The 205,600-nt window shown below is 40.5% G+C and overlaps 2 protein-coding genes across 12 annotated transcripts; one reads left to right on the top strand and one right to left on the bottom strand.

Moving 5' to 3' along the window:
• The first annotated feature begins 6,915 nt into the window (after positions 1-6,915).
• Positions 6,916-89,550, top strand: AGPAT4 (1-acylglycerol-3-phosphate O-acyltransferase 4). 3 transcript variants are annotated; one of them, XM_010391659.4, is made up of 11 exons: positions 6,916-8,944; positions 9,675-9,729; positions 11,086-11,146; positions 28,569-28,799; positions 52,633-52,802; positions 63,677-63,838; positions 66,000-66,153; positions 72,449-72,551; positions 73,870-73,945; positions 79,310-79,508; positions 86,937-89,550. In XM_010391659.4, the coding sequence occupies exons 4-11, from the start codon at positions 28,622-28,624 to the stop codon at positions 87,026-87,028; spliced, it is 1,134 nt and encodes a 377-aa protein (XP_010389961.1). In that variant the 5' UTR covers positions 6,916-8,944; positions 9,675-9,729; positions 11,086-11,146; positions 28,569-28,621; the 3' UTR covers positions 87,029-89,550. The 3 variants fall into 3 exon arrangements, with proteins under 3 accessions (XP_010389961.1, XP_039425948.1, XP_039425949.1); XM_039570014.1 differs by lacking the exons at positions 6,916-8,944; positions 9,675-9,729; positions 11,086-11,146 and adding an exon at positions 13,664-13,744; XM_039570015.1 differs by lacking the exons at positions 6,916-8,944; positions 9,675-9,729; positions 11,086-11,146; positions 28,569-28,799 and adding an exon at positions 13,711-13,744.
• Positions 89,551-90,689: 1,139 nt separating this feature from the next.
• Positions 90,690-162,391, bottom strand: MAP3K4 (mitogen-activated protein kinase kinase kinase 4). 9 transcript variants are annotated; one of them, XM_039570013.1, is made up of 28 exons: positions 158,484-158,848; positions 143,677-143,867; positions 139,091-139,806; positions 138,425-138,670; positions 134,457-134,699; positions 128,602-128,748; positions 127,255-127,412; positions 126,802-126,918; positions 126,289-126,388; positions 126,121-126,204; positions 123,799-124,065; positions 121,817-121,966; positions 120,656-120,817; positions 118,090-118,223; positions 116,436-116,514; positions 114,330-114,408; positions 112,022-112,118; positions 111,013-111,129; positions 107,209-107,309; positions 106,041-106,121; positions 104,574-104,765; positions 103,845-103,915; positions 101,561-101,677; positions 99,967-100,126; positions 93,223-93,345; positions 92,571-92,677; positions 92,187-92,366; positions 90,690-91,231 (listed from the first exon to the last, which is right to left on the bottom strand). In XM_039570013.1, exons 1-28 carry the CDS (start codon positions 158,552-158,554, stop codon positions 91,211-91,213), a joined length of 4,311 nt encoding a protein of 1,436 aa, XP_039425947.1. In that variant the 5' UTR covers positions 158,555-158,848; the 3' UTR covers positions 90,690-91,210. The 9 variants fall into 9 exon arrangements, 8 of the variants coding, with proteins under 8 accessions (XP_039425947.1, XP_019136767.1, XP_039425941.1 ...); XM_019281222.1 differs by lacking the exon at positions 158,484-158,848 and adding an exon at positions 162,369-162,391 and having other exon boundaries at positions 138,425-139,806; XM_039570007.1 differs by having other exon boundaries at positions 138,425-139,806; positions 158,484-158,849.
• Between the last annotated feature and the right edge of the window lie 43,209 nt (positions 162,392-205,600).

The raw sequence follows: 205,600 nt of genomic DNA, 5'->3' as shown, positions 1-205,600 counted from the left end.
CAAAAACCTGCTGAACTACCACAAATACAGGAGCAACACTTCAGTCAGGATTCATTCTTTGAATCAAAAATGTTGCTGTCTTTGCATCAACAATGAACATTGTTATAGACATGTCAACCAACATTGGAAATTAAGAACACTGTAGTATGCATTCTACCTGCATCTGATGACTTGCCTGGCCTTGAGCATAATGCATTAATGTGTACTTGCAGAAACCTCTGGCAGAATTATTCTGTGACAAAATTGCTCCTTCTGCAGTAAATTGCCGAGGAGCAACAGTTGCTCCAAATATTATTCAACATATCTCATTTGATAGCAAAAAAAAAAAAAGCAAACCAACCAGCCCCAGGAGATACTTGTGCTTCAGTTTTATCTTCTTGTCACCTTAAATAAACAAAGCAAGCATCTTTTAATTTCACCAAGAATTACATCTTGAAGAGTGAGCAGCAGTAGGAAATTTCAGTTTGGAAGCTGAAAATTGTCTAGCTGAAATTGTTCCAATGTCTATACACATTTGGAAGAGCTTTGCTGTAAAGTATTAGGCATGCTTTTTCCTTTTGCCATTACAATCTCTTAGATCCAGACACTGTAATTTTCATTAATTACACTGGTAGCTATTATAGCTAAGGGGCAGTGTTTTGACCCTGTACACGCAAATGCCTGGCTTATCAAACGTCCTGTGTTATAGTGCAGAGGAAACTGTTAAGTGGAATGATGAAACAATTTTATCATCTCTTTCCTCTGCTGCTGTTCAGGCTTCCTCTGCATATTTCACTCTCTACCAGCCAGGAGTGCCAAGCATTGTGACTAAAGGAAACTGCACACAAGGATTTATGTGACTGGACACTGTAAAAAAGGTAATGGAAAAACTGCACTTGCAGAACAATATCTGGACAATTAATGACACCCCTCTCTTATTGACAATCCTGATTTCTCCTCTTTGCACTTGATTTTAAGTTCGTTCTATATCTCTGGTGAGAACCTAACTCATCCCAGATGATGACTGTCATGTTCCCACGTACCCTTCTGGTGCAAGGAGGGGGGCATTTAGAAGAAGCACAAAACGCCAGCTATAAATCAGACCTGAATTCTCTTTCCTTTTTCTGAAGAGCAGCACCAGTAATCATGAAGGAAGTTACTCACCACTTGGGGTAACAATGGCAGGATCAGACTCATGACCCGGCCTTTAATTCACAGACAATTTGTGAAAATAGACTTGAGTACTAGGACAGTATTATTAAAAACATCCATGAGGGTTTGAACAGCACACCATAAATATTAGCTAGCATTGCTGCCACAAACATTGAACAAGGATGATAAAACAGTTTTAAACAACTCCTCGTTAAATGAGGCTTGTTTGGTCTTGGCTCTGAATATGTGGCGGAGTCTGTGGAGAAAGGACTGGGCAGCTATGTGAACTGAAACCTACGTAACATATGAAGACTCACAGAGGAGGCAGTAAATCTGCAAAGGTCACTTTAATTCTAGCACTTCCAGCTTTGAGTAGCTGACTTTGCAACAACCCTTTAGCTGTTTAAGTGTGTGTGTAGCATATAAATCAAAACTGAAACACTGCATGAAAACACTTACTAGTTCTACAGAGTTTGAAATCTCATGCTGTAGCCACATTTTCCTACTCAGAATCATTTCAAGATCTGTTGCACAATCTGTGCCTTCTCCCATCTCCTTGGGAGAGCTAACTGTGGGAAGTCAGTCACTGTACCTTCTATACCTTTCTGCATAGATCCAATGTCAGCAAGGACCTTGGCAAATGTCCTCTGAAAAATTTTGCTGAAGTGGCTGAAGACACTCCTGTGCTCTTCTGAATGCCCTGCCCTTCTTCTGTTACTTGCCGTTTTCCAATGAATGGTGAGCATTGAGCACTTCACCTTCCGGGGTGATCTTCTTGAAAATTTGGCCTACGCCTTGGGACAGTTAAGACACAGGCACATGTTGCTCCTTTGTCTTCCAGAGGATCAATAACCCAAGAGGGTAGGAAAGATGGACAGGAGACCAGTAACATCTGTAAGTGCCCCTGTGAAATTTCTCAGAGTCTGTCTGCTGAAAAGCCCCTCAGCACAGATCAAGGCCGCAGTCTCCTCTAGTGGAAGCCAGTACTGAGTGTCACAGAAACTCATGGTGCTACACCAGGTTGACATAAGTTAAACAGCTATACCTATTTATAGTTCATGGCCTGATAATTATTTAGCCATCAGAAGGCAAAGCTCCTACATTCTACATTGACCAGATACCTGTCAGGCCAGGCCCTAGTTTCCTCTCTCCAGAGCTGCAGGTCCATCCCATTGCCACCTGCCCCAAATCACCCCAAACAGAGCTGCTACAACCTTCCCAAAGTGATTTGCAGTCACCCAGGTAGTGAGAAGAACACAACATTAAGGAATTCTGCTCTTGTCTAATTAAGATGATGAAATCAACTGTTCCACAAACACTTAGGGATCTTCTTAATAACTCTATTTTTATCAGCTTGAGTGCCACACACAGTACTGCAAGGTAATCATAGGGCTGATATCTAAATTTAGGGAAGTTTTACCTTACTGTGTTTTCTCTCCTGAGCATTTGCTCTCTGGTAACTCACTCCCTCTGCCATTACTGTGCTGGCTTCCATTTGCTGCAAAGTAATTTTCTTTAAATTATTTTAAAAGTACTGATGATTCTGCTTCCAAAATCACACTCTTAATAACCAGCTTCTAGGCACAATTTCAGGATACAGGAAACTAAAAGAAAAGTGAAACAAACTTGAATTGCTTTTAAGTAAAAAAAATTTGGCCAAGGCTTTCAAGAACTACTTTCTTGTGGGAAGATGCATCTTGTCTATTTGTTTGCCTCCATTTCCTAGTTCAGAAATGGCTTTTAGACTCCCAAAGATATTTAGAATAAAACAGTTCATCCACAGAATTAAATAACTTCTGTTGCCGAAACCTGTTACTTGTTGCCTCCATTTTGCTGTGGAGTATTATTAGCAATATTTTAGCAGTTCTTACAAAGCCTTATTGTGCTTCATATTTTCTAGTGGTCAGGAAAAGACTGTTCATATCCTAATGGTGTCATGACCCAGATGGCTGGTATTTCGTCCCTCCCACCTCACTTCTGTGAGCTCTATTGTAGTAACAGGCACAGTCAGAGGTCAAGTTACTCTCAGAGACACATCATATTCCCACAAGGTCCTGTTCCATTTAGAGAAGAGCTGAAACTCAGTGGCAAAATCCACAAATGTTATGAAAGCAGCTGGACCCCTCCATCTGTGGTACACAGATTCAGCACAGAAGCTCAGGAATCTCTTATGGCTGTTGGATGAAGCCTACCACTCCCTGCAGAAGTCTATACCATGAGGTTGTGCAAACACCACTTGTTTTCTCACATGACGCAGACTCCTGCAAGCATCGGGCATTGCTGCTTGAAAGTCCGTGTGTCTTGGTAAGTGAATGTAACACCCTTACACTGCACTAAACTGAGGACTGGCAAAACCCTTTGCCTTTGTAGAAGCTTTAATAATTTCAAAAGCATTTGGGGAAAGACCCCGAGGCACAGATCAATGCAGGAGGGAAGGTCCACTTAGGATTGCAATCATTTGACCAGTGCCAGTGCATGGGATTTGGTTTCAGGGTTAAATTCTTTGCCTAAATAAGGTATTTGAAATAAGAGAGGAAAAGCATTTCATACCTGCCAAGTAGAAAGTTATCCCTCTGGCAACAGACTTTTTAAATAGTTGTCAGGATGATATCACAATTGTCAGGATGGTATCACACTGCCTGATGGTCTCGGAAAAGTGCTAGTATGAGGTGGATATTTTTCAGCTATGGGTTTTGGTATTCTATCTGTGTTGGAAAAAACTTCTTTTCTTTTTTCTTTTCTCGATTTTATTTTACTGTTTGTGATTCTCGTTACGAAGAAAAAGGACAGGAAAAATCAGACATCAGGACAGAAAAGACATTTCCAATGTACAAAAAACTCAGACACTGAGGTCACTGATGTCTCAAATGCTACTAGTCCCTGGGGGTGGCAAGAGAAAGCAATGTTTAGGAAGCCAGATGCAGCCATTTGTCTCCAAGGAGCAGATGGTGATGAGATGCTCTTATTAATGAAATGGGATTGCTCAGTGCTGTCGATTTACTGCAGTTAGTGTAGCCAATTCTGATTCATGCTACCATTATGGATACCAAGCCTAGGAGGCAGCAGGCTTTGTTGATTATATTGTTAATACTTGAGGCACCTGTGGTTCACAAGCAGTTGTAAGAAGCAGTAGAGTGCTTATGTAGACTGTTTTATGGTTGAATTGCCAGGTGACTTGACTGACAGATCCTAGAGCTCACAGTTTCCTGGACCAGTGATTCTTAGCCATCTGGGAGTTGATGAGTAGGAAATGACATTAGCTATGTTATTCAGGTTGGGAAAAAATATAAATCAGTGTGGTTTGTAGGATTAATAACACACTGCTAGCATGGAAGTCAGCATACAAATTAAATAGTGTCAAATCACTCTGAGAATGGTTGTGCTAAACCTCCATCAAACAGCTGGGGCTGAGCTCAGGAGCTGATGAGGACATGGGCTCACCAGGATGTCTGTGTGCACAACAAGCCCTTTATTTGTTAACACTGATGGCTTGAGGTCGGGGCACCTGAACTCCTGTGACAAATGACAGTTGGATGACACTGAGGACTCTCCATAGAGCAAGAGGTGCCTCCGAACAGCAACCCAGGTCCTTTGTCCCCATGAGTCTTGAATATATTACACATAAATTATCTGACATGTACTGCATGTCAGCTTTGGTACTTGTGTGTTTCCTATTGCATTTTCTATAAAACTTCATTGTTGAGGGTTTTACACTTTCTAATACAAAAACATGCCTAGTTAAGCAATTCTGATGTTGAGCTATAAAGTCAATCTTCCTCAGAAAACAGTCCATTCCATGTACTGTATCCAACAGTTTTTCATGAGGCATTTGTGAAGCAGGAAGCCCTCTGATAAGGCCACACTTAGCAACTGTTCTAAGGTACCACCTTAGTAACTTAGTACCATGTTTAGGTAGCCATTTCATGAAGGTTCACTCCTTCAGGGCCAAGTGGGACTACTGCTCAATTTCTGGCTGAGCCATTCGGGCATTTATCCATAAGGTCACTTAGCATAGTTTCCTGTAGGAGAGGTATTTGGAGCAAGGCCTTTGTCTCGGATTTGATGAATGTATTAAATCAGTGACAAGGGACGCAGCAGTTTCAAGCAATGTGATGCTCCAAGAACCTGACGACTGGTTTCAGAACAGCCTGCCAATGATTTGTAAGAGCCTGCTATCTACTATCTATTGCAGTGATTTTTTTCCAAAGGAAGTGGATTGCAATTGCAAATTCACAATGCAGTTTCACATTGACTACAAAGGAGTTGCCTGAATAAACAGACTGATTGGCCACCATCCTTTGCTGGATTCAGACTGCTGACTAGCTCCATGCCCTGTTGTCATACCCCTAGCTATCCCTTAGCCTCGGCTTGCTTTTCACAGAATCAAAGAACAGAATGGAGGAAGATATCATGGGGCAGCTTGTGCCATGAAGCAAAGATGGACTCTGAGCTGCATCCAAAGCAGCATGGCCAGCAGGTCAAAGGAAGTGATTCTCCACCTGTACTCCACTCTCATGAGGCCCCACATGGAGTGCAGCATCCAGCTCTGCAACCCCCAATATAGGAATGATATGAACCTGCTGGAGCCAGTCCAGAGGAGGGCCAAAATATTGATCACGGGGCTGGAGCTCCTCTCCTGTGAAGTCAGGCCGAGAAAGTTGCGGCTGTTCAGCCTGGAAAAGAGAAGGCTCCAGGGAGACCTCATTGAGGTCTTTCAGCACCTGAAAGGGGCTTACAAAACAACTGGGGAGGGACTTTTTACATAGCATGTAGTGAGGCATAAGAGGGAACCTTACCTTTACCTTAAGGTGAAAGAGGGTAGATTTGGATTAGATATCAGGAAGAAGTTCTTCACTGTGAGGGTGGTGAGGCACTGGCACAGGTTGCCCAGAGAAGGTGTGGATGCCCCATCCCTGGAAGTGTTCAAGGCCAGACTGGATGGGGCTCTGAGGAACCTGGTCCAGTGGAAGGAGTCCCTGCCCATGGCTGGGGGTTGGAACTAAAAGATCTTTAAGGTCCCATCCAACACAAACCAAAATGATGGAAGGACGGATTTCTAGCATACACAGAGAACCAGGGCCCTTACACTGAAACACTGCTGGGGGCTGCTGTGATTTGTGCTGGAAGCCATACATAGGACTGAAGCAGACAAGAATACAGACATTGCATGGGAGCAGCGGCAGGCAAAAGCAAGCTTACAGAAATGGCCTGATCTTTTGTGTCTGATAATGGTTACAAAGAGCCTCTGAAATGGTGTGGCAATATTACCTGGTTTGCTTCTACCAAAATGTATCCCTGGATTACATGCCTTTCTTAGATCCCTGGCAAATCCTTTTAAATTTTGCCCCATGAACAGGCTGCAGGACAGCACAACATGATACAGAACTGGAACCAAACATGTATAAAACACTATGGTTAGTATTCATAGGTAAATGATTAGTAGAAACCAGCAAGGCACACAGAAAATCTTTCACATTGAGGCAATTTCACTTCAGAAAGTATAACATCACTCTTTCAACAACATTTTCTTTTCATTACAGACAGTCCTATGAGCACTGTGGTGTTTGAAATACCCTAAGCATTATGAGGCCTGGGCTTCTGAGAACTACTCTGTCATTTTTCTCCCAGGTGTCCAGTCTTCTTTCCATTTGGTGGACACTTTTCTTTTTGTGCAACTGCTGCCAAGAGATGATCAGACATCTTCATGAGATTTTCAACTATTTTATGTAAAAACACTTCTGTTTTAAGGTTTAAGAGTTTTAGATTCAGGAACTATTTTCCTTTTCTCTGGAAGTTAGTAATTTTCTTAATACAGTATCCTTATTCAACAGCCAGTTCTGAAATGGTGTCTGCATCTACTGAAATCAAGGAAATGCCACTGGGAGCAAGATCAGGCCAAATTGTAAAAAATTAAAAGCTAAGACCTTTCCCCTCTTGGGACACTGGAAATATGTAGGTTCCCTAAACCATCAATTCAGTGGACAAGAAAGGTCAACAGGAAGAAATTAGAGGAAATACAGTATCCTGTACTCTTTTCACACAGAACACAGATTTGCTCCATTTAGTGGGATAAAGCAGTCTGTACTGTACTGTATTTTTTCAGTCACATCACAAATATTTGACGGCCCAAGGCAAAACCAGTACAAGATCTTACCTGGATCTTTTACTCCTTTTCTCTAAGTCCTGACCTGCTAATGCTGTTTGTATTTCCTGTTATCAAGTATCATGCAATCTCTTTCTGCAATTTAGTACCAAAAATGATGTTCCAAATTTTTTCATTCCTTAATGTGTGTAACAGACATTTATAAAAACTGTAAGTATCCATCTTTTACCCAATCAGCTCTTAGCTAATGCCTTTTTATTTAAAAATCTATTTCATCAACAACTGGCTTATTCTGAGAAAGAAAGCAACAGTACAGAATGCCAGTTATCTCCATTTTTGAGGAGTCAAATTTGCTGCCACAGATATTTGTCTATAAGGTGTACTACTAAATTTAACCCTTGAGTGACCAAGAACTATACTTCACACAATGTCTCTAAAGTGTAGGACCTTTATGAATCATTAGTGGGCTCTACTAAAGTATACAGAATAAAAACTGACCCAAATCTGCTCTTCAAATACATGAGACTACACAGAAATTGAAAAAATTGCACCTACTAACCATATAAAGACCCTATATAAAGACTGTTGCATAGTGATTATTTCCTAGCACTCAAACCATGGTTTATCCCATTAATTTTCTTGGGAAATAGACCCTTCTTGGGAAATAGCTCCCTTTATCCCATCAGATAAACCTGTCTTTACAAAAGCAGCACATAGGAGAACATGGGATGGAGACGGCTACAGCTGATAAGACAAGAGTTGAGTCCTGTCTTGTGTCTCCAGTATGGACAGAGTAGTGCGGGTTTGGTGAGAAGAGCTGCAGCAAGCAACACATTCTTCAGTGAGCAATGTATAAGGAAGAGTATTTTTCCTGGCTCTTCTTAAAAGTTTTTTTAAATGACCTTTCCAATTCTGTGTGATTGAACAGATAATCAAATGCTAACTTCAATGTAAATTTGACAATGGAGCTCGAGTTGTTACCTGGCAGAGTGAAGATGAGTGCTCTAAGTGTGGCTTAAAGCTGCTGTCTTTTATGGGCGGGGTGAGGATATAGCCATTCACAGGGTGAGGACACTGCTACAGAATTAATTACAAGCTAGATCAAGAGCAGCACACTTATTGCAGGGATTACCATTTTATGTAAATTTGTACAAAGCTCAAAATGGCAGGCTCACACAGCTCATCTCTACACTCTACTGTGGCATAAAGCAGCCTTGTCCTCATTGTACTGAAGTAGTTATTTCCTCTTCTAGGTGAGGCAATGTACATATGCAAGCAACAAGAATAATTGTGTGATTTGTTTCTGACTGTAAATGTCTGTGTAACTACATATGCGTATTAGGTATTGCCCTTGAAGACCTGGAGAGCAGCCAATGTGCCGTGCTTCCTTGATGTAAACAGAGTTGTGCATAAACAGCATTTGTTTTTAGAGGGTCTGTGCTACTCCAGCTTCCAAATGTTCGGACCAAAATTTTTCTTCTGCAGCTTCCTATCTGAGCTTTTCCGCAGTTTCCTGAGTACCCTCTAAACAACCCTTACCTTTGCAGCTCCAAAGTGATCTTTCCTCTAGGGTCTTAGAGGAATTCCACCTGCGTACACCCATGACCATGCCTTGCATCTCTGCATTTCCAAGGTGCCATTGAAGCCCTCACCGTTTTGTCACATTGAACCACATTTAATCAGAGCTGCAAGATTTCCTCCTGTCATGGGGTAGGTGTTTGTATGTGTGTGAATGTGTGTGCATGCATGTCTGTGTGTGTGTGTGTGTCTAGAATATCTGCTCTGCCACCTGCACATGTAGGTTTATCTAAAGCCAGTCACCTGAGTCACCAAGTTTAGGCCCAAAGTGGTCCACGCAGAAGTCTTCATTTTAATCAAGCTTTAAGAAAACAAGAAAAACAAATCTGTGATGTTTGTATTAGATACACGTGTAAAGAGAAACAAAGGATCCTCTCCTCCTAATAGGCAGGCTCAAGTTGAATATTTAAAACAGCTACAGAAATAATATTTGTACATGTGTAAGGAGTATTTATTTTGTGGATGTCAGCAGATGTGAAAATATTCGGTGTAATTCTGAAATGAGTAATTCGGAAAACATTTTATATGGTAGGATCCTTGGTATTTATTAAATGAATGGTGTGGATGCTAAAGAGCAGGAACAGTGGAATTTTCCAGCTGCTGAAGCATTTTGTGAAGTCTTCCTTTCTCATCCTTTAGCTGAGACACAGTGAAAGACGGTTTTGTAAACTAACTCTCTATCTTGCACCTGCATGGTCTTGTTTTGGTTCACTGAAGAAAATATTTTGCAATAGGCGTCGTAGCATTCAGCCAATCACTCTGGGAGGTGTATGGTCAAGCACCCAATAATGTCATTTCTCTATTGTGAACCAAGTTATATAAATGAGGTGATAATTAATTAAATAATTCCATTTTATCCTAGACTTGGATTCTGTGTCGTGATTCTCGCCATCCCTGGGGACAACAGCGACAGAATGGTAATTTTTAAAAATTGTAAAGAATTTACGTAATTGATTAGTAATCTAATACTTGTTGCAGAAAATAAAGCATGCTGAAAGAATAAACATGTTCAAAGAAAAGGGTTTTGGCATCTCAGTCAGTATTTTTTCTGTATGGACTAGACTTTGTAAAGGGTCAAATTGGACAGTCTGGAGCTTAAATTCCTGTAACTCATCTCACACATTAGCTCTTTTGCTAATGCCTATTCAACTAAAGAATGAGTCTATTCTAAAATTAACTGTGGCCCCAGGGTTTCGTTTTAACAGAATGTTTCCATGTGTGAGTATCGTGGCTTCTTTGAAAGGAAGTGGGAGTTTCTATACAAAAACAGTGGATCCACTGTACAGCTGAGGTAGAGGAGAAGATGGCAGGTGTCACAGCTGGGGTTAGTCCACACTTGAAAAACTCACCCAGAAAAATTAGTTACACAGGGAGTGGGTCTGATTTTCAACACCACTCCTCCACTGGCCTATTTAAACTGGTACACCTGCATCTACATTAGGACTTCTATCATTCCAACAATGCATTGCATCAATACCGCTCATTTTTGGTTGCATACTTAAATAAACTGTCAGCATATATTGACCTAGGTATAGATATTTTCATGTGGTTTCCTAGTGGAAAAGGATTGTGTAGTCATACTTCACACATCAGTCCTTACTACAATTCCTGACCTTGTTAGCAGATTTTAATCAATCCCCAAAAAGCAGCAGAGATCTCAGACACAATTACTTTCCCACAGTTTTCATAAAGACGGATAAGCCAAGCACAGGAAAGACTTCCTGTTATTGCCAGCACAGAGGGAAAGCTTGCAGTTCAGCCTTTATTACATTCAGTCTACACAGAAGAGGACCATTATGAATGTTTTTAAATGCAGGAAATTGCCTTTTATAACCCACGCCTTATTATATATTGGAGATTCTAGCCATAAGACATGCAGCAAGAGCAAACTTGACTTCCTGAGCTCAGCTGCTCATGGAAGTGTATCATAGTGTATCCCTATGTTAGTATCCACCCTCTCAGTTTGGCAGCATCAGCAGCAGGGGTGTTGCCTCTTCTCTCTAGGCTGGCATAGGCAGCACTGCAGAACTTTCCAGGACAAACAAGCTTTTGCCTGCAATAAAATTTCTGAAGTCGAATTCACAAGTCGTTTAAAAGTGCATGTGATGAGCAGGGTTGAGGTCCAGCTGTGAAAACCAGCAAGCAGTTAATTTTGCTTCAGCCATGAGAGATACCTCACCGACTGGAACTAGAGGGGGTGGTTTGGGGTTTGTTTCTGTGGTTTTGTTTTGTTATTGCTGTTATCATGTTTTTGTTATGTTTATTTCTTACAGGAAAACTCACTGAAAATCACCCATTTCACACAGTGATGGATAGCTGGGAGGCATCCATCAAGTAAGTTCCTGACTCAACTCTTGAATCTTGCCCAATGCAAATAAAGTATTTGCATACCCACCAGCAACAAGGAAAAAAACTGCACTGAGGTTGCAAACCAAGCACTCAGAACAAGAAATGACAAACCTGAGCCATTCTCCATTCAGTGCTCTGCAGGGCAGAGCTTACAGAAAGAGAATCTGATTCCTTTTTATCCTTCTTGTTCCACTACCTAAAAAATACTCAGTGAGGACATCACAAGACCTGCTCTTAACACAGAAGTATTTTTTTCTACATGTTCTTCACTCTCAGTCATTACCATGGTATCTACAGCTTCATAAGACCTACCTTTTAATCCCCAACTTAAATAAGAGGGTTTTATTATTCATGTTTTCCTGGTTAGTCTTTTGACAAATAGATGTACTGTATCAAAACCAGAATTCACCTCTCCAATGGAAAGTTTTCTCAGGTGTAAAGCATCCATAAAACCTATTACATTCAGCTGCAGCTTAACACTAATGAAAGCAAGAAGACAGACTTTTATTATGGCCTCACAGAAAATCAGAACATACAAATAACCAGCTGCAAGAGTTTGGTTTCAAGAAAAGCTAAATAAAAGATGTTCAGAAACTACCACACACAGCATCAGGGTGCCTGACTTTTGGACCCTTGGCTGTCAAGATAACATCTAGGTGCTGAGTAAGATACCTCGGAATAACACCCCAAGAATCTGTACTTGTAGTACACAAAGGTGCTTCAAGTAGGTGGTCAGGGATGCTTTGGACACAGCTGCGCTACAAACCCAGCCACTCTCCATAATTAAGTACTTCATTCATGGATTTTACTTCTTATACCTCTGCCTGGAATTATCCCTTTTTCAAAATGCAGCCACAGGGTCAGACTTTTAAAATATGGCTGGGGAAATTCCCTTTACCAATCTCTCTCCACACAGCAGTTCAGCAGCTAAACCACTGGCCTGAGAATGGCAGTGAGCTGGATGCAACTCCTTCATGACCAAATGGGAAGAAGGTGACTCAATCTTGAGCACCTGAACAGTACACTCAACACACCCCATCATCAGGAACCTGTCAGGGCACTGATGGCACAGCTACATCTTGATAGCCCTGACCAGCCTCACCTGGGACCCACACACATGGCCCATGGGCCAGGGCTCCATTTAAGCCCAGGTCTGGGCCCTTAGTCCCTCTCAGAGCTTTCCAGTAGATGCATGCATGTTTGGTTTGGTCTCCTGCCTTGCTTCCCAACCCTCTTGTAGCTCTGTTTCCAGTTGTGGCCTTATCTTCTGCTGCTCTTTGTATGAGCTTTACACTTGTTTCATTGCTTCATCTTGTCTAGGACAGTCAGTGGAGCTGCAATGTGCTGCCACTGCCCTGTTCAGGTATTGTGGGAAAGTGCTCTGGCTAGCAAGTACACTGCCTGTGGTGTGGCTACCCTCAGCTCCAGGCTTTTCCTCCCTTGAGTACCAGCCTTGCTATTGCTGCTCCCTAAGAGCAATAGCACTAATGATAATAGCAACAGTAATGATAAACGTAATGAAATGGAGAAAGAGGAATAAAACCCCAGAAAAACAAGTGATGCACAGTACAGTTCCTCAGCAGACGCTGACTGATGCCTAGCCAGTAGTTGCTGACTGGAATTAAACCATGACAAGTGTTTACTTTGAGCTCATCTTACATTGAGGGTAAAGGGATTCTACGTGGCTGGTACGGACCGGGTCTGTAACAGGGCTTTGCTCTATCCAGCTCATTGCCTGCCAGCCCCCAGCCACGGGAGCCCTCCAGCCCTGGTGTAACCACGCACCCAGGAGCTGACAGTGCTGTCCCAGTGATGTGTCATCCCAGCCACCATCACCTTCCAATGCTTTGGGTGTTTATAACAGACTCAGTTCCTGCTGTTCTCTATTCATGGAAGCTGCCTTTCACTCCGCAATCAGAGCCTGGCAGCAAATGTTTGCGTTGTCACATAGAGTGAATACTGTACAGGGTACTCGGTGCTTGGATGGCTGCCACGGCATGTATCTATTTCCACAGCATTCAGGCCGTGGAGTTGTTTTTTGTTGCCCAGTTTCTACTTGAAGGGTCAGCTAGTCACAGGTGCGCATCACGCCGCGACAGCCCCCTCTCCACCTTCACCCCGCGTTTGGCCCGGTAAGGGATGACGAGCATTCAGAGGCGATCAGCGCCAGCGTCCCTCAGGGGACGGGCGCTACGCGCGCCCCTTCCCCGGGCCGCCGCTTCCCCGGCTCCCACTCGCTCCTCGCAGCCCGCCGCCCTTCCTCAAACGTGGCGCGGCAGCGGGAGTTCTCCTTCTCCGCTCCGGCGGCGCCCCGGAGGGCGAGCGACGGAGGTACGGGGAGGGGTCGCCGGTTCCCGCCGCCCCAGGAGGAAGTGACATACTGACGGCGGGGAGGGAAGGAGAGGGGGACCCTGTTCCCGGAGTGGAGCCGCCCGGCGGGTGGAGCCTGGCGGCCCCGCCCGAGCCGCCCGAGCCGCCCGCCCGCTCCCGCCGCGTGCAAAGTAGTGGCAGCCGGTGCGGCTCGGCCGCCGCCCGCTCCCGGCGCCCCAGCGCGGCACGCGTGCCCAGGCCCGCCGGCGCCAGGTACGTGCTCTTCCCCTGGCGCCCTCCGCGCTCCGCAGGTGCGGGGCCGCCCTCCCTCCTCCGCCCGGTGTGCTGCCCCGGGCGGAAAAACCAGCCCCGAGCCAGCCCCTCCGCGGCGCTGCCGCCCCCCGGCGCGCCGTGGCGGTGAGGCGAGGGACCGGCAGCCGCCGGCGGGCGTGCGGGAGAGGCGGGCTGCGAGTGCAAGTTTCCTGATTTATTCGTCCTCCGCCTGGGTCTCCCCCGCCGCCCGGACCCGCGCCGTTTCGCCCGCGGCCGCCGAGAATTTTCCTGCCGCCTTCGGGCCCCTTTTGTGTGGCGAGCGCTGTCCGCGCCGGGGTTTCCGTGGAAACGGCGGAGCTACGGCGGCCCAGCCCCGCCGAGCGCCCCTCTGCCGCGCCGGGCGGGCGTGCCGCCCCTTCCACTTTCCCTTCGGTGCCGCCCGCTCGGCGCGGCAGGGCTGGCGGCGGCCGGGGATGGGGCGGGCGGTGCGGTTGCCCTGGGAACGGGCGGGTGCCATCGCCTGTTCGCTGCCGCCGGTCCGCAGCGAGCGGGCGCGGCGTGCCCCGGCGGGGTCCGGAGCGGGCGTGGGTCGGTCGTGGCGGCTGCTCCGCCCGCCGTACCCGGGAGTCCGTGAGCTGAGGCGGGGGAGAGGGGCAGTCTGCCTCCGTGGTGATGTGCTCACGTGTTGTAGGAGCGCTGCCTTTCACTTGTCGGCGTCTCTTCATAAAGATATTTAAGCCGAATTAAATAATGACTGTAAACTGACTTAAGGTGTGTCGCCTGATACCGTGTGGTGAAGATTATTTAAATAACAAGTAATGCTTTTTAGCATTTATTTCAACAAGTGAGCACTCACTCGAATGGCTGAAAAGACAACCCACGAAAGAGTCTGTTTCAACAATGTCACACCAAGACTTCTGGTCTTTATCTTTGTTACACATTTCTAAAAGTTGTGTTTCGAGTCCCTTTGCAGACATCTAAGAATGATGTACCTTGTGCAGGTGCTTGTGTGGGAGAGAGCAACCCTGCTGCTACATGAAAACTGAAAATGCTTTACAAGAAGGTAGAAGGATGCCAGAAACTCTCAAACAAAAAAAACCCAAACATTTATTTTAAAACAGTGATGCCTCCAACCCAGGAAGTTGTACCAGGCGATTGTAGCCTGAGCTTGTACTGATAATGACTTCACACTAGAGTGAGTAGCAAAAGAATTAAAAACTGGTGGAGTAGAGAAACTGTTGTGAAACAACTTAAGCCGAACTTTTCAGCCTTTTTTTCCTCGAACTTCTCATGTGAAGGATGTAAAGATTGGTGTGAATGTACAGAGGTCTGTTTAAATATGCCAGGACTACTTCTGTGTAAAGACTGACTGCATGGATCACTAGAATAGTTGACGTGCTTAAATGTTTGCTGTCATTTTCTGACTTTCTCTACCTGCTTGTATTTGATACAATGCTGTGGTTTTCCAAATACTATGGATTAAAACACATATTTATTCACTTTAGAAATTTGTGTAAATACGTGTAGCTTTGCTCTTCCCTATTAATGTTTTGCATTAACAATGCCTGAATAAGCTGTATCAAAAATGAAACTTTACCTGTGTTTTATGGATGACAGGGCCAGGTTTCATATGGAAGAATATCTTAGGAAGCCTGCAGAGAAGAGAGAAGGTATTGCAAGCTGCTTATGAATAAAGGTTGCTCTTAAGTAAAGTTTAGTTGTCTTGTTGGCAAGCACTTTAACAGATTTTACTAAGTGCCTCACAAGAAGGTGAAAGTAACATATTTTAGGAGTGGAAAAATTGCACAGAGAGGTTAGCACTTGCTCAGAGTCACAGAACAGAGAATGCTGTGCCCAGAGCACAGTAATTAACTGTGTTTCTTGAAACTCAGTAGGTGTCATTTTGGTGGGGAGGTTGTTTTTACGGTAAGTCTTGCTCTGTCCAGCTCAAGTGCAGGGCACTGAAGCAGTGTCCATCTGTCTCGAGTGAGGTGTGCTCTCCTGGAGTGATGGTTGTGCATCACTCACAGTTTAATGGGCTTACTGTACTATAACAGAGAAGAGTTTTATAGGAGAAGGGTTCTCTCACAGGTGATGGATGAGAATCCTAGGGCTGTACTCTGCCCTGCTGAAAGGGGTGGATTATTTTTTGTGTTGTGCACCCTTGATTTTGTTGCTGGAAGGTGAAGACTGGGGACAACTCCCCTTCAAATCTCTTTGTGCAGGAAGACACTGTCACAGCTGTGCTGAGGCTAGCAAGGTACTGTTCTTGTGTTGCAAATGAGCACTTGTGGCCCTTAGAACTTGTATTAGTAATTTGATCTTAAATTTTAAAAATTCAAATTTCCACTGTGTGATGTGGCATGCCACTTCCCTGACTAGTGGCATCACTACTACTGCTGTCGGTGTGTCCTGATAAGGGAGCAGATGAGCAGGAGGGTAACAGTGCATAGTAGTGCACTGTGCATGTACTTTACTCAGGAAGAGCTTTTGCAACTGTGGGCCTTGTTTATTAGAGAAAACATTATACCAGTCAAGGCAAATGTCTCATCAGGTGTGTTTGATTCAGCTGTACTGAATGCAGTGGGCTTTTTGTAAGGAAACTAGAAATGTGACAGGACAGTACCCTGTCTGCTTTGTTGCCTTTCAGGACTGGTATGTGGCAGCTGAGAATATTTTTTTTCCCTGAAGTGCTTTATCTGTGGGGTTGCCTTGCCCAGTGATTCATTTTCAGGCATTTGGGAAAGTTTGCTCACCAGTCTGTTATTTGGTGGTCCTAGGCTCATTCACATCTGACTGTGGTGAGTACCTTGATCACCTCTGACTAATGCCTGTGTGTGCTCAGAAACTGCTGACTCACTTCGTTTTCCTGCTTTTCCCCTGTCTTCCTCCAGTGCCTTGATGCAGAGATGAGGTAGGGTCCAAGGTAAAGTCAGAGAAGGAAGAAATGGAAATGAATGAGAATAACTGTGTGTTGTGGCAAGGATGAAGATGCTGCAAAGACCCCCCCCTTTGATAATGTGATGGATTTGCTGAAAAGGCACATAAGCTATGTGTTAGGAGCCAAGCAGAGCAGGCTAACAGCTGTAGTGAGCCCACAGTCAGGAGATGCTGGGTTATGGTCCTGCTGGTGGTCTGTTCTTCAACTTGAGCTGAAAGCCTTTTTACTTCTTACGCCACTGTTTTGACCTTCCGCTCTTCTGTCTGTCGTGTTATATTCTGCCACAAAGAGCTTTACACTGAAATAATTTTCTGCTTCTTGCAAAAGGGCTGACCTGGCATGAGGTTTCTATTGTAGCATAAATAACAGGAACAGGGAAAGGCAATTAACCAGTTCTAGGCTGGAAAGAAGTCAGAGCTAGAGGTCACTTAGAGAGGGTTTACTTGCCAGAAGGTTCGGAGTTGCAGGCAAAGACAAGCACACTGGTTTCAGTTGCATGTGGGACTGTTGATTAACATCTGAAAAACTTCTGATGTGCACTAGATTTCCTTTTAACTGGACCAACAAAGTTAAATTTCAGTCGCATTTCCCCAGCAGGATCCAGGTGGATTTGAAGGTTTGCCCATGCCGATTCAGTTGGCAGATAATGCAGGTTTTTTCACCTATCTGAAAAAGGGTAAGACTTGACTTAAAACCTGCTGTTAAAGACAGGGAAAGAAACGTATTTGGGAGGAGTCTTTTTGTAGAAATGGCTCGTGATTTCAAGTGACAGCTACTTTGTGAAAGTTAAACTGGGTCCTGTTTCTTTCCCTGTCTCCACACAATCCATGTCTTCACACATCGTAGTTTGCCTCTTCTTACCATGTTTTTGAGCACTTTGGAAAAGACTATTACTGCAGATGCTGCTTTGCACTTCTGGAAGGTCTAGAAGCGTTCTGCCTGCAAGCAGACTACACTTGCACTTAAATCATTTTTGAGGTTCCCCCCTTCAAGTTACAGGTGGCTGGTCAGGGGTTAATTCTGTGATTCTGTGTTACTGGATGTTTTTTACGTGTCTGTGCCTCTGAATGTGTGCATAAATATTGCATTTCACCCAAGAAGGAGGCAGAGAAGAGCTTCAGTTTGAATTTAAGCCTTGTAAAAGTGTATCAAAAATATTTAAAGTAAGCAGGAGAAATGCTCAAAGCCACGCTTTTAAAAGGACTTGGGCACTTGCAGTTGTTCAGAGATGTTGTGGAAAATCCAGGTAGCTGTTGATGTATCTGATGCTCAGTTTGGCGCAAAATTTATAAAAATATTCCTGGGCATTCTTAGCAGCATGTTTAGGAACTGTTAACACCTGCACACTTGCCATCCAGTAAAGTAAATGCAGTCAGGTCAAACACTGTCTCTGAATGATTTTGCGGGATGTTTAAGGTGGTTTTGACTAGCCCTGGCTTTAGGTGCTGAGAATACAAGATCATTGATTAGTTACATCACATTTGGCTGCTTTGGAGTCATAACGTTTGCTAAACAACAAGGACAATTGAAACTTGTTGAGGGATTTCTTTTGGCTTCAACAGGGTTTGAATCAGGTCCAAAATGAAACCTCCCTTTATTACTGGGCTTGATAAATCTAGTGCCTGTGATAAAGGCTTTTATTCTCTGAAGTTCTCAAATTAAATCAGGCTCTTAGAGGACTAATGGTCAGGGAGAATGAGGAGGCTGAAAGTATTCTTAGTTCATGTTGTGGCAAAATACATCTGAACACTCCTATCATGAGGCAAAGGTGAGTGAAAACTGATGTAGAATGGAACTGCTGATACATGGGTAAAGCTGTCACTGTGTTTATCTGGGTTTTTACCTGGCATCTGCATGTCTGGTTGTTTCCTGTGTAGGTACATCTTTCACTGAAGCTGGCATCTTATTTTTTGGAACCATGCCAACCACATCTCAGCTATGAGATTTATTTTGTGTTTAAGGTGTTGGGTGTTAGCTCTTTAGGGCAGGAGTTGGTTTTCTTTGCATAATAAATCTGGAAGCTTCCCTGCCACATTCATTCTTCAGTTAAACTATTTTCTACAGAAAGAACCATTAAACAATATTTAATGACTAAGTATTAATATCCTGTGTATCTCTGTCTTGTGTGGCTACATCTTTTGTTTGCATTGTCATATTGTCATTTCCAGTTTTGGGATGCGATTTTCATAAAGGCGAAATTCAGCTACTTCGTACTCTTCAGTGTCATATGATAGAATACAGACAAATTAAATCAATACTTAGAGGTTAAAAAAAGACCTTATGAGTCTTTTTCTGTTTAATGTTTCCTTAGTATTCAAAGAGCATAGTGATGTTGCTTCATATTAATTAAAAATATGCAAATGGCCTAGCTGAAGGAGACTGTCTCCTGTCACAGAAGATACAAAAACCTAACAGCTCACTTGGAGCTGTAATCAGGTGAATGGCACTTTTTGTTTCCAGCACAGTTAACAATGTCTTGTGATTTGTACTGGAAGCTTTTGGATTTCCTCATGGAGGAGGTCAGTGCTGTTGGCTGATGTCGTGTGACTTGGAAGCACAAAGAGTGTGTGATGTGTGCCGTATACCTGCTGCATCTGTGGCAGCGTGGGCAGCAGGGCTCAGACCCGCCGAGTAGAACAGGGTTGTCTCCAGCAGGGGCCATACAGCTGCTCAGAAAGTGGCACCATGTTAGAAGTATTTATACTGGGGTTTTGGGGACAGTAGAAAATTTGTTACCAGCCCACAGCTCAGTGGTGAAAGTCGCACTTGTAAACCAGCAGTGCTGTCACCATGGTGTATTTCTCAGCTCAGTGATTCATGCCCTGTCTCTGCCGTTTTCCACAATTATTTTTTTTTTAAGGTTCTTGATGCCACAAATTCTGTGTTATTCTGTAGCTGCACTTTCTGGGGTTTTTTTTAATAAACAAAACAACAAAGCCACACAAGTTAGGAATTAAACTCCTAGGAAAAAGCTTAAAGATGCTGCCCACAATTACTAAAATGTCAGTCTCAATTCCAAAAAATATAAAGAGGTTGTTACATGGGAGTGAGGAAAGAAAGTTACCCTTTTTCCAGTGCTGATGATTTTTATCTTTCGATTGATATCTTTGTAGCATCTATCAGTGCCTTTAATTCCTTCTTGGGTAAGAATGATAGGAGAGATGTATATTTGTGTGCACATGCAGGTAATACTGCCCACTTGGTGCTAAAGTTGTAGTTTATAGTACAGAACCATCCAGGCTGCTGACTACTTGACTTGCATTTCTTGGGGAATAGAGAAAGGAAGGGAAAACAGAGTGCGTTAGATCAGCACATACATCCTGGGTTGTACAGGAGCATTTATACCTATTGCATCGTCTGTTTCCGCTGAAGGTCCTTGTGGGATGTGTCCGTTCCCTCTCTGCTCTCCTATGTGTGGCCTTTAAAAAGATGTTGCAAAGAAAACTTGAGCATGGGCAAGAAGGCAAATGAGTATGAAAAGTGCCAGTTTGTGTTGAAAGCTGGAGCCTGGGGAAGTGGCAGGTTTTGGTTCTGGTGTTGGCTGTTCTGTGGATTTGCTATGTAACTTTAACAAGCTCTCTACCAGGGGAGGTAAGAGGGGAGCAGCAAGAGGGATCTTTCCAGGCTTATTTCACTAGTGTCTTCTGAACGGCTGTAGCTTTTTGTATTAGAGGGGATGGATAAGTACAGGAAAAAATCAACAAAATCCACACTGCTTTCTAATCCTATATACATGAAGGATTTGATCTTGCATATAGAAATGGACTTGGTCATGTTACTAAGTCTGCTGAGAGGATATGAAACTTCTCTGCCTGGATACAACTGCTTATGTGTTGGAGATGTGTTTGTCTGTTGCAGAACTGGAGTTAGGAGGTGATACTTTTGTCGTCTAACTTTGCAACTCGTGGGTAAGAATAGGAGGATTAAATATTTGAAGCTTTGAAGTAAATGTGATCCATGTTTCTGTGTTGCCTCACACATAAACGTGATTTGGATGCAGGGGAAGTATTTTGTCTGTTGAGACTGTATAAGCAGTTCCTGTACCTTGTGCTGACCCTTTGTGTTGCTACAAGTGTAATTTATAGTTCTTAAAACAAGATGAGGGCAATCAGTGCTTGACAAGTATAAGCCACTAGTCTTCACAGGAGAGGCCTTCTTTCCGAAGCCTATCTCTTATCAAGAGAATGTTTGGACTCCCAGCACAATTTAAAACAGCAACCCTGTTTTTGTACCAGCTCCTGAATAATCCTGTCAGCCGCCTTCCATACCCCCATTTCTTTGGGCTCTTCTAAAAGAAATGTTTTTATAATAACCACTGAAGAACTCAGTAGCTACTCTCGCATTGGATCTGTTCCTGAAATACCCAGTGCAGAGGTGATCAGTGTGCCCTTGATGGTGGCTAAGTATTACAATGCAGGTGGCAATATCCTGCTGTACTGCTCCTGCTGCCTCTGTAGTTTTTAATGGGTAATTCCCTGTGTAAGGAGTGATGGTGTGGATCTCACCCTTGAAAGATTTCTCATAAGCTGTGCATTGAGGATCAATGGCTTAACTAGACTGACTCTGATCTCTTTACTTCAAATGTACAGTTGCCCCAAATGGTCCATGACTGTTCTGTACAGAATTTCATGTGTCTTAAATGCAAAAGCATCTCTACTTACGGACATATGTAGGTATGTTTATATTTGTGAAGGCTTGGTTTGTTGCAAACATTCAGAATCAGTAATTTAACAAACCACCTGTACTTTTGCAGAATTCCAAGTCACTGAAGTGACTTTGTGCAAGCATGTTTGTAGGGGGATTGTTTTTTGTGGAGTACCAGATGGCGGTAACGTGTGGGTCTGGTTACCTTTGATTAAGCACTTAATGTTGCCCATGAAAACAAATATTAAATTGTCTTTGACCACGTGATATAGCTGTGTGTCCTACACCCTTTGTGGTTATTCACCTCAGTTGTTTTTGAGGAACTGTCCAGGTTGCTTTTGTTAGTGTGACAGCATAGCCCACATCCTGCTTACATTCAGTATACTTCCTTGTAACTTTTTCCCTGTTTAATCCTACTGTCTTTCTTAGTCCCTAAATTTTACTTGTGTGTGGTGCTGCTGTTGTCAGTGCAAGTGACTCTTTAGGTTAATGGACCCAGTTAAAGTAATAAAGTAAAAAAGGAAACAGAGGGACTCAGTGGTCCCCAGGACTGAACTCTGGGACTGAACTCCGATAAAGTCATCGATGCCTTGAGTATCTTAATGCAGCTCTTTATTTTATTCGTTCCCAAGCAAATTGCATATGATTGTTCTTTATATATATTTATATGTATGTATGTGAATGTATTAAAGTACAAAAATCTGTGTGGGAAACAGTTGAACAGCAACACTTGGCATTTTGGAAAGAAGCAACTTGCCTTCCAGAGCTATTTTTGTGAACTTCATGTTCTGCACCCGAGATAACTGATGTACTTCACCCTGATGTATTTTTTGAGGATCTCTTTAGAAGCTTGGAACAGAAGTGCTTAACTTCAAGGGGTTTATTCTTCCCAAATAAATACCTACTCTCAGCATCAAGCCCTGCAGTCTCTAAATGTTACATCTCTAAGGAGTTTTGTACTGATACGTGTTTAAGTTCTTCTCCCTCCTCCCTGAATATTTCATGTCTCTGGAAAAAGGAGCGAGCCTGAACTGTTTCTCAGCAGAACTTGGGCAGTTGCTCTCCATCTTTCCAACTCCTTCCCAGATTATGCATGCCTCTCTCGAACTGCTGTCATCCTCCTCACCTTGCTGTATAAACACTTTGCTGTGTTGGGACAAGCATTGAGGCTAACAGGAGCTCTGCTATGCATTTTGCCATTAAAGTATGTGTACACAGAGGACTTGTGTCCTGGCAGGCATGCAGAGTTTGTGTAGCTGTTTTCCCTATATTAGATCACAGCAGGAAGAAAATTTAAAAGGGAGAAGAGGAGAGCATTATGGTGTGATAACCATTTGAAAACTCACAGGTTACTTCCATTTCTTCAGTTTATGCTCTGTTAGGCAAATTACATCTGTGCTCAATAGAAGATAAATAGTAAGTCAGTTTTATGGCAAGTGTATAAATTTGGAATTCTAAATCTTGCTGCTATTCATTCTTCAGCTTTTGGAACAGCCAAACTGACTGATCTCTCCTTTCTAACAATGTGCAGCTCAGGAATGCAGGACTCCTCATGAAAATCTGAAAGCATTCCTGAGTTCCCTTAACTTTGGGGAAAGGTCTTAAGATACACTCGAGTTATTCCCCGATTTGGGACTTTTTGTAGAAACTGTGGTGGGTTGACCTTGGCTGACTTCCAAGTTTACATCAAACTGTTCCCTCCCTCAGCAGGACAAGGGAAGAAAATAGGACAAAAAAGCTTGTGGGTTGATAAAAGGACAGGGAGGTCATTCACCAGTTACCATCGTGGTCAAAGCAGACTCCACTTGTGGAAGTTAATATAACTTATTGTCAGCTGATAACAAAGAAGGGCAGTGAAAAACAAACCAAAACTAAAACTACCTTTCCCACCAAGTCTTCTCTTTTTCCCAGGCTCAGCTTGACTGTAGACTGTACTGCTCTGCTGCACCCCAAGTGGTGCAGGTGGATGGGGAAGAGGAGTTGCAGTCAGTCCTTAACAGTTCCTTTTTGCTGTTCCTTCTTCCATGCGTTGTTCCCCTGCTACTGCTGGGGTCCCTCGCACAGGGTATGGTTCTTCAGGAACAGGCAGGACCCCCAGGGGCTGTGGTCCCTGCCAGAAAACCTGCTCCTAAGTGGGCTCCTGTCCGTAAGCTGTGAATTCCTTCAGGGCACCTGCTGCCTTGGAAGGTTCTCCTGGGGTGCTGTGGGTAAGTCTGTTCTGCCATGGTCTTTCATGGGCTGCAGCAGGAGAACCTGCTTCACATGGTCTTCACCTGCAGGAGAGTGCCTGGAGCACATACTTCCCCACCTTCTTCACTGACCTCAGAGTCTGAAGGGCTGTTCCTGTCATGTGTTTCACACTCCTCGCTCACAGCTGCTGTGCAGCATTTTTTAATCCTTTCTTTAATGTTGTCACAGAGGTGCCACTAGTGTCAGTGATTGGTTCAGCTTAGCTGACTGGTGAGTCCCTTCTGGAGCTGTCTGGAGCTGGCTTTACAATGTGGGGGACAGTTCCTGGTGTCTTCTCACAGAAGCCATCTCTGCAGTCCCTCACTACCAAAACCTTGCCATGTAAACCCAACACTGGGGCTAATGCTCTAGTAGTTGCCTTTGGGGGAAGTGGGAGGTGACTCAAACCCTAACGAAGCATGAGACAAATAGATGGATAATTCTTCCTCCAGATTTGGGGGTTTTTTGGTGTGGCTCATACAAATACAGTCTCCTTGCAGATGAATACGCACGTGGATGCAACCTCACTTTTGCTAACTTGATGCTCACTGACAGAAAGAGAAGAGCACAGGGGCTTCCTGTGGCTTGCTTTGCATATGTATTTCATGTACAGGAGCACCGTTGAAATAGACTGTGATGTATATGCAGTGCTGCTGTCTGTGCTCTTTTCACAGAATTACAGAATCAAATAGGTTGGAAAAGACCTCAGAGATCAAGTCTGACCTGTGACTGAACACCACCATGGCAACCAGACCATGGCACTGAGTGCCAGGTCCAGTTTTTCCTTCAGGATCAGTGACTCCATCACCTCTCTGGGCAGTCCATTGTAATCACCCCTTCAGTGAGGAAATTCCTCTTGATGTCCAACCTGAACCTCCCCTGGCACAGCTTAAGACTGTGTCCTCTTGTCGTGTCTCTGGCTGCCTAGGAGAAGAGGCTGGCCCCACCTGGCTACACCCTCCTTTCAGGGAGTTGTAGAGAGCAATGAGATCATTCCTGAGTCTCCTTTTCTCCTGGCTAAACACCCCCAGCTCCCTCAGCCACTCCTCACAGGACTTGGGCTCCAGACCCTTCACCAGCTTTGTTGCCCTTCTCTGGACTTGCTCCAGCACCTCAATGTCCTTCTTGAAGTGAGGGGCTCAGAAGTGGATGCAGTACTGAATTGTGGCCTCACCAGTGCCACATACAGGGGGTTTGGATTTAAAAGGCACTACTGAAACTGGTTAATTTGACCTGAGCATATTTTTATAATAGTCTTTGTAACTCGTCCTTCCAAGATGTGGTTTAGATGAGAAAATGCAAGAATAGGCATCATCATCATCATCATCTATTTGGTTGTTTTTAACTTGCAGCAAACCATTTGAGGACTGGGTCAGAGACTAGATGTAAGTGAAAACTTTTGTGTAAGATTGAAATATGTGCTGTAAAAAAAAGAGGTATAGAGCTGACTTGCCTCTCTTTCTAAGTGGGGAATATCAGCTCAGTCTAGATGCTGTCAGGTACATACCATGTTGCTTTCCACACTCCAAGAACTCTATATATTACATAAAATTCGGAAACAGTGGATGACAGTTCTTTGCTTCATTCATGTGCTTTCTCCAAAAGTGCGAACAGTTGTGTTCTTTTTGGAATCTCCAGTTGTAATCTCAGAACACTCACTGACTTGGAAGTATGAAACAGAACTGTTCATTGGCAGCAGCCTCTGCTGGCATAGAGTTCTTCACTTTGCATATCACTTCTGCGTCCTCCTGGTCAGTTAGTCTAAGCAGAAGGAAGTGCTGAGAGTAGCTGAGGTAGAAAACACAGTGGATCTTGCTGAAGAATGAAAGTTAGAGGGAAAAGAGTTAGAATGAATAGTCATGTAATTTGCTTTTAATCCTGAACATGTGACCTCTTAGTCACATGAAGAGATGCTTGTTGACTTGGTCCCTAAACAGACATTTGAGGTTTGAGTCTTTTGTTCTGTATCCAGAGGAAAACTATTATTAAAGAATGTCGCTATCTGGTTTAGATGCTCTAGCTAGCCATTTTCTCCTAATTAATTTTAAGGGGTGTTTGATAGAAGAGAGCTTCTTGGCAGCATTCTGATCTTAATAGCTTCTGAGAAAATGCATTGATTGGTCCTTTTGTTTTTAAAAGATTGCTGTAATTTTCAGTCATTATCTATAAGGAAATCAGTAGTTTATTAAAGTAGCATCATGGATTAAGAATTAAAGACCTGACTCTTTTATCACTTAAACTCGTATTACCTTGATGTTACCCATGAGGACTTTTAGGAAGACAAAGAGTAAGTGTAAGGTGTTCCTGTGGACTCTTAAACCCATGTTTCTAGGCCTCATTCATAAGATTAGAACTGATTCTTTTTGTTGTACCAAGAATAAATTGCATTCTTGGAGTTTGGGTGATGAAAACAGTCCAGAAAAATCTTACGAGAATGAGGTTATATCTGAGAAACAGAAACTTAGCTACCATTCCATATACACTGTTTAGGTTGCACATTTTATAGGGAAAACAAATTGCATTTAGTCAGAAGAGAAAATTTCTCTGTGTAGTCCCTACTTTTTGGAAAAGAAGAATTTGAGCAGTGTCTCTCATTTCTTGTTCCTTTTGCAAGCAAGTTAGGTTAGACGCCTTTGAATAGTACTGCTTAAGCAGATTTAGTTTGCCTTAAAACAGGTCTCTGAAGCTTTACAGAATTGAAGTTTGATGGATGAGCTATGAAAGTGAGGAATTAATTACTTTCAGACATTCCATTGTGGCTTAATAAAATTGTAAGGCAATAATTATGTTTTATCAGGGTTATCTCATATTTGTTTATTTTATTTCTGTGAAGTTTTGTTTTAAAGACCCAGCAGGAAGTAAATGATTCACATAAATGTAACATTTTAATAAAGTTTGACATCTGTGATAATGAAAAGGTAACAATAAAAAAAGAATTGCTGGTTTAATTGGTGGACAAAAAGACTAATTATTTTTGTTACAAAGTCTGTCTGTCAGCTGCTTACTACAGTAGATTTATGTTGATTATATCAAATAGGGAGTTTTCAGGTCTTCACTAAGTAAACAGTGCTTCAGTCTTAATTTGTGGCTGCTGTTTTTATGTTTTATCCCATGTCTTACTGATCTCTGGGAATTACATTAGAGTGATTCTGTGGGATAGAATTAAACAGGCAGACCAGCACAAAAAACCCTTCTGACCAGTTTTAGCCAAGGACAGTAGGATAAACCCAGTCATCAGGCTTTTGGACTCTGTAGTCTTTGAAACCATCCACTTGCAAGTAGCTGGTTGCTTCTATTCTGACTTTTTAAGAAGGTTCTTTTTGTTTGGCTTTGTCTTCTGAGTGTTCAATGGAAGGGTTGGAGAAGAAACACAGCAGTGGTTCCTATTAGACAACATTTCTCATTCTGCTTAGCCTTCAAAAACAAAGCCTCTGGTCAAAGCCCAAGCTTGTAAATTGTCTGCCACCCTAAGAATCATATCTTTAATAGAAAGGTTGGTTAAAGCTGGAAAAGCTTTTTATGAGTATCATGACAGTGGTTACTACAATGAATAGAGGCCTGTTCTGCCATTCTGAGCTACAGCTGGTGTCAGCTGTGGTACTGAATAGTACAGCAAGATAAAGGGAACAAAAGGGCACATTTTGTCTGCTAATAATAGGCCTGGGACTACCATAAACTCTTTATATAAATTATACAACAATACCGATTCTCTTTCTTAATTTTTTCCTCATCTTGCTTGCGGTTGAAAAACTGGCTAAATAACTTCCGAAGCCTTTGCAGCAATTCTTGTGTATGCTCTTTGCTGTGGTGAGCAGAGTCAGCAAAGGGCAGTAAAACAAATGTTTCAGGACACTGATCTAGACTCAGTGCCTCACATAATGGGGTCTCCTATAAACTAAAAGGATAGGCATAAAGATTTTTTTCATCAGTTAATTCCCTGGGCTGCTGACAGCTGCTTTTTTGTTATTGGATGTGACTGGCACATTCAGAAATACTGTCTCAGGGCTTCCTCCCTGGGAAAACTCTTCCAACGCCTCGGAGGCACAAACAGTGGAGGAATGGAGCAGGATGGCCGCAGCACCTCCTTGTCTAACTGTATTCAGAGTACTGGGGGTTGTGTTTGCTGAGAGATGTATCTTCATTCTAGCAGTGGTGGTAGTGATGGTAGGGGGAGGTCAGTACAGTATTTGATAGGTCAGAATACTCTGCAGAGGACATTTCCTCTGAATGTTCTATTGCTAAGGTTGGACTGGACCTTTCTAAAATTACACAAACATTTCATAAGTAACCTTAGAGTTGATTTCTTTCCGGAAACTCTGCTGGGTCATGGGTTAGTACTGTTATTGATGTTTCATTTCTGGGTTTATGGATTATAACTGACAGAATCAGTGTCAAGGGATAATTGAACAAATTGTGTGTATGTGCATAGCCATGCTTTTATTCTCTTGCCAAAATCAACTGTTATTTGAGTGTGAGAGGGGAAGAAGACAATAAAGCTAGAATTAAGGGGCTGATGCTACCTCTTTTTTGGGGATCATGGCTGGCATAGCTTGTCAAGAAAGGCACAACTCCTAAAAAAGCTCTAAAGCTTGCATTTACTTTGGAGCTGCTCTTGAAGATTACAGAGGTGACCGTATATGTCTTCTGAAGTACAGACAAGTAAAAATACAAGTTCTTATCAAAGTTGTCATATAGTTCAAAATATTTGCTCATATTTTATCAAGGAAGACCTTGTGGAAGAGTACTGTAGTCCATGGAGTGGAGTCATATGCTCATGGGTTTTGCGGAGTTAAGATTGAAATATAAAAATATGTTTCCAAAGCCAAATGTAAATTGATTCAGAAATACAGTGTTCTCTTTCCTTTGTTACTTTTGCAAATACTGACATCAGGCCTTTTCCTACAGTAGATTTAACTTTAAGTGTATTTAAGTGTAAGCTTGAAGTCTGTTTTAAGTCTGTTTATAGAAATAAATGCTCTCTGTAACTGCTGATACTATTTGGTTTTGCAGGTTGTCTTCTGAATTTTGTGTCTGAAGGTACCCTCTTGCTTTCTCAGCAAATCATGGACATCGTTGGCTTTCTGAAGTCGCAATTCATTTGCCACCTTCTGATCTGCTACATATTTATAGTGTCAGGACTGATCATTAACTCCATTCAGCTCTTTACACTTATACTTTGGCCAATCAACAAGCAACTGTTCAGGAGGATCAACTGCAGGCTGGCTTACTGCATTTCGAGCCGTAAGATTTCATTTTGTTTTTTAAAGTATTTTCATATTTTGTCTTGAGGGAACTGGTAGAAAAGTTCTGGATTTCAAAGCCTATATAAAGGTCATGTCCGCTTCCTACAGCACCTGCACTTGTATGAAGAGATGTATGCCTTGTTGAAATGTCTTCTTGTGCTGAAATGTTTTGCTCTTTTATAGTGGGGTAGTTGCTTGACTTAGTATGTTGAAGAAAAAGATTGCCTCTTATTTGGCATGTTCCATATTTAGGAGTGTGCTGTTAAATGTGTCCACCTTCCAGAGAGATTTCCCTGGGCCTTTCTGAAACTCAGAAGTACTTTCTTAGAAGGAGACTGTTGCAAAAAGCATGCTTTTGCATAATCTTTATCCCTAAAGATTATTCAAGTGTGATGTCACTGTCAATGCTAAGTGATTTATAGATGTTTTCATACTGGGGAAAACAACCTTCCAATACAGCATTTAACAATTGTGCTGTAGAAATGCAGCAAAATGGTTTCTTTCAGGTAACCTTTTCTGCTACTAAGAACCTGAAATGGAAACACACTGTTAGTATTCATAATAAACTGTGTGGGGTAGAAATCTGTCACATGCCTCAATTTGGGAGCCACTAGGGATTATTTATCTTTCATCAGTGACTCTGATGAGCAACTATGCAAAGCATTTTTTAAAAACATACTTTTGACTTAAATTTCAAATGCATCAGAGTGTATAGGCCCAAATAAATTTGGGATACTGTTCTGTTATTTCTGTGATGGAGAGAGGATGTTCATTCTGAAAAATTTCATTTTTGCTGTCTGTACGTCCCTGAAGTAGTGAGTTTGCAAGTACTGTTCATTTGTATGTACAAACAGGGGCATTGAATATGGCCAGGTTTTTACCTTTTGCCTGGCAGCATAGTGTATGTTTGAAGCCATGGCATGTAGAAGATACTGTACAGCTGTATATAGGTATGTATTACTATTTTTCATGCAATGCCTTCTGGCCTACTCTTGCTTTTGGCTATTCAGTGCAGAGAAGTCAGCTACTCTACAATGTTCAGGCTGAATCCTTCAGTTTAGCTCAATCTAATCTGATCTAGGGGATGGACAGTATGGAAGAGGGAGTAATCCTGTATGCTTGCCCTTGGTGATGCAGATGGCTTTGTACCCAGGGTTGCTGATCTAGTCTTCAGTGTTGACACCACTGGTATAGATTGTGTTGTGAGTTTTTTGCCCAGTCATGCTTAGAACAAAGTATGTCTAGGTTAAAGCCATTCATTTTAGCTTTACAAGAGAGCAAGCTGGCATTTGATGAATCACCCTTATCTGAGTGATATTTGAAAAGGGAAAACTGATAGTTAATTTGAAAAAAGTATTTCAAAGAATTAAAGACCAATTAATCAAAATGGATGTGTTTTGGGGGGCCGCTGATGTGGTGACCAATAAGTCAGGTTCTGTATGGGTCCGATGAAAGTCATGGAAACAGCCTGCAGCTGGAGGCAATGAAGTTCAGCATTGGAGAATATAAAGAGGCATGTGCTTTGCAGTGGTGACAAGTGTCATGTTGCTTTGAGAGCCTGATACAGCCTGAGTCACCAAGTCAACCAAAGAATGAAATAGAGCAGGTATGGTTTAATTGAAAAATGAAATGAAAGCAGCAGTTGTCCTTAGATCCTGCAAGTTCAGTCATTTTCCATTTGATGTCAAAGGTACAGAAAAATGGCTCCATGAAATTAGAGAGTTTTTTGTCTTTGACGCTGTGCTCTTTGGGCAAGTTGGGGGTTTTTGTATTTCAAGAAGTGGTGTTTTCTTACACTTCTTTTCTTCCTATCTCCTTCCTAATATAAAACATAATATTCTCCCTTCTCCTCCTGCAATGTCTGCTGTCATAATGCATATGGGAAGCTAAAGTGCTGTTGTGATTAATGACTTGTCCTCACTTGAGTAGTACAGCTTGAACTGGGGTGCTTCTCTGTTTACATGGATCAAACCAGACTAGCTCAAGTTAAAGTATTCACAGAATCACAGAATCTTTAAAGTTGGAAAAGACCCTTATGATTAAATCCAGCTGTCAGCTCAGCACTGCCAAGTCCACCACTAAACCATGTCCCTAAGAGCCACATCTACACATCTTTTAAATATCTCCAAGGATGATGACTCAAATCCTAGGCAGCCTGTTCCAGTGCTTGACAATCCTTTCCATGAAGAAATTTTCCCAAATATCCAATCTAAGCCTTCCTGGGTTCAATTTGAATCCGTTTCCTCTTGTCCTGTCACTTTTTACTTGGGAAAAGAGGCCGACCCCCACCTTGCTACAACCTCCTTTCAGACAGCTGTCGTGAATGATAAGGTCTCTGCTGAGCTTCCTTTTCTCCCTCAGTTGCTCCTCACAAGACTTGTGCCCCAGGCCCTTCAGCAGCTTCATACCACGAAATGGCTGTATGAAGTAACTGTGGTGTGGTAGTTGAGCACAGCTGTGTGAGCACAGCTGTGTGAGCTGCTGCTTCTCTGCTGTGAGGTTGGCACCTGCACTACAGCTTCTCACCGTAACTACTGACAGCCCAGAAGGCTAAAGCCAAAGACGTCAAACTTTTCATCAGTGCAAGTTAGAGAAGAGCTGGAAACCTGGTTTCCAGTTGAATTGACAGTCAGAAGGATTAACTAGAGCAACAACTTGCTTTTAATGAAATAGAGCAGGTGTAATGGCATATACTAAGTTGCCTTCAGTAATTGATATTGAGAAGTTATTGCCCTTCTTGAAACCAGTTGTGAGTCAGCCAAGGTGAGTTTAGCTTCTCTATTGACCTGCTCCGTTATGTAATAGCATTGGGGCTGCTCTCCAAAGGATGTGTTATCCATTCCCCATATTGCAGTTTGGGTTGCTTTTATATCTCCAAGATACTTCTCATCCTTTACTATAAATACACTCTTCCTGTTTGATCCTGTTATCCCAATTGACAAATAGGTACAAAGTAATGGTTAGTTCTAGTCCTATGTCCTCTCTATGTCTTGACCTTTACTGAAGTGTTGTTGCAAAGAGTGGACATCCAGCTTCAAAAGAACTCTTGTTTTTGCTGGTCTTGAAATGAGCCAAAAGATTGGTAAGGGTTATGGACCCTCTGTCATGTTTAAAGAAACAAACCAAAAAACCCTGAAAACAAACAAACAGCAAAAGAAACCACACCCACAGGAACCTGACAACCACCCTCCTAAAATAAAAACAAAACACCAAAATCTTTGGGCTTCTAACTTACAGAAAATATTTTCTGGCTTCAAATTTATATTCATGGATTGGTTCAACTGCCTGTTAATCCACTCCCCCTTTTGTAAAATGACAACCCAGATAAACTCTCCCTCATACTGAACTCAACAGAGTGCACCGTAATAAGGAAACTGAACACTGCAAACCTCAATAGGGTGATAACAATAAAAATTTTGAGCATAAGTGTGCTTGGAAGTTGGCATAAGAGGAAAGGTTGGGGAAGCAATCAATCTTGGGTTTTATTTTTAAATAATATAGGAACATTTTGTCTTCAGTTTCTTTTTCTAAAAGACAGAGAACCGAGGTAGGAAGCACTTAGTGTGGAATACGTCACAGTTCTCATGGATGCTGTTTGTGTCTGAATTGGAAGAGGTGGGAATACACCTTACTCCTCCCCCTTCCGTGATAGCAAACCACCACAAGTGGTACCCACAGCTTTTCTGCAGTAGCTTGTAAAGCTGACCATACACATAGAGGGAACAGGTTGTCTTGGGATTCATGCCATATGTGCACATGGCTGCATAGCTTGCTGGGCAGTGGGAACGTGGTTTGTACTTCCCAAATCAGTTTGTGCTTGCTTGGCTGTTGAACTGTAACCCCAGGTCAAGCAGAGTGTGCTGGGCTCCTATGGACTGGTCAGGACACGTGCCTGGACTATGATAATGGGACATGCACGTACAGGATACATGGCTTCTTTAGAGGTGCTGGGTGGGAGGTATTTGCCTCTGAGTAGAGCAGTCATTGTTATCTTGTCCTCTCACTGCCACTGTACTGGGGGGAAATGAGCTTCTCATTCTCAGGGTGAGTGGCAAACTGGCCTCCTGCTGACTCTGCACCAGGTGAACTTTGCACAAACAAAAGACCTGCCAGTAATGACACGGTCGTGTGGACAGGCGCACAAGGGCCTTAAAAGCAATTGACTTAGCTTCTAATCTGCCTTCATAAATAAATTATAGTAGTACTAATACCTATTCTCATGCCGTGAAAGGGGTGTTATTACACCTCTGGGTAAAGTTACACTGTGTAGGGTGCAATTTGTAGATCCTGCTGAGGGGAAGGCCCTTGTTTGCATAGAAAGAGGCACCCTGATGCCTGTCCATTGACTGCAGCAAAAACAGGATGGAAACTGATTCTTCTTATGACTGAGCTTCCTAGAAACAAAACCAGAGGAAATTGAGAACTACTTCAAGTTCCATCATCTTGACTGACTGTTATAACACGGTAAAGCTAATTCTTTCCATGTACAACTATAGGTTTTGCAATGTGAGGACTGAATATCTGAACAAGGCTTTGTGGTAGTATCAGGGCCATGCTGATCCTCAGTCCTTTGTTTCTTGGCATTTAGAGGAGCCCTCAGCCATTTTACTTGTTTGTATGAAGGTGGTGCTGAGGCAGAGAGGAGAATTTTCATCTCTGGTGCAGTTAAGTAGTTGGGAAGAGCTGGGAAGCAAGAGGGACCCAGAGAGGTAGGACTTTCTTCTTCCTCCACTTGTCTTTACCACCATCTTATGCTGCAGAGGAAGCAGCCTGGTGTTGTCAAAGTGTGGTACAGTGTCCTTAATACAGTCTTACAGTATTTTATTTATAAAGCAACCTGAGTTATGCTTGTTAATGTTGATGTAGCAAAGAGTTTTCGTAGGACACTTTCTTCGCCTCTCTGAAATGTTGTGTTGCGTAATCTATGTAAAATATATTTTCCTCAAGAGCTACTTGTCCACATAAGCCTTTGTTATCTTAGTTCCACACACTACGTCCATACAAAGCCACTGGTAAAGACTATGGAAAGTTTACAATAACTGCTGGGGCAAAATTGGAGGCCAGATTTGATAGTCTTGCAAAGGGAAGATGTTGATTTGAACCTGTAGAAAACTAGACCATCACCTGAGCCTTCTCTTTTTCTCTCAGGCCAAGCCATGGCGTTAACTGTGGAAATAGAGTGTGCTAAGAAAATGCCCATGTTAGTTTTAATGTAGATAAACTCTAAAAAAAAAAATAAACTCCAGTAGAAATCATCTACCCTAAAGGGTCATCTACTCTAATTCATTAATGTGTTCCTTCAGCCTATTTTCTAATACCCTTTTATACCTGTTATGTACTTATGAATAGTGCTGCTGGTTAACTGAACAATTCTCCACTGAGGCCAAACCTTGACTTTCTCTACTTTAATTTGGAAAGACAGAAGGAGCAATTACTGCACCAGATTCTCCATTATTTTACTGGTAGAGTAGGATAAAGTGTGTGTGTGTGTGTGTTTGCTGCATCCATCACAGCTTGGAACTTTTTTCCAGATTGTGTTTGTGGAATTGCATTAATTGCTATGAATAAGTCCTCTGCAGTGCCTAGCATATGCCTCCATATTTTCCCTACTATCATTTACTTGCTGTATCAACTAATAACATCTCAGTCCTCATTTTATGCTACTTGTAGTTGTTACTCAGTCTTCGTAGGTGTTCAAGTATTGACACTGAGCTTGAATGGATCACACAAGACTGTATGCTGATTGCAGGCATGCTGTGTGAGCATGGTGAAGGTGTGTTTGAATGACATCTGTGCATGACCTTTACCAGAGTTCCTACTGGAACTTGTAGGGATATGATCTGTTATGCTCAGCTCTCAGTTCAGGAGAAAGGGACTGCTTTTCCATGAAAATGGATGTGAAAATACTTTGATACTGATTCTTTCTTTACAAGACTAGCAAAGAGCTAGAGAGGCACTTAGTCTGATCTTTAATGAAAAGGGCATCTTCACTGTCACTGATACTACTTTGTTATTGCTGGAGCCTTTGTAGAGGTCACTTGTCTTCATTTTCTTTTTTTTTTGCATCAGATTCCTGATCTGAAGTCTGATGTTGATAGCTTGCATACTGGATAGAGGGATGGCAGGGAAGCAATAGGTGAACTGCATTCTGTTTGGTGTCTGGCATCACACATCACAAAGATTCCAGCACCTTTTACTAATCATTAGATCTGGCCAGCAAGCTTCCTAGATTCCTGAACTAGGGTAAATTTTGGAGTGTTTGTACGAAAGTACTTCTATCTGACACAGCATAACTCAGAAATATGATATCTAATGATTAATGTCATAGCACAGAATATGAAGACATTTTGGTGCTACAGTTGTTTATTCATTAAGGGGAAATATCACAATCAAAAGATAATTTCATATTTGTAGAAACTCCATTTTAGCTATAGGCCTGATTTTATTGCTAAAGCGGTACTGAATCTGAAGGATAGTCCCTTGATGCAGTGGGAACTTCATGCAAAGATGCAGAGAGTAGCTCACTGATCGCCAGTTACAAGCAGATACATACTAGCAGTAATCCATCACTCTCCAGGGGAGCACAGTACCTCCACAGGTAGGACTACTGTGGGAACTCTGAATTCTCCTGTGTCAGGGAATAGATCTACTGGTGTAAGTTCCAAGTGAGGTGCATTGTGTTTTGTCTCATTTACTATTGATTTGCTACATCTTCTACCCCCTGCTGCTCCCTTTGAGCAATGTGCACCCCTGAAAGTCTACATCTATGTGATTCTTCCTCATCCAAAATCATGGTCACATAGCAGCAGGTTTTTATGGAATAGGTTTTCAGGCTCATCCTGTAACAAGAATTTTAGCAGCTGGTCCAGTGAAAGTATCTGGTGTCTGACTAATTTTTTGCAGGAGGATTTCCAAGCCTGTAGGAACCAGTATGTCCTTTCAGCAGATACTTGAGGCTTTTCAGTGTGACACTTGAGATGAAAGAGCTTCTGAGTGCACATGCTTGATACTGTTCTGTGGCTGGATGGTTCTTTCCTGTGACTTGTTTGCAACCTTCAGGTTATGGCTTCTTACTTAAGGATACAGTTTTCTCGCTTCTGAGACTGTTGCTGAATTTCCTTTACATCCATCTTGGAGCAGTATATGCTTAAACATGTTTCTTCCAACACCGTGTTCAGAAGTAGGAATCCTTCAACTGTGAATAAAAAGCCAAATAAAAATGTGTGCAAAACAATTTTTTCATCTGATTGTTTTCAGAAAGGCAGTTACCTGTTTTCCAGACCCACTTTGGTCTTTGCCAAAACAACATTTGAAACAAAATAAGGAACCATAAAAGAGATTACAGTGCAATTGTTTGTGTACAGATTGTTTTTCTCTTCAGTTAGCACACTTTTATTAGTATGTTATATCTGTGTGCTTTTTCTGTACTCAAGCAAATTGCACTGGAGTGTCAATAACTAACATTGCTTTTCTCTCAAGGTTCTAAGTTCACTTAGCTGTGTTTCTAAATTGAATCTCCAGTATATTGCATCTCCAGGTGTGGGTTTTCTTTGAGAGTTAAAAACAAGTGGGCTTCTTAATACATGAGAGATCTTTCACTGTACATAAATGTTTTTATGCTGCACTTATATGACCCTGTTTAAAAAATCCCGAAATCAATATGTACTGCTAATGAAAGATTTTGATGAATGAATGTATCAGCCTGTGTTAGGTAAGGAAATATAAATAGTGATTGTACCTACTCAGTTTCTTGATGGCACTTCTAAAGAAGCTTACCCTTGTTTTTTGGAAACCTGCAGCTGGGAGGTTTTTGTCAGGGCTCTCATTAATACTGCTTTGCTGCTGTAAAGGAGCTACTCTCCTATCCTACTGGATTTTTTTTCCCTAAGAATCTCATACCATTCTCTGACATTTTCCAGGTATTTCCCTTTGCTCATATGGTATCTCATCCAAAGATGTGCAGTGTGCTAATCCTCTGCAGTTTGCTGAGGACTCTATGCTGGCAATCTAAGTATAGAGAGCTAAAGAATCTGTTACTTCCTTCAAACTTATACCATTTATCTGTAGGGCCTATATGACAGACTTTTGTAATGCTATTCTATGTACAAAGACAAAAGATAGCAAGGGAGGTGTTAAGCTTGAAGTATTCAGAAAAGTGCTTGTATTGTATGGATTTGGTTATATTTTTACCCACGAAAATATATAAATTAAAACTTTATTATTTGAGCATGTGTTGCCTTTTGTGTTCATAAGGGAGATACAGGATACAGGCAAAATAACTGACATACCTCTTTATGTACTTAATTTATCTAGTTTAAAATTGAGACCATAGTGCATTTTCCTTTCAGTATAACACCGTATTTTCAGTGGGGTTTTTTTAATGCTTGGATTAAAGCTTAATGCTTGGATTAAAGTTTACCATGAAACTTGTCTCTCTTATGTCTTCACAGGCTCTTAATGCATGCTTAAAATTCAGGGTTTCTTGAAAGGTGGTTTAAATTTCTCTGGCTACAGCGATAGCTTGTAGCTTCCTTTTGGTACATGCAGTTGTCAGGTGAGAATTAGAAAAGCTGGAATGGCAGATCCATGAATCTTTGAGATGTGATAGATTTCTTCATGTGGAAATCAAGTGATAGTTGATAAACCGATAATTAGACAAGTGCAGGTGAGCAGAATGGCAAACAGTGTTTGCAGCATGAAGCAGCCCAAGTTGTGTGAGTTACACTGGGATTTACTGAATTAAAATTATTGGGTAAGACCTGTCCTATGCTGTTGCTCAGTGTATGTGCCACATAAATTAAGTAAGTCCTTGAAAAGTTCCTTTTCTGTGTTGGAAAGATGGGGATGGGAATTGGACCTCTTTTAAGAGCAGTGGCATGCTGGGCTCTTCCTGTGTTGTGCAGGATATTGGAGTGCTGTAGGAATATTCAGGACTGTTTTTCAATGGTGGTTCCTGTGAACAATGTTAGAAAGTGGAAAATACTGTTGAGTACTTTATCCCAAATAGTGTGGGAATGATAATACTGTCTTTGACCTTCATATCGAGTCAGGATGCTGGAGTCTCTTCTTTATTTCCAACTCATGTCATTGATTTCTTGCTGTAAAAAAGTCCTGAAATCATGATTGTATTATTAAGCAAGGAAGACTGAAAAAAAGGAATAGGAAGGTTATCTGCTTTCATATATGAGCAGTTCCTATTGCAGGTGGGTACTTCTGTAGGATGTTTTTTCTTGAGATACGAAAAATAAATGCTAGTAGAAGAAACCTGTAAGACCAACTTGTCTGTCTGGAAGGGCACCTTTACTGATTTGGGGTATTATGTTTGGAAGGTCATTCCTGCTGCTCCTTTCACTGCTTCATTAGGCCTTCAACAAGGAGCTTTGTGCTGACCTTTGGGGGCTGTCCAGGTGGACAAAGGAGCAGGAGGTGCCTGGTTGATTGTTACCCGCACTGACTGGTCCTGTTACCAAGCGAGGAACTGCTGGTTTGTTGAAACGTGGGAGTACTGCTAAATTCCTTGGGGAAGAAGGATAAGAGGAGCCTTCAGATGTGAGACAAATATCTCTGACATGTGGCTGTTAAATAATTAATTTTCCCAAAGGATTTGAAGAGAGCATTTCAAAACACTGACTACTTCAGATCTGTATGTGTGTTAAATCCATTGTACTTGTGAGGCTGGCTTTGTTCCATACACTGTGTGACTTGGAGAGAAGAAGCTGTTTTGTAGGCAGATTGTGTCAGGATAACAGACAGAAAAAAGCTGTGAAATTAAATGTTTGAAGTGTGCAGCTGTTCTTTGTTTTTTTCTGAAGGGAGGGTTGCTTCTAACTTAGAGCATGGAGATAGTTTAAAAGAAACAGTGGCTAAAGAAATGGACAAAACTTGTTTCCATGTTCTTCCACTCTCTAGCTCAGAATTGCGCTAGAGAAGGAAGTATCACTTGAAACTTTTTTCAAGATTACATATGCTGACTTAAAATTTGTTCTTCACCTTAAGAAATAATAGATTTTACATTTTGTGGATGTTATGTTAGAAGGAGAGAATCTATTTGATTAAACTTGAATTATCTGCATGTGTTTTGAGAGGGAAGGCACTATGGGAATGGGAACTGGAGTGAAGCTAAGAACTGAGGTGGTGTGCCACAACGCATGCAGTAACTGGAAGGCTCCTGTGCAAGGCTTGTGCCCAGACCGAATGCTGGTTCAAGTGCTAGAGACATGCCTTCATTTACTGGTCTTACCCACTAATTTTTGGTTCCTATCATAGCCCCTATGAGGAAAGCCCACTCTGGCTTTCAGTATGCCATTGCATTAGATCTGGTTCTGATCTTGGTTCCCAAAGCAATTTCAGCGTGGCTGTGTTACAGGAATGCTGGCTTGGCCGTATTAAACTATTTGTAGTTTATTTTGTTTTGTACGTTTCATCTGAGAAACCACTGATGACAATGCATCAAAAAGGGTGAATCCCCTTTTCATCAATAGTGTTTTGTTGTCTTAATCTTGTAAAAAAATCAAATGGATCTTGGTCAAGGAGCCGAGACACAGCAAGCACCAGAACTATCATTGTGTGATGTCAGCCTTCAAAATCACAGCCATAATGTTTTAATAAAGCAACATATTTTCACTTAGTACATTAGTCACTTTATGCACATGTAAATGCAGGTTTTAATTTTATGTTACTAAGCAGCTATTGAGGTGAAATTGCCAAGAAGATCAAAGCACAGATAAAGCTTTTAGCTTTGTAGTAGGTGTGATGAGTCTAATCCTTATTTTGTGTAACTCAGCATGGTGTTAACAGTAATTAGACAGGAGAAAAAGATTATTTTTATGCCAGTTGACGATCTGGCCAACTTAAGTAAATGTCAGTGTATGTTTGAGGGAAATAAGAAAAGTGAAGGGAAAAAAATCTGTGCACCATCAGTCTTTGGTTTGGTTTTTAAAAGCATAACATATTGGCCTTTTTCCTAATCTGTAATTTTTATCTTGAAGTTATGCTGACAAATTAGTAAGTGTTGGGAGGAGGTGATTTGTTACCACTTCAAAGTGAAAGCTTTGTTTGTACTTCAATTTTCAAATTGACACACTTATGAAGTGTTCCTTTTAGCATATCATTCTAGTCACAGGCTGCCTCTGTGCAGTGCATGCCTTTGAGCAATTATCAGTGAGCTCCTTTTTCAGCAGCCTGTGTGTGCCCTGTGCTCTGTAAAAGAGCACTGCCTTGCATGCTTGCCTGAAGACTGATTCTGTATGCTTCATACCCTGCCTTAGCTCTCTACATCTAGCAGGGGAGCAGTGGGCTCTGGCCAGCCTAGGGCTCCCTCTGTCCCCTCCTCCAAGGGATGGTAGATGGCCGGTGGAACCTTCCTTCCTGTCCACATTCCTTGTTGTGTGAGTTTTTTGATAAATGGCCAGCTCTGATTTGCAAAAATAAAGTGTATTTTAGAACAGCATTTTGAATCTTGTTTTAGATTTATTTTTTCTTTACTGTTCAGCTATTTTTTCTTAGCTAAGAGCAGAGAGAAATTTGCTCTTCAGAACTGGGGCTGCACCCTCAGTAGAAGCTCTGCTCTTCAGGAGTATGTACCTTTTGCATAAAGTTCATAAATCAAAGTCTTCCGTGTTGAACCTTGAGACCTGCTTGCTTGCGCACTGCTTTACTATGTCAAGGAATGATCTGATATGCTGCAACATCTAGATTTGGAAGACTGTGAGTTGAGTTTCTCCTTGTGGAAGCCTCCATGCAAGCTTTTTCCTACAGAGGCAGGCTGTTGGAAAAACCTTTACGTGACACCTAGCTGAAGCTAGAAGCTTGTCTCACAAGCCTCTCAGTCACACCTTTAGCAGTCAGAAAAAAGTTGGAAGGAATGATGCTCACAGCAACCTAGAACATGAGTGATTTCTGTCCTTCAGCTGAACAAGCTGATGTTTCTTCCACTGCTATTGGGTTACATGGCAATTCCACTTGGAGAAAGATTTGAACTGGTAAAAATTACACCATTTTCAAATAACAAGCCCCTAATTAGACAGGACATCAAGGCTCTTCTTGTCCCTTTTTCTTAGTTCAACTGTGATGCAAGATGTTGCAAAGACACTGAATCAGCAGTATTGATACCAGAGGAGGTTATTGTCTAAGCCTTTCAAATACAGTTCAGTAAACTCAAACGCTAAATAGTGTTTATTTGCACTGACTTTCTGCTTTCCAGCTTTTTAGGCAAGACTTTAGAGGAGATCCAAACGGCCTGCACAGAACCACAAAGACCTCTGGCACAGTGCTAGCTGGCAGCTTAACAGGTGCAGTCTGCCCTTGATAGGTCTGATAGAGCAACCAGAACTGATGCTGTTACTGTGCTTCTCTTAATTTTGCATGTGTGAAATCCTGTGAGAAGTCTGGATGGCCATCAAGAAGAGTTGTTTCTAAAAAGCTGTAGGTCTTCCTTAGCAAAGAGGAAGTGTCAGCCTGCATGAGTTAAAGCAGAGTATTTTGATCCATAGTAAATCAGTAGTGTCTATGGCCTGGAAGGTGGGAAGCCTCCATTGGTTTGCGAGCTGATAAATGCTGCATCCAAATTGGTGAGTCACATGGATCCTGTGTGTCTTTCATTCTGAGAAAGTTGAGGCAACAAAGGTGGTAAAGGTAATTCAGAAAGGAATAAAGCTAAATTCAAGGAAATGACTTGCAATAGGCTGCCTTTTTTTTCTGGGATCTCTCTGCAGTTTTGATCAGTTTTATCATGGGATATATATTTTGGTACCTGGTATACTTTATGTAATATTGTATGCCCTTGTTAAATCTTGAAAAGTTTCCTTTTTTGTTTTCTGTGGTGCCAGAAATACTTGTGATAAAGTTGACAGAAATACCAGTAGTGCATATGCATATGATTTTGTGATACTTCTCTACTCCTGACATGTGCGTGACTTGTTTGTATGACAGGCCTTTATTTTACTACTGCTGTGACAAGTCAGATTGTGCCTTTTAAGAGAAGCAATAACTGTTTCTCCTGTACCGACTTGAAATGGCGTGTTTGGCTGCTACTCTTCATCATTTGCAAAGCACTGAATAGGAGAATGTCTTGGGTTACCAGAGAAGCACAGCCTGCATTTTGTAACTTCCAGAAGTTGTCTTTCTGGAAAATGAATAGACGAGGGTAAACTTGGAGCCTGTTGATGACGCAAGGTTTCCATGTACCGTGTAAGCTAAACCTCTGTTTTCTAGGAAGATCATTCAACACAAATAGTTCTAAGAGTACAACACTGTTGCTTGCAACAGATAGGAAAAAATAAAAAGCTTATTACCTCTTTGTGCAGAATTTTTGCCATGTTGGACTGAGCCACTGGGACTACATACCAGGAAGACAGTAATGCTTTTTTTGTGGATACCCTTTCAGTTTGAGCAGTGAGAGGTTAGACAAGCAAATGGTCCATTTGCATCCTCACCTGCTGGAGCACATGATCTGCAGGCTGTCTGAGCAGGTTGCAGTGTTCCAGCAGTGGATTAGTTTTCTAAAAGCTTTGAGGAAAGAGAAATGCAAGCACAATCAAACTAAATGTGAATTGAGAGGCACTAGTGTCCTTATGTGTGGTGTAATATTGTTGTATACTTTGGGTGTATGTCTGTCTTAAGAGAATGTGCACTTTCTGATGCATATTACATTCTTCAGTGAGAAAAAGGGGGGATTTTTGTGTATTTATGTATTTGGATAACATCATCTTGAAGGGTTACAGACTGCACCCGGGACAAAAATCACAGCTTAATACTTGATAGGTATATCTGATCTGTAGTAGTTTATTTTTAATTCATGAAAGCCATTTGTTTGATTTGTAGTTTCTGACCTTATTGTCCCTCTAAAGAACATTTTGTGAAAGTCACTGATAGGGATTAAGAAGCTAAAATAAGCACTGGGACATAGCTCTTGTCTCTCAAGACCTCACGTGATGAGATGCTGTAAGATTACAGGCAGAAAGAGGGAATTCATAGAATGCAAGTGAAAAATGAGTAATGGTTTTGTTCTGAACAGTGTTCTCAGTGATAGAGGTTCTGTGGTTATTCACCATTAACTCTGATGATACGATACAGGTACTTGGTCTGTTTTTTCTTCCATTACTGAATTTCAGATAGAATATCTTGTGCATAAGAAGACTGAGTAGAAGTTAGATGACTTGACTTGAGTCTAAAAATGAATCGTTTGTAGCATATTATATCCAGAAATATGTAGATATTTCTCCTGAGCTTACCAGTTACCTGAAATCAAAAGCCAAATTTAAATATTACTGGAAAAGTACAGAAACCTTAGAAGCCATTAGCCCTGGTTTTCTTGTTCTGCCATTCTGCAGACACCATAGTTCCTTCTTTTTATGTATTTGCACCTCTGTGAAATGTAATTCTTGATAACTAGAGGCTTTATTTAAAAACATTGTAGATGTTTTTAGGATGTAATTTATATTTTGTTCAGTTTCCTGATTCACTTTTCTTCCAATTCATGCTGGAGATTGCTTTCTTTGGCAACTCATAGTTTTTTGTATCATCAGTCAGTTTTCTCAGAGATAAAATAGTGTCTCTTCTTGTCAGTAGCTGAAAATGCAGGTTAAACATGTTGATGGCATGGATTTAGAGCAGCAAGAATAATGGGATTTTTCTCTCTTGTTCTGAAATGCTTTCTTTCTAAAGCCGAAATTTTTGATTTTTGATTTGAAACTATGGAGGATAAACTTGCTGTATATAGAAGTTAAGGCTATTGCAAGATCACATGCAAGAAGGAGAAAAATTATGTGAGACCGGGTCTTCTTACTAAATATGTGGATTAAACATGATTCACTTGAGTCAAATAACCTCCCTAATGCATATGGCAAAATAAAACCAGTCTCATGAGTGTGTGTACTTCCGTTGTGCATGAAAGCATGAGACTTGAGTATGGACAATGCTGGTTGCCCTATAATTAAGGACATGCTAATGACTCATGTCAGAGAAGTCAACTGTGATTGAATAAATACAAGACTGACATCTATTAACTGGTTCATGTTTACTTATTTGGATACTTGAATTTTGAGGTCCTGGCCTCCTGGAAAGTGATTTTCAACAGAGAACTCCTTTGGGAAAGGTTTCTGTCTGGTGCTACCCTGCTTAAACAGGAGCCTTTGCTCATTGCTGCAAGATACTGCCTTCCCCCTGGTCCAGTGAATAGTCATTGCAGCCTGTGGTAGCAAAGTGTTTCTCAGGCTGCAGTGTGTATCTCAAGCAGTGATGGAAGAGAGGAGAGAGGTCTGTAAGGCAGTCTGTTTGGAAAATCTCACTTTTTTTCCTAATTACAGAAAATAGGACTAGAATGGAGTTCTTGAATCATTGACTTTCTAGCAGTGATATAATGCAGTCTTCTTAAGATGATTCTTACTCAATTTACAGAGCTGCTAAGCATTTTTGTCTGACAAAGTAATCAGAAGAATCTTCAGAATATTGGATGCCTGTATTTTCAGTCATTTTAGACATGGATGTTCTTGTGCTAGTGGTATTTAGCTTAAATTGTTCTTCTTCCATACTGTTAACTTTCCTCATCCATAAGCCATATTCGTGGGGAGCCCACCCAGTCCTCTTCTAGCATTTGTTTGAAAGCTCCAGTGAGCCAAACTTTCCTCCTTTTGGGTTGTCCTGATAGCCCTGGTCTGCATCTGCTTTGTTTCAGTGTTTCCTTCCTGAGCATGGATGTCTGGTACTGGTGTGCTGCCCCAGAGATTCTCTCAGTGCAATGCGTGATTCCTTCTCTCCAGGAACAAACATCCTAATGCCATCTTTTTCCTTCTTAGGACTTTATAATATGAATGGAGCAGCAATGTTCAGTGGCAAAATAATGTTCCCAGATAATTCTCTTCTCTGTCATTTCCAAATTATGAGGCTCTATTTTTATTAGTTCTGCAAGACAATGATGTGTCCCATCAAAATTAATTCCATTTATGTTACCTTACTTTTCAAGGTCATCTAATTCTTAAGCTCTGTTCTGACTTTATATCATCCACAAAGTTTATTAATAGGAATTTCTTTTATTGTACCACATGAACATTGCCTGGAAGTATTAGATTTGAAGTCCCTTTTTTTTTCCTGACCTTTCTGGTATCAGCAAAATATTTGAAAAGAAACTGTAGAAATTTGAATACCTGATGGCAAGTACTTGTTCATTTATTTGGTGTTTTATGAGACCAGATTTATAACCACTCTGTAATTACTAGATTTGATTTTTTGATTCTATTATTTTAAGATGGCACTTACTTAAGCTTAATGTAGGTCACCCTGCCTTCATTTAAGCTTCTGTTTTGGGATTTAGACAGCAATATTCCACCCTAACCATACAAATGAGAACTGGAGTACATCATATGTACTGTTCATTTAAGCTTCATTGCTTCAACAGCTTCATCACTGGGGACACAGAAGTTACCCTGGGGGTAAGGCATGATGTGAGGCCATACTTGAAGTCATGACAGGAGAGGGATGTGTGATGGTGGTGTTTTGCTTTGTCCAAGGTGAGTCTGTGTGCCAGAATGTGAAAGTTGTTTGATTCTCTCTTTAGAAAGTGGTTGCTGTGCAAGCCCAAACTAATCAGATAAGGGCTATCAAATGCTGCATTACTGGTCACTGCAGAGCACTTAACACCTTATTTTAAGTTTTCTCACCTACTCTTTCCAAGTTTCTTCTCTCAGCACTCATCTCTTCTGCCTGTCTGTGCTTGTACAGATGAATGTACTAGGCTTCATCATTTGTACCTCAAATACTGAATAATTTAATAAAAAATATAATCTAATATTCATGGGAATCTGACACCAGCTACTGCTCACTGAGATAAGATGTTTCCTTCTACTATGGACAGAGCAAAAATCTTCATTATATGACTTACGTACATTTCTTATTCAGAAAATCCGCTTCATAGTGCAGACCCCACACAGCAGTTGTGACATAACCACTTGAAGTATAACTCTCCAGAGTATAACTCAGAGTATAACTCTCCAGAGTTCCTTCTGCATCCTAACAAGCCCCCTCAGCAGAACATATTGTTGATGTGCATGTGTCATGGGGTAACACTGTCCAGGTGCCAAGCACCCTCCAAAGCCTCTCACTCACTTCCCTCTGCAGCTGGACAGAGGAGGGAAAATTCAACGAAGTGTTCATGGGTTGAGATAAGAACTGAGAGAGAGATCACTCATGAAATACCATCACAGGCAAAACAGGCTCAACTTAGAGATATGACGTGAATTTATTACTAGCAAAATCAGAGCAGGATAATGAGAAGTAAAATAAGCCCTTAAAAACCCTTTGTCCCAGCCCTTCCTCCTTCCCAGATCTACCTCCTACCCCAGTGGCACAAGGAGACAGGGAATGGGAGTTATGGTCAGTTTATCACCCGTGGTTTCTCCTGCTGATCAGGAAGAGGAGTCATTCCCCTGCTGCACCGTGGGGTCCCTCCCACAGGAGACAGTTCTCCGTGAACTTCTCTGATGTGAGTCCATCCCACAGGCAGACAGTCCTCCCAAAACTGCTGCAGCATGGGTTACTCTTCCATGGGGTGCAGTCATTCAGGGACAGTCCCTCTCTCCACAGGTCTCCCATGGAGTCACAACTTCCTCTCAGGCAGGCATCCGCCTGCTCCATTGTGTGGCTCCTCCACGGGCTGTGGGTGTGGTGGGAATTGTGAGAAGTGCTGTTTGTTAGACATCATGAAGTACTGTGACAGGCACTGTCCTCATGGTTAACCAGAGGCTGCAGCATGTCTGGTCTTTACTATTTGGGATGATGTTGTCTGGCTAAGCACAGTTGGGAAAGGGTTAAGGAAAATGGATAATGTAAAGGATTTGTAGTCAAAAGTATTGTTTTTATTAGACCAGTTGTGACATACCTGAAAAACTGGAAAGGAATTGCATGCAGAAAGCCACCCCCAAGTTTAAAAGAGAAATTGCAATATTCAGATAAAATTCAGATTAAATTGAAGGTTAATTTATCTATTTACCCATTTAGCCTGTCAGAGGAAAGAGAGTTGGTACGTATGTATTTAGGGAGAGTAGGGATACAGAACAGACAGTGACAGAATTGTCTCTGGAATACTATCATGTAGGTACACAGGCATCGTGGAGGTGACATAAACAATAGCTTCATAATAATCCTTTCCAGCTATCTTCTGACTGGTTTTAGAGTATTTAGAGATTAGGCTCTTTCTGAGAGGAAGCAGAAGTTACTCATATGAATCCACCAACATGGAAAACATATATGTGTGCTCAGGACAGATACGTGTTTCTTCTTCTCAGTTAACTTTCTACCTTAAGAGGGTCAGTCGCTTCTTCCCACAAGCTTCTCAGGATCGCCCGCTAGCTGGGGTTGGTAGCTTTAGCCTTCCTTTCAGGCTGTCATCTCCCTTCTACTGATAACTAATTCCCATGAAGAAGTGAATGTTGAGGTCTCCATAATAAACCTACTGATCATAATGTACCATTTGTAACAGTGAATGGTTTATTCAAATAGCTTGGAAGGAACAGTATTTCTTAAAGATATGCAGGCTTAAAATAATAAAACCTACAAGTAGGCCAAGGATGCATAAATTAAAAAATAATTTTTGGGGGGGTGTGTGCATGTGTATAGGAAACTGCTAAAAAGAAAGCACTGGAAGGAGACTGGTGTTCCTTTTGCACAGTGACTTGCAGTGAATGAACTGTAACCATTTGTTCTTTGCTAAGCAGTTCTTCTGTGCTGCTGCTTCTGCACAGAGTAGAAAAAGCCAGTGGTGTTTCTGACAACAAGAAACCACATCCGGAAGAGGTACAACTGCTTGATTTCACACCCCTACAAAACAAATGTTAGTGTCGTAGGAACTTGCCAAGCAGCATGTTTCTTTCACTGTTTGTTGGACTACTTTGATAAGCATATGCTATATTGTCCTCAGTCATTTGTGGCAAATGCAGCACATTGCCTGTGTTGGAATGTATGATTGTTGAAGAAAAGTACATTAAAATAATTTCCTGCAAGCAAATGCTGAAATGAACGTGACTTGGAACCTGAATATATGAAGGGACTGTGCTGTGCTCTTCTTTGTCCTTGCAAGCACATCCAGTAACTTACTGTGATGAGTGAGGAATTAAAAGTCACCATTTCTTCCTTCCTCTCTTAAAAGCACAGCCATGTAATTAGTTGAAGTGTTATTCAAAGGAGTTGCTTATAGGATCTTCCATGGAGAATGGGGCAAAAATCTGCAAAACCAGACCTGAAGGCAAGAGAAGGGTTTTGCTTGTTTGTTTTTCTTTTTAAATTTGATTCCTCATAACCCCTCCCTGCCTTCAGCCCAGCACTTTTGCTGCAAGACAGCTTCAAGGGAGGGGAAAACAAGTCCAAAGATACCAGTGGTTTTGCCACCAGCTGCGGTAAATGGTGGGGGTAGGGAATGGGGTGTGGTGGTGGTGCTAAGGAAAGAGGGGGCTGGATTTTGGTGTTCTGTTTAAGCCCACAAAATCACAGAAAACCACAGAATTACAGAAAACCAGTCATCCTAAGAATTTTCCTACAGGTTGAAGACCAGGACGTTTGTCTGGGAGTGAACCAGATTACTCCATTATAGCTTGTTGGTGCAACACCTGCATGGAAGAGAATCTGAAGCTGGAAATCTGATGCCTTGTCTGTCTGGGCTCCCTGAATGACCTCCCACTGATCTTGGGGAAGGGGGAGAGGCATTGCTTGACTTTCCAGCTGCAGGGTTTTTTTCCCCCCAAGAACTAGTTTTGGTTCCCCCTCACAGGAAAGGTGGTTTTTTATAAAAATAAGTTACTTTGAAAATTTTTCCTGTAGACATGTAGCAGTATTCCATCTCTGAGCTCCAGTTTCATGTACTAGTCAATGCAAGCAGAATTCCTGCCTTCAAGTTTCCCTCATAATTACTTGCAGCTCCTGCAGAGAAGAAGGAAGTAGAGACCAGAAATAAATGCCTGGTGAGGTTAGACAGCGGAGTGCAACACTAGAACAGCCTGTGTAAGGAATACTTGGAAGTATTTTGAAAACCTCTCAGGCAGTTTTGCAGTTAATGTAGTAGGTGTCATTCAGGGGTTTAACCCTGTCTATGATACACAAAGGGCTTTTGAGTAGTCTAGGGGAAGATACAGACTTGCTTTTCTTAGTTACCTGTAGACTTCATTCTATGAAAAATGCTTGGAAAGTGCACCTAATAGGTGTAGTCTGAAAATCTGGAAAGGTAGTAAGTTATTGCAAGTCATTCTCTTACAGACAGGCATGGACTCTAGGCTATGCTGTCTGTCAGTCTGTCTTAAGCCTTATTTTTGCATTTTTTAAAATGCATTCCCCAGTCTTCTTTGCAATGCAGTCATTCATCATGCAGCCATTCACCCTGTCTGCTCTTTTAAATGGTGGTCACAGCTTGCCCACTTGTCTTGCTTTTATTTGTTTTGGAGAGTTTGCTGTGCTTTTACCATGTATTCCCATAAGAATTTTCTGAGTTTTTTTTTCTTGGTGTTGCCTTGATAGATTAAAGAAAATGAAGAGATTAAAGGAAATGAAGAGTGTCATGGAGGGAAGCAGTTCTGTAGCTCCTTAAGTAGTTATGCACGTACTTGAGATCTTCAAATTATTGTACGTTTTGAGTCAATACAGAGTTATGCTTTTAATGGCACTTTAAAATAGGTAATTAATAGTTAATCTTGTAAGCAAATGTTTCCATGGTTTATCACGTAATCACAGAATGGATGAGGTTGGAAGGAACCACAGTAGGTCATCTGGTCCTTATCAAGAGTAGTTAGCTAAAGGAATTACTAACACCTTCTACAGAAAAACAGTTTTAATGACTCATTCTTGCAAAACTTTGAGGTGGAAGTCTCAATAAAGTCTGTGTGTTTCCCTTCTTCCCTTAGATGTTATTTTTCATATAACGACTTATAGTTCAGCTCTGCCTTGGAGATTTTTTTTTCTAGTTACTTGTTCTAGAAGTGCAGGCATTGAAGCAACTCAGATTTGTGCAGTGAAGGGCTAGAAAATGATCTACTCTTGCAGGGGGTAGGGATATTATTTGAAACAGGATGAGGGGGGTTTTTTTATTTCAGAAAGGTAAAAAAACCTCAAAATTCGTAATTACACAGGGTACCCATATTAGGTCTTTGAAGTCATGATTTCTCTCTGCCATCAGCTTCTTCTTGAAATGCTCTGCAAGGACTCTGCCTTCAAAGCAGGGAGTGGAGATTTCAAGTTCCTTTGGTTTTTCTCTTTCCTTTGTCTTAATTGTTTGAAAGTGTCACTGGAGGAATTGCTTTGAAAGGTAGGAACCCTCATGACGTGCTTAAATATGTATTTATCAGCTCAGTTGTGGTGTTGAAACTCCAAAACCTCATCAAAGGGGGTGTGGAGAAGCCTTAGAAATCTTAGACCAGCCCTGGTTGGGAGCAAAAGAATCTTTTTTTCTTCCCAGTATGCAACTGATTTCTGCTTATTCAGTATGACTGGTGTACAAAGGAGGAGACTTCCTCTGATCATCTGTGTCCTGTGAAGGAGGGAAGGAGAGTGTGAACGAGTGACCTTGTGTGGCTGAGCCACCACAGCGAGTTGCTGGGTAATAAATTTCTGTGGAAGGCTGTGGAAGTAAGCTGGTGACACAATGCAAGAGTAGCACAAACTGACACTACTTATCATTGCTCAAGATCCACAAGGAGAAAGGAGGCTGGGAAGAAGGTGAAAGAAAGAGTAGGGAAGACGAGGGAAATAAACATGTTAAGAAATTAGAGGCTGGCAGATGGTATTTACTGTACTTAAATACAACGGTGTTCAGTGCCTGCTTTGTGTTTCTGCAGCAGCTGCCTGAGCACACCAGTGACAGATGGCATGTGAGGTGAGAGGATGGGGACCTGTTTCTGCAGTATTTATTCAAACAAAAATCCTGCTTATGTGAAGCCTGAAAAATCAAAGTACATCTAGAAATAATTTTGCCTATGCTTTTTTGGAATGTATTTGAAACTGAATATATAAAACTGAAGAGCTCTATGCATGTGGCACACCTGTATAGTGAGATTCATGATATATTAGTAGTTTTGTCCAAATTCCTTAGGAAAAGACAAAATAAATCCACACTTGAAGTGGAATGACTTTTCTCAGGTAAAGTTGGCTCTTCTGTTAAGAGAGCCTTACCATCATCATCTCTGCCTTTGTTTGTTTGCTTGTGTGTGTGTTTTTAGGGAATAGATTTAATGGCAGTAGGTGTTAAAAAGAAGGAAAGTCATGTGACAGTCATTTTTTTCTCTTAGTTGGATTCTTAGTTAATCAAAAGATCTAATCCTGTCACTAATTTTCTTTATTGTGTTCCACCCTAGGATATGACTGTGGATTCCATAAATGTTTGCAAATTACATTGTGGGATGGGTTGTTTTCCCTCAGCTATTACTCAATTTTGCTGTGTTTTGGGGAGCGAAGGGCTTTTATTTCCAATATAAATCTAACAGAAAGCTACACCCTTAGAAAGATGTAACACTGAGTGTGTTTCACAAGGCAGCTCTTTGTAGGGGAAGTCTTTAAGGTATATGCTTCTGTGTCTTCATAGCTGCCTCACTGAGATGTGGATATCTTTGGCTTTCACTGGAAAATTAGTTTGCAGTCAGTGAAATCTGCCATTCCCTGGTTAGCATGTGGTAGTTCAGGTCTCCCTCCACATCTCAGGCTATTGTTTGATGCATAATATATACTTACACTGAGTAATACATACTTCTGCTTCAGTAGTAGTCACCTTCCCTGATTAGAAATAAGCAGGTGGACTGACAAGTCAGTCATTTATCTGTACCATAAACATACTTTTATCATATTAAGGTAATGTTATCTTAATCAAATCAAAAGAGATTGTCTATTAGCCTGGCTGTAATACTGTTAGATAGAATTCATTCATGTCATTAATGCCTGTTCTTCAGTGTACAGCAGAATGTCATCCAAGAGCTTCAGGCAGTTAATTTTACTCATGATGGCTGAAAATGTGGACTTGTTCCTGGCTGGTTTCTGTTTTCTGTCACTAGTTGTGACCAGTAGGGGACTAAAATGGAAAGGAATTCAAATGTGTTTCAAAGGCTGGCCTGGTTTTGATCTTCCCTGAGGTGAATGAGCATTTTTGGTGCCTTCAGGCTTGTTTTAAGCCAGGAGAGCATCTTGGATGTCTCGTCCTTCCAGCAGAGGCATTCACGTGGCACAGCTCTGCTCTGAGAGGGAGATACGTTTCACTTAACAAAGAATAACCCCTTGCATTAGACCTTTGCTTTGGTTCAGAACTTCCATGACAGCTTTGACCGGAAGCAAACGTGTCCCTTAAATCCTCTTCTTTTCAGTGCTAGACATGCAGCTTTCGTTTAGTCCCATGGTACCCCCAGCTCAAGACATGGGTTGCTTGAGGAGAGCCATTGCTTTTAGATTTTCTTTTTCCATCTCCATGGAGATAGAGCTCTCTGAGCTTCTTGGCTTTACTGACTCACCTCAACTTCCTGTGCCCCAGACCAGAGTGATTTCGCTAAATAAAGGTTTGATTCACAAGTCTTGTGGTCAGACTTAAAGTTCCAAGCAAAACAAATACAAAGCCTACAATACAAGCCTGTGCTTGATAATGGGATAAGCAAATAGGAAATGAAAGGCATATGATAGTCACTAGGATACTGCTGAGAAACCACTTTCCAGCTTGTAAACACAGCTTAGCTGTGTTTTAAACAGCCCTCTTGCATGTTCTTCATTACAGCCCTTTCTTTGCCACCTGCCATTGAGGTGACTGATGTTTTCAACATGTTACTAATTTGTGGTTTTGCATATACTGTGTACATTCACGTATTTCTTGTTCTTTGTTTCAGAGATGGTGATGTTGCTGGAATGGTGGTCAGGCACCGATTGCACCCTTTATACTGACCCAGAGAGTTACCACAAGTACGGGAAGGAGAATGCCATCGTAATCCTTAATCACAACTTTGAAATTGACTTTCTCTGTGGTTGGAACTTTTGTGAGAGATTTGGGGTCTTGGGGGTGAGTTACTTAGTATTTAAAATAAATCTCCTTGGATGTGAAAAAAAGCCCAAAATAAGTTAATTGTGTTTTTGAATTAATGGATCCGTGCTCAAATTTCACCCAGCTGCTGTCCAGAATTAGAGGTGAACCTAAAGCAGTGCAGTACAAGTATGTGGAGACAGGATGGCTTGGGAAACCACAGAAATTTTAAAAACATTGCAGTTAAAGCTGATGAAGAAGATATTTTCTCAACCTGTGGAGATCATTACAGTTATTACTCTCTGTGTGCTTACTAAGTAACTATTGCAGTTCATTGTGCTGCAGAAAAATGAGCTATCCTGTGATTCTTTCCCACTAAATTACAGAATTTGTTCACTTTTTCCAGTGTAATCCTACAAATCCACAGATAGAGTTTGAATGATGTAGCCTGCCTCTCTCAGAATGGAAGAGCAGCCATCTTAAGTGAAAGCAGTGACCAGCTAAGAGCTAGTAAGAGATGGGGGAGGAATGAGTTATTCATTGTTGAATACACTGCTACATTAAGCTAGGAGTTCATTTGCGTTTGTTTTCAGGGATGCTTTTTTGTTTCCCCTGTCAGATCATGGGGATAATTCAAGGCCCAGCCTAAATCAGCCTGACTTCATTCTGTGGTGGTGAAGATATTCTCTGTCTATAAAGGATTTAAATAAGGGTTCCTCCCTCATAAGAAAGAAAACTAATGACTCATTTTGGCAGCGTCCTGCAGCATCCTTCTAGCTTTGATACTGCCACTGTCAAAAGTCCTGACGTGGATTGTGTAAACCTCTGATTTTTTTGTGGCCTTTCCTTTGGACTCTTCATTTTCTGGACTTTTAGGCACCACTCCAGTCACTTTCATATTACAGTAATGGCAGTCTGTTTAACAAAAGCATAAAAAGGGGCCTTAAAAGTGGAGGAAAGTAAACCTAAGCATTACAGGCTCTTTTTGTAACCAAAATGGCTGTTGGCTTCTGAGTAACACTTCTACCATATTACCTAGGACTTTGGCACAGAGCTGGAGGATGGGCTGGAACATAGGAGATGTAGGGAAATCTGTTCCTAGCAGGCAGATGTAAGTGCAAAAAACAGTGACTCTGTAGTATAGTCTGTCTAATTTTGTAAGCCAAATGGCCTCAGTTCTCTGAATAAAGCTGTGTTTTTGAAGGCCAGGTGCTTCTTCAGAAAACACCAACGTAGAAAATGGAATGATTGTTTCTGTACAAAGTAGTAGGGGCCTACAAGGTCAAAAATACCTTGTTTTACATTGTTGATGTGTGGTTGAATTGAATCTCACTACATGCAATTTTTTTTTATGGTTTTCCAAGTTAAATCAGGATTCTGTTTTAGTTTTTTATGTTGTTCCCTACATGTAAGGAAACCACAACATAGAAACAACTGTTGAAATTACTGTGCTGCACTGAATATATTTTTTCCTTTTTTTGGCTGCTTGCATTTACTACTCAGTTTGCATTTATGCTAATTTTAGGATTATTTTAGGAACTGATATATGTTGGTTGTTTTTTTGCTTTTTTATTTTCTAACAACAACAACAAAAAACAACCAAACAAACCAGCCAAAAACCAACACAAAACTATTTCACTCCTGAGTAATGTACTGTGGTTTTTCTTCCCAGAAACTGTTCCTGGAAGAAATTGTTTCCACACGCTCTCATTTGCATAAATGTCTTTACTCAACAAAGCAGTGCATTTCCCTCTTGAGGCAACCAGCCGAAGTTCATCTTAAGCCATGTTATAAAAAGCGTAAGGAATGGAAAATGCCAAACAGTCATTTTCCTAATTGGATTGTCTGTATTGGTATACTGGTACTTGTCTTGGGTCAGTGCAAGGGTAGGTGATTGTGCAGTGATGGGGACTGTAGGTTGGTTTGACTTGTGCTGCCTTACATGAGTTTCCACTGTGCAAAGTTTTGGGGCATGGTGTGGCAGCACAATTAGGAATGTAAGAACCATTATGTTGAGGGCTGATGTTTAGGAAAAGAGTTACAGGAATGAGCCAAGTATACAGAGAGCTTTCTAAGGTGTCGCAGCCTCCAGTGTGTTGCAGCTCTGGGACTTTGTGAGCCAATGGGTGTTTATATTTAATGATGTTTAATTGTATACTCCGTGAACTTTCTATGCAAACTTTGGGTATCGGCCAACACCTTACTCAGCTGATCTCATGTCTACTGCAGCTGAAAAGGAAATCTTGCACATGTAGTCTCCTGCATCTATTAGGATGTTTGTGTGCCCTGTTTTGCAATGTTTTAGATAACCTCTCTGTCTCTTTTCTGCCTTAACTAATCCAATGAAGAAAGGAGAGATGACTGGGGAGGGTGAAGAGGGAAAAGGTGAAGACAGCTTGGAGCCAAAGGAGTTGGAACTGGCTGTGCTTGGCTGCAGCAGGCAGACACAATGCCTTTGTTGTGACATTCAGCTGTGCCCTGCAGCTCTGGCAGACAACAGTAGTGCTCTTAAGAGTGTCACAAGCATGTGTTCAAACTCTCAGTATTTTACAGCTTGAACATTTCTTTAATGAAGCCATTAAATGTTGTAATTTTTTGCTTAGTTGTCATGGTTTAACCATCCAGGCAGCTAAACACCACACAGCCACTTGCTTACTCCCTGCCCCCCAAGGGATAGGGAAAGAATTGGGGAAGGGCAAAATTTGGGGGTTGTGATAGAGTTTAATAGGACAGAAAAGGAAGGGGCAAAAATAATGATAATGATGATGGTGGTAAAAGAATCAGAGTATATAAAACGAGTGATCCACAGTGGAGTTGTTCACCACAGTCCTGTTCCTGAGCAGCAGCCCCCAGCCATCTTTTCCCGTGGTTTATATACTGAGCATAACATCATATGGTATGGAATATCCCTTTGGCTAGTTTCAGTCAGCTGTCCTGCTGTGTCTCTTCCCAGCTCCTAGTGTCCGCCAGTCTACTCTCTGGCAGGGTGGTGAGAAGCCAAAGAGTCTTTGATGTAGTGTAAACACTGCTTAGCAACAACTAAAACATCCATGTGTTACCAACATTATTCTCATCCTAAACCCAAAGCACAGCTACTGGAAAGAAAATTAACTCTATTCCAGCTGAAATCCAGACATTGCTTTTGTTTATTTGAAAACAATATTAAACATCCTTAAACCTATCTTGTCCCTTTGGTTCCTAAAAAAAGTCTTTCCCTTTTGAAAACTGCCCTTCCTGGTCTTAGTTGAAACATTCAATCTGTGCATTTGTCTGTTCCTTCTTTTATCTCTTGTCTCCTGGACTGACTTTTTCCTTAAAGCCAAATTGCTATAATCTCTACAGGTTTATAAAGCTCTATCAGGGTGGTTTCAATTTATCAGTGTTGGTTTGGGGGGGGGGTTTTGCTGTTTTTGGGAGATGGAGTGGAAGTGGCAGAGTCTCTTGCCTGTTTTTAGGTTTGTGAACCTGCGTGTTGTTCTAAGGACTGAAATCTTGCACTTGTATGGCATGAGGTCTCTGCTTTCATGAAGGGTTTTTACTGGCTGTGGAAGAAAATTTAGCAAAAAGAACCAAAGTGCTAAGAATTTGAGAAGTATGTGTGAATAAGAGGAAAGAAAAAGAATGACAGTTCTTACGTTTATTTTACTTTTAGGTTTTTTTCATTAGTATGATACTTTTTGGAGAACCCATTGAAAAGACAAGGATGCACAGGGTTGACAGTACTGAGTAAGAGCCAGAGATCTGTTCATTTGTAGTGGAGAAGGAGAAAATCCCATGAAGAAGCAATGCTATGCTCGCTTTTACTCTTGCAAGTTACTGTAGCTATTGAGAATCTTGCTAGCTGTTGTTGGATTCTGTGCAGCTGGAGTTACAGATGTATAATTCTGCAGCACCAAAACTTACATGATTTTGTCAGTTGTTGGAAAATAGAAGGAAGCAAACTTCACAAAAACTAAAAGTCATGAGGGATTTCAGGAAAACCTGCATTCAGCCCAAACAATCATTCACTTACATCTCTATTCCACTTGTGGGGTTTTTATGAAGGGTTCTTGCTGTTTTGTTTCCGGTCCTTGACACCGATCAACCACCCGTACCCACCTCCTTGTGCTGCCAGACCTCAGTGTTGCATGCAGGACGGAGGGTGCGTAGGGGTCCTTGATGTCAAGTCAGCATCATGCTGCCATGGGCAGCATGGATGTCTGTGGGGACGGCTGAATCCTGCCTCCTCCTGCCACAGAGGATGTGTTGTATGTGTTGTGGATGCTCTGTTTTTCCACCCCGTGCTGGTGCAATGGCTGGATGGGATGCTGACTCTGGTGTCTGTGTGTTGCTGTGTTGTGTAAATAGAAGCGTGGTCTTGGTGACAGGTCCCTGCTCTCTGCTGTGTCCTTCCCTTTTCCTGTCTATGACATTCCAGTCCTAGGATTTACCTTATTAGTGGGGTCACTAGCCACTTCGTCCCCATTCAAATGCATTAGTAGCATTTAGTTTCTTCAAGGTGTGTTGCTAACCATCCTGTTGAAAAAAGACCCGCCAGACACCAGAGCTTAAAATCAGGACGTGGGCAAGTTCTGAGGAGGGAGGTGTTATTCAGGATTCTCACCAAAAGCACTTTAATATGCTCCCTGCCTTGATTCACTGCTTTGTTGTTCGGTCTGATGAAGCAGCAATAAAATAGCTTTTCTAGTAATTTTAATAACCATTTGTCTGAGATGAAGACATTAATATTGGCAAAAATTGTCTGCGCTTTAAAGCTAAACCTGCTGGTTTTAACCTTAACTGTCTGTTCCATATGTCAGGAAACTTAATTTTGCTTAAGAGTTGCTTATGTTGAAGCTGTTGGAAAAAGCTGAGTGTGACCTTAGATGTAGGTGTGAGAAGATGCTTTTTTATGTTATTGTATGGGACTAATAGGTGTGTGAGCACAGTAGTTTGTGTTCTTTAGTTTGTTTGTGCATTTTAATATATTATTAGATTTTTAAATTAGATTTGAAGTGGTAAAGGGACAAAATCGGGCTTGCTAGAGATAAGTCTGGGGGTGGCATGCCAATGCTTGAGAGGTGGTGTGCTAGTGAGGTTCTTTGGTCTGATGTCTCCATGGAGGTGGAGGATGTCAAAGCTGCAGCAAAAGCAGGAGGGTTGTTGATGCATTAGAAGCCATGGAAGTGCCTGATAATGGTCACATAGAAATTGGGACTTCTCCCCAAAAAAATGGTGCCAGGATCAAGAGCCCAACTGAAGTGCATCTGCACCAATGCACATGGTGTAGGTAATAAACAGGAGTTGGAAGCCATTGTGCAGCTTGAAAACAATGTACCTGCAGTAACAAAAACACAGTGGGATGACTTGCACAACTGGAATGCTGCAGTGGATGACTATGAGGTCTTCAGAAGAAATAGGCAAGCTCTGTGGGATAGCCCTGTGTGTAAGGGAGTGTTTTGATTGTCTAGATCTGGACAGTGGTGATGAAAAGTCAAGTGTTTATGGGTAAGAATGGGGGGTAAGCGAGCAAGGCAAATATCTTGGTAGGAGTCTCTTACAGACCACCCATCCCATGATGAAGAGGCAGAAGGAGTATTCTATAAGCAGCTGGGAGAAGTCTCACAATCAGTAACCCTTGTTCTTTTGGGGGACTACAGCTTACCAGACGTATGTTGGAAATACAACACAGTGGAGAGGAAGCAGTCTTGGAGGTTCCTGGTGTATGTGCAAGATAACCTCTTGATACAGCTGGTGAAAGAGCCAGCTGGAGAAGGTGTCCCACTGGACCAGCTGCTGCGGTGTGGACACGTGCACTCTTCTGAGTAAAAAAACTGGCTGGATGACCAGGCCAAGAGAGTGGTGGTGAATGGAATTAAATCCACTTGGCAGCAGATCACAAGTGGTATTCCCCAGGATTCAGTTTTGGGGCCAGTCCTGCTTAATATCTTTATCAGTGATCTGAATCAGGAGGTCAAGGGCACCTTCAGTCAGTTTGCAGATGACACTAAGCTTGGTGGGAGTGTTGATCTGCTGGAGGGCAGGAAGGCTCTGCAGAGGGATCTGGACAGGCTGGATCAGTGGGCCAAGGCCAATTGTATGAGGTTCAACAAAGTCAAGTGCCAGGTCCTGCACTTGGGTCACAACAATCCCATGCAGTGCTGCAGGCAGGGTGGCTGGAAAACTGCCCGGTGGTAGAAGATCTGGAGGTGCCGGTCAACAGCCACTTACCATGATCCAGCATGTGCCCAGGTGGCCAAGAATGCCAGTGGCATCCTGGCCAATATCAGCAATAGTGTGGCCAGCAGGACCACAGCAGGGATTGTCCCTCTATACGTGGCACTGGTGAGGCCACACGCTGAGTGCTGTGTCCAGCTCTGGACCCCTCATTACAAGAAGGACATTGAGGTGCTGGAGTGTGTCCAGAGAAGGGCAGCAGAGCTGGGGAAGGGTCTGGAGCACAAGTCCTGTGAGGAGTGGCTGAGGGAGCTGAGGGTGCTTAGCCTGGAGTAAAGGGGGCACAGTGGGTATGTTACTGCTCTTTACAACTCCCTGAAAGGAGGGTGTAGCCAGGTGGGAGTTGGTCTTTTCTCCCAGGTAGTAAGTGATAGGATGAGAGGAAATGGTCACAAGTTGCGCCAGCAGAGGTTTAGATTGGATATTAGGAAAAATTTCTGCACTAAAAGTTTTATCAAGCATTGGAACAGGCTGCTCAGGGAAGTGCTTGAGACACCATCCCTGGAGATATTTAAAAGACGTTCACAGACATAGCACTTGCGACATGAGTTAGTGGTGGACTTGGCAGTGCCAGGTGATGCCAGTGATGGTTGGACTTGATAATCATAAGGGTCTTCAACTGAAGTGATTCTGTGATTCTAAAATACGTAGCTGTTCTTGTAGGCAGATGAAAGTACTTTATTATTTGCATTTATCACAGCATGTTAGCATGTGCTTGGGCACATATCTTCCAAAATATTGCTATGTTACCTTTCCAACATGGAGAAGTTTAACTCAATATGAAACCTGAGGAATTAGGAGCATAACTAAATTTCTGGAATGATGGCTTTGAGGGACTAAAGAAATATACCTTGTCATCATGATGTCCCAGAGAGTTTAATATGAAGGAGTGGTATATTTCAAAAGTAGAGCAGTCAGAATCATCAAAAGTATGTCAATGCTGAGGGCAGCCTGGGGAGAAAATAACTTACGAGGCAAATTGCTGCTGCTAATGGTTTTCAGCTACAATTAACTTGTTTTAAAACTGAGGAACAAATTTTGTGTGACACTTTCAGCTTGCATGTTGATTTCATGCTGTTTGTTGTGTTCTTTAAACAAGAAGTGTTGAATAACTGAGGCTGGACATGTAAAATCAAGATTTTCTTTCTTTGACAGCATAGTTGGGCAAATGCACTACAGCAAGCTTGTAAAAATACTTCTTTAAAGTGATGTTGGTGCAGTCATTCACAAAAGGAGAATGGGTATTTCATTTGAACAAACTTGGCCAAAATAAATTAACCTGGATTAAAACATTAGTATTGTAGATAAGTTGTCCCTGTCCAGCAGTAATTTCATTAAACATCTGTTGAAATTACACAGTTCTGAGCACTGAAAATGTTTGTCTTCCTTTAAGAAGGCATCTTATGTGGAATAAATGAGCACTTTTTAATGATTATTTTACTGTTGAAAAAGCTGAATTTGAAGGTTATTGGTAAGTGTCACATATTTACCAAAGCACTTTAGTAAAGGAAAAGTTAGTGGCTGAAGTCAACTAGAGTTGCATTTTTCCCCCCGGTATTTTCATGGGAGCTGTGCATGGGTAGATGACTGAAACAGTTGTAGCTCTAGTTATTGAAGGAGAGATCACAAAATCACAGAACATGCTGAGTTGGAAGGGACCCACAACGATCATCAAGTCCAACTCTTGGCTCTGCACAGCACCACGCCCAAGAATCACACCAGGTGCCCAAGAGTGTTGTCCAAGTTCTTGAACTGTCAGGCTGGTGCTGTGACCACTTCCCTGCAGAGCCTGTTCCAGTGCCCAGCCACCCTCTGGGTGAAGAACCTTTTCCTAATATCCAACCTAAACCTGCCCTGACACAACTTCAGGCCATTCCCTCACATCCTGTCACTGGTCACCACAGAGAAGAGATCAGTGCCTGCCCCTCCTCTTCCCCTCATGAGGAAGTTGTAACTGCAATGAGATCTCACCTCAATGAGATCTCCTCTTCTCCAGGCTGCACAGACCAAGTGCCCTCAGCCATTCCTCATACAGCTTCCCCTCAAGGCCCTTCACCATCCTCATTGCCCTCCTTTGGACACTCTCTAATAGCTACATATCCTCATATTGTGGCACCCAACACTGCCCCAGCACTCGAGGTGAGGCTGCCCCAGTGCAGAGCAGAGCGGGACAGTCCCCTCCCTTGCCTGGTGGCAATGCTGTGCCTTATGCACCCCAGGACATGGTTGGCCCTCCTGGCTGCCAGGGCACTGCTGGCTCATGTTCACCCTGACATCGACCAGGACCCCCAGGTCACTTCCTCCAGTGCTGCTTTCCAGCATCTCATTCCTCAGTCTGTATGGCAGCTTCTGAGGGGAGGCCTAATGTATTCCTCCTGCACAAGAACAGTCTTGCCAGCATAATGCACTGAGGAGTTTCCTTTCTCTAATTCTGTCATTAGCCTTCCTTCTACTCCTAGAACAGATGGGTGCATAAAATAGTATGAGGTGATTTAGTTTATTTTTATATTCATCTAAGGAGTCATACTCACACGTGTCTGAAAGAGCACTCTTAAATTTTAAAAATGCATCAGCACAGTAAAAGAATAAGAACATGCCCCGGGGAGGAGTCCAGGCATCTGTTGTGCTTTTGTGGTTGTACCTGTGCTATGGAACACCTTAGCTCACAGTATCATTTCTTGGTTTCACTGAGGGGGGTGCAGGAAAGCAATGACAACTTCTCTCCTGCCTCTTGTGTAACTCATGCTCGTCTTAAAATATGTAAAGCAGTAGAAAATAGGTATGGTGAAATAATCATTTTAGCTAGCCTTTTGGATTATAATTCCTGCATTTTAAAGTCTGCAGGAGGACTATTACATTGTTCTGACACTGTGCTCTGGAGGCCTTGTGCACGCTATGCAGGGTACACTTAGATTAGTTTGTGGTAGTTCTTATGATACTGAACACTTACTGTAAATAAACTTTTAAGAACATTTTGAGGTTTCTCCTCTTTTGTGGTGGGGTGGTGGTGACAGGCCTGCTGTTGGCCTCATTGTGCTGGAAAGTAGTAAAAGGAGAGCCTGTTTCTCTGCCCAGTTTGGGGAGCTGAAAGAGGAGGCTGGGCTCAGCGTTGCTGCTGTCATGTAATAGGGACTAATGTAGAACATAGCTCAAAACTGAAATTACTACAGCTGCTTCTCAGGGGAGCAGGGGGTTTGGAATCCTGATCTGAGCCCATCACTGAAGTTATGAAATTCTCAAATGCTCAAGAGGGAGCACTTTTATTACAAAGCATTAAATTATTTGATAGAGATGGTTCCTGCATTTTTAGAAATGGAACTGTCTGTCATCCTCTGTTCTGCTTCTGTGTAACAGTTGCTAGTGAAGCTGTGTGATTTGCCTTTGCCTTCCAGTCTTAGGAGCTTTTAGATAGCTTAATTATTTAAGGTGTTTTCCTTCTCAAGGGAGGAGAGCAGATAAAAAAAAATGAGCTGAGATAAAGAATTAGGTCAAGTCTCTCCCTGTAGCAGCCAAATGAACAAGAGTGACTGAAAAAATAAAAGTAAATATTTTCTGTTGATGGTAACTTCTACCAGTAAGTAATTTCTAGTCAAATGCCATGTCCTGGAATCCATCTAGGGCATTTTGATGGGCTAGTTTATAATGATACCATGGTCAGAAACTGGACTGTAATTACCCCTATCTGTCTTCTAAGGAAATGTCACTGTTTTTTAAGAAATGCTGAAGCAACAATTTCTATATGAACACAACACACACGTGCCATTTTATTCATTAAATAACCAAGTGAAATGTAAGATAGCTCACCAAGGTAGGCTGGCTTGGAAGACAGGAAAGGAGCCCATGGAATCAGTTCTCCTGCCCTAGGGGATGTTACTCTGAGATGATCACAGAGTTAAATTCTGGAGTAGGATTAATTTACAGAACATGTTGAATGCTTGATAAATCACAGCCTTGTTGAATGCTTGATAAATCACAGCCTTCTTGTGGAGTGTCTGGACCAGTCACTTCAGTGTCTGTCACACCTGTGAGACAGGAAGAGTGCTTTTTTGTTTTTTTCTACTCCAGAAGCATACTTTGAAGAGAAATTCACTACTGTAAGTATTTCTGCCCTTTCATAAACAAAACTAAACACAAATGAAGTATTCTTATTGCTGCTGTTGTTTCTAGTTTTAAGTTTCTTCTGTTGGTGAACCATGTATGCATAGCATCAGTATGTTCTGCTGCAATGGCTCTGAGATGCTGCTTCTCTCTTTTTTCTTTTTTACTTTTTGTCATGAGATGCCCCTGCTTTGGGGAGAAATATAGTTTCAAGGTATCTTAAAGGAACTTGAGCTGCCAATACCAGAATCTGCTTGAATTAATAGTTTTGATTGATATGGCTTGGGTTGTTTGCATGGATTCCTCCATGTTTGAAGGAATTTGGCTTCCCTTTTGGATTTCAGCATTTGGGTAGGATAGAGAAACACACACTCATATATAGTTAGTTCTAGAAGTCTTCCATGCAGATACCTGAGATAAGATTTGACTGTTCTGTCATACGAGAGAAACTTATTTTTGTTTTGCTTTCATGCTGGTGTTAAAACTGGGTCTGGTCAAAGTGAATCGGTATGTTAGTGTCTAACTGTGCAAGTGTCGTACCCACAGTGAACTCTGAAGTGGTTTAACACTGTTTTACTTGTTTTGATTCTGTCTTGCAGAGTTCCAAAGTGCTTGCAAAGAAGGAGCTCTCCTACATGCCTATCATTGGCTGGATGTGGTATTTCCTAGAGATAGTCTTTTGCAAGCGCAAGTGGGAGGAAGATCGGAAAACAGTTGTACAGAAATTGCTGAATCTCCGGGACTACCCTGAAAACTTTTGGGTGAGTGATGACTAACAAATGGAGTGTGAGGTGCCATAGTGCTCGGCAGGAATAAGGGGCACAGGCAATATGTGATGCTTACCAGGTTGTTCCTGAGACTTTTGATTCATTAACTTCCTTGGGAGTATCAGGAGAATACTCTCAGTTGAATTCTCTCTGGAATTTCCCATGTACCGTGTTGTCTGTTTTCTTCTCTGTAGTATGGAGCCCTGCAGATATTACTGCAAAAATACCTGCACTGTGATCCACTCAGTAAATTTTGTGGTCCTTTAAATACAGGAGCTGGATAGGGGTAGATGCAGGGGTTCATGGCTATGTAACAGATGCATGTAACAATGTTGTATTGAAGCACATCAGCTATATTCTTTACCTAAGCTCCCCTCTCACCTTAGATTGCAGAGTTCATACTAGTGTTTTTTCCTTCCTGTGATGCTGTCATTCCTGTGAAGGTGTTTGGTTGGACATGGCCCAGTAGAAGTGGAAGCCACCTGATCGGAGAAGTGGCCCATTGGAGCCATCAGCTGTGTTCCAGGGAGAGAACTGGTGTCACTTTCCAGTAACAATAAACTCAATTTTTGCATCACCATAATTTTTAGTATTGACCCCACCTGGCATTTCCTTATCTGAGAATGAAAAGTCTTTGAATTTTTTCTCTTCTCAGAAATCATAAAAATTGTAGTTCTTCTGAGCTACTGATGGCAAGAGTGCAATTCAGTTAAAGAAATGGTGTCTTAAGCAGCCTCCCTGGTCCCTACAGAAACTATTGCTGTTTCCTCATGAAGATGTATATGCTGTATTTTTCATACTCTGAAACAAACTTCTTTTTTTAATTGTCATTGATTTAAATGAGTACTAAGCAATCAGAACTAATTTCTGTGCTTCAATGTTTAAGTGACTTCAGTGACAGGAGGTCTAGCAAAGGGGTGCTTCTGCGGTTTTAGTTTCACTTTCTCTCCAGAGATTTGCCTGTGCTCTGTGACTTTCTATACATGTAGGCAGTTCAACTCTAATCAATGAGCACAAGCCACCACCATCCTGTAGATACTCCTGTAGAGTGATTGCTAAAAAGGAGCTATACCTGTGTAAGGGAGATAATTGCTGATGCACACCTGGAGTTACTGCAGTGTGGAGTTTTAATTTCTTTTTGTAGGATGACATAATGTCAAAAGGCACAACAATAGCACCTTGGAAGGGTAGACAGGCAAAGCGTGCTAAGTGAATTAGAGAGGTCCTCTCATCAGTTTCTCTATGTCTCATCAATCTGAATAACACTATGCTTGCGATACACGAGTGAAAGCACTCTTGGATGAGCTAGAACTGAAGCTGGCTGCTCAGCTAGTTTCTTCAATCTCTGTCTTTTTTGGCTCCATTTTTGCTATGGTTATGAGGACTTACTTTGTGTGATTTGGCAGTGCTCTCTGGTGTGTTAGTTTGCCTTCATGCTTGGCAGAAAGCAGATGAGCAAGTGGTAAATCTCCAAAGATCTGTGTGCTCTCCCCAGCCTGCCAGTGGCAAGATTGTAATTATTCATGTCTGAGCACTTCCACTGTATAGTTCATAAGAGCGTGAGGCTTTCAGTTGTCCTGCATCTGCTGCCTTATGTCTGTTAACAACTCTCTCATTGGCATCAACTGTCTGAAGTTGTCCATGGACCTCGTGTGCCATAGGGAAAGCAAGCAAGTTGGAGTGAGGGCAAGCAAGTTGGAGTGAGGGCAAACAAGCTGGGCACTGAAGCATTTCCTAGAAATGTGTTTGGTTTATACACTTAGCAAGTTTTAGATGCTGTGATACTTGAACACTTCACCATCAGAGATTTGCAATGGGAGTATGTTCTGAGTGTTTTCTAACAGCTCATTAGAGATGGAGTGACTCATTTAGAGAAATCAAGTCATTCTGATGGCAAGTAACAGAGCAGATGTTAAAGCCTAAAGGCTGAAGTTCAAACTGGATGGCAAGTTTGGATTTGGGGTTTTGGGGGGTTTTTTTGGTTGGTTGGGATTTTTTACTTCAGTCAAATAAATTACCTAAATGTGTATGTGGCTACACCTGTCCCTGCGAGCAGTGTTAATTTGGGCTCTGCTGGTGAGAATTAGAGAGACCTCTGCTCAGTCAGCAGAAGACCTGAGCTTCTGTCTAACAGTTAGTTCTCTCTTGGTTTTAGTTCCTGATTCATTGTGAGGGCACAAGGTTCACAGAACAGAAGCACCAGATCAGCATGCAGGTAGCCAAAGCCAAAGGTCTGCCCAAGCTCAAGTACCACCTCCTGCCACGAACGAAAGGATTTGCTGTCACCGTGCAGTGTTTGAGAAATGTAGGTAAGGAAAGTCACAGGGGACAATGCTAAATGGTTATTTCCTCTAACTGCTGTCAGTTTGCCATGCTTTTCTTTTCCCTGTAGCATGTGTCCTAGCAGAAAAATCCTGGGATGCTTTCAGACTGTTTTTTCACTAGCCTTTGGTCTTAGTAACAAAATCATAGATCAGTTTGTGAGGTTGGTTTTGGTTGGGTTTGTTTTGGTTTGGTTTTTGTGGGAGTTTTTTTGTTTGGGGTTTTTGGGTTTTAATTTATTATTGTTTTGTTGTGTTAAGTGTGACTTTGTGTTGGGGAATCTCAATTGCATATTTTGTACCCATTGGTACATATTTTGTTGTGTATTTTGTACCTGTTGTCAAAGGATAGTACTTCTCAGTATTTGCTAAGCAATTCTATTCTAAATAAAGTAAATGCATCAGTAGAGAATCTGAGGCAGTGTGTCTTAAAATATCTTCTTGTGGTAAATACCTACCTCAAATAATGTAAATTTTAAATCAAAAAATATTCTACTTTAAATTTCTGTGTAGATTTGCTCTTTAGAGTTTCTTAGTGAAGCTGAGGAAGGGGAGTAGATCTTGACAGAAGATACATGTAGGTGAAATTTATAAACAATTTCTACATTACAGAACATGAGTAACTTTCTCTTTGTTAATACTGTTTTGAGTTCCCCATTTATTTCTGATTACTTGCATTTGCCAGCTTCAAAGTGACATCAGTAAGAATATTGTACATGTTGCCTTTGAAGTGATATTCTTTGACTAATACTATCTATCAAAGTCTTCTGCTGTGTATTTTCACGGGCAAAGGAAAGACACTGCTAAGTAGCCATAATGTTACAGTGTCTTTGGGGTCTGGTAGATTTGTGTGTTAGACGGTTGATATGTGAGAAAGACAAAAGTGGTTTTTGGTTTGGAAGAAAATGTTCCAGCTTGACTGAAGTTAATGTCAAAACTTCTTTTGTCTTTGAAAGACATGTTTTCATGTGGCATATCTGGGATAGCTGCTGTCTAAAAGCTTCCCAGTCAGCTCACCTGCTGTCTCTCGTATTTCTTCTACATATCCTCTGGCAAGCCAGGTAGATCATACCTCTATTGTAGCTTCCCAGGCACCCACAACTTTCTGCCCCCAAGATGGATAGCATAGCTTGGGTCCTTTCTGATCCATGAAGAAGAGGTAAGTTACATGAAACATCCAGCAACCCCCTTAAGAGCATGGATTAGCCTTGCCTTTTGAGTAAGGGTGACTGTTCTGCTGAGGGCAGGGGGTAGTAGACTTGAGGCACAGAAGAAGGGATGAGTCAAAACTCTGCGGCCTCTAATGCCATGAGCTGGGAATCAGAAACAGGTTATTTTGGTGGTGATTTTGTTCTTTTCACTGCTCTGCATAATGCAAGCTAAATATGGCGTGATGGTGGACTGATTTGTGGGAAAACATTTCAAAAGGAAACAATTTTAGGGAACCCCAGTGACATTTATAAAAAGTGTTGGACATTCATGTGACACACTACCATAACACTTACTAGTACCCTAAATATTTGAAATACCTTCAGAAAAAGAAGACTGAGTTGCTAGATGACTTACTCATTTAGAGGAGTATGTCACTACCTCAATCCAGAAGCTGTGACTTGCTAGATCAAGCAGTGTAAGGCCAGTAAGAAGGTAGAATTTCCCTGTGAGGGTTCAAGGAGAAGCAGAGTCATAACTTCTTATATAGAGTTTCAGCAAAAACTGTCAATCTTAAAAATTCAACCAACAAACCTCTGAAGGTTTGATGACCCCCAGATTGGTGTTGCAGGTTCTTCTAGGTTTGTTGCTTTACTTGCCTTGTTACTTTTTGCAATGAGAGGGAGATAGAAGTGTTACTGCCTGGATTACTACTTGTTTCTCTCCTATAGAGATAAGGGGTACCTGTGAAGAGCATCTGAAAACAGTGTCTTATTTTTTAGAACTCCTTGTGGCATTATTATGTACAGATAAGAAGGAAGTCCGTGGATTTTTTTGAATAGAGAATGTGATGGGAGTCTCTTTTGACAGTCCATGATCTAATCTCTAATTTATTTTTCTCTAGAAATTAGGTCATATCCCTGTGCATCTTTAAAAGTGAGAGACTAGAGCTGAGCTGCCTGTCCCATTTTGGGCTCTGCCATTTAGGCTAATGCACCTTCTGCTCTCCCGCAAGGGTGGTGGGCCTGGCTGGAGTGCCTTGCGAAGGGATGTAGGGGCAGCACGATGTAGCTGTGAAGCCAAGTCACAGGTTTGGGACCAGTTCACAGCTGCATGGGACAGAGCTGCTGTCCCATTTTTTTTTCCTCCTTTCTGACAAGGATGTGATTCAACTTGTCAGAACCGGTAATATTATAGGATGGGTAGATGCTGGTTTCTCTGGCTGTAGATGTAATTCACCCATGGCAGCAGTGATCCCAGGCTGGTCCTCTTCAAAACTTTGTATCAGCTCTTAGTGCTACCTGCTGCAGTCACTCTGGAAGGAGTTCTGAAGTAGTTCTGCAGTAGTTGGAAATAGACATTGGTGACATCAGAGTGGCAAGCCCATCTGTTCTGAAAAGCTTAGTTTCAGAAGGAGTTTATTTAATGTGCATACACTGGAAGCTGCCTCCATACCAGTGATGCCATATCTGTCAGCATAAGCAGATGTATTTGGATAAAAATACCTTTCATGCAAAATAACAAGGAAAGAGCCTTCCCTCCTTACTAATTTCTTTCATAAGTGATAATGGAATTCTTTTTTCCTCCAAGACTGACTTTCACAAATTCAGATCTCGGTACATAATTTGATTCTTAAAGAAATGCTTTTAATATTTTCTGAATTTGTTCTGATATTTTTGTCAGTGACCATCCCTACCAGTATGGTTTTACAGATGCAGTCCCCAGGAACTTAGTTTCTAGAGGCTGTTCACTGTCTTAATAAATTGCTGTTTGCTACCTGTACTGTTCATGGAAGCAAATGCAAATACAAATCTATTTCTCAAACACTCATCCATTACTTACAGTAAAAGTAGATGTCATAAATACTGCAAAAGATACATTTAGCTGTTACTTTTATTGCCTGGCTGCATATCAGGCAGTTCCTTTCAGCTGCTTTTATTTAGTTAAGGCTTGTACTTAAAAATATCTTTCATGATGGATTGTAGATAAGCCCAGGTTTTGTTTTGTACCTTTTCCTCCAGTTGTGCATGCCTGGGAACTGTTGTCCTAGAGGGAATGCATGAGAATAAATTCCAGGATGATATTTTTGCGGAGTTCAATATGACAGTTTTGGGGTATTGCAATGACTTTTTTTTTCCCATGAGCTGTACTTTAGTCCTGGATTTTTTTTTTCAAGTGGGTTTCTCTTCATCATCCAGAGCAAGTTACCAAGTTGGAGAGGATGAGTGGTTTTTGTTCAAGCTGGCCAGATTAATGAAGTGTTAAATCAAAGGATTGTGTCAAGATGGTGTCACATCAGCAGTACAGTGAATTTCACTGTACCTTCCCCTCCCTTTTCCAATCTTCAGATTGTTTTGTGCTCGTATGAAGGTGCATGTAGCCATACTCATTGCCTGTATGTTGATTTGTAAGTGAATCACCCTGGCATAATCCACCATGGCCAAAAAATAATGTGTGAAATTCAAGAGGACAGTCAGAGTAAGAAAAATCCTCTCTAGATATGTAATCCGAAGATTTTTTTAGGTTGAAGTTAAGAAATTAAATCTTAAATTCTTAAGTACAGCTCTCTGTCAGAATGCTGTAGAAGGAACCAAAAGTTAATGATATGAAAAAAAAGCTGGGCAGAGATTAGAAAACAGAACAAAAAACCTAATTGTTTTTTGACAGAAATAAAAGGCATTCAAATATTTCTGCTTGGTTTTTAATGAAAAAGAGGTTTTAAGATACAACTCCTTCGAAAAAAATATTTCACAATTGAAGCAAAACTTCTCAAATGCTGCTTATATTAGCCTGAGAGTGAGACAGCTGCAATGTTTTCAAGATACTATGGAGTTGGTTTTTTTACTTGTTTTAGAATGGGAATTTTCTGGTCTCTTCAGCTTTTGGATGAGAAAGTCATGAGATGCCCAATTCTAATTACGCAATTGCAAAATCCATGTTTAATGATAACCAGTTCCAGTGTGTCACACAGCATGGTAGTCCTGCTTTTACTGTGGAACCTTTCTGGCAAATTTTAATTTCATGCAGTCTTTTTCTTGGACACTTTCATTGTTGTTCTTTTCCTGCACTCTCAGAATGAGAAAGCTAAAATCTTTAATTATCTTCAGTTATATCTGGATAACAGAAGTCTGTTTACTCCTGCACATTGCTGTCATTGTCTTGGGTTTGGCACTGCTTTGCACCAAAAGATCACAGTGTGTTACTAAAAGGGACTGGACTGAATGTCAAACTACAGACCAGCTGGAACCTGGAATAGCATTTTTTTTCCCTGGAGAAAAGGAAAACTCTGTGTGAGCCTGTCAGCACATAAGGATGTTCCTGTCCATCTCCACAGAAGTTTTTTTCATAACACGAGAACTGTCTTCCAATGTATCTCAACAAAAACCCAATTCATATAAAAACCCAAATGTAGATGCCTTGTAAGAGATGGAAGGAAAAGTGTTGTGTATATCATACTTTGCTTTATTGCATCCCTATTGTTGTTAGAATAATCTCATGCTATTAAAGAATAAACTAAGAAGCTTACACTGTATAAACCAAACTGAGCTCTCATTTTCCTTCAATTACATTGGATTAGTAAATTAGAGTAAATGAGTAAAATCCTTCTACACTAAGAAGCTTAAAAATGGAGGCAGATAATTTATTTTTTAAAAAAAGTAATTTCAGACTTGTATTGTACGAGGAGAGTAGTGTGCTTGAAGTAGATTTTGGCTTGTTTTGAGTTTGAGCTAAGAACCCAACTGTAGTAGGAAAAGAACGGAGTTGTTAGTGAGGGACAGAGTCTTTTTGCAGTGACAGGGGTTTTGCCTTTGTTTTCAGGATTTCCTTTCAGCACTGAAGCCAGGCTGTTCTGTTCTGCGCTATGAATTCTATTTTGCAGTAACAAATGATGTGGTGAGTTTCTGGGAGCTGAATGCTGAGACCAAACCATATTTATCTCTCATAGCTAGAGAGGTTTCAAAACCAACAGCAAATCTGTCCTGTGTAATAAGTCTGTCTTAGGTGGGTCAAGAGCTCTCACAATAAAGTTTCACCACATGCATTTTTATTCGTTATTGCAAAACTCTAGAGCAGAAAACCTAAAATACAACAGGCTACACATGAAAATGCATCTTAGTCACTTTTGTGACAAAAAATAAACAAGTTTTTTTGCTGTCATTGCTCTTAGAGTTCATACCATGATGCACAACTGATTTCAGTCTCAGGAAAATGAATCATTCTCAGGTGATTTTATGACATCAGGAAAATAGTGTATCTAAGGATGTGTTCAAATAAACTTTTTTGCAATGCTTCATGTGGTTTTAAAGTGAATGCTTTAATGCTTTTCCTGTAGAAACTGCTTGTTACTGCTCTTTGAGTTTATCTGCCATCAGCCTTTGCAAATGGTTCTACTGTTCCCGCTCAGTCCTGAGGTGCACAGTTTTCTCAGTGCTGCAAGTTTAGCTGCAGTTTTGTTCAGCAGAACTTTCATGTTATATTCCTCACATCTGCATGTCTTCACAACAGCAGCCAGCTCACATGAGATGTGGTGTGCCATTCTCTCTCTGCCTTTGCTCCATAGCAAGTGCCTGAGTTACCAGACAATGGACGTGAACCAGGAGCTGCTTTGGACCCCAGCGATTTATGTCTGTACTAAGCCCTCCTGCTGTAGGATGTCCCTCACACACAGACTTTACCTATTCTTAGTCAAAGGGTGTGTGTTGTTTATTGTTTATGAAATGTGTATCTGCCTGGTTGTTTCCTCAGATTTAGGGGGCAATTGTTGATTCACAGTGAACTGAAAAAGGTAACAGTTCTGCAACCATTTGACTCCTAGGAAGACCTAGGTGTATTCTGTCAGAAGCTGTAGCTGTGTTCCTATGCCCATCATTCTGCACCTGATGAGGAAGGAGGTAAGAGTGGCTGGAGAGCAAACCTTCCCATTCTGCTGGTGCAGTTCCTGAAAGAGTCACTGGTTATTTGGCTTCTGAACACATGTATGTTGAATATTCTGTTGTCATTTTTTCCTTGGTGACAGCTCAAACTGTGGTGCTATTGCTGATAACTTACTTAAATATTCTCCTTGTCTGAGAGAGAATGACTTATTTCTGTTGTATTACTACAGTAAGCACATAACCTGTTTCTCTTCTTGTAGTTTCTGCAGTCTATGATTCTACCCTTAATTTTAGAAATAATGAAAATCCAACATTGCTGGGAGTTCTAAATGGAAAGAAATATCATGCAGATTTATATGTAAGGCAAGTAATCCATATCTTAATTCCTTTTTAGGAGTGTGTACTTGAAATCACAATTGGTTAAATAAGGGGATGTTTCCAAGTGGGTAACAGAAAGCAGATCTCTACCAACCTGGCTTCACAGACCTTCGGATAAAAATTCATTTCTGTTTCTAGTAAAGTTCTGTGATTATAAGTACATGAGGAGCCCATAAATGTCTACAGAACTTTTTGTTGTTATTTTTCTATTCATTTGCGTGTCTGTTAGCTCAGCAGCAGCAGTGGGGCCTCTTTTCACTCAAGTGGCCTGAATACCAAACACCAACCAAGTGTTCAGGTGGAGCTGCTTTATACCTGTCTCTGACACAGGAGTTCCAGAGATAGTTCCAGCTCCTCTGGTGGAGGTTGGGCTCAGGACTTTTCCTATCTGCTGGTGTAGTTGTTGATGTACTTGACTGCTGCATCCTCCCTACCAAGAAGGGGGTTGTTTAATAAAGAAAACATTACCTGGATTCTTTTTCATTAATGTTTCTATAAATTACAAATACCCCAATGGCTTCCCATGATCTTAATGGAAAAGAGCCAATTCCCAGGTGAGGTTCTACCAGCAGCACCTATGTTACAGGCACCCAGGGCATGTGATGATGTAGGGTTGGAGCACAGGAGCCTAGAAGTGATGCTGCAAGTGATCAGGAGTTTATCATAACCCCTTTAGAGCTATAGTGGACCAGTGAGCTGGTCCTGTTTCTTTATCCTGGATACCAGCATGAAGTGGAATAGAGTGACCTTTTCTTTTTACTTCTCCTTTTCTGCCTGTTTGTAGAAGTATTTTTTCAGAACTGTTTTTGTCCAAGGGTAAAAAGAAAGTTTCTCTTGATTCCTCTTCCCATGTGGTAGCTCAGCCTAGTGTCCTCGTGTTTGGTGTACACAGCCTGGCTGGATGGCATTCACGGAGCCCTGCCTGTGTAAGTCAGCTCCAGCAGAGCAGAGGGCTTCCTCTTGCTGTGTCTTGCTTTACACCATTCCAGCCTGCTGCAGTCAGTCTGGCAGAGTACAGAAATTGCTTTTCATGACTCAGGGTAGCTGTTTGCCTATCCTGAAAAGCTCTTACAGGCAGGGTAAACCTCATGGCTAAATTTGTTTTGGCAGTTAGTTGGAGACTATCACAAATTTCTTCAAAATCCTCCATATTTGCTTGTTGAAGTGCTGAAGGTGTTGCACAAGTTAAAAAAAGGTGAAAAATGTAGTGAGTCTCCTGTCAGATAATCTGTATAATGCAAGTGCTGTTCACGGAAGCCAAAGTATTTAATATTGTTCAATTTCTGTTGTTTACCATTGGCAGGCGGATTCCACTAGAGGACGTCCCAGAAGATGAGCAGGAATGTTCTACCTGGCTCCACAAACTATATCAAGAAAAGGTTGGTTTTTCTGTCAAGACAGCACTTGTGAGCCACTAGTGCTCGGTTATTTATAGTGCTAGTAGACCTTTACAGTGTGCATGTGTAGTGTCCTAATTTGGAGGCTTGGGGTGAGTTGGTTTGTTTGGTTTTCAGGGTAAGTGCTCTGTTTCTCTACGTACAAACTGATCTTGTGCTGCCAGTCGTGTTTGCTTTCATTTTGTACATAGAGCAACAAGAAGAAAGCTTAAACAAGCCTTTCTAGAGCAGTTTTAAGCCTCTTCTTTAGAAAGGTGCATAAGGATACAAAAATCGAAACTGCCTTCTGACTGGTAGAAAGACCCCTGTCCCCTAGAAGGCACCTTCTAAATCAAGAACTAATTTGTGGGCTGAATAAGATATTTTCTTTAGTGTCTTAGAATTTTTGTCCCTTGTTTTACCCTGCCTTTTTTACCAAGACAAACATCCAGCACTAAAAGGACATGCTGATAAATTGTTTTCACACTGTGAGTATAGAAGGCATGCACTTAAGATTCCTAATTTCATAGGATGGGGAGAGAATAATAATGATTGTGTTTGTAGATGACCAGTGGGGTTATTTTTTCTTTTTTTTATTTCCCTGCAAATGCTTTCATATGAATCCTTCAGTCTTTTAGAATCTGTTTCTTCTGGGCTGTTTTTATGAATATTGGAGATAGCTGTTGGGGGATGTGCTTTTTGAATGCACACAGCACTCCCATTTCAATCAGTGGGAGTCATAGGTATGCATGGCATGAGGGCCTGGCAGTTCACTTCGCTTCAATACCTTGATCAAAGTTATGTATTCAGACTGGAATGCAGCAGTGCTTTGGATTTAGAAGTGACAGAATATAGCTATCCTCTGTTTCCCTTTCACTGGGACAGCAAAATTCTGCTGTGCCATCTGTCGTGCTCTGCCCAGGACACCACGTTGGTATTTCTGTATCGACTCTGCCCTGGCTGTTCTCAGTTTCAAACCATGACTGTTTCCGGTGTCATTCATAGCTCCTCTAAGCAGCTTGCTTACAGGAATGTGGAAAGTAAATGTGTCTTGAGACCTCACTTGTAGATCTACTCTCTTTGCCTCTGATCCCCCTTCTCACAGTTTGTGCCAGTGACCCCCGACTGAGGCACAACCCCCAGCACCTTCGCAGAAAGGCAGGATGTTACCCACGGGCCCTGCTTGCTTTACAGGCATGTATGTGCAAATGGTCCTTTTGCTCAACACTGCAGAAGTCCACTTTCTGCTGCTATGACTTTGTTGCCCTGTTTCATGTCCCTGAGAACTATTCAGACATTTGCAAGACAAGAACATAAATGTGAATGTGGTGATTGTTTTCCTGAATCCTTTATTGCATCGTTTCAGTTATTCACTTCAAGATTTTTGTTATTCCCTCTTTGGCAAACACTCAGTTGCTTCTAGTGCAACCAGAGTGTACATCTATCCTTCATAACATTATATTATACAATATATCATAGTATTCTTTATATCTGTTCTTCATGACAACTTCATTTGCTGGCTGGTTAAATCTCTGGCTTCCTATTTAAGTACAGGAGTGAGGTTTTACATCCAGGAGTAAAGTATAGTGTGTTCAGTTTTCCATTCCACTAAAACCTTTTTTGGTTACGTGGAGTGTTTTTGATTGATTAAGGTTGAGGGGGTTGTTTGTTTGTTGGTTTGATTTTTTTTTGGTGATGGTTTTTGTTTTTCTCTGAAGGCAGCATGTTTCTCTTTCTCCAGCTCTTTTACGTTAGTGAAACTTATTTCATTGCAGTCATTCCTGGTTTACTGAAGCCCATGTCTTTGTAAAATCATACTGGCAGAATATAGAGCAGGGACAACTTCTTCCAGAGTTCTGAGATGATAAAAGCCCACCTGCAGAGTAAAAATACAATTTTGTTTCACCTTTCTGCCCTGCATCTTAAAAAGATAATAGGCTCTTGGGTCGGATAACAAGCAGCAGTGCCGCCCAGGTGCTGTTTCCAAAAATTAATTCTGTTTCAGATTGTCTTCAGTCAGGAAATATTTATGATAAAATATAAAAAATTGTTATTCAAAAGGTAGTAATTCATTGCAAGATACACACTCATCTCCTGCTTTGTCTGTTTTGGTTGCAGTGCTTCACTTGCTGTTTCAAAGTAAGACAAGGTGTGCGTGCTGCTGCAAAGCAGAGACCCTATTTTGTCATGCATTATGGTTCCCTGCGCTGTTGCTTATTCTCAATGAGTTTAATAATTTTGCAGTAGTTTCCTAAGACTCACACATAGTGTGCTGAATTAGGCTGTAGTAGCATGATTAGTGGTTGGAGAGTACTGAGGTCAAGGTCTGTGCTCTGAAGACGATCAGGATTGCAGAGCTGTTGGACATGGAGAGACATGACTTTTTTGGTTTTTTTTTTTTTCCAATTTATTTATTTCCCCATATTGACGTTAGTAAAGGAGTGAGAGTCTTTGAGAAAAGCTTATTCCATTGGTTTTTACCTCATTGTCTGGTCTCACCTACATGTACCTCAATCTGAGATACTTCTCCCTGGGAGCCCATCGTGTTTATGTTCTTGCTACTTATCACTTCATTCTTTGGCTTAGTCACTGCTGCAAACACAGTTGAACAGAGTCTTGCCAGATAAACAGTGGCATTGTGCTGCTGCTCTAAACCAAACACCGTTCTCCTTCCTTTTCCAGGCTTACAGTAAGTACCATATCCATGTGCTTCTTCCTCACTGGAGGTGGATTTTGTCCTTCCACATATGGCCAGCACTGTATCAGTTAATTCCAAATTATGGCAGAGGTTCAATTTGAGTTGCACATTGCCTTTTCTTTTTATTTCTTTCATTTTTTTAACTGCCATTGCTAGAAAGGCTCCCTTTGACTTTAACACAGACTGTGTTGAGGATCTCATTGCCAGGTCAGAAGAGGTGATAATGTAGTAGTCACAACTCTGCTAGTCCTTGCATGTTTGTTTTCTTTTTTTTACCTCCTTACGCCCTCAGTGCCTGAAATAGAAGTTCTGCTTGAGAATCTTAATCCCCATTAAAAAGAGAGCAAGCGTCTAACTTTTCTTGCTTGTAAGAGAAGCTTGGAAAAAAGGGCCTGAAAATATATGCAGAAATGCCCTAGGGAATCAGCAAAGCATAACTGAAGAGGAGAAGTGTACAGAACTCCAGTGTTTGGGAACAAAGAATGTATTTTTGGATACTCACTCTTTGTGGGCTTCCTCATGAAGGGGCAGCTGCATACGTCTGCCATCAGACCTCCTGGTGGGAACAGGGAGGAGGAATCCAGTTAGCCTCTCACAAGGAGATGGATGTTCCCTGATTTCTCCTCACTGCATTACCCCTTCCCCACCCTGTCTGAAGTAACATAAGTTCGGTGGGGGCAATAGAGGGAGCATGTTTCCATGTCAGAATGTGATACCTGCGTGGATGGAATTTATTACAAACTGAGAAAAAGCTCTGTATGCAGAGGAATGAAAGGAACCTAATGTGGGTAAGGTGATTTTGGGAAATGTTGAGGTGTATTATGTATTTTAAAGCCTGACTTGCTGGTGGGTGTCATAGGTACCCTTGAAAAGCTGACAAGACAGATAAACACACAGATGTCTTTTGCAAGTGAATGTATTTAAGGGTAAGGAATTGTAACTGAAGAGCTGTTCCCCACAGCAGTGTGAAATGTGCTGGGGACGTTGGCCTTGACGTTGTTTGCCTGTTGTATATGTTTTCCATCTGTCTCAAGCCTCTCAGTGAGGTATGGTCTGTGGTTTTGCTGCCCCTCACGCCGCGCAGAGCCAACAAAGAAAACCCTGCTGCGCTTGTTTCAAGCAAGCCTGTCCTGCTCTCTGTAGTAGTAGGCCCTCTAATGGCAATGCCCAGTAATAGTCGGGAATTCTTCGCTTTCCTGGGTAATACCTGGGTAATACCACTGTTCGGAAAGCTAACTGTACCTAGTAAATTCAGTTTACTGATGATGAGTAGCTCTGTGTTATAAACAAAAGTCTTCGCTGCACTGTGAAGAAAACGTCATATGCTGTGTACTCTGTTGAAGATGGCTCAGTAATTGGCCACAGTGATCCCACTACAATCCAGCTCACATGAGTAAAACATTCACAATTTTTCTAAGCTCAGTAAAGAGACTGCAGTGCTTTAATTACTGCATAATCCCTTAAAAGCTGAATATTCCCTTTGAAATAGATAAAATGGTAACAGCTTGTAATTGCTCAAGTTGCTATTAAGCAAGTAAAGAATTGTTTGTGTCAGCTGGAGTATAAGTAAGTGTAAAATCATAGCATAGTAGAACAAATAGTCTTTTGGTTGATTAGTCTTGGCTTTGCTAGAATTTTTAGAAACCAAAAATCCTTTCTTTAAAGAAATATACTTCATTCTGACTAAATTAAGGGGGTTTTTTTATGTCAATCCTAATGCTAACTTCATTTATTAACCTTTTTTTTGTGATAACACAGAGTAATAGATAACAGATTAATAATCTTTGCTTTTAAACAAGGAGAGAGGGGTTTTTTTTTCCCCTACCCTCTTTTGATATCTTGGATTGATGAGCTCACTAAAAGCAATGCGTTTCAGCCATGTGGGCTCTGGAGGAAGGTACTGAATTCAAAGTCCTCTGTGCTTTAAAAAACAGATGCTACAAAACAGAAAAAAACAACCCCTACTCCATTATCTTCCTTGTATTATACTTAGAGTCCTTTGCTCAAAGCTAGTGAGAGCTTGTGCACTGTTTGCACACTCAGCTGCCTGTGGAGAGGTTCAGCACCCAAACTTCCTTCCACAAGCTTCATGAGAACAAGGTGAGCAAGACTACATCCGTGGGACAAAGACAGGAGGGGGTGGTGTTCTTTGGAGTGTGGGACGAGATGGTGTCTGGTCACCTTTCTGACAGGTCTGTGGGTACTGTGTGAGAGCAGTGGTTGGAGAAAACATGAGGGAACAGAGGATGCTGCTGAGTAGGTAGCCCAGACACTTCCCTGGCTTATCTGCAGTACTTGAGCAGTGGCTGTGGCTCCTGCAGGAGGTTCAGCAGTGATGTTTGCATTGCTGTAGGACTGTACATCCCATCATCCCTCCTGTTTTCCTAGGCTGTTATACTCTCCAGGTATGGCATTTTTCAGGCTGCTGTGTGTAGGAGAAAGAAAGTATTCACATATCAGTGTATGCGCCGTTTTTTGTTTCAGGTTTTTGATTTTTTTTTTTTTGACTCTGTGTTCATTGACTTCAAAGTACAAGCTTTCGAGCCATCAGCTGGTCTTTGATCTTCCCCTGTGGTTACAAGCCTCCAGAAGGAGGAACATCAAAGCCAGGAATGGCTAGTTTTGTTGGCAGATGGGGATTTAATTGTTGCCCTCCTTTGTTCTACTAGGATGCATTCCAGGAAGAATATTACCGCACAGGAACCTACCCAGCAGTCCCTATAATACCACCCCGTCGACCATGGACACTTTTGAACTGGCTTTTCTGGGCCTTATTGCTGCTATATCCTTTGTTCAAGCTGCTCATCAACATGATCAACAGTGGCTCATCACTGACACTGGCTAGTTTTGCATTTGTCATTATAATAGGTAAGTTTACTGATATGAAAAGATTACTTACAGCATAACTGTCCAGTAGGATTTATTGAGACTTGCTAAATATAAAAATGACTTGTGAATTCAACAACCCCATCCAATATGTCCACTCTGGACCAAGTTAAAAAGATTCTTTTTTTGTTTATTTTTGTGTAGTTGGATCATTTTTTGTAAGAGCTGCATACCAAATTTTCTATTTCTGTGGAATTCAGGACTTCTCAGTGGGTTGCCTACAAAAGGCTTTCTTTTCTTGTGTTGCTGTGTTCTACTTTAAATGCTTAGAAGAGAGGCACAAGGATAATTTATTCCTTTGAGAATGCTTTTGTCTAATCAGAGTTTGATGTGTCACGCACTGGTAATCCATGAACTCGTGATTTAAGCACAGCCTGTTGTGACCATCTACTCTGACTTACGTAGCACAGGGCATGGACTGTCACAGGTGATTCCTACAGTTCCTGTGGCAGTTCTGAATTGCCTTGGTTCGTATTTCAATTAATATGATATGTAACAGGAGGAAGGAAAACAAAACAAGGAGCTGGCCCAAAGAAAGGGAGGGTGATCTCATTTGGTGTTCTTCATGGAAGCAGGAACCGGGTCAGTTTGGCAAGTTGCATCATATCTGGGTGTCTGTGCTTGTGTGGTGGTTTGAAGAGCAAGTTGCCTTCCAGAATAAGCCATACATTTTTAAAGCAAATATTCTCTGTGATTGCACTGACCATCACAAGTATTTATGACATCATCACCTTCATGTCCGTGTATATTACAAACAACCATGGAAACAAGAAACAGAACTTCACAGTCTTCCTAGCTCTGAGAGAACTTGGATACAGATCTGACTTAAAAAGCCATGTCCAGAATAGCAACACAGAGGAAATACGAAAACATGGAGCATTTTCTTGTCTCAGAAGTGGATCTTTGCTCTCTACCCAGGAAATTTTTCCTAGCACATAACATTTCTTTGCATTCTCAGAAGTCTGAATCTTGAGCTAGACAGGTTAACTAAAGTCCTTCTGGCCACCTGTGAAGAGCTTGATGTGGTAAGCACACAATATTCTTTTTGAGAAAGTGCCCACCAAAACAAATGCTGTGTCAAGCTCTTGTTGATGCTTCTTACAAAGAAAATTGGAGAAGGAACAATTTGTGTATGTGCGTGTTGTGTGCAGGCAGGAAATCTCCTTCATGATGCTTTGAGCCCAGAGGAAGGAAAACAAGGATAAGGTCCAGCATAATAGTTGGTACCTTAGGTGGGCAGGGTAGAGGAAAAAAATAAGGGGATCCTGTGCTCTTGTCTTCATCTGGAGAAATTGCTGGTGCTTGTTACCCTGGGAATGCTTTGTGTAAAATGTGTAAGAATTCCTTGGAGCAGCAACCACAACTTAAAAGCTTCTTTTTCCACCCACCTTACTTGTTGGAAGTCACAGGCAGTGCCCCCTTCCCCTTCTCTGACTGGTGAAGAGGATGGGAGTATAGAGTGAACACTGTGGTTGGGCTGTGCTCAGGAATGGGAGGTGATGGGTTCCAATCCCTGTCACTGACAGAGAAAGGTGGATCAGCCTCCCCTGTGCTCCTGTTCAGAGCGGGTAAACAGCAGTGGGTGGGATGAGGTGTGACACCATTGCAAATGCTACTGCCTGGCAGTTTGCTCAAGGGGACATTTGTTCTGCATTTGGGAGAAATGCTGGCATAGTCTGTTTGGTGCTAGAATGTGGAATGATGGCCTAATGGTGCACTGAAATGTAGCTGTTGCAAAATGGTTTGAATTTCTCATCTTTCCTTCAGCATTTTCCTCCTAATTCAGTTTCTCCACTCAGCAGACTGGTTGGTTGGGTGCCATTCCAAAGTGCTTTACGCCTTGTGTACCCTCCACAGGGAGCCTCACACCATTATTCAGGTTTTCTGGAGTTTAACCTCAGGGCCAGCTGCTCTACTGCTTGGCATTGTAGCATTTATGATGCTTTTGGATTTAGCCCTCTTTAATTTAGATGAGTGACACCACACCACTCACCCTCCACCCCTCAGTGTAATACAATCTTGCCATTAGTCACATAGGTCATGTCTTTCTCTATCAAGAAGTGAGAGAAAGAACCTGTAAAGGAAAAAAGCTATGATACCACCAAGGACAGACAGCAAGAATGCCCTTATTTTCATTTTTTTTCCTTTTTTCTTGCTGTCTTACTCCCCACTTAGCTTTCTTCTGCTTCGAGCCACAAGGAAAGGTTAATAAGCAGGCTGCCCTGAGTCATCTCTTGAATGCAGTGATAATCCAAAGGATTTATTCTCAGGTTATCTGTAACTGTGGAGCTACCAGAAGACTACAGCAGCAGCCTGCTGCCAGAATGAACAGCAGCATTGGGTGTGAGCTCCCAGGCTGCCAAAGCCCAGCAGAACACCTTGAGGGTGTGTGATGTGCACTGCTGCCCCATAGACACCTGCCCCACCTGTGGGCTGATGCAGCTTGCAGCTGGTGCAGCACCTCTGTGCTCAGCAGCAGCTCAGTCCTCACTCCACACGTGGTGTGACAAATCCCAACGCGCCCGTAATTGCCTGGGATTTGCCCTGCAGTGGAGGACCCATAGGAGGGGCTGCTGCCCGGTCAGACTCAGCCACCTTTTGCTGATGAGCAGGAAGTAGGAAAGATGATGTCACTTATTAGCAGATAGCAGCCACTGTGGAGAGAAGAGAATCCATGGGAGTGGAAGAAAGATCAGCCATGAGTCAAACCAAACAAAACGCAGAGCTGGTCTCTCTCGTGGTCACTTAAAACTGGATGTGTCATGTGCCAAGGGAGCAACAGTTACCTTAGTATGTTACAGTCTGTTTCTGTTTTACCATATTCCTTTAAAACCAATGTTCTTGCTAGTTGGGAATAATTGGTCTCTTTCTGTGGAAGCAGAAAAAATCCTCAGCCCAAGCTGTCATATTGACTTCAGTAGCCAAGAGCTGAGTTTCTGTAGCAAGGCCATTCTCCCCAGACTGTGCTTTGTATCCCTAGGGGCATCTCTGTCATGAATGTTCTGGATGTAGTGCAGCCATCTGTTGACAGAGGAGCAACCAGTATTTTATTTTGCAGTTTGTGCCCAGCTTTAGGCAAGGGCTCAGAGGTGGCTCCTGCAGTGGCTGGGAGACAGCAGTGCATGGACACCAACGCAGCTTGGAGGTTGTGGCTCTTGGTGCCAGCTGGAACTGTCTGCCCAGCACAGCCAGTCTGCAGCAAAGCAGGGAGGAATGTGTTTGCTGTCTTTCCCAGTGGGAGTGGTAATTGGTACCTGGTGGCTTAACAGTATAAAAGGAAGGGTTTTTTGTAGACTGGAGGGATTTATCAGATGATAAAACCAGCTTTTCCCATTTTTCCTAGCAGACCTTTTCTCACTGTTTGTAACTGAAGCACATGGGTAGTGGTTTGGTTTCTTTCTATGGCACTTTGACAGCTCACCTGATACTCCAGGATCAGGAACTTTACTCCCTAAAAGCCCATTGTAGTAGATTGCTGGTTTTAAGGGTGGGTTTCAGTACCTGACACAGGTGCAGATAAGCACAAAATTAACTTTTTGTGATCACTAGAAGGTCCTTTTACCTGGTACCCTCTGCATTGTTTCTAGACTGTCATTTGTCCTTTGGATAGTTTCTGCTTATTGTGCTCTCCAGTAAAACACTGACTGGCTTGTAAGTAACTGGCTGTTCAGGTGGAAAGAGCCGTAAGAAAAATGTTCCACTCAAGCTGGAGCAGAAGGACTGTAATCCCTCAGACCCTGAGATGTAAAGAATGAATAACCAGTGTGTGTATGGCTCTGCTTGGTTCAGCTCAAACTCTTTCAGCCCTGTATAAATAACATCTCCTCTTTGTACTGTGAGTGCTGTCCCCTTGTGCTTTGCTGTGCAGCAGTTTGGCTGTTTATACTCCCAACAATCATCACACTGTGCTCATACCTTACTGCTGGTCTGGGACTGGAAGCCCTTTGTGAGACTACTTGAACCAACACAAGGCAGTCACTGCTCCAGAGGATAAATCCTCGAGTAGTTAGAGGTACAAAAGTGTTTTGAAAACCAGCTTTAATTTCACAGGACACATGGAAAGAGATTTAGGTACTTAGCTCACAACAGCTATTTAAAACTTGGTGCTGATATTTTGGTGCTGAAGCAGTGAGCACATCTGTCAAATGTCAGTATCTGTATTTGACAGCAGCTTCTTTTTTTTCTCCTCCTCCTGCTTCCCCAGTCTGATTTGGCTTCAAAGAACCAAGTGTTGGGTTGCCTTTCATGTTTTGATAACTTGTGTTGAGGAGGACACCCACCCTTCATGCTCTAGAGGTAATTTATTATAAAGCTGTCAACAGCAGTTAAAAGGGGAATGTTTGCAAAAGATGAGAGGGGGTTTTAAAGGGAGCAGCAGCTCTGCCATGTTCAATGCTAAAAGCACAGTGGAAGCTGAGCTGATGGCACAGGGCCAGGAGCTCTGTGTCAGTTCTAGGCGAGAGAAGTGTTCCAGCTGAACCGAGTGCAAGTAGCAGTGAGCCAGCTCCGATTCCATGGGAGCTGCTGTGTGTGTGCTGTGCTCTGTGTGCACGGGATCGCCCTGCAAACCTGGGCACGTCACAGTGTGCAAGAGCAGAGTGTGGACCAAAGGGCTGGAGCATGATGTGACCTGGGCAGTGAGGCTGGCAATGCCTGTAGGCTGAGATGAATGGAAGGTGAGGAGAGGACAAGCCAACAGGGTTGTAGGAAGTTTTAACACAGGATACAAACCATGTGCAGGATCGTGCCTGTGTTGATTCTGCCTTCTGGTGGAGCTGCCAGACAGTCTGGCCTTTCAGCCTGGTGCCTAGAAATTGGGGGTTTGGGGGGGTTGTTTGCTTTTTTTGTGTGTTGCTTGTTTCTTCTTCATAGTATGTAGGATAGGCCCTCAGTGGAAATGTCTACCATTCATACACTTTTGTTGTTCAACTCTTAATTTCAATGCATAACCAATATAACACAGGTGCCTGCTGTGCAGTTCATAGCACTTGCTGTGTGGTATAGAGGCAGGGTAACAGATGAGAAAAAATCCTGAGGTGTAAGCGAAAAGGTGGAAATCCTTTGAGCTAAGGTTTTGCTGAGGGCTGAGATACTACGTGTGGAGGTGGTGGTTTTCTTGGAGCTAAAATGTGTTCCAAGAAAGAGATTACATTATTGGCTCTCCTGATTGTGTCAGCTCAGCCCTCCTTGAGCCCCTGGCACTCCAGCAGGCAGAGCAGGTCCTCAGCAACTTCCTACATCTTTTGGATGCTGAGTACTGGTGGGCAGAAGGATGCAGGAGCTCAGTTACCTGTTTGCCATGGAGCAGCGCACGGATGCTTCAGCCAATAGCTTCTCTCATGCTCTTCTCAGGGTGGACTTAATAGCTGTGAGGGTTTAAGTTAGACACTGCTGATTAGTTACTGCTTCATCTCCCTTTCTCCCCTTTCTTGAAGTAAAAACCCCAAATTTCCCCTTACTACAGTTGTGTGTAAAACAATAAGTGAATGGTATCACTCAGGAAGTGCAATGGTATCACTCGGGTCTGCACTGAGGCTCCAGGAGAGTTGTGGCGAGGAGGCAGTGCAGGGACAGGCCAGTGAGGCAGCCCAGCCTTACCCCACTTTGCTTCCACAACCTTGGCAAACATGAGTAGTCCTCTTCTCCTTGCACCCCACCTCCCCCAGGGTGCTGAGGGCTACAGGGTGAAACGGGGACAGAAGGCAGTGGGAGCTTCTGCCAGGGAGCAAAGGAAGAAAATAAGAAATCTCAACTGCTGAACTAGTTGGTTTGTGGGTCCAGGCAGTGGCATTCTTGGAACTGGATGAAATCTCCAATATGGCGTGTGGTTGCTGTAACAGCTGCTCTTATTTATTCTCTGTGTCCATCTGCAGATGCTGTTTCTATCCCTTGTGGTTAAAATCTTAATGATCTCATGCTTACTATTATGTTATGATCCCAGACTACGGCCTACATGTTGGATCTTTTTCTTGTGTTCCCCAGCTCAGGGCCAGTTAAATGTCAGAGATGGTATTCTTTCTTGTCTGTCTGTGAGAGTGAAGCCCTTTGCTTGTCTCACTGGTGTGTGTTTCTATTCATGGGCTGACAGTGGAGTGTCAGTGAGTGCCCTCAGAGCCTGCTCCCTTTCTGGGCTGTTCACTGCACAGCTCTGCCTGTGAGAGGGCCCTGCTTTCCTGGCACCCACAAGACCTGAGGGCAGCCCCATGGGTAGACCAGCTTCCCAGTGTCCAGCCATGCTGTCACATCATGTGTAACTCATCCCTGTATCCAGTTACCACTTGCACTCTGAAAACTGCCAATTTACTGTCAGCCTACACAGCTCGAGGCTGTAGGGACAGCTCTTTGTGGCCGATGTTGTTGTGCCAAGCAGCAGCTGCTCAAGCACAGGGCAGTGCTGTTTGCCAGCTGGCAGCCCCCTCCCCTGCCAGTGCTGAAGAGCAGCAAATGCCAGGACACGGGGTTGGATCACCCCTGCTGTTCACAAGGGAAGCCTGGTAGTGGGATGAAGCCTCTGGATTCTCTTGGTGATATCTGGCACTGACTTAACCATAAAGAGTTCTTTGGCTGGTGAGAGTTTGTCCAGGCTCATCTTAAGAAGTAAAGACCCATGAGATTGAGACATTTAGAGCACCTCACCTTACTGGGCCTTTCCAGCATCGGTCAGAAAGACAGTAGGATTTGGAGGCTTTGGGGAAGTTTGTGGCTTTCTTGGGTTTGTTTGGTTTGGGTTCCTTTTTTTTGGAAAGCATTCTGAGCAGAGGGAAGATGTTTGTGACTTCCGGACATGAAAGAAGCATGACAGTTCTGAATACGTACAGTAGCTGAGCAGAAGCTTGAGGAGTAATAGATTTTGGGCAGCTGAGCCCCTTTACAAAAAAACCAAAAGTGTGAGGGAAGGAGTTAAGTTGCATTTAACTTAGTCACTCTAAGTGCTACAGATAAATAAATAAAATAATCCCTGCACATGGTGAATTATTACCACAGAATCATCTATGAAAGTCTTTTAAATTAACCTGGTTTCTTGTAAGGGCCTTTTTCATGAGCTGTCATTAACAAATGCCACAACTTACATTTTTTTATCAAAACCTGAAGTTCCCTTGCGCTCGCTTGTGCTCTTCCAGCCACGGGGCTGCTGAAAGCCAGCAGAATTCCCTTCCCCTGGCACACAGGGCTGTGCACCCCTGTGCCTCTCACACCCATCCTGGTTCCTTGTAGCCTCTTCCCTGCTGATGGGAGCAGACGTGTCCAGCCTGAGGCTCTTCCTTCATGAGATGCCACAGGCCAATAAATTGATGTGGAGGTGCGGGAGCATCAAATGCACCTTTGATCCAAGGTCTCTTTCATGATGCTACAACCAGGACAGATCTTCAGGCCTTGCCTCAAGCAGCTTTAACTGTGTTTGTTTTGCAGCTTCTGTTGGTGTCAGATGGATGATCGGGGTTACAGAAATTAACAAGGGCTCCACCTATGGCAACAACGACAACAAACAGAAACAAAAGTAGCATCTCCAGAGACTGCTTCAATCCAAAGAGAACAAATGCAACTGCTGAAAACTCTTAAGTGCAGATCATGGTCCTTCAAGTGAGATCAGAGGATGAGTAATTGCTGTGCATATCTGAATTTGTGCTCCTGTTGTTTTTTTCTGGGGGTTTGGGCTGGATGATGTGCTGGAAAGATGCACTCCTGCATCTACCCTCAACAACAGGTTTGCACATGTGTGGTTGGTTTGTTTTCCTATGAAGTGTCTTAGGTTTTGAAGAAAAAAAAATAAATTCCAGCGTGCTTGTATGAAGAGACTCTACCTGGAAACTAACCAGAGGTGCAGGCTTTAATGTCAGAAGACTGTTACAAGATGATTAAACTTGATAGTTGTGTAGATCACACAGTTTAACAACCATAATCTGTCAGTGTTTAAATACAGTACAGCAGGATGCTGTGCTTGGTTATAGCAGTATTGGACTGAAGCAGCTCTGCTGAACTGGCAGAACTACAGTAGAGTTTTTGTACATCCAGAACTTATTCCCACAGTGTGCACTACATGGGCCCTTCAAAACTTCAGCCAGACCCTGCACATCCAGGCAGCAGAGCCTGGCAGTAGCATAACCTGGATCAGAATTTGGCCTTGTGGCCTGAGCAGAGCTAAGTTACCCACTGCCATCTCTTTCCCGAGGCCATACATCCAAGGCTTTAAATGCTACTTAGAATTCCAGGCCATCCTAACAATTGTGGAAAGAAAATAACTGGGCATGGTGTAGTGAAAAAATGCAACGTGTGCATTAAAATGTATGCCCCACACCCATACTGTTGTGATCCTAATTAACCTGCTTGTTTGTCTTTTCTGATAAATTAGTTTACTTGGTGCCTCATAACAGTCAGCCTAAGTAATAGTAAATTATTTTCTTCAGGGGAGGAGAGGAGAACTAGGAGGGAGACCTAGGACAGTGGGTATAGCTCATTTTATGTCTTAACTTGATTTGACACCCGTCTGAATTAAATAAAATTAGAATCAAGCTCTGAGCAAGGTGGGGTTGCTGTGACATTCCCAGTACTGATTTCAGGGCAGCTGCCTCTTGTTTTTAAACCTCTAGAGTTAAGGATCTGCAGGTTACTAGAAAGAACTTGCTTAAAGCAGGAAAAAAGGAAAAGAGGGCACATTAACTAACAGCAATTATGATTGGAAAAAAATCCCAATTTTTTTAAAGTTGATAGATCCTGACTCTGAGTAATGGAGGTTGTGACTGGCACTTTCACAGACAGTCCATTTTCACTAGGCACAGGACTAAACCATGACAGTCTCTAGTGAAGGAAGTGAGCAGTCTTATTCTAGCAGCTGGTATAAAAACGTTTCTCTTGTCATATAATAAAACTGAGGCTGGAAGAAACAGGCTAATACAACAGTTTGAATCATTCCATGAATATGTATTTGCTATTCAGTACATCAGATAATCTAGAAACGCACCCTTTTAATAGGCAACACCTAAAAAGCAGGTGAAGTAGTGCTCTTAGCATGGAGCTATAAGTTTATGGATAGTGGAGGCAGTAAAATTTACAACATGAAAGAAGGAACAGACCATGGGAAGTGTGAGAGACTGGTTTTGGGGGCTTTTTTCCTCACACATCTTGTGTACACATGCATTCCCTACACTCTGAAGCTTTCTGGAATAGGGTGTATGATGGAAAAACTACATCAGAGCCCATGTTTCTGTTCATGAAAACACATGAAATAGAGCCAAAGAGTAGAAAATACTGCAATATTTACAGTGCTATTTAATAATAGTACATGCCCTGCACTCTATTTGCTGTAACACTCCTAACAGTGAAAAACTGAGTATTACATCCTGTAGTAATGATCAGGCACATTAACAAGCCAGACCTGAGGACACTCTACCCAACAGTTTGAAAGTGGGTGGCAGGGGAGAAAGGAAAGGCCTCTCCAGGGTAGCATTTTACTGTAAACATTACCTGGCAGGTCCAGTGGCCTTTTCTCAGGGTGGTGGGTTAGTAGTTCTGAGCAGCAAATACATACTCCTGGAATGACAATGGCTGTTCTACCTTCATAAGAGCCACAGATTTAACATGCAGCAAGGAAGACATTTAGCATTCCTTATGAATCTTAGTCCTTTCCCCTCCACCTGCATGCAGTGCCACTTCTCCCAGAGGAAGTACCAAACAAGTAAATACTTCTGAAAGAGTGCAGGGATTATTTCATACCCATTTCCCTGGGTCCAACCCTTAGAACAGGCTGAGGGCCAAACCTGCCACTCCTGGATCCATCCTCCTAAGCACTTCTGCAAGTCCGGGCACACCACTGAGGCCCCTCCAGCACTCATGGACAAACAGAGAAAGCTTAATGGTCCTTGCCAAAGTTAAACTTGTCCCGTTCACTGTATTAAAAGAATGACATAGATCATTAGGAAGCAGTGTTTGCCCCTCATCCCCACAAGCAACTGTATGTTCTACAACTGCCTTAACAAAAATTAGTCTTAATGTTTGTTTATACAAAAATAAAAGTATAAAAAGCTGATATGCAGTGACTGAGTTTTCTTTTAGTTGGGAAGAACACACTTGTAACAGTTTGTTACCTCTGTCCTGACTCCTAAAGGCTGTCCACAGTTCCTGTTTGTGTTCAAGGGCACCTGAAGCAAGGCGAGTGAGGACACACATCACTCAGACACTTCTGTTGCACTGCAAAGTGAAGCACACAGCAGGCTGGGGGGACACTTTCACCTCAGGTACTTTCACAGTCCTTTACTGAGGATGACAACACACTTCCCCTCCTATCACAGAACTGAAAACAGAGAACTGAAAAGGAGGGAAAGTCTGTGTTTGAATTCAGCATAATATTTTTTGAGAGCCTAAATACACGCACAGGTGACATGCACAGCAAGGCTCGTATTTTTCTAGAAATGTCAGATTTTGTGGTACCTCCTGAACAGCTCACCCCACACCTGTGACTAATCAAGATTTGTGGATTAAGATGACAAGACACCAGAATATAAAACCAAATATTAAAAGCAAGTTTTAAGTTACCTATTTTAAGTCTAAAGCTGTAACAGGAATATGTAAGCTTGCATTAATGTTTACAAGTAACAGTTTTAAGTCACCTATTTGTAATAGCAAGTTAAAAAAAAAAAAAATCAACAAGATCATGCATTGCAGGCTGTTTCTTTCAATTGCTAACCACTGCTAATCTCTCTTCCTTGTCTGGGGCTGATGACAACTGGGGTGTGGTGGGGAAATGAAAGCCCAGGATCAGAAGTCAGTTTTCAAAGTAGGTTCTTGGTTTTGCCAAACAGAACACAAGAATCGTCTTGTACAGTTCTCTTCTAGAAGACAGAAAGGCCATGCAGAGCACTCCCTGTTCACAGTGCACACATTCAAGAAGGAAGTTATCCCTTAGATAAAAGGCAGTGTCAGAAATTGCCCATCACTCTCTTTCCTGAGAGGGCGATGAAAGGGAACCTTACTTCTCTTACCACTTGTGTAAGAAGCATCTCACACTACTGATCTTAAAACTTGACACAACACTGACTATTGCAATATAATAAGGGCAGCTTAGTCCAGTTAGGTCAGCTTAGCAGTCTTATCCCAATGTTGCAAAAAAGTTTAAAAAGCAACACAGCCCCACATTTATTTTTGGAAGAAAAACCCTTCACCAACATCTCCTAAAATAAACCATTTATTGAGAAAAACCTTTTTTTTTAAATTTCATTAATCAGCCTTGTGCATAACAAATCTGAAGCTTGCCAAAAACAAATAAACAAAAACCCCAGTAAAAGTTCACAGTCAGTGCACTCAAACAGATTAAAAAACAAGGTCCATAACGCCTGATAACACTACAGCATTTTTCTGAACCTAGAAAGTTCAAAAATACTACATATTAACATTACAAGTTCTCAATCAAATGAGAAACAGGAGAAGGAACAAAAAGGGTATGGTCCATATACAGTAGTAATGGCACTTTCACTGAAACATGCAGCTTCTTCCAACTTGCGGACACGCCACGTGAGCAACACGTGCCGAGTAAAATGTACAGGAGCAGCAGAGGAAGTGACACCGTCACTTGTGCAGTCTTCGTTAAGGTCAACTTTTATACTGTTTCTCAGCACAGTCTTTATGTAAATATTACATACAGTAGTGATTCAAATCTTGTCAGAATAGAAAAGGCCAGAGACTGAGTAACTTCATTCTTCATCTGTGCAAACCTGTGAAGGAAGCAGAAGGCAATTACTTCAGCCATCTCCCTCCTGCAGCAAGGTTACAAATGATCAATCTCTTTAGCACCTTCACACCTTTGAAACTTGTTTTTCCTCCCTTGTTACACAATAATGCATTACAAGTGTTTGTATGGGAGTACTGACATTCCCACTGTCACTGTGCATCGTTCAGGTGCCTAAAGCAGTGTCCACCTCTGTGATGGATGGGATCTGCTACAGCTGCACTGCTGAGGGGGGGGGGGGTGATGATCCCAAACGCACTGCCACTGAACCAGAACACCAAAGTGATCAACTTTATGCTGGAAAATGGGACAGAATTCAATAACCTACTGTGCTCCCACTTCTCCAAAAAAAGAAGTTACTAATACAGCTCAATTGGTAGCTGTGAATATTTGCCTGTTGTTAAGTAAAGCATCACACCACAGTTCATGCAAGAACTGCAGACTGTTACACCAGCTGCCAGATAGGACATTCAGCATGACCTTAACCTTAAGTATGAGCTTAAAAGAAAAGCAGCCCCTTGCACAGAAGAATGGAAGAGTTCTCAAGCATGTGCTGGTTTCACTTTTTACGGAGGGGGTCCTTATCTCTAAAAACCTGTGCATTTGCACTTGCTGAAGTTTTTGCTGCAGAGCCCTTCAGATCCAATTAGCTACCACTGAGTTGAAGCCTGACTTGTCTTTTTAACATAAAGATAATGCATTTCAAAACAGCAGTGAGAGTTTAATGTGTGGTGCACACCAGGTCCTATAGTCAAATGCTTGCTAAGAACAACACAGGCTTCTGGAAAGTTGCCAATCCATGTATCCTGGACAGCATCAACTTGCTACCAGCCCCTCACCATGGTACCAAACCCTGTGGCATCACTGAAAACAGAGAAGCTGACTAAAAGCTGTTCCCAGTTCCCATCTGCAGTTTTTGTAGCCAAAGTCATCAGACAAACCTTGACAAAAGGATGATCGAGAAGCTGGCTGGCCGTCCACCTCATCTTTGGGTCACTTTCCAGGCAGTGGCAAAGGAAGTCTTTCCCTTCTGGGCTCACTTTGTCAGGAATAGGAGGTTTATGACCCATCCCCACTTTATACATGATCTGGAAGTTGTGCTCATATTCGTGCCAAGGCCTCTGCAACAGTTAACAGCATTGCTAAGTGCAAGCTTTAGTGAGCAACTTTCTACCCACTAGAGCATGTATGTCTGTACTCCAGGAAATGAAAAGCCATCCCAGTCTTTGTAGACTTTAGTGACAAATTGCTGAGAGTGGGACCAGAATGTGCAGAAAAACTGCTGAGAACAGTTTGCATTTCATCAGTACATGAAACATCCCTACCTTGCCGGTGACCATCTCTATGACAACACAGCCCAGGCTCCAGATGTCTGCTGCACGTCCGTGCCCTTCTCCTTTAGCTCTAGTGATTACCTCTGGAGCCATGTACGCTTTGAAACAACATATATTATGCCATCAGTTCATACAGCAGAAGGAACAGTACACATCAAGTGACTGACTGGGTAAACCAAATGCTTTTTAAAATACCCCATGAATTACTACGCAGGTTTTCTAGCTAAGTTTTGCCATTTGCTGGTTTCTTGTTCTTTGCCCTGTTTTCAGCACAACTGTCTTTCAGTTTGAAAAGGGATCGCGAAAATGCTGTTACAGTACATACTCTCAGTTACCGCCATTTTATGAAAATTGATTGAGCAGCTGTTGCGAAAAGAGTACTGTTTCAGTAAGGCTGCAGAGAAAAATACAACCCCAGAAAACACATGCCCCAGCATCTCTATAGTTACAGACAAATACAATTTTATCTTTCACATTATATCATTCACTGATTGTTTTGGCTTCTGGATGTAAAGCACAAAACTAGCTAAGGTAAAGTCAAGTTTCCCTGAAACAGATGGTTTTACTCCAGCCCAGTCTTCTGGCAGAAGTATCTTCTTTTATGGTAACTAGACAAGTACCTGCCTAGCACAAGCTTCCTTACCTGCAGTCCCCAAGGTACTGTTCACTTCTCCAGGCATTGTCTGGGTATTGTTCTTCAACTTCACTGAGCAGCCAAAGTCTCCTAGTTTAATCAGTCCAGATGAGGTAAGAAAGATGTTGGCTCCTAGGAAACACAAGGAAACACAGTAACACTTGTTTAAGCCAGAGCTGAATTGAGCAATGAGGGAGTCTCAATATAGCCTTGGAAGTTGCAGTAGGTAATAGCTGAATTCACACTTAAGATCTTTACCTGTGAATTAAGTGTGGAATATGACAGCATTAAAGATGTTCTGGTGGGTTTGTGCTAACATGAAGTGTACTGGAAGTTGACAAGTGTTAAAAAAAACCAAAAAAAACCCAAAAAAAAAGCAGTATGGCAGGCAAATTAAACAGCTTTCCATACAAGCTCGTTACAAGAAATTACTGCTTCAGGAATTCCAGTGCTTCTCCTTGTGAGCATTGAATTAGGAAGAAACTGCTTCCTGGCAGAGGCCATTGCTGTGTGCCCCCCACTAGTATCTCTTCAAGACAGATGATACCATGCTTGTCAATAAAAACAGTGTGGCCAGCATGATGAGGGAAGGGATCATCCTCCTGTACTCAGCTCTCGTAAGGCTGCACCTCAAGTTGTGTCCCCAGCTCTGGGCCCCTCACTACAAGAAGGAGCAAGTCCAGAGAAGGGCAACAAGGCTGGTGAAGGGTCTGGAGCACAAGTCCTGTGAGGAGCAGCTGAGGAAGCTGGGGGTGTTTAGCCTGTAGAAGAGGAGGCTCAGAGGAGACCTTGTCACTCTCTACAGCTGCCTGAAAGGAGGATGTAGCCAGATGGGGGTTGGTCTCTTCTCTCAGGCAACCAGCAACACGAGAAGAGGAAATGGCCTCAAGCTATCCCAGGGGAGGTTCAGGTTGGACATCAGGAGGAATTTCTTCACTGAAAGGATGGTCAGGCATTGAACCAGGCTGCCCAGGGAGGTGGTGGAGTCACTGCCCCTGGAAGTATTCAAGATAAACTGGGCATGGCACTCAGTGCCATGGTTTAGTTGTTTGACATGGTGGTGGTCAGTCAAAGGTTGGACTTGATCTTGGAGGTCTTCCAACCTTAGTGACTCTGTGGTCACAGCTGACTTGCAAAACAGAGCTTAGAGCCTTTTATTACACATATTACCAAGTGCCTACTCCATTGCACTTTACTTCCTGAGTAATTTTTGGAGGAGGACTACCATTAAAATAACTGGCTATACTGGCAGCTTGCACTAGAACAAACTTCCCTAGCATAGTTACAAAATCTCCAAGGGAAATCTGCAAATGGCTTCAAGTCAGTTGCTCAACACAACAGTGCAAAATAAGCCAAGTGGTTTTGACAACCTGTGGTTTTCTTTCATTCAACATCCTGCCAAAATACTCATGTTGACAGCAACAGCAAACAGGTAGAGCAGAAGGAGCTCCTTATGTCAGGCCACATTCTGGATTCTACAAGTATGACAATGAAAGCACAAGTAGGTTGCAAGTATCAGCTGGCAGAAATAGAGCTTCAGCTGTGATCTTTCTGGAGGAAAGATGGATGGTATGCACAAAACAAAACTACTCACCTACTCTAGGAGCAGGCAGATATTGAGGATTTCACTACACATAGCGTCTGCCCATGTCACACGAAAGATTCATTCAAAAATGGCTCATCTCAATAGAACCTTCCACAGTTTCTCACTTGTGTTCCATCTTGAGCAGTGCAGAAATTCTTGGCTGCTCCTCCTTTGTGTTGTCTTGGTTAATAACATTTTCCCATTCACTTGGTTGGGCATCCCCAAGATATTCACAGAGAATACAAAGAAGCCTCAAAAAGCTCAAGTCAAAAAAAGGCAGTGCAGGTCAATGATGCCAAAACCCTGCCCATTTCTTAAAGGACTCTCTGACTACTCTGACAATAGTTGGTAACTATTTAGTCCAAGAGGTATTACACAGAATTGCAATTAATGGGTGACCAAAATTATTAACAGAATTAAATTCCAACCTTTAGTTACTGTAGCTTTTACAAGTCCTGAAAGAATTAATGTTCAGGGAATACAACTCTTCTGTACATTGTGTCCAGTGGTTTTCCACTTCTGGCATTCAGATGCTTGCACATACTCCAGAATTCTTTCACTGGATTCTGCAGTTTGCCATCAGTGGGGCCTATGTTCACAGTCACCCTGAACAGGTGTGTTTAATGGAGATGGGTAGACCATCCCTCAGCTTCCTGAATGAAGGAGGATCCAGAAAGACACAAAGCACTACAAGAAGGCTGTTTGATGGGACACTAAGTATGGGCAATGCATTAGGAGAGTGACAGCTTCTTTTTCCTTTGAATTACTGTCAACTGCTTTTCTAACAGTTTCAAGCAGTTGCTTGTCAGATACGAAGTAGGCGTACTTAGCCTCCACAAAGAGCTTAGGAAAAACAGTCCTCACTAGCAAACACTTTTTCAAGGATGTTTTGGAAACTTGTATTTCCATTCCTCAAGAAAGCAACATGAAAATTTCACAAAAGGCTACAAAGTGGTTTTCAACTACTACAGTGGATGGAGCCTGGCAGTGCTGAAGTGCAACAATCTCTCTTCTGACTGAGTTTAGGCTACTGGGATATTTTAGTTTAGTACAGTTCAGAACCTTCTTCCAAGGCCTTTTCAACTAGAGTTTGTCCCTTTTAATAAAAAGTAATGACAATTTAGCCTAAGTGTTACCATGAAAGCTCCTGCAAGCCCTTTTCCTGAAAGCACTTGGAACTGTCAAAGGGAATAAAGCACTGAACCGAAGTTTCACCAAGAAGACAGAGACAGCATTTGAAGACTCATGTTGCAGACACTTTCTGTCAGCTTCCATGGACGTGCTGTTGCTGGAGCCTGTTTTGTAAACTGCTTGTTCAGAAACCAAGACCAGACTGCAGAAGGAGTCTTTAAAAAGGGTCTCCTTGTTAAATGAAACCTGCACAGAATCCAGCAGGACCCGTGTAAGAGGAGAAGACAAGAGGGCAGTACTTTGAAGATGCCCGATGCTTTTTACCTTTGACAGTTAACACTGCTGGGAGTGTAACAGAATACCTACATATCTGCATGGTTAATAGGCAAAATAAAACCAAAGACCATGAGTACAACAGCAGAAAGGGACCACCCCGCCATCTGCTCCTTTTCTCCCCTTACACATACACTGTCTGAAGCATTGTCACTGCATGCACTGGGCAGAGGCAGGAGGTTGCCCAGCTGTGCACAGCCCTCCTGCTGTGACACCACAGGTCCTCCTGGGCACACAGCAAAGAGCAAGTAAAAGCCACACTCCTGCTAGGGTAGCCAAAACCTAAAGCATTTAAACTCAAGTTTTACATCCTGTACCTCTACCAAATCAGCCCCATAGTAAGAACTGTGAAAACTGCACTAGCATGATAGTCCAGATGTTTTGGTGGAAATTCTATGGGTCCATGGAGCAGCACCAAAAGCCCCACTAAAGGCTGTGCTTAATTCCAGAAGAAGAGGCAGCTCAGACATTCCACAGCCAGTGCTTAAGCAGTGCAACAGCCAAATTAATTCAAGAAACAAGCAGGCCAAATGCTACTCTTGGATGAGAAAATCAGCTTTCACATACTCTTTTTCTCAGTCTCTTAGAGAGCCATGGCACATGCCCACAGTCTCCTGTTGCAGAGTTTTCCATCTCTTGCTGAACGACCTTCCTCCTTCCTTTGTGCTCATCAGGAAGGCAGGATGGCAGAAGTTTTGAGCTAACAACAAGGTTAACAAGAAGACAATAATACAGTAGCAGCTTGATGAAGACTTTTTCGTATGGAGCATCTCATTCACAGGTTTTTGAATTACTAAAGCTTCAGATACAATCCTTTCATTTTCTGTATTCATCCAAGCACTCTTCAGGAGCATGCCCTCTCCTGAAGAGGACCCATCAGGCCTCATTGATTAATTCCTCTCAATTCAGCACTTGTGAGACCACACTTTGAGTGCTGTCTCTGGTTTTTAGGCTCTCCAGCACAAGAGAGACAATGACACACTGAAGCAAACCCAGGAGAGCAGCACCAAGATGTTCAGAGGGCTGCACCCGACCTACAAGGAAAGGCTGCAAGATGGGTTTGTTCCGCTTGAAGAAGGGATGCTCGGGGGGGGGGGGGGGACGGACTTATTGCTGTTTTCAGCTGTGTAATGGGAGGATAGCAAGACTGTGGAAACAGACTTTTCCCTCAAAAGCACGCTGTGAAATGGTTATGCAGCAATGGACACAACAGCAAGCTCTGCAGATTCCAGGGAGCTATCAGGAAAAAGCTTTTCACAGTGGGGATAGGTCAGTCATTGGAATAGGGCCTCTCCATCCCTGGAGATACATGTATATCTCACCTCAACAATGTCCTGAGCAATCTGATCTAATTTGACACTGGATCTGATACTGAGGCTGGCCCTGTTTAGGACAGACGGCTCAGAGATGTCCACAGGTTCCCTCCAGCATTAAATATTCCATCATTCTCCATCACTGACCAGAACAGCTTCCTTACAAAAAGTTAAATAATTCTAACCAAGAAAACTGGGCTTAGCCATAGGAATTAAAATTCAATACCCAGAATAGAAATTAAAAGAGTCTCACAAGAGACTATCTCGTGCTACATACCTGCACCACCTACTTTTCACAATGATGCAGACTAAGCAAAAGCAGTGCAGCCAAATATAACAACCAGCCAACACAACCCTCCATCTGCTCTCACCACCACAGGCTGAAAAACATTTTTGGCAGCTGCATCTTGCTTTGTCTTTTACCCTCATAGAGCTGGATGCCATAATAGCATCTGAAAGACAACAGTGGGACAAGGGAACACTGTTAACCAAAAGTCTATTTTTGGGCACAAGGTACTTGAAGACACCGAGTACAGGTGTCTTCCAGGATACAGATAAGCAAATCTTATAACAATTGTTTATCTGCTGCTAAAAGAAATAGATCCACAGTGATGTTCAGCAAACTGGCCCTGAGAGATCTAGTATGATCTGACAGCGAGGTTTTCATAGGAAAGCAGTTTTAACAGTCTGAATGTCATTTTTCCCTATCAGAAAAATAAGAGTACCAATCTACATGAGAGATAAAATTAAAATTAGAGTGTTCTCTACTGCTGTTAGCCTGAAAACTTGGGGATGCAATGTTAGCATAAAAGAAGTAAATGAGCAAAATTGCAGTGAATGCAATGCATCAGGTAACCTTTATAAATATAACCTCTGTGGTCTGTCTTTATATTCTGCCATGGAGTTTCAGGAAGGTCTATACACAGATGTGCCTGCAGTGACCCTCTGTTATTCTCAAGGAACACCCCAACATTTGAAGTAAGGAACCTGTTGTGACAGAAATGCCCTCAGATAACACAACGTTACAGTTCTGTTAAACAGCTTTTCTCACTCCATGCATTTCCCTGAAGAGCAGAAGACCTATTTGGAAACATATCCAGATATCAGCAATGACACTGAGCAGCACAAAAGAAATCCCTGTCAGCCAGCCTTGGATTTTGATCACAACGAGCTTCCAGGAGAGCATAATCCAGCTAAGCAGAACCTGGACAAGGAATGATCAAGAAAAGGGCAAGGAGAGAACTGTGAAAAACACAAAGGGAAATCCACAACTGGAGAGAAACCTTTGGTGAGGAAGGAGAACCAGAAAAGGTAAGATTGCTGGGGAATGGGAGTGAGGGAAAGTGTTTCTAGGAAAAAAAAAGCCAAAACTGACTCAAGAGTGGCCTACCTGGGTGGAAGGCCTCTGGATCGTAGATAGTTCTTTTCCCAAATGAGAAGCACGAGGCCAAAGGACCAAGAGCAACTGGGAACCTCCTACACTGCTGCGGTGATTCAAAACCCTGTGAGCAAGAGGGACATAGAAACCCAGCATCGTTGGGTTGCACTGCCTTGTCACAAAATGAGCATTCACAGGGCATATTGTGAGCATTGCTTCCCCTACCTTCACCTAAGTTTCCTGCCATCGGTGAGCCAAATATGCCAGACTAACAAAACCAAGATAACCAGGCATGGAGGATGTTGTTGGAAGGCGCAGAAAAAGAAAAATGAACCTGAAATGAGGACTGACACTGGATATCTTAAAAGCCAAACCCAACCCCCCTTTGGTTACTGTAGTTTCATTCTGCTAATTATGTAAGCAAATGCTGACAGCCAGGCATGAGAAGATATATGTATGGAAAAAAAACACTAGATAAAGGGATATCCTAAAATAAGTTCTTTTAACAATGGTTTTGTTACTAAGTTTAATCAGCCATTCATCCGAAATCTAAAACTCTTCAGGAAAATGGAATCACAAGGAAAAGTTCTGATGTACAACTCTAGCACTGTACACTGCCTGTCAGCTCCAGAAAACACCACTTGTTTGCACAGACAAGAAGGAAAACAGTATTACATAACTCAGTACATTATTACTAAAAATGCAAGGACTAATAATTGAGTTTAGATAAAACCCCAGTAATCTTAACAACCTCTAAAAAAACTATATAAATCATGGGCAAAATTTATGAGTTTGAAATGACAATTGTGAGTGTTTTTTTACAATCTACACTTAAAAGAAAAAGCATGAAACTAGCCAGTAACTTGTAAACTGAAAAGTTAATGGAAGGCTTTATACAAATAATGGCTGCATAGATAATGCACACTAAATATGCAAATACATCCCCCCCATCCTTCCCCCTGCTCTCATCTACCACACTGAAACAACAACATGACCTTTTTGGTTAACATTACCTTTAATGTCTCGATGAACAATACCATGTTCATGTAGTACATTGATAGCAATCGTGATCTGCTTTGAGTAGAGCCTAATGACATGCTCCTGAAGGCCCAGTTTTGATACCTCCTCCAGAGTGCCCTCATCACAGTACTCCATGAAGATGTACATTTCTTCCTGTTGTGGAAACCAAACCAGATTTCATTGGGTGTCATTTTTTATACTTTAAACACTGAATTAAGATATAGTTTTCCTTACATGCTACATTGTTCATGAAATGAGTAATAAAGGTATCATGTAATGTCTTAATGAAAGTATCACTTACCATAAAATATCTAATAAATCATCTCCTCAGAACTCTATTCTCTCTAGCATGCTGCAACCTAACATATTCTATTGCACAGCTAGGAAATGCTCTGCTACATGCCTATCTATCTGCATCATTTATACATAACTGATACTACTTGGTGGTATAAAAATACAGTGCTTTGGCATCAACCAAAAGACACTTCAGAGATCTTGCAGGCATATTACACAGAAATGTAAACAGATTTTTTGCTTATTTAGAGGAGGGGAAAAAAAGGCACAAAATGATGGTTTGGGCTTGTTTTTTATCCCCTCTCTCTGTGCCACTTCCTGCAGTATCATGTGTTGATAACTTGGGATGGGCAAGTTTTTTGTTCTTTGCTGTGGCTTGAACAACCATGCCAACTCTAACTCACTTTAAGGAAAAATTAGGTTTCTGCTCCCACTCTGTCTTCAAGCCCAGCTGATTTCAGCCAGACTGAATTAATATAAAAAGATGGCAAAGACACAAAGTTCTTAGAAACTAGTCCGAGAAATCCATGACCCAGTGGCACAGACACCCAAATTTGTGTCTCCAAGTAGAGAAATGCAGAGAGCAGCCTATGTCCCCTTCTAAACCAGCAATGGGTCACCAAACAACTTATTCCATATTGAGCAAATCGGTCAAATCCAAGCAGCACTTTTCAGCAAGACATCAGGACTTGAGACTCACAAGTGGGAAGAGCTTGTGGGAAGCAGAGAGTAATAGAAAGCTGGATATCTCAGCACACAACTCTGGAATCCAAGTCCATAGAAAAATACATTTCATTAGTTCTGCTGCTCAAGGAAGAAAACTTGCTTTTTCCTTCTGAAGAGATGCTAGCTGAATTCCAATACTTGTCTGGCATCAAGATTTAAATGCCAGCACAAAATTTTTCCAGGAATCAACATGATACAAGTACAACCTTTGCTGCTAACAGGGACAGGTTTTAGCCTGTCTAGTCTTCATCTACATACAGAAGTTACCATACCATATATAACTTGCTTTTAGACCAGTTCAACAGAGTAGCAGCATAGAATAGTTCCAGCATTACTCACTCTATTCACTTATTTTAAGCCTTCTCTGTTTATGTACCAGTTCCAAAAAGTCCAAATTATGTTTCAGAGACCTCAATATCCAGAGGAAAAAAGACACACTGCTATTCACAGAGATAACCAGACAAGATTAACTAAAATGTTCTCATGTAAAAACCTCCAATAATGCAAAGCTTCTTAAAATTTTCTCTTTGCCTTATAAAAAAGCCCCAATAATTCATGTTTTCTTACCCTGTGGAGCTCCACACCAAAATAACGAACCAGATTAGGGTGTTTGATGCCTTCAAAAATCTTCAGTTCATCAGCTGTTTCTTTGATGGTTTTGTGATCATTAGGTTGAAATCTTATCTGCAAGAAAGATTTGTCATTATTTTGCTGATATTTCAAATTAATAACAAACAAAAAAAGCAAACAACCCATCCTGAACTCAAACACAACAAAAAGCTCTTTTTGTATTGTTGTTGCTGTTGTTAAATAGCATCATCACACAAAGCTCCAGAATACCCCTCTCCATCCTCTGATGGTTTGTTTCATCCAAACTGAAACAAATAAAGCACATTAAGCTATTTCTGGAAAATTACCTACAACTACGATGATTTATAAACTTTGTAAGAGCAAAATGCTGTTACTTAACTGTGTAAATATACACGTGTGCACAAATATCTATCTCTTTTGTGCTTGCCTTCTAGCTTAAGTGTGGTAGACAGACACAATACAAGAGAATCTAAAAGCAATGTCAGAGAGAGCTATCATTCAACAAAGACTATTTGCCAGGTACTTCATCACCTGAGAGTCTAAGGGATCTCTTTGAGGGGTTTTTTCACTGAGAACAAGGCAGCTGCAAGGAAAAGGTGTGGCATGGAACAAATACAATCAAAGGTTTTGACGAAAGAAACAGGTTTTCATTACTTCTCCTACAATATGCTGTGATGGACTGTTCAATGAGGAAAAACATTATCGGTGTTCTGAAAAACTGATTTAAAGCTTCTAACCACACAAAGATAAGCAAGATGAATAGCAAGTTATGGAAGATGCTACTTTTATCATATTGTTAGAAAGTAGAAGCTTCATTATTTGAGTGCAGGACAACTGCTAAAGAAATAAATGCACATATTTTGCCTTCAGTTGCTAGGAAGTTATGATTGTTATGTTCTGTGTAACAATTCCAGGATACAGTTTGTATTCAAACAGTGGTAAAATTAAATACATGAAGATTAAAAAAGGTGACAATGATATTTAAGTATTTTACATATTCCCTAATGCATAGTTGCAATACTGTGCATTTGTAGTAAGCCTGACCACCATAATTTGAAGTCATTTTAATGACACTGTGGTTGAGGTAACACGGTGTGAAGAAATCTTGGTGCAAGGGCAGGGGAATGCAGTGTTCTTAACTAATTTTTAAAAAAATCAATCTATCTTCCCCCAAGTCATTCTTAAAGAAATCCAGAAAGGCCTTTTATTTGGAAGTTGCAAGTAGTTTGCATTCAAGCCTAGTGAAACAAACATCTGTCAAACAGGATCTATTTATGAGCTTACTTCAGCTTCTGCTAAAGAGCACACACATGCTAATCTGTAAACAGCACCTGCATCTAGAAAGCAACTTTGAATTACAGAAACAGAGTGCTACTGATGGGAGGGGGGGGGAAATCTTATTTCATCAGGAGAAAAAATGTAACAACAGCAAATTTCAAGTGTTGGTATTAGTCAGGGAACGAGTATGGTACAAGAAGTTAAGCACAAGCCCAGTCTTGCTTTTCCACACCTTGGAGATCACAGATGTATTGTGTGTGTAAGAACTGGCACGTAAAATGTAGCTGCTGCAACATCCAACAGCTGCCACAGTAACTGCTGTGAACAGATAATGCTTGCAGTTGTCTAAAGATGCGGAAATGCATTAAAACTAAACAATAATTTAAAAGAAAAACAACCACAAGGTGTTGTAGGGGAAACAGATCTCTACGCCTACACAGCTTCACTTACTCCTATCCTGAAAACTAGATTTCTGTACCCACCTAGTTAGTCAGCAGTTTTGTGACTCAACCTAGCTCACACTATGGGAGAAGCTGAAAAACATCTGATATCACACTTCCTATCTTTACTCTAAGGAATGAGCAGAAAAGTAATAAAATGTGAGACAAAACACTATGAAGTAAAACATACATTTGTGTGCAGTTTTCAATAATCTTTCAAAATCATTTAAGATCTCTTAATGGAAGCTCACATATATTAAACAAGAATTCATTTAAGTTCACAATCACCCTACGAGATTACCAAAAAAAAAAAAATCATCCATTTTACAGACATTTAAATTGAAACTTATAAACTGAAAACCAACTTGAGGAGAAAAAAGTGCTAACAGCAGCTGTAGCTACATGAAGACACAATTTGTCTTCCCATCCTTTCCCCATTAGCTAGCAGCAGTGTGCAGAAACCCTCAATGCCTGCTACATCACCCACATTTGGTTTAGAAAAAAACAAGGGCAGCCGAGATTCTTGTAGACACAGTACTCACTTCCTTCATAGCCATCAGCTCTCCAGTGTCAACACTGATACAGGTATAGACCTTCCCATACTGGCCTTCACCTGCAAAGTTAGAGTAAGGCAAATTCAGTACACTACCTTCAACAAGCAACAGGTACATCAACTGCAATGAGGAAACATCACTGAAAGCAGCTTGCCAATGCTGTTTACCTTTCTTTTAATTTAAAACTCCAAGTAGCTTTTAACTGTAACACTTAATGCTACATTCATAGCCCTGAATTCAAGCTGAATAAAAGTAAAAACATTAATCTGCTGACCTGAAAGAAAACTTCTCAAGAACATAGGTTTTCCCCCAAAATCCCAAACCAGAGAGTAAAAAAGTGATCATATGGGGGAAACAATAAGATTGGTGAACTAAATCCCAGAGTTTGAACTCATTTCCATTTCTGGTTCTTCCGAATGTAGAACTCAAACATTTTATAAAGTTAAGCACACGCAGATATCACAAGATCATGCCTACATAATTGTCCTAACCAAATCCTTCTCCTCGTTTTCTGTTATTTGACCAATAAAAACTTCAGTGAAGTGCTACATTAAGAAAATCCTAGCTGCAACAGTATGTTGTATTTTAACATTTTGATTTCAGTAAAGCTGGTAATACCTATGCAGAGACCCAAGATTTTTAAAGAGAGCCTTTGATTTCCTTCACGAATACTAAGTTTGGTATTTAGCTAGATAAACAAAAGTATAAAGAACATACCAATTTTGTTTCCTCTCTGCCACTTGAAAGTCACTTTTCTCAAACCTACGTGCATGACATTATCATAAGATTTCGGTGTGTCACAAACTTGGCCAATGATGTTCTTCCTTCTCATCTCTCTGTATCTCCTTTCTTCAAACAACTGAACAGACTTTTGAACAGCTTCCATCGGGGCTTGCTTGGAAGCTGTATCTAAAAAGAGTGATGAACAATTTCCTTGATTGAGAAATATTCGCTGTTACATTTTGTTACCTTTTGATAACACATGAAGTGACCAGAGTTAAAAGAAAACTATTTTGTGAGTCTAATTAAGATGCAGGAAAAGAATAAGACATTTTAACAATCACATATGAAACTAAAGTAAAATGAGAAGTGGTACTTTACTAATCATCTTTTACTTGATTCAAGGAAATCACATTTATGAAATGCAACACACTTGTTTGCATTTGACCTGTAACTAACCTCTGATTGTGGAAACAGGGTCATAAAAGCACTAAGGAAAGAACGACAGGTAAGGTTTTTTTCTACAGAATTATGAGAGGTTTCTCCAAAGACTCATGGCATCTGTTATTTCAAAGATTTAGAGGTATTAGAAACTCCAGCTCTCAAGTCTTGTCATGAAACAGCATCCTAGTGAGACCAAAGAGATCTCAGGGCAGTGTTAGTGCATCCCTCCTTGTAAAGCACAAAAATCATACACCTGTCACTGCTGGCACCAGTAGCCTAACCTGTTCCTGTCTCCAAAGGACAGAGATACTGATACTCCCAAAGTATATATTCTACTCCCCTACCCATAATTAATATTACTTCCTCTATACTAAATATGCCTTGCTGTAGTTTCAAAACAAAATCTTTGTCTTATTCACAGTGGACTGTAAAAACAGTTCCCATTACAGCAATCTTCTAGAAATTTTCAAGTTTTCCCTCATTCTTTTTTAATTTAAACAAACTCAAATTCCTTCAGTATTTATGTTCCAACTTCCAGATTTCAAAATGAGAATTTGTAATTCCTCCTGTGTTCTGTGTAAGACACATAATGAGACCAGTTTCTAATGTGACAGAATGTTTTTCTCATCTTTCATGAGGCTCTACCCTGCCACAATACGTGCAGACAAGCTTCATGTATCAATCCGCACAGTATAGGAGTGTCCGAAGTAATCAAGTTACTTTCGGTTACATGAAAATCAGTAGTAGGACAGAGAAGAAGAGGTCTTCAATTTAGGAAACAATAGCCTTCAATTTAGGAAACTGTGGGATCACACACTATTAGACACCCAAATTAAGAAAAATCCCACCTTGGGGAAAGATCTTCTTGTGATTTTGTTAGCAATATCCTATACCTGCAATGAGGGCTTTATTTTTTGTCCTAAGTATAAAACTGTGAAAACCTCTTCACAATCCACAATAAAATCCAACCTTTCAGTACAATTTAACAGACATTACATTACAGTGACCCTAAACACATACCTTTGGTCTGGTTGATTAACGTTCTGAGCTCCCAACTCCGCCGGGATGAACCACTTGAATCTCCTTTTGGATACAATGGCTCTAGAGAAATAATAGTGTGAGCACAAAGTAGCTTTATCTCTTATTAAGGATTATGTCACTATATTCAGCAGAAGCTAAGATCTTACATATAGGACTAATACACCCTACATGTAGAGCAAAAATATGCTCTTGAAATCAAAATCAACTTCTCTTTAGAAAACAAATTATAAAAAAGAATTTCATTTATATAGAAACAGAGATCTCCTTCCACAACTGAGGGGAGCACCTTAAGCCAGGCCACTCAGAATCAAATATGCAAAATATCTGTAGAAAAATAATTTTCTAAGGTTCCTTAGAATAAGATTAGTATGCATTCCAACCTAAGCCACCTTCCTTTTCATACAGATACAAAAAAAAAAAAAAATTGAATAAGCATGAGGCAGACAATGTTTTCAACATTTGCTTAAAAACTAACAAAGATGAAAAAAATCTCCCACACCTTTTTCTCTATGAAATTTCTCTCTATGAAATCCAGTGTGGATGACCACAATATCAATTCTATTTTGCTTCAGATTTTGTACTTCATTTTAATTTTCACAATCAATCTTTCAAGGTATTTGTTGCAATAAATACCACATGTACAGGGGCTGGGGAAACCTGAAGGAGAAGCCCTGATCAGGACATCAAGTGATACATCCTGTCCCTTCTTCCAGGATTCAAATAACAGCAAGTATTTGTAATATGAATACTGCAGGGATAAAGAACTGGACAGAAAACACTTCACTGTCCTGATGGATCCAATTCATACCTCATTAACAGTGTTTTGAAATTTACTATCAAATGGGGTATATAATTCAGAAATCGTATTACTAATTTCATTTTGAACACTAGAACTTAGAACAGCACCAGGAAATCCCTTCAGATATAATTCAGAAACAATATGAATGGCAAGAGAATAGTGGATATGTCTGAAAACAGAAGGGCTTACTCTGACCATATAAGCCTACACGTTAAAAATCTAAGATTTCGGAATGAGATGAGGTGAAAAAAATTTTTGGAAAGGGTAAGAACTGGGAACAGAGAGAAATATGTTAATGACATAAAGCATCTGCACATCTAGGTCACAATTTGTTACTGTGACAATCACCTTCTCGCTCTTCAGTGGGACTGGAGTGACGACTAAGGGATCTGAACTGCAATTCAGCTGCTATTGAAGCAAGTCGATCATTTTCAGGGACACTGGAACCCCTGTTAAAAAGAGCCATCATACTAATTAACTTGTCATTAGTATTTATTTAGTGCAATGCTAATTTAACTGCAATTTTTAAGAGACAGAACCTCTGAGGCCTAGGATACGAACCATGAAAGCAACATGAAAGAAAAACTGATGCTGAAAGGTAAACAGAAAACCCTCTCTATGCTATTTTGCCCCCAAAATGAAGACTTTTTATATGATTTTAGTTATGCTGCTCTATGAAAAAGACCTAAGCTTCCAAAGCATAAACTACTTCAAACTGTTTCTTGCCCATAGCAACAGAATCCATTTTCATGACTTGTAACCTACTACTAAGACAGCTGCTGCCGGATACAGCTTGTGCCAGAGTTGGATATACAATCAGAAGTGATTCAGCTGGGTGATAACGTGAGCCACATCATCAGATGAAAGATAGTAACTGAATTCATATGTGCCTAGTGCACTGCAAATGCAGTCATAGTCCATAGTCATTAAGTCAGAACCAGTGGGAAGAAACACAAGCTGGTTGACAGGAAGGACACTGTTAAATGACAGCAGCCTGATCGCTTGGAGGCCCCAGTTTGTCCAGACAGCACAGAGTGGAATCAGATGCCTCAGAGTAAGAGCCAGATGAATAAGAAGGCTGGAGAGAAAGGAAAAAAATACTAAGAGAAACAAGACTTCAATTATTAGGTCTTCAGGCACCTTCCTCCAGCCCTAGACAACAATTAGTCCACTTAGTTTTAGAGACATAAATTCCTTGTGGAAGTCTTTCTACCATTAACTCCCTTTTGGACAAGGCTCCCTTTCAATTTTTAAAGTCTGATGGGGAAGAATTGTGACTGATGTCTCCTTAAACATACTGCTTTAGAGGTATGAGCTAAACATTACTGAAAAGTGGGCAACATTGTTAAATCCTTCACTGAAAGCTAACAACTACAAAAAGATGAAAGATAACTGGCCTCACAAGGTGTATGCACACCCATGAGAGGACTACCCTACAGTCCTGAAGTTGTTGCCAAATTGTATCTGATTATTACCTAAGAAGAGTTTAAAAAAAAAAAGAAAAAAAGAATAAAAACAACGACCTTGAGAACAGAAGCCAAAACTGAAAACAACCTATTCCCTTGCAAATGTTCTCCATATGATGTTTGCTTTGCACTTCCTTCTACTTCCCCACTAGATTTTGTAAGTTTGAGCAGGAACTGAAAGTAAACTAGTGCAAATCCCCATTATTCTTCAGGAAGTCGAAGTTTTAATGAGCAAGAAGGTGAAGGTGGCTCTCAGCATATACAGAGCAACAATTCCTGATGTACAAAATGCTTAAAACCAAGCAAAGCTACACCACCTCTAAAATGAGGCAGCAACTGAACAGAGAACCCTAAGCATCACAGCTTTGAATGCAGGTGCCTAAACCCCATTTCAGGCCCATCTTCAGGACCCCACACCTTTTACTGATCCAGAAAGTCGGTATGCACATTATTAGGCAAAAATTACAGTAAAAGACAAGAATGCTTGATAATTTTTGGCTCCAGCCCTAGATAAATAATAAAATGATGAATAATAACTCAGTTAGCTCATAAATTGAACATCTATGTAAGTTATTTGTGTGAACCTAGTGTAAATGTATAAATATCAGAAAGCTCAATGTAAACAGTCAGGTACTGGTGCTTTGAATTTTTATATTATATTGACTATTTTTCTTTTGGTTGTTGTTGTTGTTAAGAAAAACTTCACTAGAACTATGGTGGCATTTGTACACTATGCACTGCCTAGTACAATTGATTTACAAAGTTCCTACTTTCAACTTTTCCATACAAAGTTTCTGTCTTTGTGCTATTCCAGCACTGGACTCCACACTTTGCAAAACCACAAAACACTTCATCGATCCAAAAGACTCCATTTCTCTTTTGGAGCACAAATAAAAGAAATTCATAATTAAGACTGCAATTCATCAAAGTTTGCAACTTTCTTTTAACTACAGTAGAACAAAAAAAAGAAAATTGTAGAAATATATTACATTTTGCCTTCCTCAATAAACAAAACCCCTAAAAAAACCCAGCAGCCTACAGAACTCTGTCTCTGCTTTCATAAATTTTTTCTTCAAATTATTCCTAGCTCATACAAGGTATTAAATGCTACTTAAAAATCCAGACAGTGCATAAGAAAAACCAAGATAATGGGATATTTTATGAACAACCATCAGAAAAATAAAAGAAGAGAACTCTAAGAAAAATACAAGTCTTCAAAAAACACTAATTATCCACCCCACTGTCAGCTTATAAAGCTACCAGAACCTCTCAGTGAAAATTCTCTAGAATGTTACTTCTTGAAAGGGCTATTCAAATGCTGCAGACTACTGCCTACTCTGTCTTTTTCATGAGGGGGCTTAAAACAGAGGCAAGAAGGATAAATAATGTCTATGTTTGAATGACAACAATTTCAAGATGTATTTTCAACCAAAAAAGGCCTAGATTCATAAGCTATACATCTGGAGGCTACTGTAAAAGGTGCAAATCACATTTTGTAATAAAAAGAAACTGAAAAAACTTGCAGAAAAGATTGCATATGAAAAGTGGCAATTTACTTCCCTCTTAACAGCTTAATGCATGCTTCTGCTATGCATCTGATAACACATCAAACTATGATGGTTTGCTGGCTCACAGTTGAAAATTATTTATTACAAAACAATTCATAATCAAGCCATATCAATTTCACTTTGGTCACCATCAATCTGTTGTTCCTTCACCACCTCTTTTTTTTTCTCTACCAGCTGTGTGATATAGTCGGATATGTGTATCCGTTCATATGAATTTCTGTCCCAGAGAACTTTCAGTACTCTGCAGTAGAAATAAGAATCCAAAAAGCTATTTTTAAACCATAAGGTAACACCACTGTGTTAAGAGCAGGCTTTTCGCAGTCTGGGGTGCAGGGGAAAAAAAAGGTAAAATAAAATTGGGAGACACGTCAGCGGTCTGACTGTAATATGGGAAGAAGAAATACCAACAGCCTAAAATTACAACAGCCAAATCAAAGGTCAAAAAACAAAAAAGATACTAACATAGGTCTGCCAAAAAAAAAAAAGAAATGTCACTTGTGATGATACAGGAGTGGTTTCTGTTACATATCCTAATACAAGAATAGTTTCTTTTGTACTAAGTTTATTCTGCACCACCCTAAGAAGCCAAAGGTGTAGCAAGAAATAATTTTTTTAAAAATCTCATGTGTTTAATTTTGCAGTTGCCACTATATAGTATTTCAAAACATTTATGATGGACAAAAACAATACCAAAACTGTTCACTAACATGAAAAAAATGAAAATCCTTGTGCTTAGTTGTATCTTACAGTTATCTTGGTGAAAGTGATTCTATGATTCTAAGTGTTAGTTACCAGTACTGATTATTTACTAAAGCTATACCAATGAGCTGACTGGCATATGTTCATTTCATGGACATTTTAATGAGCAAATGTGTAATCTACGTTAGAACTGCATGCTTTAACTACCACATTGTTCAGGCATTTTGAATCTGAAAGTGGCCTCATCACCAATTTCTAAGACACATGATTTTGCTCAAGTCGAACATGAATGAAGGAGCCAGTGGAAGACATGATGGGAGGGAAGAGCACGGTGCAAACGATCTATTAGGATGTATGTGGAAACAGTTATGTGGGTGATGTAGGTAGGATGAGTCTGCTACGTCACGGAGCGGAGCTACCTGGTCTCATTTGCACTGCTGAGAGATTTGGGCTGGCCTGAGTCGCTCCCAACGGGAGCGGGGCGACTGACAGCAACATTGCCATGGCTCCGCGCATCGCAAGGGACACTCCGCGTGCTGTGGCAAGAAGAAAAACTTCAGGAAACAGTTAAGAAAAAAATGTATGGAGTTGAAAGTTTGTTTTAGAAACAAAATATTGAAGCGTGTATAATGATGCCTGATTTTAGAAGTTTTTCAATTACATAAAGATTTTTATGTGGAATAACTCTGGGTCTCAGAAGCTTTGTGGGTTGCCAGTGTGTACAGCAATAATAATCCTCAAAATAAAAATTTTCAAATCTTTAGAATAGCATTAGTTTCTGCCAACAGCTAAGTGACTTCTGAAAAAAATGTCAACTGTAGAGTTTCTCACTGCTGTCACATTCTTGAAAAATAGGGCCCTCTGTGTAAAATTATGCATGGTGATGTTTATTTTGAACTCTTTTTAAACTATTTTTGCATTAATTCTCATGTCAACTCTTTCGAAGGCAGGAGGAAAGATCCACTGTTTTAGACTTATTCACAGCAGGTTGGTAATGACGCAGAAATGCCACCATATTTCAGAATGCTACATTTTTAAGTTCCAGGTATATAAACTACAGAAAGCACTGCCACAGGAACTTAGGCAGGCATTCAAAGTGGGGAAGGAAATAAAAGTCTTGTTAATGAGCAGTTTTCACTGAATTAAAGCTTTTTACATTGAAACACTGGTTTCAGGAAAGATAAAGGGGATAAAGAATGAGTTCAAAGTGAGAACGCATGCACCAACAGAAAGGGGGGTGGGCAAGCAGCAAGAATAGGAAACTTGTATTGTCCTTAAAAGCACATCAATAAAATCTGCATCACTTACATGCTAATTTTTCCTAGTTGCTTTGCCCTCAAAGGGAAAGAAAAGGTGTTCCAATTACTGACATTCAGCATAGCCAGGAGAGGATAAAACAGTTTAAAATGCCGTATTAATACTAAATACCTGAAGCCTTCAGGCGTGGGGATGATGAGATGAGGATTTGGTGGATCACTATGGCACCGAGGCACTTTTACAGGACGGGGACTGTTTCGATGAACAGCTGCAAACATAAAAACAGATCACATGTACTCAGATGTCAGAAAAACTCTGTTAGGGCCATTTCAAGACACAGAATTAAAACAAATTCCTATTTACAGAGTTAAGTGTGAACTGGCATGTATTTTCTTACCCTTTAGGAAAAATACAAATTATTTCAACTTTAAATAAATCATGTATATTAACACTTTTCCTATTATTGTATTATTTAACTCATCCATAAAATAATGAAAATCTCCAGATAGTTAAAAACGAGCAATTAGAAAATGTGTACGTACTTCATAAAAACTACTTCATTACTTCTACTTCACAAATTAATTTATCTTATTGCAAAAACAAACATTAACAAACCAAATAATAATTAGAAAACCAAACAGCATTATTGTGTTTCCTTTGCATAAGAATTGAGCTTTCTCAGACAATAATGGAAAGCAAATTAAGCTGTGGATAAAACCCACATATGACAGTTTTACCCATACTAATGCCCCCCATGACAGTCTGCCCCAAGGAAGTGGTACAAATGGACAGGGCAAAACCTAAATGAGTAGTCACCGTCTTTATGCCTAATTCAGTGCCTCCAAGAGCAGTGTGCACCGTCTGCCCTCAACTCATCCTTAATTAGTAAGAAAAATACTGTGGCAGTCACATCTCCAGACAGCTGGTTGCCCACCAAACCATTAGTCAGCACTTTCTGCCAGGCTAGGTTCCTCTCAGTGAGCTCAGTTTCTGCCTTGTTTGCACTACGAGGGCAAGCAAAAGATGCCAGCAGGGCCAGGTGTTGGTTGTCCTGCTGTAATTGGCGAATACGCTAGCAGGACACCCAAAGGGCAGATCCTAACCCACCCACATAGACACAGGCTGTTTCACAAAGCAAAAAGACAGGATAAAACACCAGGAGATACACAGATACGTGTTTAGAGGCAGCAGCATGAACAAAGCTGGATCGTTAGCTTTGGGAAAAGGGGTAAAGACCACAGTGGGTTTAAGTCCTTCAAAGTGGTATGCAAATGTAACTGGGAAGTCTAATTTTTCTCCTAAGCAGGAGATAGGAATGGGTATCTGCAAGATCTGTAGCCAGGATACCGTTTATGTTAAATTTCACGTGTATTAAAGTTTCAGACTGCTGTTCAAGACTGCAGCATTGATCTGTGTCATCCCCTCCCCATGCCCCTGAGACAAAAGCTGTCGAGCAATTTAGTTTGTCTGATCTGCTGCGTCTGCAATAGCGTTTATATGAGTATCAGTAATTTGGCAGCATCACACTGGTGATTCACCTAAAACAGGCCTCCCTCTGAACAACAGTACTACAAGTGAATGTACAGGTTTTACATCACCGTAAAGAATTTGGCTAAATTTGATTTTACACTATGCTTCTTTCCAAAGGATTGGACTGACTTTCACTGCAAAAGGTTTGCCAGCTATTACACTTTCTCATCAAAATTATATCAAAACAAGCTTTCCTGAAAAACTGGAAAACCTCCTCTTGCTGGGGGCGGATTACTCTCCCCTTACGTCTTCTATCATCAAGCCTGCCCAGGAAGTGGACACCAGGAACAAGACAAAAAAGATGACAAAGTATTTTGGAAAGTAAACTAGTCAATGGAGTTGAGAAGAGGAAGAGAGAAACAGTGCTGAGAAAGAAATGGGTAAAAGGGATGTACTGCTGACAAAACATTATTTTCTCGAGATACGCAATCAAATATGTTGATTTCACGCTAATGATATCAACATTTATATCTATTAAAATGTATTTTACACTATGCTGTATTTTATATTAGAGAACTATTTTGCACAGCCCCCACGTATAAACTGTGTGTCCTTGATAATATAAAGTCCATTAGAATCATAAACATCTGCAGTGCCAAAGTGTAAATAACTGCAGTGCCACAATGAAAGTTTGGGAGAGGGAGCTGTAACTGCCTTCTTAATGTTAAAATCATTTCTTTACCCAACACGGCCCTTTCCTAGAAGATTTGCAAGACTTCACAGGAAGGACAAAATCAGAGGAAAGCCTCTGTAAAGCTTTGAAATTTCTTGAGTAAAACCACCAGGTAATTTACGCTTTATCAGGCAATAATGGCTTCACATCAACAATCACAAAAAGATTGAAAATGCTTTTATTGGTATTTCTTGCACTTTAAAAGTACTTTACAACCAAAATTCTGTAACAGCAGCAGCAAAGCTCCAGAACAAATGCCAGTAACTTCTGCCTTACCAAGGTACAAACCTGTAACAGGACTGTGAGGTTTTCCAATAACATGGCCAATGCACTCATTCATCAAAGCCTGTAAACTCTAGAAAAGACAAACATAAAAAGTTGTGATGTTTTGTTACAAGAAGGTTGATGGTCACACAATAAAGCTCACAGTAACAAAATTACATTATTCAAGTATGTAATCTGTCAGATAAGCACCCCTATATTCTACCTATTATATTAAACTTCTGGATCCACATTAGTGTTTTGACCTAATCGATTTTTTTAAAGCTAGGAAGTCTTAGTTTTGTCTTGCCTTTTGTTCTTGTCAAAATCACATAACTGTTACAACTGAACAGTGACATATCATAAAGAACATTTCAAAATATAAAGGTAGCGGAACTTAATGTTCACTGTTAATAAAATTAAAATCAAGCTTCCTGGAAAAAGCTGTAACAACCTTCTCTGCCCTCCCCCTTCACATCCCAAGAAGAAACACCTAAAAAAATTGGGTGAGAATATGATGGTCTGAATGGCAAGATGAAGATCTGTGTAACAAAAAATATGAAGCCCTGCATATTAGAAGAAATACACTTTTCTCATCTACCCATGAAGCTAACAAAACTTTCATGCAAGGGATTTTAATAGTTAAAATCACTGAACTGGGCCTCAGGCAATCTGAGCTCAATTATTAGGTGTACTATTCACTGTGTATGTAACCCTGGACAAGTTATTAAATCTTCCTCTGGTTCAATTTACTTGTCAGAACACCAGGGATATAATATATCTTCACAAAGTAGTAAAATTATATTCTTTAGTAGAGCTGCTGTGAAGGTCATTTCTATATGCCAGTCACTCAGAGTAGCCAATATCTTCCAGAAATTCAAAAACTTAGTGAAGACCAGGAAATTCAAGGACTAAGAAAAAAAAAAATTATAAAACTAAGTGTTGAGCTTGAGACTGGCATATTTTACCAATGCAGACTGAGCTAGAATTTCATCTTGAAATGTAGAGCTCTAAATCTAGACCGTCATTATTCCATGACATGATGTAGTATCTAAGAGATCAGGATTGACACTGCCCTTTCCAGGTAAAATACTGTGACCTGTGCTATACAGATTAATCAAAGTTGCTTCAAGTGATGATCTCCAAAACTGAAATCCCATTTAAGAAAGAAAAAAGTTCAAAAATGCAGCTACAGTTTTGCGCTCCCCCCGTTTCTCTCTCCTTTACTTGTTCAAAGTCTGTTTTAGAAACTGTGTCAAAGCAGAAGAATTTGAGGGGCTGCTTCCTAAAGCTAAAGTATCAGAGTATTCCAAATTACCAGCTTAACTCTGTCATTAAGGCAGTCAACCCTTTCGCAGCAACACAAATGCAGGACTAACACGTAACTTACTAGAGAGCTCCTGATAAAAACAAACACAAGTGTGAAAAAGACTAAACCGTATCATTTCTGTATTATGCAAGATTCATGTGGCATTTCATAACACATCTTGAAATTAGTAAAAATCAAGAGGTGTTGACACTCACATTCTGCTATTTTGTGGCAACTGTGCTTTTACTTCTGTTTTATTGTACCAAGATCAGAGAAATAAATTCTCAGAATTTTATTTTCACAGGAAAAGGAGGAAGACTGAGCACACAAAAAAACCAGCTTTAGTCTACTCTTTTTTTTCCACAATAAAAACAGAAGAAAGATGCCTGAAAGTCTGTTTCATGTTGGAACAATTTGAAAATAAAAATCTCTAAACAGTTGTGATTGTGTATTCATATCCACAGATGAATTTGGGTGTTAGTTATGCCTCAGAAGCTTACATTTAGGAATTCATTATGACAACTATTAATCTCTATAGAAAGCTGCTGTCAACTTTCCAAGACACAAAGGGAGGTGGCCTCCCAAGACAGTACCAGCAACTTGAAACTATTACTGGCAATGGTCACAAACCTACTCTCTTCAGAATCTAACAAACAGAAGAGATAGCAGCTTCAACAGTGATATACAACAGCAATTGTTTCAGAACTGCATCTGTGTCCAGATGTTGCTTTATAAAAAGTATCCCTGAAAACATATACTAGTAGCTTCACAAGCATTTACAAATAAACACCCGCACAATAATGTATTCATACCAAGAAGTCATCTTCTGGGAGAGCTGAAATAAATGCTGGCTCAATGGCTTGAAGAAAATCAAAACCTTGAGTTGCCCATCTATGTAAAAGAAAAAGACAGAAAATGAAATGCTCTTTGGCTAAAGCCATCATGAAGAGTTTCAACCACATCCAAGAACAGTAGATAATAGTTAATAATTTTTCCTCCGGAAAATATGATAAAATCTTTGTAAGAAAACAGACCAATACATAAACCATAAAAATTTTACCTTGTATCCAGTCATATTCAGATAAAGACTGATTTTAGCAAGGACAATGCCAAATAAGGTGAGCAGGCCATACTATGTATCTAAACCCATGTATGTGCTATCTTCAGAACAGCATCATCAACTCAACCATAGTATGTTTCAGAGCAACAAGCCAAACCACTGCGTTCCCTGCCTGAAGTCTCCTTTATGAAACAAGACTGAAAAGATACTAAAGATTTCACAACTATCTGATTAGTAATGACTGGGCATCAGTGGTTTCATGGCCTAGACTGGTGAAGTAAAACAAGTAAGTAACTTGGTTGGAGTGAGTTGTGTCTTCAGCCACTTGCTGTCCCCCACTGCTTCCTCTTTGACCTACTAGAACTAGCAGCTGCAACCTACAAAATACAAACAGAATCATAGGATATCCTGAGCTGGAAGAGGCACACACGGATCATCAGAACTGAACTTCTGACTCCACACAGGGCAACACAGAAGTTAAGAGCACAGTCCAAATGGTTCTTGAACACCAACAGGCCTGGGGCCATGACCATTTTCCTGGGGAGCTTGTTCCAGTGCTTGATCACCTCTCAGAAATTTTTTCCTAATACCCAATCTCAACCTCCCCAAATGCAGCTTTAAGCCATCTCCTCTTGTCCTGTCACCAGAGAGAAGACATGAAGAAGCTGCAGATAGCAACTCATTCTCTTCCCTAAGCTGAGCAAAGCTAGTATCCTTAATTACTCCCCATTACATCTTGTCCTTTAGTCCTGTCACCATCTACACTGCCCTTCTTTAGACACACTGCAATATTTTTATGTCCTTCTTAGATTGTGGAGCCCAAAAGTGCACACAGTACTCGAGGTTGAGGCTGCACCCATGCTAAACACGGTGGTACAATCACTCCTTCCAACTGGTCAGATCTATTGTGCCTAAGGCACCCTGGGATACAGTTGGCCCTTTCCACTACCTGGGCACATCACTGACTCAAAGCTTACAATCAACAAGAACCCTGAGGTCCCTTTCTGAATGTCTGCACTCCAACCTCTCAGCCTCTGATCTATATGTATACCCAGAGTTACAGTACCCCATGCGCAAAATCTGGTATTTGCCCTTGTTAGATTTCATAAGGTTGGTTATTGTCCAGCACTCATAATCTATTAAGTTCTCTCTGTATGGTCTCTGTGCCCTTGAGTGAATCAATATCTGCTCCTAATTTAGTATGGCAAACTTATTTAGTATGTACACAACTCCTATATCCAGGTCATTGATAAAAAGCACTGAAAAAACTGGCCCCAAAATTGAGGTCCAAGGAACACCCTAGTGACTGGCTGCCACCCAGATGCCACTTCATTTACTCCAATTTTTTGAGCCCAACCCTTCAGCTCTTCCAAAAACTACCATGGCAGTAACAAGTTGGCTGTTACCTGGGTCGAGTGCCTCGGCCACTCTCACATTTTGTTAGCACATAATTCATCCATTTTCTGGCGAAGTTGATATATTTGTCTCCAATTTTCTGCCTGAATTCTCCAGACATCAGACGAACAACTTCTTTATGGTACTGTAAGAAACTGAAGATTACTTTTCACATATTAATAAGAAGAACAATATCCACTGGAGTATTTGCAGGCTAACAAAACTCTACAGTATGGTGACAGTCACATCCTATTCTTAGACAAAATTATTTTATGCAAGCAGTTGCCTATTTATAGAAAAAAAATTAATCAAGAAAAGTATGATACAAAATATGCTACAGTGAGAGGCAGTACTGAACCATACTGCATTCTTCTGTGCGCATCAGGCATGTGCTGATGTTTAACAGTGTACACATCATTGAAGAAACATCCTACATAAACACTTGGTTCTGTAATCAGAGATTGAACTGCAAAATAGTGTTTATTTTTAGTTATATTGCAGTAACATTAGGGGATAAAAAAGTTATCTATGTGCATTTAAAAATCAAACAAATACCAGCTGTATCTTATAAGATTATCCTAGAAGTATGTTAGGGTATGACACAATCTTAAAAAAATTTTACAAAGCCCACAGGAATCAAACAGCAAAACAGTTAAAGCATCTGAACATAACATTTTGAATGTCTGCACTCTAAGGCAAGCAGTCAAAAGCTTGCACTGCTTTTGAGTACACAGAACCACCATAAACTCTGAAGGAATGTCTCATGTTACAGTATTACAGTATTATGCTATTCTAGGCTGAAAAACCGTGAGAAGGAAGTTAAACCAGAGGGTGGTAGAGTCACCATCCTTGGAAGTACTCAAAAAGTGAGTAAATGTGGCCCTTTTTGATATGGTTTAGTGAGCATGGTGGCACTCATTTGAAGGTTGGATGTGACTTTGGAGGTATTTTCCAACCTTAATGATTCTGATATCATCTAAAATGCTGCCAAGCAGCAGGGCTTACAAGACTATACCTGAAATCATCAAGTTCTTAAAAGCTTTTTAGATTTCCAGGCATTGCTAATTTAGCAGATTCATCAGATTCATCTGTTGCTTTCTAATAAATTTCATGTAAAATTTCTGAGGCAACACATTTTTTAACAATGTTCTGCTAAAACTGGGAAGTCACAGCTCACTAGAAATTACCAAATGTGAGGCCCATCTATATGAAGGAGTGCAAGGAGGATCCAGAAAACAACAAAACATCTCAGTCTGAAAGTTAGGGATCATCCAGTACAGGACAACCAGGGGATTAGGCCCAGCGAGCATGGGTTTGTGAAAAGCAGGTTCTACTTGACTGACCTGATCTCCTCCTACAACAAAGTGAGCCACTTAGTGGATCAGGGAAAGCTTGTGGATGTCATCTACCTATATTTTAGTAAAGCTTTTTATATCTTTTTCCACAGCATTCTTCTGCAGAAACTGGCTGCTCATGGTCTGGACAGAGGTTCACTGATTGTTGTGCAAAAATCTGGCAGGATGGCTGGGCCCAGGGAGTGGTGGTGAGTGGTGCTACATCCTGCTGGCAGCCAGTCACTATTGGGGTTCCCCAGGACTCAGTTTTGGGGCCAGTGCTGATCTTTATCAATGACTGGACCAGGCAACCAAGGGCACCCTCAGTCAATTCACAGGCAACATCAAGTTGAGTGGGAGTGTTGATAGGTGGGAGGGCAGGAAGGCTCTGCAGAGCGATCTGGACAGGCTGGATTGCTGGACCAAGGCAAACTGTATGAGGTTCAACAAGGTCAAGTTCCAGGTCCTGCACTTGGGTCACAACAATCCCATGTAGCACTACAAGCTGGGGGAAGCATGGCTGGAATGCTGCCTGGGGTAAAAGAACCTGAGGGTGCTGGCTGGACATGATCCAGCGTGTGCCCAGGGCAAGGCCAATGGCATCCTGGCTTCTATCAGCAATAGTGTGGTCAGCAGGACTGGGGCAGTGATGGTACTGGGCACTGCTGAGGTTGCACCTCAAATACTGTGTTGGGCCCCTCACTACAAGAAAGACATTGAGGTGCTGGAGCAAGTCCAGAGAAGGACAACAAAGCTGGAGCACAAGTCTGGTGAGGAGCAGCTGAGGGAGTTGGGGTTGTTTAGCCTGGAGAAAAGGAGGCTCAGGTGCTTATTGCTTTCTGCAACTACCTGAAAGGAGGTTATAGTGACATGGGTGTCCGTCTCTTCTCCCAAGTAAAAAGTGTTAGGACAAGAGAAAACAGCCTTAAATTGGGCCAGGGAAGGTTTAGATTGGATATCAGGAACAATTTCTTCACTGAAGGAGTTGCTCAGGCATTAGAACAAGCCACAGGAAGTGGTGAGTCCCCATCCCTGGAGTTATTTAAAAGGCGTGTAGATGTAAACATGGTTTAGTGATGGACCTGGTAGTAGTGAGTTAACAGTTGGAATCGATTATCCTAAAGGTCTTTTCCAACCTAAATAATTCAGTGTTTCCATAAATTCTTTGTATTTTCACAGTTACTAGTTACCTTACTTGCACCAATGTAAAACCAGAAATTTCAATTGCTTTTTGTTTCCTTACCTCAAACCCAAAATTATAACCCTGAATCATGGCTTCCCGGTAGTATTGCTGCAAAGTGGCAGATTCAGATTCATCAACTTCAGCATCAAACTCAGATGTGAACATGTGATCAACTCTATCAATGGCACTGCTTATCTTATTGCATAGCTGTAATGCATCGTTCTGAGCAACAACAAAAAGGGATGGGGGGAATATCAACATATTATTTAGTCTTGTCAACTGTAGAATATAAGGCAAACATGAATCTAACAATTACATTATGTTAAATGAAAAGGTATTACAATGCCACAAAAATTCATTCAGTCTTGCAAAAACAAACATTTTCCAGCAGTTGCACGAAGCAAGTCCTGTAATTAACTCAAGTATTATAATAAAGTTTGCTTGCATGTGATTAACTTTAAGAACAAAGACAGCAAAAGGGTGAGTGGGGAATGAACAAAAAACCACAAAACAAACAAAAATATCTAACCAAAACCAGACAGACAAGAAAGGAGAAAATGAGTTCTACTATCTATAGCACGACCAAGCCTTTGGTTCTATTTTCACCTTGGAATATGGACACAGCCTCTATTGAATGCAGGGTGATACTGCCACTTAAAAAAAGCCCAACAAACAAACCCATCAAAGAAAACACTCATCCAACAAAATCAAAAGCAAACAAACAAACAAAAAAACCCCCATACCACATACACAAAACAAGCAAAGAAAGATAAAAAACCCACACCAAATCCAACAGAAAATAAACAGAGAGACTACCCACTTTTGCATCTTCAAATATGGGAAGAAAAGTTGTTTGCTGCAGATCATTGATTTTGATAGAATTTGTTTTTAGAAAATCACATACTTTCCTTCAATTCAATATTGCTGTCACCCAAAGAGGTATTCACTCTGTTGCTATGGTATTTCATCTGCATTATGGACTTGTTTCCCAACTACCCAATGCAAAAATGATTACACCAATATAGCTCAAAAACACACTCACAAGTCATTTGCAAAAACAGAGTGAACACTGTACTGAAAGTAAAATCCATAGAGGACTACCACACACCTTGCAATTGCAGAATATGCCATTAGCTTTGCAATCAAATCTTTTTCCACTTTTTTACTTATCAGTGAGCAAAACACCATCAGTTTTGACAAATAATCTCAAAACCTGCTTACCTTTAGCTGCTGTAGAGCTTTGGCAATGATTGGTTGGCTGGATGTCTGTTCCTGGTGCAGAGATACGAGCCCTTCAATAGACTGCTGGAAAGCTTTTCTCTGACTCACAAGGTGGGCAGACTGAATGACTACAAGGAGGAGGTTATCAACCTAAAATACAAGACACCACTAGATCTTGTAAACAAAATCCTCTCTAAAAACATATCCAACATGACCAGATTCCAACCACTTAATTTTTTTAAATTCTACTATATGAAAGACCTCTCTTGTCACTATTCATGAAAATCTAAATTCACACAGAAAAGCTTGATGCTGGCAACTAAACTCAAATTCTCATCTAATGAGCAGAGCTCCACTAGGGTAAATGCCACATCAAGTTTTCATGGGGAATGTAGTCCTATTCACTTCTGGAAAACAGGGAAAACACTGCATTACATTATCTTCAGATTATCTATACACAAGAAAAAGCAACAGCTAAGCAAAAAAAATTATATTTTCTCAAAGCAGACGGAAATAACAACCATTACATACGCAAAGAGGTTGTACCCAAAAAACTCTACATAGTTCAGGACAAAATCCCACTATTCAATAAGGAAAGAAATAGATTTAACACATAGTATTTGATCAAAATTTGAAAATTATCAATATGTAATATGTTTTGGAGACCAGAGCTCAGATATTGCACAAGTCTATAAAAGTATACATCATAGATGGTGTTGCCATACTAAGCTCTGCTGATTTCAAACTACAGACAATGCATCTGCAACAAGTTACTCACAAAACAAGACCTACTTCATCCTGATTTTCAGTACCTCCTCCCCAAAGAATAATTTCATGCTTAAAATTCTTTAAGTGTTGATGAGATTCTTTCATTTGATGAGTATTTTTTAAATAACACCTTACATTTTCTCTAGTTTGCAATCAAAATGCATTTTTTTAAGACACAATCTTTCTGAAGGACTTTTTATTTCCTAAACTTTCAATCCTAGATTTAGAAAAACCTAGTGTTACAGACATATAAACACATACACATAGTGTTTTATGTACACTTGCACATGTAAGAAACCATTTGCAAACCAAATTTCATCTATTGCTGTTTTCATTTTCTGAATGAAATACTAACTTTGATAGAAGTCCAAAGAACTTGTAAGCACTTAATCAAAGGCTGCTTTTTTATTGGAATAACAGGCAAACAAGAAACAACATGTTTGCACGTTAAAAGCAGCAGTATGTTGTAGAGGGACTTTTTTCAGCTGCCTGTAATTGCTAGAACCCTCTGAATGCTAAAGGTCAGGCACAGTGACATGGAAAGTCACTCTCTTCCTGGACAGTACAGCCCATTTATGGTAGGATCCAAGGAACTGCATGACATACCAAAAGGAAAATTCATGTAGCTTAACATAAGGATATGAGAACATGAGGGGCAGGGAGCTGGCTCAGCTGTCAGAGTGCATCAGAACTGCTGGCAGGGAACCCCTGTTGGCTTGGGAAGAAGGAAAGTATGACTGGAAAGATTTCTTCCTGCAGAACTGTTGAACATCCAGTAACTTCCAGAGAAATTTAACATTAAATGTCACAATTCATCCAAGATCAAGAGTAACTGATTTCATGCCTCAGTGTGTGGAAGGCACACAACCATCACATGTTCTTGGCGACTTGTAACTTCTTAATATAATAAAACGTACAGCTTTCAAGTCTTAACAACACTTCTGAACACCCAACTAGATATTAAAAGAATCTCTATTTTCAAGTACAACCCTGAAAAATGCACATTTGTAGAGACTGATCCTGCCAGGAAATGCTACAATCAATTTAATATTTGTATTTAACACAACTAAGAATCAAACATATTCCTGAATTTAACTTTTTATTACCTATAAAAGGACATATGCTTCACTTCCATCACTCCAGTTAATCTAATAGAATAAGCATTCATAGAAGCATGGAGATGACAAACAGTGGGGGAAAAAGACCAAACCCACCTGCATGGTGCGCAGCGTATCAACGGTTTCTACTTGTGGCACTACTTTGACCGGCTGACCCTCCCATGCACTCCAGCTGTCACCTAATTCATGGTCTTTGTCACTGTGTTTGGTCATTAGCAAGTAGGCCTCATATGTAAGCTCATCTGAATCCTTGGAGCAATCCTTCCCAGCAGCTGCATTGAGGAGCTGCAAAATCACAGACTTTTCCCCCGCAATACTGCCTGGTACAAATACTTGTAAAGTCTCGAGTCCAGGAATTTGTACCTGTAGAAAAGAAACACACTGAATGAGTGAATCTGTCTTTTATGACAAATAAAAAAGATAAAATAGGTATATGTAGTATCATTTAAGCAACAGGAAGAATTTCCATCCTAAAAAGCTGTACAACATACATACTAAAACAATATCTTCAACTATTTTTGCATTGAAAGTCAAAAAGCATTAAAAATTGTTTCTTTTGAAATCCACTGGATCACCATCTTTCAGTGACTTTTTTCCGTGTACTTCCAGTTAATCCTTCTACATATTCTTTTAAAGGAATCTTGTTACAGAAGAAGTCCAGTTTCACATATATACTATATATGTATGCATACACAAGTATAAAATACATACAGTCATATTTTAAAAAGTAAATTAGCCAACAAAGACTGGAGCATTAAAAAAAAAAATTCCTTCAGAATTCATACATTTCTCAAAGGCTACAAAAGATAAAGAGTAAACAAAACTCTGGCTAAAAAATTATCAGTTACTCTTCTACTTCCACAAGAACTAGATTAAGTCCAGCGAGTGTTCTCTTTTAATAAAATACTACTGATACTACTTAAAAACTACTTCCAATTATATGTGTCACACTGGTAGCAATACTTCACCCAAGTCAGGCATCAGAGGCAGACTGTGAAAACAGTAAAATAGCCAATATTATGATTTGACATGAGGTAATTGACTTACGGTGGAGTTAAATTCTCTTATCAGATGTCATCAAGCTAAAACAAAACACTGCACTGAGCACTTCTACCATTAGACAGATGTATTTTATAATTAAAACTATTATAATCTGTAGGCCAATGTAAAATACTAGATGGTTGTTACTAAAAGCTAAATTTAGATTCCCAAAACTAATGAACATCTGATTGAAAAGGCTGTTAAAAATTTAAGCTCCCTACATGATATTAGAGGGACAATACATAAAGTATTCATCATCAAAATGTGTGTCATTTAACCCATGTATAACAGATGTGTCAAACTTGAGAGTCAATTTTTTCTTCAAAAACCGTTCTTAAGAAAAACTATATGATCCTTAAAAGGTCTACCAAAATTAATATGGTGTCTTAAAGCAGCCAAGACTAGATACTTGGGGGAAAAAACTTTTTTAAAGTAAACATACACTGATTTCCCTGGGCATTTTCCAACTCTTAAACAACTCACAGACCAGGGCCCTGCTGAGCCAGTTGTTTCATCCATGTATTTAACAACCCTTTATGAACTTCTCTCCTACAGAACTTGGTTGTGTCCCCTTAAATGAATTTTTGTATTTGGCAAACATTTATTTAAATCTAACAAGAATTACATCATGAGAAGGTTAGTACATTATTTCCCAACTGGGAATTTTTTATATATATATATATATATATATATATATAAAATGTATGGATATGGAAGGACAAAAAAAACCAGCAGATCCAAATACATTTAATCTGTTGAGGCAAATGACTTAAGACTTGTTGACCTAGGAATTTTTAAGAAATTTTGCAAAACCACAAATGTGGGACTTTACAATGCAGTAAATATAGAGCACCAAGAGCTTAACTTACTTTCGCTGTACAACAGTTTTCTAGCAACAGTTTTTCTGGAACAGAACAGAGTCCCTGCATTTCTAATGTCCCCAGTACTCTCTAGGAAGCTTGCTAGAGCAGACCTCCACTATAATACTGTTGCTTTATAAAAGCAAAACACAGGTCTATAGTCTGAGATTATCTACTCAAACATGCATCCATTTACCTTATAGATTTGGCAGCATTTGTTTCATAGCACTCACTACTGTTATTAAACAAAAAAGCTTTTCCTCAGTCGCCGAGAGAATCTTTGGAAAAACAAGGAATTAAGACACCAATTCCCCAAAACAGACTAGCATTCTCATTCACACAAACACAAGTACAGAATTTGGCTACCACAATTCAATATTAAATACACAACACTTTAAATGTTGAAGTATAGATGTCCCATTAAAAAACTGAAAGCAGGCCAATATCCTTTGACATTTTGCTTAGCATACCCAGCTCACTTTCATGCCTCTAAACCTTATTACCTACATGAATTTACCTTCACATACTCTTTTGTTTTCAGGGCATTCAGAAGATCTCGCACAGGGGCTGACAATGCAAATCCTGCTGCTATTTCAAGGTCCTACAAGTAATGACAAAACAAAGGAATATGCTTTCAGACTAAATTTCTTTAAAGCATATAAATAAGAAGAGACTGCTAACTTACCTTCCTCAGCATTTTAGCAAAACCAAGAGCTTTGGAGGCCCTTTCTCTAGCTTCATGGAACAGCTCTTTCAGTGCTCGACTGGTCTCTATAACAGACCTCCTGAAACATTGGCAGAAATGAAGTGACAATGTTTTAATAAATCATATTGCATTTACAGAGCCGCTAGAAAATAATTACTTACATATACGTTAGTAGAAAGAACATAAATATTTGCAAGCAGCTGATAAATAAGTTGAACTTGCGTAGGCACATTTTTTATAAGAATATAAAAAGTTAATTCAAGTATCATTACACAGACAACCTCTCACAGACTGAACTAAAGAGAAGCTTCCTAGGCTTCACAAAAACAAAATGATGGTTCATTACTACTGCACACAGAAGTACAGTGGTAGTCTATGGAGCCTTGCATTTACAAAGTCTGCATTCTAAGAAATAAAATACATTATGCATCTGTCAGAGGAAGAGAAACATAAGTAAGTGTTTTGTTATTATTAAGCCAAAGGACTTAATACCTGATTTCATCTGATGCAGTACTGTCATCGGCACTGGCCCAAAATTCATCACAACTGTCTTGTAGTCCAGAATCTAAAAATATTCCTGTAGATTTCAGCAGCATTCCTGCAATATCACTGTAGCAAACAGAAATGGTGGAACTTCACAGTCTTATTGAGGTAGAATGGCACCTTAAACTTCTTCCTTCCTAATGCAAGAGAGCTGTTGCCAAGTCCATGTACAAAAACAAGCAGCATCTTAGGGTCCACAGAAGCAATGTCTGTTACAGCAAGATTCAGGGCCACCTGCACCTACTGCATCCTACACCCACAGCCACTGCAATAATCACAAAGACTACCAGCTGCTTACTGACATCTCAAGAAGTCACACCTGGGAACCCCGAACAAGTGCTAACTTTAACACCTATCTGGTACAAAACACCACCATAAGCAGAGTAATTAAATAAAACCTACCAAAATAGTTTTCCAGCTTGAGCTTCACCTCCTCTTATATAAGGAGTTATTTCTTTGGTGAAATTCCATTCTTCCTCCAACAGATTTTTTAAACTATGAGATGCTTGAGGTAACTGCTGCAGCATTTGGATCCAGCTTCGCATATAATCAAAGTAAACCTGTACAAGGAAACAGATAATTTAAACAGAAACTGTAACACAAGGTGTTAATTTAAGGACTAGAACTTCTCAAATCAACAGAAGAACTCAGTATTATACAATTTTAGAAGGTATTTCTACAATAATTTTCATTTCCTCCAACTGGAAATGAGCTCCATGTTTTCACACAAAAGGTGCAATTTATGGCTCAGGAAGTATTAAATTCTATGTCTCCACAATACCTTCCTGAAAATACTGACCCCCTTGCTTGCTGTGCTGCTATTTACCATTGTATTAGTGAACATCCACAGTAGCCAGAGTTTTTAAAGCTGAGCTGCTGAAAAACAGTCTCTGTACCTTTTATTAACTGGATTACTTCAAAAGGTTTTATCTGAACATATCCTCCTCGATACAGGTAAGTGCCACAAAAAGGTTCCTGAGATTCTACATTTACGCTTTGTGATCCTTTACATCAAGTCTTACCTCTCACATTTACTTAATTACTATTGTTTTAAACCAACATTTAAAAAATCCAGGTAAATACAATTCTTCTTCAACCATCTGCCCTTCAGGATCATACTGAATGCAAAAAATTACCTGCAATTTGTTTCAGTTCAATAATCTGTAACATCCCTCCTCAAAAAATCCACTTTCTATTGGTTTCAGGTATTTTCAGACTATGCTGTTAAAATGCCAAGATCATAGAATCATAGAATGTTTTGGGTTGAAAGGGACCTTAAGGATCACCCAGTTCCAACCCCTATCTTTCAGAGGCCAAGTGTTTTTCTTAAAAAGATTTCTTTAACTAATTGCAGTAACGAATACACATTAAAAATAAGGTATCAATTATGCATTAATGCAGTACCAATACAGTAAGATATAATGTCAGTCAAAAAATCGTATTTTATTCAATATTAAAAGGTTATTAAAGGTTTAGTTCAAACTTACGGAATTTACATTTCTATATATGAACCATTTTTGGTAAACACAAGCAATTTACAAGTCTACTGTACCACAGAGCAAAAAACAGTAAAAATCATTGCTAAAACAGCACTAGCTTCTGTTACAAGTCCATTAAAACAATAAAATTGCATCAAAGCACGGGGGGAAAAAAAAAAAAAACGGCAACTATCCCTAAAAGGGATAACAGATTTCTATTAGCAGTATTCAGATTAATACACTTACTTGAACTCTCCTTTTGGAAGCTTACCATTAACATTTTATGCAGATCCTCTTCAAAAGAATCAATGTTGCAATCAATCTTTTGTAAGTCATCTAACACTTCCCGTAACATGAACTGGTAATATTGCTTCATTAAGAGTCCACCCTTCAGAACTTCTTTACACTCTCTCACTAGCTGCAAGACAAAAACCCAAAAACTGCCATCAGTCAAGACATTACTCTTAAATTCACCTGGGCAGTGAAAGCTTAATTTGCCAGTCCAGTTTGTCTAAATATGTAAGTTTTGTCACTAAATAATTTCTACAGCTTTTTGAAACAAATACAGTTGCTCTATACATCCACAGGAAAGATGTCAGTAGTTTTCCAAGATTATTTAATTGCAATCCCATTATTCACCACATAAATGTAAATGGAGATGGAGGCAGATGTTTCAGACTTAATCCCTGCCCAATGCCACAGCAAACAACTTCATGGATAATTAATTTAGAAAGGGGCAAAAGGGCTCACAGTCACAAAATCACCAGTTTCAACAGAAGCAAGTCAGGAAAAATTGCAACGTGTTTAACATATGCTTAGAGAAGCATTTTACTACAGTGAATTCACTGTCCATCTACTGGGCAGCTGCCCTCAACTCCAAGATCCATACCAGATCTGAAAACAATTTGTGGTTTTTTTGTTGCTTCCCTGGGCAAAGCTAACATGAGGAAAGTTATCTTTTCAACTGCAGAAGGGGTCGCCTTTGGAACAGCTGTCATCTCTCCCTGAAAGCTTAGTCTTTATTTATTTCAAGAGACATGTACAACCACAGGTAGAGGAGTACACAACGAGCAAGGATCTTTTCAAACCTATACTAACAAATGCCTTTCTTTCAGAAGCCCTTCAAGTGCTTAGTGTGTATTCTTCTGAAATCATTATCAGTCTTCAGGTTTGACAATCCCTCATCTTTTCTCAGGATCAGAGAGAATGGAATTGCTGGATGATGAATATGCTTTTTAAAATCCTCTACAATGGCTCTCCTGGCTAAGTAATACATCAATATAGTAGACTCAATGTATGAGAAATTATAATGGAACAAAAGCAAAAAACCTACAAGAATGCTATTAGTATGACATGAGTCTTTGGAATCCTTTACAGGCCAGAACACATGCTGTACTCCCCGATGTGCAGAGGAAACAAGAATAATAGTCTAAACTGTACAATTTAAGATTCACCAAGTTAGGTAAAAAAAGGGGGGAAAAAGTAATTTTTTTATAAGGTGGAAATGCAAAAGGACACTTTTATATCCTTAACATATCACGTATTTTAAAATTAATGTGCTTCTTCACTCAATCCAGTGTTAACACTCACTGTGTTAACCTGTGGGGGATTTTTCTCCCTTCAATCCACATCCATTCCAAAATAAACTTGCAGAACTTCATTAACAATAGAGGTTTTTATTTCAATAATACTCTTTTACAGGGATATGCTACTGAATAACAGAATATAGGATTTACAAAAAATCTGTAGTGCTAATCTTGGTGTCAACTTTTGAAACTGAAATTCACAAAGCAGTGGCCAAACAAAATTTTGGCGTATAATGACCACATGAAAGAACACACACCTTAAACTGAAAATATTATCACTGTTATTGGGTTGATGGGTTGCTTTTTGTTTAGGTAGTTTATACAATAAATTATTTTCTCAAAGCAGGTAGAGCAAGACAAACAATACCAAATTTAACCACCAAACAGAAATAACCCACATGCACATACACACATCCACCTCTCAGCACTAATGCTGAATTTGAGAACCATCTTGAAATGCTCAGATACTAAACTGCCATTAAAAGAGAACAGCTCTCTCCAATAACACAGGATCATCAGGATTACAAAAACCGGTACTGAAAGTGAAACATGGACAAAAAGGAGGAAGGCAGCAAGAAAGGACAGGAGAAAAGGCACATTGTAAGAGGGATATAATCTGTGCTAGTTTTCTTTTTATGTATATACTTCTTATTGAAAATCAGATTTTTTTTTAATACAATTGACTTGCTAGTAATACAAAAATTTAATGCCACCTTGAAAAAGTTGAGTAACAAGACTAGCATGCCTGATACATTCACACAGTACTGCTATGTATTTCAAATGGTACCAAAAAGCAGGAGACACTTCTAGGTCTCAGTGCCTCAAATAAGATTCATAGGTCAATCACTACCAAAAACAGACTGTGCTATGCTACTTGCATAGGAAGAAAATTCAAGGAATTGGGTTTGTTCAGCCTTGAAAGAGAATATGCAAGGGGAATTTAATCACAAATTTCCAATGCCTAGAGGACAGTTGCAGAGAAAATGAGGGCACTCCTTTCAGAAGGATGCACAGTGACCCCACCTGAGGCAACACACACAAGTTGCTTAAAGGAAATTCTGTCTAATACAAGGGGGAAAAACCCAACCAACCAGCCAACCAACCAAAAAAACACACTAAAAAAACCCATACACACACAAAAAACAAACAAAAAAACAAACAACAACAAAAAGAAAACACAAGAACAGAACACATTACCAGGAATAAAATTAAATACGGGAACAGATTGGCTGGAAAAGTAGTGGAGGAGTCTCTCTCTAGCTGCAAGTATCCAGGATCTGACCTAACAAGGACCTGAATTACAGAAGGGGTAAGGTTGGGAGGGACCACAGATGGAGACTCCACACCCTCTCCAAGCAGTCTGCTCCAGTGCTCAGTCATCCACACAGTAAAGAAGTTCTTCCACATGTTCAGGTTGAACTTCCTGTGCATCATTTTCTGCCCATTCCCTCTTGTCCTATTGCGTGGCACCACTGAGCAGAGCCTGGTTCTATCCCCCAGCACCCTCCCTTCAGATACTTATAGAGACAGAATCATAGAATATGCTGAGTTGGAAGGGACCCAGGAAGATCACTGACTCAAACTCCTGGGCCTGTGCAGGACACCCGAAGAATCACACCATGGGCCCCGAGAGCACTGTCCAAACACTTCTTGGACTCTGTCAGGTTTGGTGCTGCGACCACCTCCCTGTGGAGCCTGTTCCAGTGCTAAACCCTTTGGGTGAAAAACCTTTTCCTAGTATCTAATCTAAACATCCCCTGACTCAGCTTCGAGCCATTCCTTTGGGTCCTGTCACTGGTCACCACAGAGATCAGTCTGTCTCTCCTCTTCCCCTCCAGAGGAAGTTGTAACTGCAATGAGATCTCCCCTCAGTCTCCTCTTGTCCAGGCTGAACAGACCAAATGACCTCAGCCATTCCTCATATGGCTTCTCTTCAAGGCACTTCACCATACTCATGGCCCTCCTTTGGATGCTCCCCAATAGCTGAATGCCATTTTTACATTTGGTCACCCAAAAATGCCCCCAGCACTCAAGGTGAGGCCGTCCCAGTGCAGAGCAGAGTGGGACAATCCCCTCCCTTGCCCAGCTGGTGATGCTGTGCCTGATGCACCCCTGCTTGGCTCTCCTGGCTGCCAGGGCACTGCTGACTCATGTTCAACTTGCCATCAACCAGGACCCCCAGGTCCCTTTCTGCAGCACTGCTTTCCAGCATCTCATTCCCCAGTCTATACACAAAACCTGGCCTGCCCTGTCCCAGGTGCAGAATCTGGCGCTTGCACTTTTTAAACTTCATATGCTTGGCAACTGCCCTTCCGTCTCTGCCACCTCTCTAGATGTGGGAGAGGGTGCCTTGAGGACTGCAAAGTTGAATGCCTCACTTGCACCAAAATCAAAACAAAAATAATTAACTCCTCTACTAATAAAGTCTCACCAAAGTACAACAATAAAGCACTGGCCCTGGCCCTCAATGCAGAGAAAGCCAAGGCACAGCAGCCTACCCAGAAGACCATCTTACAGAAGGAAGTGAAGCAGCAGCCACTTCCAGAAGCTGTGCTGCAGCACCAGCTCTCCTTCCTGAAAAATACTTGATAGAATTGAAAAATCTTATGTCTGCAGTTAAGATGGCCCAGTTGTATTGAGCTGCATGCAAGTTCTGCATCCTTGCCCAGCAGCCAGGAGAGCAGCATGACTGAAGATAGCTGGGTTGATCATATTCCAGATGGTCAGCTTCTGAGGGCTACAGAGTGTGATGCAGGACATTGATGAGGTCCCCTCTCAGCTCTCTCTTCTCAAGGCTGAACATGCCCAATTCCTTCAGCCTTTCCTCACAGGAGAGATGTTCCAGATCCCAATCATCTTTGCTGTCCTCCACTGGACCCACTTCAGGAGCTGCACATCTCTCTGATACTGAGGAGCTCAGCACTGGACACAGCAATCCTGATGCACCTCACTAAGGCTGAGTAGAGGGGAAGGATCACCTGCCTCAACCTGCTGACTATGCTCTAATATGATAATAAAACAATCTAATTTGGGGATCAATCTAATTGTAGGACTCAGCTTCCAGAAGGTTGGACCAGAGTATCTCTAATCCAGACTTCTCTGTAATACTCCGTGAACTTGCAGAATAACATAGATTCCCGGACTCCTGTTTTGAGCTTGATCAAGATTTTATGAATTATAATTCTTCAGGAAACAAAGAGATCTATTTGTGAAACAACCTCCACAGCTCCTTTGCCTGTTCAGAAATACTGCGTGGGACAGGAAGCATTTGCTGAGCTGAATTCATTTTTTCAATGTCATCAGCAAGGCAGTATCCACTGATGTGGGAACCTAGAATGAAGAGAATATTTCTCTGCCTGTTTTGAAAGGTTTTACCCCCCCTGGACAGTACTGGTTTTGACCTTTGTCCATGGGAAAATTTGCTTAACCTCTGGGAAGAATTTGAATCTACAATGGTGTGAATTAGGTGATAGAATACTATGTGAGATTATCACAAATATTCTCTGCATTCTAGGTTCCCACACACCACCAAAACAGTCTGGTACAAACACATTGTTTTCCAGGAAGAAAGTATAATTTTTACTTAACTTGGAGTCCACAAGGAGCACACAAAATATTAAGGGGGGAGGGGGCCGGGGGGGGAAACAACCTCCCCAGTCTCTGGAGCAGTTGTGCTTAACAACAGAGAATGCTATGCATCGTTTTACTCTATGACTGTTAAGGTTGAAATTGTAGGCTTCAATCAATGGGGGGAGCAAGGGGGAGCACAGGAGGGGAGAAGGAAGAAAGGACAAATTTATTTGGGACCATAAAGTAACATAGCAATGGATTTTGGATCAGCAAATAACTGGAATGTGAGATCATAATCAGTCCACGAGGTTATTTACATGTTTACCCTTGGAGACCATCTGATAAAACCCTGATCTGGTTATGCAGGGAGATCAGATTAATTTAGTAGAATTTAGCCTCCAGAAAATAAATCCTTATACAATATTCTCAACCAATGACAGGACTGACAATCTTGGGTCACTGCCCACAGAAAATAATACAATATGCTGGGGAAAAACTTTTTTTTTTTCATTTCGTTTTTCTTCTTAATTAACTTCCACTATGTGACTACTGCATGTTAGCAGACGCCTTACATTCGCAAGAGAAGAATTATCAAATCAAGGAAAAAAAGAGAAACATAGATCCTTAAAACTGCTTATACTGCCTAAGAAACCCAAATGGCAGAAGATGTGCTAGAGATTATATAGCTTATGATGCAAATGGAACCAATACGGTTTACTTTTGTTGGTTAACAATATTTTTAATCACCAGTTTTGATTTGGAAGCCTAAATCAGAGGTATATATGATCAGTTATTTATTATGCAAAAAGCAGATCTCCATATGAAATACAAAACCATTTACAATAATTATTACACAATCATACATTGCAATTTCTTACATTAATCCTCTTTAAGCTGACAACCATATCATAATGAAATGACAAAGTATTTCAAACAGGAAATATGTACTAAAAAAGCAACTGAAGCAAACCTGTTTAATACTCAAAAGAGATGGTTCCCCAGCAGGTCTTTGTTCCAACCTCAGCTTGAGACATTCATGGATAACATTGAGCAGGACTCGGCAGAGGACCAAGAATGCAGGTTCAAAAGATGGCAAATCCATGGATTTCAACTCCTCCCATGATACAGCGCTGCATTTTTGCTCGCAACAAGGTGGGAAATTTAGTAACTGCACATAATCTGAACACAACATGGGATCTGGAAATTCTGAAAACTGTAACAAAAAATAGGTATCATGAAAAGGATCCTTGTAATTCTTTTGGATTTTGGATTTGTTTAAAGTAGCATGCACAGAAGTGTGTTTTTAAAAGGTAACAGTCTATTAGATGGCAAGTCAACCATAGAAGTTTCAAGTTTATATCACTGGGGATTGTTAAAGCTAACTTTTTTTTTAAGGATCATCAGTCTCAGGAAAAACAATTATGGACCCTTGGAAATGAAAAAAAACATTTACTTAATGTTTCTGCTATGACGGTATCTAGAGAAACAACCGTATACTAAGCTAGATCAGGTACATAACCTTGTTCCTTTTCAAATACATAATGCATATATTAACATAGAACTCCACATTGTAAATGAATGCAATATTCAAAAAAGTGTCACTAGCTAAACTAAGCTAAAGTATTGAAAAAGTAACTTTTGAATTTTGGTGGATTTCAAATTTAAACTGTTCAAAAAAGAAAGATGACATATAGAGGTCAAGCTGGTTTGTTGTTTTGGGGATTTCAGGTTTTTTTTAAATAATAAACGTACTTTTTTTAAATTAAGATTACATTTAAAGAAAATTACTTTTCTAATTAGAGAAAATAATTGAGACTATATGAAATAAACATCCTAGAAATCTAAACTATACACCTTCTGATAACATTGTAAGCAAGGCTGTGCATGGAAGCACTGAGGCTTGATTTAGAAAGAAAAGCTGGACTGCAGAACATGTGTAGTTCCAGAAGATAGTACCACACAATTAAATCTCATTTAAGGATGAGATTTGTTTCAGATTAACTTTGTTTTATTCTTATTCTCATTTCTCAGCTGCTAACTATGACATCTGAATATCCTTCATTCCTATACTAGACATGACTAGCATTTTCTAGGTTTTTCTTCAGCCAAATTTAAACACCACTACAAAAGGGAAAAAGACATGACCAGTAATTAGATCAATTATAAAGTACTGCCTAGAAAGTATAGAAAACCTTGTAATCTTATAATCTAGCAGAAAATTAAAACACATATTTAAAAACATATCTTCTTGGAATATTAATGTCTTTTTTTTACTCTCCTTAAAAGGAATATGCAGCACCAGAATAGCACCAGAGCTAAAGATTTTTATACAAAAAGTTTTCATTAACAAACAGATCATAAAAATACTACACTTCCACAGTACAACAAAAAAAATTAAGAAATACAATCCTCATGGTGATGCAAATATAGTTTGGGGAAATTCAGTTGTTATAAAACTATTAAAGAACTAGTCTACGAGCAAAAATAACACAGCCAAATTCAACAAATTTGTAATATCATTTTCTAACATCAAGGATAACAGCAAATGACATTAGGGCTTAGTACTAGACACCTAAACTTCTATTGTTCAATCTGACTAATCTTAATCTTCTGTACATTGTTTCAAATACTTTTTATAAAAACCCCAAGAAAAACTCTAAACCATTTATTGAGATCATACAAAAAAACAGACCCAAAAGTGTGGCCAGTTGAATAAACAACAAACAAGGTACATGAGCTCAAATATGTTCTATTAAAATAATATCTGATTTTATAAATTTAAATTAGAAATATTATCCATCTTCATCAAGAATGAAATTGTACAACTTCTATACAAAATGGACTGCATAGTGTCTAGAGCCTTGTTAAAGTTTCAGAGCCTATGGAGGAATCAAATGTATGTTTTTAAGACCAGCAATATGTATAAAGATTTACACATATTTAGGATGAAATGAATGTTAAAATGTATACAGTGGAAGAATCCAGAGGCATGTTTTAGATGTGTTTTAGACAGTGTTTAAGCAACAACAGAAACAAAAGTATGTCCAGAGACTTAAAGGTACACACACACACACAGAGTCAAGTTACAGAAGCAACAGAAACAATAAAGATTAACAGATTACTAACAACTCTGTCTCTGAACTGCACTAAAAAAAAAGACACTACATTCCAAGTATTGTCAGGTGCAAAGACCAAGCAATTGAAACCCATCTCTTCCATTCTAGTATAATATCATCTTTTGCTGCAGTAGGTACCACAACTCTGATGAAGAGTTGTTCGGGTTCTTTTCTGACAACATGCTTTAAACGTTGGTGCAGGAAAGAAGTTTACAATTTTATAACATTCACCTTTACTCAAAGTAATTTCTTAAAGGAGAGTAATATTCCAAAGAAAAGGTAATAATTACTGAAAATGAACATTCAAAGTAGTCACAAGAGTATAGAAGAAGGGAGAAATGATTAACCTTAACATCTTACACAAGTCATCCAACACTACATTAGAAGGTTTAACTGTGTGAAGCTGCAGCAAAAACTCTAGCTACTTCATGTTTCCTTAATTTGTTTTAAAAACCCTTATGCAGTCAAAACTTTGGAGGTATTTAGCAGTTTCAAAAATATATTCAAAGTCCATTTTCAATACCCCCAGACTATATAATTTACTTCGATTTTTTTAAAATGTATTTCAACCTATATATTAAGCTGACCTTTCTAAGTGTACATGGTTTGGGCGTGCTTTTGGTTCCTGTAACAAGATACCTGCAAGTTTTGCTTAGGCACTTGACTTTAAGAAAATTTTCATGTATTTCTAATGCAAGTTTTCTAAAACACAAGCTAAAACCAATTAGAGAATAAATAAAAATTCAACTAATAACTTCATTTCTACAGTAGTATCTACACTAATAACAGTATGAGTGAAAAATTTCAAAATCAAATAGCTTTATATTTATAAATTCATTAATCCTGAAAAAAATAACCTCCACGGGAGATAAACAATTCTTACTCCTTTTGCAAACATGACCATCAACATTAAGAGATCAGCAACGTATCAAAGACCACATATGGTATCAGTATCAGAATGGGCATGTTGGCTAAGAGATGCCTTTGCCCAGAATTCACTGTGCCACTTTACGAGGGACAGCAAGTAATCCTTACCACTAATTTTTCCTAGCATAAAAATATCTACAAGTTAGATAACAGTTTATATTAAGAAACAATACTCCGCCTTGAAAGAATTAGTGACCACATCTTACAATATGAAACTACTGTCCTTCACTTACTGCTTAATTCATAAATTGGTTTTATTAACACATTCTTCGTTAAAAATATAAAATGACCCAAACAAAAATAATGATTTAACTACAAGCCAGCCAAAGAATGTAACATGCTAACATGACTTGTTTTCACAGATGTCAAGGTTAAGAGAGTCCATTCATTTATTCCATCTCTCCTCGAGCATAATGTGCTTGTGCATAATCAGTACTTGATTTATGTAGACAAGAAAAACCACACAACTATAGTGACATTTTTACAAAGAATGTCTTACAGAAAAACATCCAGTCTTGAAGATGAGAAAAATTAACACCTCCATTGCTGATTTTTCTCACAATTCAACTGTTGTGCTTAATTTTCCACAGTGATTTCTCTGACTTGTTGATTTAGACATTAGAAAATATAACGAACAAAGATGTTACCATAAAAATGTCATTTCAATTACAAAAAAGAACAGAGAACTAGCTTGGGCTTCACACAAATTCAGTGACACGACATATTCATTTCTGTGGAAGGAGAACTGGGCTCCTAATCAAAATATACACCGTCTTCCAAAAAACCAACTAAGCTAAGCAACTGAAACATTCATAAAATCCCAATTCCTACATTTTCAGTTAGAAACAATACAGCAAGGAGGTACTCCTGTTATCCATTTACACTAGTAACCTACCTCCAGCTGGTGATCACTCCTTACCAACGCCATACGGGCCCTTTGCAATGAACCATGCATTAGCTTGTGCAGTCTTAAAATTAGTTTTCTCAACCCCATTTGCTTCAGTGCTTTATCAACAAACGGCCTGTAAATAGAGGTCAAACAGTGTTGGCTGCAGCTTCCCTCAGCACTGCACTCTGGAATAACCCAGGAACTAGAGTCATCCTCAGATTCAAGCCTATCAAGCCTCCTTGGAAAATGGTCCTGAAAGTCAAAATTTGGCTTATTAGTAAAATTGTTCTTGATGGCTTGCCTAAGTTCCTCAACATTCTCCTCAGAGATTTGTTCTTCACTATCACTCTCCTCTGTGCATGTTCCTGAGGATTCCTTTACTTCTGTTTCCCTATCAATATCTTCATCATCTGGATCATTTTCCTTAGACAGTCGAGGAGAAGGAATTTCAAACACTGGCCAGCCAATGTCAGAAAGATTTTTGATGCCCAATACAGTTCCCATAATCCTTAGTTTCTGGTTTAAGTCTTTTGTAATATTTAACCATAGACAGAGTGCCTGCACTCTGTCTTGAAAGTCCTTTGCAGCATACTTTTCATAGTCCTTTTGAAGAGCCTGCAGAGATGGATAAAGTGCTTCTATGTACTCCAGCAGCTCCATTATTCGCTTTACCTGCTCAAATGAGACCCGCTGGCGATGAAGGTGTTCATGGTAACTTGAGTAACCCAAAGCACTAGCTCCATGTGTTGATTTGCAAACTCCTTCTCCTGAAGTACCATTGAGACTGGCTCCATTTTTTACAGAGGAGAAGTTTCCATAGTCCACTTTGAAGGTGAGGATTTCATTGATGATATCAGGAATAGCTTGGCGGGCTGCATAGAGATAGAGGTCTTGGTCATTAATGCTCCGGCCAGCATGCCAAGCCTGCAGCTCCAGCCAGATCAGTTCATTGGATCGGTTCAACCAGACAGAGGAGGTGTTTTCCTGTCCTCTTTGTTCCCTGTCCTTTTTCTTCGAGACTGAGGTAAGTTTTAACAACAGCCGCAGGGTTTCAAAGAATTTTAACCGGTCTGCCGGGCAGTCAGTCCTAGAAGTCTGGCGTGTAGTTCTGGGTATTGGCATGGGCACAGAGACTGGAAGCTTAGCATGGCTACAGCCAAGGCTGAGGTAAGGCTTATTGAGATCAACATCTGGAATTGGTTTTTTTGGCAGAGATCCACCAACTGAGTCTAACATAAATGAGCACTGCACATTTTTCTTGTGATCTCGTTCTGTTGTCCTTAGGGCATCTCTGATCTTTTTCCCTTGCTTATAGCTGTGTTCCTCCACATTCTCAATGGTTTTCCCATTGTCTTTATGCAAAGACTGAGCTGGCATACTCATCTTTTCTGTAACCAAAGGAAGAAGAATGTGACTGTAGCAACAAGAAAAAGCATTTTTCAATTCAGTTACCAATCATTTTTCTTAGCTTGAGCATAAAAATGTTTAATATCAATAAAATAAAATTGGCATGGATAGAAGCAAAATGTAGTCTTATAATAAGTTACCACTACTATACCCTAAACCAAAGGATCTTTTCTTCTTCTCTCGCTTTACCTCTTTTGTAGAAAGAACCTCGGAGAATTCTCATCTTGATTATACCATCTACTGAGAACTGAGTATGATCAAAAGGAAAAGAACGGTTTCCAACTTCATCTTCTATACATTTGTCACACAACCTCCGAAACAGAAACTCAAAATGCAACAAAGCATTATTACAGTATCAAAGTCAAACAGAATTAAAGAGACTCCACTGCACATGCAATTTCATAAAAGCTGGAGCACATAAAGGTTTTGAAATTTTGCTTGAACGCACCAATCCTGCCTCTTGGGGAGGTTGATCTTAGTTCTGTGAACCCCTCTGTAATCTTAATACACTGCCTTAGCACCTTGAGCCTGCCTCCCCACTGTCACAACACACACTTGTTTTCTTCCTTACTATGGACAACAGCTCTTTCCTGTCTAAAGGTGCAATCTCCTCCTCTCTTCCAGTTCTTTCCTCAGGAGCAGCAGACCTTGTCACTTTTCTGTAGAACTAAGAAAAGCACTTCAGTCTAGGCTTTGCAGATCAGAATAGGAGGAACTACTTGGCATGAAAAGAGTGGTCCTCTCTCTCTCAGAAGTGGTGGCAGGCTGACGGGAAGAACCTGTATGCAGACTACTAAAGAATAGTAGTTCCAGCTGATCAGCAGCTGGAACACAACAAGCTCCATGGTCACAGGGCCTCTGCTCACTCAAGCACAGAAAAGACTTTCAGAATGATGGTTGAATACTTAGTCTATTTTCACTGACCGCAGCTGGCACAGCTGCAAGGAGGCCATAGCCCAAAGAGCTAGGCCAGGCAAACAGCAGGAAGGGGCACTCTGCACTGGCAGCCAAGCAGACTGAGAATGGAGGTTGACAGAGATGAAACACACACGCTCTCCACACAGACTTTAAGTAGATTAGAAATGAATCAACTTCTAACAGCACTTTGATGTTGAAGATTTTGGTGGCCTTGCAAAATAAACTAAAATCCTATTACATGTAAAGATCACTTTCTTAACTTGCATTCTAGATAGAACCTCTAGATCCCTTCAGTTTGTATTTTTAACATGTTATTCTCCCTTATCATTATCTTCAGATTCCCCACATCCCCAAAACACATTGAAAGAAAGGCAAGTTAAAAATTACTCATTATTAGACATCCAAAAAGACATAATACTTGAATGTTCATCATCCTTAACAAAGCCCAGGCACAATAATCTACAAGTTGTTTCAAAATCCTCTCATCAAATAGACACCAGTGATTCAAATACACCTGACAGTCCTGCAATAAATTAGTACAAATGCTATAACTGTATGAGTTCCTATTACTACTTGTATTCCAGTATAGTAATACAGACTTCAATTAATTTGCAAAAAAAGTTCAGCTGTACTAACAAATTTTGAGTTATGATTACTTTTAATGCTACAAAGGGCAGGGGGTTTCACAACTAAGCCACTATCAGTCAGTGAGAGGGAGCATGTGGTGGAGTCTGAGATCTTAAAGAGGTCATTAAAAGAAAATACGACAAAATGCATGTGAAGAACATGATGGGGGTAGGAAAGCAGGGTGAACAGTGGCTCCCTTTCAAGTATGAAGCTGCAAAAATTTTATACTAAAAAGCAGACACAGGCACTCCTTTTACATAGTACACAGAGAAGCTAACACTTCAGTCAGTAAGCAAGCATTCATGGAGTTCAGGAGACAGATCTTACGAGCACCTCTGAAATGCATTTAGCTTAGAAAAAATGTGAACCTCATGGGTCTTGGGCTACAGGAGAAACAATTCAGAAACTAAACAGATTATTGCATCAATTTATGTTTGGATACTAAATGCAAGTTATGAGAAACTTGGTGTGACAGAAATTAAACAACCAAGTATCAGAAGCACAAGTAAGCCAAGACCCTCATTTCCAAAATTCTTGCAGTTATCTAAAAAAAGATACCTTAAATCTTATTTGTAAACATCTGAAAAGTTATTTCAAATTTACTTTTTTGAGTGATTAGTTGCATCAAACCAACCCCTGAATGAATTCTCTTACTGAAGTATACCCATTCAAGCTCAATAAGAGCATATGCGTACACATTCAAGGTCAACAAACTACTCCACAAGGTTTTGGGGTGGCTTATTTTCATAATACAAAATAACTGTTATGAGATGGTACACATAGGCAAATAGAAAGACCTTGCTCCAAAAACTCGAAATCTACAAGCAGGGATAAACAACAACTCCTTATTTCCCATAAAGGTATCAATCTTCCATATTTTCTCAGAAACAAAGGCTAACAATGAAATATAATGCGTTATGTTTCTTTAGTATCACAATGTCCATGTTTAGAACTCTTTTTTAAAGCACAGAATGAAACAACAACAACAAAATCACCAAAAGCAGGAAAAGTTTACATAACCACTATATATAGGGTTAAAATAAATAGAGTTAATGTTGCAACAGAAAAATTTTACTGGATTTTAAATGCGCCTTTTAGCAAAGTTTAAGAGGCTTAATAATTCCAATGCCTACAGTTAACTGGCAAGAGTAACAAGATTTCTCTGTAATTTCATATAAGGAAGAGGTATTTTGGTGAATGTTCTCTTCAGTGACGTTATTTGGAGGTTGTATGAAGTGAAAGGGAAACAGAAGCTTTGGAAAATGTTTGTATTGGCCCTTCCTTTATTATTAACTTGCATTACACAGCCCTACACAACCAAAGATTTGACTATATTCCCTTATTCGCCCTAAACAATTCACCTTTTTCTTCCCTACATTTTACCTCAAAAATGTCATCCTTGCTATGTACTCTAACATTTCCTTGTTCCACATGACGCAATTCTAAAAATTGCTTCCAGAACATAAACTGGCAATAGTCAAGCTGTCATAACTATGGCAAATAATCCTCTGACATCGTCCGTTATTTGTTTAAAAATATATTAAACAAACAAACAACAAAAACCCACACAAGAACCTAGTTGTATTCTGTATGAAAACACTGAACATACAATCTTAAATGGCTTTTTCGCACCAATTCAACCTCAACCAAAAAAAAAAAATCACTTTAAGCCAGAAGATTTTATTATTAGATACCATTACATAGTACCTTTAGGAGAAGAATGCCTATCAAGTATCTTTTGGGTTTTCCCTCCGTTACCTCTATACTGAAGCACCAGAAGCAAGCAGGAAAAACTACACTCTAAGTGCTTCAGTGACACTGAAGATTAATCACTGAAAACCGTACTTTCCAATAAACAGCCTGTGAAGTGCTTCAGAACATGAAACTTGGGCAACAAAGCAACTATACCATTACTAGAGATCACAGAATCGCAGAAAAAAAAAGATTGAAAAATACTTCTGAAAGCAGTTTTTTCAAACTTTCTGCTCAAAGCTGGGTTTATTTCAAAACTAGTTTAGCCTGCTCATGATCTTAACCAGTTTTGTTTTACAAATCTCCCAAGATGGAGATTCCACAATCCAACAATCGCTCTGGCAAACTGCTCATTGTTTAAGTATTCTCATAGCAAAATTTTTCTTCTAATATGCAGGAGTTTTCCCTTGTTGGAATTCACAACAGCTGCCTCCCGTTCTTTCACTGTACCTCAGTACCTGGCTGCATCTTCTGTACAACCCCTCCACCAGGTAACAACAGGCTACTGCTACGACTATGATCATTTAAGGAAAAAACCAAGACACCACACCTACCTTTCAAAGTGGAGCGGCCGGCAGGCCTGCCGACGTTATTTTTCTGATGCTTTGTTGACATACGTTTCATCTGGCGAGGTGTACTAGGGGGAGAAGTGCCATAGAAAGTGTCAGCACTTGCTTCATCTGATAATTCTTCAGGGTCAGATTCGGAGATCTTGGAAGTAGCATCTTCTGATTTGCACTCTTTCCTGCAGAGAACAAGATAAACCATTACATTCAAGATAAAGAATTTTTACTTGCAGTGTCTGTTTAGAAAGGTAATTCATCCATAAATCCCAAACATAGTCAACCTTCTATATTTTACTGCCAAATCCACATGTATTTACCCAAGGCTTTTTTCATATCCCTAAGGATAAGTTTCCAATCAAATAAATAACAGGCAACATATGAAAAGGATGGTATAGGCAGAGTGTCACTAGAAGAACACAACATTAACATACATGTATATGTAATACATTTCGTTCTGAAAAGACTTGTGGCAAGCGTAAACTAAAAGGCACATGAAATAAACAAAGGTTTGAGTATACAAACATAATGCAAAACGTTTAATCTAATCAGCAGCAAGGACAACAGCAGAGGTCTTCCCTTCCATTCTCCACCCCCTAAACCCCACATACCACAAAGGCAACTTCTAAAATCACGCTCCCACCCTTCACGAAACTTTTACCCAGCATAGGAGATCTGAAAGTATTTTTCACAGATTTTAACATCAACTATATTAATACCATTAATATCATATATAAATACTATCACTCCCCAATGGTGCCATACATGAAATTCTCTTGCTTTAACACGTATCAGGAAGAAGAACACACCCCATTTTCAAAGAAAGAAAAGAAATGGTTTGCCTGTATTCCCTCACTTATTTTGGAAGCAGGTGTGCAAACACTTGACTCTACAGAACTCTCAGTAACTCTTGACTCTAGTAAAAGACTCTGAGGCAAAGAAACAGTCGATCTAAATCAGTGCAAGATCGCATCAGTATCCGATAACTTCAATTTCACTCAAATCACAGATTATATTTTACTTGCTACTATTTTAGGGGCAGACAAGGAATGTTACTTATGCTCTGGTGAAATAAGTCTGAGTTACTGCAGCAAGAAATATGTCAGAATATTTCCAGCTAGTAGAACAGCAGTAAGGCTAACAAAACAAAAACAAACAAAACACAGATACTGTACTTTTTCTTGGCCTTTAGCTACAAACAGAAATAAATACCTTAGCATGCAGAAGAGTTATGTTCTCTGCAAAGCCACAGAAACATTTAGTGTATGAAATATTCTTTTCACTTTACTCTTCTCACTCTACTACTTCAGCTTTGAGAAGGCAATAGGCAAGTTCACCGACTTCTGAAGATAAACCTTACTGGTTACCCAAGAAAAATGACCCAGCTGGTACCGCAGCACCACCTGGAGTCTACGGAGAGCCCTACAATCTGGTCATAATGACAACCACACAGAATCACCAATACTTTTAGTCTGGTTTCCTTGCCTTTGAATATCACACTGTTACTGTGTCTTAGCAATCTGATTTAAACAACCCCCACTGTCCAAATATAAAAACAAGCCTTACATTTGTTCCTACAGATCTTGTGAAAATAGGTGGATGAGTAAGAGAAACAGATCCTGTAAGTGCTGAGCTGGGAAAGTGGAACTCAAGTTTACATCTTTTTGGAGACCAGAAGAGCTTTATTTCTGAGAACTTGCAAACAGCCCTACTGCAAAAAACACTTCAGAGAACACCCCTCTGATCTTGCCAAAGACAAATCAACCACAAGAGACTAAACCACATAAAACAAAAGTCATTAGTTCCAGTGCTTCTGGAGCCACTTATTTTTTCAGTGATCTCACTGGCCTGGCAAGGCAGAGGGTGGGGTGCTGATGCTCTTGCGGAGGCTGGCAGAACAGATCCTGCAAGCACTCATGTTAGGTCTCCAAGGTAGTTTTAAACTAGGACAAGTTACCTCATTAGGAAAGACCAGAGAAAACACTGTTTTCCCTCTGTTTATAAGTAAGCAACCTCTTTGAAGAACGTAACAATCAAACCTTTCCACCAGGCTGAATTAACTGATCTTTAAAGAACATAAGATGGTTATTTTGGCCACTATTGCCGGAGGCATTTGAAAGACCTGTAGGTGTGGCCCTCATAGGACATGGTTTATTGGTGGACTTGAATGTGTTACTTTACTGTTGGACTCAATCTTAGAGGTCCTTTTCAACCTAAATGATTTTATAATTCTACCTTGTTTGTTTCTTGCTATGTCTGATGAGAGGGCAGGAGTGCCAGAAGTATCCAAATCACCCTCCAACCTCACACATGAATTACACACATACCTATACAGTGGCATCCAGTATGACTTACTTAACATTCAGCCTTTTTTTTCTGGGTAATTTAGTAAAACGTTCTTTGATAAAAAGCATAGCAGGCATCACAAAACATGCAGCACTTGAAATCATATCACAAAACAAGCAACCGTGCCCTCGTTCATAACAACAGAACCACTCTTGTTAGCAGCTGGTGAGATGATCTAACCAAAGCTGGCTGGTCTGCTCAGAGAGAGGAAGGCACAGGTTGCAAACCAAGTTTTTAAAATTTTACCATACTCAGATTAGGGTTTGTGTGCAAAGACTATACCTCAAATCAGTGCCAATTAACACAAAGATTCAGTTTCATCAGTGCAAGCCTTAGGGTACAACAATGCACTAAACATACAGGGTCTGAACTAAAGCAGCTACATCAGCTTTGACATGGTAGGATTAATTTTTCTCATCCAGACAACACCAGACATCTATGATCTTCAGCAGGAAGACTCTGGTGTTAAAATCAATTATGATTTTTACAGATTACTGACACTGCAGCATTTACAATGTTTGTGTGTTATTTGCTGTCATGAACTAACCATAGGCTAATTAAATCTGCCAATCTCTAAAATGCAGTGCTGGCAAGCCTGAATCAGATCATAGTGTTGGTTATTAGATAGAATTGTTGGTTCCTAAATACTGTTGGAACCAGAGTTGAGAAACATTAGTTGAGGCTAATTTCTTCGTAGCTACCAAGACATGCAGGTTTTCTCCCCCACAGCAAGTGAGAACCATCCAAAGTTGAATTATGCTTAACACACAAAAAGTGAAAGCTAGAAATGTGACAACTGCTGTTACTATTTGCCAATAACAGCCTAAACCAAATCCCTACAAGGAAAACTAGACGTGCACAATTTTCATGGTCTATTTACAGTTTCCAAGCCTCAATTTTAATGACAAAAATGCTTCTTAGAATTTTACCCTCGGAATATAAGACTGTAGCCAGGATGCATAAATCATAAATATTGGGAAAGTTTTAAGAGCAGTATGGTAAAAACAAGAACCAAAGCAAAACAACTTAACAGCTCAGAAATGCACCAAAAAAAAACCCCCAACAAACCAAGAATGTTTCAACCAGAATCTGAAAAGACAGAATACATAATTTCTTTAATTTGCATTTCTATACAACAACAGCTTTTTTTTTTTTTTTTTGACTAAGTAAAAGTGATGGCAATGTATGGACAATTCCAGCTCAGTCATGAAAACCAAGATAATTCGTCTGGATTTTAAAGGCCTGCAAACAAAAATAGGAAGGGGGGCAGAAATAGAGGTATGAAATTTGAAGCAGCAGGATAGGAAGCAAAAGTCTGGTAAGCACCACTATTGATAAAGGCCACAACCTTTGGAAAAATACATTCATTTATCACTAAAAATAAACTAACAAATGAAAAGACCACTGAGGATCACATGGGAACATGTTACAATTAATTAGGCTAAAGTCCCACTGAGGAACACAATTTTTAACCAATACAAACTTTTGCACTTTCCTGAAGCTTGCAAAGTTTGTAACAACCATTAACGAGAGGGCATCCTAAAAACTGTGACAGCTATATAGGGGAAGCACCTTTTTACTCTTCCGTTTATATCAGCCACCTTCCTCAGAAGCAGGAGTTCAAATACATTAGGCACTTACATAATTAAGTCAGGTTCAGCTACTGTTTATCATCCCACATGCAGCTTAAAAGCCTGTTGGGGATCAGAGCAGTAGAGGTCAACTGACTGGTCTACAAGCACACAGCAATAAATTTGAGTTAGGCAGTTCCCACACAGTAGCTGGGATAATCACCCACCACAATGGTTTGGAAGCTGTGCACTCCAGAGACTGCTGCTGTAAACAGCTGCCTGCAGTATCAAAGCCATCACACCTTGCAGGAATCAGTAAGGCTCTTTCTCAACACTTCTTACGGCCCTCTGCCATTTTCATACAAAGAACTGCAATATCTGTACAGGGTCCAGCACCAAACTACCAAGTACCAGCTCTTGACATTCAGTGGCTTTGTTTTAAAAGTAAAGTGTCTATTTTTCAAATATATACTCCTTAACTCAGATTCAGCTTGATAATTAATGCAGGAAGACAAAGCTACATTGGTCTGCTCTTAGCAATGCACATTCCCAGTCAGCAAAAGTAGCAGAAAACACAGGCACTACACACTGCCAAACACATCTTGTTAAAGTTAAGGTAGCTCTCCCTAAAGGTAGTCACAACCAGTCTTTTTCAGACAATATTCTGACAAGAACTGTCATCACCCAACAGCTGCTGGTTATGCAAAAAGCAAACAGAATTTTTAAGTACCCACCTATGCACCTGTTAAAACAGAGAAACAAAGTATGCAGTCAGTGCTGCTAAACACCACACACAGCAAAACTGTGGAATCAGAAGCTCCAATTTCTGTGGGGCAGTACTAGGTTTCATTTTATAGCAAAAGAGAATGTAAAGGTACTCCTGGACCAACAGCACAAGAAAGGAACTTCACTAAGCAATCAGTAGCACCTTGGGTAAAAAAGACTGAGGATTAGACAACCAAATCAGGAAAACAAGATGAAAAAACCTGAAGTTCTACTACAATACAGGACAGCTACCTGGTGTAAACACATAGTGTTACGTTCCAACATTAGGAAAGCATCATGCACCCCTATATTTTAATCACTTTTTAAACATTATGTTCTGAGGGAAGCTGTAAGCTTAAATGAATGGACATGGTTCTGAATGGTTCCTGAACTGAAAGCAGAAATGACTAAAAATCCAGCTTTGAATAAGGTATTTTCAAAGATATGCAACACATGTGAATACAAAAATGAAGTGCCTGATGTTACTGCATTTACTATAAACTGCCCTAAGTGCAGCAAAAGGAAGTCTTCAGCAGAAGGCAAGGAAAAGATCTTGTTGGGGGTTCTTATTATATTATTACAGCACAGCAGGAATTTGCACAGTTTCTACAAATAAAACTGTATTTTTTTGCTAAATGCATTCTAAGTCTGGCACAGCACTTACAGGTGGGAAAAAATAGCCTGTTAGCAGGATATGAAAATTCTGTGATGAGCACAGACATTCAAATAGTATTCATGTCACATATTCTTCCTGTCATTATACCTCCAGAGACTGCAGACAAACATAGTGTTCATATTAAAACCTAACACTGACATAGAGGAATGAAAATACGTGACCTTTGTTTTCACATTTGAATCTTAGATGCCTGAGCTCAGTATTTCTGAGTAGTCAATGTTAAATCTTAGTCATCAATAAATAACATGTCCTTGCTATCAACATATTAATAGTTCTTATTGTTACAAACTTGGTAAATACTTGGTAAGATTTTTAACAGTATAATTGAATTCAACTTGAAACTAAGAATATGTCTGGCTTCATAATTCGTTATCCTAAGTATAATTTGGGTAAGCTATAGAAAAGTACCAAGTTTGAGGGGTTTTTCTGAGCAGAATCACTACCACAAAGATAAACTGCAGATATAGTTCTCCTTAAAGTTCTAGTGTAAAAATTTAAAAAAAACCAGAAAAGTCTTCAAATTACGTAGGGCAAATGAAATTAAGACTTGCAAAAAGTACCACATCTCTATCAAAGCCTGGACCAGCTTCCTCCTGAGAAAAAACTTTGTTACTTTTGGCAAATTCCTGCTTGGCAAATGAATATCCATGGTTTTGGATAAGGAACTGGAAGGAATATATATTACCTGTAGCTTTTCCAAATTTTAGAGAGAACATACGCCACATCCCACCAGTACAAAAAAAAGATCTGAAAGCAGCTTTAAGCTGGAAGAGAGAGCGGTAACAAAAGCTTTGGAGTTCCAAGTTTCTATCTCACAAGGATCTTGTAGGCATTACTTTACTCTAGAAGAGACATCTGGATAACTTAACTTGACAAAAAAGCCTGGCAGAAAATCATCTAACTGCACTTTTATTCTGGAAAAGGGGAACTCAGAGTACCATTTCTTCTGGCATGAAGACTGTATAAAAAAAATAGCAGGGAGGAAGAACAAAATAGTAACATTCTTCTCTAAATTAACTTATTGCCTTTGCAACTCTTCCTTCAGTTGGCAACTAAAAAGCAAGACTGATAACTCCTTTAATTTCTGCTTTTCAAGCAGGCTTCTCTACCTCAGTTTGTGTATTCCTATGATCACCCGTATATTGGCACTATTTTTCCTTTCTACAGCAGGTGACTAATCCTGTCCAGTTACACGCATCCATTTCCCAGCTCTTCTGAAAGTTAAGACATAAATTGATTTATGAGGGTCACATTCAACCTTTCATTGATTTCTCTAACAATAAAAGCAGGTAATATGTAAGGTACACCAATGTAAAGGCTAAAATGAATGGGGAAAAAAAAACGAACTTAAAACTTGTCTTTAAATTAGAAGAAAGTTTGAAGGAGACAGATTTTTAAAATAATGACTGGAGGTAATCTAAGTAAACAAAAAATTACTTTGTCATGTTGTTGTCTTAAAACAATATTTTAAGGCAGAAATCTATGGCATTTCTGTATGTACTAGGTATTTCAAATTACATTTTAAGGAAGATACAGTACCAGCATAACAATTTCAGTTTTAAGAAATATTAGAATTCAAATTCAGCTATACATAGCTACATTTTTTTTCTTCCAGAGGAATCAGGGGAAGGCAGGATATGTTACCATTTATCTCTGCAGTCTAGGAATGAACAACCAGCATATTGGGAGAAAAAAAGATGATAGCTGGACAGGAGGAAAGGAGAGCAAAAAATTTATTTATAACAGATAGTAATTTTACCATTTACTCCTGACACACAATGCAAAAAAGCACGTGCATCTTTCATCTAGTACGTCTGCATATGCAAATCTTACAAAATCTAAGTTCGCATTAAAACAGCTTACAGCACAAATACTTCTAAGAGAACAAAAAAGGAAGCAATATTTAAAAAAAGAAATTTAATCAGGTATGAAATGTAATGCTGTTCACACAACTTTTTACAGTAAAGACCCTCAGAAATTACCAACACTACAGTCACAGTAAGATGATACAAGAAGGGGAACCTGTTCCAGTGTACCTTTTGCTTCCCAGGTTGCACATGCCTGACCCTTTTGCCATCCCTTCTGCACAGAAGGCAACAATCATGTGACCTCAATCACCAACGTGACAGTGAAAAAAACCATTAATTTTTTGGTGCACCATTTACCTGTCAGATCAATACACACAATATACACAAAAACCCCACAGCCCCATGACAGCCAAGGTCCTCCACTACATCCTTCCTGAACCTGGCATTCTCTTGTAGAGAGAGCAGGGGGAAGAAGGCAACCTGCTGAGTGTTAAGTGAAGTCATGCTCTCAATCACTCTCTTCTGGCTGCACATGAAGCAATTTTACACGACTCTCTGTCCCTTCTGCTTTCCAGATACTTTGCCAAAAGTCACCAGCACCCAAGATGCACATGTATAACTTAAAGTACCAACACTGGCTCTTCACTGGTGCTGCCAAAACAATCCAGCTCAGCTGGTATGCCTTTGTTAGCAGGATTTTTCCAACTTCAGCCACTTTTAATTTTGATTAGGCAGCCAAATGTACTTAATGTCACGCTAGCAAGTTTCATATGGCAGACATTCCTAGTTGAGGGAGGGCAAGAGAGGGATGTTAGAAGATGAGAACAGTAACTTTTAGCTGAGTCAGCCACAAAACTAATGAAGATTTTTACTTGCAGCAACAATAAAACCAGAACACTTGGGCAGGAAGATGCTTAAGGTAATATTGGTACCACCACGAAGAACTGATTGATTACATCATTCCAGTAGCTTTTTTATAAATTAACCTAAGAACAAGGGCTTGTGAACATAGAAATAATGACAGAAACACTAAAACTTCATTAGCAAATTGTCAGGACATAAGAGCAGCCCTTTAAAAGCCCCGCTCTGCTCACTGTTTACACCTTGTTTATCTTTGAACACTAACTGTAGTAGGACTGCACAAATGCACACGCTCAGGCTGCTATGAAACCCATGCCACCCTCTTGCAAACTACAGGTTTACATTACAACAGCCCTGCTAACACTTAAGAACTAAGTACAATAAATTCCACATCAGCTGAGGGAGCAGTATAAAGCAAGTATTTCTGCTGCAACACAAACAGTGGTTTGGAGCGAGACTTCACTGTGACAAAATCACCACTATTTCTCCAGAAATTGCCGAGGAAAAAAATAAAAGTCATTACTGGGAAAAAGATTAATGCACAGCTTTGAGCTCAACAGTTAAACTTTAATTGATTCCCAGCAACAACTTTTCCTCCTTGGTAACTCTCAATTAAGCTCTTTAATTAGAACAGAAGGACCCAGCAAGTGTGAACACACTTCATTTCTACAGTAGACCTCGAGCACATGTCTGACTAGGCTTTACAAATTTGTTTACAGCACTAATGTACTTATTAGCAAATTTTAGTTTAACAGAAAAATTTTAACACAACTGTCTGCTTCTCAAGATCTGGAAGCTACCAGAGTCAGTTCTTCAAATTACTACTACTTTGGCACTTTTCCTAAAATTCTCCTATATTCCTGGGCAGAAGCTTCTATATGTGGTTATTATATTTACAAAAGAAAGACAAAGTCACAGAAAAATCTAATAAAAGCTATTGAAAGAATGGTGAGGTATTGAAGCACCTTTCGGCTGATTAGAACAACATGGTAAACCTCAAAAAGACAAAACTGTCAAACAATGATTCAAAAATAAATTAAGCAGAATGCAAAGTAGTATTCATCATATCTTTTCATAGCAAGTAGTGATAAGCACTACTGAGACATATTTAGATGATCTAAGGAAGTCATTTTTCTTCTGCAAATTATACCAACTAGAAATAAGTATTAAAAAATAAATGAAATAGAGCTTTTATAAAAGCTTTGGCAGTTCTTCATGTTCTCATCTCAGAAAAAAAAAATACTCAGAACTGTCTGTTCTTTTTTAGTAGCAAATTTGAGAACAGAGAAAACTTAACTCATTTTTCCATCTTGGATTATTGTAAGTTTTCATACAAATTTGAACTATGATGTAACAGCATTTACAGTAGATCCATTTCTGAGCTTGTCCCCAACAGATCATTTGATAAAAACCACGCGTATTTTATTTCAAAAGAAAAAAAGCCTATTTAATTCTACCCTTGTTCTATAACATGTAATAGAGTGTGAAAATGTTGATGGGTTTGTTAGGTTTCCACATCCATGTTCAAGCCTGCCAAGTGAGGCTGCAAATGGATCAAAGGTTAGAACTGTAGAAACAGGAGCTAAGAGAGCTTCACCCCTCAGCTAGTATCCAGCTCTCTTCACCGAACAACTGATGTTAAAATATTCGTTGATTCCAGTCCTCATGCTTCTCTATTAGTGCTACTTTTTCAACCTCAATTGAACCCTAGCTCATATTTGGGAATTTAAACTGACTTTTTGTTTTTTAAATAAGAATCTCTGAAATATGTTTTCCTCACTAATGATGTTTGAGCACTACACAGCACAGTATCAATCCAAAGGGTAAGTGCTGCAATTAAGCTCTTGGCACTTGCACAGATCAGATCCCAAGTCTCAAGACACACACCAAAAGAGTAAAGTATATTTAATTAAGAACTATTTATGAAAAATCTGCACTAACACATCTGCATGGATTTTCTGGAAAATTTAAGCTACACCAAGAAAAGTTACATTCTATTGGGAAAAGAGATATATAAAATTAATATAAAAGATTGTTAAGCTGCTAGGTTCAACTATAAATATATCATATATAAAAGTGATAAACTGGGAAGTGCACAGACCTGTGATAAAAGATAAAAAGATCTGTAACAGCCATTCTTCCCCCATTCTCCCACACACACTCTATTCTTCCGGCAGAAAGTTCCATTCCTAGATAAGAAAAAGCTAACAACTGGTTATGATCCCAAAGTTTCAGTTCGCCATTTAGATAAAGTCAAAGTCTACAGGAACCCTGAAGGTGAAGTACTGAAAGTTAAATAGGTTTTCAGTAGAAGCTGGTGTCTAAGCACTGCATACTGGACTTCTTGTGTGTGACCTTTGGAAAATCTGTGCAATGCAATGGGACTTCAGTACTCTGCACTACTTGGAGCATCCTAAAAGCTCAGTGGTCATGCCCATGGAGAGTTCTACAGTGAGGTCAAGAAGTAATAGAGGCATGAGTAACTGTGGCCTTGTTATCACTTACTGAATGGATGTTCTACAGCAAAAATGGTGAAAACCTTTACAAATACTGCTCTCAGGAAAAGCAACAGCAAGTAAACGAGCAGCACATGTAAGCCAAGGGCAGAATAAACCATACATTTATACCACATTAGAAAGCAACACATGACACCATTGAATATCAGCAGGACACAGAAGGAACAGAACTTCTCCCTTCCTCCTTCTACCCTAAGACAGCAGGAGACATTCATCAGGACAATACTTACATCCCATCTTGTCTGGCTCCAAAATAAACCTGATCAGGTTTCATGGAAAATTAATGTGACTTTACACACAGGGTTCTTGGACTTGACACGAGTGAACATTTGTCAACTCACTAACACGCAAATTCAGATGTTAAAAACAAACATTCTCATTTGGCTTTACATTTGCAGTAAGCAGAGAGTGAGCATGGGACCATTATCAACACTTTAAATAAATAAGCTTCTGAGTTATTTTTTAAAATTCAAAAATTATTTAGTTAATAAATTACAGACTAAACGTAGCATCAGTGCAGTTAACATCTGAGAGAAGAATAAAACTGAAGGAAAGTAACAGTCCTGCAAACATAAATGTTGCAGGCAACAGCAAATCCAACCACGCCACTGAAGAAATGAGCTGAGATTCCTGCGCTGACAGAGGTCAACACGCTATTGACTAGCAGCTGGTAGTATGAAAAACTGTCTTCTAAATGCATTTTAGATGCAGTTTAAAAGAATGGTTTGTATATAATTTAAGAAATGTGGTTGTCATGGAAGCCAAATCTTTGTAAGCCTCTAAAAATCCAAATTAGCTCCCTGAAGTAAGAATTACTGCATATCCCTTATGCTTTCCTTTAAATTCAGTAGATTTGTTTTCATCACAGCACAGTTTGCATTCCACAAAGGTAAATCTCACTAGCTTACATAACAGTAAAACCAACCTTGACACAGACAGCACTAATTAATAGACATAAAAACAACCCAAGCAGCCACACAACACAGACTAATCCTTACTGCTACAAATGCCAAACACATCTCAACCAGCACTTCATGTGTGTTTGTGTGTAGGTGGAGCAATCAGTCATTCATCCCAATCTTGCACATGTAAACAAGAAAATGCAATACATGTAGAATAGAGATTACATCTTACCTCATTTAAATGCACGGAGGAAAAAAAACTGTGGCAAAGCTCTATATACTTAAATCATTTTTCCTACTAAAACTACGATCTTAATAAAATGATTTGAAACTCTTTCACTGCTCATATACTATCAGACACACAGATAGTTTGGCAAGCAGGAAAATATGTTGAGCACAATTCATAACATAACCTCAGGCTTCCCCCAAACCACAGATACTGCAGACTGACAGCCCAATTCATTGTCATCCTAGAGACAACAAATCTGATAGACAGACTACTGAAAAGTTCCCCAGCAAGGAGGAAGCCTCCACATAATTCACAATTCTGTCCCACTTTATTCACAGCCTTGGTCCTTCCTTCACCCCTTGCACTGGATGTATGCCAGGAGAAAAGAGGGCTACAAGCAGTCAAGGCACAAGTTATGGTAGTCCTATGGCTCTTCATGCCTTTGCAGTGCTCCCAAGCAAAGAGCAAAGTCCCAACAAAGGACATGCTTAAGGCCTCATTTTTCTCTGTAGTGGATTTTGTGCCAGAAAATTCTTGGGAAAGCCTAAAATTGGGCTTGGGAAATTTAAAGCCTATGGGCAATAATCAAGAAGCACCAAACACATCTGTTTTAATTAGCATTCTAAATTATCTAAGTGGAAACATCTTATCTTGAAAACTTTCCACTTGTTTTGTTATCACGATTGATACTTAAATGTGACTTCTCCACAAAACTTTTCAGTAGTATCCTTCACTCATCCATAACTACTGCATGCTATCCAGGGTCAAAGAGCAATTGTCTCTCAAAATCAACATCTGCTTGCAGGTTCCCTGAGCATTTTTCAGTTTAGAGCTGCCTCCCCTCTCTCCCCCACCCCAAAGTCCATTTCAAGAAAGAAAAGAAGGCCTGGGAAAAACAGTGTGCTTTTGGAGAGGGATTCCCAATCAAATGCTTTTGATCAAGGACTATGTAATTCAAAAAAAGCCATAAATATATTTTATGCTTGCCTTCAGTTTACAAAATGTACTATTGCATTTATATTCTAACAAGACAGAATCCTCACACAAAGAGAAGCAGATTTCTCACACGAGGCAGTCTCAAAACAACAAATCAATAAGCTTTGTTTATTTAACAAATGTAGGTGTATTGCTAATTCAGAATGACTGAATACTTCTCCATCAGAACTAAAGTTAACTTAAAGAGAATGCATTATAGCAATGCACTTTAGCACTAGCCAGAACTCATTATCTTAAGAACACATTCATACTCTACAAACAGGATTAAAAGCTATCTGCCATCAAATGGATTTCAATTGCCCAAGCCTGGGCAAAATAAACTGATTTCAACAAAATTCTAACCTCACAGCCCCAAGAATAAACATCTAACGATGACTCCAAAATTTAAATCGACAGTAATCATGTTTGAAAAAGCTTCAGATACTTTACTTGTATTACATTTAAGTAAAAGCAAGTGCTGCATGAAGCCAGAGAAGCAATTGTGTTCTAAAGCAGGTGTGAAGTTGGGACACAGAGTACACAGAGAAATGAATCACAGTGGATGGAGTATATGCATTACCCTACACAAATTAAGGCTACCTAATTGTTTTGAGACATCCCCTTCCCACCCACCAGCTCACTCTGAAGTAACTAATTCAATTTTCATTTGCTGGGTGAAGTTGTCACCACATTATCCACACCCACATCCGACTCATATAAACTGTCCTGTAATAAGCAGAATCCAGCAGAGGTCAGAAATGGCCCTGCACAGGAAATGCCTGGGTGTTTTCCATGCAGCCTCTGAAGATTACTCTTCTACATGAAGACAGCCCAGGTCTAGGGTCATGCTGTTGGACAAACTTTATTTTAAGTCATTTTCTGCTGAACCTGCAGTATTAAGTCTTTGAAGAGTCCTTGAAAAAGTAACTTAGAAGCTTATTAATTCAGCTGCCCTATAGCATTTGTATTTCATAATATTTCTGTTAAATCTAATTAGTTTTATATATCTTCTGATTTTGGCATTCTCATGACAGAAAAACAAATCATTAATGCAAACTCAAAGGCATTGTTAACTCCATAGCCTTGACCCAAACAGGAGCACATCACAACTTCCCTTTTATTCCATCAATACAAAGCAGCAGCTCGCAATATTCAAGAACCATCTCAGCAACACGACAGAAGATTTTTTGCACAGCACACCTGGTACACAGTGCACCTGACTACTGCCTTACAGTACTAATTGATCACACAAGCGTTTTAAAAACGTTTCCTGAATGCTTCCTAGTGAGAAGTGAAGTGCATCAACAGGATGTTATTTTAAAATGAGAAATAATTGCCACGGAATTAATAACGTGGACTTCTGCAATACTTCTACAGCCAGCTGGAAACACTAAAGCATAAAGTAATTTGCATCCCCATCTCTCAGCAGGACACAGATGGAGACTTGCAAAAAGCCAATCTGCAGGTCAGCATATTCAGGAGGTGACAGCAGTTGCAGAAAGCTTTGAAGCATCACAACACTTCTTTGTGAACGCTTTTTCTTTATTTTTTTTTAAACCCCATCTTCTTACAACTATCGATTGCAATGTTGCCAGCAGCGATACTCCGTGACCCTGCTGTTTTACCGGCACTCTAAAGAAAACCCGATTTTAATCAAGGCTGCTATAAACACGAGACACCCTTCCAGAGGGCAGCGCTTCCATCGCTGCAGTTCACAAGTCGAGGAGCACAGGTCACGCTCCGTCAGCCTCCCGCGGGCTCCAGCTGCTGTTCCCCCTCGTCTCTGCAGCCCCCGGACCTCCGGCCCGACCCCGAGAGCCGGGCTCGGCAGTGCCCCGACACACCCACCCGCACTGCTGCGAGGCTGGGGGCGAAGGAAACGATTTGCTTTAATTGCAAAGCGCCCACAAAACACTGCCTTACCCACCGCAGCCACTAGAGATTTCTTAATCGAAGCACTTTCTCGGTCCGTGGGGCGCTCTGCAGAAGCGCTGAAGCAGCAGCAGCAGCAGCAGCAGACAGAGGTTCTGCAACGCGGAGGGGCCGGGGGCGGGGGGCAGAGCGTGCACCCCCGGCCCCGGCGCTCGCAGCCCCCGCCCGGCATCGCTCCCTGCAGGGAGCTCCCTGTGAGGCAGCGCTGGGTACTGACCTCCCCGGCGGCGGCGGCGGCTCCTCCATGGCGGCGGCGGCGGCACAGACCAGCGCGGCGGCGTCTCTCATGCATGCACCGGCGCCGCATGGCGGCGGGCCCCAGTGCGCGGCGCGGGGGCGCAGCGAGGAGCAGGAGCAGCAGGAGGAGGGGAGCGGGTTCCTACCCGGCTGCAGGAGCGCGGCCGCGCAGAGCCGCCCGCGCGGCCGCCATCTTGGGAACAGCCTCCGAGGGCAGCGGCGCCGGCAGCATCGCTACGGCGCGGCAGGAGGGACCGGCCGCGCCAGAGGCGCTCGCTCCGCCGCGGCCGGGCAGGGGGCGGCTCCCGGTGCGGGTTCCCCCCTCTCTCCCGCGGCCGCGGGGTCGGGACGGGCTGTGAGACCGCGGCACTTCCCTCCGACACCGTGGAAACTACGTCTCCACAGTTTCCCGCGAGGGGCCGCGTTTATCCCGAGGCGGGGCGGTGATGGGGGCGCGGCGGGAGCTGCCGCCCCCCTCGCTGGCCCCGTGGCGGAGCTGTCAGGCGCTACCTGCGGCCGCTCGCTGCGGGTGCCGCGGTCCCTGCAGCTCTCGTTCCCACACCGCTGGCAGACAGAGACAGAAGAAAAACCATCCTGCTGAGAGGAAGATGGTTTCCCTCAGCAGGTGCCAACTCCCCGCAGCCGTGCTGGCCCGATGTCCAGCGGAGGCTGGAGCGACCACGGCTGGATCCAAGGAGGTGGAAGGCGTGAAAGACCTTTGAGGTCCCCTTTGAGGGCGTGCATGGAAGAATGATCTTTCATCTTTTGTACGCTGCTGCTGCTGACAGAGTAACTTGTTTCAGTTTATGAACCTGGCCATTTTAAACCCTCCAGCAGCACTGGTTATCAGCCTTGGACAGAGAACTGGAGCCATAATATCCATTTGGAAATACGGGGAGGAAAAATGTAATTTCCTGAGCCGTAGGTTGGCAGGAATATCATTATCAATGTTAACACCCGTCAAAGGCAGAAAAGTGCCATGGGTTGTTCAATTGTTAGGGTCGATGAGAGGGAGCCTCATCTTCTGTGTTACAGGATTGGAAGCACAGCAGCAAACCCCGGCATCAGTAATGTGTATACAAAGCACATGCATTATTTCTGATGGGTGAAATTTGAGCTTGGACTGGATTCAGTTCTAGATTCTGCATTTATGCACCAGTTCCTTCATTACTTGTACAAGAAATTTGCCCCTTTCTAGTATGATACTAAAATTCAGTTGTAAAGTCACTGTTCGTGAAATAAAGTTGTCCACCTCTCTATCAAAGTTTAGGAAGCAAATTCAACAGGCCCTTTAAAATAAAAGATTTTCTTTTTAAGCTGAAATGTAGAATATAGTTCTAGTACATCATTTTAATAACATCTACTATTTATCATCTTAATAAATGCATACTTTAAAATGCAAGATCAGATAAGTAACATTATGCAGGAAGCCACTTAGACTGTTTTCTGTAGGTCGAGAAAGATACCTGAATCACCATGACTCTGATGATCATGACATTTAAACGTCAAGACACTCAGCATTTATGTCAAGAATTATTAACTAAGATACCTCATGTAATGGAAAAATGCAGTATTTAGCATGTTAAAGACGTCTGCTCAAGTACTTGAGCTCAAAACCATGAAGCAGCTCCAACAGTGGATACACACAGTACATTCCCACTAATCTGTCATGGTGAACAAAATTTAGAAACCATAGCTGAAGGAAGTCAAGGTCAAAAATTCTGAAGTGCTAACCTAATACATTAGCTGTCATCTCCATAAAAAACATACATTATATAGGGTAAAGCTGTTTACTTCCCAGAATGCATGTGGTTTTAGTATGATAGCAAATAACAAAGGGTCGATGTTACTGATTAAATTCGAACATCCTTTTCAGTTAGGGATCATTGTCTCACACCATCTGTGCAGCTGTTTGCATGGCAGAGGCGTATTTAGCAATCATGGCAAAATATTTCAGCTTCTTTACTTCTTCTATGAAAACAACCAGTGCAGTGGTATGTTAGAAGCACATCATTTTCATTAACTAGGAAAAAAACCTGATACTGCATTTTGCCATAGATGTGAGGGCCTGATGGTGGGGAAGTGGAGACATCCCAAGGGCCCTTGGCAAAGGGCGAAACGGGGACTGACCGCTGCCACTACTTTCTGTAAATATTAAGATAGTTTACTGAAGTAAACTGGGGTTCACTGCAGCCTCTTCAAAAAGGAGGTCCAGAAAAATCTTCCCTGCATGCACTTTTCCCTTTCCCTTTAGGGCAGCCCAGCATATTGAGTTGCATCACATTTTTGTGGTATATCACAGAACATATCCTAGAACTACAGATACTGACCAAGCAAAGTAAGGCTGTAAGTTTGATACAGTGATGCTTCGTTATCTGCAATAGACCATAGATAGCAACATAGCTCCTGGCATCAAGAAGAAGATTGTAAGAGGAGAGGTTTGTAAATGGCCTTACAGAGAACTTGGGAAGAAATTAAGAGATGCAGAAATATCTGGAGTTGATAGTACAGGAAACAGCAGATGACATAGGAGTCTCAGAGCCTATATAGGGATAATATTTAGCAAAGAAAAAAATTCAAGGCATTACAGAGGTCTTAAAAAATGATATGCGAAAAAATTATCTTCATTACTTTTGGCTTCTTTTGAGGAATATCATCATATTTCAAAGACTAAACATATCAGTATTTCATAAGTGCATAGAAATTGATACATGAAATTGTTCACTCTGGTTCTACTCCTGGAACAGAAGGCAGCACAGGATTAAAATACAGATCACAATAAGTAGCATCTGTCTGTAAGAAAATTGAGTTAAAATATTAGGAATGGATTTTATTGTCTGATGTGGCAAAATCATGACTCCAAAATTCTAGGTTAAAAAAACAAACCAGGAAACAGGTAACTGTCAAAATAGACAAACTTTTTTCAGTTTAACTTCTGTTTTCAGAAGTTTTAGAATTAATTTTCTTCTTTTTTTTTCAGAAAAACATCTGGCTTTATAATTTAGCAGATGCTGCAATTGCTTAGGAATTGCTTTTTATTCTAGCAACATGCCTTTTATTACAGCAGCAGTCCTAGAACTTGCATTAGAAATTTGAGATGGCGGTAGCATCCTAATAACAAAAATAGGTCTTTCAAATAGCATTTTCAAAATTTCTACTGAAACTACCCTTGAAATTTCTGTCTATTCCTGGGGCACATATTCTGTTATTCCTTCCTCCTCATTTCATCACAGGTATCAGACACGACTGTACATGCAGCTGTGCTTTTGCCATTTCTCCAGTTATTTTCTATATACAAAAAAACTTAATGAAGACAAAGAAATATTTGGTCCATGTAGGTAAATAAATATAAGAAAATATTTGTAAATTTTTCTCCTGGCACCTGTCACAAGGCCAAACTTCCAAACTTTTTTTCACGTCACAAATGTTGCAGAATAAGGCACAACTTGGTTTTTGGTTTTAAGTCAGTTAGTGAAATCTAGTAATCAGATTGTTCTTCACTGTGTGAACTACATGCAAAAAATCAAATTCTTGACAAAACCAGCTTTGTACAATTACTTTTCTCTTCCAATAAGTTATTTAGTTTAATTCTAATAAAAGCTATTTAAAAGTAAAAGCAAAGTTAATTAGACATTGGAAAGCAGCCTGCTATATAGTTAGTCTAGATCTAGTAAAATGTGCTAAAGATAAAATATTCATTTTTTCTTGGTCATAGATTAGACATGTTCTTCTGCAATGCAATGAAGAGTAAAACATGAGCAATACCTGCATTTAAAATCTAGAACACAACCTGATACCCTTTCTTATGTAGACATTGAAACTAGCAGCTCCAGAGTCCAAATAAAACACCACAATGTATTTCTACCTGGACATATGCAGATTCCTCCATCGACAGTTTTGTTGTTCTCACAGAAGATCAGGCTGGGGGTGGCATTGAAAGAAACAGAAAGCAGTTCTCAGTGTCATCTAATTTGAGCTTTGCTGCAATTGATTTGAAGTGTGAAGCTGAAAGAAATTAAGGAGTCACACTGTATATACCCTTGTTCAATCACCCGTTACTGCTGTGATTCATTCACTTGGGAAGCTTGCATGATAGCTGCCAAAGCTTGTTCAGCAGCATGGTTTAACACCCGTGCTATAATAGGAGCCAGCTAGCTTGACGGAGGTGGAATATTTCTGTCTGAACGCTGTCATCTCACAGGCTGCATGCTGGATTGCACAGGGCTCGATACCATTAATTCACCACTATTAAAGGAGTATTTGTTAGTAAGAGTAGCATGAGGTCAGAGACATTCCTGGGATTATTGTTTTATCACTTCAACTGGGCATTATTTTTTTGGGTCCTTCCTCTCCTAAAAAGCAACTCTATGTAGCACTGCCTCTGCCATTATTTAAACGGCATGACCCATATGAGAGAAGTACAAATTCCAGTTGTGCTTAAAGTTGTATGCTTTTACTGTGTAAAGCTGGTCTTTGGGCTCAGTGTTTGTAAAGCTGGGCATAGCTAAATCCACTGGCTTCTATTCAAAGATACCAAGGAACTGGACATAGAAATTATCTGAAACTGAAAATGTTGACATACGTATAACAGTCTGGCTACAGGAGTTTATGTCTTCCCAAGAACTGACTTTGGACCTGTAACAATCAGCTGCACTGAATTCAGTGCTACTTGAACTTGACTATCAACAACAGAGTAGGCTTGCTTAAAGCTAGCTTGGCTCCTGATAAATCATATTTTAATTCTTTCCCCAGCTGTATAATAAACATACTCAGTGAGCAGCCATGGGGCATTTATAAACAAGACCAAATGACCAAATGCTTGTCTGCATTTGTGTTCACTACATTAATTTTATGTTCAAAGAAGCTCCACTGAAGAAATGGGGCCAATTCCTTTAAACCATATTTGTAGGCCCAGAGCATCTCCATCTGTCTTCTGTGTGTGCCTGACAGTGCAATTTAGTGCATTGTTGCACGCAACTCTTTCAACATGTTTTCAAGCATCTTGCAAGTTTGACTAGTTGCTTATACCGAAATTTATAAAGTGATGCTTCTTATTTCCATCATCCCAGAAAGCACCAAAAAAAAAAAGTTCCAGACTATCTCTTTTGAAATACCTGGTTGTGCTGCTGAGGCTCTTTCTATGTCTGCCTTGCAGCAGCTGCGTTATCCCAGCAGAAAACAGCTGTGAGATTCGTATCAAACTTCCCTGTCTGGGAAGACAGGAGCTGTCCATGTCTCCTCCTTCCAACAGCTCTTTTTATAAGTGAGAGTAATCACAGAAAAGCAGCGTGGCTCGCATATCCCTTTACCCCAACAGTTCCTGGCAGTTGTATCAGCTGGATGGAGTTATAAGCAGCCATGAGAAAATTTTAATCTTCATTAAATGTTAATCCTGGCAAACACTTATATACACATCAGTTCACTTATATAGTAGGCATACTGAAATCAGTGGGACAACCCTGGGAGAACAGTTACTCATACATATAATTGTTTATAGGATTGATTTCCTCCTTTTGCTCTGAATCATCTGGAATAATTTTGTCCCCACAATTTCACAAGGTGAGTTTTGTGGCATAATCCTGTCGATGGCTCGGTTCTGGTGAACATCAGTAGGAATTAAGATACTCCCCATTTGTTCCAAACCCTCCTAACTAGAGCATAGTAAAATAGTATCTTATTCTACAACTCCCGGTTGTGTCCCATTCTGCAGTGCCTCAAGTTTTATTTTTTCATTTCTGTCCATTTCATTAGTTCAAAAAAGCTGTTCCCCCCTTGTTAACATAACAATCTTCATGCTTCTAAATGCTCACACAGTTCCTACAGTATAAAACACTATAAAGAGGCAATCACCTGCCATTTGACATTATTTCAATGCATTCAGAGCTTTTTTATTCTCATTTGAATCTTATTGGCCCCTATCATTATTTCTCTAATTGATTTGCATTTCCGCTTCCTCACAGGAATTGATGGTTATTTTAAGGCATATCCATGCTAGGAGACGTAGCACACAGCACTTGAAATAACTGTGGAATGATGTGAGCTAATATGCTGTCCTGGCACAGCAGTCTTTCCAGATACAGCCAGCTGAGGAATCCAGATTATGACTTTTGTGTTAGTGAGCTGAGATCCATGTGACATTTTCTGCTGAGCTGTTTGTTTAAAAGATGGTTTCTATCAACATCTTTGGGTGGATTTCACTATGACTGTCAGGATACAATGGGCATTGATAAACTTTAGGACTAGCTATTTTAATTCTAAATTTCAGTCCAAAGCCTATCAACTCCACTGATGTTGTTCTTCAGCTGTGGTGATAATCAGAAATACAAAGGGGTCAAAATTGGGTTAGTTTTTGTTCCTGTCCATGGAAAATAGAACGAGATAATGTGTTGGTTGAGAACAGGATGACCTTGTTGAAGCTCAGGATCTGTAATTGCTCGGTTCCTCCTCTCTTGCAGCCTGAATTCAATGGCATGTTTGAGGCATACTTCTGCTGTTTATCTATGTGATAGTGTGAAGCCTGGGAGAGAAATTTCTTTTGCCCTTAATCTGAGTAGAGATACCAGTCAAACAGCCCTACTACTTGGCCTAGGCATTGAGGCACTAAGGAGGTTAAAAGACGCCAGCTTTCCAATGGATGGATGTTGTGGCACACTGAGCTAGGAGAAAAATGCTGATCTGCAGATTGAGCACCCTGTCTTCAACAGGGCAAGCACACATTATTCATTCAGTAGTATTGGAGAAGGACTCCTGACTAGAGTGTGCTTGTTCACCTGTCAGAAGCATTCAGTATGGATCAGTTGCAAAACTCTATCACATGTTGCATAGCTGTAACCTGCCTGAGATGAGATCATAGAAGTATTAATCTTCCAACTAACTCTTTAGATGGACATTTGGGCTATAGCCCATCTGTCTGAGGCAGTCATGGTCTTCATTGGGCATAGATGACTACTCACAGAACAAGAAGTTATGTATTCTGTAAGCTGTGGAAGATTACTCTAATACATAGTATATTTCTAAATGTACAGTTAAGGTTAATGGAAGAATAGCATTGCTATTCTTATCTGGATTTCAAATTCCAAGGATAACATTTCAGTTAAAACTTTTGCATGAAAATTTATATTTGTACGTTTATGAAACACCCCCAGATGACAGCTTAGTTCTGGGCTCCCCATGACAAAACAGATAGGGACATGCTGGAATGAGTCCAGCAAAGGACCATAAAGGTCGTGAAGGGTGTGGAGCATCTGAGATCTGCAGAGAGGAGCTGGAAATGTTCAACCTGAAGAAGAGGAGGCTCAGGAAGGATCTTAGCAATGTGTAAAAATACTTGATGGGGCGGAGGTAAGACAATGGAGCCAGGCTCTTCCCAGTGGTGTCCTTTGAAAGGACAAGAAGCAGTGGATAAACCATGAACAAAAATCTGTTTAAAGTTGAGAAAAACTTTCCTTATCGTGAGAGTGGTCAAACAATGACATGGGCTCCTCAGGGAGATTGTGGAATCACCATCCTTAGAGATATTCAAAACCTGGCTGGTTGTGGCCCTGAGGAGCCTGCTCCTGCTTACCCTGCTTTAAGCAGAGGGTTGAGATGAGGTGATCTCCAGAGGAACCTGTCCACCTCAGCCATTCTGTGGCTGATCTCATAAATACTTTTGAATTACCAGCAATCTCTTAAACAGTAAGTTCCCTAGGAAACACAACCATTTAAAAGCACACAGCACAAAAAACTTTTGGTATTATTTATAATTTTGTTACGAATTGTGGTGATTTTAAATTAATGAATTTTTAATAAAGAACAATTGCTAGTAAGAATTAAGTTATTCTAAAATGTATAATTCACAATGATGTTATGTAGCCATTTCTGCCTACTAAATTGTAACTTTCTGTCAGAAGAGGGTGTGCAATACCAAATATGTCAGTATAATCACAGCTTTGGGAGCATCTTCCTTTCCAAAGTTGTGCCATTTCCTACTAATGAGGTTTTATAGCAAGACCAACAATACTGCCTTTTTTTAAAATTTTATACTTGAACCACATGGATCGTTTTAAGAAACTTCTAAAAAACAGTTACCATTAACCATGCTTTTGTATTTTAAGTGATACAGAATCCTGATATTCAAATTGTATAAATTATATACCATTGCATTTTACACGTCAAAAAAACCAAGCGTGTCATTATTTGGATGTGGTCAGCTTTATTACTCTGCAAAAAGTGAACGTGACACCCATAATCATTTGTACAAAGCCAGATTCTGAAAATCTTAAGACTCCTCTGATTTCAGCAGTTGTTTTCACTCAGTGAGGTTTGCCCAACCAAAAGGTAAATGGCTCTGTGCTATTCCCTATTCATGGCACTGTACCTCAGCTGAACTTTCTGATAGATTTTTATTATCACACTATCTGTATTTGAAAATAACCTGTAAGCATGTTTAGTGTGGCAAGTACATAAGATCTATTTTTATTACCATTATTTTTCGGAGTTACATTTCGTGCTATGTTTATTGCAGCTATTCCAGATCTCCTTGTTGTATCCACAACAGCCGGCCAACCACTGTGTTGAGTAAGAGGATTTAACTGTGAATGGATCTCTCTCCCTGAAGTAACTAGCTCAGATAGACTTCAGAAAGTGATGTTTTGCCTGCCTCATCACTTGTCTAAAAAGGATAAGGGCAGAGCTATCAGAATTACTCTGATGTAATGCAGTGAGTATGAGTGTCCTAGAAAGTCACAAGCTGTAGGTGTCACATCATCACGGAGTCTTGTTTCCTGTGAACTGTCAAATGATCTTTATTTGAATTTAAATTTTTTTTCTGAGAGAGCAGTAACAAGCAGACAGCCTATTAAATATGCCATTAAATGTCTTTCCTACTTGATCATCAGCATTTTAGTAACTAAAAGTGAACTGACAAGTCGTCTTCACAATTTGCAATTTTTAGCACAAACCAGAATTGAATCTGATCGCCAGCTTGACATTCATGAAGCCTTGTATTTATGCATAAATATGAAAGTTCAGTATAAAAAGTTCATGCTCATATTGGCCATCAGAGTCCTAGGGGCTGATTATGAAAATGTGGCTGTGGGCATATAAAAATAATAGAAATACAATTTCTATTATTTTATTAACTATAGAAAGTTCTATTTAAATGTACAGTGTGTGTACTCAGAGCCATAAAGAATCAGCCATCTTACCTACAAGATGTTTACAAAGCAAGTCTGCTAGGTTTTCTTACAGCCTCTTTGTAACATATTTCATTGTTTTTTAAATTTTATTTTATTTCATTTCATTTCATTTTAATTTAGAAATGTAATATTTCTGTTGTAGAATATGGGGGCATGTGTAAGAAATAAGTAATAAATACAATTACAGCCATGACAGGGCACATGCAAGTGTGATATTTAGTGGTTGGTTCTGTTAGTAATCGTAGTTATATCCAACAGATACAAAAAGGATGGAACAGCAGAAACAGGGGGATGTTGTAGCTACTGCAATTCTGGTGTAACTTGAGCCTTATATTAACCTGGATTAAGTATTTGTTTGACAGTGGTTGCTTGCACTGAATTTAACTGGTTTTTTTTCAAAGTAAGAAGTCTGCCTTAAAAATAACTATTTGATGATTAGATTATGTAATTTATTATGATGCCTTTATGAGCCATGCTTCTCACCTCTGCATATTGCTAGATTTTTTTCAGCTTCCACATGCTTGGATTACATCGCACTTTGTTCCAAAGCATTCTCCTTGAGAGTGATCTCTATTTCTGTGCAATCTGACAAGCTGAAAAAGGTTTTCTTGGTGTATTTATAGTGGGGAAAGCTGGCAGAGCTACAAATACAACTCCAGCATTGTTTATGAGCATAATTGAATCTCTTCCCATTGCAATATAAAACTATAATAATGTGTGCATTTTTTACCAGTATAACTACATCAATAATAGAGCTGCTTCTGCCATACATTATATCCACCCATCATTAGCTTACAGTGAAAGTGTCATTTATTGTGCTTACAAGTAGGAAAAAAGTCTATTCTTGTCAATAAACAAAGTCCCAGTTTTAGTGCCAGGAAGATGCATTTTTTTTCTTTGCCAGGAGCAAGGGACTCTCTGAGGAACAGGCTGCATGGTTTAGCTGTTGAACGCTTGTCCTGCTGCATGCTTCCCATCAGCCAAATATATTATCAGAGCAGTACCCAGATTCTTTGGCTATAAACAAAAGCAGGCATGTACTTTTTAGTGCCACCAGCAACCCTTGATGTTCAAGGTTCATATTTCCTTAAAGGGCTAGATTAGAAATTTTTCCAACCCCCTAGTCTCCATACATGTAAGATAATTAATACGAAAAATTTCAGTGTAGTTCAAGGTCTTTAAACCAAGATGGTCTGTTTTGCATTTCTGTGTAAAATGGAAAGGCACAGAGGTAAATGCAATGTTTAGTATCCGTGAACACCTTTGCAAGGGTAGGAAGGTATGCATTTAATCTGCATTTGGTAGGGCTAAAGCTTAAATAGAACTTTGGCAAAATCAAAGAGCTGCAAATTCAGCAGTGACTGGGCAAGAAATCCCCGTGGTTTTGCAGGAGGGTGAAATTGCAGCAGAAGGCCAGGCTTGTCCTGGGCCAGTTCATGTTTGCTGCTGGTTGCCTTGCTCCTGGTCTGTGGAGCACTGACCTGCCAGGAGCTCGAGGGGGATTGCGCTGCAGAGCTTCTGCTTGTCTCTGCTTTGCACAAGTGCTCCATCCCTACCTCCACGGCTTGTGGCAGAGTGCATGGCCCCTACTGACCTGACTTTCAGGGTACTGCGGGGTGAGTCACACCCACGCCACAAGCTGAGTGCCCTATCTGCAAGGGTAGGGCACACACGGTGTGACGAGGAAGGGCTCTGCCTCTGGCTGGACATCAGCACTCAGCCACAAGAAGAAAGCCCAGAAGAAATTGTTCAGGGACTCTGGTTCTTACGTCCCAGCTGTTTAGTACACTTAGAGGAGTATTCAAGTTACACCTGTTTAGGGAAGGTGTAACCTCTGACTTGGGCTGTTGAGCTGGCTCAACAAGCAGGTACGGGTCAGGGTGATGCAAGTCCTGCCCTTGCCCTTCCCTGTCAGACTATTTGTTTCCTCAAAGGTATCAAGCAAACTCTGAAGCTTTTAAGTAGGAGGGAGGGTTAAAGAGACACGCAACCATCATTGAGAGCTGCAGACAAAAATAACCTGGTATTATTTTTACAGAAATGCATTTAGTCAATTTATTTAGGCAAAAGGATGCCCCTGTAAAGCAAAACACGGAGTTCACAAGAGCAAGCAGAAATTAGAACAGGTATTCAAAGAATGAGTACTGAACCAATAATAGATATTATGGTGCTAGGACAAATTTGTTAATTTTCAGCAAAGACCAGTTTGCAGTAGAAAAGAATGCTGCAAGTATTTTATAGAAGAGAAATTTGCTAATCTGCACTGTTGAAAATGCATGAATATGGGTTTGAGGTGTTTCCAGGAAAAATACAATAATGAATGAAGGGTACTTTGTCCACAAAAATATATTTGCAAGGGCTCTTAGACATGAGAGAGTCACCAGCTCTTGTGACACTGATTGCTTAAAAATGGGTCGTTCCTAGGGAAGGAAGACAATAAACCATTCTTGCAGGAAGTCTCAGGCAGAAGCAACACTGGCCAAGTTTAAAATTTGCTGGGGAGTAGAAGCTGAGGATGTACTAGAATATATTGGGCTTAAGGTTACAACTGAACGAGCAATATATTATTTTCATTTCACTGGACAAAGCTAGACCCATGTTCTGCTTATGAGCTGCTTTTAAATTCACAAAACAAAAAAAAACCCTCCCAAATGCGTCACAAATTGGAAGTACTTGTACAAAACATTCATCAAACAAGTTCATGCAAATGCCTGTTGTAAGAATTCCTCAGAGCATTTGACATTTGTGCCACAATATTTGTGTGCTGCGTGACATTCATGATGTATTTATGCTCTATGAGCAAGTGCCTCACTCAGAAGGTTGTTGCTGTTCTGCCGTGGGTTGACTGCCAGCCCTGCACAGGGGAGGCACTGTGCTCCTCTTTCATCAAATTTGTGCAGACAAAGGAAGGTGGCAGATGAATGGTGCCTCGGTCCTCTGCTGCTCTCTCTCTTCACTGTTGACATTTCCATTTTTGATTAAAGAGATTTCAGCTACTGTTACACCAGACAGTTAGGCAGATAAGCAAAGAAATTCTCTTGCCTCAGAGCATTAGGAATATTTTTTTAAGTCACAGCTCCGGGAACCATGTGAATTAGAGGTAAATACCAACTCAGATTAAATGAGTGTCTTCAGTTTTGAAGAATAGTGCTTGAAGACTTAATCCAGAAATATTCTGAAGTTTTAGTACACGAAACAGAGTGAAAATAAAAAAGGATTTACATATACTTAGGCCTGCCTTCTTATTCTGGGGACCTGATTCATGACTTCTGAATGCCTGGATTAGCAATTCTGTATTTAGCAGTGACCAAAATATTCAAAAATAGCTTCTCACTATTCGTGCAGTCTATATTTATGCTTGGTAAAAGCCATCTAAGCTGCTAAAAAAAGGAACACAGACCTTGGCAGTAGCAGGGCATGTCCACAAAAATCAATATGCAACATTGCCATTTGGATCTGAACTTCTCTTCTGTTGCCTCTCAGCAGTGGCAGAGACTGACAGGAGCTACGCTGGGACACTCCTCCTCTTCTTCTATCACTTATCCCTTAGGTTTGATGCATAAAGCAACAGTATTCAAATTGATTGCACTTCCAAAAGGGCAGGATCACCAGGCAAAAACTTTATTTCTTTTTGAAGTGGGAAAAAACAAGTGATCTCAGAAGCCACGTATTTGGGAAACTGTAGAAGGTGTTTTCTGATTGAGACCAGACCAGACTAGCCTTAAACAATTACTTGCCTTTCTGCTCATTTCTGCCCAGGTCTGATTTATTTGTTGATTTTATCCAGCCACATATGTCTTATCTTTTAGATAGTTCATCCTTTGGGACAGAAACCACCATTTCCTTCTTTTTTTTTTTCATAACATCGCTGGATAATCTGGCTGGAGTTTTTCACTTGCTATACTGTAAGTGTTAAATAAATTACAATTTTTGGCCTATTCCTAGTCTCACTTAGCTCCTTTTGGGCTATTGTAGCCCAAGGCTATAATAAGCAAATGAAGCAATTTGGTCAGGCTTCTATCTGGAAGAAATTCTCATTCCAGAATACAGAGCTTTAAAGCTGACATTTGGAGTGATACAGGTAAGTTTTCTTATTGTCCATATGTGCCTCCTGACATATTTATGTACTTTAGATGTAAACTCAGACTACTATGTTAAAAATGTGCCCCTCCTTTTCTGTTTTATCAGCCTCTACACTATAGAAACTCCTTAAAACTCCTCCAGTACAAATCCCAAATATGTGTACTTTAATGTCCAGAATCAGAACCTGGCCAACACTTCCTCAGGGTAGCAACCAGCCTCTCTCACCTGAGTGTGGCTTGTGCAAGTGCCAGCCACTCCCAGCTGCACCTCCACTCTTCCCCGAGTGCTAGCCCAGGAGAGCAGGACAGACGACAGGCAGGTCTCTCATTGTATTGATTAGTGCAAAAAAACCCCTCTAACCCACAAACAAAAAAAAAATCTAGAAAAAGAGGATTTACAGTGCTTTAATCAGAACAGGGAGTCCTTGTGGGAAACTCTCATTCTCCAAGATGAAAGTGAGCAATATTGCAATACTCTGGCCTGTACACAAGCCCATGCTGTTGCCTTGGAGATATTATAGTGGAAATTTCTCCATGTCTCATTTTCATTTTAAGTAACTTATTCTGCCTAGAATTCCTGTGTGTGCTTCCTTTCTAAAACTTATGTCATCCTGTTTCTGTGGTGCAAAACTCATATGTTGTGTTATTTCCTATTTATTGCTATCTGTACATTTCTTATCTGTACACGCCTGTATTAATAAGTTACCTATACTTTAATGGGATGTGTTTGTAAAATACACTGGCATATGCAACTCTGGTAATGAATCTAAAGATGAAAAGGTTTAAAACTATGCCCAAGGTGTTTTGGATTACTGTATTTGCCAAATGTAGCTGGCTGTGTTGTGATGTTTTAATAGCACCTGCGTGGCAGATTCTTGCACGTTATTCAATAGACCTTAACTTAGCTTTTCATCAAGTATACACAGGAAGGACGTGGAAACGTCCCTGATTATTATCTCTCTAGTGTCCTTCAGGAATCAGCTACCATTGTTCTGGTTTATGTGGGAGAAATTATCTTAGAATCACTCCATATTATACCATTAGTGTATCAGTGAGAGGTTAAGACACATTGATTTATCCTGTTAGTGTTAGAAATTACAATTATGTGTAAAATGAAAAATTATGCAGAGTGAACTATGCAGTGACTATGCAATGTGACAGAGCAGTCCTTCTGCATCAGTTCCTCCAAAAATCTTCTGTGACCTGAGAAGCTGCACTTCTCACTTTCCCCCTTCTCTCAGAGTCAGCAAGCTGTCCCATCAACAAGACACTGAAAGGCAAACACTGAGCCCCACAAGAAATAAAAAGGGTTTTCTGTCCTTCTATGGGTTCTATCTCTGTAGAATTGAAGTCCTGCCCTTCAGTCACCATTCACACCAGGTACCCGGGTAACAACACATTATGTCCCACCCTTTCAAGACTACCTAAAAAATATAAGGATTTTTTTCAGTTGAGTTCCTTCAGCCTGATGCTGATATAGATATATATATATATGTTTTTAGATATGTAGAAATTGCAAACTAGATATAAAAAATTGCAAAATACTTGGTTGTACTTGGTTTTGATATTTGCATATTCTGTAGTTCTGTCATGTTAAATGAAGAAAAAAACCATTTTATTAATGGTAACGGCTACTACGCTACTCAGTTGCCTAATGAAATGCTTTAGAGTGAAATGCAAAACCCACATGTCCATCCAGAGGATTTAAAAAATGTGATTATACTAACACACTGTCTGTTTGTCAGTCTGTCTTCCAACCCTGTACCCAGCAGAAAAAGTCACAGTGAACACAGTGAAAAGAACACAGTGAAGCATGGAAAAAAATATGTAAAAGGTACTTGCTAGTGTTACATTTGTGCATCTGTAGGGACAAGCATGACAGTTAGCCAAGAGCCCCGAACACTCAATTTCTCCTTTGACAGAAACTGCGTTCACAGATTTTTCTCTACAAAGACGCCTCTGAACTTGGATTCTTTGCTATGATGCTGAATGCCAGCTTGTTCCTTGAAAAGGAGGGAAATTAGAAGGCCATAAAACTAGAAGGACTTCTTCTGGATAGACAGGCAATTAGAACAAAAGAAAGTTTGCATTATATATAGAGGCAGAACTTCTTACTCCATTTCAGCATGTGCATGAGACAAGTTTACTTCTGTTAAATAATTTCATTTGTTTGTAATGCCCTTCTTATGTCCTAGAGACTCCTCTCCATGTAAAACTAAATAGCTATTACAATGGCAGGAGGAGGCTCTCATCAAAATTGTATGACTCATCTTTTTTTTTTCATCTGCACTAACACCATATGACCCAGAGAAACTGGCTGAAAGCATAGAAGCCTTCTCTGCCATTCTCGATATTTGTGAAGTGTTTGCAAACTTGTTTGTAAACCTTTTGTTTTTACTGTCTGTGTTGGACCCCTTGGTTCCCTGCCCCATTTTTCTTTACTGCTTATCTCTGGCAGAGGAACAGCCTGAGGCAGAACTGGCTGCAGCAGCTCGGGCTGAATGCAAGGCTTTTCTTGCTCATCAGTGAAACGGATGGATGGGCTCATTGGCTCAGCTCATTCACCAAACTTCCTGGTCACACCAGGAGCTGCAGTTCTGTACTCAAGCCAGGAGAAGTTGCACCTTTTTCTATGTCCATCTAAATGCATCACATGGTGAGCCCAAGACCCTATCACAAGCCAGGTAAAAGCCAGCCTTGTTGTATGTCTGCTTGTCAGTCTCCAAGGAATGATTTTCTGCCTGACTTTTTTACGGGCAGAGGGAGCCAGCTGGGGCACCCCAGGCAGAGAGACAACCCCGGGTGAGCCATGCTGGGGCAGGAGCCAAGGGACCAGCGGCTGCAGGACACTGGAAGAAAGGACGATTCACAGAAAGGAGACTGTGCCTTCCCACACTGGGCTGCAGCTGGGGGCTCCAGAGCCAGCAGCAAGGCCAGACAGAGATGACTCACTGAGGTGACTCAGAGGTGACCTGTGATGAAGCTCGTCTCTTGCAGTATCTGCCCTTCTGACCAGAGTTATTATGGATGACCAGCTGAAAGGAACAACTGCTGTGGGGAATTCCTCAGTACCGATGGGAGCTGTGGGGTTGTCTTTGGGGACAGGGAGACTTCACCTCCCTTCCCCCTTGGCACACACCACCCTGCTGTCTGCTAAAGAGCAGCACTGGCACTGATTCTGCCCAGTAAAGCCATGTGGCCTGAGCCCGCAGGTTTTGTGTGGGCAGAGCACTCACTGATCCACTGCTGATAAGCAGAGAGGTGTGGGAGCTCAGACCAGCCTGCAGACTGTGGGAAGCAGTCACACCTCTGGCCATCAGAGGATGGCCTCATCCCTACCAGCCTGGTAGTCACACAGCCAGGGACTGACTGTACGGATGTACTGCAGGCACATCTGCTACTGCCACAAGTCCCACCACTCACTCTCTTCTGCTGCCTTAGTCACGTCAATCTCTATAAAGGGGAATCAGGTGGACTCCTATGATGAGCTGGATGAAAAGATTATCATCCCAGCTGTTTGCTGCTGCCTCGCCATCCAGTGCTTTTCCTGCCCAGCTCTTCCGTTCCATGACGGTGTACAAACAAGAAAACAAACCAGTCCATTAATGGCAGAATGTGGAGGGATGGGTTAATTGTGTGAATAGTCTGAGGTGTGATCTGGTCGAAGGGGCAGCTGAAACATTTTATCTGGCTGCGATCTACATTGGGTTTTATTTGGAAAGGGCTGTGATGGCTTTAAAAGTTACCATTTCCTAGCTGTCCCTTGCAGTGCAGAGCTTGCTGCAGGTGACTGCTGCCAATCTGTCTGAGCTTCACTCGCTCGTTGCTTGTCTGACCGCAAGGCAGGCAGCTTGGGCTGAGCCACAGCACATGGGGGCTTTTAAAATCAGCCAAGCAACTTCACTCAGAGGCTGGCATGTAGGGCTCAGATGGTGTGCTCTTTTAGGAGGATGACCCCTCGGAGCAGACAGCTGAAAGCAAATGGTCCAATACTGGCAATAGTACCTTAAAGCACCAAAGCTGGTTGTACTGTGAAGGTTAAGCTGTCCTGTTTGGCACTTCCAATTCCACATTATCTGAATTTTCCATGCACTTGGAAAAGGAATATTTTACTAATTAATCAAAGTAGTTTTAAAAATTCAAAATATATTTTGAGTATTTTTTGGATATATAATGTGGTTTTTATGTTTGCCCTCCTACGTCCCTGAAAATTTTGAATTTGGATACTTCGGATGTATAAGAAAAGCTGCAGCAGACCATCATCTTGGTTTTATTTCCCAGAAAAATCCTCTCTAAATACAGAAATTATTTAAGTTCTTACTACATTGAGATAAGCTTTATGCAAGTAGATATAATATTGTACAATAATAATATGTAGGCACTGCATTCAACTTTTCTAGGATCCAGAGGACACTGACATCTTCAAATGGCCCAGTCTGACTGCTTGTTCTCATCCATAGGATAACAAATACACATCCGAAACACCGGGGGGAAAAAAAAGAAGAGAGAAGCAAAAATTTTTTTTTACTTCCCCTAAGAAGTAGCTTCCAGCCTAGCCTAAGGCACCTCTGGTAATATACTACACCTTCGGGCTTCACAGATTAGGAAAGCATGAACAAGTACAAAGTAAGGTTTTATGACCACAAAAGAAGAATTCACTTTCTACTGAAAATACAGAGGTTCTTTTATTTTAAGTTAAACTCAGTTCTACAGTGATCTGGACACAACCACAGAGGCTACATACTTAAAATACCAGCTGTTCCACATATTCAGTGGGAACATGCCTTGAGGCTCACCAGTAACTCATGTAACCATAACTCTCAGCAGATAGACAATACTTTTCATTTCTAAAGCTGTGAACAAGCAAAAGCTCATTAATCACAAATCAAGGAAGCAGATTAGCACGTGTTGTCACCCTTGCTTTACCCACAGAGAGTGCAAGGAACACTGCTTTATGCAAAGTGGGTCATCTGCTGCTGGGGTTGGGCATGCAGGACGCGGGGTGCCATCCCACATGGGTGTCTGGGCAGGGGTACCTGCAGAATACAGCAGCCCCCTGGTCCTCCTCTGCACGCTTCCACCAGAGACGGAAAGGTAGGTGCTATGGCATATGACAGGTGCTATGTAAGGAAGATGCACAGAGCTCTGCAAAGAGTGTAAGTGACCAAGGGTTTTGGCCTGGCCACTCTCTTGTTCCCTAAACTTGGTCAAGATTTTTTTATCCCTTCCACTCCATTTCACCTCTAAGGCCCTTTCTCCTGCTGTGCTGAGCTGTATGGCACCAAGCCCTGGGTCCCAATCACTGCCAGGAGAACTCACAGCAACACCAATCAAGATGATAGTCATGATTAATAATAAACAGTTCTTTCATATGTGAAATCTTGAATAACAAAAGAAAAAAAGAGCTACCAAAGCAATCAAAAACCCCAGGCAAGACTGGAATCTAAAGAAAGCAAACCACAAAAGTTTTAAAAAAACTTTTCTACTTACTGCATATATAATGGCCTCTTCCAGAATTGTGATGTGCCGAACATATAACAGAGTCCAGTGGCTTGTGTGGAGTGGGAGCGGGTAAAAAACAAACTGCAGAAGCAGCAGAAACAGATTTAAAGGTCACCAAGCTCATTCACTTTGGAAAACAAGTGAACACTGCGATACTGTGAACAACACTGTGCCTACTGTCTGTTACACCACTCCCCATGACTGCTATCCTACTCCTTTTTCACTGTCATTGCAATATATTTATCAGTGGAGAGCTGTGAAACATCAGATATCAGAGGAAAAAAATGCAGAGCAGCAAAGGAAATAGCTTTGCCTACGTGTGCATGGTGGAAGGAAGCTGTGCAGGTACTTGCACTTCATGGAGACCATGACTTGCTGCTGGCTCCATAGAACATCAGCCTGAGAATGTATGAAGACCTGGGTAATTTTTCCTACCCTAATAAAATACATTTTAAATGGAAGCTGTGTGTCTAATTTTCCATTTACTTGTCTAATAGAAACTATTGTTTCCTTTTATGTTCCCTCCACTTGCTTTCCTCCTGCACTGGTTTTGGCTGGGATAGAGTTGATTTTCTTCCCAGTAGCTGGTAAGAGGCTGTGGTTTGGATCTGTGCTGGAAACAGTGCTGATAACACAGGGATGTTTTGGTTATTGCTGAGCACAACTTACAGAGTCAAGGCCTTTTCTGCCTCTCATCCCGCACCCCACCAGGGAGGGGACTGGGTGTGCACAAGGAGCTGGGAAGGGACACAGTCAGGAGAGCTGACCCCAGCTGACCACAGGGATGTCCCATATCATATGGCATCATGCTCCACATCTAAAGCTGGGAGAAGAAGGAGGAAGAGGCGACATTCAGAGTGATGGCGTTTGTCTTCCCTAGGACTGTTACATGGGATGGAGCCCTGCTCTCCTAGGGATGGCTGCCCACCTGCCCGCCTGTGAGAGTGGTGAATAAATGCCTTGTTTTGCTTTGCTTGCATGTGTAACTTTACCTGTTAAACTGTCTTTATCTCAGCCCACGAGTTTTCTCACTTTCACCCTTCTGAATCTATCCCCCACCTCCCAAAACTCCACTTCTGCTTTTCTGGGTGACATTCTATTCTGTGTTTGCAGGTTTAAGTGCAGCAACTGGAGTGAAACCCCAGGTCATACTGGCAGAGAGAGAGCAGTGTGTGTGCACGGTGTGTCAGTGTGCATGTCAGTGTGTATACATGGTGTACATGCTGTGTGTACAGTTTGTTTTTCTCTAAAATATGTTTGCTCATTAAATAAAATATTGAGGCTTTTATAACTACTGGATACTGAGGTCTTCTAGATCAAGTGGATGGGAAACCTCAGTTTTTGTCCTGCTATTTAATGCATTTCATAGCATTTTCACAGCTTTGTCTCTTACTGTCCTTTTATTGCCAGTGTCTCTGTCACTGCCTTCTTAACTGCTTTGTCTTCTTCTGCTTTTTATTTCATGTCTGCACCTCTTTTTTTCACCTGGTTTTAATGACACGGGAATCCTTAAAATCACTTGCAAAGGTCAAAGCTTTGCACCCTCAAGAGTAGGATGAATTCAAGGCAAAGCTATTGTGAGCTGTTCTTACTTCAATAACCAGTTAGTTTCCTAGGAAGAGAAGGAAAGTGCCAGTGATTCAGTTATCTGTCTCACAAGTGGCAAGATAAGAAAAAGACCTTGAATTTTCTTACCTTTACTCATACCTTCCTTGTTGTTACTCCATTTATCATTGCAGACCAGTTTAAATTAGCAAGACACCACTCATATCATGGGAGCAATCCAGCTCTGGAAATAACAGCTACAGTGCTCTGCAATGTTTTGTTTGAAAACAGGTGAAAATCTGTCTCTGGGTATCATGTTTAAATTCTCCATTGCACAGCTCTCCTCTCCATCAGCACTGACATTTTAATCTTGAGTCACTTCTCTTTTTCCTTCCTGGTCCTTTTAATCATTTCAGAAGGGAGAAAGAAGTGAAGGGGAAAGAGAAGGGGTTAGAGTCAAGTTTCCATACAAATTTAGCTCAGTGGAATGGGCTAGGAAATAGCAAAGGAGTTGGAAATTAACTCAGTTAGAAATCAAATAGCTCCTGCCTAAATGCGACATTGTGGTTACTACGATTCTTATAATTTTGGAACTTGTCCTGTTAATGCCTTTTTTCCAAATAAAAATTCATAAGCAGCACTATGCCATGCATCCACAGAACAGCCCTTTCTAAAGGAAAATTTATGCAGATATGTAGTATCAAGATCAAGGGGTGGATTGGATCAGCAAAAATTTGGTTTCAGTGCTTTTAAAAGCAAAGCCTACTTTAACTTCCATCCTTCTGGCTGATTCAAAGACCAAGGCAGATGCAGTAGGAAAAAAAGTTTCAGTACTATCTTCTGCCCAAACTGAAGTATGATTTCAGATCACATGTCTATTCTTACACTATATGTCTTTTTGCTGCCTAAGGACAAAAAGCTTCCTTCCACTTCTTTTATAGAATGCTCATTAATTGCAACCACAGTAAAATATTTTGTAAATTGGAGGTAGAAGGTGTATGGAAGGCATGCATTTTACTCCTATTTTTGCTTTTTCCCTCAGGAAATGAAAACAATTTGTAGAGAAGAGAGATATTTTCATTGGTGTTGCACATTCTTGAGTGGTGATTTTCAGTCCTCACTGTCTTCAGGAATAAACAAATACAGTGAGCATGACGAAGTGATATAGTTAAAAAAACAGACACAACTACTGAAATGAAAGAGTAGCAGTGGAAGCTAGCATGTCAGTGTTATTCCAGTACTTGTGCAGCCCTAAATTGAGAACTCTCCTGATTCCTTGAAAGAAGAGGCTTTTCTTCCTTATAGATTTCACATGCTGCCCACTACAGAAAAGACCTGAACTTGTGTGTGTGCGTGTGTGTGTGTCTGTGCGCTTCCAATGGAAAAAAATGTACTTTCTTACTTTATTCTTTGTCCTCAGACATGATTACTGGATGAGGAATTGTGAGAATGTCAGAAAGATGTATGTCATTTCTCAGTACAGTATCCTGCATATAGAGTAAAACAGATATTTATTTGTGTAGTCTGACTCAAGATATCTTGAAACACAAACTGAATTTGTCCACAAACAGAAGTATTAATAATATTCTAGCTGTTTTACTATCAGCATATATATTCTTAACAGTAGCAGTGTACACTGTTATTCTAAGGAAATAAATGATGGATGATAACATCCAAGATACATCAGTGGACTAAACTGAGTTTTACAGGTGTGCATGAGTTTAGACTTGGATGCCATACCTTAAGAACCAGACATGTTCTTGAGAAAATCTTTTTGTTAAACTCATAACAATGCTTTAGAAGAAGCACAAAAAGAAGTTATGTTACCTTGAACTGAAAATATTGATATAGCACTGCAAATAGACCAGCTATTATTCAGTTTCTTTTCTTTTTACATTTACATTTTAAAGTGTGGTCAGTTTTCTGTACATATTGCCAGTGATGATATTTTGACTCCACTGAAGTCTGTGACAACTCCCTTTGATTTCAGCAGCACTTTGATGATCTCGTTTTCATGTACACATCGAATGAAATCCAGCAGTAGTTCCTTCATTTGCCTGTTTAGCATTTTTATTCTGGTTTGTGCAGAGGAGTGAATTTCTTACCATTTAATGATGTGACAATAAAAGCTAAATAATAAAAAGAATAAAGCAATTAGTGATAAGCTTAACACATGGAAATGACAAAAACCTGTTTTGGTAGTATGAACATATCCGTAATATGGGAAATAAGGAAACTTTGTCGAAGTGTGTATGTGGGCTACTACTATGGAAAACTGCACAAGTGAATGCTCCTCCAATTGCACATCCTGACTAAAGATTTTGAGTGGCAAAGCTGCTTAGATATTGCAATCATCATAAGTAATAGTCTGCACCACAGTACCTCACAGGTCATCCCAAACAACATCACAGACATGTACTGTCCTGCTTCAAGAAAATGTCAAAATGCTAAAACTTCAGCAGCTTTCTGAGGATCTTCAAAGCCAGCTAGGTGACTTCTGCCTATAATGTAAAATGTCTCTCACTCCTGTAAATATGTCTTCCTCAGAGTCTCTTCCTTTTCCAGGCAAGGGAAAGTACTTCACCTTTTTGTTTTCTCAGCTGTCTTTTGCCACATGATTGTCACTACTTGTCTTCTCAAAACTTAATGAAATGGCTGAAATATTACCTAGTTGTAAGAAAGAAGAAATGTTGATAAAAATAGAAAGGCAGCACACAGAAGAGTCTGTAGTCATATATAAAACCTCGGATTATGTAGAAGAGACTGCTTGACTGCCTAGTTCACAGAAGGATGCATGGCCAGCCCCAACTGATTTGGTGAGAAATCAGTTCTTTCACCTAGTATTTCAGTAGCAAAAAAAAAAGGTAAATTAAAATTCACAATGGTTCTCAGCTTTTCCCACCCCATTAATGGTGAGATGGTGAGCATGCTGAAGTAGAAGGAGAACTTGCTCAGCATATTCTTGGGAACAAATGGAAATGAAGCAAGCTCTTTTTCAATGCAATTATGTACACTGTAGGTGGATTTATCTGATCAAATGCAGAGATTTGCAGTGTAGATGTCTCCTGACAAGTTCATCACACTAATTGCCTTTTGTAGTCAATGAGAGACATGAGAATTCCCAGGATGAGGCTCATCCCAAAGTAGACATATATGTTTAGTCAGACAAAATGTTCCCAAATACCTATTCCTCAGCTGGTTGGAAAAGGAATCTGAATGGTGACTAATTAGTTACAGACTAGTTAGAAATCAGTACCTGCCTAATAACTTTATCTAAAGTTAAGTGGGTTGAACTCTACTCTCCCCCTCTTTTTTTAGTACAAGTAAGAGGCCAAAAGATTTTACAGTTTATTCCCCAGGTGCTGTCATTTCACCTCACTGAATGCTGGGGCTCAGGAGAGAGGTACTGAGTTTCAGAAAACCCCTCTATCTAACTCCAAAAGAGAGATGGTCCCTTCATCCTCCTCTTCATTTTGGGTAATTTTCCCCCTCTAGTATTCCCGGGTTGCACTATTTGAACTTAGTAAGTATAATTAAAAAAATCTTATTTTGGTTGTCCATTCCAAAACTCAAGTCCACCTGTTCTATCCTTCTCTCCTACAACAGTGGAAATTTTCTAAATCGGTCCTACGAGAGCTTTGTAACCTGTCCTTAAGACATCTTTTCAGCTGATCTAATTCAGAGCTTTCTTGTTGTGCCATGACAGATCACAGAATCACAGCATATGCAGAGTTGGAAGGGACCCACAAAGATCATTGAATCCAACTCCTGATCCTGCACAGGACCACCCCAAAGAGTCACACCATGTGCCTGAGAGCATTATCCAAACACGTCCTGAGCTCTGTCAGGCTGGTGCTGTGACCACTGCCCTGGGGAGCCTGTTCCCTCATCTCCACGCTGAACAGACCAAGTGCCCTTAGCCGCTCCTCATACGGCTTCCCCTCGTGGCCCTTCACCATCTTTGTTACCCTCCATGGACACTCTCTAAGAGCTACATATCCTCATACTGTGGCACCCAAAACTGCACATGATATTCAAGGTGAGGTCACACCAGTGCAGAGCAGAACGGGACAATCACCTCCCCTGACCAGCTGGTGATGCTTTGTGTCTGCCTTGAGTCTTCCAAATTTAAGTTTAAGCTTATCCATCATGAATACAGAGCCTCTTGAACATGTGAATGTCTACCTACATACTGCCACAGAACTGCTAGTTTTCTCTTGATGACAAGAAACCTATCTTGCAGGCTTTCTTGACAAAAAATATTTCATGATAATTGACCATTCTTAGTGTCCTCTCTCAAACTGCCTTTGGAAATGCTGTGCCAAAACTGGATGATCTTGGTACTAACCCTTCTTCAGCTTGTAAACAATCAGAGTGATCAGTCTCCTTTTCACACATTTCCTATACATCTACCTATTTTCCACTAAATTTTCCAAAACTATTTTATCTGGATAAAATTAAGGTCTTGCACTGCCCTTTTTTTACCCTAACTGCTCCTCCAGTTTGTCAAGATAATGTGGAATGCTACTCCTTGAGTAGCTACTCCTTGACAAGCTTGCAGTCAATGTTAATTATTCCATCATACATGAGAGAAACCTGATCCATGGAGACCCTAAGTGCTTGAGAGCCTGCCTGGTAAGAAAATTCAATCTCTGAGGTCAAATGACAGGACTATTGTGCATTTTGCAGTGTTTTCAGTCCTTCTTTCTATAAAACTGCAGTTGCATAGCAATTGACAAGCCAAAGGAGAACTGAACCTTATGTGCTGCTTTTTCTCCCTCTGTTCAACTGTTTTTCCCCATCTGCCATGAGCTCGGTTTCCAGGTGGCACTTACCTCCCTAGACTAAAGCATCTTTCCTCTGTTCATGGAGCTAGGAACTTCCACAAGTGAAAGCCATTTTAAGTAAGCCACTGGGACTCCAGGGAGAGCCTGCCTCTATGGAGACTGTGCAATACTAGGCTTTGCTGGCACTTTCAAACAGTTTCCAGCACACAGACTTCTGTTAGGAGATCCTATTAGAGAAGTTTGAGACTGCTTCCCAGTTTACCTCAGTCCTTGCTTTTAGGTTTTTACCAGATCTGTAAGAGTTAAAAGCAGCCCTCCTGCTTGCAGTAGTATGTAGGAGATAAGATTTCAACATACACTATTTTACAATGAACTTTGATAATTTTTCATGTATGATGGCATGATACAACTCTCCAATTGCAGGGAACTAGATTGAAGGTCCTTTTCAGTCCTGTATTCTTTATCATGTAGGCAACTCTTTTGCAGCACAGACAATTGGACTGATTGGACAATATCTCTGAGCAGAGACCAGAATTCTGCTCAGAGATATTTTCCATGATTTTCAGCAATATTATCTATATTTTAGTTAAGAGAAATAAGCATATTTAGTAAGAAAAAAGCATCTTTTACCTTTCCCAACACCTAGTAGAAACACTTAAATATTATTTTGTAACATCTTACATTCAAGGTCATGTTTGGAGATTAAAAAAGGGAGACTGGAAGAGAGGAAATTATTAACTTAATTTACCACATTTGTTTGCTTATGCGTAACTCTGGTGGGAATCAATAAAAGTTTATGCACTCATACACACAGCTTCAATCCCAGCCAGCTGGACCAAAATAGGGATTAGGAAAGCTGTCTTTCTCTTGCATTTCTGTGCTCAGGAAATATTTATTTGGCCTTACATTTGAATTAGTAAAGTTAAAGCCAGATATTTTCAGTGTCAAGTTTGTGAAGTCACATGATTTTCAGATTTCCAGATGAACTTCAGTCACTACTAGAGCATCAGACCTATGGTAGATGAGAATTGAAAAAAATCAAGGGTCTTTATTAAATTGTTCACCTATTTTCTGAGAATGGTAATACACAGATTTAATGCACAAATATTAGTAATGTTGTTCCACATTAAAGACCTGTATCATATCAACAGAATCTGTAGACATAACCTTTTTCTTCCAGAAATAACTTTTGGAGTTGCTGGCATAGGCAAGAAAATGAGTCCCATGCTCCTAACAAGCAGCTGCAAAATTCTCTATGATTTAAGGAGGGGATTAAGATATAGAACCCAAGTACCACTAAAGTAGTATCAGGCTTGAGAAGTTAGGATGCAATCACGCTGGTATGAAAATGGCTGGCTGGGGTAGTGCTAGAGAAAGTGCCATATTTGGATACCCTGTTATCCAGGGCTACTTCCCTGGTTATCCCTTTATAGTTTCTTTTGGCAAGAGGATATGGTCTAGATGACGATGTCTCCCTGACGTTCTTAGAATGAGACTTTTAAAAGTCTAAAACAAAGTTCTATTTCATCTCAGTTAAAATGACATCTATTAAAATGAGGTGTGGATCTGGTCCTGTATCTGCTCGTCTGTTGCTAAGAAATATTTCACAATTTAGCCGTCCTAATTGTAATCCTCCTTTTCTGAAATCCAAACTTTTAAAAAGCACTATGAGCAAAGGCACAAAACATTCACTCTTTTCTATGACTACATGTTGATGAAGATTTGTTACTGCATATAAAAATAGGACCAAAATAGACTTTAGGAGACTTAAAAATAGTTTTCAGTTGACAAGATCTTGCAGGATTTGTTTTTTAAGGACATGTAATTACATTTTCAAAATGCTAAGAAATCTGATAAACTTTTAAAAGTATTTCTATTGCTTTTTAGTTTATCTGTAAAAGTTTTGGACATTTGGGGTAAATAGTTCAGTGAACACAGTACACAATCAGCTTTTCTGTACCATCAAAAATGTGTGTTCATTTAAACATTAAAAAGCCTATTTTGCTGTTGTAACTGCATTTTTAAAATATAGCAACAAGCATGTAAATACATTTTGTACAATTCCATAATACTTCAGAAATACCATGTGACAAATACATAGAAAAAATTATAAAATATAGCAAGGATATGCTCTGTGTACTTTGGGTTATTAAAAAACTGTTATTAAATCTGATCATCCTCATTACATCGAGTTATTGCAGCATTGTGCCGCTTAAATATTTTTGATTAATCCAGTTTCATTTCTAAGTGAAGTGTCTGCAAAGCAAATAGATAAATTAATTTTTGTTGTTGTCCTAATCAATTTTCCCGTGCTATTCCTGTGCTTATAATAGAATGGGCTTCAAACCATTATGATAAGTATTGCTTATGTTTTGAAATAATTTTTTACATTTTTATTTTGGAGTCCCTGTCAGACAGTTGAAGCCACATTTTCCTTTTCTTGCTGCTGTTTAAAGATTCAGTTAATTCTCACTTCCACTTGAGTATGCATCCCACCCAAATTCTCTTCCGTTCAGCTTGAGCCAGTTAGAATGCACATTCCTTTATGAGAAAAAAATGAATGAGTAGCTGAACTGGAACCATTTAGAAGCGCACACAGAATTTGAGATTAGAGATTCAGAGAGTCACAAATGGCTCACAAATTCATTGCTTTATAATCCTGTAAGGGTTTGTCAGAGAACTGCTCTGCCTCACTGTCTACATACTTCCAAGGCCCTCCTTCACAGCACATTTGATTAATTCATAATTTCACATATATTTATCCTCACGGCGCTGCTGTGAACAAGGCCTCTGTAAAATAGGAGGCTAACATGCAAGGTAACTAGCAGTGAGATCTAAAATGGAACAGTGCAAAGTGTCAAGGCACTGATTGGGAAGAACCCCCTGCTATGCACTAAGGTAGTATTAATCTTCAGAAGCAATACTCTGTACAGCTAAAGGCTCTGTCTTTGCCCTGCCTTCTCCTGTGTTCCTCATTACCTATTCCAGCAACATTACCCTGTACCACTCCCAGAAGAATGAGCTTTATTCAGTTTGTCACCATTAATGCAAATGAAAGAAATAACATTTTAATGCAAATGCTACATGGGAAGTTGGAGATGAAGTCACACGCTGTCAGAAAGTATAGCAGGAGAACAGCTTGAACAAAACAACAGCCTATTGATGTTTAAATGTTGTCCCCTCTCAGTTTCAGCAGGGCCTTCCTGTTGAAAACAGGACAACTTTAGTGAGTTTCCTTTTATAAGTACTCTGTTAATATCTCTAATTTTACTTTATGGATGGTGATGGAATAACATGCACGTTTTTGTAGAACCAGGGTTTGAAATTTGCTAAATATGTTACAACAAGCGCAGAATGTCAGTTAGGTAAGACATATATAAAGTGATACTGAGTCATCAGTGGTGCATTTTGTTTCAGTTTATCTTCTAGAGTGCAAAAAAAAAAAAAAAAAAAAAAGAAAGGAGGGAGAAGGATGTTATAGAGGAATAGAAGAATTCTGAAGATGGTACTATGCCAGAATTGGGTGGGTAGCACACTCCACACATCAAAGTTTGATCTTGTCATATTTGTCTAAATATTATGAGTGCTCATTTCTGAAATATCCATTAATAGTGTACTTTGAGCAATACTTTACCACAGATTATCAAAGACACTTACTTTTTGCTGAGGTTAATTTATAGTGAATAATTTCCTCCACATCTCTCACTCTGACTTTTATCTCTTACCACAAAAGTAAGCAAAACAGATGTGCTTTTAAGACACTGTACAACTTGTCCCATTTTGTTTAAAATGCTATCATAAGCTACCAGTTTTGTGGTTCTTGTTCAGGCAAAACACTCACTTGGAAAAAATACCACTTGCACATCCTTAAATGGAGACAGGATTTTTTTTGTTAGGTAGCAGATAGTATGTGAGAAATCAAACTGAAATAGTATCATTACATTGTTGCACCTTTTTCTGCTAATATGTCGATGTTACTTTATGAAAAGCATGAAAGAAGTTCTATTTGCTCTTCAAGTAGATTCAAACAGGCATGATGTGTGTTACTGGAAAACTTCTGTTGTTTAGTCAGTGTCGTCTCTCTATATCTCCAAGAAAAAGTCCACAGGTCTTTATTAGAACCTCTTTTAAACCTTGTAGGTTAGAACAATAGGTATGACAGTAAAAGTCAAATAGATCAGCTGCATGAAAATACAGAGGAGTACTGTTGCCCTTTGAGACTGTTGAATTCCCTGTCAGCTGTGGATATGTGTCTGGTGGTTCTTCCAGGGGCATTCCAGTGGCAATGGAGAGACTTTTTAGGACAGCTTATCTTACAGGAAAATATTCAGGCAAACACATCAGATCCAGAAGGGGAGTATCCATTTTCTTGGCTTTCAGGTTGCATGAACTGAGCCACAAACATTTGGAAAAAATAAAACCAAAAAAAACTTCACTTATTCTGTAATGGTATTTTCCTTTCTACTACAGCTTTAGAGATTAAATTTTCACTTGTGTGGGGTTTGAAAAAAACTCCTGCAGGAAACCTGATGGGAATGAAAAGAGACCACGGTGTTTCACAGCTGATCTTGACACCACATAGAATTAGTGTGGCATCCCAGAGTGTAAACCATGAGAGTAAGATATATTTAAGTATGAGAGAATATTCAGATCCTTCTGTGTTTGTTTTATTTTGAATCAGGTATTTGCTTTACATGTGAATTTAGAACATTTTTATTGTTAAGACTGGATTTACTCATATGAATCACTAAAATGTAGTTTGACGAAGTCCAGTTGCTGTGCATAGAAAAAAGGACTTTGGTTTGGCTTCTCTTAAGGGTAGAGTACTTCTGCTTCTCTGTAGCCTGTAGTGCTTCTTATTAAACCTTTTTCTTGTCTCTTACTCTCACTCCTTTCTGCTCTGTCCAGTTTCGATTTGCAGCTGACTTTTCACATTTTTCGGTTCAGCCTCTCATTCAACCTACCTAATGTTAGACTTTTGAGCCTGGTGGAGTGGAATCATGTAAAAGTCTCTACCATTGATTGTTTATTGATCTTGTGTGCATGCTGCAAAGCCTTCTCAGACAAGGTAGAAAGTATAGACTTTTGATCATTGAGGGACCTGACACTGAAAATTTTAAGTCTGCTGATTGACAAATCAGAGACTTGTACTTTTACTTTTTATTTTTAAGAAAATATAAGAACATATCAGAAAGAAACACAACTAAAGATAGATGGTAAAATTAAACTGCTGGACTCCACATCTCTTATTTCATATGGGTGGGGAGAAAGTGAAAATGAGGAGGGAAAAAATGAAAAGATAACAGTCTATTTTTTTTTAATCCTGGAAATTAATCTCCTAAATCTTACTCATTATCTATATTTCAAGAAATTTCAATCTATATTTCAAGAAAATTTTGAGCTGTATGTGAAGGTTTTGCATACAAACAAATGCAGCATGCCAAAGTGAAATTGAAATCCAAGTGCTCCTACCAAGTACCATCTGTTGCATGAAGTTGTTCCAGACACCCTTAAAAATGCCCTCTGGTCTCTATTCTCAAGCATTCCTGTGACTGCTTACTAATCTGTCTGTGAGTTTCTAACTCACTTTTACATATTTCTGAAATGTTAAGGAGGAGGGGTGTATTTTTTAAATTTGAACAACAAATTAAATTAAGGGACTGATTTCTGCTGTTCATTACGCACGCTGATATGTCAGTGCAGAAGTTTGAATTACCATGGATCAGTTTCTTTCTCAGGAAAGAAATGGCAAGCCTGGAGCTTGGTGATGCCACACTGTCACAACAGAACATTGAGGGGTTTCCCAAATGTGTATGTTTGGTTTGCATTCTCTGTGTCATGTTAGCCAGTTGCTCTTACTTTCCACACAATTGCCTTACAATACTTAAAAGTAGAAGAGAATGTGCTTGATTAGAAGAAAAAAATCATGTTTCCAAATACTAAAAATGACCCTTTGGTTATTTTTTCACAAAACTCAAATTGTGGACTAAATGTAAATGAAGAGGATCCCTTTAAATTGCCCTTGAAATTTTAAGAGTTGTCATTACTCTTCAAGAACATATTGAAGAACAGCAATTCAGACATATGGCAAAATAGCTGTCTGCTTTCCAAAACCATCTCTTTGTAAATATTTGCGAGAACAGCAATAGCCTTTAAAGTGCTTTAGAGAGCAGTAGATGGGAAAATTGAACAGCTTGTCATTCATCAGTGGCCTGGACTGTGTTTTATATGGCAAAGTAATCACAATTGCTAGCAAGGCTACCATTAGCTGTAAACTGTAATGGCAATGATAAGACAAATACAGTTAATTTAACTGACTCCTTTTCAGCTTCCTCATCAGTCATTTCCCCCCAAGTCTTCCCAGTGTATTGTAACTTCTTCCCACATAAATCTCTGTTCAAACCTGCCAACAACTCATCTCTTATCTTATGTTCCATCCTAAATCACAGTTTTCTGATCAACAAATTTTTTTTGCGTGTGAAATGACTCTGTTTGTGAAACTGTTGGAGATCTTGTCACTGTTCTGATTCAGGATAGAAAAATTATTAGAGCTCTTTTAAATTCTTGGGGAGAGAAAGATCATTCCCCTCACTTTCCCGTCCAGTGATCACTGTCCTATCCAGTCATCACAGTGCAAGCACTTATGTGGGGAAATGCTCACTGAATTCATTACAGATATTGCTGGATTGAAGTCCTCACTCAAATACACACGCATATGTGTTCATGTGTCCTTCAACCTTAAAATTACATAGGACTTTCCTTTTGTTTTCTCAATTTCTGATAAAGAAAAAGAGAACCTTTTTATTTTTATGGTAAAATCCTACTTATGAAAGAAATGGTTCAATTTAAATGGGAATTAAAAAAAAAAAAGAGGATTTGTTTCTACTGTTGCATGTATGTTCTCATGAATGTCATAAGCAGGAATGCTACATCATGGGGCACTACTTAGCCAGTCAGAACATTTGTACAGCCTGCAGTTAAGACTCTGCAAACATTGCTGGGTTTTATCAAGAAAGAAATGGACAGTTGCACTGCTCACTGAAAAAGCCCCCAGACTCTGTCAGCTCCCAAACTGTGTCTTGGCACTCTGTAGACCATGCTAGCCAGCATGGGCCAGAGCTCTGCCACGGAATGTGCTAATGTTTGAACAGCTTGCACCATCACGGAATAGTGTGCAGGTCCAGGCTCTGGTCACATTTAGTTTACTAGGACAGACGTAGTCTTTGTCCCCTCTTCAACAAAGGACATCCTGATACTGGAATCATTAGCAGTTGGGCTGGGAGGACTAGGATCATTATACAAACATTCCAGCATTGGGATGAGTGAAGCACAAGGAAAAGACTATATATATTTATCTAGGGAGTAAGCAGTACACCCAGTTCTGGGCATGGACACAGATCACCCTCTGAGATGGGCTGGAGATGCAGTTGCTGAGGAGATGGTCATTTGTGCAATTATCTGAATCAGCGAGAGGAAGTATGATCCTGGCACTGTGGCAGGTTATACCTGAGATCTGGCAAGAGTGGGAGCTGGTTTAGGATTGAGGACTGGGCTAAGGCAAGGGAGATGTCACAAGGCACAGCTGCAGACTAATGAAAGCAGATTCAGAGACAAACAAGAACCCTAGCCCTTCCTCAAGTTCACAGGATTAAAACTCTCAGTGAAGGAGAAGAGGAAAGTAAAATTCTCTGGAAAAGGACAATTCCGCTAACAAAAAATTCCCTTTGAGTACTGCAAAAAAAAATTCTCAAACTTAGTCCTTTTTATGCTCACTTATTTATATGCATAATTATTTATAATTGCCCACCTAGACAAAACATTGCACCACTGAAAAGTAGGAGGGAAGAGAGACTGTGCCACAATCATTGTTGCCCTTTGGAGGATACATCCTCCTGCCTACCAAACACTTCCTTCAGCTCCTGTCTCAGACTCTGAAGGAACGTGTAGAAGGTGGATTTGACTGTAATGCAGGTAGATGGTGAGATAGAAAATGTACTAAAAATAATTTAGGAACTATCTAGGTCCAATTTCCAGATAATATAGTGAACTGGGATTAAATTCAAAGTTTCATACTTGTTCCTAACCTAATAATGCCTTCCTAATAAAAACAGCCAGTACCCTTCCCTTGAAATAAACTCCTCTGTTCTTCATCTCTGTAGTATGAAGCTTCTAATCGTAACCCACTGACTTTGATTATCTTTTTCTATCTTTATTGCAAGTCTGTAGAAAGTACATTGCTCTTAGAAGCTTATTTTTCTAATTTTTTGGTCCTGTCACTGTATTCACTGATCCACTACACTGTGGTTTATGACTGTATTTCAAGTTTCTGTTTGATTCTCCAAGCAAATCAAAATATTCCATTAGTCTTTGTAGATCAGTTTTTAGATTATTATTCAGGTGGCATATGCTTTAACCTCTAACTAAAATGTAAGAGCTGAAAGGTATGCACTGTGCCTTGTCCTCCCTTTTCTGGCACTTGAACTACATTACTGCACACCCCATTGTGCCATTCCTTTTTCTGTAACTGATCAGGAAGACAGACTGTAGAAAAGGACTGCTCCATTACAGCCCTTAAATGATGCAAAAGATCTGTCCAAAAACTTTTTAGCCATTGCCAATCAAAAGTAACCCTAGAGACATGATGAGGACTCAGGAGCCAGAATCCCTTGTGCCTCACCAGTGATCCTGGGCAGACCCCTTGGACGCAGAGGTCCAGGCCAAGAGGTGCTTTAAGTGCCTGTGCATGTAGAGTGTGAGCAAAAGATGTCCATGAGAGAATGCGTTTGAAGGGGTAAAATCTACTCCTTTGACATTTTGTGAAAGAAATCACCCTCTCCTTCCTTGAGTTTTATTACACTGATCTCCTGCAGTGCAGGTTACAACAGAGTGCCTCAAGAGCACTCACTAACTCCTGTTGAGCACCTCACCAGGGCTGTCGCACCAGCTCAGGAGTCAGTATCTTCTGTGGATGTCAGTAACCATGAAATACAATACATGAACATACTATCTCAGACAAGCTTGGGAGTGTCTCTTCCAGACGCTGTTAAGGCTAATTACTTTAGCTGCTGTATCTTGTTGATGTGGCTACCCTGTTTTTTACTCCAGAGTAGACCTCGAAGTTCTCTTGGGTGAATCACATACCTGGCAGAGACAAGTAGAAGGAGCACAGGCATGATTGTAAGTGGAGAAACACAGTCTGACTCATTACACTGTGTTTCAGAAATAACCCCTAACATTGTTCTATAAAAATATGAAATGTAATGAAATTAATTGAAGAATGAAATTACGTCAAATAAAAGTCCAGTCTTAGCTCTTGTGTCTAGAGCTTTTATGCCTTTATAGATCATAGAATATGCTGGGTTGGAAGGGACCCAGGAGGATCACTGAGTCAAACTCCTGGCCCAGTGCAAGACACCCCAAGAGTCACACCATGGGCCCTGAGACTGTTGTCCAACCATTTCTTGACTCTGTCAGGCTTGGTGATGTGACCACTTCCCTGCGGAGCCTGTTCCAGCCCAACCACTCTCTGGGTAAAAAGTCTTTTCCTAATATCCAACCTAAACCTCTTCAGTTTCAAGCCATTCCCTTGAGTCCTGTCACTGTTCACCACGGACAAGAGATCTGTACCTGCCCCACGTCTTCCCTTTGTGAGGATGTTGAAGAACAATATGAGGCCTCCCCTCAGTCTCCTCTTGTCCAGGCTGAACAGACCAAATGACCTCAGCCATTCCTCATATGGCTTCTCTTCAAGGCACTTCACCATACTCATGGCCCTCCTTTGGATGCTCCCCAATAGCTGAATGCCATTTTTACATTTGGTCACCCAAAAATGCCCCCAGCACTCAAGGTGAGGCTGTCCCAGTGCAGAGCAGAGTGGGACAATCCCCTCCCTTGCCCAGCTGGTGATGCTGTGCCTGATGCACCCCTGCTTGGCTCTCCCTGGCTGCCAGGGCACTGCTGACTCATGTTCAACTTGCCATCAACCAGGACTCCCAGGTCCCTTTCTGCAGCACTGCTTTCCAGCATCTCATTCCCCAGTCTATACACAAAACCTGGCCTGCCCTGTCCCAGGTGCAGAATCTGGCGCTTGCCCTTTTTAAACTTACAACGATTGTGTGATAGAGAGAACTCTTCCCCAGCCAAAGTTCTGGATATGCTATTCATTAGCCTTTGTACAGCTGTGGTTATACATTCATTCCACTTCTGTGCCTCCTTTTTGCACATTACTGGTCACTGATGTACTTCCACTAGCATATGTACATTCTTTCTCCTTCAGGGAGACAGTGGAGAACCTTTAGTTTTTCTTATCCAAGACAGCTGTGTATAAAATGGACCCATATCTTGGGGTCTTGGTTGTGCCCTGCCAAAAAAACTTTCTGTCTTTGGACACTTCTTGGATTAAGAATGTGGCAGGAGCCAACTGATCCTGGGAATGGACTGCCCTCTCCTGGAAAGCAGTATACATATTCTAAATATGAGATTTCAATTGCTACCAAAAAATTACATTAAAACTTAAGGGAAAAAAATCATCCATTATAAATTAAAATAAACTAACAGTCTAATAATTAGCCAAAGTGATGGCTTGTCTCCCCCCCTTCAGTATGCTCTGTATTTCAGTGCATTCTACAACAGAAACAGATGAAGCACCCATTCAAAATATCCCGTTCTCTGTGCAGCTGAATCTCACACCTATCTCTAGCTTTCATAAAGGTTGTATTTGTTCTCAGCCTTTGTGCTCTCAACCTTTTCACTGATTTCCCGTATTAATAATGGCCATACTTTCAATTTCCTCTCAGGGACTCCCATAGGTTGTGAAGACATCAAGCTAAATTATGGGAGGGAGAGGTTCTCCATTAGGGCTGTGAATGCCTTTTAGACAGCAGTATATGGCTCTGGTAGTCTCCATCCTCTGCAACTTACCTAACAGCCAGCACGGCAATTGCCAAGCACAAGGATTATTTTCCCCTCCAGATGCTGTGCAGGCAAAATAAAACAGTCAGCAAAGAAGCCTTCTGTTTTAGAAGTTTCTTATACCTGGCAATTGGCATGAGGTGCAATTTTTGTCAGGGTCTGGTTTGGTAGAAATGGAAGGGACTTCTTCAGTTTTGTGTATGGCAAATTCAGAACTGTTCCTGAGTCTCAGCACTGAAGGACACAAGATCCAGTGACACATGAGGTGTCCAGCCCAAAGACTTCTCCATCAGGCAGGTTGAGGCAAGTCTTCAGCACTGCTGTTGACAACCAGTTACAGTGTGAAGCAAAAATGGGATCAGATCCTTAGTACCCACCTTGTCTCAGTGTGCACACATCAGAGGTAGGATTTAACTACCCAAAAATAGATGATTAGGGTAATTTAGAAATCTTCAGGTTCTTACCAGCAGAAAAGTTACAGGATATGAAGGAGACCCAGTCCTTTCTCAAGTGGCAGCTGGAGCGCCCTCAGAATTACCTAGGGAATCTAAAATAATATTAGATACCTTGCTAAAACAAGTCACATCCCAGCTGTAAATCTTCTGCCCTATGTGGAAATAATTTATATCATAGTGGGGCTGTGAAAGGTTGTCCCATTATCTGTTAAGATACATAAATAGGTTTTACTTCTCCATAATTTAAGACATGCAACGGAGGAAAAGAAAACAAAGAAGCTCTAATGCATTTGAGCCTTTGCCATGCCTTATAACACTACTGAACCATCAGATCTCAGTATAGTTATTTTAATATTTTGTTTTGCACTGGCACATTCATTCTTCAGTAGCTCATTCCAATCACAGTTGTCCCTGTACACAAACAATACCTCTCCCGGAATGCTTCACAAGTAGAATTCCTTTTCTGAGAACATAATGAAGCGTCATCTTCAAGAAGAAGACTGACAAGCTGTCTAGAAATGTCAATACACCATCTAGAAATGTCAATATGCCCCAAAAAAATCATACGCACTCATAGCCCCAGGAATAATTTTCACCCTGTGTTTAAGTAACTAGTACTTTGGACTAGATTCAAATATCCATTGCACAAGACTTTCATTCTCCTGATCTTCTCCTTGGAGGACACAGAATAGTTAGAAATACTTTTTTAAGACTTTTCACTGTTTGAGTGATGAATTTTGCTGTCTGTAATTTGGTCACATTAATTTACTTTTTTAAAAATGAATTTTTTGTTAATCTCTCAGTAGAGTCAACACAGATAACAAAAGGCAGCCTGACTCCTTTTTTTAATTCTTCAACATCTGTTTTGTAAATTCCAATGGCCACATTTTTATTGCTAACAGTGACACGTATGGACAGAAGTGTACTGTTTCATAGCAGCCCTAAAGCCAGGTTGGCTGTATAATATTATCAGTTAAAAGGTTGCTGTCTTTTATCCCATGTCCTCACTTGCTACTTCTGCTTCAGTAGAGCTGAAAAAGCTTTTGAGCAAATGCCTTGGTTATTTCCCACATTGCATATTCTGTACAGACAAAAAAGAGCAATAGAATAGCTATTCCCTAAGAATATGTGTAGGGGTTACTAGACTTATTATAATAAATGTACATTTGTGCACTAGAAAGAGGATAATGGCGTAGGACAGGTATTAATATCTAGTAAGTTTTCAAAGTAAATAAAACCCCAACAGGTGCTACCATCTTGGCAAGAGCTAGGCAGGTGTTACATATCAGAGGGAGCATCAGTGCAACAGTTCACTTTCTAACTGAAAACCAAACCTTCAGTTTTTATCATAAAAGATTCCACTTCACAGATGTAATATGCATTGGAAGATATACTTCTCATTATATACTCTCATTATCTTATTTGATTGGATAATACTGTACTTTCAGCACTCCTGTTATTAGAAGAGTAACAGCAGTTCAACATGAATTTTGCAAGTGTCTTGACTTCATTATCTCAAAAAGATGCAAGACTAAAAGTTCTCTTATTACTTGACTTATAAAGCTTTCAAACTCAAAGCATTAAGGCATTACAAAATTAAATATCTATATCACTCCCCTAAAAATATCACTGTTCTTTCATCTTAATCACTATGCACTTAGTGTCAATGGTTTCACTCATGCTGTGCTTAATAACCTTACATGTATGTAACAGAAACTGATATAACTTTTAACTAGGTCATTCAAAAATTTGCTTGGTTTCTATGCTGATCTTCCCTGCCATTTTTACTAAAAGGCTTTCTCTAAATAAGACTAACAGTGCATAGATATTCCTTTTTACTTCTCATATGAAAATCCCATAAAATGGGGAGCTGGGAGGGGAACCCAAACAACTCAATTAAAAAAATACTTGGATAACCGGAAGAATTTGATAGAGGATGATTTACTTACCCAGGCAGTTTTTATTATTGGTATTCACAATTCAGTAGACAAATAGATTAGTTTAAGATTAATAATCTGATTTGGGTTTCTGTAATTTTTTTTCACTCTATTTTGTCTTCAGGGATGGTGCACTCTGTTATAATAGCCTACCTCTCTGTTATATACTGGTTTAGAAGGCATAGGTTGCATAACTTTGTAGTTTTTGATTTATAGTCAGAAATATCTGACATGTCAGGTATTATATTAAGGATTTGATACCTTCCTCATAAAACCTTTCTCCATGGTAGGGGTAAGGATACCATCAGTAACTAGTTTTATTAACTATTAAACTCATTTGCTGTATTGTCAATCTCACCCTTGCCTGTGAACTAAGTTTTCTAGTTTATCATGGTTGTAAATATGAAACATACCAATATTTTTAATAATTATTTTCAAAAGTTTCTGGTGGCTTTTAATATAATCAAACTTTTAAAAACCTCTGATTTCTTAATACCAGCTATTGTACAAAAGTAAAAAATGGTTTAAAATGTTGTTTTGCTCTTGAACAGAAATTTTCTAGGATTAGCCTCTTTCAACCAGATGTTCTTGTTTTAAAAAGTTTGTATTAAATCCAGTCAGCAGTTTGGTGTTCCATGTGTGAGATCACTTGCATCAGAGAGAAAATAAGATTCTGTTAGTCCCACTTTTTTTAGAAGATAAATGAAAAAAAAGAATTTGAAACAACATTGAAATACTTCTAGATGATGTGTAATTCCAGGATCATATCAAAAGTGCTGGTCTCTGCATATTTATTATAAAGTAGAGTTGGTTAGCTAGGTCAGATTTTAGTATTCTGATGAAGCCTGTACAAAAAGACTTTCTTCAAAGTAAATAATAAGCTCTTGCAGTGCGTATGAACCAACCTGCTCTGTCTCACCCCTGTGTATCTCTTGATTCTCCTGCTACTACATTTATTGGCCCAACCTATTTTTACAGCTGGCATGGCTGTAAAAATTAGATGAGCTTTAAGGCCCAAGGAAGGACTTGTGTGCACAAAACCTGTCTAATTTTTTCAACTGTAATAGTTGATCTAAGAGAAAAATATTAACTCCACCTATAAATTGTCTTGCCTGTGTTCTTAGACCACCATTACAGCATGAACAAGCAAATAAAAAGTCTTTTCCACCTTTATTTGCAAGGGGTGGAACCCTGAGAATCAAAAGATTCTCGTTCCTCAAAATGATTCCCACATCTTCAGAAGATAGCTGAACAGAAAGGCTTTTCCACCTTAGTTGTTCTCATGCCATTAAGGTGACAAAAACACCCCAAAGTAGAAGTAGTTAGGGAAGAGTTCACAGTAATGCAGGTGCTGGCTGTGCCCTGCCCAGCATAATCTGCACTTCTATGTACATTCTTTACTCCTAAAGCCCTGTTTTTATGGATGTTTTTACTGATGTGGTTTGGGCATCTAAGCTTTCTAAAGAAGATCTGGTCACAGCTTACCTATGACTTTTTGCTTAAGTTCTACATAGATAAATTGCTAATCTGACCACTAAAAGTCTGTACCATAAAAGTGGATGAAAAAGCCCAGTTTTTGCTCAGTGTGAGGAACAATTTGTTGACCAAGCTACACAGCTGAGCTGTTGAATTTTAAATAGTGTTCTGATCCAGCTGCACACTCTATTTGCCAGACATATTATCATAGCAATACCAAATACCCTTGACTGTGAACAAAAGCCTAGATGCTGCTTTAGTAGCAACCCTCTTTTCTCCCTTCTTCTAGCAGTAGGTAAGGTCGTTGAAAGAAAAGATATTTTTCAAATACATGCAACAGTCTATCTCCCTGTGAAAAGGGTGATTAAAGCTAATATATTTTCTGGAAGGATTCCCAAGTTGGACAGCTAAATTCATTTCTAGTTTGCCAGATCAAGTGGGCTTGTTTTGTATTGTTAATGTGAAGCCCGGCTGCAGAATAGAAATCACATTTGCACAATGTCGCTGAACATCAAGGCCTCTTTCCCAGGGTACCTAAGTATGCATTGAATTTGCAAATGTCGGGCTAAATCTTAAAAAGGCTTTTGCAAGTCCCTAAATCTGCAAGTTTTGCAGATGGTTGAGGGGCTGCACTGCTTTCTTTATCATTTCCTGAGCACTCTGCCCCTGGATGTGCTCCCACACACGGAGGTTTGATTGCAGGGGAAGAAGAAAGGAAAACATTTTCTGTCTTTAAGTAGATAGGTCTCTCTTCCCTCTCACAACAGGCAGCCAATTTAGACCCCTTTTCACGCAAATACCTCCTAGCGTCTCTAGCCAAGAAGCAACAGAGCTAAAGATTGTATTGTTTCAGTCTCTTCTGTGAAAAAAGCATAGTGTCTCAAGGAACAAATATGCATAATCTGACAGTCTGAAACTCCAGAAGCAGAGGAGAAGCATGAGGAGAACCTGGGCAACAGCTGCACAGAGGACAGAGGGTCGTGGTAGTAAGAAGCTGTTTGCTAACACATCAGGGAAGAACGTGGCATGACCTTACATCAGAAAAGGGAAGAGTATAAAAATAGTCCATTACAGCATGGATTGGCCAGCATATCCTAATATAAAAGGTAGTAGCTTCTGCTGTAGGAACTTAATGTCAAGTAGAATTGTTTCCAAGGAAAATAAGACTGTTACTAAAAGGGACTATATCCAAAAGCATGTATTCTAGAGTGGTTTTAAGGTGAAAATTTCAGCTTTTGTGGTTTCCTAAAAACTCATCCTTTACAGGAAAGAGTACTAATTTTTTTGTTGTTGCTAGAAAGTCCAGTTGCCAACAACACAAGCTAAGTTTCAGATTTGCTGGAGAGCAGAAGCTGAAGATGTTGAAGATCCTTTCACTCTTAGTTACAACTGGACAAACAATATATATTGTCTTCATTTTGCCAGACAACATTAGCTCCTACTTCTGCTCTGAGCTGACTGCTGACAGTTCATTTAAATTAAATGTGTGTTGCCATCACACTTGGTTGGTATTTATTTTGTGCTAGTGAATCTCGGTCACTGACAAGTGACATGTGACAGCCTATGCAGCTGATCCCTACCACGTCTGCCAGGGAGCAAAGAGAGTTTTGGGTGGGAAGTGTTCTTCTCAGATGAGAAGGAACAAGATTTCCCTCACAGGAACCTTAGTTTAGGACAGAAAAATAAATTGTGATGTAACACCTGAGAAATCTGAAAGAAACAAGGTGAATGTAGAGCTATGTAGTCTATACATTTTGCATGTAAAATATTGTCCAGCATTGTAGCTTGTTCTGTTCTTATGGTCAGTTTTGACATTTACTTGAAACCAAATAAAACATGTACTAATAGATGTCATAGCAGATTTTTATCTCTTTGCTCAGCGAAATGTCTCCACAAATGAGTAAGTTTTTCCCGAGGGCTGTAAGAGGTGATTGCACCAGTTTTCCCTGTGCCAGTCCAGCTCCCTGCCCAGCTCCATACAGGAAAAGTCACAGTAGACGTAAGCACGGAAAAAGTCAGGAAAGAAAGTCCTTGTTGGTGATGCATTTGTGCATCTGTGCGAGTAAAGATAAAAGGGAGTCAGGTGTTCTGAACTTTCAGTTTCTCCACTGAGTGAAACTGCATTTGCAGATTTTTCTCTACAGAAATGCCTCTGACCTTAGACTCCTTCCTGCAGAGCTGGATGACAGATTGGTCTAGGGAGAGGTGCAGAGGAGAGGGATGACTGAGTAATAGCATGGGTGCAAGATGGAGACAAATAAGCTCCTGTTTCCTCAGTTCCCTGTCCTACAGCTGTCTGGCTCCATGAGCCCTGGCTGTCTCTGCACACAGGGCTCCCCCATGGCCCTGGCTGACATGTGGTGCTGTGGCAGGACTAGTCCCCAGCTCCCCACAGTCCTGACCAGCCATGGGCCCCACAAAGCCAGGCCCCACAAAGCCAGTCCCACCCACATGGCCTCAGCCCATCCCCAGGGATGTGCCAAGTGCCCGATCCTGGGGCTGCCCTGTTGACCCCCAGGGCTGCTCCTATCTAGGGGTGGGACAGGCCCGTGGGCAGTTCCTTAGGGAGCAAAACCGTTTTCCCCATGGTCCTTGCATCAGGAAAGGGTTTGTGCCTTCCTGTTTGATTCCCTGCTCCCACCTTGGTTGTCTCCAGCTAGCAATCCCTGCAGCAGGGAGGGTGCAGGAGCCAAAGCACAAGAAGTCCATGTCTGGCTCAGGCAGCTCCCCAACAAAGCCTTCTCCTGGCTGTCTGCAGGATCTGCCATGCTCCCTGAGAATGATTCACAGCAGGGGTAGGAGACCTGCTCATGTGGTCATCCTGGGACAGGCTTTTTTATGAACTAAATTTCTGGAATTTAGCCCAAGGTTTACCATCTGTCAGGAGGGTATTTATCATCTAACATGTCAGAGCACCAGCCGGTCTCTGGCTTTGTCTGCAGCTACTATGAAGATGCCTGAGGACCACTTGTGGGAGAAGAATAGACAAGAACAACACAGTAAACATCAGGGGTGCAGCCCTTGCAGCCCTTCTTGCATTGCTTGTGTAAAAGCTTTCCTGGGATAAAGAGCAGCACGGCTGGTGCAACTGGAGCACAAGTGAAGAGTCTTGGGCCACATGTCACAGGAGTGGCCATAAGACTGTGGCTCTGTAGAGGGCTATGAGACGCTATGAGCAGTCATCACAATAATGTCAGCTCAGACACTTGTTATCAAACAGCATTTTGAGGCACTACCATCATATGCCTGCTTGCTTTAGCAATGCTGATATTTATTATTAATATGGAATGAATATGAATCGTTTCTATGAATATTAAATATGTGTATTATGTGTGTTTTACTTGAGGTGTTCTGAATGTAGTTCAAATTTAGTATTGCATCCGGTTGTCTGCATGCATTTCGAAAAACCAGGCATTATATTTGCTATATTATGTAAGCCTAACCCATCCACACAGAGGAACTAGTAGGAACTATGAGGCTTGTACTATTCTGGGGGTTTTTTTGCAACTCTGCTATTTGATGCCTTGCTAATTTCCCACATACTGTAAGGTGTGAAAGAACTATACTAAGGCAAAACCCTTTAGGTTAAATGTAGGACAACCTTAACAGTAAGGGTAGTTGTTAACTGCTTTCCTGAAAAGGGTGTCCTGGGAGGTTTTTAACCTGTGGTTGTTCAAGCAGGAAGGATGTGGTAGAGTTCATTCTGTTTGAGGGAAGGGAGATTGACTAGGTGGCTTTGAGGGGCTCATTTCCACTTCAACTGGTATAGGAAAGGGCACAAATTTGGGTGTATGCCCTACATTTCAAATTAAAGATTCAGTTGCTGGTATTCACATGCAGGGGAAAAAAAAATGGGAACAAACAATTACAGGAGAAAATGAGCTCTGTCCTTCAAACCTTCCTCAAAGGCAGAAAGCTATAACACTCTTCAGTTTCAGAAGGAGTTAGGCCTGGACAACCAGCTGTTTATGACTATGGCAAAGGCATCATTCCTCTGAGCACACAACATGAGAATACTCCGTCCTTTGGGTAGGCCTCATTCATATACCAATATGTTAGGGTCATATAGCCTAAAGTGAGTATCAGTCTCTTATTTAGCAAGGTCATTTTAGTCAAGATGTTTTTCTAGAGCATTTTATTATCTGATAATTCATTATCCAGCTATTCCGAATAAAGAGCTTTCAGCCAGAAAGTGGGCTCTGGGTGGGAGCCAGAGCCCAGCTTGGTGGATGCCAGCAGGACACAAACCCTCCCTCATTAGCTGCAGAACTGGCAGAGGTCATGGATCAGGCCTAAACAAGTCTGATTTGCATTTCTCATCATAGCTGGGGGGCACTCCAGCTGAAAACAACAGAGCTGTCAAGGTGAAGCAACTCCAGAAGTTGCAATTATGTTGTGAAAAGCAGGGGCAAACCAACTGTGCTTGGTGTGCCCCTGGGGCAGGGGAAGCTGTCACTCGAATGAAATGATGTTGCTTCTAGACTCATACTGGAGATGTCTTGAGAAAGGAGATTTCTGTGTGTTCCCAGAGTGATTTGGAAAAGATTTTTCTTCTTTCTTTGAAGACAGTTATTCTGATCAGTCAGTCTTCCTGGGTCAGGGATTCAGTGTGCTCTGCACTTTTCCCAAAGGAAACCAAAGTGCTCTAAGAGGTGACCCACAGCACTGAACTGCAGCCTGCCAGCTGAGCAGGGCATGTAGACATAACCAAGGTGGGTAATGGGCACAGTGCTGTGGGAACATGAGTATTTTAAGAATCACAGAACATTCTGAGTTGGAAGGGACCCACAAGGATCATCGAGCCCAGCTCTTAAGTGAATGGATCTGGGGTCCTGGAAGTGCATTTCCTCTTTTCATGTCTGTAAGCTGTGAGAATGTATCAGTGGAGAAGGAAGAGAGAAGGTGCAAAAGCCATTCTACAGAGAAAGAAGGATTATTGCTAATGGCTTATGGAGAGTTGCACTATAACTGTTTTGAGGAATTGTTTAGGTGTCACAAGTCTAATTCACAGAATGACAAGGAAAAGGCAGCAAAAGGAATGATTGAGTTCAACCATTGTGGTGGAAAAACATGTACAGATCTAAAATGTCTGTCAGATGTTTATCAAACCTGTTTCTGAAGTTTCCAGATGTGAAGATCTGACAACCTCCCCAGGCAAAACTTCAGGTCTTCCCTGAGCCTCCTTTTCTCCAGGTTAAACACCCCCAGCTCCCTCAGCCACTCCTCATAGGACTTGTGTCCCAGACCCTTCACCAGCTCAATTGCCCTTCTCTGGACTTGTTCCAGCACCTCAATGTCCTTCTTGTAGTGAGGGGCCCAGAACTGGACACAGGACTTGAGGTGTGACCTCACCAGTGCCGAGTATAGGGTGATTAAAACTTATACAAGGCCTGTCTAAAAGCCCTCTGGTTGCACTGACAGTATTTGGTGAATCAATGGCTGAAAGTAGCACCATGACTAACAAGTTCTCTGCTGAACTCCTAAAGAAAATACACACTCCAAGCCAGTGCAGCAGAGCTGCATGACATTCTCTAGCAAAAGTAAACAATGAGCAAGCATACAAATCTCTCCAAGCTGAAAGCCTAATGAAAGTATTCTAAAATTTGATGCTGGACATTCAAATTCTTTCTTTTGTTTGTTGTCATTACTATGCAGCTCTTTATCTGTGTTTTTCCAAATTAATTTTAAGAACATTATTTTGAACTTACTCTCATTGTTTAATCCATATTTATTTTTCTTTTCAATCAAGTAATTTCTCTCCTTCTAATTTTCCTAATCTTCATTAAATCTGTGCTATTTTCTCACAAAATTGTGGGTGTTTTTTTGCTCCAAAGAGATGTCTCTATTTTTCACTGCCTTTACATAATTTTTTTTTTTTGGTACCTTACAGTGATAATATTACATTTGGCTTTTTTCCCCTCACTCTTTCTCATTCTGTTTTTAATCTGTATTTCACACTTGCATGCTGCCTTCCCTACATGGAGTATTACATGGAGAAAATAAAACTTTTGAACCTATTTACATAAGTTCAAACCAGTCAACTTGAAACCTGTTGTATTGAGGTAAGAAAGGAGAAACTGAGAAAGAAAAGCAAAGCATATTTGCATACAACAAATTTCCTTATAAACTAGAGCTGTGATATGAGCTAGCTTGTGGACAAACATCGCCTGACAATGTATCCTGAGTGTGGACTGACACTTTTGTTCATGCTAGGGATTTAATGTCACTCACTTTTTCCAAAAGCTATCGTCTGCTGCACCCTTCTGGACACTGTCAGCACAGCGCGTTCTCCAGAAAACCTCACACAACGTAAAGTGGGATTACAGCATGGTTTTCATCAGCAAAGAAGTGATTTTATTTGTTGCTAGTAAAACACAGGCATAAAAATCTCTCTGCTTTTTATTGTGCTAAGATTTAAATTAAATCCAAAAGAAAAGATGTTTCCATGCTATTTGCTAGCAGATCTAGAGTGGTTTCAGACTTCTGCATCTGTAGTCAATGGCGTTTACTATCTGAGGACAGAGCGGGTAATGCTGTCAATGATAGAAAAGGCAAGGCTTGGCTCCCCGTAGTTCATATCCCTTCTCATCACATCCTACTGCATCTCTTGGTGACCTCACCTCTCTAGTGTATTAAACTGGGAAATCTTCAGGTCCTGCATGCCCTTCTCCCCACCCCCAAAGGGTCCTCTAGTCCTGCTTCCTCCCATTCATGTCCCCATAATGTCTCCGTGAGTGGCTTCCATGAGGACAGCCTGTCTCTTCCACAGCCATGTGTCCCCAGGATTCATGTATGCATGTGCTGACACGCTGGTTGGAGGGTACAGACCTGCTTGCTGCCCAAGTAGAAATGAGTGCTGATTGCTTCCACCATGAGTGTCTTCATGGAAGGCAAACTTTGAGTTCTTTTCTTGGTCCAACCACTGACTTCCTGAAGGTTTGTGGGAACATCCCTGTAGGAATATCCCTCTGCCAGATATGATACAGGTTGAATGAGATGCTCAAACACTGACTGTGGAGGTTGGGGTGCAGATGAGTTGTGGATGTGTTGACACAAAGACACAACTCACCACAAAACAGTTACAAGACCAAACCCTTGCTTTCTGGTGTCACTCCTGCCCATTCTCAGTGGCTACCCACTGATATCCCTCTGCAGTGCCACAAAGCTGAGGCCAAAAGGCCACTTCCCCACTGACTCCTCAGCAGCCCAGGGTGCATTTCCCA

This window comes from Corvus cornix, chromosome 3 (genome assembly GCF_000738735.6).
Source record: "Corvus cornix cornix isolate S_Up_H32 chromosome 3, ASM73873v5, whole genome shotgun sequence".
NCBI classification, from domain to species: Eukaryota; Metazoa; Chordata; class Aves; order Passeriformes; family Corvidae; genus Corvus; species Corvus cornix.
Note: the sequence above shows the minus strand (reverse complement) of the source record. Positions and strands in the feature narration are given on the sequence as shown.

Excerpts from the sequence above, each read along its gene's own strand:
- MAP3K4 (XM_039570007.1), bottom strand. The coding sequence starts at position 158,554 with ATGAGAGACGCCGCCGCGCTGGTCTGTGCCGCCGCCGCCGCCATGGAG. Across the intron at positions 121,967-123,798 it reads ATACGCTGCGCACCATGCAG|GTTGATAACCTCCTCCTTGT; the intron begins GTGGGTTTGGTC and ends CTTGTATTTTAG. Across the intron at positions 111,130-112,021 it reads CCCACGCCTGAAGGCTTCAG|CACGCGGAGTGTCCCTTGCG; the intron begins GTATTTAGTATT and ends TTCTTGCCACAG.
- AGPAT4 (XM_010391659.4), top strand. The coding sequence starts at position 28,622 with ATGGACATCGTTGGCTTTCTGAAGTCGCAATTCATTTGCCACCTTCTG. Across the intron at positions 66,154-72,448 it reads GCAGTGTTTGAGAAATGTAG|TTTCTGCAGTCTATGATTCT; the intron begins GTAAGGAAAGTC and ends CTCTTCTTGTAG. Across the intron at positions 72,552-73,869 it reads CATGCAGATTTATATGTAAG|GCGGATTCCACTAGAGGACG; the intron begins GCAAGTAATCCA and ends TACCATTGGCAG.